We start from the raw sequence: 288,358 nt of genomic DNA on the forward strand, positions 1-288,358 counted from the left end.
ACCCCACGAGAAAACATGATGTAGCCTCATGGGTCAGCATGGTTTGGGGGGTCCAACCCAAACCACGGGCCATTGTCATCCATCTAGACCAGGGGAGTCAAACTCATTTTCACCGGGGGCCACATCACCTCACAGTTAGCTTCAAAGGGCTGAATGCAATTTTAGGACTATATAAATGTAGCTACTCCTAAAATCACATTTGACCCTTTGAAGGCAACCACAAGGCTGATGTGGCCCCTGGTGAAAGTTAGTTTGATGACCCTAGACCGTCGTCCATGGCTCCCCAGGCAGCAAAAGTTGACACCCTCAGTGGCTGCCATGGCTCATCAGTAGCACTGTTGGGAGAGGAGCCACCATGAAGTGCTGTGGGCAGGGAACAAGAGGCTGAGATACCACAGCTCTCTCAGGCCTGGAAATGGGGATTTAGCTGGGATCTGTCAAACAACTAAGAGTCAACTGTAATGCAGAAGACTCTAAAAGCCATGAAATTCACTGGAAATTGGAAGTATGCGGTCATTATTGTCCTACTACGTGACAGTCTTGAGCTGTTACGTAACCTACATTTTTTAGTACTTTTCCAGTCTAAAGTGTCACCTTTGTAAAAAAAAAAAAAAAGTTTCAAGGTCATTTAAGGGCTTCTAAAGTGATCTTCCATTCCACAAAAGGTATGGTGTGTCAAAAAAAAAAACAACAAGCAAGCAGGTTATAGCTTTTCTTCAATGCTTGGGAATTCTCGTTAGCAAAGCATTTGCATTTGGCAACTTAGTAAAAATGAAGTGTTTTCCATATGTCCGGTGGCTATTGTTCTTGAATTGTTTACTGCTGCTCTCCTCCTGGCTAACAAAGGATGGATTTTGCAGGATTACCTTTCAGCAAGTGATTGAGTCAGCTGGGGAGGGAAGAGGAGGATGTCAAGAGTTTCTCCCAGAAATACAGGAAACGTGAATTACCCAAAAGAGCAGGTTCTTGTGCATGATTGTGCCTCCACTCACAGTGTGTGTCACAGCACAGGCTCCATGGGCTCCTTGGAATTTGTGTCTTGGCTCGGGCTTTGTGGGGCCTCTGCATACCCATAGGCACTGGCGACTTTTTTATTTAAGATGGCAGAATTTTGCAGACATGAACTGCAGGTCATCAGAATTAGATGCCAGCCACTCAGCATGTTATAATCATATTATTTTTTTGTGGAAAAAAAAACCAACCAGACAAACATATTAGCAAACCACACACTCAAAGCATCTAATGCAACATCTCAATCATGAATTTTACACTTTTTGGGAAAGCCATCTTTTTTTGTGGAGTTACCAACATTTCTGTATTGGTTGGGTTCCTGTTTTATCCCTTTCTCTCAAATAAGAGCTGAGATTTTAAAGGAGCGCAACACATCTGTACACTGTTCTGTTTAGAGACCCACTTCAACTGGCTTGCAAATAAAAAGTGTTTTATCTGATTATTCAGCACTGCCAAGGTTCCTTCCAATGCCAGAACAGCCTCCATTGCTGTTCGTGAGGGTCCATTGTAACAACATTGATTTTCTCCTCTGAAAGGCTCCTGTGTTTTCGGTTTTCCACCTACAAGATCAGTAAGTAAAAGTGAGTAAATGTGAGCCTAAAATTCATGCCAGTATCAAAATTAACACTAATTTAAAAATGGTTTGAGTCATTCAAATAACTTTCCCTTTGAGAGCAGATTTGTTTTACACTGGATATATATTCTCACTGTGTTTCCAGGATGTTTAGTGGTCTCAGTTTTGAAGCGTAATTCTAAAACTCTGTATTTTGCTCTCTAAACTTCTGGAGGTCAGTGTTGTTTCAACCATCACAAGCAGAGCAAAAAAATTATTTGCACATCTATAATTCCACCATCCCAGGTCCTGTGGAAAAAAAAAAAAGTAAACAAAACCACAGGGAAACATTTGGGGGTTGTTTCAACTATATTAAGTCTATTACTATAGCTAAGTTTTCAATGTCTCTTGTAGAGGTCTAATATCATGACTAATTCAACAAGAACGGGACAGCTATATTTCTGGGTGACTTCTCTGAACACCAGCTGCCCCTCTGACTTCCTTAGCTAGCACATTTTGATCCAGCAAACATATTCGAAGAATGAATTTCACTAAAAAAACTCCAGAAGCTTTTATGTATTCTTGATAGTCCAGGAAGCAAATCTCATTCTTTAACTTGACAACGTGATACTTTACATTTTGAATGTTAACCTTGAGGCTCTAATTTTTTTGTTTTGCATCCGTGCGCTGAAGGCTAGAACTGGAAAGCCTGCAGGGGCCATCTGAGCTTAGCTAGATTTTTTTACATGTAGATAGCATCAGAAGCAAAATAATTGAATGCCACTGCTTAAACAATCAACCTTTTATTACAGAACTACCAAGAGAGCAGAAGGTGGCCCATTTTCTGTATTTTAAATTAACCTTTCAAGGGAAGGATTGGTGAAGCTTTTAAACACCAGTCGAGATTGTAACCTCTGTTTGTCAACTACTATGATGAAGTAAACTGTGATTAAAACAAACACGCAAAACTAAAACCCACATAATTTGGTGAAGCCTTTCAGTGCAAATGTTTTAGTAAAGGTGAAATAGCTAATACAAGTATTATCAGGTTTCTAAGTAAAGGGCTTGTTCCTGAACATCCCAATATCTAATTAACAGATTCTTCCATTTAAGCTGGTTTGGTTCTCAAATCCTGAAGTATCAACATTTTTGAGATTATTGATTGAGGCCTCTAGAACTACCTTCTTAAGGACAATCTCGCTCACTGGAAGTGCTAATTAAAGTAGATTCGCAGTGGAGCCGACTGGAATTTCCTGAACTGGTTTTCTGGTTTTGAAATACAGCTTTCCTTTCCCCCTCCCAAATCCTAGAATTTTCAAATGCCAAAGTTATTCAGACTTCTTTTTTTTTTTTTTGTAAGTAAAACAAGTGAACATATAAATTGAAAAGTTATTGAGATTTTTCACTGGTCCTCAGCAGATTTCAGTCAACAACAAAAAGTTACTGTTTTTAAACCACCTAGGAGTGATCTAAGACAGCTACAGGGGAGCGTATTCTGAAGAGGGCAAGAAAGGAATTGTACTTTCCATGGAACGCAGGTCATACATAAGGAACATGGATTCATGTCAGATGCCCGGGACAAATATTCTCATCCTTGACACACCACTGTGCTAATCTGAGGATGAGATATTTTTAGCCAGCATTAAATCAATAAATGTTTGGAATATTTCCTAATGGCTTTTTTGAATGAGGGAAGTATAGGCTTTGAGCTACAAACGTATTTAAGTAAATAATTAGTAACACTCTTCGGTGGCTTATGACCATATGTAAAAGCTGATTTATACTAACCCAAACCAGAAATACTTGATTTGTACTTGGGTAGTGACATGTGCTATAGGCACACCTAATGATCAATCAAGGCAAAATGACTCTGCGTATGAACTGGTATTTTGCAAAGTAAAGATGTTTCTCGTGGTTGAGATACTTGGATCTTCTAATGTTGCTGCAAGAGAGAGAGAGAATAGATGAGACGCCCCTATTTTCAAAGTGGCTGTTATTCTGCCAATCTGTAGGGATCTGTCTTTGTATGTGGGGTTACTGAATACAAGGCTTATTTGGTTTTGCAGGTTGGCCACCCCAAAATTAACAAACATAAAATCAATACCAGTTGAAACTACAGCCCAGGCAATTACAGTGCATGGATCTGATCATCAGATATGTAAGTTACTACCCTAATACTGGAAAATGCAAAATTTAGCTGGTTATGTTCTGTACTGCTTTTCTCACAATTATTTCTTTATTTACATTAAGTTTACTTGAATTATACAGGCGAAGGCCTGGCTGTAAGCACAGAGACATTTTACCTGCCAAAAAGCTGTCTTAGAACATATACACTGCCGTATAGAGAATTAATTCCATGCTTTGAACAATGACATAGTGATTTAAGAAGGTTTTTTTTCTTCATTTTTGAATCCATTATCATGACACCAAGTAAAGTGTTTGGTGATAGAGACTATGCTAAGAAAAGAGATCATAGAGTACACAAGCCATGTGTTTTCTGTGCATTAGCCTTTCACCAGCTGTTTTATCTGCTCTGGGAATCTAAAAATGCCTCCCGACACTGAAACACAACCATGTGTTAGATACTGTGCTGAGGAAAAATTGCATACTTCCTCCAGAAGATTTGCACTTAGAATATGATCCCTGCATGCTATACGTATACGTTTAACTTCAGGGCAGAGAGCACATCTACTCAAATTGAGGGAAGAGTTCATAGTGAGAAGCATGAAATCTGTGTACAAATCTTCTCAGAATGGGAGGCGTGGTTTTTATACTTTGGGGTCAGGGACCTCAAATCTGTAATGCACATGCAAAAGTGTGCCCCTATTCTATTTTGCAGGCTGCTCCTCAGATGTCTCTCTTTACAAGCACAGCTGCAGGAGCAGCTGGTGGCTGTGCCTTCTCACAGCTGCAAATCACGCGTCACCTGAATACTGAAGAGTGTCTGGTGTCATGTTATGTAAGGAAGGAGGTTATTCTGCCCCTGAGCATGTCCAGACAGGCTGTCCCTGAGGTATGCTCATAAGTACTTTCATTGTGGTCACCAGCCCTCCATAGACCTTTAAATATTACTGCGGTACAAACACATACTAGTGATTGCAGTGCTTGAGAATATAAATGTTTCCACTGAACACAGGTGTGTTTTCTACTTGCTGAGGGTGGTTCTTGCCTAAGTGTTTCTGTAAAGCACAGCAGGTAGTGTTTATGCAGCACCCAAGCCCAGTGCAAAACAGCTGGAGTAAAAGATCACCTTCAACACTTATCAATGCCGTATTTGTTTTTAGATAATTAATGAAAGACTGAACAATTCCACTGTGGTTTTGTTGCAGTATCATCCATGTTTAGAGAGAGAGTTCACAGCCACCTCATAACTTCTGGTGCCAGCTTTCTTGCAGGCTTTATTAGCAGACAGCTGTCTTGCTCTGCTGTGGTTGGTACAACACTCTGAAACATGCCTGAGACCTAAAATGCACCTTACATTACGCTAAATTATTAGGGGGTGACTTCAGCTTGCTGTGTGTCTATATACACAGAGAGAAGACATCCAGTAGCTGGCAGGTCAAAACCTAACCGGTCACCACAGCTAGAAGCTGCAGTTGTACAAATTCAGACCAAAAATAAAGCTACCTTTTTTAAAAAAAAATATATTTTTAATACAGCATAATTAGCTATTTGAATAATTGATTAAGTAAAGCAGTAGACTTGCCATCATTTTAAATCTATAATTCAAAGCTATGGATTTATTTAAAATATACTCTTTACCAAGCTTACATTGATGAATTTTGTCATCTGTGTTATACAGAACATGATAAGAGATCACCTGAATGATTTGAGAAACCACAGAAGTCAATTCCAACTGATTCCGTAAAGCTACAACCTTGATGCTCTGGTCACCCAGCTCTACAACATAAATGCAGTACCAATGCCCAACACATCACTTCCTTGGTTTAAAGCAGTAGCAGAATAAAGGATCTCACTAATCTTGCTGGCTGTGCCGTGCCTGGCCAATAGTCAGGTAATTAAAGTGGTATGCGGGAAGAATCAGTTTTATGCAGGTGGGCTGCAAAGTTTAAAGGTGGAAAATCTTCATCCAGAGGAAAAGAAGAAGAAAAGAAAGCCAGGATCTGCTGAGAGAGGTGGCGGCTGCCTGGGGTGAGGTAGCAGTGTGTAGATGCTCTGTCTGAAGCACAGGAGAGGAGAACTGGGAGCCTGGCAGGGCACTGACCTGAATCTTGGAGAACACAACAGTGAAAGGAGAAGGCAGAGAAATGCAGGCAGATGTTTTACTGCTCTTTGTGCTGGTTTGCACAGCTGTTCTGCTAGTATGGGACATTTAACATCTACCCATTAACAGAAGGAGAACAAAATGTTAACAGAGGAACACATTATACCACATAATGGTCTGAAATCTCCAAGTGACTGTGAGGTATGTTATCTGTGTTTTCAAATCAGCAATTTATCTTTGCAAGTAGACTAGTGCCAGAAGACTGCTATGAACACAAACAACAAAATGACCCTGTTATTTATATTAAGAGAATAGCCTCAGCCCTGAAATAAAACCAAACCAAAGAAATTAATCTCCCTAGCACAAAACACAGTCAAGTTCAACTAAAAGCAGGACAAAGAGGTGCAGGCACCAGTGGTTTAGAATATGTAGAATACTGCATATGACTTTAAATAATTATTGGATGCTTTCACAGCATTATTGCACAGATAAGCACAGAACCAGTGTGAAAAGCTGCTGCTACCTGATAAGACTTGTGTCAATGCATGAAAAAATAGCTGCAGTGATGCAGGGCACTCAGTGCAAGACACATAGGAACCTGGAGAAACAGGAGATAAATAGAACAGAGAATGATTTTTCTATTATGGCTGCATGTATTTATGGGAAACAGTGTGTTGCCTGTTGCTGGTATAGCAAAGCCTGCTGGGATTTTTAAATTAATCAGCCAAATATTGTTAAATTTCTCAATTCACTTAGTCTGCATTAAATTGCAGGCTTCGAGCTATGTGAGAATGGTACATTGTATTGGACTATAGAGCAGTCAGAGGATGGATGATAGGCTGAATTTTGGAAGGAGTAGGATTTCCTCAGAACAAAGGTTTATCCCATTTATGACATGTCTTGAGAAAGCTTATCCTGTCAAGCCATTTGTCACCCTACTAACTACCCACTGAGCATGGATAATGCTTCTTTGCTAGATCAGTGAGGGAAAAGAGAATTTCAGAAGAAAGGGAGGTTTTCATTTGGGGATTTTAGGAGATTGGGAGAAGAGCTGATAAGAGTTAGCCTATCTAAGCTGTTTGAACCATGAGAAAAACATACCAAGAAGGATTTTACTAAATGCTCATAGTGCAGCTAAAATACAGCCTTTCTACTGAGGGCAACCTCATTACCTAGGTCTGTAAATTACATGAATTGGCACAACCCTGTGGTTTGCAGGATTAGATCTGGAGTGAATAGAGAATGCTCTGAGATGGATGTGGCTCTAATTACTAAAATTGAAGTGAATTAAGTCCATCACGTATTTGTGAACATCTGGCTTAATGCTAACTATGAGACAGTTCTGACATGAGATTTGTTACAACACAGATGTCCCCAAAAGCCGCACAATTAAAAAGCTTCATTTCCTATGAACTTTGAAGCTGGCTCACCTTTATGTTCATTGGGAGTACTCACTGCAGCGGAGGCATTTGTAAGTTTAATCTGGTCCATGTAGCTCTTCTTCTACCAAGAGGGTGTCCTCAGTATGGTTCTCCAAATATGCCAATCAGCTAATCTTACTTGCCTTCCTCACAAGGATTCAATCAGAGGCTCAGGAAACAAGCTGTATTGGCGTGTGCAAATGAAGGCAATGCATCAAATTGCTGTACTTTTAAAGTGTTGTTATGATTGCTGTTTCAGTGAAGTACTGATCAGGGAGGTCATATTTTTGTAATCCATTGTTCAAGCAGTCAGTACAAGGAAAAATATCAAAGTTAGCAAGGATATATTCAAACCAGGTGTTACTTTGATGAAATCTGAGATGATTTCTTGCATACAAGCATCCCTCGTGTGCCAGAAGTCTCCTTTTATGGGCTGTCTGAATTCACTAGTGAAGGATTTCTTGATGTAATTCACAAGTGAAATACGAGCTAGAGGATTACTTAAGTTCATCAGTGCTGAAATGCAGGATTTAATTAATTATCTGCATAAATAGCAATGAACAACACAGGGTTATTTTAAGGGATATTCAAGGTATCTCTGTAAGTGGAAGATGACTTATAGGTGACATCCTACAGCCTGCAAAAGTACTCCCACCTGTAAAGCAACTGCATGTAAAGCAACCAGCAAGAAGGAAAAACGACACGCAGGAAAGGAAAAAAACCATGCTGGTGAAGGCAGCTCTACTACAAAGACAAGTATTCAATCGTGTCATCTTATAAGAGCACAGAAAGGGAGTGATGAGGATGCATGATGACAGCCTCTCTAGGAGGAGTTGCACATCCACAGTCTACCTCATCTGAGAGTGAGTGATACAGTTCAAGTCTGCTTCCAAATCTGAGGACATGAAGAAGAGGCAGGACTTGAAGGACTATACCCCATACATACCTACTCTAGACGTATCTCTGCCTCGAAAAAGAAACCATTATTTCATGGTATTTCATTAATGTGATTGAAAATAACTTTTAGCGAGCATCAGCTGTAAGATGAGTGACAGAGAGCAGCACAGTGTCTCTGTTAGCACCACAGAGAGAAGCTGCCTTTACTCCATGTGTGTGGTAGTGAATCCCCTGACATAAATTGTCCCAAAAATGCCACTAATGCATTATAATCAGTCAACAACACTGAGCTAAAGCAGATGCAGTAAGCTGTGTTTGCTCAACCCAAATCACCACCAATGCCAAACACTCTGTATTAAAATGCATATGAAGATCAGCTATTTATTGAGATCTGGCTGCTGGATTTCAATACATTTTACTAATCATCTCAAGCCAGATAATGCTTTTGAAAGAAAAATAATCTTACCAGTATTCTGTTCAGCTACACAAAGACCTGTGACTCGATAAGCCCAAGAAAACTGCATTGAATAGAAATAAATCACATATTAACACTAGTATTTCAGAACTGAAAGCAGACTTGGAAATTAAGCATTTTCCCTCTTCAAGTGTTGTCTGTGCACGTACATGCATTTCATTTTTTAAAATGTTAATTTAACACACAGAGGCAGGTAGACAGCAAGCAGTCCCGGGGAAAGAAGTCACTGGTTCCTTAGCAGCCCAGCTGAAATGCTTTTGTCCTGACTCAAGCAGGCTGCCTTGAATAGTTTAGGTTCCCTGCTTATTTACCGTGTAACTTCTGCAACAATAAACCACATTGTTATTTTTAGTGAAGCATTCAAGAAGGACTCATCTGAAGCCCAATGCAGAGTTCCCAGTCATTGTAACATAATGAGTTTTAGATCAGTGTAGTCCAACTCAGTAGTTAAGGTATCTGGAGTTGTGCTTCTCAAATTTTCTCATATCAGGCCTTTCTACTCTGTTTCCTAAAATCCATCTTTCCATCCAGTCTGGGCCTAATTACCGTCCCAACATTAGAAATACAGAGATGTTCAAACCTCCTCATACCTGCTTACCACCCCTAGGATGCTCCCCTCACTCAGCCCGCATGTTGACACAATATGTTCTATTTAAATGTGATCAGGGCACAGAAGTGCTTCTTGTGCCCCCACTGCCATAATACGTGATAATTCACAAATCATGTAACCAGGTCCTGTAGGATTTATTACAGTAGCAATGGGAAAACCAGTGTTGCTGGCTTTGTGCTATGGGAGAGCTTGTGTACAACACACGAATTCTCAGTTGGGAAGGAACCAGCAAGATTTCCAGCCCACTTGTGGGTCAAGACCTGTTTGCCTCAGGAGCATCCCTGGAGTGTTCTTGCTCAATTTCCATCATTTAACCTCAGCCTCTGGTAACACCAGGCCACAGCTGCTCATAGCATTATAATTATTTAGTTGTTAAGATCATGTAAAAACCTTAATAGCCAGGGTTGTGGGTACCTTGCTATTACCAGCACTCCTGCTTCTAGCTCTAAATCTGCAATTGCAAGAGAGAAGGAAGAGAAATCCTTCAGAATTTCAGGAAGAGCATTTTGAGGAGCTTTGCTTTGAGGGCTTATCTATGACTACTTAGTCAGGCCTAATCCTGCTTAGTTTAGCTCTGAGAAAAATCACAAACAGATGGAGAGGTAGCCAACACTTCTGATTATTTCTCACTAGTTAAATGCAGCATGTACAAGAAAGAATGGGGGTCTTTACCCCAAGGAGGTTGCAATTCTTTCTCTTGCCAGACTTTCTCTTAACGATCAGTGTTTTTTTTCTGAATTCTCATGATTCCACTGCAAAGTAAGTAACATGTATATTTCCCCTGTAGAAGCTGTCTAGAGCGCATGAACAGCATATTTTTCTCATCTCAAGAGTTTTCCATCTGTTGCTTGGAGAGTGATCTCCATGGAAGGGAGGGAGAACTTCAATAGCAACTATTATGTCTCAGTGCATTTTGATAATACCGAGTGTGCTTGTGAAATCTCTCTTGCACTCGTGTGACTGCTAAGTCCTCTGAGGGGGCATTTCCCAGGTTTCAGTTTTGAAGAGAACATTGCTGCACTAAGCCGTCACTGTAAAGCTGCGTCTGGTACAGAATTACAGGCCGAAAGGGGCTTGAATCAACACTCACCAGCTTTGTCTTCACTCCTCCGGTATTTCAGTGCATGTTCTTGTGTTAGCAGCTCTTGCAGTGGTTAAAACTGACTTGGTGTCACTCCCTGTTCTCCTACGAGTGCAATATTGTGAATTCTGTTCCCGCTCTCCTCCACACACGGTATATAAAAGTCGCACTTAAAATGATTTACCTGTAGGATAGGCAGTCCAACCTTCTTCCACGCTTTTCTCTCATTTCTAATCGGATTGCTTTCAGAAAGCTCATTGTGCCTGCTAGGAAATACCGCTGCTGCTCAACAGTGCCCTCCACTGTCAAGCCAAACACATTGTGTTTCAGAAGAAAAGCCACATCTGGAAATCGTCATACTGAGTAACTGCACATTCCTTTGCCAAATGGTTACAAGCAGCCGAATTACAAGTTTTAGAATGTAGCTGTGAATATTGTGTAGTCATGTCTAAGTTGGAGACAAAACTTCTGAGGAGAAAAAATATTTAAATGAGTATGGTAGCTGGGTATATTAAATACAATGCTGTGGCTCTGGAGTAGGAATACATTAGAATCAGCTTAAGCAGCTTTTGTCACAAAGTGTAAGGACTCTGACTGGGTGGAGAAGATCATTGCTACCTACCAAGATTTTGGTGACATCACATATTCTAGAGAGCTAAATTTGCCTGAGAGACTGTACGAGGGAGCATGGCTAAGAAAACACTTGAGCTTCTGCTGCTTTAGAACAGTGGATATATGAATAAAGATGCAAGTGGCAGAAGGATTAAACCCAACAGTATGAAAGTTTGGAAGATCTTATTCCAGACTTAACCTCTCTACTGGGCAACAAACACATATTGATTATGTTTTCCTATGCCGGCTACAGCTCTGGAAGTAATGAAAGGTATTCCTTCTCTGTAGTAGCCTACAGCCTGAAAAAAATGCAGATGAAGAAAAGCAGAGGATAAGACTAAACACAAACAAGGGAAAACTGGCATGCCTAAGTGCTACTACAATTACCATCTAACTTGAAGCTTGCAGAAAATTATGCTGATGAAGTCTACATTAAAAAAAAAAAGAAGTAAATCTGTCACATTCAAATGCAACTCTGCACAGTAAGTGGAAATTAGAAAAATCCCTAAACTGGGTTTAAATACACCATTAAAAATATTTGTACAAAAACTGGGCTTTAATCCAAAGCACAGGCACAGCCAAGGCCATCTCCACTCAGCTATCACTACACAGAGCAGCTTGCTTTTGCTAAAAAGCTTTCAAGTGAGTATTTTGAGTCTTCAAAATCATGTATTACAATCCACGTTGGCTTATCTCTTGATGCAACAATATAATGGGTAGATACCACAAAAAAAAAAAGCTGTGTTAAAAAAAAAAGGCTTACAGTTACCGAGAAGCTGTGATGCAAGTACTTGTGTTGGAAGTTTGCATTTTAAATACCGACTAATGCTTCATAAATGTCTCTATATTACTATTTACATAGATCAGGAACCCAGCCAGTGCTTGCTAACAGATTTGGCTTGCTTTCCAGTTCCCTCCAGCCTTAAAAAAAAAAAAAAAAACAAACCAAAAAAAGCAAACTAAAAATCCCCAAGGCTCTACTTGCTGAGCCCACCACATGCCTGTGCTCCATAATCATCAAACTGGAAGATATTCAATAAGTCCTTAAAACAAACCATTCAGAAATAATCTATCACACTGAGAGATGAAGTTATGTTTCTGTGACAAGAATGTGATGGTGTAGTTTGCAATTTTTAAAAGGGGGTTTATACTGAACCTAGATTTGGAGAAAGAAAATGGCAAACTAATTCAATTAATGTCATCATTATTTTTGCCTAAACATGGACTACGCACTATTTTTTACAAACGTGGCATTTCAGAGCTTCAGTGACCAGTAGTGTAGATGTGATACTGTTTCCCTAAAATAATAGCAATGTTTTCAGTTAATCCAAGGTGACTTACTACCATCCTAGAGACTGAAGGATGGTCTGGAAGAGATCCATGCACGAGCTTCACAGCCACACGGCTTTAGAAGAACAGATGGACATGGCTGGTGCAAAGGCAGTTGAACATCAGTCCTCCTGGGGGCCTTCCTAAAAGCCCATGCAAAGTTCCCAGCCCCTTACAATGCTTATTTGTGCACACAGATGTCCAATAAAAGGTAGGCAGGGGTTTGCCCGTATAGATAACCGTATACGTGCGCATGTACACACACCCACCTTTTGATACGAAAAACCCTTCTTAAGGTTCACTACAAAATAGCACATAGAGATGCAGCTACATGAAGATGAGAAGGAAGCTGGAAGAGATATAAGAAAAAGCTGCAGGGTGAAAGACACTGAAGGATTCCCACCCAGCTGAGAAAACAAAACATGCCGTGTAGTGACAATAAGCAGCGCTAACATCACAGAGCGCAATATGGATTATACTGAACAGGCTACCTACGAAGGAAAAAAGATTGTAAGTACACGAAGAAAACTACCTCAATTTAAGTTAAACCAGCACAGGTGGTTACCCCCACCTAAATAATCAAGACTGCTCACAGGCCAGAGCTGTGCTTTATTTATTATTCACTAATTCCGTCAGCGTGAGTTACAAGGACATACATTTAAAAGCAGTAATTCATGCTGTTCCTAGTAACTTACTGAAACACCATACCTTACTGAACACCAGACACCTCTCTTTTGTACATGCTGGGATTGAAGGCAGATACTCTTCTCATCCATTATTCAAAATAGAAGTGTTACCTTTTAGTGCTCAGATTTCTATCAGCTCATGGCAAATCACAGGAGAAAACGTGTGGCCAGGAGATAGGCAGAAGAGAAATAGTTTTACACTCTCTAATAATATGAAATGCTACATGCTTTTGGACAATATTTCATTTCAGCATTAACCAGCCCCTGTGACATCCATACCCTTCATACAACTCCAGCCTTACAAGCAATCCAGGGTGGGAGGATTATGAAGAAGCACCAGCAAGGCCATTGGAAGTGGACTCCTTGTCTGCCACGTTTCCAGTACCTTGGGGCCACCCGCAGGTTAGTTACAGTCGGACAAAGACACCCAGCCTGTAAGCACTGATTTGGGGAGAGAGTGTCACTCCTTCAGAAATTAATGCCCATATGAAAGGAATATATCCATCCTGATTCTATTGTGGTGGTTTTTACTTTCCAGTTCACTCCGACTTGCAAGAATTAAAGGCCCTTTGGATGGTATGTTTTAGATACCTACATATTTATTCTTACTAGTTGATTTCATGCACCTTTAAAATAATTACAATTTTGAGCTACAAGTATGAGAAATTACCTAAAGGCTCAAATTCTGGCTTAAAGTTAGGAATACAATGCATCCAGTCACAGGTTTGCAGGGCAACCATGTTTACCTGTCTCAGTATCCCTGGACGTTGCTCTCATTTTATTAAACCGTTTGACGCTTTCAGGTAGACAGTGAATTATTGTATTCACCAAAAAAACCCATACTCCTTTTACAGTTTGGTGCCCCACAACTAAGCAGCAGACTTTTCTTTTCCTGGTTAAAAACTCGTGACACCTCCCACCACTTTTGCTGATTTAAAAACTGACAAGACCGAGCACAATGTGCTCTCATAATTTTCCAGGGTCTTGCAACTTTGAGATGCAACAGAAACGGTCATTGCTGGATGCACATTACAGGAACCCATGTGATACTGAAAGATCTTTCAGATCACGTTGTCCAAGAGCTGAGGTGGTGGCTGTTCCCTGTCCTGGGAGGGTCTTGGACAGCAGGCAAGACAGGGCCTTGGGCAGAGCTAACAAGGCGTTGGGTGTTTTACACCAAGCTCCTTCTCTCACTTCCAGTGGATCTACAACACATGCATCAGGCGCTGAGCAACAACCATCTCCAAATACAAGGAGCACAGTGTAAGACAGCTGCAGTCATATAGGAACCTAAGGAAACTCAGAAATAAACAGGAAGAAAAGCAACTGGGTAGCCGGCAGAACTGGTCACTTACCCACCAGTGCCCTCCGGTGGCTGACACGCCAACACAAGGAACTGATGGCTAGAAACTGGTTCAGAGATCGAAGACACCATTTCACTCAAATTGTTTCACTAGTGGGCAGAAATAAAACTGCTGTCATCTGGATATCAACTAGCTCTTTCTATAATTTAAGTTCTTGCATGGCAATTTCATATATGATATAATTTTTATATATATATATACACACACACACACTGCCCATGGAAATGGTGGAGTCACTATCCCTGGAGGTGTTTAAAAGGACTTTAGATGAGGTTCTTAGGTATCTTAGGGACATTGTTTAGTGCTAGAGTTAGGTTATGGTTGGATTCAATGATCCTGAGGGTCTCTTCCCACTGAAATGATTCTATGATTTTGTACCATGTGCATAAAAGCCCACATTCCATCAAGTCAGTAAAATACCCATCACAAGACATGCAAAATGAGACAATGGAAACCAAAGTGATTCCCAAGACAAAAATGTTTATTTGTACTAGCTCTTCAAATGGGTATAACTTCACAATCTTAAAATAAAAATCAGTACACATGTCTAGGGCAAGTTGAGTATGCATCATTAGAAGATAGTGCCTTCCTTAGATTACTAATATTCATAAATCAATAATTAGTTACAAATTTATGACGTTGTATGCAAAAACCTTACACAGGGCTTAATGTTTTCAGTACAACTATCCTGGTTAGTAGGCAAAACAGAGTGTTTGTAGAACGGGATTCTCATCATTCAGTTTCCAAATAATATCACAGTCTTTTAAGGAGTAGTAAATATTAGTGGGGAAAAAATACCTAGTGCCAAGCTGAATGTTCTCAAGCACTGAAAAGCAAATGCAAATGGTGAAGTATTTATAAAATTTTAAATAAATTATTTTAGTTACTGAAACCTCACTTTTTGTCTGAAAAGAACAAGAATATAATTACAGACTGGATGAAAGGATTAAATAAAAACCTGTTCTATGGATTTACCTTAGAATAGGGTTCTGTACAAAACAAGAACAATTAAGATTTTGGGGGTTCAGTGGTAGAAGTAGTATTGGAATAATAAAGAAATAATCTTAAAATATATATTAATTTATCACATTTAGCTCATATAGCCCTTTATGTATCTTACAAAATGCTACTGTTCTACATACTACATGTAAAAAAAAGTTTATATATATGTATATATACACATAGAAAGGCAAAGTCAATCAGCTTGGTATTAAAAAAAACAACACAAAGCATGAACACTGGAAGTTATGCAATAATGAGGAGTGTTTGCTCCATGTGTGCGTTAGTGTAGCAGTGCTGCCAACCTTAACACGTCCATGTAATTGTCTAAGCAGAGCGCTTACTCCAAGTCGGCTCTACCAGTGATTTCCACAACTGCCACAGAGATCTGATGTTACTTAACTTCTAGCCATCTGTTATATTTAGCACTAAATTGGAAATAAGGCAAAATCACTTCTATCATCGATGAATATCTGATGACAGCCACAAGATCTTCCAAAAATTAATGCAAAACATTATAGGAGCACAAGAAATGGTACCCCTGAGCTGAAGCATCTTCCTGTCTGTACAAAGCTGCCCCAGCACTGACCTGTTTCACAGTAATCCAGGTTATTTAAGTACAGATAACAATCACTCCCAGGCATCCTCTTTGTTTTAGCAAGTTTTGAATTATAATTTAAAGCTGCAGGATGGACTTGTGCTCATGATTTCTTGTTTAAAAACATCACTTAGAAAAGTGAACAACAGTTCTGATACTGCTCAGAGTTTTGGAGTGGATATTCAGAGCGGATGGGCATTCTTGTTGAGCTCTGTAAATCTCAATGTGAACCCCTGTCTCTCAGCTGCAGGAATGAGTCCACTCTTTATGTACCTAGCATATATTTTACCAAAAAAAACAGGGTTTAGTATAGAAGAAAAAATAATTTATCTATCTTCTCTCGCATCAACCTTCTTAAAAACAAAACATGACCAAGCTAACCCCATCTCCAAACTCCATAAAATGACAATTTTTTCACTAAAAAAATAAAATCAACCTCCCTCATAAAGCAAAGGTGCCTGAAAAAAAACTAGTTGAGGTACCTGGGGAATAAAAGACAGATGCCTTTGAGAAGCCTTCTGGGAGACTGGTCATAAAGGACTTCATCCAGCACCCATTAAAATCTTGCCCAGTGAGAAAGTAACTTCAGAATTCATAATTTCTCTGGGGAGGCTTGTTCAGGACTATAGCCCAGTTGATGTGTTTGTCACTGGCAGGCACTGAAATGAATGCAGTCAGTATACTGGCACATAACCCTTATGACAACACAACCATGAGCTACCAGGGAATTCCCCAAATATCCCTTGGACTGTCCTGTGGAGCGCAACACTTTGTGGCTGATGGTTCAGCCAGAAACACAGCATGACAATTTGGAGCAGGGGATACCCCAACAGCATCCTTCGCTACCCACCAAACAGTAACAGTGAAGAACAACCACAGGTGCAGCACTAAAATGAACCATAGGCTCCAGGGTTCAGAATCCCTCAGGATTGTTTTGGGGAATGGGATTCTAGAAGAACCCAACACCTGGGAATGGCAGGGGAGAAATGGAGAAATACAAAAATGCAAAGATTAAAAAACAGAAGGGGAGGTAATGATCCCCCTCCAGCACATTCTGTTTCAAACAGTGTAATTAAAAACCTTAAATTCACTTAGAAGTTGGTTTCAAAATAGTTTGACAGCTTTGAAGACTTAAAAAAAAAAAAAAGAAAAGATTCTTCACCAGAGTTCATGAAAATATCCCTGTAGCCCCATGAATAACTGCTGCCACTTGTTTTGCATTAATATTGCTTAAATTAATAAATTGTAAGCATGCAAAATGTTAAAATTTCGATGTGTATGCAGAATAAAACCAAGTTCTAACAGAAACACTCTAATATTTCAAGGTCACAGGCTTGATTCATTCTCCATCAAAACTAGTGGGATTCTTCCCATGGTGTCCAGTGGATTTTGGACTAGGCCTTAGTAAGAGACAAGAAAACAATGTGGTTTATGGTGTAGGAACACACACAAAGCACGCTTGGTTATATACACTGGACATGTAGTGCAACTTTTGCATTGCACATCTTAAAACAGTTGTATTTTAGCCAATAAAACAACAATCACCAAGTCAATACCGCATGCTATGCCGAACTAGGCTGTATAGCAAAAAACAATACCCATCCAGAGACATTCATGTTGTTACTGTCGCCTAGTGAGCAGTTTTGAAGGAAGCTTAATGATACATCCATTCACGTGAAGCCAGATCTAAACTTGAAAGGCAGAAAGCTGCACTTGTATGACGTCCTGATTGATTTTATATGTGCTCTGGATGACTCTGCAGGCAGGTTATCATCTCTCTGACAGGCTTCCCTTCATAGCAGATTTGATACACAGCAGTGAACAGTGGAAACCTGAGGAAACGGTGGGGAAAGCAAACACAGCGTAAGTTTTTTCTGTAACATTTTCTCAAATGGAAGAAATCAAATGGGGTGACGAGAGGGAGAAGAAAGAGAATGAAAAATCAACTTCTTTTAATATTTGTCAAGTGCTAATGCTGGGCTGAAAAGCACTGGATAAATAGAGAACCTCCATGCATCTCCAAATTGAGTCACTCTCAGAGCCCAGCTATCTATAATAGAGCCTTCAACATTCATTATGTATGGCACAACCATTAAGTGATGTAAAACTAAAAAAATTAAAACCACTTGCATCTTCCTTATAGCAGTACTCACCTATGGTTAGAAAGGATGACTCGTCCATCATTTATGTATTATCAAATTATTGCTCAGAGATAATGCAATTGCAGACTATGACACAAAGAGACGCAAGAAGAAACTGAAGGGCAAGTTTTTTAATGAGTCCAAAATTAAATATGGATTTTCATACACTAAAAGCATCTTGCCTTTTTTCTTTTTTAAATTGACCACTTTTCCAAAAACCTCCAGATTACTCAGGTTTCTCTAATAATCTGAAGGCTTGTTACAACCAAGACACTTTACAGAAATATATATTTGCTTTCTGTCCATCCTGAACAGTGACAGCCAGACGAGTCCCATTTTCATACAGAGCTTGATCAATTTTAGGGATTAATTATCTGTTCACCAAAATAAATATACCATTTCAGCCTTTTATAAATTCTGACCAAACACCCTGTGTTATTTTGGTTGAAAGGAGCATTTGAGATGGTGATACAGTTAATTTCCGAGTGACTCAGAATACATCTGGACTAGGACTTTCTCCTCAGAAAAGCAGCCCCATCAGTCACTCTGAAGATTTCCCTGTAACGCACAACTGCAGGATAGAACAGAACCCCCAACCAGTCCTGAGCACCAGATCCGCTCACCAATACACTCTGCAAGCAGGTGTTATACTCAGCTCACTCTGGTATCACCACACAGCTCTGAACAAGGCTCCTTGGAACAAACCAGAGGTCACACGAGAAACAAGAGCCACCCAAGAGCACCATTATGCCTGAAGACTACTGTGTTCTCAGGGACACGTACAGGATTTGTACTTGGCTGAATGCAAAACTTTGCATTACCAGGGGAAAAAAAGCGGAGGAATGGACATGCTTGTGAATTTAGTCCACCGTTTCTATGGCTTTTATTACAAGTGCTCAATTCAAAGTGTAGAATTTCATTTTTATCGGAAACATTTTAACGTCCTGCTACTAAACGCATATCCATTTATTTTGCCTTACTTTTGTGGAAAACCAGGCAGAAATAGCAGCAATAGCAAAACTATTTGAGATCAATCCAAGTGACTTGATTTTTGGTTTTTATTTCATTGATGGAACCAAAATTAGCACGTAGCCACAAAGCTGCTCTTTCAAATCCAATGCTACACTGTTTAGGTTGCAAAACCCTTAGAAAATATGTAGAACAAAAATTTACACAAATAATTTTGCATTAATTAGCCCCACTTATCGCTTACTTTGTATAATATATTGGGCCAGGAGGGGCTGAATTTGCTTTTACTGTAATAACTTGAATGTAAGCACTAAAATAAAGTTTGTTATGCCTGCATGAGAGGTGGCCACAAAACATGTAGACATTCTGAAGCAAAAGCTGGTTTTCACACAGCTTTAGATACAATACTGGCAGTTACTTCTCAGTGAAGAAGTACCACTACCACAAACCACATCTTGGTATGTTAAGTCTTGCTGTTTGACACAGAGAACATTGCTGTGCAGTGCACAGGTCTGCCCCATTTCACACAGGGAAAGCAGAATCGAGGCTGACTGCAGGCTCATGGTTGGCAAACTCGAGATGCATCTTATGTCTGAGCACGTTAAGAGGGCTAGTTCTACAACTGTTGAAATGAAAAAAACAATTGCACTGTAAATATCAATAGGCATCAACCCTGCTATCAAGGCTCTTGTACTGAACTTTGACTTTTGCATATTTCTATGTAGCCTTGGGACTCTTTTTGTAAGATGAGAGTATGAAATTTTACTCTTATGAAAAACACTTTTAAAGTTGCTTTCGAAAGTCTTGTTGAATGAGACCTTTTATGAAGAACTGACACATACAGATTTTGGTATATTAAACAGAAATTAGCAACTCTCTGTTCTCTTATCTTTCATTAAAAACACAACCCAAACTTCTGTTATGCACTCTATTTGTTGTAACATACAACAGGGAAAAAAAAACCAAAACAACCAACCAACCAACAACCCCTCCCCACAGCATCCTGTCTCATTTAGGGAATCATAAACAGCAAAGGCTGAAGCCAACATTTTAATTAGATTTTTTTTTCTGCATTTAGCTTAATTACTGTACACTGCAGAGACAGACTTGGGTGTCTTACTCCAAAAGATAATGTTAAAAACAATAAGTAACTCAATGCAGTTGATCCATTAGAACTAGACTTTAAAAACTTAAAAAGTAACAAGGCTTGGTCTTCTGACTGGCAGTCATTTATTTTCTGATTTTACCTCCTCTACAAACAGGAACAGGTAAAGATAATGCATCCCTTAATATCATAAGGAGCCAGCTGTGTGTGTGGCTTTAGGAGCTGTACATGTTCTGACTTGAATACAAATCAACAAGCCAGGATAACTTGCTTAATTTCATACCACAAAAAAAAATACCTGACCTGCACAAGCAGATGGCAGGTTTTACCCTACAGCAAACTGGAAGTCACATCAGGAAAGAGAACTGCAGTATCTAAGCAAAAAACAATGTGGACAGAAGCAGACATTCTATTCAGCTACACAGATCCTTAGTAACAAAGATCTTGTCCTTGGAGATAAGCAATGAATTTACTACTATGAAATGAGCCATAGAGCCTCTTCACAAGTTTCTTTAGGAAGCTCAGCTTCTATTTTCATGTATTTTATTCTTTTCACATGTTAAGCATCTGCTTTTCTGTGATAGCAGGAGGCAATAATACATTCTGTAAACAGAAGTGCATTCACAAATTTAATGTCATGCTACTAGCTCTATCCACAGCAATATTATTTTGAGCTTTTATTAACTTCTCTCCGTGATTTTTAATTGGGAATTGAGCTACGCTTCTTCCAGTGATTTTCTTTTTGGCTATTACCTTCATGAAGATATCAAGACTAAAAGATGGAAAAAGGGTTACGGAGATTAAAAAAGAGTACATGTGGGACTTGCTTTATCTGTTCTTACTTACTTTTCCAGCATTCCTTTCTGCTTGAGGATGCGATACACTTCTGCAGAAGTCTGTGGCCCTTGCAGTTTCTGACCATTCAGCATTTCTTGCTCCAGTTCTTCAATAGACTAAACAGCAGAGGAGTGGAAAAAAAAAAGGAAGAAAATGAAACTATGATAAAGTTTTCATAAGCTTTGCAACATCATCTGGATGGAAAAAAGATGATGTTACAGAGGGGTTTTTTATTTTCTCAGAAGTGTACTTGAGTAAGCATCTATAATATCCTCCTATATTCTTGTTTGTAGATATTCTCCTCCTTAAATCTGCATCTCCCAACATCTTACCCCTCCAGCTTCTTTTTTTTTTTTTAATCACCCTTCCTTTCTAACACCTTTACACTCATTCTAGCCTTGTAAGACACTCAAAATTGAGTACTCACTCAGTACACCTAACAAGTCTCAGGTAACTGTACTATTACTCAACAAACCAGGAGTGCTAGTACTTGCAACAACACGTATCGCCAGGTGAGTAACGTACCTTTCCAGTTTTAACGAACGCTTCTGCTACACGTCGATTCCGGCCACCATAACACGTTGTGATGAGATCAGCAACTCCACAGCTCTCCAGGAAAGTGGCAGTAGACACCCGTCCTTTGCAAAAAATTTTGGCAAAGGCAATCATCTCCATTAGGCCAAGGCGAATAACGGCAGCTTTGGTATTGTCACCACAGCAAAGACCATCACAGAACCCAGCTCCTACTGCCACTATATTCTAACGAGAAGAGAAAAAAACAAATGGGCAATGAGTCAATTATTGCTTATAGAAGCCTAGAAAACACTAAAGCACAGAGCGCACATGTCATTAAGAACTGCAAATACTTTATTAATGTAATATTAGGGGGTTTTTATTTTATTGTTGTTGTTGTTTTTTTTATTTTGGAGTTTATGGGATAACCTTAAAAAAATATGACAAGTCTTACATTACTAAGTATTTCCAAGGATAAAAGCATAGTTAAAGGTTTGGAACAAGCTGCCCTGGAGGCTGTGGAGCTATTATTATTGACTCTCTTCAAGATCAAACAGTTTACACTACACCCAAACAAGGCTTTATCTAGATTGAGCTGTTTCTGCCCTCAGGAAGAGGTAAAGCTAGACTGACATCCCACAGCCCTTTTATCTATATTTTCTTTATGATTAAAGTAATATTGAATCTAAGAAGCATTGATTGATTTCCATACTGATATACTAAGGGACCAAATTCAGCCAAGCTAGTTGTGTTCAGCCCTTTTAGGTATGCAGAGTTCCTGTAACAGTAATAGTTAATCAAGGGTCTCCAGAAGGTTCATGACACGGGAAGACCTTACACCTAAGGAATTTTTTTTTTCTTAGACCTGGTGACAGCTTTCTACAAAGAACATACAATTTCTTTGTGAAGAATCAGCTATACAGTCCCTTCTTTGGTTTACAAATATAGACATTAGTTGAGACATGTTTCAGTGAAATGACTATAAAAGCTATTTTCTGGCCTAGGAGTCAGAGACTAGCCCTGGTTAGCTTGCCCCCACCAAAAAAAAAACCAAACCCCAAAACCAAAACCCAAGCACCAATAAAGCAAACAATGAGGCAATACATGTAGTAATGCCTTTCTGAATGCAACAACACCAGCAGTGACCTCAACAGAAACCACAGGAAAACCAACATTATGGCACCTCATGTAGCACCTCATGCAGGGAAAAAAAAAACCACCAATCAAACCAACTGTTGCTAAAGAAACAGCAACAGTGTGAAGTTGCTAATGAAAGCAACAAGCTGGTTAACAGCTGGTTTCGTTTTGGTTTATCGGACTGTCAGAACAAAAAACTGCAGGCAACTGCAGTGCTGTGTGGCCAACTGTGGCTAGGTGACTCTCAACTGAATAAGGTCAGCAGACAAGTTATTGCTTTTTGAGCAACAATCTGAGGTCTAAATGTGATCCTAAAAATTGCAGACAGATATCACAACATCAGACCTGAAGCAGCAAAAGATGATCAGACTTTCAAAGCTGAGATCATCTTTAGATCATCTGTGATGATTCAGTCAAGGTCTGTTTTCATCAGCCACCTCTCCCAAAGCAATATTTGTTCATTTGGTGGCAAAGCAAGAGGAAGTCAAACAGATATTTAAGAAGTTTTCAGATGGGATGACCCATTTAACTGCAATTTACACCTACGTGAAGTCTGGAAGTGTTTAGTGCTCAGCTAAAAACAAAAACATTTTTGAACAACCTCTGGGCTTTTTCCATGTACTTCTTGAACACTCCAAAACTAAAGCTTCCCCTTCCCTCCAGCTTTGCCTGCTTCGACTTTCCTTCCCACTTTGAAGCAGCCTACCTGATCACAATTTGCAGTATGATTTGGCCTATGGTATTGTATTGTTTACTTCTACCTTTTGCAATGTTTGTCTTTGGAGCAACAGAAATACTGTTTTAAGTCATACCAGGATTAGTTACTTCTAAGGAAAGGGGTAGGGAAGAAGAGAAGTTCTGAGTCTAACTCTGAAACACTAAGCTCCTTGTTTGTACAATGTCCCCATTGTATGTTCTTACCCGTAGTTTGCAAATAATGAGGAAACAAGACAACTGATTATGCTCTAGATACCCACCCACACCTAGGAGACTGTTATATCCTTGTCTACATAAGCCTGAGGCCACAACTATGAATTTACAAGCTGTACCATCTGGTTGCATTTAAATGCTTGAAGAATCTCTCTCTTGTGTCTAATGTACTGTAGAGAACTGAATTATACCACATTGAAAGTTACACCTTACTGAAAGATGAGCCAGTCCTTTTAAAAACAAAACAACAAAAAAATCTCACAAAACTTGAGACTGAGTAATCTTTCTGTACAAAACAAGACCAAAATAGGCAGCTTGGTACTTGCAATCTCTGGGTGCAAGCACTAAGTCAAGTTTGTTTCAGGAAGATGCATAAGCAAAATACAAATTAAGACACAAGAGCCTAATGGCACTAGCACTACAGTGATCCTCTGAAAAGCAGACTTGGGGCAGGAGGAGAATCGCACATCTATCTGGCCAAAACGTCTTTCTATACCTCAAGTTACAAATGTTCCTGCAAATGCGATGGGTATACATTTGTGCACGAGGAGAGAGCCCACGTTTCCATGAGCTCAATGACTGACTGTATCTGCATACACAACATGGGGGTCTGATGGCCCAATAAACCATGGTGACTTTAGCCTACAGATAAATCTGTTGTTCCAAAGGTTCAAAAATACTGTCACAACAACCCCGAAATTACTGCAACACAGCATTCCTCTTGGCCTGAGGGATTCAGAGCTCTGAAAACTACTTCATGCTTGAGCAAACACATTTCCCCCATCTCAGCATTAACAGCTTTTTACATGAAAGCATGCATCCTGTAAGCAAGACACACAGGATGTTTCTATATTGCACATGGTATTAAACTACTAAAACACTCTGCAATAAGAGGTGAGTCTTTAGCTGGTCTGGTATCCAGAAGCAGACATTAGTCTTAGTCCTAGTTATTCTAGAACATGAGCAAGGACTGGACTCATTCTATCACCAGGACAGTGAATCTATACTCCAGAAAAGAAATGTTGATGCCAGGCAGTGCTCTCAGTGTGTGTCAAAGCAAGTGAGAAAACGTGTCTTTTACTTGCACATGACCTGCTGCAAATATGCCAGAGGTCACAAATGCAAGGCCAATAGTTGACCAAGGAACCAAGGTTAACAAGTCTACAGACTTTGCTGACATTGTTCTCTTATATAGTCAGTGCTCAGAAATATCCAGTTTACAGTAAATTTGTGGAGTGCTCATGAAGAGAGCTTCAGAGGCCAGCTCTGAGGTAACCATTACCTCTCCATAATTAAATGGATCAATAGAGAACTGAGCAGAAATGTTAATTGACCTGGGACATCCAGCCTTCCTTGAGGTAATGTCACAGCTCAGCACAGCCTGCTTTCCCTCCTACTGGCACATGAACTTGGAGAAGCTTCTTGCTTCACATCATGGCTGAGAGAGGTCAAATGAAGATTCAACAAATCAAAGATAGTATCAGCAGGACTGTCAGAGAGGTTAAGCATAAACTGCTTGCTTGCTCCTGGCAAACTTGAAAGTAAATAATGAGTTGAAAGTCAAATTAATCTCGAGAAAGAGTAATTACCACAATCAACTTCTTCAGTACCTAGACTGTCTATCCAACAGCGACTGCCACAAACACACTTTGCAGGACCAGCTTTGTAAGTAATAATGCTGGGTTACAATAAATCATTATTATACTTCTTACTACTTTGCCTAAGGCTAAGCTGGAGCCCTAAGATTTAGAGATGTGCCTGAAGCAACCTGAAAGGCAACCACAGCTGCTGCTCCTTCCTACAGTCACCGTCACCTATGCCTCAGTCCTTGGCTGCTGCCACTTGATGGAGTTTAACTCTCCACATCCCTGAACAAATACATCAGGCAGCTGGAGCATGGCCATTTTGCTGTATCCAGAGATTAGATTCTCACTTCTCCTTCACTGACGTTCATCCCTGTCACTGCTGTACTGGGTAAGTCATTCCAGTACAGTTTACACCCAAGAGTGCAACTACCAATGTTTATATTGCCTCTCAACTATGCTGTGAAGTTCATACACCCGCTGTGTCTTGCCTCACGCCTGTGTGGTTTGATAGTAAGACCACATGCTGACACAGGCACTACAGACTCTGAGGAGACCTCAGTAATGACAATTTCAGATTTGCTACTCTGCAGTATCACATCCATCAGCATCCAGGAGCACATCCGTATGTCTGCATAGCTGCACATACTGCTCTTACAGCGCTGTCATGACCTTTAAGTACTTCCTAAGAAGGTCCCTTCATTGTCTGACGAATGGCAGCTGGAACTTGTTGGTGGGGTCAGGCTGCCTCTAAAGCCAACTGGACACCCTGAAACGGAACTATCCAAATTAGAAGTTTGTTAAATATCTGACCTCAAACCTTAGAAAAGGTCAACAAATAAACATGAAATATGCTTCAGTTCTCAAAAGAAAAAAATCCCAATAGGGAAGAACACACCAAGAGCTTTTTGTTCCTATAGCAAACAAGTAACCATAGACAGCTTTTTTCCTCAGTATCATCAGATTTTATCAAGCGACAGCCATTGCCTATTCAGCCAGCCTCCAAGCTGACGCAAGACTGCAGTTTCACTATGCTGATTTCTATACTTCAATACGTCTCCATCAGCCAATTGTCGCAAAAAATAAATACAGTAAATGAAGTGGATATTCAATATATCTATGCATTTCTATGTATATAAATAGCAATCAAGCACATGCTCTTTCATGATCAACCAGCTGCAATACCTATTATTACAGTCTGAATTCAAATATGCTTCAAAAACTAAATGTCAAATAAAAAATTATTTTAGCATTATTGTAAGGAAAAGCTGTGCTCAGAGCACTCTGTTACCCTTCTGTATTTTTTACCAACCACCCATGTTGAAAATCTTTCCTGCTTAGAAAGGCTTTCAGAAATAAAAGAGTGAGGTAAGTATAGATTTTTAACAAGATCTAGTCTATTATGCCAGAAATACCAGAAAAGTCTCCTTTTCCCAAGGTGGTATTTATAGAAAAATGCAGAGGCTGGGAGAATATACTATTTCTCATAGTGTACTATTTCTCATCCTTTAAATACCACTACAAGAGTTGCTTTTACTATTTCCACATCCAAAAAGACAGTCTGGACTGGCATATGTGCCTGTTTACTTCTGTCCTCCAAGCTGTAGCTTGCTGACATCCTGAATTGGCGCTGCTACAGAAAGAGTGGAACTTCCCTTTTTACACCTGTCTCTTCACACATGACACTGTTATCTTTTGCAGTAGGAATTTCCTCCTTCCAGCACGTAAAATAACGTCAATTTTTACTATTTTTTCATGAAGCAACTTTCCAAGTTTAAGAAAGTAACTGTCAGATGACAGAAGCTGTACTTCATATTTTTCCCTAAAAACAATCACATGAGAAGATGCTTATTTTTCACATTTTTAATTACAAAGATTATCAGATTAATTTTAAAGAAGCAAAGTGCTTGTTGTTACCATTAGCAAACAATTCTCCTAATAATAAGAACGCACACCTTCTAAGAAAAAAAGCTCAAGTTTTAAGTTCACTATTCACATCGGAGCTTTGCATTTTCCTTTACACCGGCAATAAAAACAAACCCATCTGTTTAATTTTACTTTATTATCTTCCAGAGGCACACATGCTCCCAATGCATTAATAAAATTTTGCAATGTTTGAGTTAATAAAAGCTCAGAAAATTATTCACATGCTGTGAGCACAAGATTTAAGATTAAACTAGAAAGCGTTTTAAATTTAAGGAAGACCATACGTTTAAAACACATCACCCATACTAGCATGGCTGATCTATGCTATTTATACCAGTTCATGCCTTTTACTCAGTCAAGAAATCCATAGTATTTTTAAACAAGGTAATCTATCCTTAATTCACTTCTTGTTCAGAGTTCATACCATGCATTTCTTTGGAAGTCTCGACTCAACAAAATATACTGCAATCAAAACCAAATGACCATAGCACACAGAATACATACAGCTTTTTAGAAATGTAACTAGAGACTACAGTCTGCAGGATGCATGCTGAATAACGAAGCACGAGAGAAGAACAAAACAAGGCTACAAAGAAAATACACAAGTTTCACCTCAGTATTTTCACAAGTCAAGAATAACAGTTTATTTATATTTTTCTGCACTTCCAAAGAGATAACTGGTATCTTGCCTACTTGGACCATTACAGTGGAGTTTGAGTGGATGCTGACTAGCTGCTCATGATGGGCACACTCATCTCTACTGCCCTTTCAGAAGATTTGTCTGAAATAAAGGTCACCTGGGACAGAACTCCTCTATCAATCAAGTTAGCCAGAAACGATCACGCCAAGCAAATTTCAAAGAAAAATAAATCTGTAAAACTTTTTCACTGATTTCATGGGTCTATACACAGGGGTTTCTTTCCTGCTAACCTCCCACATCGCCATAGCATTTTGAAGCAATGTCTGCAGAGCCAAACTATGAGCTCCACAATTTTGAGAAATTGCTATAAATACAATAACTCCAAAGTATGTTACACCAAAGTGAATCCCATTAACCCAGTTCACAGCCCTGTGACTGCCTCCTTCTCAGGACTTCCAATATGACATCTCTCAAAATTATCAAGAAAACCAGTATGCCAAAAATTATGTTATTATAGCTATCAATGTACCTCCCACTGAGCAGGAATCAGAACTCCTTAGCATAAAAACATCATTCATTGGCTTGGTAGCTTTGCAAGTTAATAGTGTAGTTTACACATAGTTTAACAGAGAAAAAAAAAAAAAAAAAAAAAAGTAATACAAAACAATTATCAGAGAAGTAAAAAAATAAAAAAGTCAAATTGTGTACTAAACCACTACATCTATTAGAAATGCTTCCAGGATAGTTATCAGATAAAACGTGAACTACGGTAGTATTGGCCAGGGCTCCAAGTGACTAATGCCTTCTGTTTACAAATGGCCTGTAAATTAACCTGAAAAAAAATAGCAATATGTTTAAGCTAGCCCTTGCCTCCTGTCAGCATCCATTTTGTTACCAAAAAACTTCCAGATAAGTAACTGTCTGAAATAATTTTTTTCCTATTCAAGTCATTTCTGTATGTCGTTATCCACATGAACCTCATGCAGCGTGTGTCCACAAAATAGAAAACACAAGAGTGCTCACGATATGTAAGACAATTAAGAGGGGAATAATTTTTCAACCCACACAAAGGATTAATGCCAACTTCTTTCTCCCTTTCTTTTTGTGAGCACACTGTTGCAAAAAGAAAAAGGGAACTAAAATGGATTTAGAAAGATGTTGATCAGTTAGATGAAATCAACACTTGTTTCATGAATGTGTGTACCCTAAGTGAAAGATGTAGAAAGTGATCACAGGAGATGGTGAGATGAAGGTCTAAAAGCAAACTATCAGAACATACTGCTCCCTAATTTCCCAGCTGGTTGTTCTGGAAATGTTACGTAGTAGTTTTATAAATTATATAAAGTGCAATAAACTTAATTCTTTAAATGAAAACAACTTATTTTCTCTACAAGGATCACCGTTCCATCTGTGTAACAACTGCGGTCTGTTAATCTTACCTTCAGAGCACCACAAAGCTCAACTGTATCTGCATCATCTACTACAGTGATTCGGAAGTTTGGAGTCTGCAGAAGTTCTTTGAAGAGAAGGCCATTTTCCAGGATTTTGCTGCCTGTTGAGAGAGAGAAAGAAAGGCTAAAAGTGAATAATTTATTTGGGTGTTATTTAGCCTTTCCTGTGCAAGCCAAAATATTTAAAAACAGAGGTAAGGTTGTTCTATCTTCACTCTAAACAGACTCCTGTTTTAAGTGACTAAGGACATGTCTATATTGCACTTAAAAGCTCTGCACGGAGTTTTTCTGGACTTCTTCATAATTCATTGTCTGCTCAGCAACAGCTTCTAAATAACAATTCCATTAATTCTCTACAATCTTTTAAAAATAATTCTCCTTTAAAAAACCAGTTAATAATAAAACAAAGGTGAATTAAAAATATAGCAAGTGCAATTCTACCAATTACTTTTAAGCCCTGCATTCCAGAAAAACACCTACTGATAAATGCATGTCAAGGATGCTTTAGTAATTGAGCATGCTGCCACTGACAAATATTTCTAAGCACTAAGAGGTAATTCAACCGCTCAAAAATAAGTTCAGTGCAAAAGCTGTTAATGAGAGGTTAAAAAGCTAAAAATACATAAAACTGGAAAAAAATCATTCAGAAAATATAACATGAACTCTTTCCTATTATGTATGACTACGTGTACGAATACACACACACACCCCCCTAGCTAGACACTGTGAAATCCAGGACTAGGCACATCTTTGTGCTGCAAAGGTGTGCAGACATCTATACAGAATTAAAACAATGTCTAGCTTTTGGAGGAACTAATTATTTTAGAAATTAAAAGATAATGATACCTTAAAGAAAAACCCAAACATGCATAAAGGATCTGTGACCAGAGCTCCTGAGGTGAGGTACAGAATATATAATCATTTATCCATATAAAGCCATGCAGACCCAGGAAAAATCTTAAGCACAGTAATAAAATAAAATTGTTTGTTATGTGGACGGTGATAAGAAGCATGTTCAGTATTTCACCTGCTAAGGTCACAACCATACTGAGACTAGGTAAAACTGTACTCCTCCCTCTCCCTATATTCATGGTATTGTTCTAGTTCTTTTATAAGCGTAAACATTGTAGGAAATTAAACACTGAAATAAGAAGAAGCCAGTAGTTTCTGATAACAACCAGCTAATGATAAAAACTATGAAACTTGAGCTTCTTGGTGTGCAACTGTGAGGACAGGAGCATGTTCTAAATATTCTTATTACTTGGAACAGTACCTATTGTGGTTTCACAGAATTTCTCTGCTGCCACCTCATTGGCAATGTTAGCTCCCATCAGCACACTGATGTCTATTCCCATCTTCTCTCGAATAATATCAGAGATCAGTTTGAGTCCCTCCGGGCCTTCATCTATTCCCTGCAGTCAACATTAAATGGAATTACTAAAAAGCCATTCGTTAGACACAGTAGAGAAGAAAGCACATCATAATTAGTCTTGTCTGTGGGTGAGAACTACAACAAGGCCTACCTAGAGAGCGACCAAAGATGACAGACTTGCTACCAGTGAAACTTCCACTGCTGTTATGACCTCTCCAAGCTTTCTGGTTTTCATAGGCGATAGCACCTTAAGAATTAGGACAAAACTCTAGACAATGGGTGTCAAACTCATTTCCACTGGGAGCCACATCAGCCTTATGGTTGCCTTCAAAGGGCCGAATGTAATTTTAGGATTGTATAAATGTAGGAGTAGTTACATTTATACAGTCCTAAAATTACATTCGGCCCTTTGAAGGCAACCGTAACACTGATGTGATCACTGGTGAAAATGAGTTTGACACCCCTGCTCTAGATGATGTTAACAGTTTTTATTCCATTCCTGATCAAAATCCTGATTCTAAGAAGCGCTGAAATTCAGCTTTGTCAGTTCAGAAACAAAGCTGCTTACTATCAGTGTATCCTTACTGATACTGGTGAAGCATCACCAATCCATTAGTTGTGAATCAGGTCTGTACTTGGATTTAAAATTGCATGAAAACTCAAAAAGTGGCATCCCAATGACTTGTTTTGTGAAGTGGTATCTGAACTGACATATCAGAGACAGATTCCCTAGTATACAATACCAACAACACTTTATTAGTAGAAACCCAGTTTAATAATTTTGAATACTACTACAAATGGACCAGTCATTCACAGATATGTAGAAACTGAACAACGAAGAATAATCTAACTTCTGGAGATAGTTTTAATCTGTATTTATAATGCACTCTTTACAAAGCATGGAAGTAGGGGCAGAAAGAGGACCTCAGAACAGATCACCCCAGAGATTAATGCTGCAATAGAGAAGAGAGTCTGGATTACCTGAACCAAGAACTCCAAATGAGACCACTTTCCTCTCACAAAATCCTCTTCTCCTAGCCTGCTAAATGCAGACTCCTTTTGAGTTTTTGGAACAGCAGCAAGGCAGACAAGCTACTGAAAGGGTCTTTCTTTCCCACACTATACCATCTTTTATACAGTACTGTTTTTTAATGTGGGGGATTTGGTACTTTAGGGGATTGGTTATTTGGAATTGTGACATAAAGGCAAAAAGGCAGTGTTATCTTCTACTACTTCCAGATACACATACACACACTTGTATGTTGTCCATAGTGACATTGCAAGCAAGTGGTCATTTATATTTCCACGGAGCAGAGATGTTATTCCTTAAATAACATGGTGCAATCAAGAGACATGCAGAAATGCCTGTATAAAAACAGCCAATTAAACTATAGACAACAGTGCTTGGATTTCTGCATTATTTTTCAATCTACATCATTTAATCCACAGCTCTGCTTTTTCATCTTTAATGAGCCATACAGAAATAATCTGAAAGCAAGGACACATATACACGCTTTATTTTTCCCTCACAGTGTCAAAAACATCCCCAGAAAATGACTCTAAGACCCCTTCTCCTCAGTAGGCAATTAATAAACAGAAAAGCACACACACATTGGGAACAACTCCAAAAATGTGCATATGTACACAACAATTATTCATCCAAGTGAAAGGAGATCAGGCAGGCTTAGGTGCCAAATTCAGCTCCCTGTGAAACAGATGCACTTCTGACAAAGTCAATGAGAGCTGCAGCTGTTTCTTGTAGAGTTAAATCCAATACTGAATGAGAAGATGACAGGAGAAAAAGCAAACACCCCTCCCTGCCCAAAAACCAAGGATCCCACATGGCAATTTCCACTGGGCAGCAATAACGCCCAGGCAACGCAAGTCCAATTCTGAGGTCTTACTGCTTGCATCGTAACACACGTACCAGAGCAATTCCTGGGGCCTCTATATAGGTAGATGAAAATGAGATTGATGTTGAGGCTTGGTGCAGAGTATTTTGAGTGATCTCCACCTATCCTGCTGCCTGTGCTCACTGCTGTACTGCGTTGTAAGTTGTATGCATTTCCTGGCCCACACCCACATAATAACTTTTTAGGTTTCCATAGACACCAGTGATCAGAACTTATGCGAAGTAACAGAGCTGCAAATGTTGCAATGGGAATGCAGATCAACCATCAGACAAATGTCTTTATTTCCCAAAGACCGAGTTTTATTATCGGACATTAGGCTCTGCTTGAAGATTAGACTGTCAAATAAATAAAGATAAATAGACTAAAAGATGACATGCTGATAACTTGCCAAACAATTTAGAAAGCACAGAAACAAGATGTCCCACTAATTATATTTTTCAGAGCAGAACCGCACTTTAACTGCCAGAGTTAACACAAGCCACTTTAATAGCATTACTGTGGAGCATAATGAGACCACTAAAAATATGACTTTGATGAAAACAGCATGCATAAAGAAGCTGCAAAATTAGAGGAAAGAATGCATTCCTGCCTCTGATACTATTGTGTTAAATCTCTGCCCTTTCTTAAATGATACTTTAAAGTATGCGCAGTTATGCCCTTTCATGAAAGCTAACATGTACTTTGCATTCTTCCGAAAACAAAAAAATTAAAGGGACCTCACACCATTTCTTCCAAAAGACCACTTACTGATGCAGTGTCCCGACATGGGAAGTTGCCTAGTAACCAACTCTGTTTTGCATGGCAGGTGTCACTGTTTTACTTACACGCTTTTTGTTTTGTTGGTTTTTTTCATTCGTTTGGGGTTTGGATTTTTTAGGTTAAGTATCCACCTTTTTTAAAAATTATTATTAATAGCCATTAATTAACACTCTATTAAAGCACTGGTAGCCAATACCCAAAGCACGGAATATAGATATGCTGACATAATCCTCATTTACTCCACCAATTTCATTAGTTATTTTTATCACTAAGCATGTGAGAACATAAACATTTTTCTCCCTTAATCTGCTAAATGTGGTTTATCTTGAGCTTACAGAAGAAAGAGGAACAAATGGAGAACTTCAAAGCAATAAACTTATAGGCATTTAGGACAGTCGTGTGGTTTTGATGCTATGCGTTCAGCTCTTTTAACATTGCTTTATTTTATCCTTCTACAATATGAAAACTTTTTCTACAAAATGCAGCAAGTGCACTTGGGAAGCATTATTTTGTCAAACATCTCAGCAAGATATTAAGTCAGCACTGGTAAAAAAAAATACAGATTTGATGGTCTTAGTTAGCCAAACTAAAGAGACAAGCTTGCAGTAAGCAGTGATAGTGGCGTTTTGTTCAAGCACAAATCCATAAATGTATTATTTTCCAAAAATTGTAGCGGACAGGGGAATGTGTGCTGAGAAAATAGCCTACTCTCAACTAAGTACAAAGCAACAACAGAACAGAATGTTCTGAATCTTGTGGGAACACCTTATTCTTTGCAGCTAAACACACGCAGAAATGGAAAAAAAAAAAAAAAAAGGAGCCCACCCACATTTAAAAATTCTCTTGCCACTAAAACTACAAACAGTCCAGTGAAACACTTGCTGCACCTCTACCTCTCCTGTTTCCTATGCTCAAGCAGTCTTTTTGAGCCATGCTGAACAGGCTCTCATTGCAACATATTTGACATGAACAAGAGCACTATCCTCTCAGTCACATGAAATTCTCTCAGCAGTTCTTAAAATGATCAACTCAGCGTGTGGGATGTGCGGTAACAATCAGAGCATTATGCTTGTGCTCTGTTCTTCATCTAATGATGCATTTGGAAACAACAAAAGACTGGAAAGCTTCCTGGTGCAAAACATATTCTCTCTTTTTAAAAGTCTTGTGAACAGCCTCATTTTCCTCTTCCTGCAAGTGCTAGTGTAAAATAAAACACCACAGAACAATCCACTAATGACTGAGACAAATTCCAGTCTTGCATCTAGTAAAGTTTAATGGAACAACCAAGTGAAGAATGCAAACAGACTTTTCATATCAAAATATCAAGCCATCTTATTTTACAAGATTCCATGACACGTTCTCAGTTATTAATGCACAGTATTTACTATACCTTTATGAGAGTTATACCGAGTGCTTTCTTGGGTACTCGTCCTGTGATTTCATCACAGACTTTATGAATGAACTGATGAGGAATGACAAAAACCAGCAAGTCTGCATCCTGTACAGCTTCGTTAAGGTTTGGGATAGCAACCTGTGTAGTTATGGGAGAGAAAGGCCACATAACTTCTTAAAATTAACACTACACACAAGTGTTATCTGGTAAGTAAAAGCACATTTTGGTCTTATACTGAATGCAACAAACTACTGCGCTTCATCACTGAAAATAAGCAGTAGCATAAACTTCTCAGAAAAACAAAAGAATTTAAGCTTTAAAACAATCTATTTTATGTCTTGAAAGGAGCATCTTCACAGCCACAATCATGGTTAGTGCAACGAAAATTCCATAACATTCAAACAAGGAAGTATAAAATAAGAAGCTGTCTTCTTTTTGACAAAATAATTACAATTTTGGATAAATTATTGCATGCAGAAAAGTAATTCATTTACTTCATTCTTTATACAAATTTCTTCTCCAGGCCTTTTACACCAACTAGTTTATATTCTCTTTCTCTGTACTCATAGACTTTGTTTACCCTTTAAGAAGGTGACTTACTTTAAAGTCACTTGCCAAACTCCACTTTTCCTAACACTTGATGACCACCTGAAAATAAGACTCAAGTTTAAAATGTAGCAATAAGTTCAACCTACTAATAAATAGAACAAACTTGAATCATCAGGTAGAGGAAACACCACACTTGCTGAAGGCTGGGGAAATGGGATTTCAGCGTTATTGTTTAAGAGAAAACTCAATGCACAGCCATTCATGCATTTTCCTGCCCAAAATCCCCAGTGAAATGTCAGCTGCTGCAGTCTCTTCCCATCATGTTTTTGGGGCAAGAGTTACCACCTGTCCATGCAGCATCATGTTACACCAACACCGAATAGATGTGGAGTCCCACTGTTCTGCCCTGGCAGTGTTACATCCAAGACGCTGCTCTGACCGCACACGACTGAAATGCAACTGAGAACCAGATAAACAGCTAACAGCTTTCAGTTTGCTTGAGAAATAATCTGATTCTCATCCTCTAATACTTTCTAAGAGTTTCAGAGTACTTGAAATCCCTTCAGTTCTCACTGACCGGCCAGCTCCTTTCCAAAGTTGAGGCTATTTATTTTTTTAATGGCTACTGTCAGACCTGTTTATCTTGCCCTTGTTTTCCGTTTTGCTTCCCTATACAAAAGCTGAGGTAACATAGAGACAGCAGCGAGACTGGAAAAAAAAAAAGAGAGTGCGTTGGATATACCTACCTGCATAATTGCATAATTTTACTTGTTTCAATCTCTGATCTCAACAATAAAATACCATACAGTCTGAAATACTATAAAACCTAAAGGTGTTAAAACAAATTTATACCTCCATTCACAGCATGAGTAATATTACTTTTGCTCCATAAGTAGAATTTAGCTTCTGATTCTTACCACATTATCTGGCAGCTTGTATCCAGGGAGATATTTTACATTTTCATGTTCATTATTGATGATATCTGTCAGCTTTCTCCCATTAATATTCTCCTCAAAGACCCACATCTTCACTGTGGAAGCAAACTTTTGCAATTTTTTTACATTATTGCCTATTATTTTGGCAACAGCAGAACCCCTGCAAGAAAGAAAATGAAAATATTCTGAAAAAAAAATATTTTGCTCTAGGAAAAAAAAAAATAAATTGTCTTTAAAATAAACAGAAATTCACAGGTTATTGGCCCAGTTACTATGTACCATTTTTGATATAGTAAAACAAGTGCAAAAATACACCAGTCATTCACACCTGCTGCTTTCTCTCAATTTTATCTAGAGCAGGTAGAAGCAAAGCATTTACTGAAAACATCCTCATTTACTTTGTCTGCTCATTGGCTATCCAGTGAGAGTTTGGGTTACTGTATTCCCAAAAATCAAATGGATTATAACTTTAAAGCAGTGGTAAAAGTGACATACTCCATTTTAAAAAATTTATCATTTTCACCTTTGAGAAATGGGAAGCTTTCTTTCCTAAGATGACTGACCCATCAATTGCTGTACAATACTGATATGCATTTGAAGCCAAGAAGCATTTATATCTTGCATAAGTTCTAAGCATTACAGTTATGCTGCTAACCTCACAGAATTCAACTGTGGCAACAGCATCCTCTGAATTTGCAGGCAGACAACTCCAATGCTGTTAGCCTCATTTTTCCCCCCAATAACAGCACACCTGTAGGACAGTGATCAATTTTGCTACTCAAATCTCTAAGCAACAATGAAATTAATCAGAGTTACTGAAGCTACATACAAGAAGTGGAACAAATGCAACCTTCCATTCCTAGCCTGAATGTTCCACGGAAAGAAAGGATGCAATTTCATAAAGCCTGTTAACCTAACTTCCTTTCCTGGGACAAGAAGGCAGCTTCATAATTACTAATAACCTACTAAAGAGACAAAAAAAAAAAAAAAATCAGAAAGATGTGGAAAACAATACAGAGTCACCAGTCTGAGCGTTACATGTGTGTGTTTGTGTTTAAACTGCATGCTTTATTAGCAGCTAAGAACACTTTAACTTTACAAATCTAGTTATAATCACACACTCCCCTAAATTTATTATAGACATTGCTTGTAATAAACTCATAGCTGGCAACTAAACCAAATACATACATTCTGCTCCAAGAGCTTTTAGTATGGCACAACTCATTTTGCTATATTAAAGACATGTGCTACCACAGGCCTAAGGTAACTTTCTAAGTAGTGGCAGAAAAAGTGACAGCATCCTAAGTAGACTTACTTCACTTAGACTGTAAAACTATAAGTCTTAAAAAACTGGGATTTATTTCTCTAATAGCACTTCACACACTACAAATTCCCCTGGGTTCAGGAGACAATACAGAAATGACCAATGTCAGCCATCTCTTATCAAGCTCACATTCTAGATCTGCCTGCACACAGAGTGGTTTCTGCTGCAGTGTTAGACAACTCACCAGCTCAAACCCAAGATTTCAGATCTACGCAAACAGTATGAATCACATTCAACACAACACAGGTATGTGTTCCTCAGAACGTGCTTTGAGTTCCTTGAACAAAAGAACATTTACTACTGCAGTTTTATGTACTAAGTCTGGATCCTGACAAATCATTGTCTTCCACTACCTATTCTGTGTATTTAGTGTTGAAAGACAGAAATAACTGATTCAGCAGTCGACTGACTGGGATTTTCAGTTTGCCAACATCGAGTTTAGCAGCATGTACTACTTGAACAAGACACTAATTCCACTACTATTTACCACCTAAATGCCTTAGCTGTCTTTTTTTCAGCCTTTGAATGCAGTATAAAAAAAAAAAGTGGAAATTTGTATAGCCTTAGTTGCTGAAGTCAAGAAGATTTTCCTGACTGGCTTCTCTAGTTCCGCATTTTGTTATGTTGCAACAACTGTTGCAGGACTGAATTAAGCAAGGTCAACTGACACCAAGTCTTAGTTTGCTCTATGCAAGGTGAAATAGCCAGCTCCCCATACCTATTAATCCAACAAGCAAGCCCATGTTCTCTTCTGTGTCCCAACACTCCTCACTGTGTACTCTGAAATAATTTACTGGAACGCCTGGCTCGTCTTGTGTACTCCTGACACATCACAGGGCAAAGGAATGGGAATGATTGCCAATTTATTCCTAGCAATAACAGCTCTAGTGTGAGCCAGGTTGCAAGACTTGGTGCCTGCAGCAGCTCAGTTACACAAGAAAAACCATAGTGAAAGATTCCCTCCTAAACCTTAACCCTGACATGCTCTGAGGGATGGTTAACACTATTCAAGTAATACAAGGTAGTTTCATGCCAAACAGCAGTCCTCTTCCTGGCAATGAGCAAAGGTATCCCCAAATACAATCATATATACTTTTTACTCTTACCCTGTGTCACAGTTGGTCTGCTTTCCCCTCGGCACTTCAAAAGTGAAATACAACCACAGAAACTCCTGAACTTGCCCTGATAACAGCACTGGTGGTGGTCACAGTACGCAAGTGCAAATATCATTAATTCTAGCTCTGCCATTATAAACCACCTCAGTCAAGTCCCAAGTTTTGCCTCCCACTTTTCTACAGCAAGTTCCCAGGTGTATGAACCCCTCTGTCCTGGCAACCTCTCCTCTTTTCCCAAACTCCACAGTTTCTGGTCAAGTTGAGTGATCAGATTACTTAAGGACTGGTTCTGGCAAAACAGGTATAAATTCTGGTGGTGCACACCTTATTAACCTACCCTGGAAGTGTTATCAGAAGAACACACTATAGTACACGTCCAACACAGCGTTTTCAGTGTTTTAACTGAATCTGGGCACCGTCCTTGAATCCTGAGGCTCTAAGACATATTCCCAAGGAGTGCCCTCTCCACATTCAAGAAAGCTTATTTTAGCCCCTATCTTAAAGATCCTAATACAACCACTTATCCCCCAGCTGAGCAACTCTAAGTGGGCAAGGCCAGCAAAAAGCACAGCTCCTGCTTTTCTATGCCTTGTGAGCCATCTGTCCCATGATCTTCCATCAGGTGTTGAGTGACCCGTGCCAAGTCAACTTCATTGTTAAGGTGACCTTCCGTGTAGCAAACTGACCAAACAAGTCTGACTGGAAGCAGTTTATCATCCAAGGTGGTTGGTTTAACCCTCCTAAACTGTTGCTGTTGTGCCAAGCTCCTTTAGTGATTTTTTTTTTCATCCCAGATGTAGGTTAAAGGGCTGTGAGAAGCCAAAGACACCCATACAGCTACTGGCACTTGTGGGACAGAATCACTGCACACAGAACCTCAAAGCCCCACAGTCTCCAAACTGCTGAAAATGCCAACCACCACTCAGTTCAACTACTTACATGCTTACAATTTAAGCAACACCAGTCACACATTCCCATAATCCAGGCTTCAAAAATATATAACCCAAACATACCAATAAGATGCATATAAGTGCTTCAACTTTTTTCTAGTTACCTGCTTTTGAGCATTAAACACTTCCACTTTAGTACCACAGACCCCAGTTAAAAGACACTTAGATGCACACAGGTGCACAATTCAAATTAAGTCCTATTTAGTTCAATGGTGGCATATTCTATTAAATCACAGTGCTCTTTGCAGTCAGGGTTTGGTGTCTGTCATCCCTTGGACTTTGAGGAAGAAATCACCTACTTCTACAAGAATTATTGTTTTCAGAAACATTAGACGGTTGGGGCTGGGGGGAAGATGGAAGAACTGTTGCAAGTCAAATCATCTGCAATTTAAAAATTTTGGTTACTTTGGTTTCTGCTTTCCTAAAAAAAAAAAACAACCTGGAACACTGCTATCACACAGGAAATAAGCTATCAGTTATTTTAATCCATTTATCCCCCAAAGAAAGAAAAAAGCTGATGTCTGGTAACGGCATTATCTGTTTCTCTTTGCACTGCGGATATGGGCTTTTTGCCACGCAAATATCCATCACATTAGGCGGAAGCTTTTCTTTTTATTCACCTGATCCAATTATGTGGTTATTGCCAGTAGGTAACATCTACAAATCCTTCTGCTCTGCAAGTGTGTTTCACAGTGAATCAAACAAGAAACACAGTCAAACTTCCTGTAAAAATTTTTTGCTAGATTTCAAGTACGGAAGAACAGCAACAACAATACTGCTAAAAGATAGGTCTAACTGCATAGTTTCCTTCTGACGTATATTGCAATGCACAGTACCTCCCTGTTCATCTCACAAGCTGCACTGAAATGTCAGCCATTCCCTCAACAAGCCATCACAAAGAAAAACACAACTCGGCAGTTGCTGGTATTTTTAACTATGCAAAACAGCAGCACCAAAAGCTGTCTGCACAGAGGGTGTGGGGGGCAAGCAACAAGTCTAAGATCACTTTGACAAAAGACGGGTAAGTTCTGTTTAACAAAATGCAGTATCCTGCTCTACACCAAACTCCACTGAGTTTAGATCTAATGTCTTAAAAAACTATGTTATCAGAAAAAAAGTCATGCTTAGCGTTAGTAACTGAAGTGATAAACTGTAAAGATACATTTATATAATACAGTGTGGTTAACTTATTCATGGTAAATAGGGACCTCGGATAAAAACAGCACTCAGGAATGACAGAGAAATTGAAGGAAGGCAAAGGATTATTAACATAATATTCCTCTTGGACAATGATTAGTAAATCTATTGCTTTCAGTGGACACAACAGTAAGTTTATTTAAGTCTAATTATAAACTAGTGATAGATGCAGCAATAAAACCTTGTCTGAAGCCTTCAGAGTGCCTCAGCATAATCAATTTGAAAAAAATATATATTTCAAATAACCTAGCATCTCACAACTCATCTTTGAACTACCTTGGAAAACAGAAAATTTAGGAACACCCAAACCACAGGGTGTTTCAAAAAGATGAACCCACTTTCAAAGCAGTATATTTCATGGTAGCAACACGTTAACATTTAGACAAAAATTTAGAAAAAGTTATCAAGTTTTAGTAACCTTTTTATAAATGCTCTACGGCCTCTGACGTATCACCACAAGAAAAAAGTCTCTGGGTGTAATTTCAAATTGGGGGCATCTTTTGGAAACACCCTATACAGTTCTGGAGAGAAAGGGACTTGTTACAGAAGCTTAGTTAGCAATGACCTGCTGGGGAAAAAAAAACACCACCACCAAAAAAAACAGTATATTTCATGTCTATGCCACCTGACATCGGAAAAACCACACAACAAATACCACATTAAAAATATCCTAAAACCAGTCCTTCACGGAACACATGGGTGCCTCCAAGCACGCCAAAACAGGGTGCTCTGCTCTGCCGCCTCTCCCTCCGTTTACCTCAGGGCAGCACCTCTGCCTCCCAGGGACACCGAGGGCTGGACAAGCCCACCCGCACGCCCAAAAACCCGCCAGAGCCCAAGCCCTGCTGCCGGCGACACCGCGTTTCGCTACCAGCACCGGGGCGCGGCTGCCCTCACCACCGCCACCCCTGAGGGGAGCGCGGCCACGGCGCCAAACCCTCCGGCTGCGGGAACCACAGCAAGGCCCGGGGGAAAGCACGGCCGCAGGGAAGATCAGGCTGCTGAGGTACCAGTCCCTCTCAGGGGCGGCTGCCGCCGCACTCACCAGTTCCCCGAGCCCACGATGCAGACCTTGAGCGGCCCCGCGGAGAGCGCCATGGCAGCACCGCCCGCGCCGCAGCCAACGGCCGCCGCCATGGGCGCTCTGAGGCGACCCGCCTCACGCTCCCCACGCCTCCGCCGGGGGATCGTGCTCACCTCCCTCCGCCCCTGCGGCTTGCTGGGAAGTGTAGTTTCGCTCCGCTCATTCTCTCAGCTTTGCCGCGGCTGTGGAGGGGTCGAGGGCTCCGGCCATGGAGGGCGAGGTGACGGCGACGGCCGTCGCCGTCACCTCGCCCTCCATGGCCGGAGCCCTCGACCACAACAGGGGGCCATATCCTTATTTGTCCCCGCTTTCTCCTCAACTACCACCATACATTTCAGTCATACACACCACAGCAAAACCCCTTTTTGCTCTCTCCTAGTGCAGAGAAGCTGCTAAATTAATGTACACCGTGATGAAGTTATAGAAGACGTGCCATTGTTAATCAATTGACATGATAAATGCTTTCAGACCACCTGCAAAACGAGGTGGGCAAGGTTGGGGTTTTTTTTTCGAATTTTAGATCCTTCTGCATGATGTTTAAGGGAGTGGAGCATCTCCCTTATGAGGAAAGGCTGAGGGACCTGGATCTCTTTAGCTTGGAAAAGAGGAGACTGAGGGGTGACCTCATTGATGTTTATAAATATGTAAAGGGTGAGTGTCAGGAGGATGGATCCAGGCTCTTCTTGGTGACAACCAACAATAAGACAAGGGGCAATGGGTATAAACTGGAACACAGGAGGTTCCATTTAAATTTGAGAAGAAACTTCTTCTCAGTGAGGGTGACAGAGCACTGGAACAGGCTGCCCAGGGAGGCTGTGGAGTCTCCTTCTCTGGAGACATTCAAAACCTGCCTGGACACATTCCTCATCTAGGAATGTAGCCTCATCTAGGTGTTCCTGCTCCCGTGGTGGGATTGGACTAGATGATCTTTTGAGGTCCCTTCCAATCCCTAACATTCTATGATTCTGTGATTCTCTGTGCATGACAAGAGGGAGACAGAAGATTGAGTAATACATTGTTTAGAAGCAGAGTGCTTAGTTTACACTTAACAATTAATAGATGTAAGTAAGACACTAAACAATTATAACTAACATCATCATCGATTATTTCTTAGTATAGATGTATTGTTCATCAAAATTTCCAAAAATTGTGATGCATATGTAATAATTATGTGACTATAAGCAACACAAGAGCATGCAGTCCTTGGGAGCACTTGTGGAGGATGATCCCCAGAGCTCCCCAGCACTGTCAATAAAGAATGCCACCTTAACACTATAATTTGCTCTGCTGTTAAGTTTATTTCTTCATTTCACTAGTGCTGGAGCAGCACTGAGTTGCTTTAAGTTAAGCCTGTGAAATGCCAGGATGTGGAGAAAGCAACATATCAAGTAATAGAGCAGGTCAGGCCCAGGAAGATTTCAGTGACAGAAATATGAGTGGTTTTAAATATTCCTTTCCCCTCAGCATTTAGTCAAAATCGTGTTGTTCTCCCTCCTGAATGCTTCTTCAGGGGAAAAAAAAAATGCAGATGAGCTGTTGGTTTTATAAGGTGGTTTTGAGTAATTACTGAGAAACCTTTTTGTCAAAGGTATATTTCTACTGATGTCTCTAGCTGTATTTACTAATAACCTGAAGCACTCAAATACAATGCTCTTATCTCTGTATAAAGATGGTGCCCCCCTTTCTTTATTAGAATAAACTACATATCAAGACAATACCCTTTTGATCTTTTCATTATAGGGAGCTGTGGCAAATTTCTTGTATGTTTTCTAAGTGTCTTGCAAGGGGCCTGATGGTGCTAGCTGTTCCTGAAATGCTTCTTCAGTTACAGGCTACATGAGAGGAAAAATTGCACCAGCTCAATTGCCTTTTGGCTCCTCTTAACTAGTATCTTCATTTCCAGTGGTAGAATTTCTTAATGTGGAGAAAACCCCCATCTCATTATTGTTGGAGTCCTATGAGAGAGTGTTTTGCTCGCGCTTGCCTTAAGCATCCAGAGACCAGAGTTGAGAATATCCAGCTTGGTTTTTGGGGTGATTAGGGAAAGGGTAGACCTATAAAATCAAATAATGACACAAGTGACTGAAGTCTAAATACTTAATGAAATAGGGGAATAAAAATGATCCAAAAAGTATGTACTAAATGTAAGCACTTCAGGATCATTTTTACAATCCAGACAGAAAAGCTAAAAGTCTTTATTCAGCTAAATAGGAAATATAAAAAACCAGACAAAATATAATTTCTGCAAATTTACTCGTAAAGTGAACACTCATTCAACAGTCTAGAAGGCTGTGGTCCATCAGTTTGCAGCATTTTTTGAGGTTGTGTGTATACTTCTTTTCCACAGAATTGTCATTGTCTTACTGGCAGCCTGCAACGTGAACTTTAACATACATCTTCACCATGAACTAAATTGCAGTCTAGTTAAACAGTTCATACAACAGTTTATACAAACTCTGTTAAGAGCCAAAATATAATGTAAACACATATTCATCTCAAAGAATCCTCAGATTCCTTTCAGAAGTGCATTGCAGAGGCCTACCGGTACCATTCCACATACTGACTTTTACCTATTAATGGAGTATTGATTAATTTAGGCTGCATCTGAGGTAAGAAGTGGCCAATCCTTTAAATAAAACCATTGCAAACAATGGAGAATAAAGAGGAAGAAAGAACCTTCCTACTGTTAAAACAAGTGCTACCAGATGTTTAATCTTAGCAAGAACACAGAAATGTTCTTCTATGCCTCACCTGCAGACTCAGACATATGTGTTCAGTCAGTCTAGCTGTACTGATTGAAGATGCTGTCCTCCCACCCTAGCAGGCTTTACCAACCACAGCTGGAGATTTTAATCTTTTTCTCAAGGTTGGCAGAAGAAAATACTTTTTGCATGTTAGTGGCTTGAGTTCAGAGTCTGGCATCTTACCTTAAATTGTGAATGAGATGGCTTAGGAGCAAAGGCGATCTGAAAGGTAATCTCAGGGGAATCAGAATAGCAGCTTATTTCATAAAAGAGCACATCCTCACGGTGTAGCTGTGACAGTCCATGTACAATCTGAAGTCACAGATACCCATGTGCATGTTCCTTTCTCCTGAACCTTATACAACAACCAGCCAAAGGGAACTGACAGACAGCTATGGGTTCTAATAGATCATGCCAAACAACTGTTTGCCTGAATTATAGGTGTTAAGGCCCTCAGATTCTAGACTTTGTATGGAAGCAGCTGAGACAGGAGCATGTGTTCCCTTCTGCCAGCTTTGTTCCGGCAGTAGTATGAGCTCCTCTGACAGGTGAAGCAGGCATCTGTGTTTATTAAACCACCACTAAGATTTGACAGACTTGATCTGTCAGCACACAGAAAAACTAAGTCAATATCAACTTTATCTAGTGCATGTCAGAAAGCAGATGGTTTGGTAGCCATTATGCCTTTACATTAAAAAAAAAAAAAAAAAAAAGAAAAAAAGAAAAAGAAAAAAAAGAAAAAAGGAAAAAGGAAAAGAGGAAAAAGAAAAAAGGAAAAAGAAAAAAGAGAGAAGAAAAAAAGAGAGAAAGAAGAAAAAAGATAAAAGAGAAAATAATAAAAAATGAGGAAGATTGATAAAGAACATAAAAATACTTTTTTGGATGGGAGAGAAAGAAATACGCTATGAGATCAATGTTCTTGTTTTCCAGTTTTCCTCTGTACTTACATAGTTTTTTAGTCCAATGTCAACATAGATCCGTTTTTCTTCAGTGCTTCATTTGAGTTCACACATGCTAAGGAGAAAGACAGCATGGATTAAACATCCATTAAGAAGAACAAAAGCAACTCATATAAGGGCAGTATAAAGCTCTGAGATTCTCTAGTTGCATGTTCTATATTACTTATATGCAGAGACAGTGCACTTACATAGCTTAATCCATTCATATATTTAAACTATTCTAGATATTGCTAGGATGCCTGTTCCTCTTTTCTAGGAAGTTCTCTATTTGTCTGACATCCAAGCATTTATCAGAACCTGACAAGCTCCTTTCAAAACTCAGTACCCAGAGATAATAAGATATGTTAGTGCTAATCTACAGCTGCAAAGAGTCCTGTACAAAGTGGAATCATCTGGCAACTAGAAAATACAGGATAGCTACAATAGCTTAAAATATTTAGCTTTAGTTGCAAATTTCTGAAAACAATCCTGATTGGAAAATTTCCACTTACTCTGCTGATTTTCTCATTGAATAGATTATTATAAAAACTAGTTTTCTTAGGATACATTTAAAAGCATTAAATAGCAGTTTCCTTAGATTTTATTCTCAGTGTTCTGTACAAAAGACAGGAATCTGGTTTATATATAATTAGGTGATTATTGCGCTGGAACATATAAAGGTCTTGAAACACATCTTGAATCATTCTAAATTGTGGTGATTTTGTACAAATATCTTTCACATACATGCTACTGTGTGAATGTGGGACCGACAAAACTGTGTGACTTCTTTAGTAGTATAAATTCTTTAGCCTAACTATAGATATGGATTAGGTAGCACAGCTGAAAGGGAAGAAGGCTAAGATTTCATCATTATTTTCATAAGACACCTCAGTTTTGAAAACATCTTAAAGACAGACATGGGGGTGAGGTCCTGCCTAAATCAAACAAACACAGATGTAACTGAATAATAGGATTAAGAAAGTGCTCTTAATATCCCACAGTCTTTGACTTTTTTTGAAGCTGCACAGAATGGGAAGGAGTTAGGTTTGGCTTTTAGTTTTGTGGTGGTTTTTTGTTTGTTTGTTCTTTTCTTTGTTTTTAATTTCCAGTGAGTGCTGGGTTGTGGGAGATTTGAGGGATTTTCTTGAAGTTAATGTGTGGATGGGTTTCTATTAGATGGAGATTTGTTATTAAACTAGCCAGGCCCAAAAGAATTTCAAGGCCACCTTGGAAAGCTGAAAACACGACGTAAATCAACAGACCTATTAGCAGTGAGACTCGGGCGCATGGACAGCTCGTGAACATGGACAATATCCAATCAGTTAATGCATGCTTGGAGCATGGACGCATGATCAGGAAATAACTTCATATATAAGGAGGCTTGTTTCTTTAATAAATGGCTTCACTTGAATTCATATTGGATTGTGTGGAGTCCATGAGTTTTTGCCCTTGCACTGGGTAGCTTTTAAGTCCTCAAAAAATAAATGCACATTAGGGCCAGGAAAAGCTGAGAGGCCGAAAAACTTCACCTTTTCTCCCACTCAGACTTACTTCCCTTCACTCCCTATTCCTCCTCATCCTTTCTTCACATAACCTGTTTTCCCACCTCTTATCTGTGCTTATTTTGTCAGGTCTCCACACCTTTATTCAAATAGTTCCCATTTATGCCCATTCTCGCCTCAGACTTCCAAGTCCTGGTCTACTTTGGCTGACTATTATGCATTTTTGAAGACAAAAAGTTAGTGAGGAAAGGACAGTGTTTTGAGGGTTAAAAGCCATTTTACTTATCCTTACATTGAGGCAAGTGTAGTCTATTTTTAGACAACTACTCACCACATGCAAGGTTGACAGGCACCTTCAAAATAAGTTAGTCTTCCAAATGTATCACCTCGCTGTTCTCAAAGAAGAATGTTTGCAGCTTTGCTTGGAGATCATATTGCATTTTGGCAGGCCTTTGAAGATAAATAAAGTTTTAATCTAGCTGGGAGCCTAAGTCAAGCACAAATTATACATTTTAATGGATAAGCAGAAATCTAGACAAGAAATGGCTCATTTTAACTTCATAAAGACTTTCTCAATGTATGTTCCTGATTCTGCCAGTACTGTTTTTTCCTCTGTCTGCCCAACTTGGTGTACTTCTTTCAGGTAACCTATTCCTCATAGTAATTTGTTACAAATAATTCAGTTAAGCTTTCATGTTACATCATTATTACTTAAGGTCATAACATGATAAACCTTTTGGATCAGTAAAAAGGCCATCCTCCTCCAGTTGCTCTTTCCACTTTCTGCACTTTCTTCCCTTACCTTGTGGTGACACACAAGTTGCTGTTAGTGCAGTCCCGACAGAAAATAAAATATGAGAATTAGCTGTGTTTATCTGCTTTTCCCAGCTTAAAGTGTTTGTTGAACAACTGTCTCAGCCGATAGCATAAGAAGTCATATGTCTGACTAAGCAATTTACTGCTATTAGATATATATTCTGGAATACAGAGTCTAAATATAAAACAGTGACAGAATTCTGTGGGCTGAGGACAATACGCAAAACTGATTTTGGGATATATGGGTGTCTGTCAGGTAAGTGTTTCTTGCCTACAATCTTCAGGCAATGAAGAACTACTTTTAGGAGAATTGCTAGTCATTGCTCTCTCCCATATATAAATAGTATTAAAAGATATTCCTTACAAAAGAAAAAATAAAGGCAAGCTTTGCTCTAGATATGTGGATTTTTTCCTTTTTTTTTTTTGAAATGCAGATTGCCTCAAATCATTCCTTTCTTTTCTATCTTCCATTCTTATAGTTCTTATTTTCTTGAACTAGTCTTCATCTCACTCACTGAACCATTCTGGTGGCATGCAGAGAATTCTTTCTTTCTAAACTATCCTCTGCAAAGCAAACAATAACAAAGACCTTTGTCTTTGGAAACTAGGAGGATGGTGATGGGTGTAAGAATGTAGGCCTAGTTCCCTGCTGTTTAGCCTTTGATAAAGTGTTTGATTTGCAAAGCATAGATCAGTATCTCTGATGTGAGCCTTACAACTGTTAAGAGCCTAACTAATGCCTCCACTGTGGTGCTTATTGCAGCTGGGTCCCTCTCTCATGAAAGTTCTGCTTTGAAGGTGACTTGCTCACATAGTTGCTCTGCCTTCCAGACAGCACACTCACCAGATCTCTTACAAAACTCTAGAATGAGCTGTAAAATGGGCTGCTACTGTGCAGCCCCAATCCACAGAACTGTGTTCCTATAGCTACACAGGGCTATTATCAAGTACATATAGTGTACTAATGAGGTTTAGGAGGACTGAATTGAAATTAAAAAAAAAAAATCACAATAAAATTAAAATCTCAATCTTTAGGTAAACTACACTGGCAAATGTCCTTGCTACATAAGTGTGCTCAGCTTATGAGAACACCAGGTCTCTCTCTGCATGTGCCATTATTCTATGGAATGCTGCAATTAGGAAAACACTGCTTTAACTCAGGTGGAATAGTTGGTGCCTCTTTTTTTATGACTGTGATGCCGCAGATGACTGCAGATTTGCTGCACATTTGTTGGCGTCATTGCCTCCACATTTTAAGGTAAGAGAGTTTTGAGTGGGCTTGAAAGCTCTTAAGAAACAATAGTTAGGACTTTCTTAGCATTGCTGTTTACTACTACAGGTTTACTGGATTGTTAGGTACACTGCTGTGTACTAGCATCATGCTAGCACTGGGCAACTCTGGAGGGGCATTTGGCCCCAATATGATGTTGCAGTGAAGGACCTGATACTAAAGAAGTGTCTGGACTTGAAGTGAAAACTATTTCTAGCTGGTCAAGATGTAAAATGACTGGCTGGTCGCTTGAATGATGGAAACGAAAGTTCAGGGATGTAACTGACATTCACATGACAGGAAGCACAGCTAAGTGACCCCACAGTTCTGTCATCTGTAATGGACTCTGATGCACTGTCCAATGATCCAGAATCAGGATAGTTCACTTACAGTCTCTCTCTACTGTGCTCCAGTGACTTTTGTTATATCTAGAATGAATTTTAACAGGCAGTCAGCTACACTTTCAGACTGAAAATATTCTGGAAGACAGTCCCAGTGCTTTCACTGCAAGTTTTTAGTAACACAAGAAGTGAAGTTTAGGATTTCCAAAAATAAGGAATGAGACAGTGGAGGCACAGTGCATGTTGACCTAGATATATCATGTCTTAATTTCTCTCCATATATCAGACATTCAGACTTATGCAGTCTGAAGAAAACACTCAGATAAAGGTATTGTAGATATATGTATTGACTGAATTTTAGAAATAATTTTGGCCAGTAATTCCTGCTAGATCAATTATATCCTTAGCTGATGGTCTCAATAGGTGTGTCTGAAAGTCAGTTTGTTACTGTTTAACAGCTTGTATTAACACAGGCTGTGTGAAATTGTATATAGTTCCATAATTGATTTTTTTCATTGCATTCAAATTTGATTATATGCCATTATCATTTTTTGGAACAAATTAGTGAATTGTCTTGTCTATCACATGAAACTGAACTGAGAACCATGGAACACTTTTTTTACAATGTAAACATTGTGAAACAATAAACAACATAAATTCACTGTGAAACATTCAGTGTAAAGTACTAAAATCAGAAAGTTACTGTTGGTTCATTTTAAGCAAAAGGAGAGCCTCGGTGTGTATGTGTTTGTGAACATTTGATGTAGCGAGCAGAGTAAAAAACATTAGAAGAATAGTCCATTTTTAAATGGAAATGAACAGCTAAAAAGTTCTTACAAAACATTTTAACTAAGCTGCCACCAGGGCCCTCAGTGAGCCCACAGGCTCTACTTGCCTTGGCCAACCTATAACCACATTTCTCTGTAAACTTCCTTTGGAACACCTTCTCCATCTCCCAGGCTTTGGCCACCTCTGTTCACAGGTGACTGTCATTTGGCACAACTGCATAACATTGGATCAGTCGGCTCTGTAAACAGCCAAGTCATGAGAAAGAGCTGTAAGAAACCTCACATGGGACCAGGATGCACATTTCCATCCATGCACACTCCACCTATTGGCTCAGGAGCTGCATTTCAGCTCAGGCCTTGCTGTCAGTTCCTGACTGAACGATGTTGTGTGTACACAATGCCTGGCCGTGTACCTTGCTAACCCTGATATTGCCTTCCTGACTTGTCTCCCTGGGTTGCCCTTGGACCTGCCAGGTATCTGCAGAGTTGTCTGGCCACCAGTGGACTTTTGGCTGAACCTGGCCACTGTCACCACACCTGCTTTGCTCTTCTTGCTCAGGTGCTGTGGGACTACACCCTTTTTAGGAAGGGCCTTGCTCCCACCTGCTTGCAATCCTGGCTTGTCTTCTTGTCCTCTTGGCTCACCTTTGCAGAACAGTCCATTCTTGCTGTTTCCTGACAGCTAAAGCTAAAAACATTTTTCTACAGTAGCTTTTAAAGCTGTAGTCACACAGGCTTATTTAAGATTCACTGTTAGCATAGCAAAGGCATAACTGTTTTCTTAGTTATGTGGATGCACCTGTGCTGGTCCTGCATTGATGATAGTAGGAGTAAGACTAACAAGAGGGCAAAGATCAGCTGCACAGAAAGGCAATTTACTTGTGTTCCTGTCTGACTTCACTCATTTGAGCAGCCGCAGACCCAGGTTATTTGAGTAAAGTTATGCAGGATTAGGGACTGGGGCCATAAGAAGTAACAATTAATACATGACTCACTTGTGCGAGGAAGGTATGTACAAAGGGCAGATTATTTCAGATTACAAAACTATTTAAGACTGGAAGTTAAAACACCTTCTTATTTGCTTGTTGTAGAATTAGAGCAAATAAATATTGTTATGTGAGATCATATTAAATAAAATAGGATAAACAAAATCAATATCTATAACATGTTATATATTAAAAATACACTCCACGTGCCAAGCAAAACTATTGTGGTATTTAGTGAAAAGCAGCTTACTAACTCTTCATGCAAAATGTAAAAACTCCAGTAACTATGCCAGCCAATCTTTCATTAGACACAAAATACATAATAGACATAGAAACCCTGAGATTCTTGACAGACTCAAGAGAATCATGTTACCCCACAGCTCCACCTTGGCAGTGAGACTAGTAATGTAGTTAAATAGCAGGTGACATTCTGAAAATAGGTTGTTCTTCATAGCAGGAAGGAAGTTTGTGAGCCTTTGAGCTAAGTACCAAGTCAAGTTGGGTGTTGATGAAGACCAAGTTGTGGGGATATCTGTTGTATTATATAAAGCCATGCAATCTGCATGGTTCTACTATGTGGGACTCACAGGGAGCCAGTGATCCCAGGAAAAAATAGTATAGGCTACAGTAGTAAGAAAACTTAGTAGTTGTGCTGGGATAGACATGTCATTTCTTGGCTCTACTTTATTCAGCCCTTCTGTCTGCACTGTAGAGACCCTAATTCTCTGTATGCTGACTTTGTGCTATTTTAGCTTATGCACTGTAGAGATCCCTGTCACGTTGCAATAGACATCCCTTGCTGCTACAGGTCTGCACAGGGCATATATATTTTATGTTTTGTAAGTGGTCACACTACAGGAGGGGCAGCTTTTATCTCTGCTTCTGACCTTAAGACTTTACAGTTGTGACCTATGTTCATTCTTTTTCTTGATAGTAGGTCACAATGAGAGAACCTATAAAGGTTTAAAAATTGACACTAGATGGTTATCTAAGTTTTAGGGTATTGCAACAGGAATGTCTAGCGAGATCTTTTATATAAACCCCATTTCCTACTACTCTTTTCCACCCATAGTGTTTAGTATATCGTCAGGATGGAGGGAAAGTCTCGTCACCTCTCTGTGATGGAGGCAGGACAATTTCCCTGCTGCCTCTGGTCTCCTGTAATGAGCTGCAATCTTATTTCTCACCAGCAGTGGGCTGTTTTTTTGTGCTTACCACTTATATTTGTGCCGTTCCATTGCTGCACCTCAGAACACAAGGCAAGCTGTGCAATCCTAATGTGTGCAAAGCCTCTCTGCATCGAGTGTGACAATCTCAGTAACCTTCGTGTACAGTATATGCAGTCTAACAGTACCAGCAGCATCCAAACTGTTATCAGCATACTAAGCCAGCATGGAATGTCCCCTGTGGAACCGATTAGCTGCAGCTAGTTCATAACTCAAGGGCATAGGGCTTTATTTATCTTATCTGTAGAAGATAAAAACTCCCATGAGGGTGTTCCAACTTTCTGTTTTGTTATTCTGTGGTAGTGTTGATGCATATGAGCCTCCAGAGTATTGACACCTAGGACAAACTTAGCATCCAGAGTAACTGTGACTGATTTCCTTGTTCTTATTTAGTTGGATATCATACTCTTGCCATAAATTGTGAAAGGCGAAGGGGTTCTGAAACAGCTTTCAAAGATGGCAGCTAGCCAGCGCTAGTGCTGGTCTGTTAGGGTCTGAGTACATAAAACAAAGCTTTTCAGTGTGCTTGACATCATTTGTTTCAAAGAAAAAAGTAACCCATGCCCACCAGTGTCCTGATTTGCAAGCACAGAAATGTTTTTTTCCATTAAATTTTAGTTCCTGTTAACACTTGTGTCAGCAGATTCAGCAAAGCCTGGTAACAGAAGATGCCTGAATTCAACTTTATAACAAGAACACATCAGCAGCAAAGAATGACTTTCACTGGAGATTAATTTAGTGTGCTGAGGAGGAAGCTCCTTTGGCACTAGAGGGAGTTGCTGTTTCCCGACAACAAATCCTGTCCCATGCAGCTGAAGTTCAAACATATGGGCACTTTATTAATTTTTAGAGCTTGCATGCAAACTGACTGAGCAAAAGATGAAGACAAAGGAGACATTAGACTGAACGTTTCTGAACAAGATGTGCATAAAACGAAGTTTACAGCCAGTTAACATGTCAATTTTTATTGCAGTTCTTAAAATTATTAGATGATTCGAATTAAACTCCCACATTGGATCTAATTTCAGTCTCCACCCTTAATATTTAAAAAAAGATTGGCATGTTCTTTGTTGCAAAACTAAAACTCTGTGATTTATTGATGGCTTCATTGGTTTCAGCAGCTAGCTTAGGTCCCTGCTCAACAGAGGTGTTTCCCAACAGCCTCTGAATTCCTAATTCCTGAGTGATGCCTCAGTTGGTTACTTGGGCGTGGGAGAAGCAACAGCAAAAAAAACCAAAAATCCCTGCAAGTTTTAAGAAAAATAATGATGACCTATGATGATGTTAACAATTTCATCACTAGTTTTGATCTTTTTTAATTCTGGATACAAAAACTTCACTGTTTGTAGTGCTTATGTGTATTAATGTGATATTCAGATAATGTTCTAGACCCTGAAGTATTCATCCCCAAAGCTCACGCAAGTTGGTTGCTTTGGGTAGGGTTGTGCAGACATAAATGATGGCCGTATAAGATGCAGTCATGTTGATTAAGAAACATGGTGTAGAAGAGTTGAGTTTTGATCACTACTGATAAGAACAAAATCCAGTAAATATCAGTAGATGAATATCAATAGGTATCAGCAGATATCAGTAAATATCAGCAGGTCTCTCCGTATTTTTAATTTTGAATATGCAGAAGGGATAAATCCTATTTTATTTACATAAATCCACTCTGAGAGCCACAAGCATACCACAAACTACTGTCTCTAAAAAACTAGCTGTCTTTTTATGCAGAGGAGAGGTTCTCACACTGTTTGATAGTCTACTTTGTATTAATTTGATTAAAGAGGAAACTTCTTTACAATTATTAGCATGAAGAGACTATCCTTCCTATAATTATCCCCATCTCTGCAAACTTGTCTCCTCTGCTCTGATATTCCATTTATACCTAATACGTAAAAATGGATACCAGTATGGTGTAAAAAACATTTGGATTGAAGAATAAATTAAGACAGTAGATAATGAAGACTCTTTCCATTTGTATTTATTTTCTCAGCTGCTATAAAACTTGCTGCATTTTTAAAAATAAATATTATTAGTTCTCTTGGAGATACAGATCTTCATATTTGCTGCTAGTAGAGATGATGCATTGTCTTTCTTTGTGCACCCAAAATGCTATTGCATGACTAATTAATCTGCTGTAATAACAGTTAACTTACTAATGTAGTTTATGGCTTAGCTTTCAATTTTGCAAGAGTATTTATTTGAAAGTTTTTAACTGTTTAGTGTGTTAGCCTTGAAGGCACTGAAATGTGCACGCTGTATGCATGCTTTGACCATTCAAAATTAATCTTTGGTAATGAAAAAAATGGAAAATGGACTTTGCAGTCATTAGCACATTATCTGGGCACTTTCTTGCATCTTTAAACCTTGGAGATTTTATTAGAATATTGGATTAATTAAAAATATGATTTAGTGTTTTCTCAAAGGGAAAAATGAAATACATACTTTTTTCAGTATAGGCTCTTGCACATATATCTGAAAGATTTTGGGAATGCATTCAGTGAAGAAAAATCCTTGGCCTCAGCCATGTTCCCTGAGTGTTCCTTCCCTTTGAGGAAATGGAACATGTTCCCTTCCTGGAGGCATGAAAATGTGAAGTGCTTGAATTTCTCCAGCTCTTTTCCATACTCTGTGAGGACTTCTATATTCTCTATGAAGATGTCTTCATAATAACCTGAATTATTTTGTTTTCCCTTTGCTTCTGAGTGTGGCCTCCTTAGTAAGACCAAGGACATTAGTTACTTTTAATCCAAATGTTTTGTTTTTTTTTTTTCCTTTGACATTGTTATAATTTATTGAAATATAGTCTAATTAATACATTATATGTCTGTGGGAAAAGCTAACCACCATGAGATCTAGGTCCAATTGCTTATCTTCTATTATTAGCAGCATTTTATTAGAAACTTGGTGATTCTGGCAATACATTAGTCTTAAGCTGGACACTGCTGCACAAAGCAATACATTTCCCATTTCCTTTCTACCTGACAGTCCATTCATCTGCTGGTACAACTCCTGTGAGGAATTAATCAGACATAATGAGGCTGTCATTATCTCCTCTTTGATGTTGTGCACTCTGCTGGTGCAGGAAAACCTTGCAAAATGACATAATGTATTAGATTTTTTGCTTCTCTTTCTACATATGTTTAGGACATGTTTTCCTAGATCATGCTGGCTATCACAGAATATAAGCTTTTTTGTGTTATTTTGCTTGACTTCAATTCTGAGCTTTGTACACATATTCCTTATTATCCTGAGAATGTGAGCTTCATAACCGAGTTGTCCCTTTTATTGGCATTTTGAATTTTCAGTCATGTCGGCTGAATTAGGCTGCCATCCATCTGCTAGAAACCTTGTTATGGACTGCGTAGATCTTGAGCTAACTCTAAATAATGTGCCCAGGTTTAATCCTAGATCTGTCAGTCTTTTAAGTGTTTTCTGAAGCTTTTTATTTTTGTTCTAGATTTCAATATTTTTTTTCTTCATGAGTAAACAAATCTGATTCTTCAGTTTTCATTTAGCCACAGATAACCTCTAATGTAACCTTGTACTCTAGATAAAGCCAAGTTTTTGTGTTTCTTTTTATGGCATAGCTATTGTACTTCTTACATCTCTATGCTGCAGATTCACTGCCTCCTTTGACCTGTATTAAAGAGATGCTTAAACATGCCATGTATTTCAGCACCAGCCACCATAAAAAGGCGACCTCAATGTCATTTTTTCCTTTAAGGATACCTATTGCTTTTGTATACACAGTATAACAGTATTTGAACTTCCTTCCATTGTCTACTGTGTTTCTAGAGAGTTAGAGCTGTGACCGAGCCTTTAGGATATGTATTTTATTTCTGATGTTACGTGACACTAAGTAGACTCTGGGGCATAGGATGCATAGCAGAGATCAACTACATAAAGTCCTTCAATTCCAGTTGGGGCTTTAATTTCTTGATCTTCTCTTATTATACAGAACAAATTTCTCAGAGGCGCAGCTCTTCACAAAGGGCGCCACAAAAAGTACAGAGAATGTAGGGGAAGTTCAGAAGCCAGTGAACAGGAAGGTACACGCTTCCTGGTCAGTCCTTCCACGTGTGCCTTCGTTGGTAGCCAAGAACAGCATTCGTGAGAAGAAAATAACTTTATTCTCCAAGGAAGAAACATCAATTGTATTGTGCTACAGATCGTAAATGAAAAATGTGCTGCCTTGGTTCTGCGTTACAAATGGATATTCGTCCCTTTTTTGTAAACTGATACTGTGTATTGCTTGCTGTTTATTTCTGCCTCTGCAGTTGAGGTTGAAGCAAACTGCTCTTAGCCAAGGAAAAAGAAGTTGGTAACCTTAGCTCTCTTGACTTGAACTAAAGTGGAGAATTTTCCTGAGAAAGAAGCTGATGCAAGGTTATTTTACTACCTTTACCTCACTTTTATTTTTTTATTTTAGCGAGACTCAAGACTGAGGACCTGTACTGCATTTAAACAACTTCATAGCATTTTCACTTTTGAGAACTGTGCTACTTATACACTAGGGAAATGTTAGGAAAGAGCAAAGTAGAAAGAAATTGTTCTGTCTATTTCTTCCCATATTTATTAATTATTAAGGCCATTAGTACCTCTGAATACATAAACACAGTTCCTATCCTCTGTGAAGGAAATTACTTGAGTGCAAGGAATTGTTATGCATAAATTATATGTAGATGGGAGTGGTATTTTCCCTCAAAGCTGCTAAACTAAAGAAAAAGAACCTTAAAACCTATAGCGTCAGGGCATCAGTTTACTTGCATGCAGAGAAAACTTCTTTTTTCCCCTTAAACTCTTATCTTCACGTGCAATGGCTTGGGTTGGCTTGCTTGTGTCTGTTTCTCTTTGTAATGTTTTCCTAAGGTTCAAATTACCCTGAAATGCGTGGTTATCTCTGTCTGTGGTTGGTGACCTCTGACTTTTTCCTGGTGCACTGCATCATCAAACATCAGTACTCCTTCTGAGGCTTTATGGAAGTGAGAAAATCCTGTGCTTATGTCAGGAGACTTATCTTCTGTTTCTTTCTGGGTTCTAAACTTCCTGGCAGCTAACTGCCAGGATTTTGACACGTGTGGTTTATGTGCAGGCTCCGAAGATGGCATCTAACCTAGCCTTTCTTGGCAAACTCCCCACTACACTCTTAGGCTGACACTGGAGCAGCTCTACTTCCACTGGGAATTCTAAAGCAGACCAGCCGCTTGTGTTGCTATCAAAGTGTTGTCTAAACTTGGTTAGAACAGATCTCGCTGGCAAAATAAGGCGGCAGCAACTGCCAAAGATCTTGCTGGTGCTCCGAATGTGATGTGACAGTTCTCATTGTTGTTAGCAAAGAAAAAAATAGATCTTTCAAACAGACTGATTCTTGTCTTTGTTTCTGAGTATGAGCCCCTATTTTTCTCTTTCAGCAACAGAATTCTTTGCTCTTCCCTACTAAAAGCAATATGAATTTGATTTCTGACATGAAGGAATATCAGATCAGATTAAATCAGGATATATGCTGTGTTTTCCCATAATAAGACTCTATTCCAGTTTATGAAGAACATGCTGTGTTGAGTTTTCTTATAGCTTTTAGATGAGGGTTTTGTTCAAGCAGTCTAAAAAGAGGGAGGCTCACGATCTTTTGAAGACCTTTCCTGTTCAATTTGATATTTATACTAACACCTCAGATCCTTTCTATTTGCTTTTCATGAAGAGTTTTGAAAATTATATGAAGAATTATTAAATCTGACATCAGTGAAGCCTAATTTGGATGGGGAAAGTTCTCACTGAGACCCTTCAAAGCTTTGTTATATTGTTTGTTTAAATTTTTATTTCTGATGACTGTTTCAAATATTTGTGAGAAAATTTGCTTTTCAGAGATCCAGTGTCTGTCTTGTCAGTCAGAGGTTGATCTGTCCTATCAGTATCTCACACTCTTTCAGAATTGGTCCTTATTTTTCCCCAGTAGGACAGTAAGATCAGACATTCCCTCTTCATTTCACACAAGCAGGATGTCAGAAAAATTAAAACAAATCCTCAAGTCTCCTGTGTATCTTATAAAGAAGAAATAAAATCCTCTGTGTGTGCAAACCCTTGGATTCTTCCTCTTCTTGTCATTTCAGGTTGTTAGTGTCTGGAATCTGTTTTAGCAACTTTCATAACTTTAGTGCTATCTCATTTTCTGAAAGCATAGCCCTATTTTTAGGCTGTAACACAGTACCAGCATGGTAAGGGGAAGTTTATGATTGATTGAAGCTGGCAGAGCTCAGAGTTTAGAATGTCCGGATTTGTGAAACTGCAGCTAAGGAGGCCTGTTCCAGGCATCCTCCATAAAAAAGACCAAGGTCAGGAAAAGTTAAACTGAAAAATGGCAGCTTCCTGAACCTGTTGTTTGCTTATTCTAAAATAATAACATTTGTTTCTGCCTTTGAAATGAAAGCAAATACCCTTATATCAAGCCATATATGAATGCACATTCGGTTTTGCAGAATAGGCTCTCAAAAGTCAAAGATCAAAGCCGACAGCTGAGCTTTGGAAACCAGAGAGACAGAATCATAATTCAGCACTTTGCATATTTGAGGTTATCGCCACTGGATGCTCCTGTCAAGGCTGAGTGTGATATGAGAGAGCAAGCATTACAAGCAAATTCAATGGAAGAAAAAAATATGGCTATATTTTGCTGTCCAGCAACCAGAAAAGGATTAGATAAATGACCTTGTCAGGCTTTTATAAACCTTAGTTTCTAGGGTTCTTAGAACTAGTGATGATAACAGTCAATTCTGTGCTGCGGGGTCCTGCTGAAAATAACGTTGCCTCTCTGTTATATCAGCATTGAACGTGTAGACCACAAAGGAATTAACCCTGCATTTGCATGAATGAGGCAATCTGCAGCACACTCCTTTTATTTCTTTAAAACTAATCTTATTTATTGTAATATGCAAGAAGTTTTCGGTCCATGTATTTTTCACAAGCCATTATAACTTGCCTGTTATCAGCCAAATTAAAATCACTCAGTGGTGAACCCTGGCAAACAAAATGTCATCCCTAGCTTGGGATAATTGCACACATCACACATTCTAGAGTTGTTCAAAGTATAACCCCCAAGACTATAAAACCCAAACTGTAAAAAAACCCACAGGTTTTACTGCCTTTTACATGCTTATTGACTGATTTTATTGTTGAGAGCTAAACCAGAACTGAATTGCTAAATATATTTCAGTAGTTTATTGAATTTACAAGAGATTTATTTTGACAGCAAAAAGCAGTTAAAATATAGGTATCATGATTTGCTCTAAGGATCTTCCATTTCATTTTAACATTGCTCATAAAAAACTAGGAAATCTCTACAATCTGCCCAGCTTCTAAAATATTGTCATGAAAAAGGGAGTGAACATTATGATCATTTTAATATGTGGTTCTGCAGTTTCAGAAAGTGTTTCAAACACACTGTCTTTTGTCATGTCGATATGTTTCAGTCATACATACTGAAACACAGATTTGTAGGTAAAAAAGGAGGCAGTCATGTTGCATTAGGACCTTGTATATGTTTCAATTCAGTTTCTGTAGATGAAACTGCTTGCAGAATAGAGTCTGAAATTAGTAACCTAAAATACTTTCTGCAGAAGTAGTTGTTAGAAAGTTTTATTAACTGAATTTTTCTCCCTTTTTCAGTGCCAAAAATCTTAAATGTTTGTGTTTTGTTTTTAATTTCTAGACCATAGTTCTTTCCTTTTAAATTTTTTTTAAACTGTCATCCCATTGTGTGGTGGATTCTAATGTTATCTAAATAGTATTTTTAAAGATAATGTGAGTAAAATACAGCTCTCCTGCGGGTGAATAAGGGGTTTAGAGACTGGTATAATTTGAATGAGTGTGGTTCTTAAGCTATAAGATACTGCATGCTTGTATCAAATAACTACACAAATTGCTGTTGGTAGAGTATGAGTTCAGAGCCCAAGTGGCATTAGCTAGCATTATATTATCAATAAAAATACACTTTGCAGTATAAGTGCTCTATAGCAGAACTTTTAGGATGTAAAAACGGTTTTCCAAATTAGGCATTGGATTACAGGTACATAGATATTACATTTAGAAAGCGGATGGACACTAAGCTGGGTATTTTTACAGTGATTTACAGCCTCGCGCCTTATGAATAATAAATGTTGAAGTCTGACAGATTCCACTGGAAACACTCAGCTCTCAAAAAAAGCGGGGCATAAACGAGCTTGAGCAGTGGTTTGGGATATAAGAGAGCAGCATTAAGTAAACTCAGCCTGGTCTTGAACCTGAATTTGACACTTAGTGAGCTAGTGTACTTTTCAGATCTCTAAATGTTTAACTAACTGCAGAGCTAGAAAAGCAGTGGGTAAAAATGCCTGCATGCTGCTAAGATTTGGTATATTGTCATTTATCTATAATTTCACATCATACCAAAATGTTATCCAGCAGGTCATGCTAGATAATCTCAGTGTTTTCTTCTGTCCTCAGGGTATGAATGAATCTATTTAAAGAGTTGTATTTGCAACTAGCTGTAACAACTGTTCAAGCATTAGCTGGCACAGAATAAAGCTGTTCCTACTAGCTAAAATACACAATATATAGTGTCAGTGATATCTACACTTATTTAGTTTCTTTATGCATTGGCCTCCTACTCGTTTCCAGTTGCAGTTCAAAGGATTGATTCTAGCTACACAGAAAATACCTTGCATCATGGTTGTTGTACGTATCACTTCCTCATGCACATTTAATGACATGCAATGCAAATATGCATAATGTAAACTAGTATCTCTCCAGCTGACCACCCCAAAGTTTGTATTGCAGAGGCTCAGACATTTTGATCAAGTTTTGCTTCAACTGGTCTAACCTGCCAATTCCAAAGCAGTACGCTGTAGCAGAGTAAACAAGCTACAAGAGCCTGGCTGGGGCAGCACAAACTTCAGTCCAAATGAATAAGAAATGCCTTGTGGCAGAGTAAATTACCCTGCATGCAAGTCTCTGTTTTCTGGGCTCGATTGTTTCTGGCAGCCAAGGCAGTTTGGGTACTTTTGCTGTATGCCTTGTCTCTTCTGACTGTTTCCCTGTCACCAGCTTTAAGTTTAGGGGAATGGTTGTGCTAGTGGATAAGAAACTTGGATGAGAAGCTGCTGACAACAGGATGAAGTGTGACAAAGAGGCATGTTCAGCATACCTTGCAGGCTTACAGGCACCAGCGGGGGAGGATAAGATGCATGCTGACTCAGCAAAGCTAATGCTAAAGTTGGCAGACTGCAAAGTTAATGGTATCTTCTCTATGTTCTTGAAATCCTCAGGTCAGAAGTGTCTTACTCATGGATGACATGCTGGTTAAATCTAAGTGAAATCATTATATAAGATAGAATGTAGTGATTGTATTACAATTCTTGTACTGTGTTATGAGAAAGGTGGGTTAAGAGGACTCACTGCTTCTTTTTAGATCTTTAAGTCCAGGGATCTGTGGAACTGGATCTGAAGAATGTCTGGAGAACGTGCTGCTGCTGTGCACTGTTCTGCCTCCTGCAGTTGCTGTAGACAACTGAAGAAGCATTTGCAAGAAGAGTCTTGGTGCAGGTGTGACTGTGGCACAAACTAAACTTAGGGATCGTGTCTGAGTCATTCCAGCGCTGGCCGCTACAGGCAGTGGTGACAGAGGTGCACAGTGGTATGTTTTTGCCCAAACTATTGCCTGCAGTTTAGTGACAGATGGGTATAGTCTCCAAAGCTCGTGGGAAATGAAGCAATGTCTTAGGAGGACTCTGTAGAGCAAGAATGAGGAGGTGGTAAAATTGAGCGAGCCTTGGGGCATTTCCATTGAATAGGTTCAGTGCTTGAATGTAGACCAGGCAGAAGCAGTTTCTGTAGACCATATAGTTAAATTCCTGCATATGACTATGATGGTAAGAAGTTGTGTAGAAATCTGGTGGGGGGAAGGAGGTGAAAAAAGAACCTGGAAAGTAATTATAGAAAATGGTTTGCTAGGGCGGCAGTAAAAAGGTAAAGAAACCCAAACCAAGGTGACCAGGAAACAGAAATTGGCAAATGGTTTATGAACTGACCTTGTTCTAGAAGTTAAAAATGTGCAGCTTAGCAAAGGATGGTGAAACTTGTCTCTTTCCTGATAAGGGCAAACAGTGTTGAATTTGTTATTTTACCAGATGTTTTGCTTTCCAAGAGGTGGGATGAATAATGAGTTATATTCTGGTTCTTTTAGGTACTTAATGAAAGAGGGAAAATTTTGATTTGGCCAGAGAGGGAAACGAACATTCTAAAGGAGGACTGTAAAATAGCAGCTGTGTTACCTTGGAAACAGTGAAAACCTTCATTAGGCAGGTTGCTGATAATAAATAGCTAATTAAGAATACTGGTAACAAAGCATACATCATGCAGGATTGCATCAGACTAAGACAGTGTGTATCACCCTGAAGTCTTGTTCTACTGGGACAGACCATTAGCTAGTGAAACAAACAAACAACAAAACAACAGGTTCAGTAATTCTGAAGAACCGTAACAACTTATATGAGGATAGGGGATCACTGATACCAAAATTGCTATGAAAGGTTGTCCTGCTCTGTTAGATTGCAACAGTATGTACATACTGGGAAGGGAAAAGGGATGAGAAGGTTGGATATAACATATTCTTCTGCTTAAATGCAATCTAAAAGTTGCATAGAGTGCCAATGTTTGACCCAAAAGAACCTTTGGTTTACCAAAGGAAAGTAATCCTTAATATATGAACAGCAGAACTATAGGTTAAACCAGAGGTCCATCTAGTCCAGTACTTTATTCCTTCTACTAGTAGGTGCTTAGGGAAACTCAAGAACAGGGAGGGATTATTTCGTCAATAAAATAAACAATCTTCAAGGAGTCAGAAGTTGAGGGCCTTTCTGAACTTCGAATATGTCCAAAACACTTTGGTCAACCTCATTTAAAGGTTCTTCAAAAACAATTTTTTTCATTCTTTCTAGACTTTTGATATCCAAAACCATCTCATAACAATGAGTTTTACAAGTACAAATCATGTGAAAAAGTATTTTCTTGTGCTTATTTTAAACCAGCTGCCCCATAGTTCTCTTTCATGAGAAACAGTGAAGAATTGTTCCTATTAACCTGAATACCATTCTGTACAGTGGTTGTCTTTTCCAACTGAAAACCCTGTTCAGTCAGCTCTCTTCTCATAAAAAAAAGAGCTGTGTTTTCTACCTTTTCTATTTCTACTCTGTCCTTTTTGAAGGAATATTATAAATGCAGAGTATACAGACAGTGGCTGTACTATAGATTTATATAGCAGCATGCTGATGTTTCTGTTTTCCTAATGAGCTCATCACAGCTGTTTGCTCGATTACCCTTGAGATGGGGTTTTCAGAGGACTCTTGAAAATGACTCCAAGATCTCTTTCCTGAGAGGCTACAGCAAATTTATAGGTCATCATTATGCTTGCATAGTGAAAGCTATTTTCTCACCATGTGCTTTACTTTGTTTTTTAGCAATCTTAAATTTCAGTTGCCATTTTATCAGTGATTTAGTCACTACTGTGAGGTCTTTCTGCCTTTTTTTTTTTTTGCACTTGATTCTCGTTTTAACAATGAGTGAATAGAAGGTATTCTGATTTTAAGAAGATACTGAGTAATGTGGATCCCAATATGGAGTAGTGGTTTCCCTCTATTTGAAAAATGGCCATTTATTCCTATGTTTTGTTTCCCATCTATTATCTAGTTTATAACCTGTAAGAGGACTTTCTATACTATCCCATCACATTCTTCTAGCAGCAGTGAGGAATGTTTGGGGATTTTGTGAAATTCTCCTGGGGCCATAATACACTTACAGCCTGTTGTCCCTTCTATTTCAGAAACTCCCTGATGAGCACAGCATTTTTACTTGAGTTTTATTGTATAGGAAAGCACAGAGAGGCTTCTCTATACCTCTGTAAGAAGGCTTATTTTCCTGACACAATTGTTTTCCAATAAATTCTATGGAAGGCAGAAAAAATTACATTCATTTTTCATGACACAGAACATATATAGGCAATGTTTTGCAGTGGTTGATGTGATGACACATTTCATTAAAGCATTTTGTTCCACTGTTCTGGGCTGTCATTGTAAGTGAATATGAGGAGAAATGCAGGGGTCTCCTGTGTATCTCCAGCGAGCAGGGTTTGAGCTTCCTGAAGGAACATGTCTTGTTCATTCCAATGTCTTCTGCAAACTGTGGTCATCAGAAGTAGTGGAGTTGTGCCTCAGAATGAGGATTTTCAGATTGTTGTCATGGAGTTTCTTTCCATAGTAAACAATGATTGCGGAATTTTACATGAACACCTTAAGTAACAGCTCTGACTTGAAAAATTACTCTAAAGAAATTACTGAGTTCATAATCTTTTGTCTGTACTGCAAGAGATGTGCATTAAATGTTCTACCAATGAAATACGAAATTAAGATTCAAGTTTCCAGACTGCAGTGCCTCAGTGTTTAGCTACAACATGAGAAGTTTAACCACCCAAAATTCAGGATCAGGTTGCCCAACATTGCAGCTACCCAACCACAACACATATGGTAGGATTTTCCAGAGAGAAAACTGGGAGAATCTAAGTTAGGAGCCCTCCTCTCTACGCTCATTTGTATGGGGAATGTAGACCTCTAACTGCATGTGGATTTGGATTATTTGGGTATCCTCTGAGGTGCAGAACACAGGGGGTACATAATACACAGTACACTCAAAAATTCTGTAGTACACATACTGTAAAACTTTGCATGAGGTTAAAGTGCAGGAGCTAAGCTCAGTTCACATTTTGTTATAGGCTCTCTGAGCTTCTCTGTATTTCAGCTCTCCAATTATGAAATTACAAGAACAACTACATCTTTGGGATGCTGTGAAGATACATATTGTAACAAAACTGGGGCACTTAGCTAACACAGCATGGATGGACACAGAAATGATTTGAAGGTGTGCATAGCTTTGTACTGAGCTGACTGTACAAGGACCTGCTTAGCTTTTCACAGTGATTTTGAGGTTACAGGAGACATTACTTAACCAGCAATAATATTTTTTTTAAAGTCCGGATTAATTGCATGGCTGATGTGGCATGTGACATTATGGGCAGCAGTATATGGTGTGTGTTGGGCGAGACTGTTGTGCTGGGCACACCACCTACATCTTGATTTATCTCTGTGTGCAGGCACTGCTCGGTGCTGCTGGTGTACTATACCACGGAGAGTCGTCTCCTTGGTGTCACGCTCTGTGGTGACAGGCAGTGATGTGCATCAGTCTGTATCGAGAAATCTCCTCTCTGGTGCTATGCTTTGTGCTCTGCTGGGCACAGCTTCTGTCAGTGTCACTCACATGCTTTATAGCCTGGGCATTCTCCTCCCCGGTGGTGTCTCCGTCTGTACACACTGCACACAGCCGCTGCTTTCCTTGCCCCTTGCATGTGTGTCATGTGGCGTGCGTGGGAGCCCTGCCAGGGCTGTTCGCCCGCCGCTGCGAGCTGGGCTGTCCTCTCCTTGGCACACGCAGGGGCACCTGGCAGTTTGCAGGCAGGGCATCCTGTCCCAGTGTCACCAGTCTGCGTGTGTCTGGTTCTGCACGTCCGGCCCGCACTCCATGTGCTGGGCGCTCTTTGGGGTCATCTCACGGCACGCGGGCACTCCCGTGTGCCGCCTCGCTGCACCACGCAGCCCGTGAGTGTGTCATGCCTTTCCCCCTGCGCTCTGTCTCCCTGTTTGCGTGCGTGGCACCCGCCCACCAGCAGCGACCTGCGGGACTCCCGCGGGGCCGGCCCGTTCCCGCCGCCAGGGCAGCGCCCAGCACCGGGCTCGGGCGGGGCGGCCCAAGGGGCAATGGGCGGGCGTCCGCCGGGCCGCGGGGCACAAACCGTCGCCCAACTCCCCTCCGCCACTCGCGAGGAGGCGGCGCGGCCGTTCCCTCTCCCCGCGCGGCCCGGCCCCTTCTCCCTCGGGCGCCGCCCCTCTCCGCGCCGCCTGTGAGTCAGGGCTTTGCCGGGGCACGGGCGGCAGCGGCGGCCGGGGAGGGCTCGCAGCCTGCGCTGCGGGGCTCCATGGAGAAGGCGGCACCGGTGAGCGAGGGCGGCGGCAGCAACAGCAGCAGCCGCAGCAGCAGCCGCCCCACGTCGGCGGGCTCGTCTCCTTCGTCCTCCTCCGCCAGCCGCGGGCTGCCGGGCCGGGCGGCGGCCGCGGGGAGGCTGGATGGAGGTGGCGGGGCCGGCGGTGGCAGCAGCCCCAGCTCGGCGGCGGCCAGCCCGGGGGGCGCGCAGGCGCCCAGTGGCGGCGGCAGGCGGCGGGAGCCGGTGCTGGAAGGGACGCTCAGCAAATACACCAACCTCTTGCAGGGCTGGCAGAGCAGGTAAACCGCCGGGCCGGCCCCCTGCGGCGCTCCGGGGCCGCGTCTTTCCCTTTCAGGGGCCGCTCCTCACCCCCAGCCGCCCCCAAGATGGTGTCCGGGGAGCTGGCGCCGCCGCCCCGGCCCGACCCCTCCCCGGCCGCCGCGGGCAGGTAGGCCGGGCTGTGCCGCCAGCCTTGCCCGGGGGCAGACTCCCTTCCCCTCCGCGCCCATTTTCCTTCATTTTGTTCTACTTGTTTGTTTTCCCAGCCGAAGGAGGAGTGAGCGTAATGAAGGGGCGGGGGGGCCGGGCAGCGCGGCCGGAGCGGTGGCCCCAGCGCTGCCGCCGCAGGTGCGGGTGGGGACAGGGGAGACTAACCCTGGCCACGCTGTTCTCCCGGCTGTGTTCCGTTTTTAAGCACCTTTTCTTCCACGTTAGTTTCGTTGTGTGAAGTTATCTTGGATTCCTAAAGAACCAGACCCTTCCGAAATAAATGGGACAAATGCTACGCTTGTGATTATTACTCGTATTTTTTTGCAAGGGGTGGGTCAGCGGAAACAGTTACCTGTGTATTCAATAACATCTCTTATTGCCGTGTCATTCCTGTTTGACGAGTCCTATTTGATGTTGACTCGGTGACAGGCCCTGGTCCTGCAGTTTGTTGGGTGTGGACAGGCTGATGTGCATCTGTGGAAGTCCAGGAGAAGGTCTGGTTTTGAATCTGATGTTTCAGTGCTAAGTTTTTTACAGACTTGAAGCCAGACTCTGGAATTAATAATGCTGTGTTGGGAACTGTTGAAATCAGGAGATTTCTCATTAGTGTATTAGTTCTCATTATTAAACTTTGTGCTCTTAGTGGATGGATGAGGATGTGTATCTAAAACTCGACTTTTTAATATAAGGCATCAGTGATGGTTTTGAAGAGAAGCAAGTGCTATAGAGAGAACATTTACAGGACTAGTTGCACACCTCCGCACAAGCCTTTAGAAAACAAAACGCCACCAAACCTACCAAAACCTGCTCTTGCTTATATTAAGTGATCCCAAGCAGTAAAAACACGGGAATGGCTGGGCCCTCGATTTTCTGACAGTATTTTTAGAGCGTTTATAAGTGACAGATTTAAATTGTACAAATGCCAATGATGCTGACTTGTGTGGGGCTAAATCCGTGGTAGGAGTACTGTAGCAGGACCTCCTCAAAAGTGTCAGGAGCTGGTCTAACTCCATACACAGCAGGGCACACCAGCTATGAGTACAAATGAATATGGCTGGTACGATTTGGATATACGCTCATCTCCCTAAAACCGAACTTGTTCAATGTAGATATAGGGAAGGCCCTTTACTGTGACTTGGTTACTGCAATTATGATCTAGATTTACGTTAGACTTGTATCTGTTTATTGATTTTTGCGGTCTTCCTGTAGTTTTGTTTAAAAACCAAATAAATACATTTGGATACCTAAATTGTAGAACTAAAATGCATGACTAAAAATTAAAAGCCCACCCTCTCCCTTTTCTTCCTGACACCTCCATATATTTTTGTAGAAACGGTAACTTTTTATACTGTGAGTGATTTTAAGGGTTGCTTTCCTGTAATCTGATGAAATTACAAAATAGAGGTCATTACTTTAAATCTTTGGGTCTAGAATTGCCTGTTTGTCGTCTTTAGGAACAGCTTAAATCTTTGACAAGGCTCACAACTTGTAATAGCATTTATAATCTCTGTCCAAGAAACTTTTACCTGAAGACATCATGGAAGAAGGAGAAATGTCACTTAAACAGTTCTACCACAGCACTTCGAAATTCATGTCTGTTTATTTTTAGCAGTCTTTTTTGATGTTGGTTTATCATACTTTGTCGTTTGCCAGTTTTATTTTCTGTAGGTCTGGCTGTTTGAGCAAGTGGCTTATGATGACATAGAGCTCTAAATAACTTCAGTTGGTTCAGTTATTTGTTCTGACAGTTTACGTATTAGTTTTTTGGCATGATACAAATTCTAAACAGAACAGTTGAAACTTGGGGCTTATACAGGTTGGTCCTATCATAACGTCCAATAAATGAACAGTGATCCATGGGTTTGAGCATCATTGTCCATTTGGCCTTCTGTATATTTGTCATGGAGTAAGTTTTCTGTGAATTGGAGCTCCATCTATCAGATTTGCTAAGTGACTTCATAGTTGACACCTGCAAATCAATTGAGAGTTTATGTGTTACTGAATGGTCATACAAATTAGTTTTGAATTTACTTCATCTGAAAAAACACAAGATTGTTTAACTGCTTGATCAATACAGCCAGATGGCATGAATATAAGTAAAATGGAAAAATAAAAAGAAAACTGATGGAGTTCAGCAATCATGGATTTGGAATGTTGTTCTTTAAGGCTCCTTATCCATTAGCCTAAATAATTTAAATGTGTTTTGTGTCAGCTTATGCCACGTGGTATTGAAGTTGAAGGGCTTTCCTAGGTTATCCAACACTTACTGTGCAGAATAGATTCTACAAGTCTAAGGAAGTTGTCATTTGAGTTATAATAAATTAGTGTCACATTTTTATCAGTTGTCCTTTAACAGGTGTGTGGGAAGTAGTCTTATATTGGACGAGGCAACTGAGTATGAATAGTGCAGCTAACACTGCATTTACAAGTGTTAACTGAAGCAACTGAAGGTCTCATATTCAGTCAAGCTGGAGAGCTGCATTATTTCTTAATTGAAGAACTTCTGAGGGTTTATTGTCTATTACTAAAGAAATCTATTCTGCTCTAGCAGGTTTAGGAACAATCTGATTTGGAAATAAGTGAGGTTCTTCTTCACCTTTATAACAAGCAAAAGGAAACACTGCTTTTTTTCTTTTGTTGTTTTGAGGTGGTTTGTTGTGTGATAAAGGTGTCAAGGGGCCTGGGCATCTAGAGCATCTCCACTGAAACTTTCTGTGGATTTACACAGATATGAATACAGAGAATGGAACTTAATCTGAAACACAGATGCTTTGACATGAAAACACTTGTGTCTGTTTTGAGACATTGGGGCATCTGACTGTCTTTGCTATGAAATTACAAATAATTATGTTATCAGAGTTAAAGTACTGTTACAAAGCATTTCCGTTGGGATTTACTTGTTTTACGTGTATGGGAGAGTAGTAGCTTGTATTTTAACTGGGAGTTTTGTGGGCTTGATGGACAGATATGTGTCTAGAATTGTCTCATGCAATGCAGAATATGTTTTGCATGAGCTAATTTGATATTAATGAAATACTTAACTGCTTGTGGCATTACTATCCTGTTTTTTAATGGATCGGTGAAATGTTGTAAAAAGTCTTAAAACCTCATTTTCCCAAGACAGTGTGAAATTTACGTGTGGTCTGCCGCCCCCTCCACACTTTTTCCTTGAAAATGTTTCTAGTGCTTGTACTTCTAGGGCTTTGTCCTGCAAGCGTCTATAAGACCCTGGATCATCTGCATTTGGGCTGGGGCTTAAATTTGGATTTGTAACAACAACAAATGGAACCTCAGCTGATGGTGGTTGTTGCTTTTCTGAGCTGAAGTGCTCTATGTAAGTTATTCTATAGCCCACGTGTTTTTTAAAGCATTACTTTGGCCTGTTCCTGTTTCCTCTCTCAGTTGAGAAATGCATTGTGTTACCAGTCTGCTTGGATCGCGCTTGGGCACCACCAGACTTCTTTTGGGGTTAGCTGCATTCCTTGGATGTCAACAATAATGTGTACTTTGGGGCAGTTTGGGGATTTTTTCTGCTCAGCCTCTTTCCTGGGCTTCACAGTGCAGTGCTGCGGCCTCTTTGTCTGTGTAGTTGCAGACAACAGTTGCAGTCTGACTGCTGCCACCACAGCAAGACCTTTCCTCATGTCCAATGTTCCAAACAGCAGCTATGGTACCGCCAGAAGAACCAGCAGCTCCCTATGTGACTTGAGGGGCTGACGTCTTTGGCTTCCAGAGGTGATGCTGCTCTGACTATAGCTCTTATGGGAGGGATGTCGACAAAACATTTCAACGCTGTTTTGTGTTACAGCACCTACTAAAATCTGTGAGCAATATTTTTTTATTATCCTTAAAAAATAATATATATTCTGGAGAAATAGATCATGACCTCGTAGAAGAGGAATTGATGAAGATACTTGAAATTCAGTAATAATCCCCCTCTCCCTCCTTCTGAATTAGCTAGCCCATATTTTGCAGAATGTTGGGATTGACACATCTTGTGTAGCTTTGGGGTAGTTAACACATCCAGTAGTTGCAAATTCTTCAATGGTACCAGTCAAGTTGTTCTAGCAATGAATTGCAGCCTTTTTCCGGTGTAAAAAAAATGAGTAAATGGTTCCTGAACAAACTATATGACTATAGTTGTATGGGTATACTGATACAACTTGGGAGGGAAGACTATCCTAGAGAAATAAACTGTGGGGTTTTTTTGTTTTAAAATATGGAATAAACTATACTGTTATCATTCTAACAGTAGACAGTATCTGAGGAGAAAATGGCCATGTGCTTATTTAATATTTGTGAAGTTTGCTGTAGTGGGAGGTGTTTTGTGTTCTTACTAGAATCAGATTAACACCATCCCCTCCCCTGTGTATCTTTTCATTTTAGTGTGTTTCTGGCATATTTATACAGGGCTTTGTGTAGTGTTATAGTACCTTCTAGAATTTACTTGCAGAATTTGGGAAGGGGGAGACTATTTTAAGGAGATGGAGATGCAACCTTTTCTCTTTCTTCTGTCATTAGAAATCTGCTCCTTTAATTTTGGAACCTTGACTATAATTTGTTAGGAGTTGTGGAAACACTTTATATTTTTAAGGCTTTTTGAAAGCATAGTAGGAAGCAATATGGAAAGGAAGATAGCTACTTAAAACCAACATGTTTTAGTTTTGTTGATCAAATGAACAGGGTATGTTCTGTGCTAAACACTCAGGAGTCACAAATACTATTTAAATATGATGTATGTCATTAGTTTCAAATGAACTTGGAATTTAAAGGTCAAAAAATCAGTTATTAGTAAGTTCTGTTTTGGATTAATCACGGAACGGTTGTGGTTGGAAAAGACCTCTGGAGATCATCTAGTCCAACCCACCTGATAAAGCAGGTTCACCTGGCGTAGATTGCACAGGAATGTGTCCAGGCGGGTTTTGAATGTCACCAGCGAAGGAGAGGCACTGATCTTTTTTCCTTAGTCCTGAAATCTGTGTAGCAAAAATAATCACACTCAGATGTAAGCTTTCTTCTTCTTTTTTTTTTTTTTTCCCTTTCCTCTCCTGTCCTTCCCTCACTTTTTGCTGTTGAAGGTTTTCCATTGTGTCATTTTTTTAAAAAAGAAAACAATAACAAAAAAGTAAAAGAAAAAAAAAGTAATCTCTTTGAATATGTATCCCTAATTCATTTGTAAGAAAATTAGAACTTTTAGTTAAGATACACTTTGTTTAGTTAGTGGTTGAGTAAACCTAACTTGTTTAATCACAGACTGGTTTAGTTTTAATATCTTTTGCTGTTGCCTCTAAACCAGCTCTGTTGGGAGAATGGAGAGGGCTGTTCAAACAGTGTAGGAAGAATTTTAATAAAGCAAGAGGGAGGCTGTGAAGTCCATCATTTTCTGCCCTTCCATGTTGCTTGCAGTTGGAAGAAGACAACTTTGAACCTCAGGCTGAAATTGAAAAGGGTGGTCTGGTGGTTAAGGAATTGGTTTGCCCTGTGGAGATGTGGATCCTGGTTGGAGAACTGCCCTGGGCATTTCTCTTGTCCCCAGGCAGGTGATCCAAGTTCTTTGTTCCTCAGCTGCTTGTGTCACATGGTGTCATGGCTCCTCATGCCTATGCAAAGGATAAATTCATATAATGCCTAATAATCTATGGCAGGGCTGTCAAACTCATTTTCACCTGGGGCTGCTGTATTTATAGAGTCCTAAAATTACATTCGGCCCTTCGAATGCAACCATGAGTCTGATGTGGCCCCTGGTGTAAATGAGTTTGACACCCCTGCTGTAATGCATAAGATGCTTGATAATAACGTAGGAAAAATCTGTTTAAAACCAACGAGACTGGGACATTTTCACTCAGCAGTATATTTGGGATTTGCAAGTGCACTTCAGAGCTGAGCAGCAGCCTTGTACCAGAGGGAATGAAGCGACAGGCAAAATAGAGCGTGGTCTTCCTCTCACACAGATGTCACACTTCGCTTTCAGACGGCGAAGAGAAGTGGCAGTTGGCACTAACACCGAAACACTTACTTAGCCTTATCTGGGTTTTGTTATTACTAGCTCATTTTACTGTTAGCTTTTTGAATGGTGATTTCTGTGCTTAGCAACGCAACGAGAAATGTGGTTAGAGGGAGCACACATGCGCTTGCTGGCTCATTTAAAAGAACCCAACCATTTATGAATATGGATTTTTTTCATGTAGGAGAAGTGACAGTAAGTTGTTAAACTAAGTAATGCGCCTAGACTCTCTTTATGAGCATATAAGAAAAGTATTCAAAAGATTTCCCCAGTCATTTTATATTTAAAAACATGGTTTAATAATAAGAAGGTATTTGGGCTTTAGCTTCTCCTAATATTCTTACCTTGTTCTTTATGATATATTTAAAAGTTGGAACCTTCTAAGTGAAAAGGATGCTAAAATTTGCGATAACTATTGGTTATTATATTTGTTAAATATGTATTATAATGACGGATAAAGCAAAAAGTATTGAATTTGGTTCAACTGAAAATGCCGAGTTTGTTTCTTTGGTTATCACTTCCACAACTTTATTTTCAAGTATCGTGGCACTGTGCTTTGAAACTTGTAGGCTTTTGTGGATATCTTACTGAGATGTGTGATTACTTTTTGCGACGTAATCCAGGGAGGCAAAGTTCGCTTATTATTTAACTGTTACATATACAAATGTTTCAGTAAATGCTGTGTAAATGCTACTGTACTTCTATTTCCGAGACAACATTTAATTACTAGGTAATTTAAAGTTGAAGAATGTAGGCCCTTAACTACCCGCTTTTGTAGCACGAGCCATAGAATTTATTGTAGTTTCTGGTCCACCTGGGCTTGTGTTTCTCTTTGGTTGTCTATCCGAGAATTTGTCTTCCAGCGATAGGATTCTTTATTATAACTATGGGAACAATTTTCCCAGCTTTAATCACTACTTAAAAAATTACCTGTTGTTCTTAGTAGATGTCAGCCTTTGGCTTTTCACTGTGTCTCATTATTCTGATTGTGTATGAGACTGAAGACACCTCTTATCAAATTTGGTTTCTATGTGCCATATTTTTGGGAAGGCTAGGTTTTGTCTATATTTGGGATATCTAGACCAATGGAGTTTTCTTGCTGCAAGGCAGATCTCTCAGTAATTTTAACAATTTATGATAATTCTGATTGTTATTTGGTATTTCTATGTTTTTCTTCATATATGGGCACCAGAACTGTGTACAGTTTCAGTTGTGGTTGCACTGGGGGTCAAATACAGGGCTAATGCATCTCATTTCTTCCAACTTGACATTCCCTGCTTAAAAAATTAGAAAAACCTTTTAGGTCTTTATTATTTATATATATTTTTTAAACTAGGTGGTTAATTTTGCCTTACAAGTTAAACTTTTAGTCTAATTACACACAACACTGAGACTTTGTGTTCCCTGGTGCTGCCTGGGTTCTCCAGACAGGTATCGTCATGCTTACCCTCTTGTTATTATACTTCCTACTTGCTTTGCTAAAGCTCTTAGTGGCGGCATGACACTGTGGTGCTTGTTACACTGTTCGCTCCTAACACCTGGTAACATATGGCATAGTACTACCAAAATGAGTGCTTGAAGTGTGAAAATGAAGAGTAGCACTTAAGTATTCTTTTTTTTTTTTTTTGGATGGCAAAGGTGATCAAAAGGAGTGTGGTGGGAGCTGTCTCCCTGCAATATGCTCTCTCCACAGTTAGCATGTTTTTGCATATCCCTAGTGGCACTTGGGCTTTCTCATGGTGTGTGTGTGTGTCCTGTTTTTGAGGGAGTAAAAATAGTAGTGAATCATTGGTTTGCAGAAGACAGTAATTTTAAAATATAGTTGAGGAAACTGATTATTAGTTGGAAGAATTACTTGGACAAAAGAATCAGTAGATTTTCCTTACCCTGAATTTTTATGAGTCAATGCATTTTGAGGTAAATCCTCTATCTTGTAATTAAGACTTTTTTTGTTACTAGATGTATGACTTTATTTTGACAGTATTGGAATACATGTTGTTTGCTGATGATAGCTTATTTTCATGTCATCAGCAATCTTTTTGGATTTTTATTTTTTCCCCATCTAGGTCATTGCTAAACACTCCAAAGCCAAGAACTGATTGCCAAGGAGCCCTGTTAGAAACACTTTCACTCAGAGATCCTAATTTATTTATATTTTGAGGCTGGCTCCATCTTTTAACTGTTTTCCAATGCATTTAATGTGTCTCGTTCATTCTTTTATTGTACTTAAAACTCAGTGCTGCCTGCACTAGGACATTGCTTCAATGCTGTTAATATTATGAAGCAAACTTGTGATACCAGAACCCTAGCAGGTTTTCTGGAGGAAATTTGTTTTTAGTAAATGCATACTGATTGGTGTTAATTATCTTGCTTTAAATATCTTTTGTTTGTGTAAAAATGTATTATATCAGCTGTTACATTATTTTTTTTTAGCATTCAGGAGTCTGAGAGGCGTATGCAGTTAACTAGGCTGTTGCATTTATGTTTTTGAAAATGTTTGCATATTGTAGTTTCCTGTGGTTTGGGAATTTTCCCATTGGTTTTGGTGGCGAGGAGCTGAATGCACCAAGTATTGATGAACCTTAGCATTTTGAATAATTCACCATATGCTTGGAGAAACCCAACAGTTTCGTTGGCAGTATCCTTCTGATAAAATTACAGTTCAAAATTTAGGATATGGAGAAAACATCCCAGTAAAAGGTGAATAGTTGAAGCTAGTGCAGGCAAGACCAGGCATTCTGCAGTTATTTTCCTTAGATTTATAAAAATAAAGAAAAGAAAAAAAACCAAAACAAAACAGGAGAAGAGGGGAAATAGCCAGTGTCTTGTCTGTTGCCATTATTTTGGAGCTGGCAGGGAACTGAGGAAGAGTTGTATCAGTTTTCTCTATACTGCCTTTATCATGATGATAGAAGGAGAATAATGAACTTGATAAAGATACTGAAGTGTAGGCAAGATGGAGAAGCAAAACGTGTTATTCATTGCTGCAAGCATTTGGGCATTTTGCACTGACACAAAAACCTCTCCTGAGGTGGTTTTTATTTTTTTTTCTTAGCACAGTAGGCTTTTTATAGAAGCTCCTGCTCTCGAAAGAGACTTTTTTTTTTTTTTTTTTTTTGGTTTAAGATTTGCCTTCCACACCATAAGGTGCAACATGGGTTTAGTTGTCTCCTTTGTTTTATCTTAACTAATTAATAGTCTTTGCTTTTGTGATTGTTGGGTTCTTGTATCAAACTTTTATATTTTTACAATGCAAGTGCAAGGAAAGGGTAGTTTGGCAATAGAACAAGGGATGAAAGAAGAGATATAGAATGGTGGGAGAGATTTAGAAAAGGAGTTAAAGCCTCTGGAAGAGGACTGATGAAGGGAAGTAGAAACTAAACTGAAGACAACACAAGGATAGACCTTTACCACTTAAAAAAAAATCTGGAAATCATATAACATGAATTCAGAATGAAGTCTTGGAAACACAAGTGAGCTAGTTTGCTCTTTTTTATTAATTTTAATACTGCCATTAAGAGTGGCACATAAGAAGTAGAGGAGAAATTACTGTATTTTGAATTGGAGAATGCATAGAATAGTAAGGATTTTTCTGGTTTTGCTTGCTTTCTTCCACCACCTTCTGTAGCAGAGCTCATTCCAGGCCAGTAGATGGCTGATGTGAATAGCAGCCAGAGGAAGCTACTGACAGTGTCCACCTGGATACATGTTAACGTGCCAGACTTACCTTTGCCCTTTTAAACACAATATTGTTTATGTGGGAATTCAAGCATATGAGTTGATGAAACTGTTTTCCTGTTAAAGATCATAAGTATTGTTTCTTCATTTTTGATTAAAACCATGAGGATCTGTATTTTTGTGGGACAATGTTTATATATATATATTTTTATATATATATATATATATATATAAAGCAGCAACCTAATGCGTCTTTGGAAGTAATTGTTGTTTGCAAATTTAAACATGCTTTCTGAAGAAGGATCATGGCTAATACACTGCATATCTCGCAACATATTGATGAAACCACCCTCTCATGGACTCTGTGGGACTCTATGCATATGTTTCTAAGAAACTGTGTTGACAAGATACTCTGTTGTGAAGATGGTGGCATATCAACTGTCAGCATAAAGACCAAACATAGAAACGTAAACTTCTCATTTCAGTCAATGAATTGATAGTCCTATGAGTAAAGCGAGGCAAACCGTATTGGACTGCAAAGTATTGGCACAGGAAGCTGAAGACTTCCAGCTATCCTAAGGTGATGCAGCATGAAAGAAAGGTCTGGTTTCTGCAAAGCTTTCTTTGAACTAGCTGGGGTGGAGGAGATACGGAAATGAGCCAGCGTCCTGGTCTTGTAAGCAAGATCCTTACTTCATCTGTCATATTTTCTTCCATGTGATGCATAAAGAACATACTGCTGGACTTGAATAGATTAATTCTTTACAACCAGGAACTTTTAGGCTATGGATGAAAAAAAACCAAATCAAACCCCCAAAAATCCCAACAACAACCAAAAAAAAAAACCACCCAAACAACCACCCCACCAAAAAAACCCACAAAACCAAAAACATTCAGAAGCCAGTTAGAACAAGCAGAAAGGAAGACATAAAACTGAGAATTTCAAAAATTCCCAAAGCAAGACCTTAACTTACCCTTTGCATTTTTTTTTCTTCTGTGTAAATATATATTAAAAATGTATGCAGCTCACAAAAAATGGTCTTAGTGGAACATAGCTGAGTTCTCAGCCCCTTGTGTCTGAGAGTGGAATGAATATTAATTTGTCCTGGTTTAACCCCAGCTGGGAACTAAGCACCACACAGCTGCTCACTCACTCCCTGCTGGTGGGATGGGAGAGAGAATCAAAAGAGTAAAAGTGAGAAAACTCATGGGTTGAGATAAAGGCAGTTTAATAAGTAAAGCAGAAGCCATGTGTGCAAGCAGAGCAAAACAAGGGATTCATTCACCGCTTCTCATCTGCAGGAAGATGTTAATTCATCCCCAGGAAAGCCGGGCTCCATCACATGTAATAGTTACTTGCGAAGGTGAACACCATAATGCCAAATGTCCACCCTGTTTCCTCCTTCTTCCTTCAGCTCTATATACTGAGCATGATGTCATATGGCATAGAATACCCATTTGGTCAGTTGAGGTCAGCTGTCCCAGCTGTGTCCCTTCCCAACCTTTTGTGCACTCCCCACCTTCTTGCTGGCAGGCCAGTATGAGAAGCTGGGAAGTCCTTGACTGCTTAGCAACAACTAAAACGTCAGTGTGTTATCAACATTCTTCTCATACGAAATCCAAATCACAGCACTATACCAGTTACTAGGAAGAAAATGAACTCGATCCCAGCTGAAACCAGGACATACTCGTTGAACAGGTTCTGTCAGTGAAATAATGTTGTACATGAAGCTTGCAGTTGGGAGAAATGCCAACAGTCACATGGTTCAATTTTGAGAACCTAGATGATAAATTACCTACATCTTGAAAGTGAAAAAAACCAGCTGCTACATACACTGTGGTAGAAACACAGAAAAAATTTAAACCCAGATGTTTTGTTCCATCAACTTGCGCAAAAATTACTGTCCACACAGATACATTCAGAAAGCAGTTTTCTGTGAGAAAGTATCAGGTAGTCCATATATTCACTTAGAATATATCATCATAATATTTGTCTAGAACAGGTATAGAGAATGTACCTTCAGTGAATTATATAAGAAGTACAGCGTGGAGTGAGAGAGGAATGAAGAATTGGTTTGAGGACTGCTGTCTCCTGGCATCATTTGTATCTTTCTCTACCTGGAAATTACCGCTTTTGCAGGTGGTAATCAGCTCTTATTATGTGTTTCTTCCACATAAATTATGAGTAACGTGCATATGTCCCCAAGCCAAAAGTAGCTAGATGAACATGAGAGAGTTACCAGAAAAAATCAGGAAGCCAGATTCTTGGATATAGAAGCTTTATATTTGCCTTATAACTCTGATGACCTGGATTGATGAAGGCAAGCACACTTCAGACGAAAACGTGTTTCAAGCTGTTTTACTTGTCTGTTTTGTTAGAAATGTTATTAATACTTCGAACGCACCATAATATTTTAAAGAAAAAAAAGCTGTCAGTGAGCTCGCATCCTTGCCAGATTTGCAATGCATGACTCAGTAAAAATAAAATACTTACTGAAACTAAGTTGTAGCACAACTGTTCTCTTTTTTTAAACTTTAACACCATATCTTATGGTGATAGTGTTTTCTCTTTTTTTTTTTTCTTTTTAAAGTTGAATTTTTCCACTGAGAATTCCATATGCACTTTACAAAATTAGAGCACGCCTCAGATATGATGCTTACACTGCTGAGGTTAGAGGAAGAGGTGCTTGATCTCTGACTGAGCACGTCTTTCATTAAATCGTTGCCAGGTGTGATATATGTGTTTTTCTTTTCTTGGTGAAAAACCGAGATCCAAAAGTGGCTTTCCTTGTCAAGGTGGTTTTCAAATCTAAACATTAATCTTTGAGTTTATAGGGAGATTATTATATCTTGGGGTCTCTTATTCCTTGATGTTTTTAACTGTGGACTAGAAAATAACACTGAAGAGTTGCTGTTTCCTGTCAGTGATTCTTGCTGAGGACAGGGCGTTGCAAAACAAGGATGAGCTATGAAGGTCTGGCAAAGAAGTCGGTGAACTGTGATACAACCTCTATAAAACTTTGCTGACTCAAGGCAGCTAATTGAAAATTTATGCTTTAATATCCACTGAAGGGATGTGGTTATGCTTTGAACCTCATTGAATTGCTTTGTAATGCAGTACAGTCAGTATCTTTCTCTTGGTACGTTCTTGTTCTTAAAAAGTTGGTGTCAACAAAATAGCTTCTGCATATTGAAAATATGTCAACTTGAAATCTAGTTGATCTAAAAATAAACTAGGAGTAGTTTGGGATATACTTGAAACTTTCTCTGCTATTTTTAAGCATATGATGATAATATAAACAACTTATGTTTGTCAGTCCTTAACATAATGTGTACTAAGAAAAAAAAATATTATGTAGTACAGTAATCTTTACTAATACACTTACTACCTGTTGTAGAAGATCTCTCTATCAAAATTCCATGGATTTATTTTAAAGTGACTGCACAGTCATGCTGTACCTCCATCTCCACCCCTCTGTTGCCAGTGCCTCTATTCTCTTTGGTTTGTTCCAGCTTGTTATGGACATCCTAAGGCATTTCTGTAATTCTGTATTCTGTTTGTAAATTACAAAATGCAGCTTAATGAATGCAAGTCCTGTCCAGTTAAGTCAATGTATACCTTTTATTTGATGCTTACCAGGCTTTCTATTGTTCCGCACCCAGTAAGGAATGCAGTTTGTTGTGCCAAGTAATTCCATCATCAGGGAGATAGTAAAATGCAAGGGATCTGGAGGTTGCTGATAAAATGTGTGGTTCATATTTTTCTTTTCCTATTCTTGTTTTTTTCTCTCTCTTTCTCTCTGGGAGGGCATTCTAATCTAAACATGCTTTTGAGGCTTATTTCAGAATATCCTATTCTCCCAAGTCCCAAATTGCACTGGCTAGGGGAAGGTTGATTAATTTTTTCCAGAAGTGAAAGCTGTGGTATCTGACCTGGGGGTGGTTCTGTCTCACTGTGTTTCTTTGCTCCTGGATGAGAAAAACATGAGCATTGGAATACCAGATACTTCTAATTCTGTGGTTAAATAACTTGCTAAAAAGACTACTAGTTTCCCTCCCAGTTGTTGCAATTTGATAGTAAAAACCCTAGTGAAAATGTAATTATAGAATCATAGAATGTCCTGAGTTGGAAGGGACCCACAAGGATCATCAAGTCCTACTCCTGTCCCTGCATATGACAACCCCACAGTTCACACCATGTGTCTGAGGTCGTTGTCCAGTCTCTTCTTGAACACTGTCAGGCTTGGGGCTGTGACACCTCCCTGGGGAGCCTGTTCCAGTGCTCCACCACCCTCTGGGTGATGCACTTTTCCTAATGTCCAACCTAACCCTCCCCGGCACATCTTCCTGCCGTTCCCTCGGGTTCTGTCATTAGTTGCCAGACAGAAGAGATTATTTGCTAGGCAAATAATGACTTCACTGGTGCTGTTACCCTTCTTTTTAAATTAAGATACTAATTTAACCCTGATAGTCATAAGAAACAATGAGAACAGCCCATATCTTGAAGCAAAGCTCTCAGATGTGAGTATAAACATGTAAAGCAGTTGCAGACAGTAAGCAATCGATAACCTGTTGGTTATGACAGCCTTGTTCAGCTGCTCTGTCCTTCCCTGAGGCTCAGAGGTTCAAATTGAAAGTTTCATCCTGCAGCTTTCTGCTAATCCAGTGCTTTTCCAGCCTTTGTGTCCTTGCGTGCCCAGTGCTGCTTATAGGGCGTAGGTGGGTGATACCTGTGTTTTGGGACGCTTTGAAGTGTTTTGTTGTGATTTCTGACAGCTGGCATTGATGGCGGCCTGCAGCCCTGCTTTGGTGTGCTCAGGGCTATGTGGCCTGGAGTTCAGCTATGCCTATGAGCTCAGACTGGTATTATTAATAGTTGTTGAGCTATATTGAATTAATTCACAGCCCCTCGGCTCAGCGGCAAAGGGTAGGTTACAGATATGGCATAGCTTCCTTCATTCAGTGCAGTGCTTTAAATGTTGGCCAAAAGAAATCCTGTAATATATACTGTATGTTTGCTATGCTGTAGACTAAAGTGTCCACAACTGTCAGATGGTTCAAACCCAGGCAAAGCTTAGCGCTCTCTGTAGCACACGGTGCTCCTTTTGGTGTGGGAAAAATGTTGGAAGTGTCTCCCTGGGCATGACCTTTTGTAGAGGACTCAGGTGGCTGTGAAAGCTTCTAGGAGTCTTGGGTGGACGTTCCTTAGGCACAGGCGTTCTGGTGGGAGGCTTGGAGTTGAGGGATGAGCCATGGGAAATATCTGGATCTTCTAAGCAGTCTGTAGCAGCTTACAGCTGTTAGCCTCACAACTTAGGTTCTTTCCTCTGTGCTGCTTTTTAAATGGAAGAATTAAAGCCTTGAGGAAAAGAGCTGAACAGATGCCAGATCCAGTCTTGTTCCTTCTTGAGCTGAACAAACAGGTTGGCAGTTGAATATGAAGCTTTTCTGTAGGATAAATGGTACGAAGCCACCTGTCCTCCTTCCCATGTGCTAAGGATCTCCTTTCCCATTTATTTGATCTTGCTTTTGATACGGGGATAGCAAATGTAGGGGGAGTAGTGCTGTAGGAGGTGGACTGAAGAGAACATTTGAAAGTAAGGAGATCAGATATGAAAATGTTACATGTGCTAAAAATTAGAGGTGGATGAGCTGTGACCTCAGGTTCCAGAGACAAGCCTAATGACATGAAACCTTTTTGGGTTTTGTTCCCCTTGAGCTTAAAAATTGGTATTTCAGAAGTGGCATTTGAACAGATGGAACACAAGGGGCATGGAATAGGTGTCTCAACTGAGGGAGCTGGAAAGCTTAATGGTACTGTCAGTAGTAATAGAGGAAGCAGCTGGTATAGCAAAAAATACAGTGCAGTTTCTCACAGATTGCTTATTTGAGATGGTGTTAGGACATCAGGAACAGATGTCTGAGAAACTGAAAATACTTAGTCTGCTCATGTTGAGTTTTAACTTTCACTAAATAGTTCTCTCAACTGGATTTAATTATTGGAATTCTGAATTGCATACTTTTCTAAAGGAAAATATCAGAATTACGAAACTGTATTTTAGTTCTGGAAATGTGAAAACTACTGGATCTCTGCTCTGGCAATTTATTATTTCCACTTGTTCTGTGCTTACATCTTTTTTTTCTCTTCCTAATAGCGTTGTCATCTGTTTGGTTCTTGGACTAATTGTAACGGGTCTAGTTATAATGGGTCACTTCTGTTTTAAAAAATATTTTACACTTATGAGTTGTTTTTTTCTTCTCTCCTCCTACCCCCACCCGCTTTCTGTATGCATTTGCTAATGCTTCGTTCAGAGGTTCTGTTAAGTTGTGGCGTGTTAATACTGCTGAAGGAAAAAATGACCACCTTATAGCTTTCCCTTCACGGGAAGAAGTTATGTGTTTCTTGAAATCTCTGCTATTGAATTTCTTCCTGAAATTATTTTTCTGCATAATTTCCTGCTCTGTCATTGTTTCAGGGACTGCACAGTAGGCAAGCTGGCTATTGCAGTTCTGACAGCAAGAGTCTAAGAAAACGCTTACAATTATTGCCGGTGCTTTAGTCTGTTTTTAAGGACTTTTTTCCTCCGTGTGTATTTTGTTGTGGGTTATTGTTGTGTGTGTTTTTTTTTTTTCTTACGGCCCTTTTATCGCACTGCACGTCACTGCTCAGAATGAAATGAAAAGCAAAGAGGGTGCCTGGTCAGGTGCTGCAGTGCAGGAGCAGTCTGAGTGCTGAGGGCTGTGGTGAAGGCAGGTAGTTGGGTACCAAAGGGCACTGCAGAGCAGGACTGACCTTCAAATGTCAAATCTCTGTTAGAAAACAGGAATTGCAGATTGTGCTCCCTAAAGTGAAGGAGTAATGCTTCCTTACAGTGTTTTATTTTGAGAAAAAGTATTTAGAAATGACTGTTTAAAAAAAAAAAAAAAAGACATCCCTCTGTAGTTACAGTTTTCAGTTGAGACCAATATTTCTTTTGGGACTTTTCCCCCATTGTGGTGGTGGTTTTTTTTAACTTGAGCATTTCTGGTTATAATTTGGATGTCTCAGATACAATTGAGTGAGAGGAGTTATTGGGGAAGGGGGGAATAATGCTATACATTCCACAGCTCTCATAATTGGTGACCTTATTAATGTTTATAAATATATAAAGAGTGAGTGCCATGAGGATGGAGCCAGGCTCATCTCGGTGGCAAACAATGATAGGGCAAGGGGTAATGGGATCAAGCTGGAACACAAGAGGTTCCACTTAAATTTGAGAAAAAACTTCTTCTCAGTGAGGGTGACAGAACACTGGAACAGGCTGCCCAGGGGGGTTGTGGAGTCTCCTTCTCTGGAGACATTCAAAACCCGCCTGGGCATGTTCCTGTGCGACCTCACCTAGGCATTCCTGCTCCAGCAGGGGGATTGGACTAGATGATCTTTTGGGGTCCCTTCCAATGCCAAACATACTGTGATACTGTGAATCATATCTTGTCTGTTTGAGGTACCAGGTAAGAGAAGCTAACAGCTAAGGAGCAGCATCTCTTAAGACTGTCTGCAAACAGTTGATAACATTTGGGAATAAAGTAAAGGAAAACTACAAAGAAGTGGTTAGAGAAGTACTTAACTCAGCATCAATTTGTATCATAATTACGGACAAGGAAAAAAGCTAGAAGGAAGAGCTTTTTGAACTGCACTTGAAGCAAAGAAATAAAAGTAAATTCAAAATCATCACTGGAGAGAAATTGGTGCAGTGGAGTAATTTTACTTGTGATTTTTAAAGCTGCAGACTTCTGATATCATGGAAAACATTACTTATAACTGCTAGTTGAAGAAATGCTTAAGCTGTAACAACTTGATCTTTCCTTCATCCAGATTTCCGTGTAGCCTTTCATTATTATGGCTGTGGAGATTCATGAGGATGTTTGTAATATAGCCTAAATGTTCAGGCACTAAAAATAAGATTTGAGGTTTTAGCTGGTGCTAGAATGATTAGCTTCAAGTTTAATAGAAAGCTCATAACTTGATGTTACTTCCCATCATGGAAAAAGGCTTGCTGTTTTGCTAGATTATATTTCGTAGAACCATAGAATAGAAACCTAGAATCATTTAAGCTGGAAGAGACCTTCAGGATCATTGAGTCAAACCATAACCTAACCTAACTCTAGCACTAAATCATGCTGGTTTTACCAAAAAGAGAAAAGCACAAGCCTGACCTAAGAGAATCTATAAAAATCTGAAGTTTAATTAGAAACAGACTCTGAAAGATGTTTTATTTGTCTCGTTAAGTTAATTCATTGTCCCATGGCTTGATCTTCTATAGGCAGGTGATTCTGCTTTATACCATTGATAAGCAGTGACATCAGCATGTTTAAAATTGGTTTTGCTATCATATTTTCGTTATTGGCATTATTTCTTTAATACCCATGTACAAGCTTATTGCAGAAGTGAATAATTTAAACTTATCTTTTGAGCCATTGGTTTGTAGTTGTTCATAGCTCAGAAGTTCATAATTTTAGTTATGGCAAAGGAGCTCTTTTTATAATATTTGTATGGGAAGTTGGATTAGAACAGCGGTTTACAAATTGCTTTTATAACTACCATTATTAACTGTAGGAATGACAACAGAAATTATGTTAAGCTTTTAAAAAGTTACTAGTGGGTTTGTACCTCTTTGTAGAACAGACTGATTACTTTTGTATTAAGAATTATGTCAAATTTTAAAGTACTTACCTACCAGCTGATCAACCAACACGACTCTTCTCAGTAATTCAGTAAGATATAACAAAGGATTTGACAGAAACATATGTAATGTAGGAGGGTCCTGAAAAATACAATTTTTCATAATTTTAAGATGGAAATTGGTGTAGTACTGGGTACAGTGGAAACTAATTTGGCAGGACTGCTGGTGCTGAGTGGTGCAAATTGTTCTTACTGTCTATTTTCCTCGACCATCCATCTGAGATTCGTATTAGTAAAGTAGTTGTTAGTGTGGGAGAGGCTGTGTTTTCAGCCTTGGTGAACATTGCTGCATGTAATTGCATAAAAGCTTACTTTCCAGGAGTGTACAGTAGTTGAAAGTTGGTATTGGGGTAGTAAGTGAGCTTCTTTATGTGCTGGACAGGCTGTCACATCAGGACTGCGATGTATGATGACTAATGTGTACGACCTTGTTGTGGATGAGTGGAATGCACCTCACTCAAGGAAGGACCAATATGTTTTATTGAGGTAAAATAATAATTTGACAGAATTCAATAATTTTATTGGAATTTAACTATGTTTAACAGTGGTTCATTAAGTTTGATGGCAAGATTCACCTTATTAATAACTGCATGGAAGAAGCATACAAAGGAAAATTGAGTTAGAATTGAGTTAGAGTGATTCACATAGAGATTGGAGATGCAAATGGTAGGGAGGGCCCTCCCATTGAATCAGGAGGTTCAGAGTGGACCCCCTTGCTTTTTAAACTCTTTATGGGAGCCTAGGTGTGGCTAAGTCCAATCTTATTCTCAGACTTGAACAACAGTTTATGTCTAATAAAATTATCTATAGAATGTTTATAATAATATTGAGTAGCTACATGGATTAGTAATGTTTCATTAGTATTAATTCAGCAAGTTGTCAGTCACCGAGGATCTGTCGTGGGTAAGGAAGGATCTTTTAGTTTCAGGTAAGGAATCCCAAACCTCGAGAGGTGTCCTGACTCAAACAGAGAATCACCTGGTGTGCAGTCCTGCTGCAGTTCAGGGAGAGCTCAAATTTGGCCCGTCCTTATGATAACATTTTAGAGTGTGGTAGCTGGCTGCTAGTCAGTAGTACAGACAAGATAGACGTCTTTGTTTTAGCTCTGGTATTTTGTTCTTTGGTTGTCTGCTTTGGTTATCTTGCATTTTTGGGTTTCAAAACCACCTTTTGAAATACTTTTCAAGGCACCTTCATTCCCTGGTATGTGAGCCAGGACATTTCCAGCTCACAGGTTCACCACAGGACGTGAGGCTTATTGCTGCTCTAGCCAGTCTGAACTGAAGTATGGCTAGGGGTCGAGGGTATCCATCACAGACCTATAGCTGAAAATATTGGCCAGTGGTTTCCATGCAATGCTCGTAGCTGCAAAGGAAATGGATCTCTTCCTGCTGGATGGATGACTCTGCAAAGTTCCTCTGGTACCCACAGGCTGACCTGGCTGCATTATTCTTTAGCTAAGTACAACTCTTATTATTGCATCGGCTATACTGGGATGCAGTGCTGAGTACTGCTACTGGCCAGCGATGGGAACGAAATGAAGATGACAGAGCGAGTGGTAGTTCTGATGTGACACCAAATGAGGCAAGGCTAGTTCAGCTGAACTGGGTCTTTAATATGCAAATCAGCAATTCTTCCTTGAGAAGGGAGAGTGAGAAATTGCAACTGATTTTCACTTACATGTTCTGTGGGCAGCTTTTATAATTTTGCCCAATTATGTTGATGTAAAAATCTAATCAGATTTTGGGGGAACAATTGCGGTTTATTTTGCATCATTGCTGTGGACTGTGGTGTAAACATCGTGTTTCTATCTAAAAGATGATTTAGAGATTAAAGGACTCATATCTGATGTTTAATGATGTTTAACCTTTTAACCTTTTTTTTTTTTTTGTTTTCCCTTCATTTTAATTTACTGATCATAAAGGACTTGTATGTATTGAGAAATACCAGAGCTACTTAATGTATGATCTTCAATAAAGTACTTCTGGGATGGAATTGTTCACATAGAATGCAGACAATTATAAGAGGATGTCTGTGCTGATTTTCCCAGTCTTCATCCATGGAAATGCATCAAATGTAAATCAGGTTAAATATAATTTTTGGAAGGGTTTTAGCTTCCAGAGAGATGTCATGTTCTTTAGTGTCTCATATCAGTAACTTGCACAGAATTAAATATCCCTGACTTTCTTTAAAATAATGACGTTGGTAAAGCAGATTAGGAGAAGAAAATATAAAAATTACTGCATAGTTAAGAGGAAGAAATGAACATAGCTTATCTCTTTTTAGGCTTTTGTAATGATTTAGTATTTAGAAATCGTTGTCGTCTGCTGATACAATTAGCATGAATGTATGCTGTGGTTGAGGCAGAGCTGGTAGATGGTGTCCAAAATGACCTCCTTTGCTTTCATGGCAGCTTGTACCAGCTGCTTTCATGAAACCAGAGGATGAGCCACTGTTTCACCTTCCTACTGCTGAATGGGGGAGACCTTCTCCCGACCGTCTGTTCCTGCTGTATTTTTTTTGCCCCAATTCAGCAAATTGAATTAGTCCTGATGGAGTTTGATGAACATTAGAGAGGACTCAAGGGATGGGTTGTGACCATGCAGCAGGGCAGGAAAGAGGGAAGAGGAGCAGTGGTGGGCCTTAAGTTTGGGTGACGTTTTGCAACCAGGTGAGCTGTAGACGTGAAGTGAGGTTAACTGCACTGTGTTTTGTGAAGAAAATCTAAGATATGTAAATATAAACTACACTTGGCAGTGAGTTTCTGAAAGAGAGGGAAGTGATAATTTGTCTCAGTTAATTCTTGACTGAGGCCTGTTTCTTATCACTCGTTTACTGCTTGTGTTTCTTCCTTGCTCATTTAACCATTGTAAGAGAGGTTGTGAGTCAGTGCCACCAGCTGCTGTTGTTCATACCATCTGCCATCAGTCCATCAGTTTTAGTTTTACTGAGCACAGGACTTTGGAAAGGTTGGTTGCTGCTCTGTAGGGGTGATGATCTCTAGCAATGGAGGGCAACAACCAACGGCAGGAAGACATAACAGCTTCTCCTGCCACAGGATGCATTAATGGCACTTGTGATTTGGAGCTTGCAATAAATGTGACTTTTAATATCTTTAAATGGTACGTGTCTGAAGTTTTTCAAGATTCGGAATGCTAAACTACGTTCCAAGAAAGCACACACAGAAGATGGAATGCCTTTACAGACTCCTATGTACCTTCGAATATTTACCTGCTTGCTCTAGATGGGTGAACTTTTGTTTATTTTTATTTATTTATTGTCTTGTGGTAGCATTTCTGGCACATTACTCTTCTAGGAAAACTGGAACTAATATCTCTAGGCTGATACTGCAGGAGGAGAGCATCCTAGGTGTCTTATACATCAGGAAGGAACAAAGAGGATGCTTCTTCTGCCTGCTGGTCACCTTTAGACATAGCAGGAGTGATATAACTAAATGTGTACACACCAAGCCTTAGGATGTTGAACATACAGAATATAGTAGATTTGCATTTTCACTTTTAGGTTTTCTTTTTTCACATATGTATGTTTTTATATTAGCAGATGGCAAAACAGAAGTCAAGAAGATGGTGTAAGAGAGAAAAGAATGAGAAAAAATAGTACTATGGTTATTCATCTGTAATTGAAAAATAAAACCCAAAACTTCAGACCAGACACCATCACTTATGATACTTAGTAGTACTGGAAATAGAAAAGACAAAATGAGAATAACAGAAGCATCAGAATTATTCTCTACAGTTTTATCCCTGCTGATATATACAGTAAAGCGCCATGTAATTAAAAAAGCCCTCAGAGGGTATGATTTCATGAGGTTTCTTGTATTGAATTAAGAGCAGGTTGTCATCAAAAGGGGAGCAACCTCCTTGCATGTTTCTCATTGCATACTCCCTCTTTCTGTGCCATGACTCTGATGTCCTGTTGATCACATGGTAATGGAATTCAGTTCACTGAAATGGCAGAAAATTAACTAGGCCAAAATAAGTATATATTAGGTGTGAATTTCTTTCTTGGTAAGTACTTCAGGGTCAAAGTATTCCAGTTATATTTGCTGCTTCCACTCTGTGCTTGCATAGTCTGTTGAAACTACACAGCTTTCAGGAAAAAGTGCAATTATCTGTGTCGCTTAAGAGAATGATATGAATGTACTGTCAAGGTGTGGTCTGATGTTGTTGGTTGTTGGTTGCCTTGGAAGAAGTAACCAATGAATTATTTTTCTTAGGGATATGTTCAAGGTGTTGATGAGCTAGTTTTGGTGAGAAGTAGCAAAAAACACCCAATCTTCCTTAATGTAATAAATATCTATAGTACATATAGTCTAGTGAAAGAGAGTGTTTTGCTCTGGATGATGGTTGGAAGTCTAGCTAGTGGAGTGCTTTATTCTTGACTGTCATGTCAAAAAATTCTTCAGATTTCTGTTTATTTAATTTTAGGTAAATTTACTGAAAACCTTTTGGTACGTCCTGTTGTCAAACTGTTCTGCTTGTCTACATCTTGATCCTGGCCCTTCATTTCTTCTGTAAATTGTCTGTCAATTGTTGGCAGCAGAGTGGTCATAATAAAACTGATGTTCTGTGTGATGACATCTGTGACTGCTTTAATTTTCAGCAATGTCTTTCTTTAGAAAACTTTTAGGTTGGTGTTTTTATTAAGAGAGTTTATGAATCCTCTCTAACTTTTTATGCTTCATGTTTAATAATTAAAGATGAGGGAAGAGCTCATTAACAGCGAAGACGGTTTTGTGATTTAGGTATTTTGTTCTAGAATTACTATATGCATGATAGTGCAGATCTTATAGCATAGAATTTATAATTCAGTTGCATGACTTAAGATACCTTTCGTGTGACTTTGGGTTTTTTTCAGTCTGTCTTAAAACAACCTTGGTTTCCAGTAAGCAGTAAAATGAATAGGAAACAACTCCAACAACCGATTTGATTGCATTGACATTTGCTCCATATATGTGGGTCAGCTCCCTGAAATTCCCTGGCTTACTGCTGCTCTGTACATGTTCAAGTGGTAGGCTGTCGCTGTTGTGCACGGGACCATATTCACCTGTGAGGAGCAGACACCTCAGCGTTCACCTACATAGATAATTTCTCTGGCTTTTAACTTGGAGACATACAGCCCAAGTACATTGGGCTGAGATAACAGACTCCTTTTGTCCGTGTAATTGGCTCAAGATATGACTTGAATGATATTCCTAATTTCCGTTCTCTCATTGTTAAATTGAGCAAAAAGAAGCACTTAAGAGTAGCTGAACTACTCTACAGCTACTCTAATTAAAGCTAGAGTAGTCTCGTAATTTGAGCTACTTCCATTTGCAGTCTGTTTTGTGGTTGGATTACCTGAATAGTTTTGCCTGATATTTCCACCTGGAGGTGTTTGGACCATCCTTTGTTTTGTCATCCAGCAACGGCCTCTTCAGCCCCAGCGCCCATGCTGTTGTTCAAGGTCATGCTCTTGTGCCTTTGTTATTTGTTTCATTAATATTTCAGTTCCTGAAAGCATTTTATCTCCAGGTGGAATCCTGACCAACATCAGGTCTGGCATAAAAACTCAGGGTCATTCTAGTTGTTTTATAGCTGAGTGCTTTTCTGTATATGGTCTGTAATTCTTGACAGCAAAAGAAGGCTCTAAAAATCTGCAGATGTTTGATGTATGAAGGTGCATGCCCTAGATGGGACATAATATACAGTAATAGTAGTGCTGGGTTTTGTTAGGGTTTATTTCTTACCAGCAAGGAATACAAGTTGTTGGAGAAGAGAGAGGAAGAGTTGGGAGACACTAGTCAGAGAAACATAAACCAACTGCAAATAGGGTTTGATTCATCCTGGGTACACCATAAGAGTGAAGTGATACGGAAGTTCAGGATGAAGCCAGTGGAGCATACTGTGTAGTATACACGGTGTGTGTGTGGCTTTACTGCTTCACTCCTACATTTCCTGTCCTTCTAGTAGTAGTGTCTGGCTCTCTTAACATAGTTCAGAGGGCAGGCTTTAATTGCCAAAGGTGAAGGAAAGGGGTGTGGGGGTTATTTCAGTTGAATATATTTTTTTTGTTCAGCAGCCTCTTTTAGGGGTGCATATGTTTGGGATTGCCAAAATTTAGTAACTTCAAATTGCAGAGAATTTGGATTATAGATGATAGTATTTTGACATAAAATTATTATTCAGATCTGTCTGATTCACACAAATGCTATGAGATGTGGTTGTCTTTAAACTCCTGCTATGTGGGAGTGCTGACACAAACTCAGCAATTCCAGGCTCCCTCTGATTGTGTGTTGTGGGGGCATTATATTAGATGACTGAATTTGCTACTCTTTCATTATGTTGCATGAGAACAGGGCTGTCAAATGGATATATTTGATTAATTTATGGATGTTGTAATAGCAAGGACCAGAAAAACCAAACTAAGATCACATCTTCTCTTTTCAGTCCGTGAAGTCTCCTGCAGAATATGGGAAGTAGCAGATAGAAACATCGGTAAATTACTGCCCTGGGTCAAATCTCACTTCATTATAGATCTGTCTTCACATATGATCTTTCTGAAAAGTTTTCTCTGTGTTTCTGTGTGTGCATGTCTCTACTTTAAGTAGAAAGAATAATATATGTAGTGTCAGTCACTGTTTGACTCAGTAGTGCTCTGAGCGTCTGTGTTCACTGTGGCTGCGTTCAATGCTGCCTTCTTTTTGATGACTTTTCTTCAAATAACTCTGTGGGATGTTTATGTTTTAAGAAAGCCAGTCTTAGTGTGTTTAACGTATGTGGTAGAGACTTTGGTTCAGCATTTCAGGCTTCCTAAATTTGTTATTTGGCTTGTTGGAGACTTGTAGTTTTGTTACATTAGGCCATGTTCTAAACTGTTTATTTCATACTGTATTTCCTAAGTGCTTTGTGGAAGATGAGTTGATCGTAGGCATTAGGCAAGGACTGATGTGAAGTGTGCTTGCTGAACCTGTCAAATTGTATGGAGCTTGTTTTAGAAGGTATCAAGCAAAGAAATGACATGTTTTCAAATCGCTAGGAATACATTACACAATGGAAAGATTTGGCAGTCCTATCTTGAAAATTTATTTGGATTACAGAGTAGTGAAAACTTATTTTCAGGTGTTTGGTTTCTGAGATGTGTTCAGAATAAGGGGAGAAAAGAAGGAAGTTATTTTAAGGGGTGTTTTTTCTGCTGGGAACGTACCTTTGGATGTGTCGCAGACTTGCATTTGAGTGGCAGCTTCAATGAGCGGTGTACCATCTTACGGGTGTGCAATTGAATGTTGAAATGCCTGGAAATGTTTAGGTGTTTTTTCTTGTTTGTTTGGTTTTTTTAAGTATGCATTTCCACTGGGGAATATGGAATTGCTTAATTTGACTGGAAATGGGAAAATCAAAATTCTTGAATGCAGTGAGGTAAGTTACACAGGAAATGTTCATATTGTGTGCTGTTGTTCTCTGACAGACCGTGATGGTAGATAATTTTCCTCTCCTGCTACACCATTTAACCACTTTTAAAACCATAATCATGTTTCTTTTCTTAAATGCTAGTTGAATGGGGAATTAATATTAGATTATTACAATATTACATAATATTGATCGATTATATTTATTACTATAATGAATGCTCATATCAGTGAATGCAAAATCTAGTTGAAATAGTTCATTGTACCGTGTTTGATTCTCTTCCCCTCCAAGAATTCAGAAGGCAACATAGTTATGCCTACTATCATAGATCATACTTGTTCTGCTTGAGGTTTTGGGTTTTTTTTAGTGGCTGTCAAGGTGAATGGATAAATGGATGGGAATAAAACATGAGTGTTTAATTAAGACAGATTGTTACAGAACTTATAAGACTTGGGATTTATTCCAAAAGTGCGCTGATTTTGAAATACGCAAGTAAAACAGAAATAAAGTTGCATCAGGCCCTGTTGACATTCATGAGTAACTTATCAATTCTGGTAGTGTCAGGCTTTTCTTTTAAACTTGGTACAACAGCAATAAAATTTTTGTTTGCTGAGTGTGACTGAATGTTTATCATGTAGTTTGTATCAGTTAGTAATGCCTCTGCATGTGGTTGGAATGGCAGAGGGGAGTATCCCAGTGAATCCCGGGAGCCCGAGGGAGGCTGGGCCAGAGGAGCAGGAAGGCTGTATTCTCTGAACGGATTTGAGTTTCAAGTGAGAAATCCACTGGCCAAGGCTTTTCTTTTGTGAAATGGCCTGCTTTTCCTTGCCTGTAATTTTAAATGTCTACTTTGGACAGTGCTTAAGCAGTTAAAACTGTTTAAAATGTCTTAAAGCAGGCATTTTCTAACTTACTGAATATTAATTAAAAAAATAGTCCAGTTTTGGACTGAAGAATTTAGCTGTCTTTTGGCTTTTGGGAACGTTCGTCAGTAACAGTTATTTAATTATTTCTGTACAGCACTAATTGTATGTCTAGTATGACATAACTTGTCTCTGCTACCTCCTATCTGACTGTTCCCTGAAGAGTATGTAAGTTTTCATCAATGTTAGTCTGTAAATTAATTACAGAAATATGACATCATAGGTAAATGTGTGCTTTGTGAGCAAGGCCAGTGGAGAAATGCAGGAAAAGGTGGTAAGATTAATCAGTTCTAGAGAGGTTAGTGCTGGTATTTCCGTGGCATGCAGAACAAATGGCCTTTGGAATTCAAGTTAAAAGATATCCCTGTCCTTTTGATACAGTTACATGGGGCTTCTAAAATGGGACACGTATCATTCTTTTACTTATATTTTGCTTTATATATAATGCTTTTCTATCCTCAGTTAATGAAAGAATCTGTTCTTTTGTCTGCGTTTTTGTGGTGGTCTGAACTGGGTCATCACTTGGTATGTGATGCAAGAAAATGTTTTTGAAAGCTGCTTCTGTTTCTTCTATCTCTCTCTTTCTCTCTCCACCCCTCCTTTGTATAGAGTCTTGCGCTGCTTGATTTGACATTTAATTCCTTATTTCTTCTGCTTTTTCCTGTCCTTTTAGCAGTTTTCAAAGTGCGTTATGCCCCTGCTTCTCTTGTGAGGCTATAGTTACCTGTGGAGTTTGCTCCTGTCTTATCTTTTTCTGTGATACCACCATGTGAAAGGTGAAGAGGGTAGTTGCACATCAAACCGTAACTCTTTAAAAGCAAATACTTGGTTCTGTGTGGTACATACAGTGTCATGGTCAGCGTGACTGAAAAGTTGCTGAGCTCTCCAAAGTCACAGGAAAGCTATTTTGTTGGCACGACCACTTCTTGTTGGGCGATTTGCACGTTTCTGTAGATAATTCTCTTCTCTCTTATGACTTCTAAAGCTGACAAACATAAAAACTGGTTCATCTGGGCCAAGAAAAAAGGCAGGATCATTGTAGAGAGCGATGTGAAGGCTTGTGAGAACTGGTTACTCTTAAGATTACTGCCTGAGTTGTACTGGAAACACGTTGTATGCTGTTACAGGTGGCTGAGCTATCACATGTACTGAAAACTGAAGGTATGAGGCCAATGATGATGTTCATTTTTTTTGAGACTGTACTTAAATTAGGCTATGGTTGGTTAGAAGGTCAAGTTCAGACAACTGCGATAGCTGTGTTAGAAAGGATGTGGAAGGATACTCTCTCTGCATATGGGGATTTGCAGAAGTTGCTGCTCTTGGATTTCATTATGCTGGTAAAGGTGCGTTCTGTACTCGAATGGCTGGTTTCCTTCCCTGGGGTAGCTTTGTGGCAATGCAAACTCCATCTTTGTGGAGCTTACAGTCGTTCTGGGAGTGTTTAGCTGGTCTAGAATGCAAAAGTTTCTAGTCGAAGTGCTCATAATGTTTATATAAATTGCTAGATTCTGTTCTAATAGAGGAGCTTCTTTCCCAAAATTCTTTGGTCGTGACAGACGAAGGAAAGCTGATTTTTCTTGCCTTTTTTTTTTAACTGTTGTACCTCCTTTTGTTAATTGTAGAGCTGTACTGCAGTAACCACAATGATGCTCTTCAAGGTAGTAATCAATAAAAGATACTTTGATAACAAAGGCTGAAATAAATGATTTGTACCTGAACAATAAAAGGACAATGAAATTATAATGAGGCTGGCACAGGCTCAGAATGGACATCGCTGCATATAAAGCCTAGACTCATTTGCTAAATCCAAAGAGATTGCTGAAAACTTGTCAGCTGGATGGAGAGAAGTACAAGGTCTAGGGTTAAGTTACCGGATTATTTTCTCAGGGACATGGCATCGTGTTTATATAGTATTTTGCTTTTTCTCCTGAATATGTAACAGATATTCCTAAAATGATCAAGGAAAACTGAGAATGAGCTAAATTAAAATTTACTGTGAAACGTGAAGTCTGACTTTATTGTATGTTTTCCAATTCTACTGTTTCCACTTCCAGTTAGGTGCATCGACTTCCCCTGCTAAGCAACCTGAAGAGGAAAAAAAAGTGCTTTGTAAGTGGGAGAGCAGTATTGTAAAATCATTTAAAAGTCAAACAAAACAGGAAGGTTATGGACTGGTGTAAAACAAGTCAATAAGGTAACCTCCTGAAATGTTGGCCATTTCCATTTAGGACCTCCTTATTTTTAACACTATCATTGAAAATATTGTGGTGTTTGACATTTGGCTTGCCTTTATTACTTTTTTTGGTGGTGAAGGTAAACTGTAGATGGAAGGTGAAGAGTTGTGCTTCACGGTCACAGAAGGGAGGCTTTCCATTTGTTTCATGAGGGAAGGAATGCGGAAGAGCTTGCGGGAGATGTGTGGGATGGAGTCAGGGCAGGAGTGAGGGATGTAGTGATGCACTAGTTTAAAATTGTTTGGGGTAGGGGGTTGTTAATCTGTAACAATTTAAAGAGAATTTCATCTTTGTTCTGGTGCGGAGGTGGCGGCAGCAGAGAGTTATGCATAAATGTGGCAACGGAAGGTTGCCCAAGCGAAATGTGTGAAGCTCTGTAAATCTTAGGCAAAGGTGCTTGCATCATGTCCAGGCTTATTTAGCTTGAGTAAAGAGAGGAACACAAGAACACCAGTAACTTCAACAGGCTGTGAAGACAATCCTGGAAATATTCTGTGATGCGAAAGGTTAGAGGTGTTCTGCATATGGAGATACTGAAAAAGTGCTAAGACAAAATGCCACGTTCAAAACTCGAGCAAATTTGTGGTATACAAAACTAATACATATAAAGTCTGAATAATCTCAGTTTCTGAAATATTGTACACAAATTTGTATAACCTATGCTAATTATATCTAGTGGGATGGTAGCAAATAGTATGCGTTCCAAATGCCTATGTTAGCCAGATTATTAGGGCTGTTATTTTAGTAGAAGCTAAGGGGGTAACCTGCCTTTTTGTGATCTTCACTCTAGTCTGTTGTGAATCAGAGCAAACTGTCCTTCATGTGAGCCAGGAGGTTGCTGTCTGTGCTATCTTGCCAAGGAGTTGAAGTGTTGAATAGCTGTTCTGTGTAATAGCATAGGTGATTTCCACAGGGAGATGAAAATTAAGATAAGGGCTGTTGTGAAAGATAGGTTTATTTGGAGAGAAAAAAAAAAATCTAAATTTGTGTTTCCAGCTTTTGAGACTAGTACGCTAAGCTTGAAACATCTTCACTTTCATCAGGTGCATTTGAACAATGCAATTGATTTATTTTTGTTTTTATGATCTTGCTGTCCTAGAAGATGGTTTATTGTGGAATGGCTTGTGTTTGTCAAAATTGTTTTTGTGTTTTGTTTTGTTTTCAAATAGAAATTAGACTTTAGTGCTCTTTCCTTCTAATTGTTTTCTTAGACGTGTGTGTCCATACTTTGTGTCTAACACTTATTGGGAACTGAATGTTCAATTCACTTGGCCAGTTTTCAAAACTACACTCAAAATCTGTAAGTGAAATATTATCACAAAGATAAAAATACCATGGTATCTTTAATTGTGCTAATCCCTCAGCAAAAACAGTGTCACCTTTTCAAAAGACTGGTTGTGGGGAAATGTCTTTTTCAAGGTTGTAAATGGAAATAAAGGGGAGGCACCAACCCCCCCAAAAGAAGCACTCATATTTTTTCACTGGAACCTCTTCAGTTAAAGCCTCATTTCGTTGCTTTTATGTCTTGTATGTGAACCTCACCATTAATCTGAAAGAAACATGAGTGAAAGAGTAGCTCACACATGCCTTTTAACCCAAACCTAATGATCAAAATAACAGTACCTTATAAAACTGAGTTACTACAAAACTGACTTTAACCTCATTTGTTTATTTATGATCTTGATTTAAGGTCAATCTTTGCTCGTGTTTGAGTAAATGTGTGAAAAACTCTTCAACACAAATACTATACAATTGCGATTTCTTTGAACAGGTACTTTGTGCTGGACTTTGAGACCGGGATTCTGCAGTATTTCGTGAATGAACAAAGTAAAAGCCAGAAGCCACGAGGAACTTTGTCTTTGGCTGGAGCTATAATATCACCCAGTGATGAAGTGCCACACATGTTGGTGGTCTACTCTGCTAATGGAGAGATGTATAAGTTGAGAGGTACAGTGCTCCTTGAAGTGCCAGCTGAGTCCTTCTTCTCTTCCATTCCAGCTTCTGCATCTCTTCTCTTGTATCTCATTTCTCTCTTATGTCCCCATACTGTCAGAAAGTAGTGGTTATACAGCTGTATTGTTACATACTATATTATAAAACACAGTGGAACATACGGATTTACAATATATAGACTTCCAGGGCTGGAAGGTAGCTCGAGATATGTTCTATAAACTGTTATTGTGGCAAGTATATCTTGTTTGCTTCTGAAGGAAGAAAAAGCTGCTTTCATTGCTGTCCACAGCATAGCATTTCATTTCTAAGGTTGTTCACTCTTGCCACTATCCTGCTGATAATGTGCAGTAATGAATCTGCTGGTGGGCTGGAGAAAGGAAAAATGCCATCTTAACGCTGTTAAGATACTCTGTTCTTGTCAGTCTTGGAATAATTTGATGCACCTTTAACATAAAAGTTTGCTTTCCCTTGCTCCCAAATTTAAGAAAGACAATATAGGCTATGAAGGAGTTACTTTGCATTTTTTTTAAAGCAGTATTTTGATTCTAAGGTATTTTCAGTATGGTTGGTTGATCAGGATACTTTCATATCAAACTAGTTTATAAAAATAAACGTACAAAAAAAAGTGACATGTAATATAGTGTAACAACAGTTTAAAATTATGTAAGTTTAATTCTGACCACAGTTTATTAGTTGTCTAGCAGGACAGAGTATGCAGGACTCCCCAGTGGTACCATATGTTGCCATTTCATATGTAGAACTAAAACACAAGAACAACCAAGGAAAATTTCTGTTGAAATATACTGGAATTTGCAGAGCTAGAAATCTGAACACTTGTGCTTTCATTAGCATGCTTTTCCAGTCACTTGAGGTTGTAAATTACTTACAATATGCTGCTATTAATTTAATGAGATCTGTGAATTTGATTCAAATAATTTTTATGTGGAGTCAATAACCATTGAGATACTTAATAGCAGAGGAAGTAAGAGAAAATATTTACTGAAATTATCCAGTCTGTATTGCTCTTCTTTATTAGGGTTACTGGAGTGGTGTTTTGTTTTAAAAAAAAAAAATAACCAAGCATCTGTCCTAAATATACTTGTTAATATTGCACAAGAGCCACCTGATGTAGAATGCAGACAATCTTTTCAGTATTTTTTAAAGCTGTTTTTCAATGATGTGCTTTTCATTCTTGTATCTTTAAGTTGCAGGCAAATTACACACAGGTTTAAAGAATTATTTAGTTGAACTACTTTAAAACAGAAGTACTAAGGTATCTGGGGAACTGGTAGCTTGTCTGGTAGCTGGTTGACAGCATGAGTGTAAAGGTTTCCGTGATTTAAATGCTGTGGCATGGCCCTTGTCCTTCACAGAGAGCCATGGGTAAAGCAAAAGTGGATTATAAAAAAAAGAAGTAATCTTGAGGTAATTTTGCTTTTAATAGCACTCGGAGGAGATAACTATGAAGAAGGCTCAAACTTATCTCTTCCAGCTGGCCACAGTATCTTAAGCTGAGGTTTAGATGTGTTGTACTGAAGAACTTACATATACTTAAGTAGTATAAAATAGAATTTTAGTGCATCCTAACCAATAAATAACCTATCTTCTCCCTGCCTCATCACATTCTCCTATACAAAAAAGATTATTAGTTTATATGTGATTGCCTGCATTTTCTTGTTTCTATTCTAGCTGCTGATGCAAAGGAGAAACAATACTGGATAACTCAGCTTCGATCCTGTGCCAAACATCACAAGGAAGGTAATTCTAAGGTAAATAATTAAGAGGGAGAAGTAACTATTATGTTTTAAGTGGTGTATGTGAAGAACAACATAATCTGGATGATGGACTGGCTGCTGTAGTTAGTGGGCTGATGTTTGGCAGTTTATGAGTAGAAGCAGCACATTGTTATTCCTCAGTAACTAGAGCAGACTTAAGTCAGTTGGGCAATCTTAATAAATAAACATTGTCTTATTTATGAGAAATTCAGGAAGTGCATTTTGGATGCTGTCGATACATGGTTATTAGAGTGACTGGATCAACAGTTTATTAATAAACACCTGCGTGCTGTCCTGATTAGTATTTAAAAATGTTCACTGATACTAGTTTTATTTAGTTGTATAAGATTTAATGGCTCTTATTACAGAAGCTTCAGGTAGGTATTGTTAATAGCAGTGGTCAGTCTTCAACTTCTTTACCAAATCAGAAAGAAGTTATCATATGAGGATTTATAGTATTTATCTTTGGAAGTGATGTCAGAATTTTTGTCCTCAAACAGATAAATAGTTTGGACAGGTAAAAAGATGTTTGTACTTAAAAAATAGTAGAACTGTGGGTTGAGAGTGTTCCTAGCCTCCAAATAGATGATTGTTTAAATTATAATGTATTTTCAAAGTGGGAGGTATTAAAAACAAACAAACAACCCTATTAGAAATAAATGATTATTATATTTATTTTGTATATGCTTTTGGTGTTAATGCTAAGTCAATAAAGAAAAACAAAAGTCCTGCTCTTATCTTCAGTCTTTTAAGCACTTCTGTTGATATTTTTAGAGCAAAAAAGATTGCTGTCCCCTTTCCTGTGTGATATATTAAAAAACCCTGCATATAGCTGCAAGCAGAAAGCATTCCTCCCTGCCCCAAGATATTGAAAATATCAATCTTATGTTAACTTCAGTCAAAGTCATGATTGTAAATATCCTTGAAAGTTGGATTTTGAAAATATAGATGGTATTTTGAGGAGACTGGCATTCACTGAAGTGCATGAAGTAAAATAAAACCAAGGTTTTTTTTTTTCTTCTTTTGAGTGATGTGGACTTGCCAAGAAGCAATTATGGTATATTCTCCTTTTTGAAGGAGAATAAGTAACTTCAGTGTTTCAGTACTATTTCAGTTCTAATGCATGACAATTAAATATGTTTTTTATATAGCTGTGGCCCAGTACTGTTCAGAAAGGTGCAACTCTCCTTGGTCAGAATGCTCTTACTGTTGCTTTGCAACACAGGCTCTTCCTGTGCTAGACAGAGACGGTAACTTTTTATACTCAATTGCAATCAAATTATTCCTCAATAAATTTTCTGGTTGCTTCTTGAACCCATTTAAAATGTTTTGGCATCTACAGTGTGTTGTGATGAGGTAATAGAAGTGTTGTTTGGTATATATGATATCAGAGACTTGTGCAATGGAAAATTATTTTACTTCTACTCTCTGTTTGCTAATATTTCTTAATACTGGATTTGTTTTTCTCCTTTTGTCTTCTCCTGATAAATAATTCTGTAGAAGTGTCTATTTTAATACCAAAACCTCATTCCAGAGTGGCAGTAATTGAGTCGAAGCTGATCTTTGTCTAAGTGAAGTTTGGATAATTTTTCCTTCTTAGGTAGAAACTGTTGCACTTAGTAGTAATTTATGCTGAGAATTTTTCATACTGTCTCTCCATGTTGAGCAGTAGCAGTATCTATGGATTTTAGTAGGCTCTAAATTAATTAGTATGTCAAGAAGAAAAATCTTGTCCAGCAATTAGTAGTGGTCCAAAAAGAGCAAAGAGAGTTTTAGGAATTGTCAAGAAAGGAACAGAGAACAAAAGGGAAAATACTTAGACTGCTCTGACTCTGTCATATACGGCTCTTGAATGCTTTTATCAGTCCTTGAAACAAAAACATTGGAGTGGGGGAAAAGTACTTTTCATCAGTTCTGTTATTCTGTACAAAATTAACTCTGTGTGATGAAAATTGACTACACTGGAGTCTTTTTTACTGATGATGGGAAGGGAGAGGGCAAATCAGAGAAGTATAGTGTTAATAGGTGCTCTGGAGTGGCTGGATAAGAAGTATTTGCTAGCTGTTCATATTTGTATGGGGGAGCCTCAAAGAAAATGAGCTGAAAACAGGTTCAAAATAAAAGATGAATGAAAACTGGAGGTTATTATGGCATGCTCTGGATGCCAGAACTGCATATAGACTTAAAAAGTATTTGAAAGACAAAATGTTATTAGAAAGTCTTGACTGAGTGGGAGGGTATTAAGTACAAAGACACTGTCTGTCACAGAAGATCTAACATGCAACTTCTGGAAACAGGACAGGCTTGGAATGGGGAGCCCCTCTCTAAACTTCTTGTACTCTTGCACCGTGACTTCCATTGCTGGGGCTTTCTTCTGGTTCTTACACTCATCATGCAAGAAAACAAAAGGATTTCTTTGACTGAAGGGTGGTGGCCATATGTAACAGAGGAACCAAACAAAAGATTGTTTAAGATAGCAGGAGGAGAGTTCTTGCATTTCTCTTAGAAGACTGATGAGTTACAGAAACTTGGCATAGGATGCTGGACTATAGATGCATTTTGGTTGGTACAGCCAGTCACATATTTTAATTAGCTTAAATCCATTTAGTATAAAATACGAATGCTGAAGAAAACTGAAAGATACTTCTTTCTTTCTGTGTTACAGGTCTACATCTAAAATCAGATTAGGTCACTTTTCGCTTGACATGTTTGTTAGTGAAGCACTCCTAATTATCTACTTTTGAAAGCCACGGAGCAAATAGATAATTTCTATATTCTCTATTTTTAAGCTTAACAATCCAGAAAACAAAATGTTGGGAATGTATGTGCTTCAAATGAGACCACTGATGACTCTGCTTCTTATTCTAAAAGTGTACTTTACTTGAAACAATGTCATACCTACCCATTCTTGGAAACCTTTCTTTTGATAAGATTAATCTGTTGCTTTTCAACATACTTTTTTTCCTTTTCCCTCTCCTGTCTTCTGAGAGTTAGAGTGTTATCTGTTTAACATCTTTATTGGCAATGTGGACAGTGAGGTCGAGTGCACCGTCAGCAAGTCTGCTGATGACACCAAGTTGCGTGGTGCAGTCAGCACAATGGAAGAAAGTGATGCCGTCCAGAGCGACCTTGACAGGCTTGAGAGGCAGGCCTGTGTGAACCTCATGTAGTTCAACAAGGCCAAGTGCAAGGTCCTGCACATGGGTTGGGGCAATCCCATGCACAAATACAGGCTGGGTGGAGAATGCCTGTATGCTGGGCTGCATTAAAAGAAGCATGACCAGCAGGTTGAAGGAGGTGATTCTGCCCCTCTTCTCTGTTTTCATGAGACCACACGTGGAGTCCCTATGTCCAGCTCTGGGGCCCCAAACAAAAAAAGGACCTGTTGGAGTGAGTCCAGAGGAGGGCCATGAAGAAGATCAGATGGCTGAAGCACCTCAGCTATGAGGACAGGCTCAGAGAGTTGTGGTCATTCAGCCTGGAGAATAAAAGGCTCCAGGGAGACCTTATAGCAGCCTTACACTACCTAAAAAAGGGGCCTGTATGAAAGCTGGAGAAGGACTTTCTATAAGGGACTATTGCAATAGGACAAGGGTAATGGCTTTAAACTGAAAGAGGGTGTATTTAGATTAAATAAAAGGAAGATATTCTTCACCATGAGGGTGGTGAGGCACTGGAACAGGCTGCCCAGAGCAGCTGTGGATGCCCCATCCCTGGAAGTGTTCAAGGCCGGGCTGGATGTGGCTTTGAGCATTCTGGTCTCTAGTGGAAGGTGTCTCTGCCCGTGGCAGGGGGTTGGAACCAAATGCTCTTTAAGGTCCCTTTTCATTCCAAACCATTCTGTGATTCTGTGGTCTGAGAGAGGTTTTCCCTGACTTTAGCAGTGCATATAGTTCTAACTTGGATTTCACCTATGAGTAAGTTTTAATGCTTCCCTCTGCTTTTCTGTATAAAAGCAAGTGATCAAAAGCTTTAATGCTACAGCAATTAGACTTTGGAGTTCAGATATTGGTTACCAGGGAGTGATGCTTCACAGAGATTCCAGAAACTAGAAAAAAATGCATTTCTATAGCTTCTTTTCTTTTCCTCAAAGTTTTTTACTTCAAAACCACTGCCTGGTAGGAGATAAGGGAAGCAAGAACTGCAGCATTTCTTTGTGATTTTTTTTTTCCTCTTGTAGATGAAGGTACTTTAATATAATAATTATTAGCATGGGAGTGGAAACATACTTCTTAAAATATTTTAAATTTACATAAAATAGCATGCTGCTATTTAGCCATCTTCCTGTTTCTTGTGTGTTGGGGTTAGGGACTGGAATTGCATTAAAAAGGTCTGTAATGACACAGAGAGGGAGTACATGTTGGACTGCCATTTTGCATAATTGAGGACTTGACAAAAATCTGTATTTTTGAACTTTGTTAAAATAGCCCAGCCATTGGTAGGACTGTGATGATGTGACATTCCCTACTGGCAGCAGAGCCAGATCTCTCTCTTCACCACTCTCCCGTACTTTGAGGGTTGTACCGTGATAACTGCAAAGTATCTGTCTCTCATAGTGCTGTCACGAACAGGCACATGGATGCTTGTGTTTTAAGCTTCTGGAGTTCAAACAGAATCCAAGCTGTGTCTCTGCTGGGAACAGGCATGTGTCTGTGTCTGGGAAGTTGGAGCCTGAGCATTTGCTCCCAACTTCTTCTACAGCTTAAACTCACCTTTTTTCACAGGAAGAATGAGGCAGAAATTTCTGACTATTTTTTACATGTCACACACTTGAGAAGGAGGTGGTATGGGAAGTGTAAAATATGCAGTGAGGACTATGTTTTATGCAAGTAGGGTATAGCTTAGCTGGGGAAAAATAATGGGATAACCAAGCAAACAGTGGGAAGGTTCCCAAGAATAACAGTGAAGCAGCTTTTAGATACAGGTCTTTCATATTAGAGAGAGAACATGTTTTTGAAATCTTGAATAGATATTATTGCAAGGAGATTTATAGGAAAACATTGGAATTTGGAGAATATTTTTTAAAGCTGAAGCTGTGTCATTATGTCTGTGAAATACTGACAGGATAGTATTTCTTTTTTGTGCACTGGATCCAGATCAGCACTGATTTTATTTCTTTTTCAGAACTTCAAAATTCTACTGTATGACTTTGTGTCCTTGCTGTCTTTAAAGCTTCAGCTGGAGACTGCAGTGGTGGAGGAAATTAAGCAGAGCAGTGATTTAAAAAAAAATTAAAAATGTATACTAATGACTAAATTTAGTTGCATCCTAATGAATGGTCCAAAGGTGAGCTATACAGCTAACAAATGGATGTAACACAAACTAAGTCAGCCACTTTGTTTTAATTAAATTTTGCGTCTTAATTATAAAAAAACAGTAAAATGATAAAGTTCTGTGGCAAATAATTCCTATGCTATAAGGTAGTCTTAATGTTCTTGGTATTCCCATACATTTTGCTTAATCACAGATTGCTAAACCTCCACAGAGTGCCAAATCACACCGTATTGGAAGAAATCTTCTATGTCTGTATAGGATTGCTGTCTTTTTTAGACTAGTCTAAATGAATAGTATTGTAGAAGTTTTAGTTAAATTGGAATTCAGTGATACAAAATGCTTCCAAGAAGAAGTGGACTTATGCATCATTTGTGGTAACTTCCAAGAATAATTTTATATCCGTTCTTCTGTTTCTGAAAAAAATCAGCATCCTACTAAAAAGGACTTAGTGCTCTGACCAGCTCACTGAGGAATCAGATGAGCACTGATGTAGGGGAAGCTGGAGTCCGCTTCCAGCAGCTTCTGGTGGGAAAGCCTTGCTCTCTTCTTCTCCTGGATGGAGGATGAATGAAATCGATCTGCCCAAAACCTAACCTTTCTCTGGTTTAGTCTGGGGCTTTGTACTTAAAACTGAGCCAACCTGATGACTGTCATGCCTCTGTGAGGGCCTGTCCTCTTAAGAGGGGTTCTCTTAACCCCTCACCGAATGCTCCTGGTGTGTGTTATAACCATCATCCAGCCCTTTGGGAAGGCAGTTTGGGGACCTAAATCAGCAGAAGGTTCTATATCTGTGTCTGTATCTCTGTTTCTCTTCTGGTTTAACTCCCTGTAGTGGCTCTCCATGAGGTCAAATGAGCCTCAGAGCCAGAATGAAGAGATGGTGGAGAAAAAAGTCCAAACTTGCCACTTCCAGTGGCAAAGGAAATAGCAGTTTAGCTGTAATGTGAAACAGCATCTGCAGTAATGCCTGAAAGTTTGAGGTCAACACTTTTGTCAAATCATTATGAGGCAGATGTGCAATTTTTCTCCACATCTGGAAGAATGGTTGTCATAGATATTTGGTGGCCCTTCTTCAATTTCATCATGTTTCTTCTTGCCTTATTAATGAATGACCACGGAGATACTTTTAAATTTCTAAATGGATTATTCACTGGCTATTTTTAACATCTGCATGATAACTGTTTCTGTAAAGCAGGATTAGTTAAAGTTTGAAGTCTTTGTGAGTCTTGTTTTATTTTTTTATGCACATCAAACCGCTTTTCCTTTTGAGCAAGGTTGTTCTTCTCTGCTCTGCTATGCTTGTCTGCTTCCTCCTCTCATCCTTGACCTCTAAAAGTCAACTGAAGAATGGTGTTTCTAATTAAAACATGCTTTGGAAATCATTGCAGTGGGGAGGCTGAGAAGGAAGCAGTGTGTTTGACACCTTTTTTCCTCCCTTTGGAAGCTGCATGAAGAGTTGCTCGCAGCTCCCTGCTTTCAAAACCCTTCTACAGAGATGCAAAAATCCCCTGTTTAGAACTAGCATGAGCTTGCTGAAATGATTCCTGATGAAGAAAGGATTTTACGATTAAAGGATTATTATAGTCTCTTGCTTAAAAGCAGACACACATATTGCCTTACTGAAGATGATGAAGCACTGTAATATTCTGTCAGAAAAGTTAGTACCATAGATGATGCTTTACACAAATGTGCAAAGCATATCATAAACGGGTCCCTTTGCACTGCTGAAGTTTGGATGTTTTGTAGACTCAGTGATTTGCATTTTAATATTTGTGAATGATCATAATTAAATTTAACAGATATCTGTATTCTTTTTAGTGTTTGCTTAAGATGCATTGGAAAATAAGTAGATGGGAGTTAAAATACTGAATGGTAGTGTCTCAAAATTGTAGTTAGTTTCTGATAGCGTGTGACTTCTCATTGCTCTAAAGCTGCACACAGGGATTGGTTCCATGCTACGTATTTGCAGAGGAGTAAAGGAATGTGATTTCAGTATTTTTTTATTCTGTATAAAACATTGGTGGCACAGTGCCTGTGAAAATGATGATTATCAGCCATAAACAGATATGACAATTCACTTCAGAAATTAGTTGATTGATCTCTGGAACATTATGTTTACTTTCCAAAATATACAAAATTGTGTGCTTCTGGTAAATGGTGAAAAATGCTTCAGCTTGTTTGTGAGTAGGAAGGGCAATCTCCAAGGAGAATGAGTCATTAAAATATAAGTATAGTTGAAACTTACTGTTCTACAATTACATTATTTTAGTTCTTAGGATTTTTGGTATCCAAATGGAAGGTTTCATTATACTGCTTTTTTATCCTGGAGATGGACAGTCTATTAACATAAAAATCCTAACCCAACTCTGTGTTAGCTTAGTGTACTTTAGCTAGCTTTAGGTCATAAAACCAGGATGAAATGCAAGTTTCAAATTAATCTTTTATTAGCTTATTTATTGTTCTTTTATTAATTTCATTTATTGGCAGGCAAACTGTTGGAGCTATGGTAAAGAGTGGCATCAGGAAAGAATATTTATAAGCCCTTTGGGCTGCTTCAGCCTGTGGATTTCTTGGCTCATTATTGGCACCATACATTACTGATTGTTGAAGAGCTTATGTCTTCCTTTTATCAGGATTTTCACTATTTATTTATTTATTTGAAAAACAGGAAGCAGTAGGACCAGAGAAAACAAGCTATGATGATAGAGGGGAAGATCAGTCATACCAGGAGTGCTGGGGGGAAGAGCAGGGGATTAGGAATAAAGATCCTTCAGTTACTGTCATTGCTTTGATTTCCTGGGAGAGTGACTTTAATGACTGTTGTAGTATGACATGTAATTGGAGTGTTTTTAGCTGTGGAAAACATCACATCACAGAATGGTTGGGGTTGGAAGGGAGCTCTGGAGATCATCTAGTCCAACCCACCTGCTAAAGAGGTTCACCCAGAGCAGATTACACAGGAATGTGTCCAGGCGGGTTTTGAATGTCACCAGAGAAGGAGACTCCACAGCCTCTCTGGGCAGCCTGTTCCAGTGCTCTGGCACCTCTAAAGTAAAGAAGTTTCTCATATTCAGATGGAACCTCCTGTGCTTCAAGTCTGTGCCTATTGCCCCACATCCTATCGTTGGGCACTACTGAAAGGAGGCTGGTCCCATCCTCTTGACACCCACCCTTGAGATATTTATAAACATAAATAAGATTCTTTCTTGGCTGTGTCTTCTCCAGGCTGAACAAACCCAGCTCTCTCAGTTTTTCCTCATAAGAAAGATGCTCCAGACCCCTAGTCATCTTTGTAGCTCTCTGCTGGACTCTCTCCAGTAATTCCTTGTCCTTCTTAAATTGGAGAGCCCAGAACTGGACGCAGTTCTCAATCCATCTCACTGTCCACTCATGCAGCCCACACTTCCTGAGCCTACCTAAATACAAAAGTGTTAACATTTTAACAAATTTAAACAAATTAACATTTTAGCAAAAATGGAAAATTTTGATATTTGCACAGCTGTGTATCAAAATGCAAAAGAGATTCTTGTCATTCCCAGTATTTAATTTGAAGAAGTTTTGCAAAAGAGGAGTCAAGTATTTGGCTGGGACATAGGTGTTGACAATGTGTTGTAAAATTCAGAAGTGCATAAGGGGCTGAGTGTGTAGTTCTTGGAGAGGCCTCTTCTGGCAGTGGCAGGAAGCAGCTGTCAGAAGGAATTAGCTGCCGCCTCCGTTTCCTTGGATGGAGCAGGACAGTGCTCTGCTGCTGCTCTTCGTGGCTCTGAGGAGTGGAGCCCCACTTACAATTGTATAATCATTTTGGTTGGAAGAGACCCTCAAGATTATCAAGTCCAACCATAACCTAACTCTGACACTAAACCATGTCCCTAAGAACCTCGTCTAAAACACCTCCAGGGATGGTGACTCTACCACTTCCATGAGCAGCCTGTTCCAATCCCTGGCAACCCTTTCTGTGAAGATTTTTTTCCTAATACTCAATGTAAACCTCCTCTGGTGCAACTTTAGGCCATTTCCTCTTGTCCTATCACTTGCTACTTGGGAGAAGAGACCAACCCCCTCCATGCTACAACCTCCTTTCAGGTAGTTGTAGACAGTGATAAGATCTCCCCTCAGCCTCCTTTTCTCCAGGCTAAACAGCCCCAGTTCCCTCAGCCGCTCTTCATCAAACTTGTGCTCCAGACCCTTCACCAGCCTTGTCACCCTCCTCTGAACTCTCTCCAGCACCTCAATGTCTTTCTTATGATGAGGGACCCAAAATTGAACACTGGATTCAAGGTGCGGCCTCACCAGCACCTAGTACAGCGGCACAATTACTTCCCAGTCTTGCTGGCCACACTATTCCTGATACAAGCCAGGATGCTGTTGGGCTTTTTGGCCACCTGGGCACACTGCTGGCTCATGTTCAGCTGGCTGTCAGTCAACACCCCCAGATCCTTTTCTGCCAGGCGGCTTTCCAGCTGCTCTTCCCCAAGCCTGTAGCACTGCCTGGGGTAACACTAAAAACTTCAGAAGGTTTTGAGTGGTTGTAGAAACTCCCTCATGCAGACATTCACCTGCACTTTGTGTGTGACTGCTTTTGCAAGTTGGAATTTTTTACGCTTATCATGGGGTCTTGCCTAGGGCTAACTTCAGGAAAATGTTGGGTCACTAGGTGGATGAAGGGTATAAATGAGCAGAAAACAAACAGGTGAGGAGAACTTCCTTATAGGCCTGTAGGAATGATTCAAAACAATGTATTTGGCACAGACTGTGGCAGTATGTGCTAGTTCAAGATTGTCAGTCTTCCTGACTCAGTGAGCTACGTAGGATTGGTAACCATGGGCTGAGTGGGGAAGGAGAGGACTCTAGGAGAGGCTCATTGCCAGAGGTGATCTCGCCCTTAAGATCACGTAGCACTATTGTAGGGCAAGGCACGCAGCTGAATGTCAGGCACATTGAGCAGTGTGATATGGTCAGGCCTTGCCTGGCTATGAACTTCTATCCATAGAGATTTGGGGTGACCTAGTATCCCTGTAGCATGAAAGCCTTCCTGAGCACCACCCTCTACTGAAACTGTAGAGGAACTGTTCTTTCTGGTTGTCTCTGCTGCTCCACCAGTCCCCAAACTCCATGCCCTGAATGACCATCCACCAACAACAGTTGCTACGAGCTGCCACATGCCTTTGCAAAACTTAACAAAAAGCTATCTTAAATGCACTGTGGTCCCACAGACTGTTTATTCCGCCTCAAGTCACGGTTCAGGTGTGTAGTTGATGTAGCTCAGTGAGTTGTAATATGAACTAGAGCAAAACTTGCAGGGAAAAAAATCCAATCTGGATTAAGAGACTCCTAAAACAATGGACATATCTGTTACTTGGAAATGTGATAATTACTAATTTGTGATACAAAGCCAGTTAAAGAAATCACAGCTAGCTAGCAACTTCTGTACTGATGGTTCATGATCAAATTTATAACTGCCAAGCATAAGTGAGGTTGGTGAAAGTCCTAAGTTAGGTGTCGTGAGGAGAGAAAATGAGGTGTGAGCTGCAGTCAGTGTGTTTGTTGTGATCCGTGGGTCAGTAGCTGAAAGTTCACTGCAGTTTGAGACATTGTCTTGAGGAAAAATAGCACTGAATTCCTAAATATTGATAACATCAAATATATAGATATTAACTTAAAATATAGCTGTATTTCAATTTATGAACATCTCTCTCAAAGTATGCAGGTTAAATGAGATTATTTTGGCAGCTGTTTATTTTATTTTATTTTAGTTTTTTCTGAAAGCTAACTCTCTCCTAGCATTCCTTCCTCATCTGTATTTAAACAGAAACAGTGTATGTATTTTTCCAGATTTGTTTTATGTTACTTTTGTTATTTGCAGAACTATAACTTATCTTCCCAAAAAAATAAAAACATAATAAAATTTCACTTCTCACAGAATGTTGTTTTATTTCAAGCAAAACTAATGGCTAAACTCACTGTTGTACGTTGCTGCTGTTTATCTGAGTTTTAGGATCATTTTAGCTATATGAAGGTAGCAGTTGTGTATTTGTAAAATTGTGATCACATGATACTAGAATGTCAGTGATTCTCAGAAGATTTCAGTCTAAAAAGAAAATAACTTTTATTAAACTGGAAGATAAGGTGATCTTATGCTGAAAAAAATTATCTTATTCTTCCTCTGCACCCTAAATTTAGTTTAGAAGTATTCTGATGCTAGTCAATTTAAAAAAGAAACATCAGTAAGTATATTTTGCTTTTATATACTAGGGCTAGCCTTTTCCTGTGAAATTTATCCTTAAAAAAGGAAATTCAATCACAGTTTCCCTTGTCCCCTTCCTTCCCCCAAATACCTTTTCCTCTGGCTCTTATTTTAATTCTAGTTATGTCCAAGAAATGCTCTTTCAAATGGAAGATGAATTAAAGACCTGGCAACCTTCTGTGTCCTTCTGGCAAATTTTACACCCTGTGCTTTTTCCTTGCCCTAAGACACAAATCCAGTTTTAATGTAATTTTGAATTATCAGCCAGGGTGGATAGTTTTTGAATGTCTGATTCTACAGATGCTTATTATTATAACCTTATTATAAGTCATGGTAGTAAAGAATATATTTATTGCAAAAACAGAGTCAGATCATCATTCTTGGGAGTATTTGTAAATGTGAAGTCCAGACCAATGGAATAATGCTTATTTCTGTGACTATAGCAGCTCTTTGAACACTGGGAATGTGTTAACACATTTTGTAAACCTTCACATGCCCCAGAAAGTCTGAAGTGTGGTTTTGTGTGGGTGTGGCAGAGGGATCATGTAATTTATTTCACCCTTCTTGGCAGTGCCAGATCATCTGCCTCGTCATTTACAGTCAGTGTAGTGATAACATGATGCCTGACTTTCATTCTAGTGCTAGTTGGAGCCCATCCACCTTGGATTTAAAGTCTTTTAACGAAATTACCACAGAATTGCAAAGTTTGACCTATAAGGGATAAGAAGACAGATCATACCCAAGTAATATTTTTGTGCAGTCAAGAGTAGTACCTCACGTTGATGGTACCTCTCTTAGCAGTGTTGAAGGCTGCTGTCATTGCTTGTGCAGGGTTTGCAGGAGAGGTAAAATGGTATTTCACCCATAGGGCTGTATATTTACCTCACTTTCTGAAGTGGTTTGTGTTTCATGAGGTAAGACTTACTCTGTTTGGATTTAACCTTACAGATGGAATAATCAGTTCAACTAGAAAAGAAGGGCTCTTTTATGTTGCACTTTTATATGTGCTGTCCCATGGTGCTCTAATGCACATCTGAGGTTGATTGAGAGTTGCTGTCCTAAAGACCTCCGGGAAAACATGGGCTTCAGGGCTGCGGAAAACAAACCAAGATGGGAACACTGATCAGATTAGAACACAGCACGTTCTTGAATGTTTAGACTGATTTTATAGATTGTATGTTAAGAGTGTTCACACTGCAGATACTATCGGAGATTTATTGCTGACCGTTTTTGCATTTAGGGTTTGTCTTAAACTTACTCCAAAATGTGTTGACTCTTTAAGCCGTGTTTTGTTTTAAATGTTAATGTTTTATTGGTGTGTGGATTGGCCTTGCCAAAATTGTAGCTCCTCTAATGTTGAAAACAGAACTACACCGTTTCAGAAGTTCATCAGGTGGAAGCATTAAGATTTTTTTTCTTACAGTTTTGTGAATTATAGGTCACCAGCTTCATAAAAAATATTTGTGTTGGCATTGTTATTACTCTGTCTGCAAAATCCTTCCTAATCTTTCCTAAAACATATGGTTGTAAGGACTTAGCAGTGTGTTAATATTATATGTGAGAGTTTGTGCAGATTTTTGTGAAGGCAAATTTAAGACAATCCAAGAAAAAAAAAGGTGATAGCCACAATGTTTCCAAGAAGATCCCTGCTGAGCAATGCAGATGGTTCAAAAGGAATAAATCAGCCCTGAGCGCAGTTATACCTCCTGAGTTAGGTTTTTGAGCAAAGCAGAACACTACAAACCATAGGTTGAATTGTAAATTATTTGTGTAAAGGTTGATAATACCAACATCCCATTCCTTGTTCTAGAGCACTTCATCCTCACGAAGTAGAAGCTCATCCCTGCTGCCATCTGGGACAGTGAATTCTGCATCTCCTAGTGGCCAGAAACATTTTAATCAAAGTGGGCCAACTGTGGTAACCATCACACATCACAAATCACCTGCAGCTGCTCGAAGAGCGAAGAGCCAGCGTTCTGGTCAACTCCATGAAGTCAGAGAGGTAAGAAAGAAAAATCTGCTGTTTTGCTATACCTTCTAAATGCTTATTTTGCTTTAGAATAAGCAATCAGATCTGACAAAGCAACAGTTCTCTTTGTTTCTTACTTTGTCTGACTGCTTTGTTTTGATCCCCTCACTTAGTAAGAGGCAGTCTTTAGTTCTGGTTCAGCCTAAAGTGTGGCATATATACTTTTTAATGCTGATGTTAGAGTGCATGTGCATGTGCTTCAGAGAGGTCGTAGGTCAGCCTCGGCTCCCAGACTTGGCAGTGGTGCTGCAGCACGGTGCTGGAGAAATGACTCTTCTAAGCAGCATGTAGCAAAACCTTTCAGGTTGGAAAGAGGGCCCTGAAGCGTTTAAATATAACTAGAGAAAAGCACTTGAATAAGTCTGATGAATGAATGTGAAAGAAGGCACAGCTCCGCACAGTTGGCACTTTGTTTCTATGTGGCTACAGTCTTAACTTCTTTGTCAAATTTCTGTTGTTGGACTTGTGAGGGAAGAATGCTTTGTCCATGTTAAACACATGAAAAGGAAACAAGAAAGCATGTTTCTTTTGAAGTGTGTTTACCAGGGTTTAAGAAGTATAACTTGTATACCAATTTAAGTCTGTGTTCCAGACAACAAATAGAGTACAGAGTTTTAAGCTTAAATAGTATGGCAGACTTTCACAGAACACACTTTCATCTTCCTTTCATCTCTTACTATTTTTGCTTTGTCTGAATTTCTTGCTGTTCTCTAATACTGCCTTTTTGCTTTGTCTGAATTTCTTGCTATTCTCTAATACTGCCTTTATAGCCCTCCTTCCCATCCCTTGTACCAAAGAAACTGCTGGCAGCCTAGCTGCCTTAAAGCATGCTTTTATCACATAGATTTCAAATATTTACCCCAGTCCCTCAAGTTGCAGTCTCCAGAGCCTGCTTTTAAGTTCATGCTCCCCAAATGTTTTATACATGGAGACCTTTCTTATTAAGAATTTGAAAAATTCTTAGTGTGTGCTCACAATGAAGATTTAAATTACGCATCCTGATGAAGAATGCTTGTTCTTATTCCAGTAACATTAAAAGTGAAAACTTCTCTTGTATTCTCTGTTAACGATAGTTATTCCTTGCTCTGAAGAGTGCACTGTCTGAATGTCACCCACATTTTCTTTACATTCTAGAAATTGCACATCTGTTTGTTTTTCATGAGAATATCTTGTCTTTGCCTACCAATCATCTCCTGCAAGTTGCTTCTATCTTACTAAATGTATTTGCTCTCATAGGTTGAATTCAGAGTGCACCTTAAACCTATTAATAAAATAAACAGTGGGAGCTGTTGCAGCTTTGTCAAATGAAGCTGAGTAGGGCTGAAAGGAATTTACAAGAGAGAATATGTGCTGATCATACTAAGCTGGTGAGGAAAAAATTCAACAGATGTAAAGAACGATACATGGGAAGGAAGAAATAAATACTGGCCTATAGTAGAACAGAGAGTAAGTGGCTAGGTAGCGTCCCTGCAAAAAAGCCCTAAGAGGTGCTGACTCCTTTGTAGTGTATTGCAATGTGATGTCATTCCAAAAAGGTAAATATTACAAGACTTTAATCTGTAATCATGGAAGATAATTATTTTGCTATGTTTGATGTGAGCTGTTTGATACTCCAGCTGCAGCACCAAATCCTGTGAGAACAATTTAGAGGCATGCAATAAAAAAATCTTAGACAATGAACATATGGTAATGATTGAAGGTTAAAAGAATGAGTGTTTTTCAGGGAGGGAAAATGGTAGTAAGATAAACAATGCATAAAATATTTTTATAAGGAGTGTGAACTTTACCTTTTTGTGTATTGGATTTTTTTTTTATGTGCTGCTTCTAAAGTATTAGAGCATATCAGTGGAAAAATAAGTCCTTCTGCCCTCTTTCCCAGTCTGACGTAAAAAGTGGCTGCTTGACTGATCTGGTTTCCATATTGTGAAAGGATAAGTCTATTTTTCCAGATTAAAGAAGCAGACAGCTTCATTTCAATTGCATGCCCTGTGCATTTCCTTTTCCCGCCTTTTTCAGGGTGAATGCAATAGACTTGGGTATATGCTGCCTGTTTTTTCAGGGAATACACTTGTTCCCTGTATGAGTCAATAGTGACTGTTAAATCTACCCTCCCTTGTTAAATTTATGAATAAAGAGATGAGACTAGGGGCCTTCACAAAAATGCACTTAAACCTGTTCCAGTCCTTTTTTTTTTTTAACCTGAAGTGAGACAAAATAGGAACTAAAAGTACAATAAGGGAAAGTTAGTCTCCTCCTCAACACCCAAATCTTTGCTTTTTATTTGGAAGTTGTTTGATGTGATTTGGATGAAGGGAAGATACTGCAAACAGATTATATATCAGCATTAGCGTTCCCCTTACAGAATGAAGTCATTGAAGCTTTGACGTGCAAATGAGTTTTTTTTTTTAAAAAAGTTGTACTACAAATAGGACTACATTAACTAATTTTACATCTTGTAAAGCACAGTAGTTAAATCAATGGAAAGAACGGATATGCTTCTGGAAAACGAGAAGCAGCTTCTATTTTTTAAATTTTAAAACAATGTTACAGTAATACTACAATACTATATATGAGATCTGTGAAAAACAGGAATTCTGCAAAAGAGGCATCCTTCACTTGGGACATACGGGCTTCACTAGCTTGGACAATGTCCCTGGGAAGTGCTGAACTTGAAACTGCTGCTCAGTTCTGGCCCAGTTTTTCTTGATTTGGCCATGTTATTTGGAAACAGTGAAGTATATCTCCATGTTGCAAATAGCGCAAAATGTGCTCCTGTATTTCACATAATGCAATGATACTTGGTAGTATTTGGTTGTTCTTTTCCCCCTTTTTTCCTTTCATAGTGAGAATAAACAACACATTGTTTCATTCTGTTGTTTGTGCTGCTGATTTTTTTTATATATAGCGTAGAGTATTTTACTGTAATACAAATTATAGCGAAGAGGTCTATTTAGAACAAAACTGATGCGCAAATTTCTGTAAAGGTGATAAAAGCAACTGCGTAGGTCTCAAATGACACATGTAATAAGCGTTTCTGTTGTGAAAATAGAACTTCACATTTTTTCAAAAGTTTGGTAAATTAAAATAGAGCTTTTGACTGCTATAAAAACTTCACTTTTAATACTCAAGCTACTTTTGTATAACATTGAAATGAAAAACTCGGGAGGATTATTTTTCATCATAGTGTAATTTTTTCTTGTTGTAAATAATATTGTTCTCTTAAATCAGATTTTTGCTTTTTGATGTTAATAGTCCAGTCCATACTGATTATGGAATTTTATAGCAAAACTAAAATATGCCATACATTAATTTGAGAGCACTCATCTACTGTGTGTTGCATTTTATGTGGAATTATTCAAGATGCTACCCCTTTATTCGGACCATAACTTATCAATAAAGCGGTCCTTTCAGCTGATTTTCTAGGAAGTGATTTTATGGTAACCTAAATGTGTGTGGTCTTGAATTCTGTTTTTTAAACTGTGCATATTATTGTCATCTTAACAATTTGTGGTAAGAGTTACACTTGCAGCATTCTTTACTGCATCCAGTTAAAATTAACTGGAACATAAAGCCAAGTGGCCATATCACACTTCATATTAAATTTTAGCTGCTACTGAACTAAGTAATAGCAGCACACGTAATCCTGGAATGGTGTTTATTTTGGCTGAGAATGTCTGACTATTGTATCACCTCTGCCCATGTTACCGTTGTTAAAGAACCAAGTGCTGCAGTATGTGAACATTTTGTAGTAACTTACTTACAGAAGTTTAGAGAAATTATATGAGGTTAACCAAAAGAAGTCTAGAGCAGTATATTGTCCATAATTTAAAAAAGTCGATAGAGGAGTTTCTGATCACTTTGAGATGTGGCATTTGTTATAACTTGTGGTATCCACAGTGGGACAGTCACCAGCACGTGTTTCTGAGCAGCTGATACAGTGAGATCTGGCTTTCGTGGGGCCTCCACCAGTGTGACATCCATTCTGTGTGCCAGTGGGCCATTCCAGAATTTGGAAAGGATCTCTTCTTGTTAAGATAAGAGTCCTGCTGCTGCTTACCTGTTCTTTGCCATATATAAACATGGTTACCTTTGATCCCTGCAGGAATTATGCAACTAGCTTGTAATTCTTTGCTTCCTCCCTTACAGTTCAGGAAAATCCAAGACCTGCACTTTGGGGTTCACAGAGTTAAGTTTTACCTGCAATTTTGTGGAGCCACAGTTGTCCAGTTTGATATGGCTACTTAGAAGAAAGAGATACTTCTAAAACACTTTGGGAATTTTCAAGCGAGAAGTGAACATCTTCATGTCACTGTAATATTTGGATATCAAATAGCTATTGATAGAGGAGGAGGATGCTGTTGTCTGTGGAGAAGTGTTTATTCAGTTACAGAGTTATAGCACTGCACAGGCAGCATGGTAGGTGAGCAACGGGATGCGGTATTTAAACCGCTCGGGGAGACATTCAGACTTGCAGGACTTTCATGTGTGTGAACACGCAAAGACATAAACTAAGCTGTATGTAATCAGCATTTAAGCTGGAAGTAGGGGAAAAACTGATGATTTTTTTTTCATGCCAAATTTTACTTTTCAGCTTTGAAATAGTAAACTTTTGCGTGTTTTTTTTTTTAAATTTTTTTTTTAAAACCTCCTTTTGTGTCTCGGGAAATGTGTACATAAAAAGGTCAATGGATAAGAAGAGAAGCAATCTAATGCCAGTTCTAGCAAAAACTATGCCGTAGCTCTTGAGATTTGGCATAGCATTGAGATTATGTGATAAGTAAAGCTGCATGTAAAATAATAATCTTGATTCAGATCTTTGAATGGGACATCATGCATCTATAGTGTAAAGTATGCACAAGGAACATAAAAAAAAATCCTGCTAATAATTGAAGTGTTTTGGAAAGTAGGTGTATAATTTTGATTAATTTGATACACTTCTGTTTAAGTATGGAGAAGTGCTATGTATTAGATCTATTGCTTTGACTGACAGTTCTGATCTTGATTTTAGAATGTGGGAAGATGAGAGCTGGCTTTGTGACAAAGATGACCTTCAGGATTGCATGGCTAATAAATCAAAATTTGCTTTTAGAAGATGAAAATGCTTTCATGATGATCACCTAACTAAAAGGCGTGGATGTGCGATGGATTGACAGACCATGCTAGCTTCAGTCTTTCTGGCCTAGTAACATAGGTGCTTATATCAGAGAGAAGCCTGATGACTGTGGACTGTGGCTGCTTTAGCACTGCTGACATTGGTGCTTCTGCTAGGCAGATTTAACACTTATTACCTAAAATTGTGTCTGTTTTCCTTCTAGACTAGTTTTAATATAAAAAGTAGCTTTGTGATACTTTCTTTATGGGAGTTTGTGGTTGATTCTTTAAACTAGAGTCTTCCTGCACTTCAAAATCAGTATTGTAATACCCTCTAGAGGTGTCTCAGTTGGACTGACCAGGGTAGTTTCATCTTGGTAGTTCATAGGTACTGCAGAAAGACTTTATAGCATTTCACTTTTGAAATCTAAATATCTTATGTTCTGTCCATTTGGTCAAATAATGTAGTGGCACAGTGAGTGGCAGTTTTGGAAAGAGAAGAGAAAAAACACAGAGGAAGAACCTTTGTTAGGTACAGATCTCCAGTGTTTCCTGGGTTTGTGTTTAAAACATCTTCTTACCACTGCCCACTGCCCATAATAAATTAAAACTACAGGGTCATCCTTTTGATCATCTTCAATGAAGTACATCATATAATATACGAAATATGTGGATGCTGGTCAGAAAATGAGATATGTTACGTAATAGGTTACATCTCAATACCATTGCATCTGTACTTTATTTGTATTGTATGTATTACACTTTCATTTGTCTGCAAACTCATTGTCACGAATTTTTCATTTTAATTAGCAGGGTGTGGAAAACAGGGAGTAATGTCTTTGCTCTAAAACAGATAATGAAAAAGTGCTTGTAAAAAACTCAAACCAAAACCATAGGTGTTTCTCAGAAAGCAACAATTTCTTCTTCACTGGCTGTAGTAAAGAAAAGATACCAGAAAATCTTTTGAGTTTCTACTGGAGTCAACAGAAAGTGTGTGAGGCTGTAAGTCTTAATTCAGCTGTTGATATTTATTTGGTATAGAACGTGCTTGTGTAGGTTATACTACAGCTATTTAACCGTACTTAGAAACACTTTTTGAATTGAGAAATATTGTAATACAAATTTGCATTACAGGTACATTTAACAGCTTAGTTAGAGCTGAACTGGCTGTTGCTGAAAGGGTTGTTCCCAGCTGTGTTTTAACAGGAGCCAATATAATTTGTTTAGGGGCATTAAACCTGTAACAGTATAAACCAGTTTCAAATCTAACAGGAGGGCTGAAAGGGGCAGCCCCAGATGTTATCATTGCACTTTTCTTCTGAATTTATATTGACCCCAGTTCTAGAAATGTGTGTTCCTCGTACAGTGTGAGAATACCAGTGCAAGCATACAGAAATCTTCTTCTGGCTGTTCACTAGTGTTATTGTGATTGACTGCCATCCATATCCTTATAGACAAAAAGCGAATTTAGAGCATATAGGAACAGATGAAATTATTTGGTATCTTCTGTGGCAGTTTCTTAGGAGGCTATTTGCCTTGTCTGTATGTCTCATCTCCCACACCTGTTTATTGTATGAAATCACATAAATGTGAGCTGAATACTCTTGTGTTCTCTGAGTCTTTCTTGCTTTTGCAGTATCTTTGTGGTCGCTAAGAGTATGTATAAGTTACACCTTCCTAAACTACACCTTGTTCTATGCGTTTGATTTTGTATTAATGCAAAGGTTGAGTCATCCTGGATTCCAGACACCCAGGCAAGGAGAATTAAGGTTGCTATGGGAATCATAGAGCAAATGTTCTACTAAAATTACACCATTTGTCCATGTGGGTTATGTCAAGAGTGAACCCGGTTCATTATTTCTCCTTCTTTTTTCTCCTCCAAACCTGAAAAATATAAATGATGTAAACATGGCTTCTTTTAATTAATTTTTTTCAGCCTGTAGTTTAGTGGTAATTGAGAATGTGCAAAGATGATCATTTTCAATCATTTAATAAACGGCAATTTATAAATTAGGGATAATACAGTGCATATGATAGCTACATTCAGAGACTTCTGCAGCATTCATTTTCTTAAGCAATTGCAGAGAGGCTAAGATTACTCTTTACAGTTATTAAAATATTTCATTAAATTTTAAGTAAAGGGTTGGCTCCCAAAGGAGCTTGAGAGAAGTTAGATTTGAAGGGAATTCAGTCTCCAGCTTTTGTAGGCCTTCAAAACTCACTTAATTTTGTACGTAAAACAGAATTCAGCTGTTCTGTTTTATATACATATTTAAAACAGCATAGCATATCATACACTTAGCTACCTTTTTGGTAAGCTACAAGGCGATTTTCTTTCACAATTGAAGCACATATAGTGCGGTTGTTTCAGTTTAGAGTTGATAGTTTGAAAATGAAGCTTTTCTCAGATTAGGGTGTCACATCTCACGGCTGGCCTTGCTTTCAGTGCAGGTTGCTGGGTGCAGCAGTGATCTCCTTGGTAAATGTTCACTTACCTCCTGCAACTCTGTTTAGAATGTGAATTACTGCTTCCAAGATACACGGGCTATTTTGTTAACCCACACTTAAGTGCTATTTTCATTAAATTAAGTAGAAGATATTTTTGAATGTTCCCAGTGGTAATAGATGACAATGTAATATTAGGTGGCTAGCCGAGTTTCAAATATTAAGTACAGAAAGTACCCACGTAAATGCCCTCCAGGAGAAAGTAACCATAGAAATGGCTCATGTATTTTAAGTGTGCTCTTCAGTTTACATTATTTTATATGTTTGTCAAGGGACTTTCTATAGTCTTCAACTCCTTGTGTAACACCCAAAGTGCTGCATGATGCACTAAGAAATACAGGAAACATTTTGATTTTACAACAAATAGGAGTAGTAAACACTGTAGCTCTCATCTGTTACTTAACAAAGACCTGATCTCTAGCAGCTTTTGCTAGATATTTTAATTTGATCTCCATCTCTAATGCTTGGCTTGCAGGTTTTGAGTGCTTTAGAAACTGTGTGTGTTAGGTGCTTTTAAGCAGCTGCTTACCTGCTTCTTGGTTGCAATTCTGATTTCTGACAATATACTTTTAAAATATGACTAATAATGTGACGGCTAGCAATATTTCATCCGACAAGTTAAACAACTGTATCTGCTTGATTTTGATATATGCTTTTAAGTAGCTTTGTACTATAGGTACTAGATGTAGATCTGTAATTGATTAATTTTTTAAAATTTTTATTATGCTTCATTTATTTGTCTCTGGCTCAGGAAACATAGTCTTATGTTCTTGCACATACCATTTAGCGTGTACTTATGATGATATCTATTGTGTTCTGGGATGACTGCTTGCAGTTTTCCTCGCACAGATCCCCAGTTATGCAGTTGTAGTTTTATTGGTAAGTCTAGCCTGGCAGACACAAAACACAATTCAGTCATATTACAGAATGTAATGAATTTGCTGCTCAGAATCATGGTAGCGTATGTTGCGTCAGTGCTCTGAAGTTAATGGTGTCAACCTAAACCAGTGATGGTCAGCTTTGGGACACGGGGAGAAGTCAAAGGAGCGGATTTGGAATGCTTTGCCACAACTCATAGTTACGCTTTATTCAGGGCTCAGAATGGCAAGATCAGGTAGACGTGACAGTGATACTTCACTTTCTTTTCAGAAAATGTGAGGTGAATTAACTGTAAGGCGGGGAAGTACTATCTATTTGATTAAAGCTGAAGGTCATTCCAGTGTATACTGCACACCTGAGAGTTGTTTAGATGACAGAAATAAAATTTTATTTTACACTTGGACACTACAAGCGAGGTGCCTGACTGGGAGGGGTGAAGGGAAGTAGAAGCATTGTTGGGAAAGGGAAAAAGCACTGGAAGTGTCCATCAGAAATTGGGATAAGTACTATATGGGATATTAGACTACTCTGGCTGTATGTGTGTTTATATATTCCCTGGTGGAATGGAATAATAATTAAAGAAAAAAAGTTATCAGAGTCACATTTTTCTAGCAAAGTGTTCTGAGAGAATCCTCCTCATCCTTGAGGCCACACATGTTGAAATGTTTAATTTATGTTCCAGTGCAACACGGCCTTTTCCGAAGACTGATTGCACTCTAAGTACAAAACCCAGGTTTTCTCAATAGTGTGTTGTATTGTGGTAAACTAATAGAATTGCTGATGTTGACTTAATGACTAGTAGCAACCTTTTAGGTGCTCTTTAGAATGCTTAAAATTCACAAATGTACCTTAATTGCTGGTAATCAAAATGTGCTTTCCATCTCTATAGCTATTAATGTCACCAAAATAATCCTTCTGAAATGTGAAAGAAAAACTGCTACTCAGAAGAGCCCATAGAATAACATCTGCTTCTGAGCAACGTTTAATCACTAAAACTAATGACATTCCTTGCAGTCATAGTAATATTGTGTAGGAATAATTTCCCACAAAATGTTTTTATAAGCTGTGTTCTTAATGCTATGTTTTGTGGTTTAAAATACAACAGTGTGCTTCTTGCTTGGCTGAATGGCAGCCAGTTGCCATCCAAGATTTACTTGGAACTTGCAGGCTGCTTCCTTTTGCTTCTCTAATTTTTGGTTCTGGATCACTGGAAGCAACTTGGGGTGTGGGGAGCAACAACCTTGGCAGCCACTCTGTGCATTTTCTCTGTGGTTTTACCTCAAGATGCCCACACTGTGCTCCTCTTGAGTTGTCTTTGATAGGAAATGGTAAGTCTCAGTAAGTGTCTATTGGTAGGATATGGTTAATATAGCAGTTAGATTAGCAAATGCTCAAGAAAAGAGCGCATGGTGGGGGAACCTAGCACTTACTAGTTGTACTTCGGTACAAACCTTATATCGGTAGCAAATGTCCTAACACATATAGAGTATCCACAGGGAGCTCGAACGCAACAGGCAAAGAAGAAAATCTGTCATATCTTCTGTAGTTGACCCTGATCCCTGGACATCTGCCTCCAGTGGCAAAATGACCAGTGCCAGACTGGTACTGATCATTTGGCAGAGAATATATAGGCCACTCACTCTGATTTGTGAGGAGAAGTAGAGATCATTGATGGAGTTTGTGAGTCATGCTCTTTCGCTTGAGTATTTATTATAGCAGCCAGCTCTCACTAAAAAGCTTTAACTTCTCACCTAAAGACTTGCAGAGTAGCTCCATGAAACACGCTTGAGATAGCTGACACTATCAGAGGAATTTTATTTTCCTCTAGTGTTTTACTACTTTGGTTTGTTTGTAAATCTTCCACAGGGAAAAGAACCTGAAGTTTATGTTGATTTGGAAGGGAGAAGTGTTCTCCTCTTCAGATCTTAAGCAACACGGAAGGATTCTTGGAATAACTTGCAAATTTTGGGAGAATAACAGGAAGAATATTTTTTTCTTCTAACAGCTATAAAATATGAAGTTGTCCAAGTGAAGCTGAATATCTCAGGGTATTGATTTAGATTAAAAGCATTCTCTAGTTTAGAAAATCCAATATTGTCTGTCTGCTAAAACATTCTCTGGCAAGATTTGAACTTTTTGTCCTAGTCCATCCCCATGGACATAAGAATTTTTTCTGTAATTCCTCTCCCACACCCCCCTTCAGCTTCCTCCTCCCCACCCCCAGTTTTATTTCTGTCATTCGCTAACTCATTTGTCAGGCGAGGAGAAGGACAGACTGGAATAGGGGTCATAAAGAAGCGAGGTGAGGAATCTGCCTGAGGTAGCAAAGGGAAGCATCTCATCTGTTTTGATCTGAAGTGGGTGAGCTGTTTTGCTGAGATTTCAGAGGCATTCTTGAGGATCCTGCCAAAACTGCTGGATTCTCTCTGCTAACTAGCATGTGTTGCAAGGGCTGTGAATGTCTCTCTGGTGTCTTTCTGTTTGTCTGATGTAAGAAGTGGAGTTCCACAGAAACTCACACTGGACAGTCAGGTTGTCCTTGGGAGTGTTTTGCATTCAGATGAAGTGACTGTATAAAGTCCCAGAGAACACTGACAAATACAGATGTCATATGCTCTTCGGTATTTGAAGATAGACCTGTTATGCATATTCTGTCTTTTGTTCTTCTGAACAGAGAGATACTTTTGTAAAACAGGTAATTAGGTCAGCTCATTTTCTTCCTGAGATTCTGCCTCTTCTGAAGTATTGGAGGAAAGGAGGAGCTTCCTGCTGTATACCTGAGTTGCAACAGACTGAGAATTTCTTGGGACGGTAGCTAACTTTTCCTCCTCTGGTACTGGAAGGAATGTTGAAGGCTTCCAGACCCATCAACAAAAAAAGACCCCTCTCCCCTCTTTTCCTCCCTTCCCCAAATCCAACAATCTTATTATGCAGACTTAGAAAATACCAAATCTGATTACTGTAGCTGTGCAACTAACAGCAGGGGAGCTTGGAGGTGTGACTGTTAAGCTACTGGGTAGTAGACCAGTGGGGAAGAAGTCTGTAGTCTGTTAAATGATTAATCAATATTGTCTTCACAAAATAAAACGATACTGTGTTATAAGGATCAGCAGCAAGTGCAGCAAGTATCCAAGTTAGGGAATTTAAAGATATAAAATAGGAATTGAATGTGTAAAGAATGGAGCATAAGATCACGTTTAGTATATGAATAAATGAACTAGCCAGTTTGAAAAGTGCATAGCAGAAGTCGGTAAATAACAGCTGCTCCTGGGATTGTAAATCTGTGCTGAGGTCCGTGGAGAGCTCACAGTCCCTGGAGGTGCTGATGGTGACCAGTGGAACAGCAGCAGCGTCAGTGGAAGCAGGAGACTGGAAAAAGCAGCTAAGAACAGGAAACAGTGGAGCCAGACTGCCTCCTCCACACCTTGTTTTCTCCCGAGTGTATTAGACGTGCCTTTTAGAATCAGTCCCAGTGACACTTGCTCCTCTGTTCTGTAAGGTCTTCCTCACAAGGAACCACCCTGCAGACTGCATGACAAGGAGGCTGAGCAAAAAAAGCCAAAAAAAACCCCAAAGGAAACAGTGAAGATATGTAGCAGCTGGCTTTTCAGTTGTTCCCGTAACAGAGATTATGTAGATTCCTGGTTAGGCAAAAGAGCACAAAATAGTGGATCGGGGTGGGGGGAGCTTGTTTTCATTCTCCTCCAAGGGGAGAAATAAAATTGTGAAAGAAGGGGCAAGGACTGAAAAGAAAAAGAAATGTGCCCTAGTGATTAGCTGCCATCCTGATTTTCAGAGGTAAAGTTCTGTTTGTTCCGTCACTTTTTGTGGCTCTGTCTGCAAATTAAATGCCAAGTGAAAATTAACTTGCTCCTTTGAAGCTTCATTGATAGGATGTGTGTGTCTAAGCCTTAATAACTATTATATAACGAGTCATTCCAATTTTACTGTTCATTGTTTGCTTCTTTAAAATAATTGAGGTCAAGCCAGTTGGTACCCTGAGATGACAATAATGGAGAATTACGTGCTTATTCTCCATAATGGGAGGGAAGCAGTAATCAAGAAAGGCAAATTGAAGTGGATGTCATTATCTGGTTCCATCTTTCCAAGATGCTTTCAGAGCATCTCACTTGGTGTTCTAGGATCCTTTTAAAAATATTTTTTTCTCATTAGCATAGTAATGTTCACAGAGGCTACTTTGGGTCTTCATCCAGACTGAAGCTCTGTGGATAGAATTCCTTTATGTTTGCAGCTCAAGCAGGTTCTTTTTGGTCAAAAGCTCAGGTTTTATTTTAAGCAAAGTGTACAGATATGTTACTTGTGGAACTTAAGCGTGATTATCTAGTCTTGTACGTGTTTACACTAGACACTTTAAAAGCTAAAATTCAAAATTCTCCTTATAAGAGATTTGTGTTATATATTGCAGTACTTTTAGCAGCAACCTCTGTGTATAGCTTTTTCACTGTAGTTATATATTAAGCAGTAATTTTGCTTTCCTAGCTTGCATGCTATTGATAGAATCCCATTAAAAGATCTATGGATGTGACTTTATGGAAGAGAGAAGCCTATAAATCCTTACAAGAAAATTTATTTTGTCAAGTAGTAAAGTGCACATACCAAGTGACCTTGAGTAGTTTGAGAATGCTTTTCAGAAGTTAAGCCAAGGTAGAAGTTCTCTTGCTCTGCAGTGGTGAGGTATAAATGCTTAACTCAAATCCAAAATGCATTAAACTGAAAAAAAACCCAACCAACCCAAACCACAAACCATCACACTTTTACTGCAGTTATAGAAGTTACCTTAATTTGACAGGCTTCTCAGTTGGAGAGGTATACCTTTTGAGCTGTGATTAACAGTATTTACAATAGTCTTTTTTCATGTGTGCTTGTGCTCTTTCCTTTTCTAGAATAAATAGTTTAAAGAGAGAAAGTTTCATGGGAACACTAAGTGGGAATTGTGAACTTCAGCTGAATTGGTAGCTAGTATGTCAAATTTGTGATTTGTGTGATTGCTTTAGTGACATTGGAATTCTAGGTGTCTATGTCTTACATTTTGCTATATACTTGGTGCATGTGTCTATATATATTATACTTTTACTTATATTGGTTGTCTGTTTTAAATTTTTATTTTTACAATATGTCAGTTTGTGTTGTTGATGAAATACAGGTCAAGATTGCAAGAGGAGTCCTTGCTCAAGGTCAGAATTGATTATTATACTAGGTTTACATGGCAACTCAATGCATTGGGTTCACAGTGACTTAGAAGGTTTTTATTTTTTGTGTGTGCACTTTCTTCTGTCTCTCGTCTGCTTTTGCTTTTATGAAAAGCGATGTTTTATGTTAAAGAAAATAATAAAAAAACCCAAACCCCTGTGGTATATGCTTCTTTAACAATAAGAACCAAGATCCTGACTCATAATCACGACTTACTCTAGGGTGGTTTGAAAAGCTGTTCTCTCCTCATATCCTTTCCCAGTATCATCTGTTTTTCTTTTGGTACTGTTGTCTAAAAGCAAGAAACTAATAGTTCCAGAAAATGTATATGTGCATGTGATATATACTGTGTTTGCATAAGACACTTTATTTATTTAAAAAAACAACCAACCAAATCAACCAACCAAAAAACCCCCAAAAGTGAAGCAGCAAACTGGCTGTTTCCCAGCCTTTGGAGACAGTAAACTTCTCACAAGGGCAGCTTGACTTAGGATTGGTAGGAGCGTGATTGGTGTTTTATTTCTGTTACTATTTAAATGTCTAAATCTTTTCCTGCAGAACTGTTTATTTTTACAGATGCTCTGTTTTTCATATCAGCATTGTGTTGTTTACTTTCCCGTTTTTTAAATGATTGTTTTCAACTTGCATGCAGACAGTAATGGAAAGGATTTAAAAATAAAAATAATTGCATTAAATCTTTCAGAGAAATTGCCTAGAGATAAGTAGACAGACAATGTGCTGCTAGTGGTGGTCCAGAGAGAATACTACAGTAAAGAAAAAGAGTTATTAACTGATGGAGCTGAATGTCTTCTTGATGAATGATTTCTAGCATGTCACAGAGGAGCTTGATGATACAGAATTTCTGTGGGTTCTCAGTGGTAAAAGGATGTTTTCCTTTTTATCTGGAGTGTTTTGGATTTTTTCATATACATGGGTAGGCGTATCTTAATACCTACTATGAAAGGATTGAATATGTATGAAGATCAATTCCAAAAAAGGGAAATTCCATATGTTAAAATTTAAATTGTTCATGTGTATATCAGATTGTGGCTGGGGAGGTGTGAAGAACCTTCCTCAGTTTTTATGTTCCAAAAGAAGGGTAGGAAGATCTGAAGTAATTAGTTATATAGAAAATCAGGATTTGTGACAATACTTATTTTGTTGGCCAACTCGGCATGACCTGTATGACAAAGGGAGAGTGTTTGCTTGTCCGTTGGGGTAATATGGGTGATGTTCATTCTTCATCTGCTTCAGGGAGCTTGAAATCACTGTGTCTTGGGAGATGCCCCTGAGACAGCTGTGGACTGGGTCATTTTGGAGATGGCTTAAAGCTGGTGTTTGCTTTGGGTTGTTGTGATGTGCTGTATTAGTTGGGTGAAATCCTGTAGGATCACTAATTCTAGAAGGAAAGATGATCTGATTGTCATAATACTCAACTGGGCTGTGCAAACAGACTTAGGCCTGTTAGTCCCCAAGTCTGGATAACAAGAGCATTTGCCCTGTAAATAAAATGATGTCAAAAGCAGTCAGATACTCTTCCATTTAGGTGTGGCTGTTTGGTTTTCTTCCTTTGAAGTTTCTCTTTATCTTTGGTTTAGGACAAGAGAGTTTATTATTTATACTTAATAATTGTGAATCTCCTCTTTCTAGTTTCAGAAACAAATTGAAGCCCTAAATCAAAAATAACATTGAGGTTTTGTAAGATTATTTTTCTGCATGCAAAAGATTAATATATCATCTAATGTTTTAACAAGATATTGAATTACTGTATTTTTTCTTTTAGCACAGAAAATAACACCTCAATTTTTCATTATTATTTCTTAAATTAATTTTTAGCAGCTAATTTCAGCTTATTTACTGTGCAAAAGAATGTTATTCCTCTTTATGATGTCCGAAATACATTTCTTTCCAGTCCTAGGGTATCTCATAGCTTTTTCTGCCTGTCTTTCACATAGTGTATGAGTGACCCCAAGAACAGAAACATTTCTACTTACCCATTTGTTTGGATCTTGTCACGTAACCATTTGGGCCCGTACATCATGGTTGGAAGTGTATTTGCAACACAAAGATCCAGGAGGTGCAATTCCATCTGTGAAGGGGTAGTTAGGAGTTGCTGTGGCTGGGGTATGTGGGGAAAGCAATCAGCCAGGATTTTAAGATCAGGCAGGGAGAAGAGGAAGCAGGCAGCAACAGAAGCTGTGAATTTACTGTTTTGGAGGAAGCAGTAGAGAGCAGATGACCTACTGAGGAAAACATCAGAGATGATTCCCGTTACATTCAGTCTTCTGTGAGGGTGTCATTGGGTGGCACGTTTCTTTGAGGGTAGTGTTACTCAGAATAGCTGTGTTGGGTTTGTGTGGCAAGGTTTTGGGAGCAGGGGGGCTACATGGGTGGCTTCTGTGAGAAGCTGCTAGAAGCTTCCTGCATGTCCAACAGAGCCAATGCCAGCCGGCTCTGAGATGGGCCCACCACTGGGCAAAACTGGGCCAATCAGTGACAGTGGTAGCACTTCTGTGATAATATATTTAAGAAGGGCAAAAAACTCCTGTGCAACAGCAGCCAGAGAGAGGAGTGGAAATACGTGAAAGAAACAACCCTCCAGACACTAAGGTCGGTGAAGGAGGGCAGGAGGTGCTCCAGGCACCGGAGCAGAGGTTCCCTGGCAGCCCGTGGGGCAGACCATAGTGAGGCCGGCTGTTCCCTGCATCCTGTGGAGGTCCACGGTGGAGCAGAGATCCACTGCAGCCCATGGAGGACCCCAAGCTGGAGCACGTGGATGCCCAAAGGAGGCTTTGACACTGTGGAAAGCTCACACTGGAGCAAGTTCCTGTCAGGGCCTGTCCCCTGTGGAGAGGAGCCCAGACTGGAGCAGGTTTGCTGGCAAGACTTGTGACCCCATGGTGGGCCCAGGCTGGAGCAGTCCGTTCTTGGATGACTGCACCCCATCAGAGGAACCCACGCTGGATTAGTTCATGAAGAACTGCAGCCTGTGGGAAGGACACACATTGGAGCAGTTCACGGAGGACTGTCTCCTATGGGAGGGACCCCATACTGGAGCAGGACAAGAGTATGAGGAGGAAGGAGCAGCAGAGACAACGTGTGATGAACTGATTGCAACACCCGTTTCCCATCCCCCTGCACCACTTGGGAGGAGGAGGTAGAGCAATTGCGAGTGAGGTTGAGCCCACGAAGAACGGAGCGGTGGAGGGAAGGTGTTTTAAGATTTGGTTTTATTTGTCATTATCCAACTCCGATTTTGATTCGTAATAAATTAAAAATGAATTTCTCCAAGTTGAGTCTGTCCTGCCCATGATGGTAATTGGTGAGTGATCTCTCCCTGTCTTTATCTCAACCCACGAACCTTTCTTCATATTTTTTCTCCTCGTGTCCACTTGAGGAAGGAGAGTGATTGAGCGGCTTGTTGGACACCTGGTGTCCAGCCAGGTTCAACCCATGCAAGAATACAGACAATACCTGAGAGTTTCTGGCAGGCTAAAAGGCCTGAATCTCCTTCAAGGTTCAGGAACAGCTGTTTCCAGGGCACACATCATGTGGTCTGCTTGTTCTCCTGCCACAGCCTGGAGATGGAGAAAGGAACCAACTATGCATATGAGCTGGTCCTTTCCTAGCCTGAGGTGAACATTTTGCAGTTAGTTAAATGCAGGCCTACCTTGTTAGGTATATGCGTATAATTCCTTTTAATACATGTAGTCTTGATAGTTTTTCCATTTTTTCTATTTCATATCTAGCAGAGAGTTGTATTTCTGGACTTTGAGTGCATTTGTGGGAATATGTGGTGTCTTCTCTATATTATGAGAAACTAACTATAGGTGAACAGGGGGTGCCAAAGCTGAAACAAGAGTGGAAAGAGAATTGGTGAGGAGATGGGAACAAGTACTCTTTGCTGTTACAAAAAGTAGAGAACTGCTACTTTGAGCTGTCTGTATTTGCAAATGGGGAGGATGGAGAGCTGTGAAGTACTAAAATAACCCAGTGTAACAGCAAAGTCATTCAAAATTGAACAAGTTATTTCACTTTGGAAAAAAGAAAGTTACAGTTTAACTTTCTCAAAATCAAAGCTTTGCATTCTAGTTCTGAAACCAACTTTGCTGATAAATCAAGTACTCTGCCTCTACTCCCCGAGAGATAGCAAAAAGCAGACCCACAAGTCATGTAGAGGATAGTCCTATAGCTGCATGGCCTAGTGTCTGTCCTGTTAAGGGTTAATGTATTTCAGGAGTTTCATCCCGGATGGTTTGGTATTTTTGTATTAGCTCCTCTTTGGTTTGCTCCATTTAGAACAACCCCACTTCAGCTCTTTTAAAATATTTTGTCAGTGGACTTGTTTAGAAAAATATACTGGCAAACATGTAAAAAAAGTTCGGTTATTTCAATAATATATGTTATTTCCTTCCCCTCTTTGCCACAGAATTGTTCTGTGACTCTCTAGATTAGGGGAGGTTCTTCCTTTTTGTTCTGTTCATTCAGCACCTTAAACAAAGTGGGTTTCGATCAGTGCTTGGGCAGTAAATGTTCAGCAAGTTCAAATACTTCGAATCCTATACAGAAGTTGCCATTCCTGGTGTCTTCTGCTGCATCAGGTCTGTAGAACAGCTGATGGTATCACAACTATACCGTGAAACTAGGTAGCACAGAACGGATGAATCAAAAAGGCATCTTTAAAACTATTTAGGTCATCTAGAGACTTGAGGCAGTACCTCGTTTTGGATAAAGGGAGAATAAATAATTAGTTTTATTTCAATTTCTCCTAATCTAGGAAGAATATAGTTGATAAAAGCCTGTAAAGCTTTCTGGTAGGTGATAACTGCAAGCATTTGGTTAATTCTCCAAATGTTTCCTAGGCTCTTGGATTAGTTTATCTTATGCTTTTTGTGAGCTGCAGAAGAATGTAGTTGTCCCTTACGAAGGAGGAGGGAAAAATGGAAATGTTTGAAGCTTACGAAGTTTCATTTTGGATTTATTTCCTGTGGAAGCAAATATTTGGAAATGTAAGCTGTTTCTAGCAAAAAGAAAAAAAAAATAAGGGAGGTAGGAAAAACAATCGCTTAGAAATGAGAATAGAACATTTCTGTCGCTGTGAAGCATGAGAATGTCAGGTTTTTAACTTTGCGCTCTTATTGGGGATGGAAAAAGGAGGGAAGCAGTTTTCTGTGTGATTATATTGTGCACTCTTCAGAGAGAAGATGGTGTTTTTTCTCCTAGCCATTCCTTCAATTTGCCTCCAGAAGCTCTTTTCCCAAGGGAGGAGTATTTGCGTGGGTGTCTGTCTGTGGTGCTCTAGTTTTGGTTTCAGCTTTGAAGGAACCCTCAGTTACACGGTGTGTGCCTTCTCAAAGCGGGGCACTGCCTGGGGTTCTAGCAGCTCCCTAAAGCTTCCTATCGTGGGTGTCTGTGTCATCTTCTGACCGATGTTGGTTTCTGTCAAAGGAATTAAAAATTGACTGTGGTTTCTGCTGAAGCTTTGGCCTCTGTTGTAAATGTTGACTATTAAAATGTCATTATTGTAACCTTCAGCAAGGCATTTATCTAGATTTCCTTATGAACCTTGCAATAATAGCTTTTTACTTAATTGCACCTTCGATTCAGTTTCCTTTCTTGCTTTTCAAATTTGGTCAATGTCGATTTACAATAGCGTAAGGAGGCTGCAGGAAGCACACCATACTTTGAAAATATAATTAAGATAATTAAAAAGTAATAAAGTTCATAATAATACATTTTTACAGTGTAATAGGTTGGACAAATGGAGCTTGAATATTTGTTGCTTATGAAGTCTTCAGATTTTTTTTTTTAAAGCTTTGGATACCTCAAGTATGAACCTATACGTTTTTACATTAAGTTTTTTGCAAGGTAAGTGTAAGAAAAAAGACTCATCATGTGCATGTATAATTTCCTACGGACTGTAAAAACGGAGGGAGAAGTTGTAAACATCTTTCTTTTGGCTGTAGGAAGGATTTTGGAAACTTGCCAATTTGTTTAAAGAACAGCCTGCACAAATAATGTTGTTTTTATCTGCTGTACAAGCATGCGTTTCATCTTCATCTGGATGGTCCAAAACTAGAAACAGATTAACTGGCTCCCTGACAGCTGGTATTCATATCTGATAGTAAATAAGCACTCTAAGTTGCATCCTATGCTAATGGCTGTAAACTTACAATTTACCTTATTTTGTGAAAATAATTCATTGCTGGTGCTTGAGAAATGAAAAATGTCTGTTCTTGAACTGTGTTTAGATGTTTTATGTAGAAAAGAAGAAGGAGGGACAGTGTAGGTTCCTTGGGTGTCTCAGATCACATACAAAGGAAAGAAAATCTAAGCTGTAATTCATAATGGAGAAGGAAGTTGAGTTTTCATACTTTTCCTTACAAAGACTTTCAGAAATTATGAGTCACACCATTAAACCTACTATGAACCTACTATTTTAAGAGACGATTTTATCTAACATAGTCTTGACATTTTTACAGGCCTTTGGTAGTCTCAAGCCCTTCGTTTTTGTAGGTAAGTATATGGTATATTTGGATCAGAACATTAACATCCATTTGTGGTAGTTCTTCACATTAGTCACTATCAACCCATAAGAATTTAACAACTACATAGTGATATCTACTATGACAGCAGATGTTTTTGGACCTTTACAGATGATGAGCCAAGTTGAGGGACAACAGAAGAATCTTGTACAAGCCATTGAAGCTCTCCCAGGTTCTGGACCCCTTTCTGCCTTGGATCAGGACTTGCTGCTTTTAAAAGCTACCTCTGCTGCCACCTTGAGCTGCCTTGGAGAATGCCTGACTCTGTTACAGCACAGCATGCATCAAGTGGGCCAGCATCACAACAGGACAGTGCCATCAGGTGAGCACAAGCTCTCTTGGGTGTTATTTTATGTGCCTCGGGGGTTTTGATTATGATACTGAAGCAGGCAAATTAACCATTCCTTACAGAGGCAAGTTGGGGTGAGCAGCTTGTAAGCTTCTGCAGCCTCAAGTGTCATAACTTTTTCTTTGCCTAAAAAAAAATAGGCAAAATCTGTTGATGTCAGAGGAGTCCTGAGTGTTCTCAGGGAAAACAGGTTCTGAAGACAGCAAGACAAAAAAAGGGGAGGCGTGGAGAACAGACAGATAAGCCTATGTTCTTGATGACAGTGCAGAACATGCTTGATTGGATTGTGTATGTGTGTGGTGTTTTTTTTTTTTTTTTTGAGATTGAAATCACAATACAGATTCGTTTGATAACAGTACATGTAATATTATGTAATGTTATAGTGAAAATTATAGTTCTATTTTTCTACATGGAAGGATTTATTCCAGTCTGTGATTTTCTTTAAATTTGGAAAGACTTCTACATGCTGCAAATAAAAAAAAACAAAACAAAACAAAACTGTGTCTAATTTTTATGAGCCTAAAATGTCAAACAGTGTGATCCTGCATTGAAGTCTGCAGGCATGAGCCTCTCAGTCCCCGCATAGCTCAATTTTTTCAGTTCACCCAGTACATGTCTCTGTCCATAATGTTGGAAGTTGGACCTTCAGCTTTCTGAAATATTGGTCAGTGTTTTTCCATACACAAACTGTACTACCAAGTCTAAGAGCAGGAGCAGGACTTGATGTAAGAGGAGAAGCAACAGCAGAACTCTGGATATGGAGATGGCTTTTTATGTTTTCTTCAGGTGCTTCAACAACAACCCCCTCAACTTTTCCTTACAGTAGGTTTACTATAGGGCAGGACATGACCTCAGGGCTGGTGAGACATCTAGGTAGGGAGCCTTCTGAAGAATTCCCTTTGTGGGGAGATTAGAAATTAGAGAGGATCAGCTGAGAAGTAGGTAAATGATATGAAAAGGGTTCCCGGAAAAAACGGTGTCAAAACTCTGACACCTATACTAGGGTATTTCATGACTTTGCCACATCCAAATTCTAATATATTTAATAAAGGAACAGAAATGAACAAAAAATCTTTCTTATTTTCTGTATTCTGGTTTCCTTGTTGAAAATGAAAAAAACCCCCACCCTTGCACATATTGATATAGTAAGGCTAAAGTGCGTTTAATTGAATTTTTGATATAATTTAATTTCAAAAGAGAATGGTTTGGTACAAAGATGATAAGCATCCTTCAAAGAAAAGTGACTTTCTAGTTTCAAAGTCCCTGAAGGTTGTTTTTCATGTCCGTTTGATCTAAGTGAACTATCAGAGATAGAGAACATGAGTTTGTATATGTCCTTATATCTGTTTCCAAATAATCTTCCATTAAACCAATGTCTGTATTTTGACACTGATTTTTGAGGGTCTGTGAACAAGAACAGAGAAAAGCAAGCATAACATTGGTAATTGCTGAAAGTGAATTCCTTATTTTCTGGAAAAAAGTGGACAGCCATGACTATAAAGTACATAATAAAATTTAATAAGTGTTTTTGTTTGTTCCTTCTAAGACTTTAAACTTGTACTGGAATCCTTTCAGGAATCAAAATTCTGTAGCAGTGGTTCACACCAGCATCTTCAGTATAATTGTTAGAACTTGAATGCAAACAGTTAATTCTTCAGTGTGTACGTGTGCTTTTTCTTTGGTATGTAATTTAAAGAAATTAAAAAAAAAAAAAAAAGGAAAAGAAAAAATAGAGGGTGTAAAAGCTGATGAAATATTTAGTCTTTTCTCCCTGACTAAAAGAGTCTGTGAAACGATTTTTTCCCCCTTTTTTTTCCCCAGGACTTGTTATGAAACACAGTTGCCTGAAAGAACCTGGCCTTGAAAGTCTTTGATTGCTGATTTTCCTGTGCACTTAATCTTGTCCAGGCGTACTTTCGTAGACTTAACATTTCTGCTGAGTCGGTAGAGCGTTAAGTAATCATCTAGTAAACTCTAATTCTGAGAGATGATATGTTTCATTTTTATCCTGTGTCCTCCAGGTGAATTTTTAAAATTTCATACCTGGAAGATGCAACAAAAGATGACCTAACCTGTCACCTGTTGTTACTGTCAGATGGAAATGACTCTTGTTACTTTAAAAGCTGTATATTCCTCTGATAGAAAGTTGCAAACCTTTCCCCTGAGATGTGGTGGCCCTGTGTAATTTATTGCTGGATGTTTCCATCCCAGTGCTGTCTCGTTACCTGCTGCATTGTGGGGCAGGATCCCCAGAATTTTGTAGAGAGGGACAAGATAGGAATTTGATAACTTATTTTCTTGCTTCTAGCCTACAGTTCATGAGAGCATTCCAGTCCAGCAGCACAGTCCTGGGAGTATGAGAAATAATCAATGGCTTAGCTTTAGTGATCTGAACTTACCCTTGGGTTTACCTTCCTTCAGCATCAAAAGCTCTCACTATTATGCCATAAAGAGAGAGAACTGCCTGAAAAGTAGATACGTATCTACTTTCTCTGCTTTCTCTGTACATTTTGTGTGAATGTGTCCTTGAAGTCTTTATGGCTGATTATTTAAGGATTGCTGACTTGTCTGTGCAATGTAGGCCTTGCAGTCTTACTGCTTTTAAAGCAAGTAGCTGAGATTTTCTGACCTAGTACTTATGGAATGCACTTGTGAAGATTATAGCTAAATAGCAGCTATTTTAAACAGACTTACAGACCTTTATGTCTTTACACAGAAAAAAAAATTTCTCATTTCTTTTGATGTAAATATTATTATGTTTTTTTCCAGTAGTGTGAGTGGAAGAAAGCAGCTTGCCATTCAGTTTAGTGGAATCTTATCCAGAATTGTGTAGGTCTTGACTTCGAATATTTTATGGCATCATTTATCATGGAATAGTTTAAGGATGACATGATTTTTCCCCATCATTTTCATGTTTCTCACAAGTTGTCAGTCTTGCCTATAAGCAGACATGAAGATTAAACTGAAGCCTTCAATCTTGTCTTGAAGGATAGTCAATACATGTTTTATTTGCTTCAAGGGAGGGTTTTTGTGATTATCTTTTTGTTAGTGCTTAATTTTGGAAGTGCATCAACAAGAACATCAGTGAAACAAAATCCAGTCTGTGTTTCTACTTTTGAGTCAAAATAATGTCACATTCATTTCTAGCTGTCATTATTGAAGGTGTATGCATTGATCACTGGCTAATCTCTTTGTAATATTTTTCCTTCATTGAAAAATGTGCTGGCGACTATTACTAGCTGAAAGTGGTGGTTACGTATAGCGTGAGTCGTGGATGAGGAATTGCATCTATACAAGCTTCTTTGGGTTTTGGAATTTTGTTCTTTTTGTAGGAGACAGAAAATTGTCAAGGATTTTCCTATTGGTCAAGGATGCCACCACTTAGGTACATGTAAAGTATTTGCTAATCGGTATTATGTGCCCTGTGACAAGCTTGAGTTCATTTAGCATGCAGACAAGAAACAGGTGCCTTTTAAAATAAAAATGTGGAGAGGAAACTTTTGGCTTCACTTCAAACTTTAAAACTTTTAGTGTTATTTTTTCTGCCTTAGGCAGAAGGATCTCTGGTATCTAGTATCTAAAGCCTATTGACTGCTATGGTTGACATAATTCCCCCTCAAACTGCAAACAGGGCAAACTTGAATGTTTATTTTAAAGTAGCTTTACCAGCTTACACTGTGTTTTAAGTCTGTTTTTTTAAATTGTAGTGTTTTGGCAGACAGAATCCTGTCTTGTAGTAGCAGCCTGCACAGATAAATCCGTTCTTTTAGCCTGTGTTCACAGTAGTCGTTTGTTTACTGAATAAAGCATCTCCCTGATAGGAACTCCCTCCTATATTTTTCTGTTTCTCACTTGCCCACTTTTCCAAAGAGTAAAATGGAATGTTTCTTTTGTTCTGAGTATTTTTTTTAAAAACAAAAAACCAAGCACATTCTCACTGAGGATTTTCTGAAGTTCATTTGAATGTGCAGATGCTGCTTATTTTGGCTTCCGTGGCAGTGAATGGGCTGAAGGTGTTTATGGAGTTGAGGGTGGACTTGAACTTTATTTTAGCAGATTCTCCGTTGCCTCCTTTTTGGAGAAGATAAACGGACAGGAAAGATAAAACCTAGATACTTTCAATTTGGTGACAAATGGCAGCCAGGGGTTCTCCTGTGGCTGAGATGGCAGGAGGAGAGAAAGATGAGCAGAGTCCTCCTCCTTCTTACTTAACCCCTTCTATTCCTTCCCTCCCCAAATGCTTAAGAGCTGGGAAGGGTGAGGAAACAAGACAGGGGAGAACATGTTCTTTGTAACTGATGTAATATATTAAATTCGTCATGGTCAGTCAGGTCTCTCTTAAATACCTAATCACTAGACTTGTTTCTGTTGAGAATAACTGAAACAATTTGCAGCTCTATCTAAATGCTAATATGTTATTCCTTATATGTTGGTCTTTCTTTGGAAGATAATGTTATTTTCTAGTCCCCAGACAGCATTAGCATATACAACGTTGTCTTTCTAATCTGGAAAGCAGATATGCAGCTGCCTCCCGCTGTTGCTGGTTCAGCCCGCTGTGCGATTCAGTGGAGTGACAAAACTGTTGCATCCATCCCTGCCAGGGGAAGGAATCCAGATCTAATCTTGGTCTCTTCTCAAGGCCCACACTTGCATTATTGAGGGAATATTTGTTAAGAGGATAGTTACAGTATGTTGCAAGAGTTTTATTAATAGATGTTAGCTTACAATTGTACCAGGAAAGAATGTATGCGGTTTTTTTCAGTCTCTAAACCGAGACCAGAGGACTTAAAAATAGAAAGGTTTTTTGTTGTACAATTGAGGTGGGTGTTAAGCATATATCATGCATCAATTGTAATGCAAAAATGTGGTTTAAAGTTCCATCAGGTATCTATAAAATCAGAATAAAACCAAGAAAATTTTCCACATTGCTTAACTGAAAAATCTCCTGTAAACCTTCTCTTTGGGGAGAATTTCCCTCCCTCCTGCTGTGTGCACCTGTGAAAGAGAAACGTGTTTCTCCTTACGGGATTTGTGTGGGTTACAAATGATTGCACAATCTAAAATAGATGGGATGTTGCGAACTGTAGCTTTGCTATAGGGAAATACTTATGTAGAATCATAGAATGATTTAGGTTGGAAGAGACTCTCGAGATCATCAAGTCCAACCATTAACCCAACTCAGGCACTAAACCATGTCCCTAAGAGCCACATCTACACATCTTGTAGGGATGGTGACTCCACCACTTCCCTGGGCAGGCTGCGCCTTAGTGGATTTGTCTGCTGCCTGTTCATCACAGCGGAAATGGATATTGAGGGGAAGCGAGAAAGAAGCTAATTTTTGGATATTTTCTATAAGAACTCTCATTTTGTGTGTACATATGCACTGTACTTCAAAGGAATCAGGTCTGGGTTTTCACTGCTGGAATCAGAGAACCAGCACTGTGCAGGTAGAGATCTGGCTGGTTGTGTAGTTGGTGCATCCTTTCTACTTTTTGCATAGCTTACTACAGAAACAGATGTTTTGCTTTAATTAGAGTAGCGCTTTGCATAGTCTTAAAGCAAATAGCAAAATAGCTGTGTAGCTGTGAATGCTTTTATATATTTTGTGACTGCCTTTCTGGAGAATTTCTTTAGAATTATGAAATATATCAAAATAAGAATTGAATTTGCCTTTTTGTTAGCTGTCTTTGGCTATGACTGAGAGCAAAGCAAAACAGTAACAGTTATTTCCTCCTATTCTTACCCAACTCTGAAGGTAAACTAACTTTCTCAAAATATGTTTAGTTTTCATATCTTTTTTTTGTTCTTAAAGTCTTGAACGGGAATGAATTACTGATATTAAATTTTGTGTGCCATGAAGTGGAAAAGATGGCAACTCCATTAGAGTGGATCAGGTTATTTACAGATGGCCATTTGGTCTGTGGAGAGTAAATTCCAATAAAATAATTTGATATGAGACAGAGAACAACTACCTGGACTATTTTGTGGTAAAAGTAATTTCTATACTAGTGCAGATGAGGGTGTTTTGGATGTACAACTGATAATGTGAGTAAAGTAGATGGCGTGTTGTTGTGTCCTCTGACTTTATATAGTGATTATATTCTGATTTTAGTTGATTTTAAGATTATTTCTGGTGAGTTCTCTCCTCAAACTTTGCTTTTGCCTGAAAAGTAGGCTGCTATATTAGGTATATGGCAGTTCCCTTGGGATGATATGAGAATGCTGACATCTCAGAATAAGATTTGTAGATTAAAGATCATCAGAGTTCCCTAATGGCACTTTGAAACTAGGTGTGGAAATTTTTCAGCTTGTTCAGAGAACTGACTTCTTATTTATTTAGGTTTCTGTGATTTATGGCTGATATCTTTTACCGCGTGTGTCTCTTTTGCAAAATAGTCAAGTTCCAGGCAGACAGAATTTAACAAAACAATTTTTCTCATACACAGAGGTGTTGAGGAAACAGATGCGCGTTATCCTTTAGACCTTAATTTGTGCATCCTATTGGTGTTGGCAAGGTCATAACGTGTTGTTAAGATCTGTTTAAAAATTGATTAAGCTGACAGGATTTGTTGTTCTGTAGGGGTAGCATTGCCCTTGGGACAGGTGGAAAAACATGCTCATGTAGTTCTAATAGTTTCTGTAAGAGAGTCATTAAAATGTTTGGAGAAAGATGAAGTAATTAGTCTTTTTACGGTGTATTTGTATTGAACAGGAAAACGAATACGGTGTTTTAGAAAATGTGCAAGTGAAGGTTAAGTAAATGTACCCACTTAAAAATTTCCCCTGAAGCAAGGTTTTTATTGAAGTGGGAGCTTTTTCTTGTGCTTACTTACAGAAATTAGATTTTAAAAATATATATTAATTTAAAAAAAAGATTTTTTTACAGTGAAGGCCAAATAGATTGTGTGCGCAGAGGGAAAATGGGTAGCCAAAGCAAATTACTGGATTACTTATTTTCAAAGATTGGCATAAAGAGAAGTCATTTCATTTTTTTTCCATTTATTTTTTTTAGTCTCTCTGTAATAGGAAAATAGCAGTAATAATCCAATATTCTGCTGTTTGACAGGGAGAAACAGAAAAATAGACTGAGGTTTGTTATTGCAAAGTAACGAAGAGCGAGAAGCATAGGCATGCTCCGTGAAGCTCTTTGTGGCTATTCAAAAATGAAACAAATTGATTTTAACTTCTTGTTTTTTTCCTCTTTGAAATCTGTAGTAATTAACATCAAAAAGACTAGACATTTAAAAACAATTTACACATTCCCTCCAAGGAACCAAGATTTCTGTTCAAAATTTTTGAATTTAGTTCCATTTTTCATGCCTACGGTAGGCTTCCTTCCTCCCATGCGGAGTGAGATTCTGTTTTGAATCTGCCAAAATGATCTTCAGGTTATCCTCCGAGTCCGAGCTTGTTTTGAGGGATCTGGGTTTATCCTTTGTTCCCAGCAGCGAGTTGCTCAAGACCTGAGGAGCCAGCAAAGAGATACTCTCACTACAGTCACTGTGCTCTTCATTCCTTGCTGTATATACCAATACCAGGTGCTGATTTAACTCCATCGTTGGAATGGGGCAGATGTGAGCTTCCTGATGTGCAGAACCAATCCAAGAAAATGATCTTTTGTTTGATACTTGCATTTTCTCTCACATGGTTCACATAACGTGACTGGGACTTATCTACTGGCACAGTCCTCAGAGTCATTGGAATGCAAAAAGCTTTGCAGTATGTGGCCTGACAGCAAAGCCACAGAGATGTTCTTCCTTTGGCAGTAAGAAATGTGAGTAATTGTGTGAAATATATATATATTAAAAAAAAAAAGTTGGCTTTTTTTCCCAGCTTTTTTATTCAGATCTTTGAAAATAATTTTATACTTAACTGTTTACTTATTCTTTCTTCAGTAAAAGGTGGTGCCACAAAATCGTGCCAACCAAATAGGCCTGAAGTTTTATCATGTCATCATAGCTTGGTGCCATTTTAGATGAGAGGAGTGTTCTGTAATTATTTTATCCTTAGAATTTGGTAAGAGGTCAGCTATAGGATTCATGGCCCATTTTAAAAATATTGTTTTTATTAATATGATAGTGCACAGCATTATCTCACCAGATCAAACCATTTACTTTAATTAGGAGGCAACCTCTGGTAACCGCTGGTGATATTAAGATGAGAAATTGCATGTTCTTTAATGTACTTTATGTTGATCTGGATGTCTTAAAAAGTTGTCAGTGATGAGAGAAGGAGATCCTCCCTGTGGCACTAATTGTATTTTCATATACAAATTATGGTAATGACTGAAGAGCTGCAATTTTCTTATCCATATCTCTGCATTTTATAGGAGCATGTAATTAATAGCTGCAATTTAAGCCCTGTGCTGAGAGCTACTGATTTGAATGTTGATACTACGTTTTAGAGCGGTAAGGGAGAAACGACTGTGCCATCATGTTAGCTGATCATTCGTTCTGTTTTGGCATCCTTAAATACTGGCCCATCCTGGAAATCAGGTGCCCCCAGAAATAAGGGTTGTATTGATGTCTAGTTCTGTTTGATTCATATTTAGTATGTGTCTTTCTAATGAGACTTCTTCTAAACTGTGGTCTTGGGACCAGTAAAGCATTTTAGCACTTAATCTAGAGAGAACTTTTAATAGTACAGACAGAAATAAAATAGAGCTGCTAAGCTTAAAACTCTTATTTCAGGCAGAAGAAGTGGAGGGTTGGGAGCCTGTTACTTAAACTAGTCTTTGGAGTGGGGTCTGATGCAAAAGTGAGTTGAGACATTCAAAACCCACCTGGACATGTTCCTGTGCGACCTCACCTAGGCGTTCCTGCTCCAGCAGGGGGATTGGACTAGATGATCTTTTGAGGTCCCTTCCAATCCCAAACATACTGTGATACTGTGATAAGTCACCCTTCTGGTATGGATCCATATGTATAAGATGTGGCAAACATCTGGACAGCATCAAGAATGTTTACTGGGATAACTTCATAACTGTTAAAATACTGGGTAGAGAATAATTGTTTAATTTCCAAGGTGTGCCTTTCAATGATCTTTATTTATAGTTGTTTGTATGATTGTATGATCGTTATGTATATTTCTATATAGTGGTAGGAGTGATATTTTAAAAATGTTCCTTCACTGACTTTTTAAAAAAGATACTTATCACAGATAAGTTGGCATAGCAGATACTAGAGCATTTTTGTTACTAAAGTAAAAGTGCATGGAAGCAGATAAAAGGTATGAGCTCTTTTGTATCAGTAGAATGATGGAGATGAATGGAAGAAATCTGTAATCCGTCTCTTGTAAGTTGACACCCATTTTCTGCTTCAGAAGGTATCCTGGGATGGGCTGGGCCCAAGTCGCACTCCACAGAGCAACTGAAAAATGGTGCCCTCAGCTCCTTATCATCTGCCAGTGCCAACATTACATGGGCAATAGTTCCATCTGCAGCCCAGGATGGACAGGCAGTGCAACCAAATACAGAGGTAAGCATGCTGGGTCCCTGTAGGCCATTTCTGTTGTATCTGAGACTTGACATTGGTTAGATGCAAACCATGTATGATGGTGGATGCTAAGTTTAATTACTTATTGTACTTTTTTCTTTATAGTACCTGATTTGTTTGAAATTAGTTGTGAAAATGCTAAGTTTAATGCAGAAGCACACTCTGAAAACTAGAAAAATACATTGACAATATTACTGTGTGCTTTTGCTTCTCTGAGGTGCTTAGGACAGAGGCGGCAGCCTGTGGCAGGCATACAGTCTATTTTCTAGTTGTAAAAGCAATTAACAGACTGTCAGTACGCATTTCTGCCTGCTGGTGAGAGAAAAAAATGGTTGGTTTTGTTTTTAGTTTTTTTTTTTTTTAATGCTGGTTTGAGATAGGAGACACTAGGACCACAACATTTGCTTGCTACCTGTTCTTCCACATTGGTCTTTGCTGTTCGGGTGTCTCTTGAGTATAGAACACTATTCTTTGAGTTGAAAAACTATATGGTTTTGTGAACCCTTTTCCTTTTAAGTGATTATGGGCAGAACTTGTCCACATCATCCTGCACCAGCCCGTTGATTTGTGCTTTTGTGGCGTTTACTTGGCAAAGGGCATTTCTGAAGCATCGGCTCTTTGAAGAGGCTCAGAGCTGCGTATCGGGCATCTCGTGCGCTGAAAGTCTCTCACCATGCCAGACTTGTCCAGCTTCTTCTGTCTGCGTCAGTTACCAGTGCTGCCCAGCAGGACAACACTTCACTCTGAGACTCCACAGACTCTGGGGCAGCTGGAGCACGTGAGACCTCCAGAACTGGGAAAAGAGAGCTGAAGAAGCCTTTTTCTATGAGTGAATGCTCTTTGGCAGTTGGAATGGCTTAAATTAAATTATATTGCCTTTAACAAAACGTGTAATGGCTTGGGACGTCAATAAACCTGCTTGTTTTTCCAGTTCTTTTGTAGTATCTTCAATTGAATGTAATTCAAATAATCCAAGGCTAAACCATTTTTTTAAGTTATTATTTTAATTTTTTTATTAATATTGTGTTGCTTTGATCCTCTTCCAGATCTGTCCTTGGAAAGTAATTTCAAATTCTGTTACTCCTAGTGTCCATTAATCACAGTGTTTAAATTACCTGTAATTGCTTTTTATTAGGAAACTGTGTAATCTCTTTTTCAGATAAGCCAACTGCACTTCTTATAGTGTGTTTTCAAGACAAGAGGCTATTTAAGAATGTTATTTTGAGAGTTACTACTCTGCTCACTGATACACTGCGATTTGTTTCATTATTTTTTTTAATATGTTTTGATTCTTGACCAAATGGAATGTGGAAGCATGGTCTTTACAGCAAGAACACAAAGAGCAGCAGCTGGTTCAACTCATCTCAGGGTATAATTTTGCCATTGAGTTGAGACATATATGACTTATTTAAAACTACCTTTTAAAAATTTTTCTTTTAAGTCCAATCCCCTCCCCTTTGCTTGCTGATCACAGATGCTGAGTTGTGTATGTGGCTTGGGGTACTGCTTTGCTCATGGAACTCACAATTTATTGAGAAGGGGGTACCCTTGAAAAGGTGGATGTAAGCAAGGGAGCATCACACTGTTTGCAGTAGGGAATCCTCAGTGCTTTGTGGGCAGTCGTCCTGAAACCAGCAGCCTGCATTTGGAGGCCCTGGGGCACTAGCCTTTAAAAAAGAGATAAGAAGGAAAAAAAAAGGGAAAAAGAAAAAAAAAAGGGGGAATAAATAAGATTTTTTCATTATAGAAAGCTCAGCTGAAGATGGTGTTTTTGGCGGAAAGAGTAAGTGGAAGTTTGTGGACTGGTGGAGAAACAAGAAGCAGCTGGACTCACGTGTAGTTTTTGTTATGGTAGTACAGTTTATTAAGCAGGAATCAGGGTTTGCCCGGAGAAAGTGGCCTGAATCGGGATTTATTCCTGGAAGCTCTTTCCAAACCTGCATCTTCACTTCCACCAAGTTCTTGTATGCTTCGTGTTGTCTGAAACTGATACTGTTGGCTCGCAATTTGAAGTGCTTTTTAAGTGGAACCAATATATTTTTCCATTTTGATAACTTTGATCAAGCTATTGGTGCCGTATTAGAAGGCTGAAGCAGGAAACCTGAATTATGGAAGAGATAAACAGTTGCATGTAACATAAGCTGGAGCTTTTGTGTTTTCATATTCATCCTCAGATCAAGCAGGTTGTCCTGTTACAGAGGTTGCACCTCTTGGCTGCTGCGGTCACATCCTTTTCTTGGCGAAGTTTTCCTAGAGTGCTGCGAGTTCTGCCCAGCTTTCCAAGCTGAGCGAAGCATTGACCAGGAAACTGGAGCTGCTTCTTGTTGTGACTAGAGAAAGGAGGGTGAGATAACAGGCTTTGAAGAAGATAAAAATCCTTTGAGCGACGTAACTGTTATCCTGCTAAGGATGCTCTCTGAGCCAGTTAGTCACCCAGGAGATGATGTCTCTGTGCACCCCCCAAAGTTATCAAAGGTGTTTGACTTAACACACTTTAACAATTCTGTGTGCAGGATTTAAGCATATTTTAAAATATATTCTGGCTTTTTGTGTGTCTAAGGCAGGACGCTAGGTTTGGCACTGAGTAGCCAGTTCATTTTCAAAGGTATAAAAGCACTGACTATGCTAATTAATTAGTATATGTAATTTTATATAAAAGCAACTGCAAATCATCACACTCCACTTGTTTTGTAGTCCAGATACATTGTTGTTAATAACTGTGGTGGTATCCAGAGAGAATGAGAAAATACATTTAGATGTCACTGACGAATTTTTGACATTGAAGACCCTGATTTCTTTGTTTATTTATCCACCATTGTCTTTTAGATGTAGAAGAAAAGAGGAATCCACAAGTGTCATTCAAATGAAGCTTATTTCTCTTAATGATTTTATTTAAAAAAAGCTCCAAACTAGGCAATGGATGATCCCCATTTCTGAAGAAGTTGGTAGTGTATTAGCGGGACTCAGCTTTCAAAATATACCTGCCAAAAGAAGTGAGCCTTCCTTTTGTAGAAAAGATGAGGAGAGAGTGCTGGTTCCTCTGTCAGTGCTATCAAAATTAATTCCAGTTTCTTCTTTGTCTGAGCCTAGATTTTTATTTAAAAAAAAAATCTGTACTTTCTATGGTATAACCTCGATCTCTTAGAAGCTATACACCAAAGGAATGGGAGAAAGCTTTTCGGCTGACGTTCGTCAGAATATAGTAGATGTACCAACCAAACAAATTGTGAATTGACCTGTAATCTGAAATAGAAAAAGCCATTAAATTACTACCCTCAAGGAACAACCGGCTCAGCTGCTTATATTATAGAATGTTATTTATAAGGAAAAGATAGCTGTAGGCATGTGGATCAGCAGTAATTTTAAAAAGAAAGCAGAGATGTTGGTAATGTTGCAGGGAGGGTGACTGCTGGGCAGCCTTTCCCATACAGCAGGGTGCCTGTGGCAGCAGGTTCCTGGCAGCACAGCCAAGGGGCTGGATGTGTTCAGCGATAACTGTGTTAATTCTCAGCACGGTGTTTAGACTTCATTTAAAGTCATTAACAAACCAGTGACTTGGTCTCTGCCATGATTTTCATATGTTTATGAAGAAGCATGGATATTTGTAATCCTCTTCTGGAATAACAAGGTTCATCTGATGCAATTTTCTTTGAATACTTACGCATTCTTGAGAGATATAGTAGGTTTTGAACTTGAGTTTTGATGCTGTAGATAACTAAAGTAGAACCTTTCTTTTTAGTCTGTCACACTGTCAGGGTTTCAGGAATGCAGAGTTTTTTCCCTGGTGAAATAATGTAGCAGCTAAAAATTCTTCTCTTTAGATAATGTGTTGGTGTTTAATTGCTTTTGTTTTTTAGGGTGTTCCTTGCTTCTAAGTGCGGGGATATAATTTGAGATATTGCCTAAACTAGTTAAGAAAATACAAGATTTTGTGGCAGAGATTATTTTCTTCTGAATTTCGTGGCTATTTTAGCATGTCCTTTCTTGAAATTCAATTATTTTTCATTTTCCCAGATGAGTTTTCTTTTAAGTTTGTGATACAGGACAGCACAAAGTTAGAGCTTGTTATCTTCCCTGAAAGAAGTAACCCTGACAGTTTTATAACTTGTTTGTTTGTTTGTTCGTTTGTATAAGCCTCCAAGTTTTAGTTAATTTCCTTTTTTGGATTTTTTTTTGGTCTGTCCACCCGAAACATGAGGTGGAAGCAGCAATAAGGGCTGTGCTGCACAGAACTATTCTCCATCTGATGTGAGTTGATGTGATACTTTTGTGCATCACCTAATGAAAAAGTTTTGGTGTAACCTATGTTATAATTTCAAGGTATTATATAGGGTTTTCCCTTAAAGCAGAACAGGACAAGTCTGGTGTGGAATATGCTAGAGTACGCTCTTCAGAGCTGTGACATGAACTTGGTCTGCGTCCAGTTTGCAGTAAATGGGACTTTGCTTCCTTCATTTACGGGTTTATAATTTTGAAATTCCTTTCAAGAAATGCTGAAACTCATTAGTTGTAAAATGTTGAGTCACACAGTAAATTCAGTTGTAATAAACTTGGTGCCTAAGTAGAATAAAGGTGTGAATCACTTTCATGTGTGAACTACTGCTCCAGTTCAACTAATTGTGATTTACGTGTCAGAATTCCCTGTCTGAGCTGACAACATGTAGCTGCAGCCCAAATGCTTCCCCTGGCAGCCAGGCACAAATGGGAAACAAGCTGTTCTTATGCAGGACCTGAGAGGGAAGGAATAATTTTCTTTTGATCCAGTAGTTTAGACAAGAATTATTACAAAAAAAGTGCTGTAGCTACATCTGCAATTTAGCTCTCTTCATGTGATTTTTCTGCCTTAAAATCCAATGCTACCTGATTCTTTACATCCTGTGGATCTGGTTATCTGCACAGTCTCTCTGCTTTCCTGTCCCTGACTTTCCCTTGCTTGTGTGCATGAGAAACTGTGCTCCATATTGAAGTGTCTTTTTAATAGGATTGAAGTTTTAGCTCTGTAGGATTGAGGCTTTAGCTCTGATTATCTAACTGCTAAACCAGGTTTTAATTGTGATAGTGATTGCAAGGGCAGTCAAGTCCGGGTCATTAAAGGTATTTCAGTCCCCTAGATGATCTGAACCTTGATGTTTGCAACTGTAAAAAGTAACTGCGCTATTTGCAGGACATACTGAATGGTTAAATTCTTGATTTTAGAAGATGATGTGGTCTTGTCCAATCTCTTCAGGTGATAGTTGCTTTCAAGATCAAGCAGTTTTCTATCTGTGGGTTAGTCATCTTAATATGATGAATCTTCATCCTTTACAGAGGCTGTAATAGCCATTAAAGCTATTACAGAATGTGTTAGAGATGCTAAGAAATAATTTTAAGAGTGCTCCTGCAGTTTTAGAAACCAAGCCAAATACAAGAAATGACTTCTAATTCAGTATTAGCTTTTCTTTATGTATCTGTGTCTCAGCAGTCTTGGCCAGGACTGTGAATTGTTTCCTAGTGTAAATTGTTCCTAGTATTTCTTAGTTCCTTTTTGTACTTGACATAAATCTGTGCAATTGAAGTTGGGAGATCACCTTAGCCATGAATATACCACAAGTGCAGTGATGGAAGGAGAACAGGTCAGGCTGGGAAAGTTAACATTTACAGTATTACAGAGAGTGTCTTTTCACTGTTTAGTACAAACATGAGAGGATTTCTGAATGTGCTCTGCTTTTTGCCTTCTGCATAATTAAGTGCTTTTTGGGCCGAAGAGCACAGTAAATGGCCTGTAATGACTTGGATAGATAAATTAATCTCTAGGCAAAGATGGTACCGGTTAATCCATTCACTAGCAGACCATCTAAAAAATGAAATCTGAGATAATAAATTTAAGGTATATTTAAGGATAATCGAGGGAAGGTATATTTAAGGATTAAATGTACAATTACACTAAAAGTAGAATTAAATGACCCTAGGCCTGCTGCAACAGCATTGACAATGACTTAAGATAATCCAGCTAATTTTGATTTATTTTTTTGCTAGCTTTCTGGAATAGTTACTGTGTCAGCAAACAATGCAAATAATTAATAAAAATGTAGCTCCAGCCAAAGCCATTGCATTTTGTGGAGTCACTCCCACCTCCAAAATGCATGTATTCCAGCTGCTATTTATATAATGTATTTGAGAATAATATTCTACTTAAAAATATGAAGCTTTAATACAAAATTTGCATGTAAATTGAATGAACATGAGGCTCTGATTCTTGTGGCATTCCATAATTAGTACTGAAAGTCAGTGAAAACTAATCATTGGAACATAAAGAACTCAGGTTCCCTTACAGTAATGCTTAAAAATTGAGTTAAAATGGATCAATTGCTTAGTCTGTTCATTATAAAACCTGTGCCCTCTGCAAAATGAACTCTGAAGCCAATGTTAATTTTATTTCAGGATTGTGTGCTAATTGATTTGTTGTGTGCCAATCGATTTTCTTTGCGCTGTCAGCTTTATTTCTTCGTATGTTTATAAATGTGGGCTTGGCAATACTGCCCATTAGTAAGCTTACCCATCTCATTAAGACTGTCAATAACTCAGCTAGACTTTAGTAAGTTGGGCTGAAGTCTTCTACAGTGAGTATTTGCCTCAGGTTGGAATTGCTTGATCTTGCTTAGTGAAGTATCACTCAAACTGGCTTCAGCTGTTCCATCTGGTCTTGCTAGGGAAAAAATAGTGTTTTCTGCTTGTGGTGATGAACTCTTGTGATTCTTTATTTGAAATGCCCTAAATATGGAAACAGCTGGCATGAAACTATTTAATTATTAAACTTTGTCTCAGAGGAGGAGTTGGAAGGAGAAGGTGAAGGAGGCAGGACTCTTCTGCATCATCATGTACAGAGACCACACAGTTGTCTTCACAGTCTGAGATGGACAAGCGCTTCATCAGAATGAAAACTAATCTCAGAAGCTTTTCAAGTCAAGGGTTCCACTGTCCTCAAGCAGATAGCTGTATAAAAGATGAAAATCTTCTAGACTCTATTTGTTTCACATATACATCGGATATTCTCCTGGTATAATGATTTCTTTTTCTTTTGAAAGACTTGAGCCTGTTTTTTTTTTTTTTTTAAATTTTGTGTGTGTCAGCAATGAGATTGTGTATAGTGGATGGGCCAAGAAATTGCATGAAGAGTCACAATGATTTAACCAGCATGTTGCCTTTAGCAAAGACTGTTAATACTGCCTCTATTAACATGTCTTTACCATTTCTCTCCTCTCATAAATATGCTGGCATGTGACGTTGCATACAAGAAATAGCACTGCAGGAGCTGGATTTACATATAGATTAGTATTGCAAGACCAGGTTATTGTAAAGGTTAAATTTGTAGTAGTCCATCTTTTTGTGCCCTCTTTGCCTATGCAAATGGTATATTATTGACTAACGTGGTAGGATTTTTCTGCCATATATTTGCTTAGCTAGCATACAAAGCGACATAAAAGAGAATTGCAGCTGGCTGAATGACTTGAGTTCTGTTACTACTGATTTCACAGTGGCCGGGCTTTGCAAGCAGGATCATTACGGAATCACAGAGTACTCTGGGTTGGAAGGGACCTCTGGAGGCCCTGCAGCTCAACTCTGTTCAAAGCAGAGCCCATCAGGTCAGCTTGCTCAGGGTCATGACACCTCAAACAGTGGAGGTCCCACAGCCTCTCCGCACAAACTTGCAGTTTCTCCAGGGGTTTTGTCAATGGGAGCAAAGGTTTGTTTGAGTATGACGGCTTTTCCTTCTCAGTGTGCTGTGCTGGCTGGTGGGTGACTAAAATCCCTTACCAAAAACTGTTTGTCTCCTTCTCTGTGAGAGTATGAGGCAAGGAACCCCTTTAATACCAGGTGATGTCTAGAGTGTATAACCTCCTGCCATACTTGCCCACATGTTAGTCTCCCTCACCAACCTGCAGCTTAGTGCACTCTTCTGTCTTAAGCTCCCCAAAAGTTAAAAGCATGTGACTTTCAGACCCTACACGATCTCTGAAATCCTGCCTGGCCAGTGATGGGCATCTGTCCTGCTGCAGTGTCTGGTTTGTCAGCTTGTAAATTATCAATAACTTACTTTGGGTAGCATCAGATGCCGTGTTTATAGCCATGTTGCTTCTAAAAATTTTGGTTTTTGAAACAAAACTGAGTATCTTTCAGGAAATTTTTCTTCACTAGTATCTGTATTGCACTAGGAATAGGTTTTGTTAAAAATGTTTATGATGTGATGCTGTATTTTTTGTGGGTTTAAGTTAGCATAAATTTTACTATTGTGATTTATGCTAGCCTTCAAGGTTTTTTGCTTCAATTTAGGACAAGTCCGTGGGGCTTTTCTCTTTGCATATGTTTTTTTTAGTCTCATGTTGCTCTTCCTTTCTGATGATACCAGCGATGAAAAATATTTATTCCCAGTTCCTACTAAATTTATGCAATGCTGCAAAGCCCTCTTGTGTTTTAGGATTCAGATTAGACAGCGCTGTACTTCAACAGCCCTCATTTCATGAAAGATACTCACAAAATGCATGGACCGGTGACGGTATTAATAATTTCCTGTGGAGTCGGTGCTTGGGAATTAGCTGCTTTGCAGCACGTTTTCAGAATTGACTGCCTTAGGTTTATGGAAATAAAATTTTGCAAGATTAATTGTCTTATGAAGAAGAAATGAACATCTAGGGAAAAAGTTGTCCAACAAACATGATTTGGTGTATAACAGGATTACAGTGCTGTAGGTAACCCAAATGAAGATCTCTGTTTAAAAGGATGTTCAATCACTGATTCTTTATTCTTACAGTCACTTTCATGGTTAGCTTCTAATAATTTTTCTGAAGGCTTACACAGGCTATATTGCAATGTAAACATAGATGCCCTTTGTTTCATGTCACAGGCATTTTTTCCCTGTTCTTTCAACAACAAGCCAACCTTTTTTCTTCTAAACCTCTTATGTTATCTCATCCTCATCACTGCTGTGATGGTCACAGGTCAGAATTAAACACATCTGCAGTGTAGGAAAAGAAAGGTTTCTGAGCTTGTTCTTTAAGGATGAAAAGAACCTCTGTTCCCAGAGATAATGCTGCAAAACATTAACAAAAAAGCATTAGTGAAGCTTTCAAAATAGTGAATATCCAGATAATGTGCTTGCCTCCAGATGTCTGCCAGATTGGTTTTGTTGGGAAGGAAGAAGATTGCAGACCTATTTGTCACCTAAGCTATAGGCTTTGTGATTATTTTCTTTCCTTCCATCATGGCTATGTTTACGAAGTATTAGTATTAAGATGCATTTCTACTTTGCTTGCTTCATAGTGAAGGAAGGATCACTTAAGGAGAGCTAGGTATTACTTGGTTCAGTAGATTACTCTGTTGTTACATGTGGTAACCAATTAATCTTGCGTGATAGGCACATTGCTCACTTTGCTGCACTTTGATCCTTGTCCCCCGCTTGGAGAGATTTTCTGAACATCCTGTGTGTTTAGCATATTCAATTAAGAAAACCCAAACAACAAACTACAAAATATGTATAAATTATCCATACACAAAACAGTGAGATATTTTAATTGTTGATAAGACCTAGTTTGAAGAATTTTCTCTGGACACCTGAGTTAACAACCAAAATAACAAAATTGGTAAGATTGTAGACAATCTTTCCTGATGCTAGCTTTTTCTACCATATAACAATGGTGAATGATGTATCCAGGATTACCTAAAAGCTTTGACCCCATTCTCTCACACCCCAAACCCAGATGCAGCAGTTACTTACCTATCCAGATAGATATGCCTGGATTATTTTTCTTGGTACACATAATTTCAGGTAAGTAGAAAATCTGCCTGTTATGCTATTTTTCCTTCACTCGCTGGGTGAAGGAGAAAATAACTATCTTTCAGATTGGATCTGTGTGTAGATGACAGTAGCAAAACCAAAAAGAAGTGATATATTTACTTGCCATAGTGATGAAGTGTTCAAGTTACAGCATGCGCACTTTTGAACTGTAAAATCCTTCTCATGTGATTGTCATCCTCCATTACTTGCTTTGATATTTTAGAAGTTATTTTAACTTTAATTTCAGTTCATCATTGTTATATCTAACCTATAGTGATTGAATGCTAGGAAAAGTGTGATTGTGAGTGTGTGAGGTTTTGGGGGGGTGGGTTCCCCTTGAGATAGTAGACTTTTTGTATGTTAATACTATGGCAACATTTTTTCCCAGCAAGTAAAGCAAAAGCTACTGATAAATGCGGTAGAGGAGACAGGTCCTATGAAATATTCAGCATAAATGAAGAAAATCACCTGAGCTGAGCCACCTATTTTGCTACTCTTGAGAGACCTTTTAGAGTGTGAAATTGAGGTGTACAGACTGTAATAAGTTTTGCTTTCTAAATTCTCCATTTAAGCTTCTTTGGTTCTGAGCTTGTTGAGTTTGTTAAAAAAATCAAATCTTGAACTCTGGGGAGCCATAAGTCTCTTTGAAAGTGACTGGAACTTTGGTGTCCAGGTGCCCACATTACAATGTGTGTATGGGATGTTGGTGCATTTGAGGTTTTATCTTTGATCTGCTCTTTGCAATGATCAGTCACTGGGCTGCCAGGAACAAAGCAGAAATAAGACTAGAGGATGATGGAGGCCAGGGCTCGAGCAATAACCTGAGTTCATTCTACCACTGCTTTTCCAACCTTCTTTTTTTCCCTTCCTCTGCTTACATTGTGCAGTGGTGTGGTATTGAGAAGAGCATTTTTTATTTTGTTATATTTGAACTGTTCTTGAAGAGCAGAAAGGCTTATATAACGAGATACAGGAGCTTCTTGGATATAAAGAAAAGTGTTGCTACCCTATAGTTAAGCTTAAAGTTGCTAATCTGTAAATGACAATGCATTTGGAAGTTAGAGGAGAAATGCATGGATGATGATGATGATGATTGCAGTCTTTACCATGGGTTTCATGTAAATGTGCTTGAGGTTTTTTTTTGTTTGAAGATTTAGGTTGAAGTAAATGGAAATTTTCTATTTTGTTTTTATTAGTTTCATTTCAATTTTCTATATGGGAATTACTCATCCTTTCACAGCCTGCTAATATACTAATCTGTATATAAAATAATTTACTAAGTACCACTTAGTAGAAAAACATTTGAGATTCAGATCGCTGGTAATGAGGGATGGGTGCAGTAAGCTTGCTTGTTTTCCCATCAGGTGCACACCACAGCTGGTAGTAAATGCAATTAAATACTTTGAAGGTGTACATCCTGGAAGAAGACAAGTGACACTTGCAAGTTAGTGCAGTTTGTTCGATTCTGATACAGTGACAAGCCCTGCAAGAAGCTGTCAGTTCATTATATATTACTACTTTTGGGGTATTATTACTGTATCTACAAAGAGAATTCTAATTTTGGTATTGAGACTGAAAATCTTATGGGGCCAATTTGTCACATTGGTGTAAATGTGCTAAAATGCTCTGACCTTACAGAGCTATATTTACTCTTACACAAACAGAAAACCTGTTTGCAAGCTCTCAAGTTACACAAGTGCAAGTGTAAATGATGCTTGTAATCCTACATCATTAATGAAGGGAATCTCAACATCAAAGTGAACCCTTTGACTTTTATGTGCACTAGTAGAACTAATTGTAATTAGATGACTCTACAGAAAATATGGCAATCCTTGCCTAGTCTGAACATGCTGGTTCTGTTTAATGTTGCTTCTCAACAAGCCTTGTAAGTAATTTATTCCATCTTTCTCTCGATGCAGAAATGTTTCATATAGGGTTATTTTTTAGTATTTTTGCAATTTTTTGAATGTAGAAAGACTTAAGGACCACTTCCCTTGGAATATTATTACATGATGTCTTTTTATCTGGATGTTTTAAGTTCCAAATTTTCATCCTCTTCTTCTGACTACAGTCCTTTTGGTACTATGTAAAAGCTTTTTCATGCCTTAATGAAAATTCTTAGAATACTTTGGTGTAATAATATGAAGAATTGTCTTTTGAGTCCTATACAAGTTGTCAGTGTGTCCCAGTCACGATACATACGGTCTCTGCTTATTACTGTGATGGAGCAAAGCTGAGCTAAGCAAAGCCTTCTTTGCCTTGGTCTTTACTTGTGACATTAGCCTGCAGGAGCCCGAAGCTGTGATCAGAGGGGAGGTCTGGAGGAAGACTTAACCTTGGTGGAGCAGGACCAGATTAGGCAGCACGTAACTCCACGGGACCTGGTGGGATGCATCTATGAGCATGCATCTGTCAGTTGGCCAGTGTCACTGCAGGGCCACCATCTATTGTCTTTAAAGTCCTGATGTTTGGGAGAGGTTCGTGAAGACCAGAAGAAAGCAAATATCACTCCTATCTTCAAGAAGAAATATCTGAAGATGTTCTGGTAATGTCTGGGGAACTGCAAGTTGCTCAGCCTGTCCTTGATCCTTGGGAAGGTGGTGGAGCAAGTAACCATGGAAAACATTTCCAAACATGTGAAGGACACGAAAGTGATCAGGAGCAGTCAGTATGGGTTTACAAAGGGGAAATCATGCTTAACCAACATGATAGCCCTCTACACTGACGTGACTAGCTTGGTGCATGTGGGGAGAGCAGTGGGTGTTGTTTGCCTTGACCTCGGTAAGGCCTTTGGTCTGTCTCCCATAACATCCTCATAGACAAGCTGACAGAGTATGGATTAGATAAGTGGGCCATGAGGTCGATTAAGAACTGTCTGAATGGCCTGGCCCAGAGAACTGTCATCAGTGGTACAACATGCAGTTGGCGGCCTGTCACTAGTGGTGACACCAGGAGTCAATACTGAGGCCAGTACTGTTCAACATCTTTGTTAATGACCTGAACGGCGGGTCAGAGTGTACCCTTGGCAAGTTTGTAGATATTAAAAGAACTGGGAGGAGTGGTTGATGAGTCAGAGGGTTGTGCTGCCCTGGAGAGGGACCTTGACAGGCTGGACAGAGAACAATCTCATCAAGTTCAACAGGGGGAAATGCAGAGTCCTGCATCCAGAGATATATGGGAAAAAGCCCCTGCACTGGTGCAGGTTGGGGCCCAACTGGCTGGAAACCAGTTCTGCAGAGGAGACCTTGGGGTCCTGGTGGATGACAGCAAGTTGACCATGAGCCAGCAATGCACTCTTGTGGCAAAGGCGGCCAAGTGGGCTGCTCTAGGAAGTGTTGCCAGTGCACCGAGATCCTTCCCCTCTGCTTGGCACAGGTGAGGCCACATCTGTGGTGTTGTGTGCAGATCTGGGCTCCCCAGTGCAAGAGGGACATGGACTTACTGGAGTGAGTCCAGCACAGGTCCACAAAGATGGTGAAGGTTCTGGAGCATCCTTCACATGAGGAGAAGCTGAGAGAGCTGGGACTGTTCAGCCTGGAGAAGGCTCAGGAAGATCTTATGAGTGTGTATAACTACCTGATGGGAAGGAGTGAAGAACAGGAAGCCAGATTCTTCTCAGTAGTGCCCAGTGACAGGACAAGAGGCGATGGGCACATGAAAGAATTTTTTATTTTTATTTTTTTTTCCTGTGGAGATAGTCAAACACTGGCACAGGTTGCCCAGAGACGTTGTGGAGTCTCTGTCCTTGGAGATACTGAAAACCTAGCTGGGCACAGTCCTGGGCAACTGATTCTAGGTGTCCCTCCTTAAGCAGGGTGTGGGACAAGATGATCTCAAGAGGTCCATTCCAGCCTAAATGATACTGTGATTCTGTATATTCCTTTTTCTCCCCTACGACAAATACACAAGATGAGATCGATGTCATGCTTGATAGTACTGTTGCATGGTATGGTTTGTGAAGTATGTTGGAAAACCAAGCTCTGAGCCCTGTAACTGAACTAATTATCTGAATGTGAATTTGCAGCACAGCAGTTAATTTGAAAAATGAATTTGTGGAAGAGGCTTTGGAAGAACAGAGGCAGGTTTGCCCCTTGACAGAAACACAGCTTTGTACTCCGTGATTCTTTTTCCTAAAGACATTTTTTTTTAAATGCAGAATGTTTCCTTCAGAAGCAACTTCTTTACCTTACAGGTTTCATCTGTTAAAAAAATGAATGAGCTTGTTTTCTCATGAAGACTGCTAACTAGAACATCCGTTTCATATCCCAGCAGATGACCTCTCTCAATTAATCGATCCCTGTTCTGATGAAGTGACCTGTTTTAAAATAGATCTCTGCCAGTGTGTGTTTTCATGTTTTCTGCCTTTAATCTTTGAAGTGAAATCCCTTCATGGGATTTCTAGAAATGATCTGTTGTTTTCCAGTCAGATTTTTCTGAAGAATTCTGGTGCTTCAGCCCAGTGTTGGAAACTCATTTTGATTAAAAATGATTTTAAACATAATCCCCTTTTTGGTTCTTGTTTGTAACCAGTTCAGTATTCTCAGGGTTAGCACCCAAGCGTAGCTGTGCTGTTCATTCCCAGGCTGAGCGGTGCACAGCTCAATAGCATTTACATTATGCTTTGACCGCATAGGAATGGAGCAAATTGCTGCTTTCCTAGTGCAGCTTTGCAATTATATTCTGGGGGTGGGGGAAAGGGGAGAGGAATGTGTGTCTGATAATTCAGAAAAGCTGCCATTAAAGGATAATCACTCAACATAATCTTTTGCATGCAACTGCATGCTTGTACATCAGTTACTACTGAATTGCATACTATTTTTGTGGAAAGAAAAATAATTAAAAACCTGATTGAGCTTTATGACACTTGAAATATGTAGTGGTTTTTCATTTTGTGGCTGTATCTCCATACAGTCTTATGTTGTGCTTACATGGTTGGTTTTTTTTAAAGAAAATACGCATTACTTAAGAAAGAAATTTCTGTTTTCTGTGCTCTTAAAAAGTAATTTCCTAGAACAGCTAATGAGAAGAGAGGAAAATACAGAAAAGACATTGCTTGCAGAAGATGACCGCTGTTCAGTCCCTGTGATATAAATTGCAAACTGCTACTCAAGTTCTTATTTTATGGGAAACGGAGAAAAGATGCAGGCAACTAATGTCATTCTACATGCACTGAATGTCACTAATATGTTGATTAGCAGGAGAGGTGCGGGATTTTTGGTGCCCTTGCATGTGTTCTTAAAGTAGGGGCTAGTTAAGATAATTAAAATTGTAGTCCTTATTGCAGAATGGTCATTAAACGTGCGTGATCCTAATGTTACACACTGTACTTATCCTCACTGATGAACAGGAAATCTTTGATTTAAAACAATGCAAACGCTACTTTCCTGAGCACTTAAACTCTTCGTAGGGTTGCTTGCCCTCATCGTGCAGGTTTTGTAGAGTAGCAATGAGAGGCGGTTGCTGTTTTGTTGGTAACACTTTGAAAGGCATGGGAAACCTAATTCCTATTTTAGCAGGAAAGAAAGCGGGATTTCTGTCCCCGGTGCAATCTTGAGGAGAAGAAAATTCTTAATATATGCCTTAATCTGTGAACTCATTGATGTGTAATTTCTTTATTTTATGATGCTGTTAGCAACTAAAGGTTACGCAGCTGTTACGTGTTCATTTGAAAGCTTCTCTAACACTGGTGCATGCTCACCCACGCTCGTGCCCCCTCCCTCCTGCCCCCCAGCCGGCATCCAGCCCACCAGGACATCCTCGGGAAGCGGCAGCATCATTTCCCTGTCGGAGCTGCGTGCCGTTCAGCTCCCTCGTCTCCATGCCGCGTGACTAGAAACGCAAGGAGCAGATTGACATCTGGCACACGCTTTCCAGCTCGTCGGATAGCCAAAAAAAAGAAGAGGGGGTGGGAGTGAGGAGAGGAGGTTCCCTTGCTTTTTTTTTCCTAGCGCTATTAATTCCTGCTGGAGCTTGCTTGCTGCGAGCTCGGTTCATGGCAATAACGAAGCAGCAGCGCTTGTTCGGTAGCTCAGTGCTCTCAATGAGGTCAAGCTGGATCAAAGGGAAACCTCCTGTGGAAGCATCTCCTGTAAGTTCTGATACCGCTTTTTTCCACGCTCCCTCCAAATGAATCATAGCCTGTACTACTGAGCCAGGCTTCGGACAGATAATTTTGTATGAGGTTGTCAGGTTTTATGTTAATTGGACTTGTCATTAAGGCGTCAGATGGATAATAATGCTGTGCATTTTGGGAGGAACGGGCTTATCATTCTATCCTTTTATTTTCTAAGGGAGCGGGAAGAAGTGTGGTTTTATCCTTTTGAAAAGCTTCAAGCTGTTGAGGTTACAGCTCACCAGATTCTGTTTTATGTAATCTATGTATTCTACTTTCTAAATAAAGTAGTTGTAAAGTGTTTTTTGCATGTCCTTGGATTTCACCAAGTACCTATTCTTTTGGGAATAACTACCTAAACATTTATTTAATGAAAAAAAAGAAAGAGAAAACCCTTTACTCAAATCGAGGATGCATCTGTAGTAACGAAGTTGAAGAAACAGTCACTCGCCTTACACAAGATGCTGTTCATCTGAGGAGTCTCTGATGTGATCATTCAGAAAAATGTCTTTGAAACGTAATTCTGAATATCAGCTGGTTTTAATGAAACTTCTCAGGTGCAAAGGCTTTCACAGTGAGATGAAAAATTTCTCATTTTATATAACAAACTAGCTGTTTTTGGAAAAATACTATTTATTGTGAAGGAATACTAACTTTCGCAGACAGTGTTGTCTCATTTACAGCATGGAAACCTTGGGGAATAGTGAAATACTGACCTGTAAATTTCTCAGCTACATAACACAACTTTTTTTTTTAAGTATAAAAAACTTACTGAATACATATCCAGAAGGATTGCAGAGTGTTTCAATGGGCTGAGCAAGATAACTACCACCTGTTTGGATTATTGTTGGTAATATATTGTAAACCCTGAAGGGAAATAAAGTATCACAAATCATTATCCATTTCTGCTCCAAAGTTCCTCTTGAAAGGACGTGGTGTGAGACCTCTCTTGATCTTCAGCGACTATGTCTGGAAATTGGGCAGTTTGGGCATAATTGTGCTGTAAAGCAGCGTAAAGTTGCAAATGTCATAAAGACTCCCCAAAATCTAATGTCTTTTTTTTTCTTTTTTTTTTTTTCCCGAAAAGTGTGTATTGTAATTATTGTCTTCTTATCTCCTTTATTTAATAGTCTTGACTTGCGTAGATATATAACTTGGAGTTGGATAGAGGAAAGGAGAAAAGTAGTGTGAAATCAGGTCATGCAACATCTAAATGTGATGTATGAGTTTTTACTGGAGAGATTTATGAAGCAAACTCTTGAAGACTCATTTTCAACTGTGTACTTCTGTTTAATACAGAAGGCTTGTTACTTTAATATGCTGTGATGTTTTATCTGGCATCACTGCGATATAAATATTAGAAGAGAATGTGTAAATCAGCATCTGATGCTTACCACTCGTGTTCCGAGGATAGGATCAAAATGCTTTATGAACCCACCACTGGATTTTTTTAATTTTGAATTTGTATATTTTCTTGGTTTTAACAGAGGCTTTTGTTCCATTGAGACAGCTCCATTTCTAAACCTACATGTGGAAAAAAAACATACTGAAACTTTTGTCCAGACAGTGATGTCTCTTTTCATTTTAGCATTCAGCCTCTGAGTTGATCCGTGTTGAAGATGAAGTGACAGATACTGAAGATAATGAAGAGGAGGATTTAGGAGTCATGGATGATCAACGCAGTGTAATTCTCCATCTCATCTCTCAGCTCAAACTTGGCATGGACCTTACCAGGGTATGGACACTGTATCTCTTTTATAATTGTTCATTCTTTTTTTCTTCTTCTCATCCTTCTGGGTGTGTGTGTGTGTGTGCGTGTGCACACGTGTGTGATTCCTGTGAGTGTGTTTTGCCCCTGTGGTCAATGAAGTTTGCGTCTTCATAGAGACCTGATTCCAGAGGTGCACTGAGTGTTTGAGGAATCACAATGTCAGTTGTGTGCTCAAGTTACTGCTTTTGTGGATTGGATTCCGGTTAATTACTTGGCAGCTCAAAAAAATGGTAAAGGAATTCAGGTCTTCAAATTGTCACTGTTCTTGTCTGTGCTAAGCAGCTCGCCAGTTTAACCTTCTGTGCATATTTCTGGTCATGGAACCAGTATTGTTATTATCCACACTGATACGATCAGAGAAGTTACGGTGTCTGAGAAATTTCCCTTAAGTCCTTAGAGTTTTAGAAATGAGGTGGATATTCTGGAAGCAGAGAATGCTTTTTATGAATAGTCCTACATTCCAGTGAAACCTTCTTATGGTGGATTTTTGTAAAGATATGGAATACCCTTTCTTTCCACAAAACTTTTCTATTTTTTAAAAAAAAAAGGGCAAATAAAACCTCTATATTCCACTTCCCACAAATGAGAAGAGCACATTCTGACTTACTCCTTCCACAAATAAAAAAAAGTTTGGCATTACCCTTGTGGAAGAAGTAGCCATGCGGGACATTCTTCTCATGAGCATTTTGATATTCAGAAGAGTTCATCTGCATTCCCTTTGATCTTACATACCAATCAGAATCTATTTTTACTGTTACTTTCTTACAAAATAAGGCTTTCTCAATATAGTATTTTCTGCTGCTTCTGGCACAATTCATAGTATTTTAAAATAGTTATCTTTTTAAGACTGAGCAATTCCATGATCTTCTGCTAAGTATAGCTGTTGAATAGCTGCACTGAAATTACTGTTCTAAATAGAACAAACGCTGCATCATTTCATTTGTGAATAATTTATACCTGTCACCACTTAGTATGTCTGGGGGTTATGTACAGTTCATTTTTGGTATTGTTTTTCTTACATTCCTCAACTTTTCAAAGTGCTTTCTTTTTTCTACGTTGGTTTGATATGGGTGTCTGTGCTCATAATGTTTGAACTAGAGTAATTTCCTTATCTATCCTTCTTGTGTCTTCGAAACATTTTGTCTTTGGTAATGAACAAGATTTTTCTTCCCTGATTTTCAGTGTCATCTTTGTGTGACGGCAGAGGAGGCAAAACCCCCAAAGACACACAGTTAATGTAAATAACAGAAATTCATGGAAATAAGAGAAGGCTAGACACTTAGAAGTGGGAAGATAAATATATATGATGACCTGTTTCTTATATAGTGTTCTTAGAGCACAGTTTTTGAGGATAGTGATGAATATTATCAGATCTATAGTGTGGCAAAATATTAGCATGCGTGAATGTGGGTATGTAATACCCACAGTCTGAAAAGGGGGCCGGGCATATGGCAGAATTAGATCTATCTCTAGTCTACGTGACGCATGACTACACATATGATGAGTATTAATGAGACGTGCCACATGTGCGCATCACTTTTCTGACCATTTTGAGGATTAAAAAAAATAAATTACAAGACAGCTGGCTGCTTTTTTTTATTAACTTTGCTTCCTGACATGAGGCCCTTAGGGCCGCAGACGTATGACGATAAAGCTTGGTTTCTTGGCCGCCGCTCTTCTCATTTTTCACTGTTCCTCTGAAAGTTGGATTTCTGATAGCCCTGATGCCAGACGGCTTCTGCTGGAAGTGCCACAGCAGTTTGTACTATCAGAGGGTGTTCTATATGTTTCCATTTTCCTGTTGCCTTCTTCCCTCAGCTTGTTTCTCTGGTTCATTTTGTGCGCTGTGGATTGTAGCACGATACATACATGAACAAACAGCTTCTCTGAGCCCTTGGTGGCTTTTGGTTCTGGATGCGTAATCATTATCTTCATGTACCATATCAGAGGAAACAGCATTTTTTCCTTTTCCTATGGGGTGTTTGCTTACATTAGTGTTGGCCTTGCCTGCATTGACATCCATGTCCCGCAGTGAAAACAACCACATTTAATGTTGTGGTCATGCTTTGCTTTTCAAATGTGTCATGCTGCCATGCCTTTTAATGACGAGTTAAACAGTAAAAATCCGCTGTGAAGGAAAACACTCGCAATGAAGTATTAAATCTGCATGGGGATTTGCTCTTATGGAACAGGCTGGGCGCTGTGGTGGCCAAATGGATTTCAATAGCTGCTAGAGAAAGTTCCCAGCAGCACAACATAGTGCAAAACTGATGCCTTGGACTGGGGAAGGACTTTAAACCTCATTTGAAATTGAAATTACTGGGGGAAAAAAAAAAATTCTAAATTGTTTGTTCTTTGGATATTTTTTTTTTAAAAAAAGAAAAATGGCTCAAAAAATCACCGACAGCCTGATAAATGTGTTGGAAAGTGGTATCTAATGGATTGAAATTAATGCTAACATTTGGTACAGATGGGTGATCGCTCCCCCGCCTTCCCATACCTTCCCCACGCGGTTAATATGTGCTAAAAATAAAGGGCTGCCATTCTGTGTAAAAGGCCTGCCAGTAATTCTGCAAGAATATCAGCGTGTTGTGAATTAACATTGTAATGTGCTCACGATGTCCTAAGTTTTTAATTTGCTTGTCAATATACTTTTATCTTGTAATTTTAAAATACAAGTGGGATGAAAATAGCCTGGTTTTATTCCCACAGTGACACAGATGACACTGGAAAGCTTTTGTACCTCTAAGGGAAGGACATCTCAGCACGGGGTACCTTGGTTAGATTTCATTAAAAAAGTAGGGAATGATGCTGACACCCATATTTTGCCTCACTGTAAATAGTGTGGGGGATAAATATCTCTGTCCCTAAGAATTCATGCTCTTACTTTTCTCATTTGCATTCAGATCTAATGAAGTATAGATGAATTCAAACCTAGGAGGTGATGATAAAGCTTTGACCCAAGGGTCTCTTTTGAACCTCAATGAAAAGGGAAGAATGCCCATTAAACTGCTTCCTTTTCACATGAAGCCTGAGAGGGAATAAGAACAGAGATTATTCTAACATTTTAGACCACAATCAGGAGATGTTTTACTTCAGACTTCAGCGACTTGGTATTTATTGTAGAGAGATTCGTTTGTCCATTTGGTTGTCACACTGGCTTTTTCTCAGGTGAAAAAATGAGGCAGTGTTGACTTTTTATGCAATTACAAAAAATATAAATTGTTGTAGTCCAAAACCAATGTAAAGAATCTAGCTCTTAATGTATTTTTCTGGACAGTCCATTCTGCTTGGCTGAAGAACAGTTGAAAACCTCATGCCTTTGGAAGCCAGAGTACTAGCACAAGTGCATGACAGTCCAATGCTGGCAAGCTTCCAGATTTGTTTATTTCTATTTTGCTTATTTCTGCAGAAATCAAGAAAGGGCCAATTAAAAAAAAAGGACTGGTTTGATATTTTTTAAACTCTGTTAGTGTGTGGTGGTGTTGCATATTGAAACTTTCAGGCAATGAAGTTATTTGGTAAAAGGCAATGTCTTCTAGACATATTTCAGAGTTGTGTAAGCTTAAACACGCAAATATTTTTCTTATGTAGTTCTGCCTCCTTTTAAGGAAACAGTTCAATTATTCTATGTTCTGCAGTGCATCCTTTCCTGCCACGATTAAGGATGTATTTTCCATTTTAGTTGGGCTTTTAAAGCAAGATCATTTGAGCTTGAATTCAAGCTTTATTCAGATTTTTAAATGGTTTTTGAAGCCAAATGATAAGTGTCCAGTTGTTCGTAGCATCTCATTTTGTGGCTATCTTGGCATTGCTGTATTACGCACGTAGGTGCAAAGCACACAGCTGGTACTTGAGTGAGTAGATACAAGGGCTAGATGACGCAGTCAACAGGATGAAACCACAGCAGTCTTAATGTTGTACCATAAAATCTGCATCTTCTTAAGTATGGTCCATACTTTTCTTTCCTTCTCTCTTTTATTTGTGCTAATAAAAGTCTCTGTTTTTAGAAATAGCCACTCTTACTCAAATGAGTTCCTCTGCCCTTTCAAGTCTGCTCAGTGGACTCATGATAGTCACTGCTAGAATTTTGAGACACAAGGGATGGGTTTTTTTTTTCTATGTTTTGCCATCAGTTTTCCCCCTGATATCCTGGTCTTCGAGTGTACAATTTATATTAAAATGAGATCCTGTGTTGAATTGCTGAATCGCATTTTTTGTCAGATTATATTGGGTAATGGATATTTGCTCAGAGTAAGAATGTTGCAAGTAAGATGGAGTTGTTTAAAGAGCTAAAAATACCATAAGAAAATATATTGCCTTCCCGCTTTGCCTTCCAAAGTTTTATATTTAAAAATGGATCTCCTCAGCCCCTCGCTGTCATACCACCATGGCACTGTAGGCTGCCTGTGGCACTCAGTAGGTTGCCAGACAGTGTAAAATTAAAGTCCTGCATATTTTGCTTGATTTAGATCGAAACTTGTATACGTTTTTAGTCTATAAAGGCTGTAAGTGTGTAAATATACAGAATGAGAGAGTGAATGAGCATGTATGTTACCAAACAGAGCAGCAATCTCTTTTTTTGCTGTTTTGGTATGTTGACTTGCTGTGTAGGTATTAAGACTGTGTTTGAGCTGTTGTGAATGTGATTTTTTTTTTTTTTTGTTTACAAGTTTTCTTTGAAAATAACTAAATGATGAATAAAAGTTTGACAGCTTCTGTTTAATTATCTGTGGGAGCCAGAGGGACTAAACCGTGCTTTGGTCCCACTTGGAATAACAAGCTGGGGTGGCAGGGGGGAAAGCAAATGTGTTTCTGTTTGAAGGGTGGCTCCTTGCCTGCTGTAAAAAACCCTGGCTTTTGAAGGGGAGAATTAAAGAGAAAAGTGTAAGAATTGTGTTAATGGAGGACAGCTGTTGGTCTGTATCCGGCAGGATTGAGCCACTTTGATTCTAGACAGATTTCTATGTGCCAGGAATTCTGTGTTGGTCGCACAGGAGGGACCTCTGAGCTCCCCTGGGATGGTCCTGTACAGGGTGTGGAGGGTGAGGGAGAAGGAATGGAGAGGAAAAATCATTTTATATCCCATTGCCCATGTCTGTCTTGCATTGTGCTCTAGGGTGTTTTTTTTAGAAAACTTTTAACTAAATGTTATTCCCAAGTGGGTGGCTTTGGCAACATCTGCGTTGCCAGATGATCCACTTGAGATTGCATCCGAATCCCTGGGGGCCGGCTCCCTCTGGTGCAGGCTGCCTAGTGCTCAGTCCCAGATTTTTTCTAGGCCCCCCGGGACATCTCTACTCCCAGGACATTAATGTAATGATTTGTGCAGTTTTTGTTTGTTTCAGCTTGTCTGAAATCAGGTGAAGGCGTGCAGGGGCCCACCACAGTAGCGTGGTACAATGTCAAACTGAGGAGACATGCTGTGTGCCTGGGGGTGACAGGGTAGCATGGAGGTAGCAAGGGATTTGAGGTGGGAGGTGAGAGGGGGCATGACACACATGATGACAATGTAGGCCAGAGGGAGTCAAACTGAGAACATTTCCTTGCCTGTAGCCTCTTGGGGAAAGGTCCTTGGCATAATTTTACCCATGGAAACACACCCAAGATTTGATTGTGATTTGATCTAGTTGGCTTGGTCTGTTAGAGGCTGGAAAGGACCTAATATGTATGCGGTGGGTGGTCAAGGGCCCAGGAGTGAAATTGGTAGCCCAGATGTTTGACAGAATGGGTAGATGTACCTCTGACATTCTCCGCCAGTTACAGGATGGTGGTATGTATGTTTATATAAAATATTCATCTTCTAGTGATTTGAAAGGGTGTGTCCCTCCCTTTGTGGGAGGGTTATGATCCATTTGGTTTGTTGATGTTTGATGTAAATTAATTTACATCAAAGTATGTTTTTATGTCCTATAAACAAGAAGAACAATGGTTGGTTTGTTTGTTAACCGAGAGGAAAAGGCAGATCTCCACATGAGCAGAACAGACCGTCCCTGTTGCATGAGCCGCTGTTGAGAATCATAATGAAACGGGCAGCAGCCTGTGTGGCTGTCAGTGAGCGAAGGAAAAAGCCCTGGCCTTATTTACACTGCAAAGAAAATGAAATTGCTGTGGCAGGGAGGAGGAAAATAACACTGTCCGGAAACTTGGCAGGGCCAGAATTACAGCTGTCTTAACTGTTCTCTCCCCCTTCCCCCCGCGGTAGTATGATCATGGGGAAATCATATCTGCCTTTGTCTGCTTTGCATACAGGTAGTGCTTCCAACATTTATTTTGGAGAAAAGATCCCTGCTGGAGATGTATGCAAATTTCATGGCCCATCCAGACCTGTTTTTGTCAATTGCAGCTGGAGCCACTCCCGAGGACAGAATTATCTGCTTTGTGGAGTATTATCTAACAGCTTTTCATGAAGGCCGAAAGGGAGCGGTTGCCAAGAAGCCCTATAACCCTATAATTGGTGAAACGTTTCATTGCTCGTGGGATGTGCCTAAAGATAAAGTGAAAGCGTTCAGAACTAATGGTGCCTCCGCCATTTCTAAGGACTCGAGCAAGGAGTGTGGCCAGGACCAGTCCACGTGCTACAAGCTGAGGTTTGTAGCTGAACAAGTGTCACATCATCCACCGGTATCCTGCTTTTACTGTGAGTGCAAAGAGAAGAAAATGTGTGTGAACGCTCATGTATGGACCAAAAGCAAGTTTATGGGCATGTCGATAGGTGTTTCAATGGTAGGTGAAGGTAAGAAATGTGCTTTTATTTTGTTTTTTTGAGCTAATGTTATGGGTGTCAACACTACAGAATTCCAGCTATTTTTTTGCATGCTCTGCCTCTGACCTCTCATTTGAACCTTGTGGCTATTTGTTTTTGTGAAGTTTAGAATTAAAACTTCATATAACATTTCTCTGCCCGGACAGAATGAAACACGCTTCACTTATATAAACGTGTACTTTTATTTATGCGAGGCTGTTAATTATATCTGAAGTACAGACATATATTGAATTGCAGTAGCAAATGGCTGCTCATAGCATATTCTGTAAGAACATTTTTATTTGTCTTGCTCACTTTTAAAGTAATACGCGATTCGGTGTGGGACAGTTCCACAACTGGAGCAAAGCAATAGAAAAAAACGCATTTTTACTAAAGCCTAACATTCTTTTTTCATAGTTTCTGCAAAGAATCACGGTTTCTCTAGTGTTTACAAAGTTAGTGTGTTATCTCAAGCTTAATAGCAAGTTGTAGTCAAGGTGGAAATTGTGATTTGCTATATCATACATATATGGTCTGCTTTGTGATAAGTCATTGCTCAACATGAATTCAGAAATACAAGGAATGATAACAAATTTCAAATGGATTATCCCAACTGATAAACACACCTGTACCAGTGTTGTTACTGATTGCTAATGTACTGATTTAAAGTTTCTAAGCAATTTAGAGTGAGTCCCCTTTGCCATTTGAGGGTAATTTCCTGTGTATGGTTTTTGTCTTAACTGGTTTTTAGACTGTAGTCTCAGAAGCACCAGGACAACTTGGAGTAAATGTTGCTTTTTGTCATCATTATGTTAAGTACTATGATATTAAAGGTAGTAAAAAAGTAGAGTAGGAAATGTAGTGATTTGGTTTTGCTTATTAATAACAACAAAACAATTATGGTGATAACATACAGATATGTTCTGCTATTTCTGCTACCTAGAGCTAAAGAAAAACTCGAGCAGTAGAAAGGGCTACAGGAGCTTCTTTCCTGACAGCAATTTATTCCTTCCAATTTATACCTTCCTTACTGGTGGATTTGATATTGTTGTGATAGTTGAAGTCTGTAACAGCACTGGTCTTTCCTTCTTCCTATGGTTTAGTTATTTTGCTTTTAATGTGGAGTTGAGGGAAGTTGAGAAAGGAGCATCAGAAGGGAAGTTTGTCCTTCTGTCTGTCTCCTGACTGTACTCCTGCCAGCCTGAGTCATGGGTTTCACTTGCTGCATTTTTTTCTGGTACATCTAAGTTTCTAGTACTGTTTTTTCTCAGTGAAGGGAGCTCTTTAATGGAAATAAAATTAAACACAAAGTCACTATGATTATGTAGGAGTAGGGAAATTTCTTGCTGCTAGCGCACACAGTTCCCTGGGATTGGGGGTGTCTACTGTGGCAATTATTCAAGACTTCAAAGTCCTGATGTGTCCCAGTTTTGAGAGAGAAGGTTCTAGGAATTAACCACTTCCCTACCCCAAGGGTTGTCTAATTTGTATTGGTGAGAATTAAGTTTTCCCCTACCCCTCCCTTGTGTTTTTTCATCATCCTGTAGATATCCCAGTAGTGGATACAGGCTTTGAGGAACATCAGTGGTGAACTCTTACTGCAAGGTTTGCTGCTGTCTTTGTGATGGCCATTTGGGAAAGAAGTTTGGGTTTACTGATTTATGGTTATAATTCATGTTTTTTGCCCATGCAAGCAGTGCAGAAGCACGCAGCTTCATGGTGACAGCATTTCTGGGAAGTGACAGAGAAACTCCAGCGCAGCCCAAGCATTTCTGTTGTGTGTTGGGGACTGGCAATAGGCTGCAAGAAGTTGCACCACTGAAGCTTCTTTGTCATCTGGAGACAGCCAGCCTAAACCTGACAGCCTCAGCTTAAAATGTTTGCTTTGCAAAGCTCCTCCTTCACTCAAAACTACACTTTCTTCCAATCTTGAAAATTCGTTTTAGTCCCAGGGAAGTCCTCCTAGTTACATTGGTGTGTAGATTTGTCAAGCTGTGCAAAAATCAGAATCTGGCGCATACGTTTCTTCCTCGTGTGCTGCATAAGTATAAATTCTGTATTAGATTGAGGTCAGCGTCAGTACTGGGTAATAGATTGCTGAACCAAGAAAAAGTAACCCCTGGAATTACAATATGGAAAAGCTATGTCTGTATTTACACATCTTGTAATGCAGAGCCAAATAATTTTTTAATGTGAAATATCATTTGGAGAATTTTCTTCATGTTTAAAGACATTTTAGGCACTGCAGTGTTTCAACAGGGGTGAGTTAGTCTAGCAAAGGGCAGCTTAAGGGAAGACCTGCTGCTAGCCAGAAAGAATATGAAGAGGTAGTTAAGATAGTTAGAAACTGAAATTAGCTACTCGGAGAAGCTTTCTGACAACAAGGTTGGCTGGAAGGGTTTTAGAGTCTTATTATTATTGTTAAAACCAGATAAAGCAAGCTCCTCGGCAGTGAGTGAAGTGCGGCTGATCCTGCTTTTTGATAAGAGACAAACTGACATCTCACAAATCATAGAAATCCCTGTGGGGTGGGTTGGTTGGTTTGTTGTATTTGTTTTGGGTTTTTTTCAGCTGTGCATTGGATAACCTAATTAATCAGGTTTTATTGTGGATTTTTTTTCTTGTTGCATCCTCTTATTTGTCTTTCTATTATGAGCATTCAGCTTTTTTTTTCCTGGCTATTGCTCAAGTTTACTTATGTACACGTGGGTGCCTTTGGCTTTTTAATCAGGAAGGATTTTAGATTCTGCATGGTGCTACTTGAAAAGCAGTTTCCTTGATATCTCTAATATACCTGCGTCCATTCTGAGACTTCATTAAAATTATTCTGGTATTACAGTAGTTTCATTAAACTTTGCATCCATTCAGTACTATTTGCTTTATGTAGGAAAAAAAGTGCTTTCCCAACAGTGTTGGGAGAGCCGCAGTGAATGTTTCGGATGATTCAGTGGCATGGAGTGACCATCTTGTTTGATTTCAGATATTTATCAGAACAATTTTGTTTGACCTGTAACGTAGTTATAACCTTAGTGTTGAATACAAACAACTGTGATTTGTTTTGAAACTTTGCTCTGTACTGAATTGTTTTGTGTGTGGCCTTCAAACATGTTGATGAAGCTTTCTACTGCAGCTGGCTATTTACAGAAATAAAGTAGTACTGAATTTTTGGACCTACATTGTGTAAGGAATATGCTGGCAACGTTTCTGTGGTGCTTTTGAAGTGTAGTTTTCTAACTTGTCACAATGTCCTTATATGTTTGGAGCATGTTGCTTTTTATGCTTTGTTGTTAGAAGCAGCAGTAGAGGTGCTGAAACGGTGTCATGGAAGTATTATACAAAGGCTTCCCTGAGAATTTAAAGAATTAGGGGATTTGAGGACACTATGATCCTGTCATACAAAGGGTACAGCTCAGTATCTTGATTTTACAATTTTTACTGTATGTTGCACCTCAAAGTGACTAAGATTTTTTTTTCTATCTGTGATTTTCATTTGTTGATTCAAAGTAAGCATCACTTGCAGAGATGCAGAACAAGTAGGAAGGCACTGCTGGAAATCTATGCACGAAGCTGTTTTATATGCTGGCCCTTCATCTGTGGTTATGAGGGGTCTAAATCTGGCTTGCTAATGAAATGTCTCATTTTTTTCTTCACTATAGAACAAAACCCCATTCTTCTGAGTAGCCAGAGTTGAGTTTCCTCATGAGAAAGCTAGCCTGAATAGAAGAGAGGGTATTTTGCATAAAACAATTCATGTTGCGTTTGCAGTCCCTAATTCTGGTTAATGTTAATTATGGGCTATTGAGAGAGTGAGGGCGAAGAAGAGGGTGTAATGAATAAAAGCATATAAAATTTAAATTAGCGAGGGATGCGAGAGTCAATGTAAATATTTAATGTCTTTTACATTGTCCAAAGAATCTTCAAACAGATCCTGGTTGTAGGGTAAGGATGCTTTAGTGGAACAGGCTGTGGTTAGCAAACCTCAGTGTGCGCTGCGCCTGTTCCTTTCCTGCTCTTGGGTTTTGTTCCAAAGCAGCAAAATTCAACGAAACAGTGTCACCTTTGATTCACAGGTTAATTTTGCTGAGAGCATAAAATACGCTTAAGTGGATTGCTTGGTATTATCAAGTGGCTAGTTATGTCTTGTGTTTTGACTCCTGCTGTTTTAAATGTTTTAAAAACTAGTGAGGTATAGGCTTCCAAAAATTAGTTTTTAAATTGAAGTCAAGCTTGGGAAGATTTGATAGATGGTGCAGCGGTTGAGTGCACTTTCCAGGGGAAATCTAAATGAAAGCAATGAATTTTTTCTCTTGTGTTTTTTGCTGGTTTGTGTATGTGTTTACAGATGTACAGGTCTGTCATTTCTGTTCCTGCGGCATTAGCGACTTTTTAATTTACCAGTCCCAAAGACCGATGGTTTTGTGCAACTGGAGTTACCAAAGTATTTCCCTGGTGCTAATTTTTGTATTAACATATTTTTCACCCAGTGGTTTCAGAACAGTTTCCGTATGGCATGGCACTCGTTACTTAATTTACCAAATGGCTACAGTCTTTAGAAAATGAGCAGCGCAGCTTGCTGGAACATTTATAAGATGAGACGCCATCTAGAATATTGTGTCTAGTTCTGGGCCCCTCAGTTCCAGAAGGACAGGGAACTGCTGGAGAGGGTCCAGCGTAGGGCAACAAAGATGATGGAGTGGAGCATCTCCCTTATGAGGAAAGGCTGAGGGAGCTGGGGCTCTTTAGCTTGGAGGAGAGGAGACTGAGGGGTGACCTCATTAATGTTTATAAATATATAAAGGGTGAGTGCCATGAGGATGGAGCCAGGCTCTTCTTGGTGGCAAACAATGATAGGACAAGGGGTAATGGGATCAAGCTGGAACACAAAAGGTTCCACTTAAATTTGAGAAGAAACTTCTTCTCAGTGAGGGTGACAGAGCACTGGAACAGGCTGCCCAGGGAGGTTGTGGAGTCTCCTACTCTGGAGACATTCAAAACCCGCCTGGACATGTTCCTGTGTGACCTCACCTAGGCGTTCCTGCTCCCGTGGTGGGATTGGACTAGATGATCTTTTGAGGTCCCTTCCAATGCCAAACATACTGTGATACTGTGAAGAACCTGGTTCTGGCATCTCATGTTTTTCCATGCTAATCTGCCCGGCTGGTGATGCTCTTACACCTGTGTGGACTTCAGCCTGTACATAACTTACTCCTGTTTGTGTCGTGGTACGAATAATGCAGACAGAATGAAGAGCCTGTTAAATTAGGAAACTGCCCGAGGCCGTTTGTGTCCCACGTACCATTAGTTGTTCAGATTGATCTCCATACAATCAGTGGGAAGCATTAAATTTCACATGCCTCTTCTGCAGCTTATTGATCCAGAGCCTTCTCTGGGTATTTTGTCAATATGTGTTACTGGAAAATCAATTCTCAAAGCTGCAGCATCAGTGAGAGATGTGTAGTAGTCAAACGGGGAAAATTATATGCTGCGAACATCTCTTCCTTTAGCGCAGGTTGAGGAGTTGTGGAGAGGAACATGCCTCCGAATACATTGTTTTAGTGAAAAGTAGGAGTAAATCATGCTGAGGACATTTCAAGGGGGAATTTCAAAATTCTGCACTTGTTTGTAAAACATTCACCCTTCTCTAAGGGATTTTTTCTAATAATGAGATAGATTACTGAATCTGCTATTCCTCCCAGAGCACTTACCTGGTGTATTCTTCATGCATAATAGCTGCCTATAAATACTTAAGATTTTTTTTTAAAGGAGTCTGCAGTTTCTGAAAGAATTCTTTGATGTGAGAGGACAGAACATTACTGAAAATGGGGAAATCTCCCACAACTCCTCATGTGTATTTATTTAGAGCTGTTTTTCAGCTAAAAAGGAATAATTCCTTGCATTTGGGGAGCAAGGGAAGAAAAGTAGCTTGTGTATTTTCCAGCGGGCTTTTTTTAAAGATCAGTCACAATGTAATGATACTTATAAGCAGATGTTAAGAGTACATAACACTTGGGGGAAAACAGAACAGAACAAAACAAAACCCCCACAAAACCAGAAACAACACAAATCAAAACTGTTAGATTGTTGTTTTTCTGCCTTTAATTTCTCAAGACTTACACCTGGCAAGGTAGGGCATGAATTCACATTGTGGGAGCAGTTACAGATGTTGACTCTTAGCATCGTTTTGGCTTCTTCTTCCCAAAGAGAGGACAGGTCTGAGTTCAGACACAGTGGTGCAGCTGTGGTCCTCGTGGTGCTTCAGTGAAGTGAGGTTTTGCACGTTGGCTCTGTAAATGACAGAGTCCAGCAACTAAGTCGCATTAATCCTAAAAGTAGGATCAAGTCGTGGATATTTTAAATCTTCACTTTCTTCTTCTATAGATTGTCATTATTGAACTGGAGTAATATTTCAAGTGAGACAGCACTTCATTAAAAAATTATTTATTCAGGTGTTTAAGGAATTAAAAAACATATGCTACCAAATGCTAAAAATACTGCCAAGAGAGCTGTGTGTTCAGTTTTTAATATCTAACTTGGTGCGGTGGTTAAATATTTACATTGTAGGTCACCGCTGGTATTTGCCATTCACTTCTCAGTGTGCTTGGCAGCGCTCGGTCGAGCTCTGTGTCCCTCCCACTCAAGCAGGGAGGGAAAAAGCTACCCATCCCACCAGAGACGTGAAAGCCAACCTGTGCTAACCCAGAAGGAAATTGTGATTATTACGACAGTTTCCTCTCACCTGGGGACACACGGGGATGATTAGAGGAGGGTGACTGGCCCAGGGAAGTAGGAGGCTCTGGAGAAGCTCAGGTGAACGTGTGGTTCATAAATACAGCCAGGTTCTGTGTCAGCAGTGAGCACCACACCTGCCCTCCATGCTGCTGTTAGACCTTTTGTCTTTGAGAATAAACCCAAACACAAAAAACTCACAACAACCTCCCCGCCTCAGCTGTCGTGTTGGAAGCTGATGCTCTTTTGGCTGTGTGAGGATCGTGTTTGTGCTTAGACCATTGAGACTTGGGAAACGTGACTTCGTGGGTGGCACCACAGGCTGTGTGTCTGTCACCTGTGGCTGGAATGAAGAAGGTGGAGAATAAATGGGAAGAGGAGGAGAACAGAAAGCTTGGCAGACTCGGGTCTAAAACCTGTTGTAGTTGTCTGTGTGGAAAATGCCCAACTGCAGGCTGTCAGGTCTCCTTTCTGCCTTTGATCAGATTGGTCTTTATTAATTTAATGTTATTATAGCATCCATGTAGCGAGTTTGATAAGCAGAGTCATCTTCTTGAGGAAAAGTTCTCCCTGGCTGCATGTCCTGGGTGAACTGGGTACCGGAACCTGCCTGCAGCGTGTTTTACCTGCAGGTGCGGAGCTGAGAAGTTTGAGGCAAAACGTGTGTGTTCATTCAGCTGTGTCCCGGCTGTTTCCTGCTGGCCGGGGCTCAGCACATCACACAAGGAGCTTGTGACTTGCCGAGGCAAAATGATTGAAGGTCCTTTTAAGACACCGGTTTTCTGCATTTGTGCTTTTGCAGCCTCCAGGTTGTGTGTGTCGTGCTTGCCAGAGTAGAAGCTCCGGCTGTGTCACCGCTGGCAGGCTGAGGTTGCAGAAGCCCTGACAACAACTGCATAAAACTGCTCTGGCTTGCCAAAGATGTTTTCCCACGAACAGTTTCAGGAGGCAGAAGCGACAAGTTGTGGAGTTTCCTGTGCCTGCGTTTAGTTCTGTCGGTTGAAGCCAATATTTAAGATGATGATTCTGTTAGAGCTTTGTGCTTTTACATTCTGAATGTTGTCGAGGTTTGTGTTTTCATACAGTGTGAAGGACATATTTTAATATTGACAGTAGTAGTGCTTTGTTCCTGTTTAGTGTTTTTTCATTATTACACGTCAGATCACTTCGCAAAGTTGATGTTGTTATTCCCTTAAACAGATAGACAGACTAATCAATACCACTACCAATGTGTTCTTCCCAAACCTACACCAGGGTGAAGGCAAATTGTCTCAAGCTCACCTTGTTTCTAAACAGATACTATTACTATATCAAGATAATTTTCTTGATTTTTTTTTTTATTTAAAGACTTATGGGTTCTCAGTTCTTCCTGTGATGCATTTTTTTCAATCCCTGTTGTGAAAAATTATTTTCAAATGTGATTTTTGCCTTTAGGCTGTTATTAAATGTGACACAAAAGAGTGTAAAGCTGTAATCAAAAATATACTACAGATATTTGGCATGATCTGATTCTGTGTGCAAGGTTTAAGGTGCTCTTAACCTTGTCTTATGTCCTGTTCTTCATCATCCTGAAGGCCAGACTATGGTGGGGATAGAGCTGTGTCCTTAACCCCAGGGGAAGCCAAGATCTGATCATACATGCAGCTTTCTTTGCTGTTCCAAATAATCTTGAAAAATTACTGCTGCTGCATGTTGTTGTTTTCAGTTACAACCCCATAATGTTGAGCGTGGATGAACCTTTTCAGAATTAAATAGAATTGCCAGGAATTTTCTCTTTATGGTAGAGCCATTGGTCTTGGGGGCAGAAGAACAGTGGCTGTGATACCCCCCCTGTTGAGTACACAAGACTTTTGCAAAGGCTGTGTGGGAAACCAGGTGTTTGGAATCGAAGGAGCAAACTTCTAGGAAATTTCTAGATGGCTTCCTTAAGCCCTTTTCCTGGTTGCACCCAGGCAGACTGAGAGAGACCCTTTTGCACCCACCAACAAATGCATCGGTAACAAGTTAGTGGAGAGAACCTGGTCGTGTCTGATAGAGTGGACAACTGGAGAGTCCTTTGGCCATGCCCGTGTTTTTTCTGGAAGGAGATTATGATGTGACACTGATTGAGCTTCAGAATATTCACTATGGCTTCTGCAAGCAAATGTTATTGTTTTTCCAGCTTTAACAGCTTATTGTTTGTAAATAACACAAAATAAGCCATCCAGTCAGATTTTCTGATAAGCCATTTAGCACCATGAAGGACCCCAGGAGACACATAGGCATTGTGTGCTTGCTTTGAAGAAATTTGTTCCAGAGGGCAGACATTTTTTTTTTATTTTTGGCAGACAAAACTCTCCATCAAGGCAAATCGCACGTCGTGCTCTATGTGGAAATACATTTTGTGAACAGTAGTTGGTCGGTGACTGTCAGGTCTTACCAGTGAACATCTATCATGTCTCTTTCAACCTTCTTCCCATGTAGGTGTTCTTTACTTGATGGAACATGAAGAAGAGTATGTTTTCACCCTGCCTAGTGCCTACGCTCGCTCGATACTCACCATCCCATGGGTGGAACTTGGAGGGAAAGTCAACATCAGTTGTGCCAGAACAGGCTATTCTGCTACGGTCACGTTCCACACCAAGCCGTTCTATGGAGGGAAGGTCCACAGGTACGGGAATTGCTGCCTTATTCTTGTTTACCTGCTACTGGATTTCAGTGGAAAGACTCTCAGGCATTTGTTTGGTTCTTCTGTTCTAGTATTTTATAGACAGATACCTGAATTTCTTTTCCTATTAGTGTTTGAGATGACTTACAGCTTTAGGGAACAGTTTATTGTAGTTATATTGTTATCTATTGCTATTTTGTTTAACTGAATTGGTTATGCTCCTCTAATTTAACTAAAGTGAATGTACTTTGACAGGCTTTGTTGCTTGTAAAAATGACTCTAAGTGTAGGATCAGAAAATTGTATGTAGAAATGGCAATGTTTTTGCTACACCAGCTGCTGCTTCTGTGTGAGTCTTGTAGGTGAATGAACTGGTGTTGCAGGTGGAGCTCCTGGAAGGGGAGAGAAGCGAGAGTGTCGCTGCCCACAGCCACAGCTCCCTGCTGGGGCCTCCCAGTTCTGCACTGAGGTTCCAGATGATGAATTGTTATTTACGTGTCTTGGTTCCGCATTATTAAGGGTGTGAAGAGGCACCATGCAAGATAACTTCTCCTCCTTCCCTGCTCAAGCTGATGACCCAGTTTTTAACATATGCAGACCCCGTCCTTGTTCTGCTGTGGACTGTGGCCGTGTCCATGACAAATGGTCTTGCCTGTTGGCGCGTTGTGCTTTTGCGTAGTTCCCTCTCTCTTGTTTCACTTGGTCTGGTTATTCTGCCATACGTGGGTCAACCATTTCGATGTTGTGTTCGGGCAGATTTCAACAGGGGTTTTCTTGAAAGCTGTAGATTAATAATTTGTGCCATAAGGGTGAGTGAAAATTGGGGAAGGTTGCGCTGCGTTAGTTTGAACATTTAAAAACTTGAGTTTACGGATTACTTGACATGGCTACATATTCATACACACACACACAAAACCTCTCCCTGTATTTGGTTTTACCTTCTCATACTTGGTTTTGCAGTCCTACCTATCTATTCTGCTCACTCTCAGACTAGTTCTTGGCCCACAGAGGTGGCTTTAATCATTGCCTCTCAGCAGCAGAGAAGTAAACTTGTATTGCTAAAGAAGAAAACTATGTCAAGGACTTCGGGTACTTTTATTATCTGACAGCATCATGTCCAGGTGTTAAAATAACGTCTGTACTGAAAATGTCACATGAACGTCAGGGGTTGTTTTTCAGGCTGATGAGGTGAATAGTTGTGGGTTAGAGCTGAGTATCAGAGTTTTAAATTGAGTTAGTGCCGTGCTTTGGGACAATGTTGTCCAAAGCTATTGCTGTGTTAACAGAGCTTTCTTGGGTTGAGTCTTTCTTTTTGGAGACAACATCACTACTTTGTTTGAAAAATTACTTTGTAGATGTAGAAAGGTGCTTGTAGCCTTAGCTGTGGTAGTGCTTTCACATGCTGATAATCAGTGGTACCAGTTATTCCTGTGGTCTTTTGTCCTTCCCTCTTGAATTAGGGTTACAGCCGAAGTGAAACACAATCCCACTAACACCATCGTATGCAAGGCCCAGGGAGAATGGAACGGGACGCTGGAATTTACTTACAGCAACGGAGAAACCAAAGTGATTGACACTAACAAACTGCCTGTTATCAGGAAAAAAATCAGGCCAACAGCGCAACAAGGCCCCATGGAATCGAGGTAAGGGCAGAGTTCTCCTTCCCAGCCCTGGGTGGGAACAGAACGGGGAAGCAAAGTGCAGTTATAAATGGTGTGGTTCGAAAAAACCTCGCTTCCTACAGCACATTCATCTAGGCACAAATAGCTGAACCTGTGTATTGGTTCTTTGGTACATAAATTACGTTATAGTGGCGTATACATCTATTTTGTAGAGGGGGAAAACGCTTGTATGTGTTTGAATGAGCATTTAGAAGATGATAACGTGGTGTTTTCACCTGCTTTTCTGAATGATTGTAACATGGTAGCCAAATTAGTCAGTTTGTTGCAAGTAATGTTGCATCGTACAATTTACACTGGAATTTCATGGTTTATATAATTTATAATATATATTAAAAAAAAAGTAAAACACGCTGCAATGCGGGATATAAATACACATGCACATGGTTTTAAGGCTCTCAGCACCCACATCATATGCCTAACTCTGTGTGCATTAGAAAAAACCTTGTTCTGTTATTCACTGTCAATAACTGTTGACACTTATCTTCAGAAAAATCAATATTTTTATTGAATTTAGGAATGATTTCAAACCATGAGTTAAGGTGCATTTTGTTATCTGTAAATATGTTTATCGTACAAAGGTGTGTCTTGAGTCATTGTGCAGGGTTAGATGTAATTTTCCTGCTTTCTAGACATGCTCACAAGCTCATTTTTCCCTGTAGTTCAGGAACAGAAAAGTTGGAGTAAATAAGGAAACCAGTAGCTCTGCAGTGCGTTTGTTGTATTTTTTGGACACTGGTAAGCAGGTGACAACCACCCAGTGTTTCTGCAGGATATGCAGTTTATCAGATTGTGAACAGAAACTCATTTAAACACCCCTGGAAAGATATGAAAGCTGCAGTCACTTTCTTCTTTCTCTTGGGGCAAAGTTTCTGCTGGGCTAATACAGTGTGAGAAGATATTGCGTCTGAATGCTGTCAGTCAGGTGAAAAAGAAATTTGGTTGGGTACTGATAATGTCTGGTGACTCGGAATAGAGAGCACAGAGCTAGAAGGGCTCCCTAGGATCAGTGTGTCAACTCCTCTGATAGTAACCTGGTGGCAACATTCAGTGCCCCAATTTAATGTTCTTTTGGCTTTTGTCTGACATTCTCTGGTAATCCAAAACTCTAACTGGAAATACATGCAGAATAAATGCCCGTCATTTGGGCGTGGATCATCAATGAAGAATGTGAATAGGAAATGATTAAAAGAAAAAATCCACCTGCTTTGAGAAAAAAGCTCAGGAGGCGGAGAGTCTGGAACACCAACAAAAGGTTTAACTTGTATGAGAAAACATGAGGAGTTGAGCAGATCTGAATGTCTGGTCTGCAAACGGGATGAACATCCATCCCAGGGAAGCGGTGGCTCACAAGTTGTGCCACTTGCGAAAGCGGCGCGGGGAACACGGTGTCCGTCTGTCCCTTGGGGCGTCCTCACTGGTGCTTGCGCTCCTTCTCTGTCCCGCAGGCGGCTCTGGCAACACGTCACCAGTTCTCTGAAGGAAGGGAATATCGACGCAGCCACGGAGCACAAGCACCGCCTCGAAGAGAGGCAGCGAACAGAGGAGAGGCAACGTGCGGCTGTCAGCACGCCGTGGCAACCAAAGTATTTTGCCAAAGAGGTGCGTTCATTCCAGACCCAATAGCGTCCTCCTGCCTGTCTGTGGTTTTTACCATGGGCTAGTGTTGTTATATACATTTTTATTATTTTATTTTATTTTATTTTATTTTATTTTATTTTATTTTATTTTATTTTATTTTATTTTATTTTATTTTATTTTATTTTATTTTATTTTATTTTATTTTATTTTATTTTATTTTATTTTATTTTATTTTATTTTATTATTTTTGCAAGAGTTTGGCTCTTAGAGAAGAGCAATGGATTGTTCCGTGTCCATCTTGTAAACTTGTTCACTCCCTTTCAGTTAAATTTATTTTAACCCGAATTTTTAGTGCCTAAAGTTACACACCTAAAATTATGCTTTTTACCTTAGAACCCACACCTTAATTTACAAATGCTGTGTACTCACATCCCCTACTAACCTTGATCTGAAGTGAACGTGATTTAGGGGTGTTTGTCCAATGTAAGTAAGCACGAGCGTCTTAAACACAGTCTTGGGTTTCATCTGCTTGAAATAGATTTTACTGAGTTTGTCTTTGCCCTTTCTTAGAGGAAAGGGGGAAGGGAAATACAACTGACTGAGGGGATTATTGTGCGGCTGTGTTGTAAGTGAGCCTGTATGTGCAGCTATTTAAACCAGCAGTTCATCTGTTGCATCTTCCCATTGCTTCTCTTCCCTCTTGTAGTTTTTTCCCTCCCACACAGAATTTTCAGATGACAGGGATGGTTCTTGTGTTGGTTGGTATTATTTAGCTTTTCCATGGACATAGGCAGATCCAGTATGTATCAATCTTGTTTGTAAACTTTCCCTAATTTTCTTGCAGGGCGATGGTTGGCTATATTTGAATCCTCTCTGGAAGACCCATTGACGTGATAGAGCAGTTGCCGCCTAACTTTACCTTAAAGGCATTAAAATGTTACAGTATATAACTTCAAGATGTCATCAAATAGGTCCCGTTATCAGAAGGTACACACGAGAAGATATATACTGCGAATGATGCATCTCAAAGTTAACCACAAGCTCAAGTTTATTCAGGAGCCATTTTGTGTGTATGGATACACAAACACACGCGCACACGTCCCTATAGACACACATATATACACGCAGTGTGTATGTGTTTGTGTGTGTATTATTTACACGACATGTAAACAAGTATAAACACAGTGATTTAAAGACCTTTTCCTCTTAGTGTCAGGGCACAGAACTCCAGCTGGACTCGGCCGGGGTTCCCTGAGTCGTGTGCTTGCAGGATCAGGCCCTACGCTAATATTTAAGAAAATACTTTTTTATTAGTACTGGTTAAGGTTTTTCTATTTTTCACTTTTGCCAAAAATGTTTTGCACTTAAAACGTGACGTGTCACTCAACGGCAGTCGTTCTGTCTCAACAGTCATTGAGTAACTCACTTGGACGTACGAATGCTAACGCTGGCAGCTCGTCGGGATGCTGATTTACGAGCAGGTTTCCTGTCACTTAAGGGTGTGAATTTTCTGCCATCTTACAAGCATTAGCAATACCTTCTCAAGAACGTTGTTCGCACCAACCCGTTGTGTCCTCCCTGTTTTGTTTGTTCGTAGTTGCAGCTGTTGAATAGACCACCAGGCCGCTCTGGTGGTTTTAGACATTGCTGTGTATTGTTCTCTGGCTCCCGTTAGGCTCTGGGAAATTAGACAGAGCTTGTCTGGTCGGAGCCCTTAATTCTGTATTAAAGCTCCAAGCAGACACCTGGTTTGATTTCTTCTGCGTTTGACCCAGTTGATTGCTTCTGGATTAAATATTTGGTTGAATAGAGATGATGCAACCAGCCTTCTCAGAGGAATGGTTTTCTGATGTAAAAGTACCAACTTAGGAAATTACTACACCGTGACACCAACTTTATTAATGAAACAAACAAAATGGGCTACAATTTGTTTTGTAAAGTTTAAAAAACAAGTAATCCTGTAACTTGGTCTTGCTTTGTAAGGCAACCACTGTGACACTAAGGAAGCAGATTCTAAAAGTGTGTGAAGGCTTCGTTCTTCGTTGCTTTTTAGTTTGTATTTGTTGGAAGTAAAGATGGTTTTGAGAGAAGTGACAACAAAAGGCAAAGTTAAACACAATGAGTTCTGCTCAGCGCTGCTTTTTACAGTGCCCCCTAAAGAAACCACTGTCTTTGTAACACACAGTAGCATGGATGCCGACCTTTCCATAGTACCGATTGATTTTGTGCCTTTGGTCTGCTTTCTTCATACAATAGATTATGCTTTATAGGTATCGCACAGATATATTTAGGTCAAAACACTGCTTATATCTGTTCTTGCGCGTCCTGCATTTTATAATGATTTTTTTGGTAGATGTTAAAATCTCTTGAGCAATTTGAAAGGCTGGACAGAGGTGTGTACACAAGGAAACATGCCATTAGTTGTTCATTTGGACATAATATTTAATAGGTCTTCACATCTGAACTTTAGCTCCCTATTTAATTGAAGGTGTGGCTCCTTTTTCCTCCTAAATGCTATTTTGTCAGCTTGTATGTACTTTTTTGCACATCAGAAATATTCAAGTTATAAATGATTTAAATCCTATTTTTTAAAAACGTAGACTGTATGAGCTTGGTTTTGTAACTGACACTTTTTTTTTAAAACCAAAAATTCTTATTTTTAGGAATAGTTGCTGTTTTTCTGTGTCAATACCGAAGTGATGCTGTCATAGTCATCACAGAACTACTACCAAGTGTCATCAGGAAAACTTGTATCACCTGCTGGAATTAACTCTTAACTCTTGCTCTAAGAGGTTAGTCTGATAAGTAACTAGAAATACTCATGTGGTTTGTAACGCTGTCACAAAGAACAAGTGAAAATGCAGAATTAAACCCGTGGAACATCCTCCCAGAACTTTGACTTTCCCACACCAAAGAACAAGCCACACACTCACTAACAACAGCCATTGAAACCTCTCTGTGTCAGGCCCCAGCTCTGCCAGCCCTGGCGGTGTGACTGTCCAGGCTCCAGACATGCTGTAGCCGTTCTTTTAAGGACAAATTGGAATAATTTTATGCTTGTAATTTATGGAAGAATTTTTCTGTCTGCATGGTTGGTTGTTTCTGCATGCTGAGAACATTCCACCTGTGCCCTGACGTTTTGTTTTGTTCTGTTTTGTCACCTCGTGCCCTTGCCACCATTTCTTTCCAAAAGTAACCTGGGAGAGGCCAACACAGAAAGAGCCTTTTCTGAAAACAGCCCATCGGTGAGAGATTCCAGAACAAGATTCACAAGTGTCATTTTATTTTTCTGATAGTTATGTGTTCAATACATTTTACAGGACTAAAGTAAATATTGATAAGCCTTATTCTGTAGGTTGTTCCAATAGCTGTCTTGGACTTGCAAGTGAATCTTTTCAAGTAGCCAGTGTACACTCTGAATTGTAATGTAAAAACCTCCATGTACCTTTTTATTTTCTTGTGCACACCTGTAGAAAGCCTATGCAACCTTTTTCTTTCTTAAATTAGAAATGTTCAGAAAAACTTTTTACCTTTCTCATTTAAAAGATGCTCTGGCAGTCTCTTCTGATTTGCCTTCCTTTCATAATTTGTGAATTTCAAATGACAATGCTCATGAATAAAAGATTTGTTTCATTTAGTAGTGGGATGCCCTTTCTCTTGCCACTGAAGCCTTCGTTTACTGGTGCCAGTTACTGGGATGCCCTGGAGCAGTGTCCGACACTCAGGGCACCTGTGGGCTCTTTGCGTGGTTCTGACACCAGTGACTCCTCAGCTGGGTCCTTGTGTGCTGCGGGGTTTTTCTGCCCTGTTTGTACAGCCAGATACGCTGTAGGTAAGTTTTTGTTCAAATTGGACAGCAGGATACAGGGAAAACAGGCCTAGGGCAGCATCGTGACTTTAGGAGAGGCTGGGGGACTTATGCCTTATTCGCACAGATAAAAGGAAATATGTTGAGGTGTTCTCTTGTTCCTGAAAATCCTATTTCATTTAAACTTTGTCATTAACAGATACTCTTGATTAGAGACCTCTTAAAATACAACTGAATTATTGCAGCATTGGACACTCGCAGGGGGACCAAAAAATATGCTTATGAGAGACTTTGTGGATGCGGGTCCGCATTTTTCAAGTCGTGGATAATGAAGTCCTGGTTTGTTTTAAACATTCATCCAGTGTTGAAAACGATCCTGCAAGAACACTTTGTTTTTATGCGAAACAGAAAACTGCACTGGCTGTAAACAGGACGGGAATCGCTGCCTGGTCGTGGTGTTCCCTGCCTCTCGCTGCATTGCTTCAAGGCCACATCTTGGAGCAGTTTATACATTTGGTTTAAAGATGTTATTGACAGTTTTAGTCACAGCCAGAGGGAATTTATTTATTTTCAGTTTTTACTTGTAGTGGGTTTGGTATGTACAGAGGGATGAGTCAAAGCGTTTAACTGTTTTTTTTTCAAGAGTAAATCTATCAAGATATTTAACTAATAACTTTTCTCCCCCTCTGATGTGGAATTACTTTCAGAAGTCAAATTATTTCTCTGGGATTACCCGTAGCACTGTCTGCCCTCACTGCTTTCAGCACTAATGCTCGAGCGCCACAGGACTGCAGCAGCACCCGCTTCGGGACACTTGTAGTTTTAGTTGCTCTGCAACCGAAGACCAACACCCGGCTTAAGCGGTTTCTTTCTCTTTCAAGATTTTACTGTTTTGTGGCCATTATGCTTCAAAATCTACCACCCCTGACCTAGCAGAAAAACAAAAGGATGGCTGTAGCTGAGGAGATAAACGAGTCTGGAAGGTGGGTTTGCTAAGGATGCAGGAGCTTTTCTTTGCTGCTACAAGTGTGGGCCAGTTCTCAGAGAGAAGAGGTAGAAGGTAGTTCAGTTGAGTAGCTCCAGGTGGAGAACCAGGTAACCTTCATGGAGGAAAGTGAGAGAACCAGTTCTTTGTAACTTCTCTAAGTGGTTGCCTTAATATCTATCTCCAACTTTTCATTTAAATGCAGAACATTAGGAGAAGGCCTGAAGTCAGATTTAAAAAAGCTCAGGTAAGTGGTAGGTGCCTGTAGTTAATTTTTCTTTCATGTAGTAGTTCTAAAGCTGTAAAAGCTGACAGGATTCATTTATTTCTGCTCTGTTGAAAAGAACAGCATCAGCCAAGATGGAAAACACTCTGACAACTGGAAAGATGGGAGGGCAACCTTTTATTTATTTTTTTTAAAGAAGGCCGCTAAAGCCAAACTGACCAGCAGCATCTGTTCTGCCACCTTTCAGATGTTCTTTCAAATGTTAGATTGCTTATTTCTCACTAATGGTGAAGGGGCAGGACGCAGATTTGCTCGGGAGAAGGAAGATATTACAAATTATACATTAAATAACCAACCCTTCTGTGTGTGTGCAAACAACTGGAACAGCTTGAGCTTCTCCAGCTGCTGGAAGGATTCAGTGCTGCTCTGGGAAGATGTGACAGCAGCGTGAATGCCATCACAACAGAAGTCCTACATCTGGCTTCATAAATTCAAGCTGGAAGGATGTTAAGTAGGTGCTGTGACTTCTCTCCAGCAACTTCATGAGGTCAGCAACTTGCATTATGGGATTCAAATGACTTAATTTATCACTTGGACTATGAAGGGAACATGTTACCAAGTTAATCACAACACAGACACAACACCCTTAACACAAAACTTGAATTAACTTTATTTTCCCCTACAGTCAACAACTGGTCTGCATTGAGCTTTAAAGCAACAAAATAAAATGAAATCTCCAAACGACAGGGGGCCAGAAATCCAGATTTAATTACCTTTGTGAAAATGTTGCAGCTGTAGTATTGGTCTGTAGAAACCATTGGAGTCAAAAATGAGTTCATAAATCAAAAAAATATTCTACACCTTGGGAAAGAAGTCAGCAGTAACATTCTCACAGAACACTGTAAATTTACATTTTCTTAATGAAAGGTACATACTATTCTGCATTTTACATCAAATTATTGATGCAAGTTTTGTTTCTATAAAAAGTTACAACCTGTGGCAAGAAAACAAACTGCAAAACCCTTTCCATTGAAGTAAAGAAAATTTTCAAGTCTGTATAAAGTTTTCCTATAGCTGGAAAGTGAACATGTTCAGTCTCCATTTATATTTTAGTGCATTTCATCTGACAGTTTTCACCACTTCTTTTTTTTTAAAAAAAAACCCCAAACAGTATAAAAGACAGACAAAGCAAATAGCACTAGCGCAGGAATTTCTTCAATTGATTTAAGCACTCTAAATAAAAATGCAGCAAAATAGATTTCCAGAAAACACCCTCACAAGAGAAGGCAGTGAGGGAAGGAAGAGGTTTGCAACTCCTCCACCTCCGACAGCCACAGAAAAGGGGGTTTGTATACCTGTCAACCTTTTTTTTCCCCATTGAACAGGCTATACTTGTTTTACCAATGTAAACATTAACCTAAAATAGTTTAATTTCTGTTCTGAAGCACCAGCCGCTATGTGATGCTCAGCTGTATGTTACTGTAGCATTCATTACTGTCGTTTCAGATTTTTTTTTCAGGAGGATAGAAATTTAGCCCTTGGATCTACGGTGTGCAAGATTTGCCTTGTCTACCTCAGGAGCTGAGTGTAAGGCAGTAAAACTGCGATCCCGTGTTCAACAAAAGCAGCTTGTCCAACCTAAACTAGCATCCAGTTAATCCGTCCTGTCCTCTCTTGTGACAACTGCAGCTTTGCTTCTTACACTCCAGATCAAACCCAGCCTGCAGCAAGAGTAAAAGAAAGCACTGAAAAATAATCACAGGAATAACTTATTTTGAAAGCTTAATTTCAGGGAGCTCTGCTTCCTCTTAATTGTTGAAAACGAGTCGTTTTTAGCTTTCACCATTCCAGTTTACGTACTGCCACTGTTCAGCTGGACAGTGTTTTCCAAAAAAGATTGACAAGTATGCATGTGCCAAGGACCAAATTACAGGGTTCTTTGGTGCAGTCAGTCCACATTCTCAACAGATTTGAAGGATAATATGTACCAAAAAAAAAGAAGCTGCTTGACTTGGATAGCAGCTCTGTCTTGCTTCACATTACAAATCTAAAACAGCTGTTCTCAATAAGCCAATATTTTTAATCAGACATTGCCTGAAAATTTTGTACAATAATCTGGACCAATGATGGTTCTGTACCCTCATGTTGCTGTGAAACATGACTCGAGCTAAAGGCAAAGACTGGTTATCTCAAGGACAACTGCTTCGTATTAGCAATCGGAACAGTGTATTTAAACTGTCTTCCTGTTGGGTCTCTTGCCTTTCTTTAAAATTAGTTTATTCTTAATGTAGCCACGCTTCCTTTTGGAGGTCTAAAAAGAAAAACAGAATAAAATGTATTAGTTAATGATTTAGGCTTGACCGCGGTTTGATGATGTGCATTTCAATGTTCTTTAGATTGATTTAAATCGCTTAAATGGTAAACCCTCAACTAGGTACTAGTCAGTTATTATCTTTAAAGTTGGGATTGTAAATTCATGTCCCACATTTGCTTTTGCACAAGATGTATATTTGCAAGCCCCATCTAACAGATCTGTAGAATTGTTTTCAAAGCTTGTGCTGAGGCAGAATTAATAATTCACCAGCGTGATAAATAAAGCTCTAATAGGCCCAAAGAGCAGAAGTGATGTAGAGTGTTAGTTTTGCCTGAAAAATACCTTCTTGCATCTTTTGCACTATTTGATTCTCTTAGTAGTTAGCAAGATGACGGATAGTAATATTTACTCAAAGAAGCATTTTTTTTAAAAAACCCAAACCAGAATAATTTTACATTTATAGTCTTTAGTCCTCTGCTATTGGTCTGTAGGCTATTTAGCACTTTCTGCTCATGTCTTTTTCAGTCTATTTTAGGTACTTTTTCTAAGGTAGTAATGAGGGGAGCATTAACATTAGGTGATATTAACTTCAAAGTGATTAATATCACATTAGGTGATATTAACTATAAATACAGTTAGCTCCTGGCAGGTAGAATAGTACATTCAACATGCCTGCCACAGCAAATTTGACCAGCAAGCTCTGTTATGTCAATTAAGTATACCTTTTTCTCTCATTTTAATATTAACAACAATAATAATATTGTAACATGAAATAGATACAAACTGATGTGTTATATTCAGACGTGTTATATCCCTCAGTTTGAGCAATATCACTCCTAACATGGAAGATTGACAGGAGAGGGACTGAATTTCCAGTTAGGAAGCACCTGCTGGAAACCTGGGGCTCCTAAGGAGCTCTTAGAACTCATTTAGGAAATCCTGGTGTAGTCATTTGCCCCGTGCTCTTTCCTGGTTCTCCGTTTTCCTAAAGGGAAGTAAAGCCTGCTTGTGCTGCAGGAGCTGGTGATGGATCACAATTTGCATCAACTTTTATCCTGTCTTTAAGACAGAGAACTGACATATCCAAAGCTTAAGTGGGGTCAACACATCTCTCATGAATAAACACAGCCCTGCTGGCACACAAGATCAAGAGTTACACTGAAGTGTATGATAGGCACAGTAAAGCTTATAATTCCCTTTCAAGATAAGCCAAGCTTCAGCAGCAACTCCCAAGTACCTTATTTTATGAACTTGCATCAAATCACAAAAATAAGCATCTTTGCTTGTATTTCCATGACACTATCTAAAAGTTTACTGCCTGTAATAATTGAGTTTGTTACACGTCTGTTTCTGACAGGATTCTGGAATTCCTTTGGCAACATATGTTTGAATATACAGAAAAGGTGTTGTGAAGGCCAGGGCTGCTAAGATTCTCCCCGCCTCCCCTGGTAACACCTCTTTCTTAACAAGCTGAAGTAGCGCTCCAGAGCTAACACTTTTAAAACCATGAAGATGACTTCAAACAGTAAGCAGTCAGACACTAAAGTTCCGTCAACAAAAGTTTCATATTTAATTTATTTCATACAAAATTTTCCATTTTTAAACTTCTAGGCATCACTACTTTCAAACAAAGTCAGAAAGCAACTTCCACATTATTTAACTTAGTGAGCCATAGTTACTGAAACATGAATTGATGTACTTTAGAGATTATACTTCAGTTACATGAAGACTTAAGAGTTGTAACAGCCAGTAACACACTCTATTTCCAGGTAGCATTCTGCCTAAAAAAAATCTAGCCTTGTGTCTTCACATGCTTTTAAGTTAAGCAGACAGAAAATTAACAATTATTACCAGCAGGCAGGTCTGATATTGGACACTAACATGAACAGTATCCATAACATTCTGGCTAGTGGAAATACATAATTAACCAGCTATGTGATTCACTGTTAAAAATAAACTGCTATCGCCCAACCCCTTTCAGTTACTTCACTGGGAACCCACCTTCTTTGACAAATACTTCTGTTTCGGTACAATGTTGGTTACTCTAGGTTTATGATCCAAGGTCTCTCTGTTGTCTAGTTGTTTCACCTTGTATATTCTAACAAGCCAGTGCTCCGAGGTAAAGGCTTCCTCCAGATGTTTAAATTTAATGTCTTTGTTGCCTATCTCAGCATTGCGTGTACGATCGAATCCTGGGGGTGTCCGAAAATCCAGCTATAAAAATTAAAATTGCATATTAGTTCAAGACAAAACACCCATTGCTGCAAATGGTGGTATTTCGTACCTTTCAACTGCTCTAGTCAAAGGACAACACTTCTCCTGCACTGGTTACTACTAAAAAACTCTCAGTTCCTTTTCACAATTGAGAAAGAGACAAATTCATTTGCATTCCCGTGGATGTCACAGGAGACAGCACTTCATGGCTCAACAGAAACAGCACATCTGCATTCAGAGGTGAAACTACTCCAGTAAAGTCTGAGGCGCAGCCACCTGTGGTGGCTTTTCACCGTGGCTTGTGCTCTGTCTGCCGTAGGGCAAGAATTGGCACTTTCACAGTTTACCATACAAGTTGAGTACAGCTCATGTTTATCAGTTAAATTTGACCCCCCCGTGTTACAAATCAGAACCACTGGCCTCAGTTTCAGCTGAATAAGGGATTCTTGTGCTGACACACCACAACGAAGGGCCCTTGGCAAGGGGAGTAGGACAGGAAAGAGAAAAGCAAACCAGGCAGACTGAACTACACTTGATGATCCCAAAGGAGAGTGACAGCTCACTCTGACAATTATGCCCTTATTAAGTCAGTCACTGATGTGACTTGGACAGAAATCAGGTAGATTCTGACATATTAAATAGTCTACAGTGCCACTTCTGTGTTGCTCTTACAAAAAACAAATCTAAATCTCTCCACAACATGAAGTTTCAGCAAGTGCACTGCATAATGGAATTAAGATGCTTGTCGGGGACAATGTGAAGGACAGCAAAAAGCAAAGTACAGGTGTAGTTAGCAGCAGAAATGCTTTTTTCTAAGGGTTATATACAGTAGACCATTCCTAGATGTGTTTTAATTTGTAAAGCTGACTCTTACCTGCAAACTCTGCTACTACAAGCAACACTCAATCTAAAAGATGGAAAATACATCAAAATAACATTTGCTTTCTTACATTTCAATTAAGAGTCAGTAGAAGTTGTAAAACTAACCTGCATCTCTCCAAATCTGTAATAGGACATTTTATACATGAGACAGTTCAGCAAAGTTGGAGAACCTGCCTTGTCTACCCGGAATTCTCCCTGAGGGGTAAAGTAATCACTTTCCTATAAAAAAAAAGAGATACAAATAGTAAATATAAACTAAACGCCTATTTAAGGTTATTTCTCATTCCCTTCTCCACACACACATACAAACAAAATATTCATAAAGAATCTAAACTGACTTTCACAGTTTACAAGCTGATTTAAGCTAGTCTTTAAAAATGATGGTTCTCATGAAAGGTAGAACACTTAACAAACTACCTGCTTGTAACCCAGACCCAATGGGTCCTAAATCCCTATTATTTTGCTGGCCCAAGTTTTGTCACTTTACAGCAAGCAGCTACTGGAAAACTGATCTCAAAAGGTAAAAGTTGGCTGGGCATCTATGAAAATTATTCTTCAGAAAGGTGAAAAGCACTGCATTGTTAATGTACAAGGTCTGCAATGTTACCGTATACTTCACATGTGCATAGTGTTTAAACAAAAAATTTCTGCCATTTTCATCTCCATATGCGATGAAACTATGCACGTGGGCTACTCCCTTAAGCCTGTCCTTAATATCTAGAAGTTTTTGTTAGGCTTAAACAAATATTACTACAGACTTCTGCAATCTCTGAGATGTTTAAATAACTTAAACTCTACATAAATCAATATTAACATTTCAACTTGCCTCCTACTATTATGGAGTTTGAAGAAACTTGTAATGCAAACTATTTAAACAGTTTGAACGCTCCTACTTTTTAAAAGTGTGATAATGCACAACGAGACACGCTCACAAGAATTACGATGATATCCTAATTTTAGTATCATGCAAAAAAAGTGAAAAGCTTTTGAGGTTACTGACCTTTCAAAACCATAAATAGTGAAAGAAACTGGGCTACAAACCTCTGCATTCCTACTGTTCTAGGAAAAAAACCCATAACGCATTTTTCAAATAAAATTGCAATAAGTAGTAGAGATTTCCCTCCATAATGAGCACAACCAGAAAAGCAACAACATAAATAGGGTTTTTTTTTGAAGTAGAAGTGAACATACAGAAATACAATATTCAGCCAAGAACATTTAAGTTCTCCTATGTGTGTTTCCACTTACCCGAATATCTTTGGGATGTTCCCCCTCTGCTATTCTCACCATCCACAAGAACTTATTAATATCATCCCCAGAGTACCCAATCACACCACCAAAAATAATCAAAACATAATCCACGTCCAGACTTCTCATGATCTCGTATGCTGCTGATTCATTTGATGACATTGCCTTTCCCACCTGTATCACAGGAAAAATATCTTAAATATCTGCATAGCTGCCTCTCAAATAGATCCACAGATCAATATCCTGCCCCACCCCACAAATACCTACTTGTCAACCAAAGCCCACATTCTCATCCCAGATAAAGAAAACCCATTGGGTCTATAAAGAAACTCAAAAGCCTAACCTAAACTGAAATATTTTCTCCTCTGTAAGAGGAGTGCTGCCTGTTGGAATGAGTGCTTTGCGTGTAAATTGCAGCAATAAGGGTATTCCTTTAGTGGCACTTACAGATTTTTCAAGTCATGGCTATATTGCCAAAAAGTTATTGCAGAAAATACATAATTCCAAATTATTTTCAAAGCTTTAGACACAACCCAAAGTGAATCAATTATGAAATGTTAGTAATTTTTTCCCTTGAGCTCTGTCCTTTCACTACTGAAGCAGCTGTGCTGCATGGCACTCAGCAGCATACAGGCAACCCTCAGCATTGGAGAATGTCAGTACAGAGACATCCTTTACATAAAAGCATAACATAGTTTTGGCCTTGAAAAGCTTTTTAACCTGTATCTAGAACCTCCATACTGGTCACTTCCCACACTCAAAAGAATTTCCTGAAGTCAGTAACTGGTGTTCAGTTCAGTAGTTTTGTTTGCTATTGAAGGTCTCACACCTAAAAGCATAATAATGTATTGGTGTGGTGAGAGGGAGCAACTGCAATATAAATAATATTGCATCCGAAGTGGTAACATTCAGTTCAGAATGTAATTAGGAAACACTAAGCTTAGGCTGCAATCTGACAAAAAGACTGAGAACCTCAGCTTCCTGGCCATTATCCTAATGAATGTGAAGTTCTCTGGCAGATTTGCATTTATTTCTGTGCAGGAGGAAGCCATCTGGATGCGACTCCAGGGCACGCCTCATTTAGCACACAGTTCAGGTATTTGCCACAACACACATTTATTGCTTGGGTTCCCCTTTATGGGGTATTAATTCCAAAATGGAACCTGACAGTGCCAGTAGTCATTCTGGAGAGAATTCTTTATTAAAAATCATCATTTCTAATTGCTGTAATGTGTATGGTTGCTGTGCTTGCACAATACAGACGACTCCACAGTGTCTCTATTCACCCGATGTGCCTTGTTCTGCACGGATCCGTTGGTTTAGATACAGCATCTGTGCTTCTGCCTCTTGTAGAAGAGGGAGGCATAGAGCTATCAGAATTGTATGTCCATCTAAAACACTAACACTGCCAGGTCAACCACCAAAAATAGAGAAGAGTGCCTTAGCACATGGGAAAGTTGTTGACTGATACTAGCATCAACAGTACAATTTCCCAAGCTTGCTTCCAGCTGATGTGAGTTCCCAGCTCCTGTGAAAAGCATGTACACATGATCCCCTCTTCCCAAATACACATCTTTTCAGGACTTGGTATGCTCAAAGCTCAGCTTCATTAATTTGTCAGTTTTGAACACTGCTTGTGTGCAGATCTGGTCCAACTGCTGTATTAGGTACTGACACAAGACAAGCAACAATCCCAAAACATTCCTTAAGCCTTCCCCCCACACTCCACCCACATAGCATGACATGGGTCTTCTGGGAAGAAGTGGCACTGAGTGATGTCAGTGTCCTTACACAGCACCCAGTAAGACTGCTACCCAGCTACAACGTGGAACACTCTTTTGTTTCTGAAAAAAATGTTTAAGCTGCCCAGGGTGGTGCCTCTGTAACCACAGGCAATGCTGACACCCTGTCTTTGAGCACACACACAAATCTTAAGCTTACTCTTCAGAAGTGAAAGAAATTAAATTTACAGATGTTTTGTCTAACTGCAATTTTGAGAAGACAGAATCATGTCAAATCTGCAACACTTCCATTGTTATTAATGAACTTTCCATGATTTCCAAAAATGCCTAAAAATTTGTTGTTTCATGTGGTCAGTTTTCACATGCCATTCAACAATCCAGTCAGCAAAGGCACTGTGGAACTGAAACAATCCCTTTTTGGATGGTGTCAGTAAAGCGGTGGTACTGGCTAAGTTGTTGCAGCATTAGACACAAGGGAAACTGTGACATTAGTTTTTGTCTATCTTCCCACAAAGAAAAGAAGCTGAAGTGGAAGTGAAGTTTTAGAAACTTACAAGTAAACAAAATGGAAACTCCAAAAGCAAAATTGATCCAGCCCAGAAACTCTTTATACTAGAGTTCTAATAAATGCAAAAAATACGCTCTTTCCACTGCTGTGTTTCCCACTCTATGGAAGTCTTCCTTATTATCATACTATCTACAGATACTGACAATTCCATACTCCACTGCAATGTAAACACGTTCGTGCTATTACTCCACAGAAAGCTGCCACCCTTACCAGGGCGATATGGCTGTTGTTCCAAGTATTATTATCGACCAAGGTTGTCCGGTTTGCCATTCCTGCTATCTGATAGCCATAGTCCCACCATGACATCACTCTGGCGTGCTCGTCCGTGTTTTGCCTCAGCCAGTAGTAGGCTTCTCTGAAATCATCTAGGATATTCCGAGTGCTGGAAAACAAGAGCTCATTTTATTCACATTGGTATGAATACTAGCAACAAATTCACTGCACCATGATAAATCTGGGCTCGCAAATAAGGGTTTTCTTATCCATTCAGCTCCCTTGGAGGGCTCCAGTCATCAGCAGTCACAAGTTTGAACCCACTAACAGCTGACTGGCCAGAAACTCAACTGCTTTTGAAGATGTGACTGAACACATTTCCAGTCAAATATATATTTGTAAACATGTTTTCCCAATTGACTCAAAACCTTCTTTTTTTAAACCACCACCTTTATTGGCTTTGGATAGCATTATTTTTATGTACTTACATTAAATATTTCATAAAATGTTGTATCTTTTTGAAAATAAGAGCTTGATGAATTTTGTAATCAGGTGACAATTCTGCCTTAATATAGTAAGAAGTGATTAAAAGAAGGTAAATTGCTAATGCAAAGGAAATAAAATGGCTTTTGCCCTTTAATTATTTTCAGACCTGCAGAGCTTACTTACCCATCATGGTTATAGGAAGCAAGGACAACGCTGGGGCTGGAGTATGCGTTGCTAGTTACCCAGGTACAGTGAACAGCAAACATCATCAATAACATCAGCATCAGCATAGTAACAATGTTTTTGATATTGGGACCTAGTCCTTCTTCTGTTTTTTCCTGTTCAGCTACATGTTTTCTCACTTTGCCTGCCTAAACAAACAGAAATAGATCTGTTACGGCAACTTTTATCACCCTTGACAATGGAACCCATGCCTTTTGCTTCACCACATGCACCCCATGAATGCTACAGGATGCTATAAAGCGAGACCAAGTTGTAGAATAAATGGAGTATGCACAACAATATTTTGACAGTCCATCAACTTGTAAAAATGGATGATTCCTTGAAAGCCTCTTTCAGAAAAAAAGAAACTATTAAGTGAGGGTCAATGCACAACTTCCTTGGTTTGGCTCAGTATGATGTTGGTTTTCTTTTTATAAGGCAGGGTGGAAAAGAGAATGTGGAAAGGTGAATACAGGTACTGACTGTAAGGAAGATGGGGAAAGGCTCATGCACTGTCAGGGTCAGTATAACAAAGACCTAACAGCTGCTTCTTCACGATGAAGAGAGTATGCAAGTTTACATGTAGAAATACTTTCCATAAAATGTATTATTTAATTTCACCACATCTCAGAGGAAATACAAGAGGGAAACCCGGAGATATTTGGTGACACAGAACTGCTGTAATTAGTTAAGGAGAGAAAGCACCTATTTGCCATTGCTTGTCTAAAAAGCTGGATTAACACTGTATACTTCCTCTAGGTTTAAAGGCTCATCACTGGTCAAGCTAGAAGGAACCACTGATTTTTTTTCTCAGGACATCAGTTATACCTTATTGGAGAACATCTATACTTGTTCTAAATTCAAATGCTAGTGATTCAGACCTTTAGTGTCATTTAAAATATTCTGACCAGGAAAAAAAAAAAAAAAAAAGAAAAAAGAATAAAAATAAGCTAGTTTCTGGCTTCTAACTTTTACTCCCTCCCCATACCTTATCATACAGGTTGCCAGGGTTCCTTTTGTCATCCTCATCACTGCTGTCCTCTATTGGTGGATTTTCCCTCTTCATATCATCACCCAAATAACGCTCAAAGACATTGGAGAAAGCAATTGCTGACAGCATACAGACCACTGGAGTCAAAGTGAGCATCAGACGAACCATCACACCAGCAAAGTAAACGGCGCTGATTGCATATAGAGCAACTGCAAAGAAATAGATCTACTGATGACATTTACAAAATAACACTCAGTCTGACTGAACACATACATGCTTTCCATAAAACAACTTCTGGAAGTGGGCTGAGTGCCTGTGTGTATAGAGACCTGAGTATGCAGCTCGCATTTCATTGCTTTTTAATTTACAGTGATACACTTCCATTAAACGTTATCCCTTTTAAGCTTCAAACCCTTCCTGAAGTTCATCTTAGCAACTGTTAACAATAACACAAGCCAATTTTCATATTCATTAATAATGTGTCAGAAGACACATTATTAGTGAAATTTAATATCACACACCGAAAAAAGCTACTGAAATAACAGGTAGTTTCATTTGATTAAAAAGGCCAAACAGCCCTAGACCAAACAAGTCATTGAAACTGAAAAAGCAAAAGGAAGTGTTGGAATTTCATGTAAATATCAAATTTTAATTTAATTAATTTAATTTTAATTTAAGCTAGAAGTAGTTGTGGACAAATTGGGGGCTTGTCTACATTACAATTCCATACGGACAAATGAAACGGCGTTTTGAGCCCTATTCTGAAGCAAGTTTTCCTGAACAAACAAAACAAAATAGAGCAGTAAGGAATATTCAGAATACTTTTCTTACGATGGAAAAAAACTCAAACAAACTAGTATGCACTGGTTGGGAACATCTATTGTTCAAGTAATAGTTGTTATTCCTTGTCTGCTACAGCTTAACAACACACTCTTGTGAAAGACTTGCCACAGAAATCATGATGTGGCACAGATTTATCAGATTACATTACATAAATATTTCATACTTCGTAGCAAAGTAGTATGGCCTTCCATTCTTGCTCATAGGTCTCTTTCTGCTGACTAAAATGGATGCTGCAGCAGCAGGAGGCTGAAATTGAGTTGCCTGGCTGTGGTCTTGACACAGTCTCATTGTAAGCCACAGAGCACAGAATCCCCCAGAGCCCCTGGATTTAACACAGTAAATGTTCCCACTGCCCCCACACCTCTTAGGTAATGCTAAGAGGCAGCTCTATTAGTCTGGAGCCTCCTGTTCCTGTAAAAGCCCAAGACCTGAGTGCTCTTCACTCCTCCACACAGGCCACAAGTGCAGATTACATCCTTACAAGCCTCATTCATAGTCCTAGAAGTCTGCTTCCACACTACAGCTTTGTACAAATAAACAATTTGTTGTCACTGACATACGGAGAACCCACACCTCCGCTTGGGCTTGCGCCTGAACTAGCACTTGTTCCATAGCAAGTGATTCAGTTCACTAAAATAACAGAAAATCTGAAAAGGTATTTGAAATCATCATCTGTGAGGGGGTGAGCACCAGACACGCAGGGAAGGGCCGGGTGCCTTGCAGCATCCACAGGGCAGGGACCTTCCCTTGCACTGAGCTGTACTGTGGAGCTGCACCCCAAAGCAGGCAATTTATTAATCATCATCTTTAAACACATCACTTTTAAACCTCTCTTTTTTTTTTTTAGAACAGGCCATAGCTTTGAGCAAACAAAACCAGAAAAGAATCAAGCTGAAGACATGATTTTTCAAAATAATTTAAAAATACTTTCTCTTACCAAAGACTCTTTCATCATTGATGTTTTTGATACAGAACCACAGCCCTGCTGGGAAAGTACACACGAGAATATGCAGATCAAAAAAGAAGGAAACCCATGTTGTAGGCTGATGCTCAGACACAGAGGCAATGATCGGGATGTGAATTTTCGCATACCTTTTTTAAAAAAAATTCAGTTCAAATTATTTTGAAAAGATAAAATTATTAAAACTTGTAAACATTAGGAATTCTGAAATTCATTTCACAGGAAGCATTTCTATTTAAAATGGCAAGTGCTCTACTCAGCAGAAATCTGATGAAACTTTTATACCAAAGAAGTCCCCAGGAAGTATTTAGGAAGTATATGGTATACAGAGTTATTTAAAACACTGATATAAAGGATTATTTCCATACTAATTAAAAGCATGAAAATTATGGATGTTTTGTTTTATTATGGTCAAATATGAAGCCAAATTCACCAAAATGAAAACACACAGCTATGGAAGCCCCATCATTACATTTTTAAGAGATAATAATCCATGCCAGTAAGTCTCCCAGATTTTCAATATTGTATGTTGAAAAATTCTGCTCTACACAGAATATCTTCATTTTTTTAGTAAAGAAAGTTACAGCATTAAATATCAGACCAGTTACTGATGCCCCCCACCTTCTTTTAGATGCTGAAAAAAATCAGGCCTTGTCTACACTTGGAAATACATGTCAGCTAAACATGTCAAACACTCAGTGCAGACAAGGACAAAACTCTGTTTGATATTAAAGACAGATATACATATGGACCTAATGTGGGGTGCTACAGGACCAAATGGTGAGGTATCAAACACATGTCCTTTTCTTCACTGAGATCTAGTTCTCATTCAAAACTGCATTGTGTGTTTTAACACAAGATGATTTTCTAATGTAGACAAGCCCTCAAAAGTTTAATGCTTTGTATATAAATAGGCCACTTCATTTATAGGCAAAGAACAACATCTCTATGTTCTTCAAACAATTCTGAGGCTTCTTTGCTGACATCTATTCTACTAGATTTATTACAGAGTTGGTACAGAATCTGTATGAGCTGGACTTAGGAACTTGAAAAAACCTGAACTGCAAAAGTGCAAAGCCTTCCTAGCCCTGTTTTTAATCTTAAAGAAAAAAAATCCACCAATTGAATTACACCTTAAATTCATTTGTGAGAAAAAAGTATCTTCAGTTTTATTCCTATTCTCCTGGATGGCTAATGAATCCAAGACTGGATTGTTAAAGGTTTACTAAAACCAAAGGTTTTTACCTGTGAAAACATACATGAATAAACCAGAATTGTTCAAAGTAGACATCTGTATACACAAAACAGATGTGTGAACGTAATAAACAGGCAACATGCAATATTATATGTGCAACACCTCTGCAGTTTCGTGCAATGTCACACAATGAAAACAGCGTAAGTTTAAGGCTCTTAGTAATTTTTAAATGTATCCTCAAGTGCTGGTATAACTTGGTTATTTTATGCCAAGAAGCACTACAATTTCATACAGAAAAATATACTATTACATATTCAAAGACTCCCAAAGAAGCAAAAAGTTTAACAGACAAATTAGTTAAATGGTTGCAAAGATCATTAAACAGTTACAAGTGCTCTCTTTAGAGAACTGATTAAAGCCCGATATATTCTCCTTGACTGATATAATAAATGGACTTGAGGATGAGGAGAGCAAAAGATTATTAGTTTTCAGTAGAATGTTACTGATATCTAAAAATTTGTATTCTTTATGCCTACTTACCCAGTGTCCCACAATGAATAAAATCTGCCACTCCAAGGAGCAATATAACCTGAAAAAGAGAATAGAGGGAAAAAAACCAAAAACTTTTGCTGCCTAGGTATTTAAATGCAGTAATTTTTTCTAGCACAAAACCAAGGAAATTTCATGAACTTGTAATACATGTGAACTAGACCTACTACATTAGGCAGGCTATAAAGTCTACCAAGCATGAAGATATTTCAGAAGTACACACTCTTACAGGATCACATTGCACTCATGCAGTATCAAGACATGCACACCTCCAAAATCAAAACAATGCAATAATAATTAAAATATTTCTGTAAGAATATGACAGATAGCAACCTCTACTCTGTAAAGAAGTATAAGAAAAAGAAAATATAATTTATAAGAAAGTATTTAATTCTTCTGAAATGTCTGAGCAGGAAACTGAGAACAAGTTACAGATAAAACACGAATATTCAATGAAACACTAGTTTCCTATTGTTTCTCTTCTGATGGATCTACATGGGGCATGGAATCGAAAAGCTGCTACTAGACATGCTGATCAGCTTTACTTTTTTTTCAAAACAAGCCTTTAGATACTTAAATATCATAAGATGAAAAGAAACAGTTATTATCATGTGAAAGATAAAAAAATTAAAAATTTTAAGTAAGATTCTTCTTAAATTTTATTCCCACTCTCCTTGCAATGCTTTCAGCTCTGTCTGAAGACAGATATAGACAAGCTGAAACAAGAGAATGTTAAAGCCTTTTATTTACTACCCGAGTCTTTGTGTATGACTCAGTAAGTCTTCCCTCTATTTGATATATAAAATTAGCATAATCTGACTGGAGGTTTTAGTTTAATGTCCAGTTTAGACATTTAAATATTCCAGTTAATGTACTATGACAAGTCAGATTCCTCCCTTCAGTCTTCAGATGCGAAGCTTGCTCCCAAACCACTGCATGCACAAGAAAGAGCTGCCAGCAGATGGGGAACTACCAGTTATGGTCTTCTCTGGATGTATCCAAAACATAAGGTTAGACTGCATTCACCCAAGGGTGCTGAAAAAGTTGGTCAATGTGATAAGGGAGGCCCCTGGTGCCTGGGAAATGGTTAATAACACACCTCTAGGAAAGGAAGGAAGGAATATGTAGGAAAATACAGGCCAGTAACCCAAGTCCCTGTAAGGATCACGGAGCACAGACTCCTGAAATACATTATTAAATACCCTTTGAACCATTTTCCTCACTTCTCATTTATAAGCTGAAGAAGAATGGACTGGACAAACAGACCATTTGATGGGTTGAAAACTGGCTGTACTGACAAGTTCAAAGTAGTACTCAGTGGATTGGGGTCCAGCTGATGACCAGTAAAAAATAAAAATAACCCAGAGGCCAAAACAGTGAACAGTGCTAAACTGAAAAGAGTGGCTTAACATGCTTTATGGCAGGCAGGACTTCACTCCAGACCTCAAATCCCTTCTTCCAGGTGCTGCACCTGGTATACACGGTCCAGACGTGGGCACCTTTCTGCAAGATGATTATCAAGAAAACTGAGAGGAACCAGAGTGCTGTGACATGGTCAGGAGCTCAGATCACACAGCATTCAAGTGGAAGTCGAGGTGACCAGGCTGGTTCCATCTAGTGAAGCAGTGATATTGACCAGTGAATTTCAGAAGTTGAAATCAACGCTTCCTAATAACTGCAACAGAAAATATTTTTTGCTGCATACTGAGGTCAGAAGCCAGATTTTGGTTAGGTACATCAGTCTGCAAATTTTTACGAAGTCTTAGTTAGTAAAACCTGCTCATGTGTACTGAAAATAAAATCACAAACCATCAAGTTTTAGAAGACTTTCAAACAAGAAGAGATGCTAAGTATTCTTTTGCAATAATGGTATCATACTTAACAAAAATAAAACTACTATTAAACAGTCCAAAATGTTAAACAATTGATACCAAAAAAATTATGTCAGAAGCATTGCTAAAAAAGTACAAGAAAGAAGTCAGTTAAAATAAAAACAAGTCTCAGGAAAGCGTTTGTTTTGTTTTGTTATTTTCAAAATAAAACAGAACTGTATTTGAAGTAGAATATTAAGATAATGCAGTTTAAACCAGGCAGAAGTCATTTGCATGGGTGACATGTATCTAGCTACTAAAATAAGATTGCCTTTTCTTCATCAGGGGAAGGAAGTACGGTATTAGATCACCAAGGAAGTGTGCCGTGGAATCAGAAGATGGCATTGAGGCATCTGGGGACGGCAACCAAGCAAAGACAAGCTTGTTTTTGAAAGATTGAGTACAACTGCCTTGAAGACTGGAGGCTGAACTCAGAAGTAAAGTAGAACTTATAGATTAATTCCAGTCATAGAGAAGATCAGACTCAAGTATTTCAGAAAGTAAGCAATCTGACCTTGACCTATCAATATTCTTCAGAACAGATTAGCTATACATATCTTCATAATACGCTTTAGCTATAGGTATGTTCCTCATCTAGTCTGACTTCCTAAATCATGATGAGGATTGTGGATATTGGAATGATGCTATGAAGTGGTTGTTTCTGCAGCCCAGAAAGCACAGTGAATTCCACCACACAGAAATATGAAGTAACATAGTCACTGGTTTGCTGTGGCATTGCCAACAACTAGTTTAGACTAAACTAAGTGTGGATCATCTGGTTTACCTGCTCCAAAGGTAAATTAGTTTCACTTTTATTTACCTGTGTATGTCAAGTAGATGACACTCAGGAATACAACACCAGCTGCTAGTGAGACACCCAAGAAGAACAATGTTTGAAATTCTTGCTTTGTTAATCTGTCTCTCAGATACTGCAAAAATGCATACGCCTGCAGCAGTGCAAAAACACCTAAAGAAAGAGGAAAGTTTTCATTTAAATGCTCAATAGCAGTAACAGCTGTTAAAGCAAATGGCATATTTTGGCTATATTTGACTTATAAAAATAAATGTAAGGTACATCCTTACATCTAAAAACTAGTGCAAAAATAGCTTTCTGAGAAACAGCCTCTAATACTTAACAGGGATGATACTCTCTTGCAATAACAGAAACTTGCAATGGGAGAAAATACTCTCCAAAACATTCTTTGCTTATTATATCAAGAGCTCTGATACTCACCACCCCTTTGCTCCCAAATCAAATTAGGGTAAGGAGGAGAGAAAATCACCTGAAAACTAGATGGCATTAATTATGACAAAAACACAGGCTAACACACCTAGACTTGGTAAAAAATTAAGACGGACTTCAGGCAACACAAAAACAAGACATGTAGAAATATATGGAAATTAAGCTATTGAACAAAAAAGGGAGATTTAATGATAGAATTCACTGGGTAAGCAGCCCACACCCTCAAAAAAGCTGTTCAGAGTTTCACATTAAACCAGAACTTGGACATGATTTTCCTGTTGTTATTCATTTCAATGTATATAATCAGATCAATCCAATGGTTAGTCCATTACAAAGAAAATAATTAGTCCATGGAGAAAAAAAAAAAAAAGAACTCAAGTGTATGGTCTTCCTGCAATTTAACAATAAATTTGAGGTGCACCATGTCAAAATTCACTAGTCCTGAATTCCTAGAGAAAAACAGAAACTCTACTTACTAAATAACTGTAAAATTCTTCAGATGTAAAATGTGGTTTGACTATCTTTACACTTTCCATGATATTCAGGATTCAGGTTGTTGAAAAAATCCCAATTTTTAGAAGTGTTTTTCTGGTAAATTTTAATGCTATTCCAGTCGCTCTCCCAAATACATTTTTATAAGTGACTATTTATAATAAAAAACCTGAGGAATCTAACAAATCAAACTGTGACACAAACAGTGTATGCAGCTAAACATAAAACTATCCGTTCTTAGTAGAGGTTATGGCTGTCAAGAAATCAAGGTGTCTGATTGTTAACAACCACTGAAAAAGCAACTTTAAGAAATAAAAAGAAGCAAACAAGATTGAAATAAGTTATTTAAAAATCAGCCTCCTGATGAGTAATTTAAGTAATTTGTATCTAACCCACTTTAAAAAAAAAATTACAGAAGGCTTATCAACTCTAAAACCAAATTGCTCAGGAAAAAACGTGTTTACCAATAAGGAATGTTTCAAGTGTACGATGCCCGAAGGCAATGTTACATTGCAAAACAGTAAAGATTACCAACATATAAAATAAATGCTTGTCAGAACGTGTAACTGATCCAGTGTTATGGAGGCATTTTACCTCCATTAGCTCACACAAAGAAGAATAATGTGTCAACTGGAAAGAAAACTTCCCTACAGACACTAAATTATACCTCTTTAACAATCTGGTTTTAGTATGTGATACAAGGAAAAAAAGCCACAAGGGTTTGAGGTTTTCTTGTTCTAAACGGGCTGTTCGGAAGCAGACATTTTATTTTCTTACCTGCAGCTGCCATGTGTTCACTTGTTCTAATTGGTTGAAAGCCCACAAAAGGTATCTGCATCGATAATATTAATCCCACAATGTAGAAAGTGCTATATGCTAGGAAAAAAAGAGTGAGAGGGGAGGAAGAGAAAGGTGGGAAGAGAATGAATTCATACATTCCAAAAAGCACTGCTTCCATAGTAGAGCCCATCCTCCCCCCAGATTCAGTGACACTGAAAAAGAACTGCATCATTCTAGTTATTTCAGCCATCCTAATTACTTTTTCATTCTTTGACTAGAATAAACCTACCTGTTGCACCCAATTTTAGAGAAATTAGCAAAGTATTGTTGTGCCTAATTACACTTTTTTTCTCCTCCTAAGGAAGTGAACTGTCTGTCTAAGATGGTCTAGCTTGGAAACAGGTTTCTTTTCCCATCTTATTTTCGTGGGCCATGGGTGGGGGAAGAGCTCTCAGATAACACGTGACAAAAGCAGCTTTCTGTATGACGAGAAATTGAAGGGACCAGACCTCAAAGACGCAAAACACTTAAGAGTACGCCACCTATTTAGAAAATGCAAAGAAGTACACTTGTTCTTACTTAATCAAAGAGCAGAGGCATGCCAAGAAACTGAAAGGCAACAGAATTAAAAATTAATATTCACCATTTGTATTAATGGATGTATATCAACCATGGGGACTCATAACGTCCCAGAAAGTAGAGGTCAAGAACCTAATTTATATTAATATTAGCATTAATAATATGAGTGATTATCACATATGCACTAAGATCCATATGCTTTGGTCCTTAGTATTCCAGAGTGAAGAAGAGATGGAAGAAAGGAATACCAACTCTGAACAGCCATGAGTCTGATTACATTTGAAGTAACCAGCCAGCTTAAAGTCCAAGTGAAGTTTTTTGTTCCTTTAGTGGCAAACAGCAATAAATCCACCTCCCAGATTTTTAAACACTCCTACAAATCATAAACCACTGTCTTGGTTGTCGCTTCAATCTTACGAAGAGATCCCTGCTCTGCCACAATCCTTTACTAACCTCCAGGAGAACAGGCTTGGGAACGCAGCCCCATTTACCAGTGGTATTGTTTCCACAGCACCTGTGTGGTCTCACTGGGGGATTACGCTTTCCAAAAGTCACAGAAGTGACTGTGATGGTACTTCCAATCACTTTCTGTTGTCTTCTCTGGTGTATTCTTTCAAGCATCTGTATTGCATTACTTGGCCTAGCTACTGATCTATTCCCTCTTCTGTCACCAAAATACATTTCTGCTGTAGGAAGCTCAATTTTTTGAAGAATTCACCAGAACATAAATCATTTACTGTACTATGAAAGTGTTACAACACTGCCATCCTGTGGAAGTTCAATGATTGGCATAAATCACTACATTTCACATCTGTTAGACCATTGTAAATCACCATTTTTAAGCTTAGTCTTGCAACTGTTTTACTTTCTATGTCCACTTTTTTTTTTTTATCCCATCCCTTACTTCCTCCTTTTCTTCAAACAGCTATCACATACACCTGCCTGGTATTGAGAGAGAGAAGAAGAAAAAAAAAAAAAAGGGTAATGTACTCAGCAGTGCAATTTTTCTAGGAGCTTAAAATATATCAAGGTGATATATCATCAGGAGCTTTCCATGTTCCTTTACATTCTAGTGTTTGCACAGTCTTTGCAAAACCAAGTCTTGCAAGTCTTGCAAGTCTTTGCAACCTATTCTCATGGTTATAACCTTGATTAGGTCAACAACAAAAATATTCTGACCTACTGTGGATAAATTCATTTCACAAACAATCTTGCACAAACACAGGAAGAACCTACCAAAAAACTTCTCCAGCGAGTACAATCAAATACCTGACCACAAACTCTCAATTAATGGATTATAATCACCAGAAATAAACACTAATAATCTGAAGTTTTAGAATACTGGAGTACTTGATATAAATATATATGCCAACTCACTATTTAAATTATAAAATCCAATACACAGAACAAGCAATTATTGAAATTAAACTTTAAATTCTGGAAGATCCTTAAGTGGCTTTGTTACTAAATAGTTTCAAAAGTATACAGAACTTCAAAATTGTACAGAAAAAAAAAGCCCAAACAACCAGACTGAAGTGAAAATTACCAAGTCTCTAAAGTGTGCAAGTGTGATTTAAATCCATATTGGTACCTTTCCAAATGTAAACCCGTTTACTTTTAAAACATATAATAAACTGTAAGAGAAATTAGAAGTACAACAGTAGAACATAATATCAATGTTTCCTGCATCTGAATAAAGAGGTTTCTAACCTAAGTGCTGCTAATACAGTGGAAGCATGTTTGTTCTTAATTATTAAGTAAGATATGAAAGAAAGATACTGACTACTGTCAAGACAAAGAAAAAAAGCACAGCTTAAGCTTTCAAATTGATCTAGCATGATCACCATTGATGCCAAGTGGGTCAGAAGTTATCTGGTTGATAAATTCATCTGCATGCAATTAATAAAATATTTTAAACTTGGCAAAAGGTTCACATTCTTGGAAATTTGTACTCATTAAATGATTCTGAATTACACTGCCAGGCATATCAGATCATGTCCCATTAACCTTTTCTTTGGTGTATGAACACCCATATGGAATAGACATACCAGGTAACAGTCAGAATTTTAAAAAACTTAATGCTGCCAAATATTGTTCTCTACATTTATGTTATTATGTTAAATATTCACTGTTACAAGAGTTAGGCTTGTGCTAATTAAAATAAAGGAACTGATCTAGAGATTAAAAGCATCAAAATTCTCAGTAATAGTAAAATGAATGCAGATTTTACTAGCTGCTATCAGCCTACAATAGTTTACAAGAGTTGTAGCTGCCCATTGGTAGTTTCTTGAAAATTATGAGACTGCTGCAGGCACACGAGCAATTGCATATCACAGAAACTCCAAAAGTATCTTTATTCTCCTGGTTTCAATGAGCATTTGTAAACTTTTCTCCCTGTCTGAATAGTTTGGAAGTAAAGTACACTTGAATTTCTTCTCAGAAGTGCTTGAACATTCTTACCTGTTTCACAAAAACATCCTATTAAACCAATGTAAAAATCACATACTAATGCGAGATGTACAGACTTCTCTGTGTGTGAGACTTCTCATGAAAGCTCAAATGAAGCCAGCAGTTGCAAGGAAACAGCAGAGCAGCAATCACATTTTCATTTTGACAGCTCTGCTGAAGTACATCTCCCTCACAGCTGAAGGGCAATAACATCTCAAAACACTGTAGCTATTTGCAAAACAAATGTCTGCCAAAGCCTTTAATTCATATGAACCTGCAGCACTGTTTTCCCCAGATGAGTTCAAAGACCAGTTCATTGAAAGCTGAAAAATCAAGAGTACTTGTTCTTTATTGTTTCTGGTTACCACATCACTTCAGGATTTTATAATTAGTAGATTTAATTTTCTCTTGCCTAAGTCACAGAAATTGGAAAATTAAAATATTCAATAAAACAATTTTAAAAGCAAACCAAGATAAATTACATTCCCTTTAAGTTATGAAGAAATAGTTAATGAAGTAATGCTAACACTAAAAATTAAAGGTGGGTTAGAGGGTTTCTTTTTCCTCCTTTAAAAAAAAGATTTCCATTTCTGAATTACATAAATAGATCAACAAAGAAGCATGAAACCAATATTTATGGTTTTGGTAATAAAAATACAAAACTTGAGTAAATTGAGTAATGATTATAGTATATAATGGTTCAAATATATATGTAAATATAGTAATTTCTCCAGCAGGCACTAAAAAAAGACATAACTACAAATGCAAAGATAAAACAGTATTAAAATGGGTAGCAAAAATAGATTTACAACTATGAAACATACTGTGATATTATACTTCGATTCATGTTATGTTTTCAAACATGAGGGAGTCAAAAATATTCGAGCTAACTTATAAACCTTTGAATAGCCAAACTGTTTATAATTTATTTAAATCACACATCTACACCATGGCCAACTGATTTAACTGCTAAGTCTCTGTAGGAACACTTTACAGAGTATTTAAATGTCAGGGAAATAAATGTAAAAAAATAGTCTCCTAAGATCATTATTCATACATTCCTGAAACTGGAAGGAAAGCTGACCCATTAACCCAATAAAATCTTAAGGATTCATGTGGAGTGGACAGATTCGTACACTATATTTCTAGTCTAGGTTAGTCTAGGTTATATAAAACATAGATGGCTGATTAAAATGCCCTGTCTTTTCTCACATAGATCACAATATACTGTATGCTTGCATAATTTCTGCTGTGCAACTTTTTAAAAATAACAATTGTTTAACATATTAGGAAATGACAAATATATGAAACATTATTACAGACACATACATACTATATATATAAAACATATTAAAAGGATTCTACAAGCACCAAACAATCCATTTTTTTCTTTTCAGTGCACTAGAAAGGAGAAAGCTAATTAGCACCTACAGGTATGAATTTTGGAAATTTTTCCCATGTTGTAGAGGAAAACTGACTAAAATCAGTAAACAAATTAATAAAATGCAACCTGATATGCAATTACTTACTTAAGTCCCACATAATACAAAACACATCAGTGTAATTAATATCTCACAATTAAACATTTAAGAATGACTGTTCAGTGAACAAAACCTACCGATGTAGACCCTCCTGCTGTATCTCTGCATCAGCAACAGAACAAACACATGCAGTGGAATAAGGTTGATGATGAAAACATAACCACCCCATGCAGAGACCTATGAGAAATGGAAAACAAAGGTGAAAATACCTGCAAATTCTTAGGAAAGCCCATGCTGGATTTATACATTCTGATGGTCTAAACAAGAAAACACAAACCTCATCTAGACAAGCAGTCAGAACTACTAATAATGCCATCAGAATATTTCTCAATATTTATTATTAAACAAAACGCCCACAACTATAAAACCCCCACATATCAAAGTATAAAAGACTTTTGAAATGGGCTGGTGGATTGTCAAGGCTTTCCTTCTTGTATCTCCTCCTCCTCCCACGCTAGTCTGGTCACACTGGCAAAAAAGAATGTGATGCTGGGGGCTTTTCCCCATGGTGAAGGTTGCAGCACAAGGCAGTGGTATGAGTCCCATGTAGGATCCAAAATTCTCCTTTGACATCCAGCTTTAGCACCACGCTCTGCACTTTTTGCTGGGTCAGTATCTCCAGCCAGAGAGGAGAAAGGCAGCACAGTACATCTCTGGGAGCAGAACTGGAGCACAGCAGCCCCTGCAGGTCGCAGCGTAAGGAGGCGGATGCACAGCGAGGCAGGGCTGAGCGCCGTGCAATGGTGTACAACAACAGCCTGGATATTGCAAACCTGTAGCAACAGCAGCACTTGAGAAGCACTTCTATGATGTACTTAGAACTGAAACACTACAATGTTATCAATATATCACTGATTGCTGGTTTAGATAAAGGTTTAATGAACTATCATTACAACATGTTATCTAAATTTCTAACATATTTAGAAGGGCTACCGTTGACTAGACAATCTGTATTTTAACATGTCCTCTTGTCAAATTACAGTCTAGACTTCTCCCGTATGTACCATGCCTACCCTAGATCTTCCTTTTTAGAATGCAGTGGCTAATGTGGCTTTCACTTTAATTGTACTTTAGGCCTAGGATTAATGTAGGTATTTTTAAAACCCTAGTATCCAAAAAGAAACCCAAATTACTACGTTCTATAAAACAGGTTCTAAAATAAGGACAAAGCCAAGTACTACTGGTTTTGGATACTAATACTAGAAAACCCAGCATTTCAAAATTTGGAGTAACTGACTCAGACAATGTGAAATAAGTAGAACAGAAATCTGCTAAGTGTTCTAGAAACTCATTTCAGATTATCATGATCCTACTGCCAAACTACTTGCATCATTGTTTACACAGGCAAGTTTATTTAAGGGAAGAAAATATTATATGAAGTCAGGTAAGACAAAATAGAGTAAGAACAAACGTGCAATTAGGACACTGTCATATTTAGTGAAAGGTTTGGATGAAGCAGATAGCAGACAATTTGTATGGATAAGAGACCTGTATCTCTAATTATCACAATATTAAACCAAATCTAAGCACTGAAAATTGTACTGAACTGAAGATGCACTTTGGAACCTAAAAAACAAAACTGAAGCATCCTCATAGATTGGCAAAAAGTGGAAACATGCTATTACTCCTACAAGGATTGCTTCAATGTAAAGCTTTATTTTATCTTACCTCGTCATAAAAAGCTATCCGAAGCAGAAGTTGCTGAAGTCAAATAAATGCTAAAAATATAAACGCAAGGAAAAAGCTCTTCTCCTTATAGAATGTCATGCAATGCTATGAGTCAAATTACCACAGTGAGTTAGGTATATATTTTAAGCAGATTTAGTTATCGAGAAGTATTTCCATCAGTCTGTGCAATATCCATCCTGCTTTCAACAAGCTGTTCTATAAACTCCCCGTGCACGGACTGGCTCCTAATACACCTCAAAACTGTGATTTGATTGAATTTTCAGCTTACACTGAAAACATAACTAATGCCATCAGAGAAAGACAAATGAATATTATATAATGAATAGTACAATTATACCTTTTCCTAAAAATTTACCTAAGCAAAATGTCAAGAAGGACATCTTAACAAAACTCTTTCCCAAAGGGAAATACAATATATGGAAAGCCACCACCAGGGATGAAGTAGGTACACTCTGTAAGCAATAAAATTCTGTCATCCAATCACTGAGGCTAGGCTATGGACAAATCTTAACCTTTCACTAGATGACAGTACTTGAAAGGAAAATAAAAGATAAAATATCAATTTACATTCAAGGATTGAATGTCATGATGATGACATTGATTCCGTAAGTTCCGTCACCATGCACATCCTAGATCCCATCCCCTCCTTCTCGTACAGTCCCACAGACCAAGACACTAGTCAGACTAAGATGGTAAGAACTTGTTAGCTTGTGATTTTTCAGCAGTAAAACTGTAAATGTATTGTATTTGTTATCTGTAGATTAATCAAGAACACTTTTAGAGGATCTGGCTGATAAATTGGCACGATATAAAAAACCCCATGGTATATAAATATAACAATTCAACAAATTATTTGCCTGATTTTGTATTGCACATCAGTCTGTACTAAACCTACAGGATCTCTTCACTGTAATGCTACATAAACAGCAATACTGTGTATAAAGAAGTGGTTGTTTATTTAATCACTTGGCAGAATGGAGGAGAAATAGGGGAGGAAATAAATGTACTCTTCACAGGCGATAGCTATCCTTTTTGGCAACATACACAGGACTATTATTTGCTATATTAACAGCAAAAATCTCCCAGAAAATCCAATAAACATTAAAGCTAGAGGAAATCTAGGCAGCATCCAGGTAACCTCTGAATTAACCTTGTGCTATAAATTAAGGCACGCAAAATGGTTCTGAAGGTCCTTTTTCTTGGAAGCCTAGCTACCTGACTGTAGAAAAAGCAATATTTGAGACCTCAGTCTTAACTGACACCACGCAATTAGCTTGACTGTCCCACCACTGGCTATTTTGAGGCTCATTTATTTTTCATTTGGCCATTAAAAAAAAAAAAGTGTATCAGTTAGGGGAAAAAAGGACTTTTGACTGATTCATACAGGAAAATTCTTCAAGTCTAAGGTTTCAGAAAATGGGGGGGAACTAATTCCCCCCATTTTGCTATTAGTTTTATTTCCTCAATTTTACTACCATTTTCCACCTCTGTTAGCCCTTAGCAACATCTCTACAATAGCCTCCGTTTTCATAGACCAAGAATGAAAAGGGACTTCATGATAGTTTAACCTGACATTGAATTCCTTCATCAGTTCTTGTGGTAAGCTTTACTTTACGGCATAATTATACCCAAATAAATAGCTTTCAAAGTTATCCTCAGTCCAAAACTTTGTCTATAAATTTCAAATAACATTACTGTGTTCTAGTAATAATGACACACAGACACATGAATATCAAAATTCCACCTTCATTCACCTGCACCAAAACAAAAATCCCACTAAATCGGAGTACCTATTCACAGCTTAGGATAAATTTGCAAGTAAAGTTGTTACACTTAAGAGGTTTTCAAAAAATTGTTTTCATTGTATTTATTTAAATACTTTAAATTTTGAAATATTACTTTTTTTTTTTTACCCATATACTTAAGGTTTTAATAGTAATATGAAAAAACAGTTTTATATTATGGCTCCAACAAAGATTAAAATCTCCTCCTTTTGTTCTTTGTCAACATATGGATTATGTAAGCTCTACTCAAATAGTTTAGCTATTATATATATAAAGGAAAGGCTTACCATGTAAAAGTAGGATAGACAGCAGCAGATTGTCCAAAAGACCGACCCAGTTTTCACAGACTTCACCTTTAAAAATAAACAAGTATTTAAGAATGACAAAAAAACCTGGAAAATATTCCATCATTTCATTCCAAAACAACTATCAAGAGAACTTCTTTATCACATATCAAGTTATATTTGTATGCTTCTGAACTGATGCCCATAAAACCAAACCACAAGCACAAGTAATTTTCACACAAAACAGCTTATACCTATCTCTCTAGTTAAACCAGAGGCAGGATGCAATCCAACTTTCTGCTTCATGATCTGAGGTAGAAAGGTAGTTGCAATGCCTCTCTGCTACATTCTCTGAGACATTAGACCACTTAGTAACTGTTAAGTGTAGACCATCCATAGTTTACTTTGGCTGGCATGAGACCCAACTCTACAATTATAGATATAAGGCCTATTCTGTAATTTTAATTTAAGGTTAATGAGAACATCTAGATACTACTAAAGGTTTAGCAGGATCATTAACTGGCCCAGGACTGTGATTCTGTACAAAACAGATGGTGGTCATTGTGGTGTGGGAAAATAGGAATGAAAATCTGACATTAACTAAAGCTAGGAAGTTATCTATGAAGTGTATTTGATTCACACACAATTCTATAAGAGTTCATGCAAACATTATTGCACTATGTAGTTTAGTTAAATATGAATTCCATAAGAACAGATGACTGCTATCCTGTCTCAGTTGTTATAAAGTAACAACATAGGTTGATTCTATTATTGTTATCCAACACAGTGTGTCTTTACAGCTGCAGTTTATTCTAAGTCCAGAATTAAAAATCCTGCGTTTAGGCAACACCAGTCAGTCATGAGAAACTTGAATTCCCTTCCATTATACTCCTACTAACAATATCCCATCTGAAATATTCTAAAGCTAAAACACTTGTGAACATGCATCTGGTTATGAAAAGTAGAACTCTTGACAAAATCATAGGAAAAGCTGTAATGACACTCAAATGAAAAGTATATGCATTCAAGGAATGCACAAAGGACAGTACCATAGAGTATCTATGCTGAATTAACAATATTATTATGCTATTTCTCATATTTTCAAAATAGATGCAATAGTCCAGAAAAACTCCAGCCTGTTAAACTCCTTCATACAAAACTGCATTACAGATGCAATTCTACAGATGAAGGAGTGACAGACAAGCTGTACCAGCAAATAGGCTAATTAGAAGACATTGGACTATTCTTTTTTTTTAAGCATGCAAGCAATGTTAATATATTTCTCTGGACAGATTTGAGTATTTAATTTGGATGCCTAAGTCAAAGCCCAGACCCTCCACACAGTCAAAAGCTTCTCCAGATGACAATTCAAAGCACTTCATATTCGGAGTCTACTGCTTTTCACCAGCTAAATAAGGAAGCTAAAGTTTGATGCTCACATAATATTAATACCTTCAAAGTGAGACACAGAAACAACCCTTCCATTGACTTCAAATTTACAGACATCATTATTCCTATAGTCAGCATTATTCTTATTACTACTACTACAGGATACACATACTTCAGTTGAACAGCACTTTTACATGGCAAAATAAAGAGCATGATTATGGAGTGGTTCAGATCATGTGACTTCTCAGTACTTGCCTGATCACGAGCCAGGGGGAAGAGGGATGAGAGGAAGGAAAAGAAGAATTCAACAGATTCTAAGAAAAATCAGTCATTTGGTTGGAGGAGGAACCAAAAATCCTTTCCAAAGCAAAAGACTCAGCAATTACTTACCCATAAATAGTATGTGAACTGCAGTGCAAAAATAGCTATGCCTTCATTGTCGAATGATCCTGCTACTGATCGGGATATGTAACCTGGAACTATGGCAATAAAACAGGCAGCTAAAAGCCCTGCTCCCTGGTTCCACAGTTCTCTGGTGAGCAGGAAAGTAGAAATAGCTGTAAGGCCGCTAAAAACTGGTGCTAGGAACACACATACATCTCTTATATGGACTGTCACGTTAAGCATATTTAAAATCCAATGTATAAGGCCTGCTGTCACCATCAGTCCTGGATATACCTAAAACGAGGGAAAAAAACAAAACAGAACACTAGGTTATTGCAGAAAACTATCACGGTAGGCTTACTTGCACATAATTCGAAATGAAACAGTCATTTCTTAAGCTGATATAAGCAGCGAACAGGTAAAGCTAATGGAATTATTTTAATGCTACTTTAATCACGTTTTGACAACAGTGCTAAATACCAGAGATTCTTTAAATTTTATCCAAATGCTAACAATTACATATAATCCATTCTGCAAATGAATAAGCAGCATACAGATAATATCCTATCTTGCCTGACATTTATCATATAATGAGAAGAATTTGTTGTTAAGGTATGGGAGCAGAAGCAAATGTTTGCAGGAGAATTTCAAGCCAGCTAACAGCTTTAAGAAAAAAAAGACAACCCTCCAAATCCTAAGACAACAAGAAACTCAACCACATTTCCCAGCTCTATCCATTTTCCTCCAAAGTATACCATGCCACTCTTTCACCTCTTGTTACCCATGGAGAAACAAAATAGATATCAATAAGATTTTTTTTTTTTATCTGAAAAGCTGATGGACAGTCACTTGAGTATTACATATTTGCAGGACATCTGTAGACATCTTTGGATAGGAAGGATTAAAATAAAGTCCTATAAAACTGAATTAAGATGTCCTCCAGGAAAGGTAGTATGGACTTACAAAAATCTACTGAACCCACCAAAGAATATTGGAGAACTTTAAAATATTCTTAATAGGAATTCTAACCTCCCACACGTATCAACATGAGAAAAACCAGTACGTACTAGAAAAGTTAATATGCACTTCATTTGCCTTAGTTTCTTTCAAAAGCTGAGAAGGGTGTTGTACTAAATTAAATTAACAGATGACAGAATGTTCCCTTGCATATATCCTGGAGGGCTGGTTTTCAAGATAAACTATTAAAACATAATATACCATGTGACTTGCAAAATAATGTATGCAAGCAACATTTCATTTCTATTTCCTAAGGGGTTTTACTACATGTAAGGTATGGAAAAAAAACATATATATGTTACAAAAGAAGAGTCTCACGTATCTCTAAGATACTAAAAAACATGGTGATCTAATTGCTACAAAAAAACTTTGTAAATGCATTTAAGTGGTACGTACTATAATTAAAAAAGTTTTAACACACTTTCAGACATTAACACCTGGCTGTGTTACTTGGTGTTACTAAAGCTGTTCTACTGATGAACAATATTTGTATTCTGATTTGCTAATATTGTTTTATACACCTTTCCTGTCTTGTAGCTTGCATCCATACCTATCCTACCCACTCCCAATGGTTCATACAGGCACCCTGCTGATTTAATTTCAGAAGGTCTTTTCCCAGTGAAATCTTAAGATTTTCCATACACACATTAAGTCCACTCAGCATAAAACACTATATTAAAACTTGTGCTTCAAGAGATTTCTATAACTGTTTTTCAAAAAAAAGTTTTATTTCTCTTTTTCATTTCATACACTAGAATTACAGGAATCATGATACCCTTATTTATTACTATTAGAAGTTTATATGTAAGGAAGTAAAACTCAGTTCTGTATTTCTTGTCCACAGTATGCTGTTAGATATAAACTAAAGCATGTTGAATTACTGTCTTAGTTCCTGCAGCTAAAAATCAAAAACATCTTGCTATTCCCTCTGCAGCAATTTGACAATTAAAAGCATATTTTATTACGGTTCTCCTTTTATCAATGTTGAATTTGTATTCAAAGTTCAAAAAAACTTACTGCAAAGTAAGTTTTTTATTACAATACTTACAGTTCCACCTACTATTCTTCCCAGTGGATACCATGCTCTTTCATCAAACCAATTTAAAAATTCATAAAACCCATGGGATGCAAGATGATGTGTTGATCTATAGTTAAACCTAGAACGAAAGAGGAAAAGAAGGGGGGAGGGGGAGATAAAAAAATCAAGAACCCAAGTTTTAGGCATACCTTAAGTAATCTGTTTTCCAAGACCTAGGAAGTAATTAAACTTTAGCATCTCATTTAGTATATAAGGACAATGGTCCTCTCTAAATCTATAGAGTTGGAAAGTAATTTACTAAGCTCTCAGTTACTAACCATTATATTTTCTTCATTTCTACAACCAATGTATATACACAGATGAAATGTTACATTTTTGCATTTTTTTGGTAAACACTGAAAAGTTCTCCATCATTCTGACAAACACGTGTAATATTCTGCATTCCCTTTTAAAGCTAGTTTTCACATATAGTCTATCAACCAATTATTTATCATATCCAGAATATCACTTAACCAAAATTAAGACCATGGAAGAATCAATGCAAGACTCCCATTCTGAGACAGGATAGCTACCCAGTACATCTACTTTATTTCATGTAACATTGAGGGGTGACATAACGTAATAACACACAATGAAGGGAATCAGTCTGTTCACACTGTCAAAATAATGGCCTTGACAAATTCCCTTCTTTCAATCATTAAGAATCTATACAATGTAGAATCCATGTAGATGAAGTTTCATCTTCAAACCTTGTACGTTCTCTGCTGCAGAAAATCTCTTGTAATACAAAAGCCTTCCCATGCAAACCTTCAGTTCAGTCTTCCATGTTGCTCATATACCAGTAAAAAAAATTGATGGATTGCCATTGAGGCATTAGACTTCCACTTTTCTGGCACGTATTTCTTCCAAGTTCTCAAACCTCAGATAGCAAAACCTTTCGACTATTATGAAGTTCATTAATCCTTCAAATTAGGTATCAGACTGCTGTGAGAACTGCATGTTAACCCAAACTGCAACTCTTTCATCACTCAAAAGCCAAGCTAACAAGGCTACAGGTATTGATGCTGTAAAGTTTTGTAAAGGCAGTTTAGGCTACGAACAGCCTGGGTGAACACCACTTCTGAAACAAGCAACATCCACAAAGCCAACCCTCCTAATAGATATTCTAATTGGAATTTAGAAAACAACGTTACATTCATTAATTAAAGAAGTATTAAAGATTATATTAATTAGTTAAGCAGAAGTTCAGAAGACTAAATGGAATACTGTAACAGACAATAGGCTAGACAAGCCATGAAAGACTTCCAAAGACAGTATTCAAGACTAGAAAAGTGTGTGTGTATTTTTAAATTTGTCTATTTCATGAATGTATCCATTTACCTCCATAACAGGCATCATTTCTAACACAAATTTTAAGACTACATCAAATTCTTCTGTATATCTAGGATTCCCAAAATATCACAGGTTTACTTTGTACTAATTATTTTCAACAGAATAATGTTAATGTCATTCATGACTGCAAGACTCATCAAGTTCCTACTTGTTTAATCAGTACAAGTCTAATATCTGAAGTAAAACCACATGGAGGTTATGAGCAAATTTCTTCATCTACACAGTGAAAGAACAAAAAGAATTGAAATTCAAGTCCAGACGTCAGCAAACTTGCGTGTTTCCACTGACTAAACTATCACAGCATCAGTCAAGTGACATTAACAATAAGTAAATAAAAAATAGAGTGCAGTATTTTCAGGAACACTCGCTTACATGTTAAATAAATAGTTATATAGGATATATTAAGTGATAAAACTGTGGACTTTCAATAGTAATTAGTCATGTTTGTGTGAATTTTCTTATATAAACATCAGTCATTCTGACCTAGAAATCTCTGTATCAAACAGCAATGTGACATTTGTTTCCCATAAGCCTGCAACTATTCCCACTTGACTAGATTTCTAAATATTAATTAATTCTCTGGTTCTGAACTGTCAGCTATAATGTGATTTATGAAAAGCTGTACCTGTAAAATTAGCTTCTTATCTTAGCATAGCAAGGTCTACTGTTAATTTGTTTAGTGCCAAGTGCCGGCAGCACGATACGAGACAAAGCAGGAGCTCTGTGTTGCACAGGGTGCATACAGTCGAGCCAGCTATGGACTGGACTTAAAACGCACTGAAAACCCAGTCAACGTTGTTACCCTAGAACTTTAAAAATGAAACGAGAAAGATATTTACTAACATGCATCACTTTCAAATTTTTAAATCATGATTCAAACTCACAGAGGGTATGGAAGTATGACTAATGTTTACTTTTAGAGTATTAAAAGCTTAGTTAAACAAAAGAAATGGGCAAGAAGAATGCATATTGACATTCTCCTCATGTTTCGAACTAGTAGAGCTTCGTAACTGACTTCAGAAGGATGTGAACAACTGTCCTGTGCTTTGGCAGCATCCCATTAAGTCTTTAATAAGAATGAATTACTACCCAAAATTGAAAACTAGCATAACAATCTACTTCTACCACTTAAGAGGTAAAAATTTAATCTTTGCTCCTAATATACTTTTTGGATAGATACAAATCTATTAACCCCTTCTTTCAAAAATCTATTGATTCTTTTGCCACAAATGAAGGCGTGCAGAGGCAGCTGGGCATGTCTTTATAGCTGAAATTATTAGCAATACTATAGGTACATTAATTTTTCACTGTAAGACCTATAGGTGAGAACAAGAAATAACCTGGCCATAGAAACCTCAAAAAAAAAGGGTTTTGAAGCTTAACTACAGCACTCCAGTTGACTAAAACAAAATAGCACTTGCTTCACCTCCCACTAGGTAACCTGCAAACAAAAATAAGTTAAAATGTAAATATAAACATATGCATACATGAAGAGAGGCTTAATGAGTAACACTACATATCAAAGCCAGCTTCAGGCATTGACAAAGGGGCAGCAATTGGCAGTAATGGGTAGTGCACCAGACAACAGTACGGTCTAGCACTCATAGGAGGCCAAGTGTTACGCTCTGATATAGCCTGCCCACTCCATAGGGACAAGCCCAAACCTTGTAAAACTGCTTCCCTTTTGGCCAGAACGGAGAGAGCCTCTAACAGTGGGTATTGCAAATCATAATCACACAACCTTCTTACTATCTTGGTTCTTTTCAAACTGTGTTCGAAACACAGTATGGTGGTATTGTATTTCTACAGCAGTAGTCACAGTATCTACAACTATGTATAGGTTTAAAAGTGCTGCCTGCATCCTGCAGATTTAGGGGCTGCATCTCAAGGAGGAATCAGAACAGAGGCAAGAACAGCCAGTGCTGGGTAGGGGTTGCATTTCTGGCTTAGGTGTCACTGCCTTCTCCAGTTCTTCCATCTCCAGCAGCAGCAGCAAGAATAGGTGATATTTAGAATTTTTATCCAATCTTCTTTCTGAGGGGCTAGACATTAGCCAAGGAGACAGAGGAACTGGAGTATGTTACTGGTTACAGTGACTAAACAGGATGCGGTACTAAAAACAAGGACCAGACTGAAGGAAAGGATCCCTTTTCTCCCAACCACGACCCTCACGCCCATCTGATCTTGAGGTTTGGGAACTGTTCATCCATCTCCCAAGATTCCGTCTCATCCCTTGAAGACAAGTCAATTTGAGACAGATCTGAGAGGAATAAAGAACAAAATTATGTGAAGTGCATGCCTAATTAAAAACTTAGCTTGAAAGACTGAGATGAATATTGAAGCTCTCAGTCCATGTTGTGAAAAAGATATACACTTGCTAACATTCAGCACAGAAAAGCACTTAAGGACCTGACTAACACCAGTAAGTGTTGACTTTTCTTATTTTAGCTGACGTTTTAGGAGGAAAAGTGATGCTCTGCTGTTCTCCTTGCCTCTTTCTGTCAGGTCTGTAGTATGAACTGTCTCCTCCTCCAAGCTAAGCTTTAAAGGAATCATCAAACAATACTAAATCTTTGTACATTTCAGAACTCACCAGTTCCAACCACCAAATTAGGCTGGTATTGTAGCTTGAGCCTTTTGGAGCATGCCCTAATGATCACGAGAGTGCTCTATGAACGGCACCATTAATTTTGTGGCACTATTGGAGATAAGTATATTATAGTTGGTTCAGTAGACAACTGAAGACTTAATAAAGATATGGTTCTCATTTTCACAGTATATTTCAATTTCAGCATAGAACAGAGCACAAGCAGCAACAGCAAAGTAACTGAGCAGAGGCGTAATTTTTCTTTTAGTAGCTACATTAATTTGGAAAGCTTAACTAGGCAATTTGCAAAATAAAGCCTGTAAAGTTTTCAGTTATGTTATGTACTATTAATACATAATCTTAACTATCTGCTCATACTTGGGTTTGATTTTTACTCTATCCTATTAACTGCTTTTTGATGATGCAAGGTAATGCTGTAAGATGACTAGTTAATGCTAGTCACAGTGATCACTTGCTCTATCCGGGAGCTATAGAATTCTCCAGCACTTCACAGCAACAATTGCTGCTATATTTATAAGAAGACACCTATGGCTTTGACATTCTAAGTTTAGTATATCCTTCCCAAAAGTACTATTTAAGATGAACATTCAAATAAAATTTAGCCTACTGAGAAAGCAAGAACATATAGGAAAAGAGCACATGTGCAGCAATGCAGTTACTTCATCCAGTTCTTAACAATATTTAAAGCAAATTACACTGATGGTGATGGAATTCATTTGACCCTCCCATTACAACAGAACACAAGATAAGAGTGTCTGTCGTTCCTGGTGGGAATGTTGACTGTCTAAAACCCTACCAATTTCATGCTATTATTGCCCCATCATCTACATTTTTTATCTAGCATTTTATAGCCATCTGAGAATATGTAATCTCCTTACTAGCAGAATCTGTTGAATATTTTCTAAGCCTGCAATTATAAAGGCTTCTGTGCTCCAAAAGTCTTCAGCTGCAGATGCACACAATTTTCACATCTGCAAACTCAAAAAATGACATGATACAAACTAACTGCGAACATTACAAGCTATCTGAGCAATTCTAGGAGTCCGTTTTTAATGCAAATGTAGATTACAGAATCAATTCTGCCATACAGCATCTAATTAGAGATGGCAAGTCTAGATTCTTGAAAAAGACAGTTGCAGATTGACTCCATATCCGACATACTCTTCGCATCCAAAGGAAGAATTTATTCAGTGCAACACTTCTATGGAAAATCTAATGAGAAAGTTCAGTAACTTCCACTGAAATGAAGAAACATATATACGGTATTCCACATTAAATTTTAAACCACCTGCTTGCCTATATATTATATTAACAAGCGCAGCATCCTGAAAAACTTATTCTGAAGTCTGTATCTACAAATAAGCAGCTACCACAATGAGCTTTGCATATACTTTTTAAAATGGAAGTACAGTACCCCATCAATCACATAATTAATTCAACTCACTACAGAAGTATTTCTCTTCATGAAAATGCTTACTTTTGTTGAGTTATAATCTCAGAAAGTAAGTATGGACATTTAAGTCAGTTTCAACTAATCAAGATGAGAATTTTGCACCAGCAATACCTGTAGGCAAAAGTATTTATGACAGGTAAAGAGGCTTTCCTATTGCCCACAACCCAAACCCAAAGTATTAACAGACCTCATAGTAAGAATGGAGAAAACACATAGTGAGCTCTACACGTGTGAGAATCAGTGAGGCAGAGGGTGGTCCACCATTTACCTGAGCCAAAACTGACATACCTCTGTAAAATGGAAGAGCAACCAGGCAATTTTATGTCACAAAAATCTGATGTTCATTTCTTTTTAACTTATACTGATGTCAGCAGAATGGTTTATGAGGTCTTAAATCTAATACAAACATATACTGCATGAATTGTCCCCAGTTATAACATTTATTATCATCAAGTACTTATGTGTCCACAAATCTTTTTTTTCTGGAATTTCTCTAGATGCCCACCTACCACTGGTTTATGTGGAAGATGTTGTCTCTTTGCACACTGAACTGGAGCTTCTGCCCCTCACTGGACAACAAAACCGCCAGAGTTATGAACACATTAACTACTCAGTCTTTCACACGGGACATGGAACATGTTTGCACAGTTCTTACGGAAGATGATTGAAAGACAATTGTTAAACCCACAAGAAAGTAAAAATAAAAACTTTGCTGATGTTGAATTTAATACTGTCCTAATTCTGACTTTTTAGGGGGTTAAATATGTAATTTTTGATAGTTTAGTCTTCATTATTTTATCCAAAAATATATGGATATGTAAATACTCTTTGTATTCTGAGATAAGCCTCAACTAATATCAAGTATTTGGTAAAAGCTCCCAAGAGTGCCCTACACTTACAGAGACCTAACTGATCTTTAGGGGTTTTGTTGCAAGTAGGTCTACTTGAAAAGAGATATACACGTCCTGCAAGATCACTATTAACCACAAGTCTAATGTTTGATACGAGAACTGGTAGCAGCACTATCATTCTGAGCTTCCTCAGGTTCAAAACTGGTCATGATTCTGGTTTTGATTTCAGATTTTCCAATTCTGAACAAACACTCAGAAAAATGTGACAAAAACTCCTGTGCTATACAAAGGCTAGTTAGTATGCTGAAGTAATAAAACGGCAAGAAGTTCTGCAGTGACCTGGCCACTCAGCTTCAGAAAAGATGGAGATTCTGAGTCAAAGGAGGAAGATATTTCTGTCTTGGAATCCAACCAAGCAACAAAACTCCTTCTGTTTGTAATACCATTAGAATAATCCCTGATGGGGAAGAATAAGAGAAAGTCCAGGCAGAAAAAAAGAAAAAAAGCTAGACAGCACAACCAGAAGGGTATATGTTTTTTCAGATCCAACATTCAACCATGCTGAATGGAAATCCCAAAGGATACAAGAATGGCTATAGAATAACCATTAAGAATAACCATTAAGAATATCAGAATGTCCCCAATGTGTTTAAGAAGGATTACAGCACTCTTACTGCCACTACTTGGCATGGTATTTTCACTGCCTGAAATAAGATGTTACGCTCAGTAAGTGCTAAAATCAGGAATTGCATGCTGCCAGTAGCTTAATGATATAAATTGTACTTGGAGCATACAGTCACTCTAACTTCTTCAGAGCGCCCAGGGCATCTTCAATATTTTTGCTAAAGAGCTGCAAGCTTTTTAAGGCATTCCATGACCATGGCTTACACTTTTCACACAACGTATCACATCTGAAGCCACGATATGCTTCCCATCATCACTGTAGTGGGCGTATATCTGCCTACAGTTTCAGACACTTCCTCTGATGCCTATTAGGCTTTTTCATGACTCTCTTCTGTCTTGCTTCTGAACTATTCCATTTCTCAAGGCAACTTGTAAAGAAAAGCATTAGTTTTATCAATACTAAAAGACACACATCGCCAGTGAAGTCTACCATTCATAACATTTAACAACATATTAGGCCTAAGAGTAAAGTGATGACATTTTTCCTTGAGACAGTCAAAATTCCCAAGAGGTTTCAATGATAAAATGCAAACAGAATAATTCAAAATTCCTACAGGGGAAAACTGAATGCTGATTTCCTTCTCTACTGGACATATACTTCACTGCAGATACTGCACTATGACTGGCATCAACACTGATGGCAATATTGGTTCCATATCCTTTGGCAGCATCAGCTTCTTGAGAGGCACTACTTCTCTGCTCAATACAATATTAACTACCATCAACTCAAAAGGCACTATAGTGTTGTGTCTTTCTTTCTGAGTACTATTGGGCTACTGTGTGGTGCATTAGCTTTGCATCTTGCAATTCTGAAGACTTTGCACTGAATTAACAAATGTGTTTAAGAAGGATGTTTCTTCCAGATTAAACAAATTCATGCTGTACTAGTTTTAACATGACAGAGGCAGCTTAACTTTAGGACCTTCTAAGTTAAAGGCTGGTACATGAGGATCTGGTCAGCATAAAGGAATTCAAAAGGCAATTAGCTGAAGAATATATTTTAAGAAGCAAAATATTCTTTCTGTGATAATCAATGGGCTGAACATGACCGCTTCACAAGAAGTGACTGGGAACAGACAACTGCTAGCTCCCAAGTCACTCTTTTTCACAGTCTTCTACTACAGGACAACGCAACCTGTAACACTTAAACAACTATAGTGGACTTATTACACTGATATCAAACATACTACCTGCTATCTCATAGCAAGATATAATGTGCACCCCAAAAAAAATACTATTTTTGTAATAGTCTGAAATATAGAGTAAAATAAAGAATATTTCTTATCCATTGCTGGTACTTCACTATATTTTAACTATTTAGCAGTATGTGACACAGTCATCACCTCTATTATGTAACAAAGCCATCTATATGCTACAATGCAGTGGGAACTGTGGAAGTACTGGCTACACCAAAATGCAGTTGAACCAACTTCATAATCACTTCCCATTAAGTGATATTTAAGGAATTAATCTGGACACAAGGTGGCCTGGCAGACTGTTTCTACCCTGTAAAATACAAGACATGGTAAAAAGTAAACAGGACCCTTTAAAAGGCTCTTGATCCCAAATATCCCCAATCAGAAATAATATTTAAGCAATGAAAATCTTATTTCTGGCAGAACATTTAAACAGTTACAGAACCTAGAAGAGCTTCAGCAGAAACTGTTGTTCACTCCTCAAAAACCAACAGCCTGTTGCTTGAACCTCCATGTAACATGAGAAAGAGTAGGTCCAGCCAGAATCAGACAGTAGATGTCAAAGCACTCTGTACATATTACATCAACATAGCTTTTTGTTAGCTCACAGAAATTAAAAGAATCTACAGTGTTGTGTTTGCATGTTCAGCAGTCTAAGTCAGTTTATCAAGTTAAAATAGTGTTTCATCCAATATTCCTTAAATATTTACTCTTTAGTACATTTCTTAATGCACCTGCTATTCTTCCTCCTGCAGCTAGCCCTCAGTTACCTGAATTCTCTGACCATGCTTTCTTTCAATTGTCCTTATTGTCCTTCTGTATGTAGATTATGTTTAGTCCAAGAAGCTGGACCTCTCATAGCACACCTGTGCAGCTACATCTGTTGCAATACTGACTCTTTACTAAAATGAATGCTGAAAAAATAATTAATGTTTCAGAGTGGATAACACAAAGCATCAGAGCAGAACAAGACAGTTTAACTAGAACAATTTCTGTCCAGTTCTTGATGCTGGGTTAAAGATCTAATTTTACCTAACTTAAATATGTCTGCTCAAATTCTGCTTAACCCTTGAGTAACCTGGCACAAACAGACATAAATATGGCATTCATCAGGCTTGTAGGAGGGATCAGGCAATTTTGTACCATGAGTATGTACATATATAGATCTATATATATAGCTATCTGCAGAACAAACCAAACAACACGCCCAGGGTTTGCAGAAAAAAAAGTACTCACAACACCAGGATGCCCTGTACTGAATTACACACTCACCCAAATTTAACTGTGGCAGTTAACTTTCAGCTGATCTTTGCTAGGCAAAAGGAGTGCAGAAGCAGCCCTAATCTGCTTCTGTGCCCAAACTGAACAAATTAGCTTGAATCACAGCTAAAAAGCAAACCATTCTAAAGATGATCTAAACTAACTACTTTACCTGATTTTTCTCTGAATCAGATTAGGAGTACTCATGTGATCTATTAATACAGTCCAACAGAAGGGATGTGGCCTCCAGCTGTGGGCAGAAAGACTTCCAGCTGTTTGCAAAGTGACTGCATATTCTCACACTGGAGGAAACTGATTTGGGAATATAGGATGTCACCAATAAAATAAATAAAGACCAGGAGAGTACATGACAACAGAAAGTGGCATTTATCCTTTCCTACAATGCACAGACTGGAACTCCCTTCTAACTATATTTTGCATTCTTGATTTACTTTCAATGTCTGATTTATTCTGAAATAAGTATGGCAAGCAGAATTTATAATCAGTTATCCACTACATTTATTTTATATCTTTCATACTGTTTCAAATAAGTCTAACTCTAAAAATTCCATTACTTCTTTGAATTTAATTCAACCCCTTAAGAATTGTACTTAATGGTTACCAATGCTTCTTTAAAGACTATGCACAAGAAACACAAAAGTGTAATAACAGAACATTATTTGCTTTTTATTAGGTACCCTCAGAGAAACACTCAAGATTTAGTGCAATGCAGTGACTACAGTGCTCAGCATTTAAGACAGTATTTACAATTAATATTAAATTCCTGCCATGTACAATGTGAAATTAAAGTTACACATTTTCTCATTATATGATGGAATTTCTAGCATTGCTTAGGGATACGATATCGCAACTACCAAACTACTTCACTGTGTTCCTCTGTCATTTTAGGAAAATCCAATTAATGTTTAGAAGTGACCTTAAAGAGGCTTTAAACAAAAAGAAAATACAATAAAATATGGAGGTGGGGGAACACTGTTAAGATGAGCTAGGCTTAGTATCACATATGCACACTTTGAAGCTGTGATGCCTTTCTGACACAAATGCTATTACAGAAATATTCACAGACTACACCCACCATAGCCTCGTCTATCATATCTCCAGGAGAATGGCCTTTCCAAAACACATCATCCCCTTGAGCAGCAGGCTATATTAGTATATAGTTTGGTAGCTATAGCCCTTCTGTCTTATAGTAATGAACAGCAAAAGGGATGAGTTTAATTTCTAATGCCATTTTATTAAATAACAAGTACTGACTTGAGTTACCATGTATTACCCCATTGCCATATAAAATGGGGTAAGGCAAAATGAACATCTCGTTGCCCATGAAAAGGAAAGGAGGATACTAAAGCAAGAGGTTCAGCTGCAGTTCAGGTGCAGCTGAAAGAGTTGTATTGCACGGGGTACCTGAGAGTTGTTGGGAAAGACCCAGCAGAAGTTCTCAAGGGATAGTTTTTAGGTCACATAATCCTAGATCTTTTCTCTCCTTGATCTCCAGACATGAATTAAATCAGCCTGTTCCAGGATCTTTCACAATTTAATCCCCACCAGACTGTATGCCTTCTCAACTCTCTCTCCACAAATGTGCATTTAAATGAGAAAACTAGAGTTAGACTTCCTGATACAGAAAAAGATTTCGGCTCTAGATCCCAAACATCCCATATAACCATTTAAGCAATGACAGTTTTGTTGTTTTTGTTTTTTTCTGGCAGAACTTTTAAACAGTTATAGCATCGCAGAAGAGTTTTAGCAGAAACTACAGATACGTTCACCCCTCAGTAACTCATGGCCTGTTGGTCAGAGAACTCATGGATACTTGAGATTAGATCAGGGTACAAGATGTGCCCATACAGTAGCTCACTGCCACTGGAAAACAGAAGTTTCCCCTCTCTCTTCATCCAGCTGCAGATCCTGACACCTGCACTTATCAGATTTTTGCAAGTTGCCCTAACTTGTCAAGACAGCAGAAAACTATCCCAGGAAATGTCCAGCAGATGATGGGAAATTCAGGAGAACTGCTCCACTTTATTAGATGCAAATAAGGTCAATTAATACTGGAGAAGACAAGTTTAGCAGCAGCTTCATATTGTAGATATTCATAGTCGGGTTTTACTCAAAACACTCTGAAGCGCCGTCTTGTCAGCCACAGCAGCTTCCTGGAGATTCTCGAAGAAATTATCTTCCCTGTGTTCTCCAACACATAAATGACATCCACAGGTACTCCAACACAGCATATTAGATACTGAGATAGAAGACAACATTGCTTAACTTCCCAGGAAAAAGTACCACGCAGCTAACATTTAAAGCTGTTCTGTGCCTTTTTTTTTTCTTCTTGAAGATAGCCCTTAAAGAAGACAGAAGATGGCACTGTACCACGATGTGCACAGGTAAGAATGTTGTGTTGAAACAAGAATATGATGGAAGCATAAGAAAAAAAAGCACGCTGAAGTAGGCTTACAAAAGCAAAAACTAGAAAATAGAATTCAGTGGTGAAACAACCATGATATATTTGACACCAAATAAATATTCCAGTCTTCTCCCAAGCAAAAAAATTGGGCTTTACTGTGGGAGGATGGGGGGAGAGTTGGTGAAGTAGTGGTGGATTACAAAATTAGAGCACTAAAAATTCCTTGGCTCCTGGACATAGGAGAAAAATTACATTTGTCATTACTAGCTGACCTGAGACATCACAAATTAAGATACTGCTGCAAAATGTGAAAGGTAGTCTCTCCAGTGTCAAAATCCATTTTCTATTTGGCAAATGAAAGATTAAAACTGTTACAGAGTAAAATGAATTGTGAGACATATGCAACAGTTTTTCAAATATTACTTGAGACATTTGGCATTAGGTAAATCATTCTAGTCTCCTGTATAAGATAAAACAGTTAAAATACAGTAGCATTACAAAACTTCTTGGAAAACTCAAACACTGCATTGGCTTTCATTACTCTTGTTCTACAGTAAAACTAGACAAAGAGATGCCCATTTACTTCCGTGGTTAACATCAATATAATAATGCCAAAGCTCCATTTCTGTTTTGCTGACTTTCTAAAGTAGAAGAATTTAAACTTCAAGGCATTTTATCTATTGTTAGAGAAAGAATTAAAGGCATTTTAAAGGCCTTTAATACCATAATTATAAACTTTAAATATTTCAACAACGAAGATGACACTGCCTTTTTCAAGATACACATTCCAAACAATATTTATGAAATTCTAAGTTATTCAACTGAACATCCAAATGCTGCTTGGTATAAATTTAGCATAGGAAGGAAGCACACAACTACTGCAATAAACTACAGAAAAAAAAAAAAAAAGTAGGCTTATTTTTTTTTATGTTCTGCTTCTGCATCAAGAGAACACATTGCGATATTTTCAAATCCTCTGGCTATAGCACACAAGTATTCTGTTCAACATGTGGTCTTCCCAGTCAGCTGCATCCTCAAACAGGTGCTTTCCATACCTAGATTTCCTTAAAATATTCATCTACTAGGAAGATAGGAATAAAAATAAATAAAAATCACACTCCTTAGACTTAAAAGAAGTTGGCTACCACTTTTAGTATAACAATTGCAAAAAAAAAAAAAATGCAGAGACTGAAAAAAATAAAGCTAAGAACTCACAAAACGTAGGCTGCTCAGCCACATGTGCTAGAACAGTTTAAAATTACAAAATTACATGCTATATTTCTCTTCTGCAAAACCTATTTACCATTCAACAAATAGGATAGATGGTGCCCATGCATACAGTGAGCCAGTCTTTTTAAACAAATGTAAGTAAAACTGTGTAAAACAGTCTAGAAGATAACAGCAATTCCATTAAGAACACCGCCAAAAATCAATACTCAAACCAAACTTGCATCCTCAGTTGCAAGGTAGTTTCCCAAGGGTTTTGTTTGTTTCAAGGGAAACAAACTGGTAGATTATCAGCTGAACACAACACCAACCTGCTCTTTAACTAACAAACTAACATAACCCATACAAATCAATTGCCACAGAAAATGATATGATAATCACTGTAACACCTGGAAGTAATTATCATTACAGTCCACATATCCCAGTCATTTATTTTAGACAGGCTCTTTAAGAAGTAGCATATGGTACTGGACTTGGGTCTCCCATAGCAGACAGACATTTAAAATGCTGTTTCCTGCTCCTACAAGCACTCATGGACAAACTCTCAGTTATTCCTTGTTTAAAATAGACGCAGACGCTTTCTCTTTCTAAAGCATGGGAATATTGTCTCACTTAGCAGCAAGAATTTTTGAAGTATAGGAAGCATTTAATTCTCCATATGCCAAAGGAGCTTTTGCCCTGGGAAAGCAGCAGTAAGTTGAGAAATACAGAAGCCGATCAATTTTGTTTGTATCTATACCCTTACAAATTAATTCCTTGGGCTGCTTCTTCAACTTACATAAGGTGTGGTGCAGGATTATGGTCAATTTCACGGTACCTCTCAAGCCCAGACGTACCCGCTACCCACATTAAAAATACCTCAGCTTGATTCCCCATGACAACTCAGATAAAGATCACAAGCTCTGCTCAGCTACAGGGCTGGAAATCAAGTCTGTCCGTTGGACATACTATGAAATTTATTGCTGATGTAAAGCACAGGAAGACAATACCAATACTTGTCCTAATACTTGTCCTAAGTTCACTTTACTCTCTGAGCAAGTGGGAAGACTGATGGTTAGAAGCAGCTTTGTTAAAGGAGTTAATAATAATAAAAACATGTGCACATGCCCTGCTACAGGGTGAAGGCTCCACAGGCTCCAAAAGCAGCAGCTTTAATGGCTCTGCTAAGTAGAAAGAAGCCCTCAGGATTAGCCCTAAATGTCAGTACAAATGTACCTCAAAGGGCTTGCAAGAATAGAATTTTCCAAAATTAAGGAGGAAAACTCTGCAGAACATGCACAGACAGATCTTAAATGGGAAATACCTGACTGAATTGGAAGAGATCTTTGTGGAACCGCAAAGGTACCTCCCTAAACTCAGCCTACTCCCAACCCATTTAGAAGAAAACTATTAGTACCTGTAAGATTTTTAATTTTCCTGCTAGCTTTACAGTCCAAAATTATTCTTTTCTCCTTCCCCCACCAGTTTAACATGAAACAGATTTAAAAACATGAGTATTAGGATTACTAGCTCCCAAAATGAGAGACCATTAGAGACAGACTTATGATAGGAAGCAAAAGGTAACCTTTATAAACCACTCTAACCCTATGTAATCAAATCAAATTTCTGTTTAAAAAACAGAACATATTAAGCTGCTCAAATAATAGGATATCTGCCAAGAAAAGTCCATTCAAGGATTTTCATCACAGCATTAGCTCTAGCTAGTCAAGTGTTCATGAGTATTTGCTGAAGACCATTTTAAAAAAATCATGACATTAAAAGCTAAACTTGCTGGTTCAGTTCAATCCAGCCTACATAAAACATTCCAATACATTTTCAAGTTTAATTCTGCTATCTGCAAATCAAGAAAAGGGTTGACACTTTGCAAGCATTTCGTCTCACCTCCCATGTTTTCCAAAAGAAGACTGTAGGGATAGTCTCTGTACTTAAACATAGGCTGCACATGTTCTATGAACACTGCCCCCCTTACCCTCTCATGCATAACCCCATTCCTGCACCCACGTGAAGTCTTATGAGGTCTTCACTCCGATTAAAAGTTGTGCAAGCAAGGAAACAAACACTACCCACTAAGTAAAGATGGTAGAAAACAATAGTAGAAATGGAGCAGAGGTTTGTTCTTACATGAATGTTGTTTTATGAGGCCACATTGTGAACTACTTTTCAGATGCATCAGTCTAACTGATCATATCTAGCCTGAGGTCTCTCCACTCACAAAGCGTATTTTCTGCAATGCCTCCAACTCTGTTCAATGTTCTTCTTCCAGACTATCCTCCTTCCATTAGATTTCCAATATTTACCTATTTCTGCAATTTCCTAAGCAGCAGAAAAGTTCAGTACAGTCAAGTACACTTCTTGATTGCTAATTCTGTATCAACGTTCCAGAAAACCTTACTTAGCTTCAAAACAGCACCCTTCAAGTACATAAACAAGTAAAGGCTGTTCAAGTCCCTGGACATACAGGACTTATAACCTAGAAAAAGCCAGAGACTGCTGACCTGTGCTAAGACAGTTTCCCAACCCATGTCATGTTGCAATAGAAGTGATCAAAAAAGATGCCTGATCTGGATCTTCCTCATTAAAAAGGGGGAAGGGGAAGATAGCTGGCAGGCTATTCCCCAAAAATACAAAAAATCTCTAAACTTGCCCTTCCTGAACACACAAGCCCTGCTACATCAGATTTGGAGGCTATGCTAGAATATTTTTCCTACTACAATAAAATGGCAGAAAGGAGTTTGAGCTATCTGGCTACCTGAAATCCTGCTAAAATCTTTAGTGTTACTAGAGTATAAACAATTCTTATCATTCAAATGTAATGTCTAAATCTTATATGTAGAAAAAAGTAACAAAATACTTAAGCCAACTATTCATTAACAGCAAGTACACAATCTTTTAAAATATATCCCCATAAAACAGACATTGAATACTTCTAATTTCAGAGAAACAAAAAGCTTGTGAATGAAAACACTATAGTAAGTTTTTATTATGAATCTCATTACATTTGAAACATCTCAGAATCAATCCAAAGTGGTTATATACAAAATGGACAAGAATCAAATGCTCTTCCCATATCTGGAAGTTGTTGACGATTATAAACAAAAGGAAGCATTCAGGAAAAAAATTCTAAAGTGGATAGGAAATGTTTCCTAAACAGATTCATGTTCATGTACTTGCCTTCGACAAGATTATGTGATGGGCTGAAAGGTTCCAGAAAGACAGCAGTTTCAAGATGACAATGGCAGCCACCCCTCCAGAAGAACACATTTTCTATGCAATCTGCTGTCTATTTACCCAGCAAGAGTCACTAGCAGGTAAGCTATGGCCAGACGAACTGTTTGGGTAGGCCACATCTGCCCATATCCTATAGATTAGGCATTTTTAATTGAGATTATCAATACTGTCATCCTCTTCACGTGATTTCTTTTTTCTCCTATGAATACCACCTTAAGGTCCTTTCATTCGCTGCTACATACCCCGTCTTTTGTCACTCCTCTTGCTCCAGTGTCTTACATGCTCTGTTTTTATATGTATATGTCTCCACTCTATCACTCAATCCCAGTATACCCTTTAAAATCAGTTGCTATTTACATTCCCTCCCTACATCCATATTTTTCCTCAACAATAAGAAACTAAACTGCAATATAAAGGCTGAAGGTGGGCAGGCTCAGGGAACTAAAATGTTAGAGCTTTTTGACAATTTACCTCAGTGAATCAACTCACCACGAGTGCTTTAGAGCATGTACAAAGAAAAAAGCAGGACTGCACAGTAGGTAACAGAGGAGAACTCCCACTCCAAAAGGCAACCATCAGATTGGCTAACTACAACACACAAACCTACAACCTTAGTCTCTCCCAACAAAAACAATATACTTACACAACCTCCAGTGTCTGATCAATTCCATACATCATTTCCAATGTTCACTTGAGCAACACTATCTTTTAATGAAGCTTTCATATCTTATTTATAGGTGTTAATTTAAGTTTTCATTAATGAAAAATGTTCATAACAGCTCAAGAATCCACCTAGCAAACATGTTTCGAGCCTAACAAAACCTGTCTTTTTGGCTGTGCCTAAGAAAAAATCCTAACTTCTTTAACCTTTCTACTTCTGGAATGCAAACAATAACACTGACCTTATGTTTATTTTTACCAGTTCATCCTCATTCACCAAAGCCCACTAATGGTAGATGATGGTATCAGTGAAAAGAAAGTGGATTTCTACCATATATATATATATATATATACACACACACACACACCATATTTCCCACTAGCACAATTATATTACCTCAGTGAGATGTGATAAACAATGGCCACCTTGATGACAGTTAAAAAGCTGGTGGTTTGAGCGATCAATGATGTCGGTTTGGAAGAGGCAAAGATGCACATGAGACTGTGGTAGTGCTGTTCAGTACCAGGAACTGGCAGGACAGTAGGAGACAACATTCCTGGCAGTAGCAGGTGAGCAAATGTAAGAGAGGTGGCACCGGCATTCGATCCTGCATATGCACACTGCTATAGAGAGGTCTCATGGTCAGACGCATGAGCCTATGTATTTCCAGCTTAAGCCAGCTCATTCACTTTTAAAGTAAATGGCATTAATCTGGTGTGTAGCAAACTGTTAAAATTCCCAGGGAAAGACAAAAGTTTGATCTAATGTCATGGGATATGCTTAATGATTTAGATAATCGTTCTTACACGTGTGACTTAGTGGTCAGAACTGTGCAAATAGAATGAATATTACTATTTTGATAGCATTCCCTGAAGACTACTGATGTACCAAAGGTTGTTGCTGTTTCAGTTAGCAGCAGCATCAGGATGCAGTGGTCTTGCTAGAGGTATCTACCTTGTACGTATACATAAATATATATACACATACATAAATAGATTATTATGTATAGAAACAATACTAGCAGCCAAATAAAACAGCATACGGGCATGCTGGAGCTGTATGTTAGACAATCTAGTATGTAGAAAGCAGTCCCTGTTCAAGTACCCTGTAAATTTGGTTGCTTTCGTTCAGTAGCCATGCTGGCATTTAAGGTAACATCTGACAGAAAGAGTGACCACATTTAGCATCTGACTTAAACATGTTGTTGTACTTTTATGAAAAACTTTTACCTTGCACTTGTGTGTATATAGCACAGAAATTATGCTCTTGGTCCACCCAGCTGCCAAATCAACCAACAGATGAACCGAATTTCAGACACAAAACTTGTCCATCCCAAGGTACCACCACTGTCCATGTTTCAAGTCCTTGGCCTGACAATGAAATCCTGAATTTAAATGCTAGAGGCCTGTCAACAGCATACCTTTAAGTCAATGCTGACTGACTTCATGTATTGGCTCATCTGACCTAGGAGCTCACAAAAAAAAAAAAAAACACACACATTTTTCAAAGCCTCTGGACCAGCTCAAGTATGGAAAATAAACACAGCATGAGAAATAGAAATAAAGTGGCAATACTATATGAAAGAGGTGTTCACTGTGGAAAAACAAAACAAAACAGTAATCCTAGTAATAACAAACAGGTCACAAGTTTCTAAGTGATGGTATGGTGACCTCAAAATACCAGTTTCTTTCTTCCTCACGCAGGCGTTGTTTTATAATGGAGATCAAAAGCAAAAGCTGTCCTTTCTCTACTGCCTTGGCCTACTGTACTACATTAGGGTCATTTCTGGAAGAAATGTCAACTGCAGTAAGTCTAAGAGGTTAGTTTTACAAAACAAGCAAACCTCCCATCCCCAAATCAAAACCCAACTTTATTGTCAGAAATGCAGCTTGAAAGGGCTGTTAGAAAAAGATAATACTTGATTCCACTACTATGCAGAAAACCCAAGGCAAATCTCCCCTTCTTCCCATCCCAGATCTCCCAAGCTTCTTATGTCCATACCAGCAAACTGGATTCCTAGGTAAATAAGAAAGCTTTCTACACCTTAGAAGCAACAATATTTTTCCATTCAAAAGAATGACAGATTTATCTAATGCTCTTCAGGTTATCAAATATAACTCAGCTTTCTCTCTTGATCACAAAATGAATACTAGAGAATAGGTGACATTGCAAGATGTCTCATACAAACTTGTCAAAAAAAAACAAAGAAACGGAGAAAACTACAGAACTGTTTCACCAGCAAAGACTATGGCTACTGTCCTAAACAAAAAAAAACCACCCCCCCACCCCCCCACCCCCCCCCCAAAAAATATCCAATTTACCTGGACAAGCTGCTAAAGAAGCTGTTAAAAAAAAGATGACTGCTTCTAATCTCTTTTCATAAGCTCCTTCCCCACATTAGATTCAGACTTGTAAGACCCTTAAAACTGTGAAAAAACACTCCTACCTAGTTACTCAACAGTATTTACAAGTAACATAATTTTTCACTCTTTCAGGAATATTGCTGATGCAAGAGAGAGTCCTTTGTTTTTCCTTTCTTTCTACCATTTTAGGTTCTCTTTCCTACTAATTAACTTAAGTGCATTTGCCTCTACCATTTCTGGCATGCAGCAACATGACACTGGCATGATTCTTGACATTTCAACTGCTTCTCACAGACCTGCATTAAAATCAATAAGTTCTATCAACTTCGTCTGTTCTCTAATTAGCAAAGGTACATACAGCAGCATAGGCAGCAAGGTCTTCTGTCTGTATACTCAGGAAGATGACTCTGCATCAACTTACACACTGCTTAAACCAGAAGTTTATCTTTACAATCAGATCACAGCTATGAACCTAACTCCCACAGCACCTTTTTAAAATATCTTTCAGGGCTTTGTAACAAAAGTTACGTAACTAAGCACTTTAATATTTCCATTTATCCAACACGGATAAATCTTTACTGCAAACTCAGATAAAGTTGTGAAAACTGTAGGTTGCATGCTTACTAAATGAAAGTGATGATAGAAAAGTCTTTTTGCTTAAATTTAGATTAGAAGAAACTGAAAACTACTCCGGAGGACACAACCTTATTGCAGATGTGTTTAACTGTGCTCCCCTCGTTTTTAAGTTCATTAATTGAAAGGTCACATTCCTTCCATTCATTTGTATTTGGAGAAAAACACTTAAATTATGGCCAATTACTTGATGTTTTGAAGATATTTCGAGATATTTGGCTTTCACATCACAAAGCGCGTATTACTTCAGCATTTAAAAACAAAGCAATTCCTTGTTCTCTATCTACTATTCTGAGCCATGATTTGTGAATGGATTACACGGGGCGGGGGGGGAGAGGGGAAAAAACAACCAGAAAAGAGGAAGTTGTGCTTTTGAAACTATCAAAGTGGAGTGCATGCTTTGCAAATAAGTACAATTTCAGTAACAATTTAAGATTAAGTTTAACACAGAGTATCTACCATGCATTTCAAAACGAAGCATCTTCTTCCTTCATGAGATTAACAAGAAGACTCGAGACATAAAATTTTAAGTTAAAAACAGAGAATTCATTTTTCTAAAGTCATCTGTGGCTTGCCCTACTTAAAGTTCTAAAAAAAAAATCACGGATTCCTAGGATAAAGTAGCCACTAATATAAAAATTCATTGTCACATTTTTTGCATGAAAAAACTGCCCCACAAGTCCTGTCATCTTTGGCTTGCTGCAAGGAACAAGTGCAGCATTTCTTGATCTTATACATAAAATGGTTTCAGTCCCCTCCAACAGGGAAAAGAACAGACAGCTTCTACGGGAGGGAAAGCAATCTTTAGAAAAATCAAGATGCATGAGAAACAGCAAAAGTCCTTGGGCTCAGAAACGCAGCTCTGAAACACCTGGCAGTAAATCAATGTCACCCATTTCACCGTAATCCCTCAAGTCACTTTTATGAAGATTACTTCCTGAACTGCATTCCTCACCCTCCTCCCTCCCCGGCCGACAAGGGCTCTAGGGGAGAACCCTCCGAGAAGCCGCACCGCACATCTGGAGACCAGCGGCGCGACACAAGGACCCGGATCCGGACGTCGGTCACGTTGGGTACAAATGTTCCATTACGACGGCGGCGGCCGGATCCCCCGACCCCTGCCAGTCACCCCCACCTTCCTGCCAGCGCCACAACTTTCCCCGCGCCCCTCGGCAGCGCGGAGGAGGGTCCTGCGGCAACTCCACCGCCTCCTGCTCGCACAACTCCGCCGGATCCGGGGGTACCGCCGCCGCGCTCCCTCCCGCCCTGGGGGGACACCCCAGTGCCCGGCACTGACGATCGCGCCCGGCGCTTCCTTTCCACCCGCCCGCCGGCTCTTGCCCCACGGCGGCCCCTCACGCCTGTCCCCGCGCACCGCGACCCCCCGAGCTCGCTCCGACCTGCCACTGCGTGTCCCGTCCGCACCGCCTCCCTCCCTCCCCCCTTCCCTGCGAGGCCGGCCGCGGCTCTCGGCTCCCTCCGCCCGGCGGCCGGGGGAACAGGCAGGGCACAAGTTCGCGAAGTGGCGGAGCGGGGGGCAGGCGGTGGGGGACCTCCCGCCGTCCCCACGGCCGCAGCGGGGAAGCCTGCGGGGCGCCCCCCACCTCATCCGCTGGGGCACACGGCGCCTGCCGGAGGCGCGCCCCGTGAGGGGGCGGCTTTCCCGCCTGCCCGTCCCGTCCCGTCCGGCGGCGGCGGAGTCCCTCACCAGGGGTCGAACTCGTGGATGATGCTCTCGAAGCGGATGACGGCGAAGAGCCGGGAACTGAAGCCGGCCAGCCAGGCCAGGAAGAGGATGGTGAAGGAGAGGAGCGACTGCCAGCCCGCCGGCTGCGACAGGCCCCCCGACAGGCCGCCTCCGCCCGCCGGGGGGCCGCCGGCAGCCGCCGCCGCCGCGCCGCCGCCACTCGCCCCAGCGCGGCTGTTGTGCAGCGCTACGGAGTTGGCGGCAGGTTTGTGCTTGTTGTCGGGGGCCGAGTGCTCCGCCATGTTGTACCCGGGGCTCCCTCGCAGCCTCTCCGCCTGGCGCGTGCGGGGAGGAGGCGGAGGAGGGGTGGGGGAGGGAGCGGGAGGAAGGGCAGGGGGAGGGAGGCTCGGCAGGGGAGGGGCGGAGCCCGCCCGCTCCCTCAGCGGGTCCTCACTGACTCCCCGCCGCCGCCTCCTCGCTCAGCCGCGCTTTGCTGCCGCCGCCGCCGTCACCATCCCAGTGCGGCGCGCGGGGCCGGCGGGCGGGGCGGAGGGGGCCGGGGCGGCAAGCGACCCCGGGGGCGGGGCCAGTGACGGAAGGAGGAGGGGCCGAGAAGGCGAGGGCTGGGCTCGAGGCGGGGGGAGGGGCCGGGGACCGCGCGCGCGCGCAGGGTGAGGGAAGAGCCGCGGGCGCGCGGCCGGCGTCAGGGAGCTGCGGCCGTCCCGCGCGTGCGCGCGCGAGGGGCCAGGCGGGAGAGGAGCGGGGGCGGGCGGGCGCGAGGGCCGGCGGATCGGGTCCGGCCGAGCGGGCGGTTTGACATTGCCGCCCTCCAGCGCGGGAGGAGCTACGGAGCAGGGGCGGGGCTCCAAAGAGAAGGCGAGGATGGCGGGGGGGGAGGGACCAATCCTCGCGGTAGTCCTGCTAACAGGAACTCCGTGACGACCTGTCACAGAGCGACAGGTATTTAAAAGGGGCGGGTGCGAGCCCCACGCAGCCAATCGGAGTGGCGGGCGTGAAGGCGTGGCAGGGCGCGCAGAGGAGGTTGTGCTCGCGGCCAGCCATTGGTGGGGTAAAAAAGGGGCGGCGATGACTGGCGGCGGTTTGCTCTAATCAGAACGAGGCGTGCGAGTCACGTGGGCGCCCTCAAGAGCAGCGATCACCGCGGGCGGCGGCCAGCCCTGTGTCAGGGCTCCGCAGTGCGTGTGGGCTGGCGGGGCGGCGCCGCGCCGTTGCCAGCGCTCCCGCCGTACCCTGCGCCAGGGCCCGCCGTCGGGGTACCCCGTGGAGCGGAGTCTGCTGGGAGGCGTAGTCCGCGGGGTGGGGGCGTGCCCCAGCCCCTGAGCGCGCCAGAGGCTGTGCCAACAGCCGTAACGGCTCCAACGCCCCTCGCTTGTCCGGGGAGCGCGTTTGTGGCGGGAGGTAGCAGTGGCGTCAGCTGTCCCTGGGCAGCCCTGCAGGTTCGTCTGCCTCCCCTCAGGGGGCCCTGGGCTGGGATGAAGTGCTGGTCATCCCTCTTGCAGCCCTCCAGGCTGCTTCTGTTTGTCTCTCATGGTGTGAGCTTACTCTTGGATGCTGTGCCCCCTTGAGGCTCACGTACTTTAGATCCGTTTGTTTCAAATGTTTAATTGCCATTGTGGAAGTAGTGTCGGCTGCAGCAAGCATTGTGCCAGAGCTTGAGCCTCGGGCAGTGAGGAGGAGCAGCTGAACGCAAGGCCTGGCAGCCCTCACCCTAGTGCATTCACCTACCTCTGCTGGGACCGCTTCTTCCAGTTTGGTGCAGAGCCCGGCAAATGGAAACCTTGGTGCTTTTTTGCCTTCCTTCACTCTCTCCCTTTTTTCTTGAAGTGATTTATCTTTTAGGAGTTTTCATAATGAAATGCTCTTTGGGAGTCTTGTAACTTCCTCAAACATTTTGTGAAACCTGCGCTTACAATAAGGGCTGAAGAAAACTGAAAGACAGTGAAGTTCTGCAGTCACACTTTTTGCATGGTCTTGCTGACCTTCCATCTACTCTGAGATGGCAGGAGACTGCCTGCTTTTAGAAACAGTATGTTGCTAAGCACAGGCAAAATGAAAGCTAGATGGTTGTTTGCACTCATTACACCAGCAGCTCATTTTGTGACTTTTATGTAGGGCTGTATTTTTCAAATTAAATAGCCTGGGTTTTGTTTGAGCATCAGGCATTCCCTTTGATACACAAACATGGCTCTCCAGAGGTCCTGAAGATTTGCAGTTCAATTTCACTGGTATAGGTGGGGGACTACGTTGGGCCTTAGCTGACTAATATAATTCTAATTAGTCCTTGCTATTGTCTCCGCTTTTATTTTATTTGCCAGAGGAAGAAAACAGCACGTGTCTTTGTAAGAAAAGTGCAAGCCTTTTTATTAAAGTTTTTCTTTTATTGGAAAGCACTAACAATTCGTATAGGATGTAACTGTTCTTCCTCAATCCTTGCATTAGTTGCTGGGGTTGAAAGCAGAGTTATTGTATTGTAAGATGTGTGTATGTTTTAAGATTAACACTTTGATATACTGTTGCTCCTAAAGGACTCCATTTTACATACTCTTTTAGAATAAGGCTTAGGAAAACTTCCAGAAAATTTTGAGATTCAGTTTTGCTGAATCTGGCTCTTAAAAGGCTATGGATTTTGTTTGGCAGGATTTTTGTTTGCTTCCTTTTTAGTACCATGTTCTTTCTTATTTTTGTTAAAATAGGCCAATAATATGTTAAAGGTAAAATAAATTAGACATTTGCCCCTTTTCTAGTGTTGTCAGTGAGGCTTTTTTAATGAGCTGACCAACTGGCATTTCAAGTGAAGGATTTTTTTTTTTAATTGGCTCATGAACAAAGAACAGAAGTGGCTAAAAATTTGCAGCTATTAAATGTTTTCTAAAATGCATTGACTGATTTTACAACAGACTCAGTCCTAGTCTACTTTTCTGAAATGACAGTGTGTTATTTCCATTCTCACAGTTGGGATCCTGCATATTGGTAAGAGCAGTTCAAGCTTAACAATGCAGTAGAGGAGCTGCTTTAAATGGTAGCATTGTATGTAGTATACCTTTATCTTCTCCCCTGCCCCTGGCCATTTTTCTAGATATTAAGGAGCCAGAAAGGACTGATGATGCATATCAGCTGGAAATAAAATGTGTGTACCAAAACTTGTTTTTATGTAAAATTTACTATCAGTGTTAACTTTCCTTGATTGTGAGTCTGGTTTATTTAAAAATTATTGCAGATCATGGTGTGGATAAGGTTATATGGTGTTTACTTTACATTTCAGTACTATAGTTTTTACATCCAACAGGGAGGTTATTGCATTCTGACTATACTGATGGAGTTAAATCAGACAATTTTTTGAGCACAGACAAACCCAGACAGAATGTGATTTATTTGAACACTGACTAATGGTAAAGTGTTTCTGTCATTGGTAACAAATGATATTGTTGCCTATTCATTTTCAAACTGTTCGAAAGTATGTACTGTTGAATACCTCAGAGCTTGGGCAATGAAATTTAGTGGCAGCAAAAACAAAGTTCTAGTAAAAGCATTTATTAATGTTTCTTTAAATATATTGTTTGAATTCTTGTATGACATAACGTTTAGTAGTCTTACAATAAAATTCATCAAATGCACATAGATGAAAATTCATAGACTGCTATAGTTAGATGGAGGGATTCAGTGATTTTGATACTATACTGCCACAACAGAAATGTAAAATACGTTTCTGTAGAGGAGATGAAAAACATGCATACTGGAAACTGCATTCAGCCCGTACTTGATGGGGAAAGAGGTTTTTCTTATATTCATTTAAAAAAAAAAAAAAAAAACACTTTTTGCCCTCCTATCATCTTCTGTTCTTTCATTTGTTTTAAGGTAATTTGGTTTGATTTGTTCCACTCTGTGTGGTGGTGTTTTTTTAAACACAAAAACCCACAAAAATATCCACATTAGTCACTGAGGAGTTGACTTTGCATAGTGATTGTGAACAATTTTGCATATAGAGAATCAATTCCCTGTTGTGAGCGTGCAAAATAATAGCCAAATGCCTTAAGGAAAAAAAAAAAATACTATTCAATTTTCAAGCTTCCTTAATAATGGAATTATTCAGGGGATAATGCCAAGTGCAGAATTCATGTTATGGTTGTACAAACCAGAGCATCTTGGAAGTTGTAGAGCTGCGTACAGTAAAATGTCAGAGGAGAGTACTCATTCTTCAACACAGCTACAATGTATCACTGATCTTCAGTCTGCTATTAGAAAGAACAGTGAACAAAATTTGTGCTGAAAAGAACTGCACATGGACACATCCAGGTAATAAGTTATTAATCAGAAGTACAAACTTGTGATTGGTGGGAACAATTCATACTTTTCACCAAACTTTATTGGCAACAGTTCAGAAGTGTTTATTAACTGGAGTAGGTACCTTTGCTTAGAAAGACATTTGAAGAGCAGTTCAGGTTTGAGGTGAATAAGCAAGTCTCTTAAACAATCCTTCCATATTTATGGTCCTGCAGATGAACAGGTTAATACATTTGTTGTTAAGGTTTTTTGAGGATGGCTTTAGAAATTAACAATACAATACTTTCTGAACTGAAGAATGTTATAATGCAAGTAGCACAGTTGAACATAACTTGATACGGTAGAGGATGATTTCAGCTATGTGCTGAGATCATAATTGTTTAAAAATGCATGACAGTGTCTAAATCAGAGAAAACATAATACTGTTGCACATAATTATCCTTGAGAATCTGAAGTTTAATGCATTTAAAAATAACTCTATTAGTCTTCATATAGACAAAATGACGTGAGTTTAAAAGAACTTTAAAATCAGTTTAATCAAGCAGGTGCAACCCTTTGTGGATACGTGTAAATCAAGCCAGTTGTAAACTGATACAAGATTGTCTGCAAAGAGCTTTGCACCTGTGTAACTGTAATGAGCTTTTAAATTGATTTGAATTAAAATGGCACAACTGTTGTGTTTAGACAAGGCCTTCATCAAGCATTTAATTCAATAACAGTAGAAATTTGACTTACTCCTGAAGATGTTCTGCTGGTGATTTTTCCTTTTCCTTTCAAATAACTTAAACATGTTGATATTCCTCCTCTGATTCTTCTGTCTTAATTATCCTACTTAATTTCCCTTTCCCATGACCTGCACAGTAGTAAAAAGTCACTCGGGTTTGCATGCAAAGGCAAAATGATTTTTGCTCTCTTTAACCAGCACCTAGCATATTTTTCTGCCACCAGCACCTTTTGTATCAACCTCATCTTCACTTCTTGAGAAGAAATAGGGCTTTTCCCTCTGGTGAGCTGGTACAAGCTCTGCAAAGTCTCCATCCTTTGTTAGAAAAACTGAGGGAGGGTCACACACAGGGCCTTTCTTTAAATAAACAAAAAATAGCATACTCAACATTATAAATGTATATATTCTTAGCCACATGCATAAGTGCTGTGCAACATTTAAAACCTGTGGACCTCTGAAGTACCTTTCTTGAGTTGTGTTTTGTCATCTCTAGTGTTTGCAAGCACCTTAACCAGAACTTGCTTTTTCCTGGCAAATGCTGCAGCCAAGTGTTTTTGCAAAACCTTCGTTTTATTCCTTCTGGTAAGAAGGAATGTGCTGCCTTGGGATGATCAGCAAAAAATAAAATCTTAAAAAAGGCCAGTTTCTTCAGGGACATCACTAAAAGGCCCATCAAATAGCTAAAGGGTGATGTTTAGCATGTAAATGCTAAGTCCCCAGAAGTTGTAGATACTAGGTCTTATTAAAATATTATGTTGGAACAGCAAAGCTGCTAAGGGAACTAGCTGGAGGTAAAGCTGACCTCTGGGGAGTAAAGTGAGAGAGATATCAATTTTAAATATCTGGGATCTGTTACTGCTTACTTGCAATTAAGGTTAATTTTGTCACTAGATTGAAGTGAGAAGGGCAAGCAGAATATAGGAAAGAGGCCTTCTGCTGTTAGCTGTAACACCAGCTACATGTTCCAGCATCAGAGCAAGATGTGGAGACAACACAGAACAAGGAACAGAGAGGAAAGAAGTTTTTTTTCTGTTGTTGTTTAAAGCCTTTTGAAATTGGTTGGAGTTTTTTGTTGGTAGGATTTTGGTCACCCTTAAGTTGTATATTTTTATCATTGACTCCCTCACCAGAACATTCCACAGAACATTCCCCATTCCCACATGTAGGGGAATGGGGAGAGGGTATTGTTTACACGTTGTCTGTAAGCTATTACCATAGTTCATCAAAGCTTTACTTTTCTGATTTTAGTTTGGCTGATAAATTTGAGCAAGTTGTTTACATTGCAAAGCTTTTCAGCAGTATCAAAGATATTTCAGTGCATTAACTAATTCAGTAGGAAAAAATGTGAAGATCCTGTAGTATAATACCAGCAAAGAATTCCCCCTGCCTGAAAATTTTTCTGTGAGTATTGTGCAGTATTTTTTCATAACTAAGTTTGTAGTCTAAATGTGCATGGCCTTGAGGAAAGAGGAGTTATTTTACAAAGGATTGTTTCTAGTACTTTTCTGTTGCTAGCAATTCAGACAAATTATTGTCTCCTTGCTGTTTCCTAGACTGCTTGTAGATATTCTTCTAGTCAACTGCTGCATTAGTAACTGCGTCAGAATTGCAAAAGAATTTAAGTAATTTTGTTGTGGAAGGAACTGTGCAAAAATGCACAATGCAATACAAACCAGAAACTTATGGGTGCTTTGGGACTGTGTAATTTCAACCCATCCTCATCCTCACATGTAGAACTAAAGTGAGGGCTTCATCATTGTCAAGAAAATAATTCAGCAATGACTGCTTTATGACTGGAACTGTTTTGGCTGCTGCAGTGGTGTCAAATGATTAGAGGCTTCAAAATTGGACAAACTGCTGAATGGCAGAATAGTTACCAAGAGGCTTTTAGTGACTTCTGTCCACATGTGAGCTGAGACACTCTGTTCTGTGATACCAAATCTCTAGGTCTTTAGTACCACATGAATCTCTTTTTGTAGATGACTGTAGAACTTAAATCCCAGATGTATTGTTATCCAGTTGAATTTCTGACATGTTTTTGATTTTAGATTTTTTTTTTTGGTAGATGCATCTGGAACAATCAATGTTTAAAATCCTATCCTGGAAAAACTAATCCCAGAACAATTAGTCCTCACTGCTAAACTCTCTTTGTATGCATCTGTCCTTTCAATATTTTTCCACTTTTGCAAGTCTTAGGGCACCAAAATCCCTACTGATATGTCATGCCAGTTACTGATACGTGCTCCCAGACTTAAAAAACCCAGTTAGTATTTCAAATTAATTTCCTCAAAGAGAATTTGTAATTGCTAAAGGAAAGCAGCCACATAAGTCTGAGGGAAAAAAGAAAGCAAACACCAAACCTTTACTTATTTGACAATATAAGAACCGCTGCTGCAAAAACAGGACCAGTGGAAAATCTCTCCCGCCAAAGCACCCGAGTCACTGTTAAAGGCACTTGCAGGACATATTGGGCAAGTTATGCAACTATTACGTGCCCAGTTTTATTTCTTTAATGTGGCAATCAGCCAGAGTAATATACCCTAACGTAACAAACTGTCTCATAACTTTTAAAAACCTCTCTTGCCTTCTGGTGTAAATTCTGTCCTCTAGAACTTGGTCTTGTTTTTTTTCCCCTCTTATGCTCTCTGTACTTCTGCATTTAAAAACACGTTGGGTGGATTCCGTGAAATTGTCTTTAATGTGAAGATACAAAAGTTCCTTACAAATGCTGATTGAATAACTCTACTCCCTGGCACATGCACGCAGACTGCCTGTCCCCTCGCTTCCCCACCTTGTTGATAGGGTCTTTCATTTTTGCATGGAGCCAGTGTTGCTTGAGACCATCCAAAGTTGCCAAGACCTGTGTTAACTCTGATCTCCATATTGCTCTTTTTGAAGCTAGAAGACATGCACATTGGTTTTGCACAAAGGACTTGTGTTCGGTGTTGCTTTAGCTTCTTCGTGACATGGAAATCATACTGTAGAAATAGCCAAACTGTTGACCTTTGTAATTGTATGGGTGAGAGACAGACAAATCTTCCAGCTGTTCCCTCTACTGATGCTTAAAGTGTGGACTATTATAGACAATATTCAAGATTCATCCTGAGAGCCTTTTCAGTCCCATAAGCTATTGTGTCAAACGTGCATTGTTAACAGAGAGAAGGAGAGGGCAGGATAGCACCAGCATCCGCACAGTGTGGCAGCTTCCCTGCCTGCTCTTGTCCTCTGTCATCTAACAGACACACAATGTCATAAGGAGCTTATCAATGTTAATTTGAGAGAGATGTATTTTCTGAGTGTAGTTGTAGTTTTTCAAATGTAAAGTTAGTGTCTCATGGGCTGCATGGATTATCTGTCATGGAGCACTTCCTCCCGTTCCTCCTCCTTCACCTCTGATCTTGGTGTTTCCTCTGTTGTTTCTATCTCTTTTTGTTCCCTCCTCCTCTCTCTGACTGTTTTTTTCTTCTTTTTCCTAGATATGTTCATAAAAGCACCACCGACTTGGTTGGTGGGCTCTGCTTTGACCTGAGGTGGGTCCATTGCAGAGCCATCTGGAACCCTTTGTGTCCAGCATAGGGCAGCCCCTGATCTCCTCCCACAGAGGCTGCCGCTGCAGTCTCCCCACTACCAAAATCTTGCTACATACACCCGGCACAGGTTTCCAAGTTCACACAGACAAGCTGGACAGGGAATGTGACCAAGCTATCTGCACCACAGTATCTCTTTGGCAGTTACTAGGAATTTTTTACTTTACTCAAAGGTCTTTTTATTACATACTATGCTTGTTTATACAACAACACATGTTCAATATTATGCTTCGAATCTGTACAAGTTTATGGAGTCACACAACTTTTTATTTTGAGAGGATCTTATTTATCAATATCAAGAATAAATTTAGGAATTTCTAAGATGATGGGCATCTTTTTTTTTTAGAGAAAATGCCTCCATTATCTTGACATACAAAGTACTTCAATTTGCTAATCGATTCTACTTTCATCTCCTTCATGTGACTTCCACTTGAAGCAGATACACACTACATGGGGTTTATTGCAGGCAGATGGTAAGATTCGTGTGGAAATCCTAGGCAATTTTTATTGGGCTCTTAATTACTGGCATTTGAATTATTAGGCATGGTAATCTCTATATCTGCAACAATTCTTCTTCTTCTGGAGAGAAAAGTGACTTGTATTAGTCTATGACTTTCTTGTTTTCTTCATGAACTGATTGTATTAGGTAACAATGAGGAGAAGACAGTGTTCAAATGCTCTTTTAACAGTATTAGAGTCATTTTGTCAGGCTTGGGAAAAGTGTAGTGTCATTTCATTGCAGTTCTTCCACCCTACTGTGGCCTGTAGCTTAGTGTGCGTTGTCCTAACCTGAACTGTCAGGTAAGAGTTTTATGTGGTTTCTTGTAATGTGATAGGAGAAATTTTCTATTAATACAGTCACCACTAGTTGTCACAGCCAGGAACTAGGAGAACTGTGAATATTAAGTGCAAAGATTGACTATCTTCTACTTAATTCTCTATTTTAGTTGAGATAGAGCTATGCCTCTGAAGATCAGCCAGATCCTCCAGAGTATCATAAGCATTGTCTGTCAGCGTAATGCAATTATGTTTTGGAGTACTATAGAGACTCCTAAAAATTCAGAAATGCAAGGTCAAACCCTGAGTACTTTTAGGTGTGCAGTCCCAAATCATATTAATTTATGATGGCGAAGAGCTTTCTCTGTCTGTCACGTATTAGAACCACCTGAAAAGCCACAGATCCCCAGTAGGATTCAAAAATGAAATATAAATATTTTAGTTCCTCTGCCTCCATATGGTATTATTACCCTTTTATTCATAGAGCCAACCTCATCTCACCTAGTTTCTTGATAAGGAAGCAAAAGCATTCAGCTTCCTAAGCACTAGTTCAAGGTAGGTCTGTAAGAAATGTCTATGGTAAGCTTTCCTTTCCGCCAGAATGAAAGATACAGTCATAATGTGTTCCACCTATTCTTGTTTCAGAAATGAATACTTCTCAATGCAGGTTTTTAATTTGGTAATTAGACATTCTTTATGTTAAGTTCATTTTGAAAGCAGTACTCTCATCATTCTTAACCACTGCTTTTTATTAACTATTGGCAGGCCATGCTTTTGTATATTGGGATATTAACTGTAATTAGATTCCATCTCACTAAAGCACTGGTCTGTAAACCACTTCACCTCTTATTTAATTGAGAAACTAAATGTGGAGAGGCTTTATGTTAACAAGGAAAGAATGAATATTTAAATTGGCCAGAATGGTATTATGGCTCTTCAGGGTCCCTTAGTACATAGTTACTGGCATCACCTGCTTTCCTGTGCTTACGTAGTCCTTATTTTCAGGCATCAACAAGGCTTGAGAAATGCTCTGGAGTTATAAATAATACACCAGTAGCAGAGTTGAGATGTTAATATTCAAAACAAGCTCATTGGTGTATATATGTCATGAGCAAACAAACACTGTGTGTTTCTACCTGTGTATCTAGTCAATTCTGAATTTTTGGAAAAATACAGTTTCTTAGACTAACTTACATGTAGCAGAGCTATTTCCCACTGGAGGAATAGAGTCACAGGGGCCAGTTCTTTTGGTAGCAATGCTGTTTACAGATTTCAAAATGTGGCCAGTGGGTCCCTATCATGGCTACCTATAAGGAGTGTGCAAAAGGAAGCCCAATACTGATGACCTGAGGTTGACTATGGAGAAATACATCTTCAATGGAAAACATTTTGGAGTATAAAAATTGAAAAGGACTGAAAACAGCTATTTTGTCGCAATGTTTATGCTCTTGGTCTAGTGCCGGGTCTCCTACCATGAGCAAGGAGCTGCCCCAGTCCTATCTGCTGATGAATAGAGTTTACACATAAAGAACTGTGAGGATGTGATAGTTTATTTTGCTTTTTAGACTTTCTTTTGAATGTCTGTCTCTAAGACTAATAAAATATAGGTTTCTCAGGGCTCTAAAGAAGAGTACTGCAGATTGACAGATGTCTTGGTGTGATGGGAAATGATCTTCTATTCTTAAACCATCAGTAATAAATAGTCCTAAATTTCTTGCACTTCAGCTGTGTTGCAATGGTACCAGCTGTGATACCTGAAAGAGAAAGGAAGAAAACTATTATGATAGTTGTGGAAGACTTTACTTCAGTTGTAGATAAATGTAAGAAATATTTTAAATTCAAAACTTTTATCCCATGACTGTGGTGGGGGGAAAAGAAAAATGCCTGTGCCTTAAGGAGCACATATGAAATCCTAATCAGTAGGAACATTCCTCGTGCTTAGCTACCTGGTTTATCTAAGCAACTTGCCCACAGTAATAAAGTTAAGCATTTCTTGCTGTGAGTTTTCAAATTCCTTTGAAGATGGAGTTGCTTGGATTCTGACAGGGCTGTATCCATGACAGAAGAATGGGGACTATGAGAGGAGAAAAACCTGTAGATTTTTCTTTGAAGGTTTCCATCTAGGTGAGGTGAAGTGCTGCCAGAGCACACTTACAGTGACATATGTCTTAGACTTGTGTCTTTTATGTCATGCCCTTCTTAGAAGCCAGGAAGATGCCGCTGCTGCTGACTATTAATCAGGATCAGAGTGATAACTTCTTGCAGAAGTGCTTTGGTTTAGGTATTGGATCAAGAAAACATCTTTCATGTCAGTTTTCTAGGTATATTGTTCCAACAGGTTTTAGGTATACTGTGTCTTTTTTTTTTTTTCCTATGAAAATTAACAGAAGAGTTGTGATTAAAAAAAATGGCTTTGCTCCCCTAGAGATCAGGTTGCCTTGGGCATTTGTAGTTTGGTTATATGTCTGGATATAACAAAAGAGACAGATTTGAGGATTAGGTGAGGGCATCCCTGCAGATTCTGGATGATGGGAGAAAAATTGCTTGCAAGCTCAGAATCTTTTTATAAGATCCATTTTTATAAAATCTGTTTTGGCATGTTTAATTTGAAGACTGTAATTTTAACATTGTTGAAATGTCTGAGCATTAAGTTGAGTACTTAAGTTAGTGTTTCTCTGTAAGCATGTGAATAGCCCCATTAAAGTGCATAGAGCTAATCTTATACTAAAGCCTTGTGCTGAATAGAGTCTCTAGGGAATTCAATGCGCACAAAGAAAAATATATCTAAATATATGAATATTGTTCCCAGGTTTGCTGGAAATATTTTTGCTTTCTATATGTACTTCTTAGTATGTATTTCCTGTGAATACAGCTTTAATATAATTCCACTGTTCAGCAACCCGAATGCAAGAAGCATGCCATAAATATCTTTGCCCTCTCTCCCCCAAAGTTGCATTTGGGAAGTGTATTGTGCTATATATTGATGTTACTATTTTATTAAGAATTTATAAAATGCTGGACAGTAATAAGATACTTTTTTCTTCAACAGCCTGAGGGCTGGATCTGTGCACTCTTCCGTACTGTTATATAAGCACAGAGAAAGTGCGAGACATCACCTGCCCTCCTACTCCAATCCAGTACAATGCTAGTCACTGTGCTCAAGAAACTCTTTTTAAAACTCTGCAAACAGGATTAAGCCACTGTTGTCAGTAAGAGTTATTAATAATTTGTTTTGGAAGAATCAGCCCACAGAGTGGATCTCAGGTTTTCATTTTTGGTGACGGGGGTGTATATGCTCTCAAGAAGGTGCATGGGGTGTATCCTGAGGGATGTGAGCATGTGAGGAACCCAAAGTTACTCAAGGCTCACCCAGGTGTAATAAAGAGTAGCTGATAGGCATGGCTAGTGCACAGCCCAGTTACTACTCTTTCTATCCTATAAGAAACTCTGTATGGTTCCAGCATATGACTCTTGTGTTCCCTGTAGAGGGGAGAAAGCAACAGCTGGGGCTGTGTATCACTATGGGATCAGCTGCAGCTCTCTGCTGTAATAGGTGAATGGCTGGCGTCATGTGGAGCATTATCTGCTAACATATCCAAGGAAAGAGATGTGATTGAGCTCCCAGGGGTGGCTCAGACTGTACTCCCTGTTGGGGCAGGGATCAATAACTGAGACTCCCTGTTCAGTCTCATTTTTTTCTTTTGAATTGTAGGTGGCCTGAATTGCATGGTAGAGGAGATTTCTCATAGGTGGCTGTAGGTGGAGCTCAAGGTGACAATGTTAATTTTGGTAAGTATCCCAAATTAGGCTGGGAAGACTCTAGGCCACTGTGTCATTTCAGGAATTCTCACTGATGTGATCAATCATTTATTGCTCTAACTTGACTAACAGATTTACAGCTCAAATCAGGCTTAAATTCTTGTTACATACCCTTTGTTTACCTGTATGACTTGCTGTTTCACTTTGCTCTGGGCATACAGCAAGCTGTGCTGGACCACGATCACATGTAAACATGTCAGAAAGCATAATATTTTAGATGCATAAGTGTGATACAGTACTTATGAAATGATACTTAAGTCTAAATAATTGATTTTATTTTGTAGCAATTTTAGAACCATTAGTGGACTTGTCAGACTTTTCAACCTTGTTATCTCCCAGAATAATGAAAGACAGAATTTTCATAAGATGCTGTGGTTGTCAGGAAATACTTTTTTTTTTTTTTTTAAATCCTTAGTCATTTTCATATTCTATATGAATCACAAAATCTAGAGAGGACAGACGTATTAGGTTATATAGTCCATTTCCTTGCCCTGCAAGATGGTTCTCTACCAAAAACCTTTCCAGTGCAATTTAGTTTTAAATATCTCTGCAAATAACAGGATTCTGACCACTTTCTAAGGGAAGTCATTGAAAAATTTATTCAAAACTATTTCATTGTATTTTTATGTATATTTAGCATACATATATAGATAGGTAGATGGATATAGATAAATTTTAAAGGACAGCAATTTGTTATCTGATCTTTTCTGGGTTAGGGAGAAAAAAAAATTCCAAGTATTTTTCCAATCCAATGCTATATATATATCCAAGTGCCTTAGCAAATGTTAAGGCTTTGCAATTATGTTTTCATATCTGTTTTGTTGCAGCGAGGCCCTGTGCCCCCAAAGAATGAGAGTGTATACTCTTGAACGAATTCTTTCAAATACATCCTGACTAAAAAAAAAAAGCTTCTCCTGTTACCATGACTTCTTATCACGGCCATTTAATGTACTGCTAACTGCGATGGCAGGTAAACAAAAGAGTAGGTAAACATGAGATTTGTAAATTATATCTCTTTATTTTAAATTCATATCTACACATCTCTGCCACTGTCCTTGATAATTCTTGCTGCCAAGCACTGCAGATCTTCATAGGTATTCCTTCTGAACTAACAATGTTGTTGTTGAAACAAATTGCACAGATCTTATTCTTTTAATCTCTCTAAAAGATTAAAGATCAAGTAAAGAAGGATATTATAGAGACAGAAGAAGCTAACGTTCATTTTCATTTTGTTTCACCCTTTAATGAAGCTGTTACTATTCCTGCTAGAAGATGCAACAGAAAAAATTTCAAGTGTTTTAAAACATTGTAGCACATCTATTTGCCCATAAATACAATGATTTGTCACCTCTTTCGGATAGTTTAGGTGATAACAATGACTTGCTGTGTAAGAGTGTACAATGAAAGGATGATTAATAGAAATGCCAAAACTGGAAACAGGTCAGTTTAAGTAAATAAGCCTAAAAATACAGCTTGCTAAAGCAGTACTTATTGAACTAAAGATAGTGTTCTCTCTAATTTAAAAATTGTATGTATAGTTTTAATATTTAAAGTTTTAAAATAAAACCTTTATTCATTTTCTGAATAGCTAGAATCCCAATACATAAAGGACTTCGAATATTTCTAGTCTTGGTACTAAAATCATTCATGGTTATGATTTGGCATGCTTAAGTTCCTCAACGAATTGTATCTTAATAAAATAAGATGATTGCCTAGGTACCTGTAGGTCAGTTCATGACTGAAAAAAGGGATGTGAAACTCCTGTGACCTTCATCTTTTAATTACACACAGCAAGTTCATGATGTCTTCCCTCTATAATGATAAAGGCCTTCAGAAACAGACTTGCTTTCCTCCCTTCCCAAAAATATTGATGTGACTTATACCCATGCTACAATGTTATAAGTACTTAATGACTTTTGAAATAAATTGGATTGGGCATTTGTCTACATTCTTTTCTAAGGGCTTTGGTTTTGTACATAGGATGTCTGTGGGGATATTTTGCTTAAAGAAAGTAAAAACATGAAGTAAAAATGAATCACCCCTCTGAGAAGGCTTTTACTGCTTTTGATTCTTGAAGTTGTGGAGCAAAATAAACAAATGAGCAAGATTTTTGCCCAGGAAGCTAAAAATAGAAATCTTCAAAATTTGTGGGCCATGCCTGAGAAGAACCTCTTGGACTAGGATCTGTTTCCCTGTGAGAAATCTTCCCGCCAATGCTTCAGGTGACTGAGGAATTTCCTGTATTTCACTAGTTAGGGATTTACTGGATAACCAGCACTGGTTGGAGCCAAAATCACTCTGAGCAAATGTGATTAGATGCTAAAAACATTACTAAATGGTCATTAATCAGGCCTTATGCCCAAATGGCAATTTCCAGAAAGCAAATCTTATTTCCTTAAAAAATTTGTCTTTGTCTCTTTTCTGCTCTCATTGTGAACATTTTTTAATTTTTAAAGCTGATGAATATCTATGGTCATCTCTCATATCATACATCTACACTGCAACCTATACTAGCATTGCAGCTCTAGCTCCTCATGATACACCTGAGCTGGCTTTAAAACAGGTAGCTTGGATACCAAGCCTAACATAGCCAGACAGGAGCCTAGAGCTCCATTTAGGCTGTTTGATGTATTTAGTCTTTAACAGTCTTTGCTGAGACTCATCCTGCTTTGTGATGTACTTCTGTCAGTCACCAAACAGGGTAGTTAAGTCAGCTTGGGTATGGCCACCTAAGCTACGCTGCCTAGTGGGAAACCAGGCAATTGAATTTGCGTAGGGTAAAGGAAGGTCAGACTGCTGTGGAGGCAATAGAGAGATTTGTGACACCTAAGTGGTTCGTGGTGGCTTCAAACTGAAAAAAAATACAATACAGGAGTTACATTACTGTCTTGAGAGTTTATAATATTTGATTTCTCTCCCCAGCAGATGCATAAATGACCAAATTCTGAAAGAGTGATGGATTTAGACAAATCAACTGTAACAAAGAACCTCACAACAGTCGAGAGCAGGGGTATCAAACTCATTTTTCACTGGGTAACACACCAGCCTCGTGGTTGCCTTCAAAGGGCCGAATGTAATTTTAGGACTATTTATACAGCAAATATTTGTAAAATATTTGTAAAAGCAATTATTTGTAATGATCTACTAGATGTGAAACTGGTTTTGAGAGCAACAGGAAAGTAAGAGGCTCTCAGAATAGAATCAGAAAAGGTGTGCGGGTCTTTCCACTCCATGGCAACTCAATAGTAGTACTTTCACCATTTTCAATAATGCTAGTGGAAACTCAATAGTTTCCACTCAATAACTGCAATTACATATTAACTAAAAAGGGATAAAACATTCAGGTACTCTTATGCAGCCTTTAGCTTTTTCAGTACTTCTCTCTTCTCTGAGCCTCCTCATCCTCCAAACTGGTACACATGAACACATCTTCTAATCAGAAATACCATAGAAATTACAGCGTACTACTCCTCCACGCTTAGCTTGAGCAACTTGAAATATTCCTGTTAGCACAAGCAGAAGAGAGAAGTGCTGACATCACATAATAATGCAATATACAGCTGGTAAAATTATAAATACCTCAGAGAAAAACAAACAAAGAGAACAAAGTTATTTTAAAAACTATGCTGTGCTCTCTTCTGCAAGGCCCATTTGATCTGTGCACAGAGAAATCCTAGAAGGTGTTTCCTCTAACCATAACTTTATTGCAATGATAATCCTGTAATGCAGGGGTGTCAGGAGCCTGGGGACAAGGAGCTCAATACTGCTGCTGGGTTGAAACAAAATGCTGGGCTGGATACAACAAGTCAGGGGGCCAGATATGGCCCGCGGGCCAGGTGTTTCACACCAGTAGTCTAGGGTATTCAGCCCAATCCTCAAATCATTTAACATAAAAGCAATCAAGCAAACCAATGCCAATTTCTTATATCACTCACACCCTCCTTAGATTATTTATCTGAGATTTATTTTTACAAGTTTTCATTTTTATAGTATATTTTTATTACCATTGACAGAAAAAAATATTTTTTTAAGTGGGATGTAACAATATTACAGTGTGCTGCCCTTTGTTCTATACTATATTTTATTGTTTTTTCTTAGTAGTAGTAACAGTAATAATATTAACACTTTTATATTACCCCATGTATTGAAAACAGCTTTGCTGCCAATAACTCCGTGTTTTCTGAAGGGTAGCTAGATATTGTATCTCTGTTTTAGAGATAAGCTGAGACAGAAGATCTTTAAAAGCTAGCCTTTGAAAAGTATCCATAATTGTTGGCCTTTGAATTGTTTGTTGTCCAACTCTAATTTCCAAAGGTTCCTGGCACACCTGCATCTTCTGTTACCTTCAACACAGGAATCAAGTATTACTCTGAAGATAGGAACTGAGGAGGATAATTGACAGGGTGTCTGCATTTGTGTAAGATGGCATTTCCTCATACGTACATTCAGTTCTTCAATCTCCAGCTGTTTCATACCATACCCAGCATATGCTCCACCCATCGTGTGGCCACAGTCCCACTGCTGCAGAGCTGAGCAGGCCAACCTCAGTCTCTAGAGAGTCTCTAACTACTCTGCTTTTCCTTCCTTCTCACTTTTCATTCATCAATCATCTCTATATTCCTGCTTGTTATCTGCTGATTTATCCATGCATTGTCTCTAATTGTGGTCCCTTCCTACCATTTTTCTATTCTTACGTTCCTATGCTTGCTTGCAAATGGCTGAACAATCTTAGTGGTGTGTGATGAATTTACCAGTCCAAAAGAATGTTATAATTAAAAGAAGTGTTTCCATCATATGTTACACCACACTTTCTACCACAATCATTTTTATGCAGGAGTTCACATTTGGTTCTGCTTTCCTTCCCTCCTACACTTACATTTTTGCCTCTGCCCCCTCCCTCATATGTGTTTTGCTTTCTCCAGTCAATGGTAAGATTTAGCAAATGGGTATACATTACTGATTAAATAAAACCACAGTAAAAATCTATTGGTGTATTTGTGGGTGTGAAGATGCAACATTCAGAATGAAAATACCATCAATTTTATCTGTTTATGATAAAGTTTGTAAAAGAGCCTGTCATGAGAGTATTTCTAATGCAGGAAAAGAGAAGAAGGCAGCATGAAAGACTGTGGGACCTTGTGGTACCTGTGCTTATATTATTTCACAGTGGAAAGCTGCTGAGTTTGGTGTGTGATATTTAATATGCATTGAAAGATGCTTGTATTTTTAGGATTTCTGCAAATGCTGCTTATAGATCAATTTATCACATAGGATAGCATATGAAGGTTTTTATCACTGAGTTTTAATCAAAACTATGTAGAAAATAAATTGGATAATCCTCTTTTTCATTTGGGGGATTTTTTTTAAAATAGTTCATCTCTTCCAATGTTGGCTTAAGCAAAAAAAAATTCTGATCTGAAATGGGCTTTTGAACAAAGGTCTGATTTAAATATAGATGAAAAGGGCAACATTTTTCTTTACTGCATTTTAATTCATTCTAGCAAAGTTTGCCAGTGCATGTTGATAACTATTTACAGAAAAATCCAGACAAATTTCTGTGCCTCTCCCCCCAGATATTTTGCAGTGCATCTCAAGAATATAGTATTCCAATAACTGTTTCATGGTTAAAGTTGTAAAACATTTTTTATTGGAAGTTTTTAATGTTGGATTTCATAGAGGAGAACTTTTTTCTTTTAAAGGTTGGGTGTGATGTGTAGTCAGAAGAAGGTACTTGGAAATGACCCAAGTTCAGCTGCATAAGCTGTTTGTTGAGAGGATGGAAACTGAAAAGAAAATGTTTTCCTTTTTACAGCAAAAGATTTGTTTTTTGAAAAGCCTTATAAAAATGTCTTGTCTGGAGACTTAATGCTCTTGACTAGTACGAGAAAGCCAAGAGTTATTATTAAGTACATAGGACTTGGTCTGTAAGACTGTGTTCAATGTACTGGAGCTACTACAAATACTTGAACATCAGTTAAAAAAGTTTTAGCTGAATCTTGCGAGATTTAAAAGGTCTTTTTACACATTCAGCAGGACTGTGCCCCTGGGAAGCAAGAGAAGAGGAGAAGGCAGAGGGGCTTGCCTATTTTCAGACATCATACTTGAGTCTGTAAACGGGCAAAGAGATGAGATGTCTGAGCCCATTTAACAGTTTGGCACAGCTGAAAGGAGGATTCCAGGTTCTGTTCTCTCCTGCTTTCTCTTCTGCCTTCCCTGACTTCTGCCCCATGATCCAAACTCCTTTTTACAGGCACTGTTACTTGTTCAACTACTCATGAGCTGATTCAGCTCATTAAGTCAGCAGAAAGAAGGGAGGAGGGTTTTTTTTTTTGCTGAACCAGGCAGTCTTTTGCTATTTTATTTGTTATGTTTGTCATGGAAGAGTCTGCATAAACATATAACAAAAAGACAATCATAGTCCTGAAAAACATGGTATTTTAGGAATCAGAAGGGTTTGGATATGTGCTTAAGCCATTATTAGTTCAGGGCCCAAAAAAGGAACACTTGATTTTATCTTTCCCGGTGGAAAAAAAAAATAAATCAGGATATTCTGATGGGCAACAGTATACCAGAATCACAGAACCTTGCTCTCTGGAGTTCTGCAATCCCTGTCGCCCCAGAATAGTTGAGAAGCAGGTTTTTTTCATTTAAAGGTCTGCTTGGATGTCAGCATTTCACAAACAGTGGGGAAGTCCAGGGTAAATTGGCTTCCTCTTCAGTCTTAAAGCTGGCACACTTTCCTCCCCTTAACCTCTCTGGTTTTAGCCCCTTGTGTTTTCCAAAAACTTCAGAGACAGATTGCATTTTCTACCTTGTTCATAAATGCAACTCCCCCCACACTTTTGTTCATCTGTTCAGTGCTCTGAAACAGGTGAGTTGTGTTTCCTTTCTATTGAAAATGATGATGTAATGGGTAAAACATCGGGAATTATTAATCAAAATGCTGAAGTCTTAATTCCATATGGAAAAGGTAAAGGTGCTAAGCTAAGCTTTAATACATTACGTTTACCACATTAAATCCATTACAACTTTTTAGTTTTTCTGCTCCTTGAACAGCTCTGGTCACATGAATGTTGTTTCAGACCATAATTAATGACAATAATGAAGTGGCTTTGTTTTTTGGTACAAATTATCTTTTTTATTATATTCTTTCAAGTGAGTAGAAAACACCATATCAGTCTTGATTTTTTTTTTGAAATGTGGTTGCTACTGAATCAAGATGATAATACTTTATTTCTGCAACTATACTAAGACATCAGTAAAATATGGTGTGAAAATAGTAGGCCTCCCAAAGGGCCTAAATTAGACATGACATCCTTGTAGGTGCATGTGTTCCAAAGTAGGGTATTTCAAGCCCAACATGTTAATCTGAATATGTGTTTGCTATTAGCAATGGAGGTCAGACCCTCACAGGTTATCCTGTGCACAAGGATAATCTTTGAGTTTACCTCTTATGAGACATACTGTGGATGCTTTTAGCCTTAACTACTGACAGTGATGAAGACAAAAGGATTTGAACCAATGGTTCAGCATCTTTTAGCCTGGTTCCAGCCTTTTTTTCACCTCCAAGTGTAGAGATGTTCTTTGAACAGCAAAAGTTACAACCCACCTACAGTGATATGATGCTCATTATTGCACATCATGAGAGGGACTCAAGGAACTATGACTTTGTAAGGAAAACCTATTTATAATGCCTGGTATTAAATTTTGAATGGTTATTTTTGCATGTCTTAAGGAAAAGTCAACCTTCTACAAAGGAATTAAGTGTAATGCACACCCCAAATATAAGTATCTGTAATAGCGTTTGTTCTATGGACAGTACAAGTACAGAAGGAACTCTAGATGCACAGTAGAAGGATGACAATGGTAAATTAGCTGAATTTACAACAAGCAAACTGGTGCATAATTTGACCCAAATATCAATAATATTATAGAGCCATGTAGTTCCTTCCCCTCTGGAAATGGAATATTGAACATCCAGAAGGCATAAAGGTCAATAATGCCATTTCTCCCACTGGCTTTCTAATACCGTACAAGATCTAGATTAGGTAGAAGTTGTCAAACATAGATTACATAGATCACAGAAATGGAAAAAAAAGAAGAGTTTTATTTTGTTCTTTTTGCCTCCAGCAGTTGAACTTGCAATGAAAAAAGGAGAAAAGAAAGCTGCTTTCATGACATGTTTACAACTCTTTAATTATAGACCTTAACCTTGGCCTAGATGCCTTCCAAAATGGAGTTTCCTAAACTCTAAAATCTTGGTGTGAGACTAGCTAAAGAGCAATTACAGAGCAAGTAGTTTTCAATGTGAAAAGTATAGAAAGAGCCTCACTTGGGTGTTGTCACAAGAAGAGTAATTCGAGAGCCTGTTACTAAATCTTGTCCTTCAGTGTGCAGATCCAGAGTCATTGTGATTACTTACTGTTGCCTTTGAAGCTGAACAAGCTGTGTTGCAGCTGTTTTTAGGAATGTTTTGTTGCCATTAATTTAGCAGTCACTTTTCTTTTTGTGGTATTTCCTCATTTCAGAACTGGAGACTTATCTACACAGAGCAATTCATGAAAATTAATGTGAGTCAACTAAAGATGTGACTTAGAAATAGATCAGTTAAACGTCATTAAAACCCCAAAGGACCTCCTTATCCAGAATTGAAGTGGTTCTAATTTAATTTAATTTACTTCTACAGTGAAGTTAGATCATTCAAATGTAATTCCAAAGGAGAATATCCACATTAGGGTTTAATACAGTTTTACAGCTTCTCCTTAAAGTAACATCTTCAGTTAATTCACTTTGGTGATTGTCCCCATATAAATAAATCCCTAATCCCACAAGTGTTTTTAGTGCTGGCTAATCCTTGACACTTCTTAATAAGGGACTGCATAATCCAGATAGTGTCTATACCAGTTGCTGGGCTGGAAAACATCCAATTTCCAGTCTCAGCTGCATCTGGGAGAACTTGGACTCTGACTATTCAGATTTACCAGCAAACTATAGGAAGCTGTAAGACAGGCTAAACCTAAGGCAATAGGTTTTTCTTCCCCAAATCAATTAGCTGATACTAATACAATCAGACTCTCATCTATTAACCAAGCTAAAAAGCTTTTAAGCTGATCTGCAGGGGATATCTTTAGCATCTTCATCCAAACTTTCCCTGAGGGGTGAACCATTTTCAGTTAAATGCCATGCGTGAGAGGATGCTCGAACCTTGCTGTAATGCCAAAGTGTAATTATTGGACAGAGATCTTGAGAAGTCTGCGTAGGCGGAGATTTAAATTCCATACTGGATTTCTTAGGTCTCAGTCAGCAAAGGCTGCCTAGAGGATGCATAGGTTCAGTATATGTTCCAGCAGACAGCTCAGTACCTCAGGCATTTAGGCAACTTTAGGTGCTTTGTGTAGATTATGCCATTATATATTTCTCCAAGAGGACTTAATGCCGACAGGAAATTATACGATTTGAGCTGTGGTGTTAAACCAAGTCTGAACTGTTATGCTTTTGTTTTGTTTGCCTTTAAGTAGAGCTTTGAGGTAAAGACAGAGGTGAAGTACAGATACAAATAGTGATGGCACTGTGGAAGCAGAGTGACCCTTATGGTATGTAGAGATCTGCATTTCATTCTATGACAAAAGCATGTGATTGATCCTGGTATGCACGGGTCCTTGGTCACTTGGGTTCTGGAGTTGAAAGTAATGAAGTGGGTTGACAGACACATCACTCATTTGTACAAAATTGGCCACAGAAACAGTGCTCATAACCATGCTGGCCTTATGAGCTGCCAAATTCAGAACAGACTCTTGAACTGAATTGCTTTTGGATTCTACCGACTGTATTAATCAGATCTCCACTAACTACAGTGTGAGTGAGGACATCTAGCTCACATGTAGGACACTATGTTTAGAAGTCTTAAACTAGGGCTAACTCCCATCCTTATAACTTTTTACTGAGCATCTTTTTTTTTTTAAAAAAAAATAAAAATCTTTTGATCTGTGTACAAGCTATAACATGATGATAGAGTAAATCCAACATAGAGGTCTTAGTCTTGGATGGAAGCCACCCTGGCCACAGGTCAAAACAGCCCCCTCACATGTCTAAGCTAGACTTCTCCAAAAAGTTTTGATGGGCTAGCTTTGCTCCTGCTGACTTTATGCCATTTGGTTCTGGATTATCTGTATCAGCTCAATATTAGGGGAAAGCAGGTGTTTCTGTAGTGACATACAGTTACCACAAAAGCCTGAATCCAATATAATCTCCAAGTTTTATCATCTAGCAAATTCAATAGAACTATGGTTACATGGCCACAGTTAACCCAGAAGAAATGTTTACTGCTACATGAACTGGCAGTGCACAGAACTACATCCTCATATCCCACTGAAATAAGAGTACAGGCATTTCCTCTTGTACGGAAAAAAAAAAAAAAAAGCTCAACAACAACAACAAACTCAATGATATTTTGAAAGGCTTCTGCTAATTACACTCTATTTTAGATCTCAGATAAAAGAACGCCATATCAGTGGCTAGGTACCTACTACCCTTGTTCTCAGTTTATGGTAGTGCAATAGTATCATTGTCACTTCTTCCTTCAGCACCAAGTTTTCCAAAAATGTTTCTTAACCACATATTTTAGAAGACCCTCAAACCTTAGCTTCTGAACTCTGATAAATCATAGCCTGAGGTGGTCTGATTGGAAAATGAGAAGCCACTGAATAAAGAAAATGCTGAAATTTCACTCTCCGTAGGGATTACCAGTTTCATTAGTTTCAGTGAAAACCACATTTCCCTAAATTTAGAGCTGCAGCAGAGCTCAATACAGATAATGCATTTAATATATGCTCTGGGCAGTGAAGTTGAAACTATTTTCAAGTAATTTTCTTCAGTCTTGGATGCAGCCATCCTGTAAGTTTCCCGATAACTTAGAATTTTTCTTTCTCAGAACAGCAAGTGATATTCTTCAAAAGCAGCCAACATTCTTTATGACAGGGGTGTATCATCATTTCACATAGTGTAATGTTTTATCACCACCTGGTAATATAATGGCACAGTATGATAGCACATGCACTTCAAAGATACGTTTTTTCCCAGTTCTGTACTAATGTCAAACAATGTTGAATAATGTAGAGGCTTTTCATTTTTTTTTCCCACATGCATCTTAACTTCACCAAACTAAAGACAATTCAAACGTGATGCAGGGCAGAAAAACCCAGATGTATTCTCATTAGAAATATGAAGATGTAGGTATTGTATATTTCTACAAGGCAACAAAGGTGTGCAAACAAGACAGGAAGTGAAGGTAAGGGATACAAAGCAAAATTTTATGGCAAATATGTTTGTTGTTTTTTTTTGTTTGTTTTTTTTTTTTTCTTCATAGTACTGTTAACTGCAGAAGAATGGCACTGAATTTCACTGTATTATGGGCAGACACCTGACATTTATCTCACTTTTGGTGACATCAAGTGTTCAGTTTTTCTGCCCTGAAGCATTTGATAATTACCTTTGACAATTTACAAGTAAGCTCAATTACATAGTAAATATTAATTTTTCAATAGTTAAGATGATGTGACTTCCTGGTCCATGACTATGGCTCTTGGTGACAACAGTGATCCAACAATAGTAATAGTAAGCAGAATTTTATTGGAATGTTTGTTTGCCCTGGTAGTGCATGGTAGTGCAATGTGGTTTAGACTTCTTCTGGATTAAATCTGCAGTTTGCTAGGACAAAAATATTTGTCTCTAAGTAAGTTTTGGCTATACATTTTAAACAATTTTTCTATTGAACAGGCTGCCCAGAGAAGTTGTGGAGTCTCCTTCTCTGGAGACATTCAAAACTCACCTGGATGCGTTCCTGTTCAGTCTGCTCTAGGTGATCCTGCTCTAGCAGGTGGGTTGGACTAGAAGATCTCCAAACTTCCCTTCCAAGCCCAACCATTCTGTGATTCTCTGATTCTGTGTGGTAGTATACAAATATTTAAGAATTTACATTAAAAAAATTCTTCGATGTGGAGCACATTGTGCTATTTCAAAGAGGATGGTATACGTCCCATCTGTACTGGATGGCCACCTTGCCTACCCTTTATCTTAAATTCAAATAGGTGTAAATGATCGCACAAGAATGAGACATAGGGGAGTCTGGCCAGATAGAGTTAAATATTTGATGATAGAATTAACACGAGGTGATAGAATTAATGTCTGGTGAAAAAACAACTGTGTTCAATGTTATGTGCTATATTCTACATGGCTAGGTTGTAACTAAACACTTCAAACCTCTTGCACGCTGTTTCTCTAAAGGTTGTGTTTGTTGCAGAGGTTTTTAGAAGAGACTTGTGTTTCTTAGCAGGGATTTGTGTTCCTTGGGATTGATACAACAGGAAATTGCACATTACTAAACAGGTGGAAGCTTTGCAAAGAATAGAGATCTACTAGAGAAAAGATGAACTGATCTACTGTATTTTGTTTTTTTTCTAGAGTGCAATTGATTTTACAAGGCTCAAGGGTGGTTAGAATTAAAGATCTTAAAAATAAATGGGTTTGGCATTGTTGTTACTCTAAACAGTAGGATTATCTGGAAATGGCACGGTTGGGGTCCTTACCAGATTTTTCAGCTTGTTTCCTTTTTTATCCTTGGTGTGAAGGAAATGGTAGCCAAGAAATTAAATTGCACTAGAAGGGTTCCCACAAAGCATATGATAAGGGCAATATGGAAGTCTGTGGTCAAACTAGGAATCAGATGGTACAGATAACAGTTCTGTCTCAAAACCTGTCATTTATGGTTCACAGGAATTCTGGTCCAAATAAGCAACAACTGGGACACTGTTCCATATTTAAAATCTTGCCTAAATTCAGAGGGATAAATTTGAAGTGTGGAATCTGACTCTAGGGGTGGTGAAGAACTATCTAAGAGAGACTAGGTCTTTTTGGCTGACAGATGCAATCACCGCTTCCATGAGGCCTAAGCACTGAGGAGTGCAGGGGCTCACTGCTAGGGATGATTTGGGTTTCTAAGTTGATTTAGTGGCTGAAACAGTGTTTTCCAGATAATTGCTGGAACCGAGCCCATGCAGTGTCTACTGTGAACTCCATATGGTAAATTATAGATTCTACTAGTGATGGATACAAAGCAGAGGTGTTGCTTAAAAGATTTTGGAAGTAAAGCTCGGTATTCTGCTCTAGTGAATTGCATAGCATAGAATTTTTCTTGCATTCCTTGACCTCTGTAGAAGAACGAGGACATAAGTGAAAGAAACACACCTCTTAATATAGGCAAGTGACAAGTGGATCTCAATTGTCATCCAGCAGCTGGGAGCTAAGTAGAGCCTTTTCTCATTTAGCAGCTGTGGGAAAAGCAAACCCCAGTCTGTAGTGTAGAGAATTACCTGTTGTCTACTAAATTTCCTAGTAGCTTCAGTTAGGTCCCTCCGTATTTTGTCCCCTAGATTGTGATGAAATGTTGCTCATTGTGCAACAGATGACACATTCTGCACTAGAACTAACTTTGTAGTGCAATGCAGGTTTGTCATATCAGTGGTCTGCTTCCCAAGGCGGTTGTCAGTCTATATAAATGTGGATGAACCATCTTTACCTCTGGGTCTTGGGCCTCCCAAAAGTGGCAGCTTTACACATTCTGTTCTATCAAACTGTACTTCCTCCAAGGTGCTTCTGACCCTTTTTTCCCCTTCACTGCTTCCTTCCAGTTAGCCTGCTTACCTTTACCCCTTCCCTATATAACTCCAATATGCAGCCTCCTCCGGATGTGAACTTGCAAGGATGAGGACACAGGAGGTGAATGTTCTTGACAGCAGGAGACACAGTTTGAGCACATTTTTCGCTCCTTTTGTGTTTCCTCAGAGACAACTCCACTTTGATAATTCTCTGCTTTTGAATTCCTGGTCTGAAATGGACTATAAACCACAACTTTCTCAGAGTGCTGTGAGATGCAGGTGAGACAGAAAATTTATATGAAGAGCTAAGTGTTATTATTATTGTTAGTAGAAATAGTTAGCTACCTTTTTTCAAAAATAATACTTATAGTCTTTAGTAGCATCCTCATGATAAGGCCCTGGAACTCTGCAAAACTTTGACCAAAATGAAGAAAAGCAACAAGCTAAGGAAGGACAAATGTGTGGGTGACAGTCATCGGAATGTGTAGAGTGATAGTTGGCCATATGACTGACTTGTTGTGGTATCTTTCTACCTCCTAAATTATATAAATAACTGTTAATAGCCTCCAGTCGTACCTACACATTGTATGTGAGCTGCAGGGCCCAAAAATGCTTTGAAACCTTTAAATTGTATGTTTCCATTTGAAGCAGTTTTCCTTGAGCTGGAGCTTAAGCTCACACTTTGCAGTAGGAGTAAGTGGGGCCTTCCTGGAAGAACCTTCAGCCATCTCATTTGGCTGACCTCCATGACGTGATGCTGTCCTGAGGGCAAAACAGTCAGAGTATCCTATAGTGCATCCATGTAAAAAGTATACATAACCAAATGTGCTTTCAAAAGTGCATGGGGTTTCTCTACTAGGTGCGCTAGTTGGATTGCTGTAGAGCTGACTCTTACAGAATCATAGAATCATTTTGGTTGGAAGAGACCCTCAAGATTATTGAGTCCAACCATTAACCTAACTCTGGCCCTAAACCATGTCCCTAAAACCTAATCTATACGTGTTTTAAATACTTCCAGGGATGGTGACTCAACCGCTTCCCTGGGCAGCCTACTGCAGTGAATAAAGAACAAGCCTTTGAATAAAGAAATTTTTCCTAATATCCCATCTGAACCTTCCCGGGTGCAACTTAAGGCCATTTTCTCTCATTCTATCACTTGCTACTCAGGAGAAGAGACCACCACCCTCCATGCTACCATCTCCTTTCAGATAGTTTTAGAGAGTGAGAAGGTGTCCCCTCAAGGAGGCCCAGGAACTGCTAACAAACGTACAGTGCCATGGTGGCTGAAGAAGTTTTGCAAAGGAGACAAGAGCCTTGAAGATGAGGATTATAGCGGCCAGCCATCAGCAGTTGAAAACAACCAATTAAGAGCAATAATCAGAGCTCATCCTCTTACATGCGAAGTTGCCGAAGAACTTTACATCGACCATTCTATGGTCATTCAGCATTTGAAGGAAATTGGAAAGGGGAAAAAGCTCAACAAGTGGATGCCTTGAGAGGTCACCGAAAATCCAAAAAATTGTCATTTTGAAGCATCACCTTCTCTTATTATACGCACCAACAATGACCCATTTCTCAATTAGGTTGTGACATGCGATGGAAAGTGGATTGTATATGACAACCTGCAACGATCAACTCAGCGGCTGGACTGAGAAGAACCTGTAAAGCACTTCCCAAAGCCAAATTTGCACCAAAAAAAAGGTCATGGTCACTGTTTGGCGGTCTACTGCTGGTCTGATCCAACTACCGCTTTCTGAATCCCAGCGCAGCCATTCCAGGGGAGACGTATGCTCAGCAAACAGATGAGATGCACCAAAATCTGCACCACCTGCAGCCGGCCTCAGTCAACAGAAAGGGCCCAATTCTTCTCCATGACAATGCCCGACCACATGTTGCACAACCAGCACTTCCTAAGTCGAATGCATTAGGTTACGAAGTTTTGCCTCATGCACCATATTCATCTGACCTCTTGGCAACCGACTGCCACTTCTCTGTCGTGAGACGACGTGGAGAATGCAAAATTGCCAGCAGGACCTCTTTGAGCACGACGGGCGGGCCGGCGAGAGTAATGAGTCTAATTCAATATGAATTTACCATCAATACCCTTTAATGAACTCTTAACAACACTGAATATCAATGTCCCCGAGACCACGTTTTTCCAAACCTTATATACTCTATACCCAAAAGGCCATGCGGCAAGTACGGGCTATGATTGGTTACACTTGCCGTCACTCTTCCCCCACCACGATGGTGATTAGCTGCAGGGCACTGTCCACATGCGCAGCAACGACGACGGCACCCTCCTGCAGCCTGGGTCGAGGGCAGACCAGCTTCTGTTTACTTCTGCATGGTCCTAGTGCACCCCAGCCACCTCAAGCCCTGGCTTGTTCACAGCATATGGCCCAAAACTCTCCACACTTCTCCAAGCATCTCAACAACGTTTTGCAGTGAAAATGCTTCCACAATAAGCAGGATGCAGAAGATGCTTTGCAAGAGCTTGTAGAATCCCAAAGCATGGACTTTTCCACTACAGGAATGAACAAACTTGTTTCTTGTTGGCAAAAGTGTGTTGATTGTAATTGTTTCTATTTTGATGAATGTGTTTGAGTCTGCTTCTGATGATTTAGAATTCATGGTCCAACACTGCAGTTACTTTGCAACAACCAAATAGTCATTGGAAGCCAGGCAAGATCTCCCCCTCAAATGAGCTGTGTCTGTCCCTAAGAGCCTCATCTATATGTGTTTTAAACCCCTCCAGGGATGGTGATTCTACCACTTCCCTGGGCAGCCTGTTCCAGTGCTATACAGCCCTTTCTGTGAAGAAATGTTTCCAAATATCCCATCTGAACGTCCCCTGGCACAATTTGAGGCTGTTTCCTCTCACCCTATCATTTGTTACTCAGGAGAAGAGACCAACACCCTCCATGCTACAACATCCTTTTAGATAGTTGTAGACAGTGGTAAGGTCTCTCCTCAGCCTCCTTTTCTCCAGTTCTCTCAGCAGCTCCTCATAAGACTTGTGCTCCAGCCCCTCACCAGCCTTGTTGCCCTTCTCTGAACTCTCTCCAGCACCTCACTGTCTTTCTTGTTGTGAGGAGCCCAAAACTGAACACAGGGTTTGAGGTGCAGCCTCACCAGTGCCAGTGCTAGGGGGATGACCACTTCCCTAGTCCTGCTGGCCATGCTATTGCTGATACAAGCCAGGATGTTGTTGGCCTTTTTGGCCACCTGGGCATACTGCTGGCTTATGTTCTGCCGTCTGTTGATCAACATCCCTAGGTCCTTTTCCGCCAGGCAACAGAATAGGCTTTTGCAGGAAATTACTGTGGAGATATGAGAAATTCAGTCTGAGCCTGGACTTTAGGCTATTTCTACACGATTGCCTCTGTGCAGCTAGTAAACTCAGCTAGCCACTTGTTTAGATGATACCAGTCAGTTGACAACTTATGGCCAGCATTAAGCCATAAGCGAAACAATAATTTTAAAATTCATAGTTTGTTAAATCTTCTGACTTCACACACCATATATTTTTGTCATCCTATTTTTTGTGTTCAATAATGTTCTCTTATATAATGTTATTGTTCTGTACTTTGCTCTTGTCCTGTTTGCTCTAGCTGTGCTCAACAAACCCCTTGCAGTGACAGTTCATATTAATATTAGAAACTGACTTCCAAAACCTGGATCTTTTAAAAACTACTGTTTATTATAAATGACCCTGCCTCATTTATAATTTAAAAATCAATTTCTTAGTAGTATTATGAACATTCCAGAAGACAAAAAGAAGGTTTATCCATAGAGCTGATGGAAGCTAATATCAGTGAGAAAAAATTACCTGTCCAACTGAATATATATGGATGTTGATAATAATTACATGATATGGCCTGCTTAAAGCTGGTCAGACTGAATCACTCTCATGACAAAAGAAAACCACTATAATCAGTGTCAGAGATGATGAAGTTCTATTGCAAAATATTTATTTTTGAAGAACAAGTAGTCTTTTTTTAATATGAATTTGTGAGAACGGCACACGTTTTAGAATTATGCTGAACAAACAACCCCAAGTTCTCCATGCATTTTAATTTTTCCTTCAGTCATTCACAGATTGAATGCTTGTGCTTTCACCCAGCCTGGGTGAGTAGGAAGGTATTTTTGCTTGTCTTCCATTCACTGCCCAGTGAAGGGCTAAATGTAGTTGGTGTGTGACACGCTTATTTAGTGTGGAACATCCCGTCACATAGTGTCCCCATGAAAAATATGTATGTTCTATACAGGGCTGTACCCAATTCACATGAGGAGTACTGCAAGCTGTGGAACTGTTGAATATGATACATCATACATCATTCTTTAAGAAGATACAATTTGAACTGTGTTGCAAAGCTTTAAGCTTTTTATTATGTTTCTCATTGACTTTTGCTATCTTGAAACCTAAATCTCTTAAATTTCCCTTTTACTGTTTAGACAATTTGGCTGCCTGCTGTTAGGTGTCTATAATTGAAAGAGTTGACATTTATATGTTTTCTGGGTATGCACAAGTGAACGGAGTCCAATGTTTTAAAACCATTCAGCAATGATAAAATCAGACAGAACCACAATAACTTATGATGTGTATAGATTTCACATTCCAGACTTCATGCTGTTGTTCTTTTATTAAGTTGTTTGTACCTATATAGCTATCATTTTAGCAAACACCTCTTCAATTGTATGAAGTAATGGGCTAGAAGGCTAATCTGGCAGAAAACATGGAAGCATTTGCATCAATAACCATCTTTATAAAACTGTTTATCATTGGAGCTGAGAAGCTTTCCCATTTGTTGTTGAGAATTGTAAAAAGTTTGTCTCTCTCGAGATGAGGAAGTGGCACCAGGTCATTACTGCTCTTCACAGAAACACTGCAGGGAAATACTTGCTCTTAATATTTCTTGACTCAAGCTCTAAAAGTAGTTTTACAGAAATAGGTATTCTGGTCATGTATCTCCAGTAAATTAAAATCCCAGAAAAATGCTAGAAAATAGAAATTGCAAGTGTGCGGTGTGCAGTGCAAACTTCAGTGTGTCCTTAGTTATAATTTTTTATGACCTGAGGTAATTTGAGTGAATTTCAGATCAGAGTATATGAAATGAGATGAATAAAGGTCTGTTCTTGGATGCTGTTATTCATCAATCAATTAACTCAAGAAATTTTAAAAAATTCTAATCTTCCTGCTTCAGCTATATTGAATTAAACTGTGACAGCCAGGTAGTTAAATTTTCTCCTTGAAATATATACTCTGATACAGTATTTGAACATCCATCTGCTTTCTGAGGTGAGCAGATGTGGCCAATTCTACTGCAGTGTGAAATAAGAAAACATAATATGTCTGCCTTCCTGGAAACATGCAATATGCCTATAAATATATATATATATATATGTTTTGGGGTTGTTTTTTTTTTAAGTAAGACTAAATATATTTTGATGAATGAAAATTAGCTCGATTTTCTTAAAGCAATATAGCCTTAATTATGTAATTGGTGCCATGTATTGTATTTGTGGCTGGTTTTTTTTTTTATTTCTAAATGTGAAATGAATCTTTCCTTTCTGGTTTACACTAAACAACACAATGCTTTAAGCACAAGGTCTGAACTGCCATTTCTTTTTCAGATTTGCATGAATTATTACAGGATGTTTATAGATTAACACAGGAGTTATTGACTAAAGAGCCCTCCACAGTAGATGCCACATTTTAATGATCATGTTTTAATGTCCCATCAAAATATTGTGATATATTTTGCCATGTTTAGCTGCTTGAGTCAAAAACCATAGGAAGAGCTTTGGGTTTATTTTTAGTAGCTCATATGTTTTAGAACGTCTCCATATACATTTGAATTTAGAAATAGTAATATTTAAATTTTTAAGCTAGAGTAATTTTAAATGTGCCTTTTATCCTTATCTGGACTATACCATCATAGTCTCTGATCAAAGAGTAAATCTGAATATGTTAAAGGTTTTTCTATCAGTACAATACACTGCTTTATTAGGCACAGACTTTTCAGTCTATATGGGTGACAGAGTCCAAGTGAGATAAGGGGTACAAGACCAGCGATGGAGTTAAGAAAAGCTCATCAATGCCCCAAATTGGTAATTTTATCTGCTTATGCCTGTAGAATATGTGCAACATGAGCAGAAAGTTTTGTGGTTTTGGTGTTAATTGCAGTCTCAGCATCTGTGTAAATAGTTGCTTATTAAAAAGCTAGGTCAGTGTTACAAACACGGAGCCTCCTTGTATTATCGTCCTGTACATGATGCAGAAACATGTCAGTAGCAATAATTCCAGAGAGACATACCTTCCCCTTTGAATATGATTAACTAGAAAATAAAGCTAGGAGTAAACAGATGGCCTGGAGGGACTTTTAAAAGTGTGATGGTGGATTTCCAAACAAAATAACCTATTCCAACAAGAAAATGGTTAAAAAGATAATTGAGTCTATGCACAAAGGAATAAAGATGAGAATATGACAGTAAAGGGTTTTTTTACTGTCCTTTTGGGAAAAGATGGAAAAGAAGTGAATAAGATACTGTTGTGCCTGAAACACTGTAAAGTCTGATAAGAGTACTTAATGAGTAATATGACCCCACTGAAGAAAATAATGGACAAGAGGCTGTTGTTCTATTTTTGTTATTTTCTTCTTAAAGTCAAGCAGAAGAGGAAATAATTATACCAAGAGCTAAGAACTCTCATGGCCTCCTGAAGCTCCAGCAACGATAAAGATTCCTTGTTAATGACAGATTTTTGCATGAGGGACAAGTTTCTCACAGGATAGATTGTCAAGAGACATACATCCAGTGCAACAGCATGGCTTCCAGTAACCAAGACTGTTGCACTATCTGGGGAAACTATTAAAGCACTAGTAGATAATAGGAAAAAAAAATCTACTGGCTCCAATTACAGAAGGCCAGCAAGTAGGAGACATTGAGGCTGATTCTGTGATCCTGGACAGACATCAGAAAGCAACAGGAAAAGCGGAAAAAAAGAAGAAAATCCCATTCTGTCAGCAGGGATGAGGACTAGAAATACTTACCCCAAAACTGAAACCACAATAGAGCAGCAAGCAGCAGTGTGGTTAATGAAGGAAACCTATAAAAGAGATGTCTGTCACATGTGAGCAATCCCAAAGCTAACACACATATATTTTATTTATATCAAATAATGTTTGAAGCTATGTTACTGGACCAGCAACCAATTAAATTCCAGCTGCACTATAATACCAGTTGATAAATGAGGCTAAGAAGTGGTTAGATTTAAGAAGGGTATCTACTGAGTGATGAAAGATACTAAAACCTTTCTGAAGTCAGTGGAATGCATCCATACTGTCTGTAAGAATCTCCCCTCCCCAAAAGTTATATTATTTGTTAGAATTTCCAGTAGTCCAAATGCAGCTGCACCTCCCATTGTTGAACAGCAATGAAGACCTTGATGGAAGAGAGAAATGAAAATTATCTAGCAGCATCCAAATAGAAGGCTGATAATATATTTCAAGGAAAAGGACACCTCCAGTTCAAGGTTATTTTAGAGGCATATGCTTACATTTACTATGTGAGATAATGAAATATTTTTAAACTCCCCGTAGAAAGGGAGTGGCAAATGTGCCTATGAACTGCCATACTTTGTACGGTAATTACTTACAGCAGACTGCAGTGGTAATCTAGCTCCCCAAGAAATTAGGGACTCTTCAGGTAATATCAGAACCTACACTGAACTCACACTGAAAATAAATCGTTAGTCTTATCCAAAAAATGAGGATGTAAGATCTGCTTTAAAATAAAAGTACCATTTTAGGTGAAGTCAAGTACAAGTTTTGGCATGATAAAGCAATGCAACTACCTTTACTGTTATCATTGTGCTAGCACAGCTGGCCATGAGTAGCTTTAAGTATCTGTCCATCTTCAAAGGAGTTCTAATGTCAATTGAAACACCTACTAGAAAAAATCCTAGGAGCAGTACTGATGACCTTCTTGAAGGTAAATGAGGCATCAAGGAATGAACAAAGTGGGTCCATAATATGAAGGTGCACCAATTTATAATGAAGTACTGGGAAGAGAATATTAGCAAAAACACAGACAAGGGGAAGGTAAGGGGAACTGAACTCAATAAACTTCTAGGAAATAACAGCCAGGCCTTGAGATGCTATTAAGAATATGTAAGACAAATGCATATGAGCAGAGCCAAAGAACTATAGGGATGAATAACTGTCTTCCTAGATACTGTGTGCTCTTACCAATAGCCATTGAGCCAGGTTTTAACTCATAGTGGTGCAGCTTGAGAAGAGTCACGGGTCCAGGAAGAGGCATTTGAAGAATAAAAATACTCTAGCTGAAGCATTTGCCTAAAGTATTTGTCCTGGTGGAAACTGAGGATGCTGTGGCTGCTAAGGCAACAGCTTGTAGAAGTTGTTAGAAAGCATCAAGAGACACAAAAAATGGCTATTAGAAAAAGAGTCACAGACGGAGCTTTTTGCAAATAAACATTTTCAATGGCTCACTTCTAGGTACCAGCACTGTGAGCAGTCTCATCCGAGAAGCTGCATTCTGAGTACACTTTGGATGACTGAGTGTTTTGAAGACTCCAGAACTACAGTGTAGAGCAAGAGTCACTACTAGTAGCAGACACTTGAACTGGCTTTCCTGAACACAATGCATGCATCTCAGATTGATTCCAGCAATGGACTACAATGTATTTGCTTTTTTTCCTGAGTTGAGTGTGCACTCAACTCACTCTCGCTAATAAAACACTGTACTGAAAGTGGGGATTAATGAGAGTAAAAGAATTTATACTCTGGCATTGACCAGTTTGTGAGGAGTAAGTACCACATGAAGTTATCTCTCGCATGAGATGATGGATGAGCTGTATGGTTGAGACATCATTTTGTTCATGGAGAATTGAGTCATAATCTTAGGAATTAATATGAAATGAATGACATCTCATATATGAAATTACAGACATCACTAAGACCAGTTAGAGAGCCTGTCTGCTTGGCAGACATAAGTACCTAATTGAAGGCATATATGTAGCTGGTTGATGAATTCAAAGACGGTATGCAATACACTCTTTCTGGCAGAAAGTGAGAATAGACTTTACTTCTGGTAAAAGCCACCTATAAGACACTACAGAGGTTTCTGGGAAGTGTCTGTCTGAAGGACACACAGGAAAGAGCTCTGACTAGGGACCCCCAAGTGTGTTTTGCAAAGTATGTGTTTGGCCTGAGATTACTGTACTCAGACAACGGTCCATACTGCACTGCAGCTGGATTTGACCAAGTCAGCCTCAACAGGACTTTGAGCACATGGGCACCTTCTCATGGGTAATACAGAATGATGGTATGGCACACCTGGCAGTCAAGGTGGTCAGGAAAATTTAAAGCAAGACAGAAAGGGATACAAACAGATAGGAAAGATCCCAACAGATAAGCAAGAGAGTTCATGGGAGTAAATAAGGGAATGCCAAGCTAAACAGACGTACCAGGGCAAGAGATGAGTGAACGTCTTCTCATCGTGCTCAGATGATCAGGTTTGGGTTCATGCAGTGGAATAATAGTTATCTGAGTAAGAGAAATAAAATGGGAGAAAAACCAGGATTTTTGAGTAAGGCTCAGGAAACAGTTGTGCTGATGCAGGAGGGAAAGAAGAAATTGAATAAGAGCAAGACAAAGAGAACACTAGAGTGCATAGTGCAGGGAGCTACAGTTTAAAAACCTGTACTCCAGGAGCAGCTGATAAAGTAAAAACACATTAATGGACACTGGAGAAAATTTATTAGAACTTCTTGCACACCCTGAGAAGTCCTAAAAGAACAGCAGCTGTATTCAGAGGAAAGACTATGCTGTTACTGTGCACTATGTGTCAAAAACATCTGCACACACAAGGGGAAAAAAAATAGATCAAATGTATTATGAACATCTCAAATAAAGCAATAATAACCTTCCATTTTTAATATGTATTCAGTTTGGCCACTTTATTTCACTTAGGTTATAAGTGAAACAGGAAATAGATAATACTAATGAGAGTGATTAGAGGCATGGAAAGACTTCCATACATGCAGAGATTAAAAAGATTAGGGTATTTACGTAAGAGAAGAGATGAGTAAGAGGTGAAATGAAAGAGGTGTATAAATTATTAATGGTTTAGAGAAGGTCAAGAAGGTGCACCTATTTAACTCTCTCAGAACACAAGAACAAAGGGTTCACAAAGAAATCGTAGCCTTTCAGTTTGATAGCAGGAAATACTTTTTACATAAATGTGGCCTCACTGCCTGAAGATTTGAGATGACGAACTTTGTGGGGCTAATAAAAGGGTCTGACTTATCTCACTAGCTTGTGTAATCATCCAATAACATATGATCTGAATGTTTAAGAATCCTTAGTGTATTGATCCTTACAACAGGCTTCTAAGGCAGGAAAGTATTATCATGCCCCTAACCTAGCGAACAGAACTGGTGCCAAGGGAACACTAGACGATTTGCCCCAGACCACAGACAGAATCTCTTGTACAGCAAAACTGAATTTTAGTGACCTGGATGATAGATTGGTACCTTAATATATGAACAATCTTTTTTTTACCATTATTTATTCATGTTGGTGATGACCAGTCTTTCTCATACAGCTGGCCACACAGCTTCTTATAGAAACATTTAAGTCATGTGCCATGACTCTTCCATGGTCACGTGGTCAGCACATAATGGACTGACCAGAGTCCAAATTGCACTTGCACAGTAAATTAGATTAATCCTCATGGCACTGGATTTACTGAACATGCCCAAATTGATGAGACTGAGTATGCTTGCTAGATCAGATCCTTCCCTGAAGTGATGGAAATACTGCTGATGCACAATGCAGCATAGGTCTGTCCGTGCCCATCAAGGAAAGCTTTGGCTATTTTTCACTGCTGCCTCCAGAATCATTGATCTCTCCCAGGCACTGCTGTTTACTTTCACAAGAGCCCTTCACTGCCATTTTCGCATTTTTTTTTTTTCTGTAACTACCACATGCTGTGCTGCTGGAAAAGAAAACTGGGCACAGAACTACTCAGGTCGCTGGCAGCTCCCTCCTCACTTGTACCTCAGGAATAATAAGAAAAGAGAGCAGCCAGACTCAATCAATTGTTTTGACAAGTCTTACATGGCCCATGTTTCTAGATGCCCCTTCCCACTTTACAGAGGCATTTAGTACACAAGAGTAACGCTAGCTTGGATTAGAAATATTCAAAGGAATGACTATCATCCAGGACATAAGTTCTGAGGATATAATATAACTGCTACCTGCCATAGGTGAGGAAGGAACTTTCTGCATCAATATGATATTGAACAGTTTCTTATTAAAGAAGAAAGTTTAAATTGTTGCATAGATTATCTGCCTGTGGCTACTGTGGAAGACAGGATAACAGAATGAAAAGACTACTCCTTTGATTTCACGCAAAAATTCATAAGTAAGATATAAACCAGTAAAAATGTGACTAAGCTATTTGGAGGCTATTTGAAGGAATGATGAAAACCCAGCTTTTGCTGTTTTGTCCTTGTGCTAGCTAATCTGGGTTACAAAAAAAGATGTTACACAAATGTACATTTTTTGCCTTAATGATCAGAACACTTTTAAAATAAAAAGTTATTTCTTTTTGCTTGTTTAACCCTGGAAATTTTAGACTATGAGGCTATAAAAAGTCTTCGAAGGCATTATGTTTCTGTGTGTTGGCTCAAGGTGAGAGAATCTTTCTTTATGGGGCTGTGTTATGATGTGGTGATAATTGCCTTCTCACAGAACACAAATATATCACTCTCTGGTTGAGCCACTGATTCTTTCTTTGAGTGTACAATGGTACAATGCACTCCTACAATGGCATGAAAAATTTACCATGCAAACAGAATTGTTATTTTTTTTAATATGTCTTCTATCTCTGTAATCTTCAATCTGCATAAAGCTGTAAATATAAATCTCAGGCTTTGCTAAAAAAGCCTGTTAAGATACCTGCGCTGTTGTGAGACTTATTTTAAAAACAAATCAAAACAAAACTTTGTGCTTCCAGCTCAGGACTGTCACTTTACTTACAGTAGAGACAGGCTAGCAAAGACTGCCAATTTCAACCCAAGAAAAAAGGACTGGAAGAGACTTCCTGCAACTTCAGATTCAAAGCTCTGCTGTTACATCAACCATAACTCTCATGCTTTTCCTAGTAGTATCTCTTCACCTGTTTCTGTTTGTGTCTTCCCTTGTTTTAAGGCGTGACTAGATTTGTTACCAATGCCTTCTATAAAAGCACACATGGTCCTGTGTCCTTGGAAAATACCTCAAATAATACGTCCTGATTTTGCCTTCATTGTTGTCACAGCTGCTCTGCTCATAGCTGTTCTGTGAGCAGCCCTTAAGCATGACCGTGATTTGACAGGGGCTCTAGGCTGCACAACTGAAATTGCATCTCATGCAGTGGGAGTATGTGTACTGTACTTGCTCTAAGGTAAATGCTGGTGCAAGAGAGGACATTATAATTTCCTGGTGAATCTGTGCCTCATGGCCAAGATAGGTCCTCTTTTTCAGTCATTTGCCACTAGTGATTTCCTACATTTGCTGCAGAAAGATTTACAATTAGGTCCTCAAGTAAACAGCGTTGCAGTCCACACTCTTTTTTTTCCATTACTCCTGTTCTCAGATCATTCCAATTTTTCTCTGCAGTGACTTGATTTTGTTTTGTACTGACAATGCTTTTTTTTGCTTTGTGTCATAACGCCACTTATTTTTATGCCATGATCATGAAAGAAAATTTAAGGAGAATTGGCCCCAGAACTGATCCTCAAGAAACTACCCTTGAACTCCCTCCGGTGTCAAATTGCCCCTTTCAACACTGTCAGCTATCCAACACTCTATTTCCATTTTTCCTTTAGCAGTATTCATCTAACAGTTCCTCTTTTACCTCTTTCTTCTCCAGCATTATTTATTAATTTCCCACATAGCCCTGTATCAGCTATTTTACTGAAGTCCACACAGAGGACATCTAAGGATTTTCTTTTAAAGCCAGGTGTCTTTAAAAAAGAATGCTGTCAAGTCTAGTCTGAACTTATCTGCGTTTGAATCAGTTTTTATTTATTTCTGTCTACCAACCTCATCTGTTTGAAAGCACTGTGTTCTACTGAGGTCCAAACAGTGCCGTAACTGGATCACTTTTTCTGTCCCTGTGGCTTCATAAACACAAGGTCAAAAATTGCTGCTGTCTGATCGTATGAAATTTATTAAAAGTATTTTCATATGAATGCATGTGCTAAGTCTTTCAGAATACCAGCTTGTAAACTGGCAGATAACCTGTAGTTCATGAAGCCCCTCGAGTTTTATTTCTGTGTCCTCTGTGGTCACTACCATTTCGCACTTGCATTCCCAATATCCAGCTTTTCTTTGCCCCCAGGTCAAAAACATGGCCATTTCTGTAGCCTGGTGAAGTATTAATTTAGTTTTGGACCTAGTCATCTTGGTTTGCACCCTTGACACAAATCAGGAAAACTGCTAACCCTTGAGACTATCAAGGCTGTTCCAAACGATTCACCCCACTGAGCATTCTCTCATAATCTGGTATCTCTGAGTGCATTTCAGCCAGTTCCTTTGTAACTGAAGACCCAGAGGAAAATCCCTGCCCCAAGAATAATTTCCAGTCATACCAGCCAACACAAATTTAGCTTTTTGTCAAAGCCTCTTAGGTGGTAAGTGCAAATATATATATATATATATAATTTTTTAAAAAAATCCTCCATTCCTGTAAGTCTCAGGCTGAGGCCTCCTGTTTTGTTTTGTTTTGTTTTTTTTTTGTTTGTTTGTTTGTTTTGGTTTTTTTGTTTTGTTTTTTGTTTTTTTTGTTTTTTTTTTTTAATCATTTATTATCACTGGAATATAAATGGTAGGTAAGCTTTTCAAAGACATGCCTAACCTAACTTTTCTTTCAGTGGCTGCTGTCTTGAGCTACATTTTTAGCTGTTAGCACATCTAAGCACTTCTCATCCTGTTCTTAGCCCATTCCTCTGAGATCTGAGTCAAACTTTCCTCCATGTCATTTTCTCTCGTACTCTGGTGCTGAGGTGTTGCCTGTGTTTTCTTGTGCTTTTTCTGTCTTGAAAGTTCTCTTTGGTCTGAAATTGGTGTGTTGATAAGAGCAGCTTCCTGCATTGCTAAAAGGACTGACCTGGGAGACAGGCTTATCATAGCAGGTTTTTAGCTCATCAGGATCAGACTTTGCCTTTACAAACCATGATCTAGTTTTATGAGTTCAATATCCCCATTAAAATAAGCAGCTCAAAGTAAGGTAAAACACCAGAATCACCATTGGTTTTGCGTCCTTTTCATTAGCTCTCCAGCACTGGTAGTACCTTGAATGTTGCACCTTTGTGACACCAGTTTCGATGCACAGACTTCTTCCTAGCTTCCGTGATATATATATTCACCTCCCTTGTTCATCTTAGCAGAAGAAACTGGATTGTTTTATTCACCTCAGTAGACTGGAGTTCATGTTCCTCAAAGAAACATCATTCTTCACGGTGGTTTAGGACTTCTATGTGTCGGTATGATAAGTGATACAAGATGCCCTGACACATCATTTGACATGGCAATATGATCAATTGTGTACGTGGGTCTAAAATAACAATATTGCAGGAAAAAAATACAGTGCTAGAGAGCATAGAGTGTGAAGTGCAAAGGTTACCTTGTGGATCTAGGGAATCCCACAGCAGAGGTACAGCACAAAAATGCAGAAAAGATCTCCGCCAAAATGACCCAATTTTTTCTGTACTGCGATGGACTGATAGTTGTGAAAAAGAACAGGCCTTATATAGCCAAATAAACATTAATAATGTGTAAAAGCCTCCCGTTTGCCAACTAAAAATCGTTATATGTAGGCACTAAGCAGAAAAAACCCATTTCTTTTGGATCTGTCAAATTACCACTGGATTTGAAGTGAGTTTGGCATTGTATTTTGTATGAAGTGAGTATAATCTCAGTATCTCACGTAAGATTTGCAATAAGATGCTTTGGACTTAGCTTTAGAAGAGCACTGACCATTGATCATGAGCAAAGATAAACACCTGAACTACATTTCAAAGATTTTTTTTTGAAAAAATATCATAACCCTGCAACAACTACTCACTTCATAAATAAAACAAATATGGTGTTAACTGAGAGCATCTGCATGTTTTCATTTTGGTTCAGATGAAGCTGTTTTTTTGTTGTTGTTGTTTACAGGTAGAGGGAGGAAAAGAAAGAAATGTGGCTCTCAGCTAAAATTTACACTGTAAATCTTATTTTCAATTTGGGGCAAATCCTGCATCTTTACTGCTGTGACCCAGTAACAGGACTCCTTTCACAAGCCAAGACAACTCACTCAAGTAAACGAAGTAAAATAAAGCCATTATCTTTTAAGGCTAAAAAATAAAACCTGTGAATTAGACACTTATAACAGAACCATTAACAATTTTTAATTACAGTACAGCTACCAGCCACATCAGTAGTATATGGTAACACATGCTAATTTTTTTTTGCCTGCTGTTTCAGTGTGACATATCATTAAGAAAGGAATATTTAAGTTCTATTTTTAGGTTTAAAATTTTGCAGACAGAGAACAATGGAAGCTGGAGGAGCTGTATGAACAGCTCTCATGTTATTTCAGGTGGTTTTAAGTGAAAGCACAGTAAAACGTAATTATTTCTTGTGGTCAGAGGGGCAATTCATTTGGCCCAGGGGGACTCAGGGTCAAATGCTATGTGGTGTGCATGACCTTAGAGCCAGAGAACAGTCTCTAGACTCTTTTATTAATATTATAGACTTAGCCATTCCGATTAGGTGCCAGAAAAAGGATTTGAAGGCATACTGTGGTTCTCTAACAATGAGAAATTCATGACAGATTCAATGTGTACTGTCCAAGACTGCCAGACCTGTTCCTCTGTGCAGTCTAGTCAGAAAACTGAGAGCCCTGGTTTGGGACTGCAAATGACCAAATTAAGTACTACTCCTAACTCTCCACTTGCAGCCGAGTCTTACAGACTGTGGATAACATGTACTGTGAATAACCAATTGCTCCTGAATATAGATTCCTTAGTAGGCTCTTAAGTCCTCTTTGTGCATGATGATAGACAGTTTTAATATTCCTTAAAGTGTCTGTCTGTCTGTCTTGGATGACTTTTTAATTAAAAAGTGTGAAAGGAAACTAATGAAAAATGGTATAAAAAAAAGATTCATTGTCATGAGGATGTTCAAGAATTCAGATAAAATTTTCTAATTAAACATTGTTTTGCAAAAAAAAAAGGTCACTTAGTAAAACTAAATATTTCTGCAGAAATATACTCATTTTCATGAGATGTCTGCTGGGTGGAAGCTTTCCAGACGCAGAGACAGAAAGGCTCAGCCCTTCTATCATGATTCAGGTGATGGCACTTATCTGAGATATGAAATACTGACAGGTGAGGGGCATGAGTTGGTTTATAGAGTTGTAAGTTATAGTAAAAGATGTATTACCTTTGTTGACAGAATGTTGACTGGGAGGTGCTTTCTCTCATATGCATCTCTTTCTGAATTCTGGCTTTTGAATATTCTGTAAATTAATGATCTTGTAACTTGCTCAAAAAATAAGTTCACTTCCATGAAATCTTAAGTAAAACATCTGGTATGTTCATATTTCCTAAGATTACCTATTTTACCTCCTTGTCTAATACAGAAGTTGTTTCCTATTTTCCATTTTCTCATACAATTTTTTGCTAGTAGATTGTGCTGGTTTTGAGTCCCAGATGATGCAAATTATTTTCATTTTAATGAAATGAGAATATTCTTTAACGTTATGGACTGCTAATAAAAAGGAATCCAGTGAGATATCCTTTTAAGGTTTTACCAAGAAGATGAGAGAGGCTTTGCTGTCAGAAGATGGAAAGCTGTTGGATTTTTTAAAATAAATTCCAATTATGTGTACAAAAAAGTGGAAAAACCTACCACTGCCTTGTATAAATCAAGGTTATAAAATGTATTAATATCTTCTGAATATACATGGTCATTTTTTCTGTGAATGTGCCTTGATATGACTCACCTTGACAGTGTTCTGCTGAGGAAAAAAGATGAGCACTGAGAAAATACAGGATGACTGAGAACCTGTACAGTATTTAGAACACACTAAGGAAAATCTTTTGTATATTGGACTTTAAAAAATGCACCTTCAATGGATGTTCATGTTTTTAAGATAGAAATTGTCTTCTTCTAAAGTGGAAAATTAAAAAAAAAAAAATCACAAACAAAAAACAAACACATAATCACATATCTCCAGAGAAAGCCTTAAAGAAAACTCTCCATTTGCCAGTTTCTACGTTGATAGACTTTATAGCTCTGTTTCCTAATTTATAGCAAGGAGGATGTTTGATATATAAGGCCAGAAAGAATTGTAGTTTTATTGTTGATGGTAGGTAAAACAAATTCATATTATAGGATCTGAATTGGCCTGGGATCTTCAGTGTTCAGGTTGTCCCAAGAATCTCTTTCCGCTGTGTTTTGAGCTTGTAACTGGGGAAAGCTGAACAATCACGTGGAGCTGATATCCTTGTTACTTAGAAATATGTGATATTTTGGAAAGAACAGAACTGTAAATTTGAAGATATTTCAACACAAATGTTACCTGGAGAGGCAGTGCTTCTTCAGCATCAGATTGGACTCATATAAGTGCCATGTTAGGTATTTAGAAGCCACATTCCTCTGATTGTTAAATAGACTGCTAAATTCAGTATAATGGTAACAAAGAGGATATTAATCAGTATTAGGTATACCTCATCCCTTATGACCTATTTTAAAGACAGAGACAGTGACTAACACCATATCAATGAAGAGTTTAACCTTTCATTTTTTATGGGATTTCTCTTGTGTTTCTCTATTTAAATATCTCAGTATAATGCCAGTGAATTACACTCTTTATGCTTCGCCTTTAAAGAAACCAGTCTAGGATATTGCTGATTGTGTTGCAGTATTGCCCTGTGAATATATTACCACATTTTTAGAGGAAATAGTTGTGGGATACAATCTGATTATTTCTCACCTTAGTATGTAATGCTGCAGCATAGATTCATTCCTGCACTGATAAAGAAATGAGTGCATGTAAGAATGCATCTTCTTCCCCCTGCTTCTTTGTCAGCCGCATTTTTATACAAAAAATGTATCTAAGTGATTCTGTTTTGCGTATCTTCTAATCATTTAGTGTTTCCATACAACCTGTTCTCATTTGTCTGCAGTAATAAAAACAGGCAAGAAAATGACAAAACGTCTTCAGAACTTTGACTTTTCATTTGTTCCATACTGTATGTTATACATTTTTCATTACTGAGGTACTGTATTGGCAGATTTGTAACTTCTTTTATTTGCCAGTGCAAGGCACACGGTGATCAATTTTCTGGATAGACAGTCCTCCTGAATGGCACACAATCTAGGAAGCAGGCACGTGACTTTGGAGCGGTTTTCAGTTGCATTTCTAAAACAGTAGCCAAGCACAGATGTTCTGCATCCCCCTTTTTGATTCCATCATATACCTGGCTGACCCTGAGGTAAGGAGTTAACCTTTGTGTGCCTTTGTTCATCTCTGAAATGAAACCAAAACTATTTCCTGATTTCCACATAAATTATAATGCTCACTTCTACATCAATATTTGTACAGCTTTCCGTGATCTTCAGAAGGAAGTTGCCAGTGCTATTATTATTTTATTGCTCTACCTTTTAAATTATGTAACTGTACTACTTTTTACACTTTGAAAGATGGATTTTACTTTGAAATTTCATAATTGTCTCCTATGACACCCCTGCTCTGAGAATTAATATCTTTAAAAAAGAAGGAATTTTACTCTTATTTTTAAGGGAGATAATTTAAAATATTTTGGATGTTGTATGTAAAAAGATGAATCATTTAGAAACATCTAAATTTGAATATGATGTTTGTCTGAAAGAAAGAAAACACACTGGTATAAAATACGTAGGGAATCTACAGTTTTAAGTTGTTCTTAATGACTTCTCATTGGATATGTAATCTCCACCAGCTTTAATTAGTTCTGTGCCACCAAGGCTTTTCCATTTTTTTCCAGAGGACCCCTTGGTTCATTCAGCACACAAGATGGGCCTGCTCTGGGGTTTAATAAAAACTGAGGAGCAATGGATGCTGTTTCCTCTGAACAGTCTTTTATTGTGTCACCACTCCTACTTTTGTTCTATTAGTGATTCTGGCTTTTCATGTCACACTCTTTCTTGTTTTTGAGGACTGCTGGGTATAGGACATTCTTCAGTCCAAATTACCAACCCACCATTCTCTGTTCTTTCAGACATCTCATAGAGTCATCCTCAAGGATTCCTCAAAGAAGTGAATGTATAAAGAAAAAAGGATAAAAAAGAAAAAAGAAAACATGAACCTGCTTGCTCCTCTGTTTTGGTTTCTCTTTCCAGTATTAAAGGCTGATTCCTGGTCTAATGAGGAGGCAACAATGTATCACTGATTTCAGGGGCAATGAAACAATTGATAAATGCTGAATGTCTGACCTACTTTCTTTTAAAAAAGTTAACTGTAGCACATCAGGAATATTGATGTATTAATGAACAATAAAAGAATATAAGAGGAAATCATGGTTCTGGTAAACTTAAGAGCAGTGGGTTCCAATTAAGTATGAGAAGAAACTTCTTCTCAGTGAGGGTGACAGAGCACTGGAACAGGCTGCCCAGGGAGGTTGTGGAGTCTCCTTCTCCGAAGATATTCAAAACCCACCTGGACACATTCCTGTGTAACCTCATCTGGGTATTCCTGCTGCGGTGGGGGCACTGGACTAGATGATCTTTTGAGGTCCCTTCCAATCCCTAACATTCGGTGATTCCGTGTGATTCTGTATTGTATACCTTGACTTCACTGAGGCATTCAACACTGCCTCCCAAATGATGCTCACAGAGAAGCTGAAGTATGGGCTAGATGAGCAGGCAGTGAGAGGAACTGACAACTGAGTGAACACCTGAGCCCGGAGGGTTGCGATTAGTGGCATGAAGACTAGTTGGAGGCCAGTAACAAGCGATGCACTCAGGGCTCAATACTGGATGCAATACACACCCTTCAGGTATTTATATACATTCCACGACTTGCTAGCAACCCTCCTCCTAATTCCTGGAAAGCAGCTTGGCAGAAGAAGACCTGGGGGTCCTGGTGAACATCAAGTTGGGCATGAGCCAGCAAGGCTATCTGGGCTGCCTTAGGCAAAGCACAGCCAGCAGGTCAATGGAGGTGATCCTTTCCATCTACTTGGCACTGGTGAGGCCACACCTGGAGTATGGTGTCCAGTCCTGGTCTCTCCAGAAAGGCATGGACATGCTGGCAAGAGTCCAATGAAGAGCCGTGAAAATTGTTAAGGGCCTGGAGCATCTCTCCTATGAGGAAAGGCTGAGAGAGCTGTGACTGTTCAGCTTGAAGAAGAAAAGGCTTGGTGGGGGGATCTTATCAATACCTGAAGAGAGGGCACAGAGGGCAGAGCCAGGCTCTTTCCGGTGGTACCCTGTGGCAGGACCAGAGCCAATGGGCACCAACTGAAACACAGGAGGTTCCCTCTGAACATCAGGAAACACTTTTTTCACTGTGGATGTGACCAAGCACTGGCACAGGTTACCCAGAGAAGCTGTGAAGTCTCCATCCTTGGAGATACTCAAAAGCCATCCAGACACAGACCTAGGCAACTGGCTCTAGGTGGCTCTGCTCATCTTGGGGGACCTCCAGAGGTCCCTTCCAACCTCAACCCTGATCAACTTTGATTAGCATTTTAGATGCAAAACAACATGCAGATTCAAAGTACCTTGAAAAACATAGTATCTGTGATTTAGGGGAAATTTTCAACATATTATTGGAGATTTTTTGCATTTTCATTAGTGTGCATGAGAAAATGCTGTTATATTTCGAAATGTCACAAAGTAAGTTTACCTCTAAATATGCTCTGACAAATATAATAAAAAAGGTTTCCAGACAGCATACCAGATGGATGTCAGAATGAGATGTATTCTTGTGTGCAAAATGAGGCTGCCCCCATATAAACATTTTTTTTGTTTTGTGGAGAAAGTGGTAATAGAAACATGAAAATAATTGAAAACTGAAATATAAATGCAATATGCATTAGTGGTATTATTGGAACTTCATGCCCTTTAACTCAAAAAGAAGCTTTATAAAATATTATGCTGAACTGTGACAAGACTGAAGTTATTAAGAAGGACCACAGTGGAAGTGCTTCTGCATTAAGAATTGAATATTTGTGTGGGAAATATGGAATGAGAATCTCTAATGACAAAAATAGAGTGGACATGTAAAAGGACATTTGGACAACCCTGATATCTGAGCACAGTTATGCAGAAATCTGTGCTTAATTCAAGCAGCACTGTTCTTATATTATTGCTAAAGTAGAGCACTAAAAAAATTTCTAACATTACAGATAACAGAATTTATTCCTGAAGAACTCTTTGATGTATAATTAGGTAGACACCATTATATTTTTTTCTTTGAAGGTTCTTAAGATATGTTATCTTGCACTTCAGCTGACTTTATAATGATTCATTGTAGCAAATGAAATTATACAGTGTAGAAAGATTTTTACTGTGATAAAAGTGTGGACTAAAAGTAGTCTCCTGTGCTATCCACAGTTTTCAGTGGAATCCTTCCTATTAAAAAAAAGTGAGAAATATAGGAAGAAGTGGTTAACGTAATCAAGAGAGGTCAAATGAATAAGCCTGGAAACAAATGTTGCATCTGTTTTAAAAGGAACAGTAGAAGCGCAACTCGCCTTCTTAAAGGATATCCACAGTCAGTTGGAATATCACTTTAGAGGCTTTGTTTTCCTTGAGACTGCCTGTGACATAGGGGTTTGTCTTCCAGCAAAGTGTACCCAGTGAACCATCTTGCTTCCCGCAAGTTACACTTGCACCGGTGCATCGTGATTGTCCAGAGCAGGGTCGATGAGGTGTTGGAAGTTAGAAATGAAAATCCGATCCAGTCTCCTCTCTTACTTTCTGATTTTACAGTAGGATTGGGTGATTATTCTTTGTGATGAATGTACTTCTATGCACCTCCTAGCAATTTTGCTTACCTATGTTGAGTTTACACACCAGATGAGGGTGTGCTAAGCAATCCACTAGTCCTTTCCCACCTATGTCACCATTTGGTATGGTCTTTATACTTCCTGGTCACATGGCAGGGTACCAGCTGCCTGACTCTGCTCTCCACTCCGTAGTTTCTTAAGGGGAAGAGTATATACAATGGAATTTAGGTTAAAATATATTCTATTCCTACTGTTGTGTGTTAATGCCAGAAGACAAGGAGAAAGAAAGTCAACCTGTACTTGTGTGGTGGGGTTTGGACTGCTCCCATAAAGCAGGCTTGGAGCATGGGATTATGTTCATCATAATGTTCATTTTGGAGATTTTGTTGATCTTTTAGACACCCTGCCATCTGGTAGAACTAGAACTTCATTTGTTGCCTGTTGAGAAGCCACTTTCAAGTGAGAATAATAGATTTGGTGTACTCACAGCAGCATGCATTTCTGAGCTCTGTGACTGCTGGAATTTCTGAAGTGTTAAGAGACTTTGTGTTGAAGTATATGGCAATTGTACACAAGTCAAGGAAGGTCAAAGACAGAAATAAATGTGGCCGAGGTCCTCTTTTGCCAGAACAGCTGAGCAGATATAGTGAAAATCATTACTCACCCATCTGCCCTAAAACTGGGGAAAGATCCAGGAAGCAGTTCCAGTTCTAAGTAAACAGTTCTGCCTGTATATCTTTGACAAAAAAAGAGACTGTACTCTCATTTCAAACTCTTTGAAGCACTTTCCTATGCCTACCAGCACAGTTTTCTTCTTCAAATAGCACTACTTCATCACATTCAAGAACGGCTTGTCCTCTCGGTAGTGGTAATGTCCTGTGGTGAGAGGTAGATGGTGTTACTGATTTCAGCAGAAGGTGCCAGGCTCTGAGTGTTTTAAAAATCTAATAATTATGTCTATTTTGATATACTAACATAGATTTAGGAAAGTAAATTTATGGGCCAGTGCTAGAAAAAAATCTTTGGTCCTTTATTTCCTAATTCTGTGATGTTTGAAGAAAGTTAGTTTAAAATAATCCCTTGAGAAATCAAGTGCAGATATTAAAAACAGAGGGACACAAGCAACCTGGCTTTGGTTTGCTCTTTTGTAGTGCTTGTTCATTTTGATTGTATCTTGGTATAAATCCTTGTCATTAAGTGCTCATGTACCTTAAAGGCAGCATTCGATATTTTCTTCTGAATGGATTGGATCAGTTCCAGTAGCAGATATTGTAATATTCATAATTGACTTTGACAGTGGATTATGTGGAACTGAATGTCCTAAGGCATGAAAGTAAATCACATCAGCCTCAGGTTCTCAGCCATTGTGGCTTTTGCTGCTTTAATATTGATGCTATAGATTCCTTACCTTGTTTGGTTTGACATTTACCTGCCTGTTTGCCTTCTCATCCCACTTTACTTTACATTCCTACCCACTCGCTGACTAAAGTCTTCCTTAAGTTTTAGAATTCAGTGGCACCTCCATGCAAGGCAGAAATGACTGACTACA

General features: G+C 38.9%; 3 protein-coding genes across 6 annotated transcripts; 1 reads left to right on the forward strand and 2 right to left on the reverse strand.

The window, feature by feature from the left end:
* Positions 1 to 14,724: 14,724 nt before the first annotated feature.
* GPD1L (glycerol-3-phosphate dehydrogenase 1 like) lies at positions 14,725 to 41,767 on the reverse strand. The gene is made up of 8 exons (XM_082046931.1): positions 41,646 to 41,767; positions 35,997 to 36,174; positions 34,528 to 34,668; positions 30,367 to 30,505; positions 29,082 to 29,194; positions 21,439 to 21,672; positions 20,923 to 21,029; positions 14,725 to 17,693 (listed from the first exon to the last, which is right to left on the reverse strand). The coding sequence occupies exons 1-8, from the start codon at positions 41,735 to 41,737 to the stop codon at positions 17,597 to 17,599; spliced, it is 1,101 nt and encodes a 366-aa protein (XP_081903057.1). The 5' UTR covers positions 41,738 to 41,767; the 3' UTR covers positions 14,725 to 17,596.
* A 24,424-nt stretch (positions 41,768 to 66,191) lies between these two features.
* On the forward strand, positions 66,192 to 183,873 carry OSBPL10 (oxysterol binding protein like 10). Of its 4 annotated transcripts, XR_014183436.1 has the most exons (13): positions 66,192 to 66,653; positions 97,585 to 97,760; positions 99,456 to 99,535; positions 112,870 to 113,061; positions 133,431 to 133,641; positions 142,990 to 143,144; positions 160,674 to 160,820; positions 167,109 to 167,592; positions 176,791 to 176,977; positions 178,434 to 178,616; positions 180,101 to 180,254; positions 181,078 to 181,220; positions 182,897 to 183,873. XR_014183436.1 is itself a non-coding variant. In XM_082046609.1 (12 exons), exons 1-12 carry the CDS (start codon positions 66,349 to 66,351, stop codon positions 181,120 to 181,122), a joined length of 2,319 nt encoding a protein of 772 aa, XP_081902735.1. In that variant the 5' UTR covers positions 66,192 to 66,348; the 3' UTR covers positions 181,123 to 183,873. The 4 variants fall into 4 exon arrangements, 3 of the variants coding, with proteins under 3 accessions (XP_081902735.1, XP_081902737.1, XP_081902736.1); XM_082046609.1 differs by having other exon boundaries at positions 181,078 to 183,873; XM_082046611.1 differs by having other exon boundaries at positions 66,193 to 66,366; positions 181,078 to 183,873.
* Positions 183,874 to 185,898: 2,025 nt separating this feature from the next.
* On the reverse strand, positions 185,899 to 238,441 carry STT3B (STT3 oligosaccharyltransferase complex catalytic subunit B). The gene is made up of 16 exons (XM_082043962.1): positions 237,910 to 238,441; positions 216,230 to 216,338; positions 214,171 to 214,458; positions 212,395 to 212,460; positions 208,712 to 208,811; positions 204,064 to 204,162; positions 202,372 to 202,518; positions 199,672 to 199,720; positions 197,913 to 198,067; positions 196,130 to 196,341; positions 195,103 to 195,290; positions 194,431 to 194,602; positions 191,911 to 192,084; positions 190,768 to 190,881; positions 189,568 to 189,780; positions 185,899 to 187,563 (listed from the first exon to the last, which is right to left on the reverse strand). Exons 1-16 carry the CDS (start codon positions 238,188 to 238,190, stop codon positions 187,483 to 187,485), a joined length of 2,448 nt encoding a protein of 815 aa, XP_081900088.1. The 5' UTR covers positions 238,191 to 238,441; the 3' UTR covers positions 185,899 to 187,482.
* Positions 238,442 to 288,358: the final 49,917 nt, after the last annotated feature.

Source organism: Streptopelia decaocto (assembly GCF_964273445.1).
Source record: "Streptopelia decaocto genome assembly, chromosome: 2".
Taxonomy (NCBI): domain Eukaryota; kingdom Metazoa; phylum Chordata; class Aves; order Columbiformes; family Columbidae; genus Streptopelia; species Streptopelia decaocto.

What these genes read in the sequence shown, in the direction of transcription:
- GPD1L (XM_082046931.1), bottom strand. Translation starts at nt 41,737, where the DNA reads ATGGCGGCGGCCGTTGGCTGCGGCGCGGGCGGTGCTGCCATGGCGCTC. An exon ending in ATTCTGTGAAACCACAATAG is followed by an intron (nt 29,195 to 30,366) that starts GTACTGTTCCAA and finishes CTCTCTCAACAG; the next exon opens with GCAGCAAAATCCTGGAAAAT. An exon ending in CGTTCGTTAAAACTGGAAAG is followed by an intron (nt 21,030 to 21,438) that starts GTACGTTACTCA and finishes TCTGCTGTTTAG; the next exon opens with TCTATTGAAGAACTGGAGCA.
- OSBPL10 (XM_082046609.1), top strand. Translation starts at nt 66,349, where the DNA reads ATGGAGAAGGCGGCACCGGTGAGCGAGGGCGGCGGCAGCAACAGCAGC. An exon ending in AACTCCATGAAGTCAGAGAG is followed by an intron (nt 113,062 to 133,430) that starts GTAAGAAAGAAA and finishes GGACCTTTACAG; the next exon opens with ATGATGAGCCAAGTTGAGGG. An exon ending in CAGTGCAACCAAATACAGAG is followed by an intron (nt 143,145 to 160,673) that starts GTAAGCATGCTG and finishes TTTTCATTTTAG; the next exon opens with CATTCAGCCTCTGAGTTGAT.
- STT3B (XM_082043962.1), bottom strand. Translation starts at nt 238,190, where the DNA reads ATGGCGGAGCACTCGGCCCCCGACAACAAGCACAAACCTGCCGCCAAC. An exon ending in CAGCAGGAGGGTCTACATCG is followed by an intron (nt 204,163 to 208,711) that starts GTAGGTTTTGTT and finishes TTTTTTTCCTAG; the next exon opens with CATATAGCACTTTCTACATT. An exon ending in CTGGCAACCTGTATGATAAG is followed by an intron (nt 195,291 to 196,129) that starts GTATGGGGAGGG and finishes CTGTTTGTTTAG; the next exon opens with GCAGGCAAAGTGAGAAAACA.